Source organism: Staurois parvus, unplaced genomic scaffold, assembly GCF_062004578.1.
Source record: "Staurois parvus isolate SC_StPar_1 unplaced genomic scaffold, SC_StPar_1.0 ptg002671l, whole genome shotgun sequence".
Lineage (NCBI taxonomy): Eukaryota > Metazoa > Chordata > Amphibia > Anura > Ranidae > Staurois > Staurois parvus.
This window is the reverse complement of record NW_028320467.1, coordinates 6,248-294,605: the sequence shown is the minus strand read 5'-3', so window position 1 is coordinate 294,605 and position 288,358 is coordinate 6,248. Positions and strand designations below refer to the sequence as shown.

The following is a 288,358-nucleotide window of genomic DNA, read 5'->3' as shown; positions in this document are numbered from 1 at the left end:
GTCTGGGGCTGCATGGTGGTGGGAGTGTCATGGTCTGGGGCTGCATGGTGGTGGGGGTGTCATGGTCTGGGGCCGCATGGTGGTGGGGGTGTCATGGTCTGGGGCCGCATGGTGGTGGGAGTGTCATGGTCTGGGGCTGCATGGTGGTGGGAGTGTCATGGTCTGGGGCCGCATGGTGGTGGGGGTGTCATGGTCTGGGGCCGCATGGTGGTGGGAGTGTCATGGTCTGATGCCGCATGGTGGTGGGAGTGTCATGGTCTGGGGCTGCATGGTGGTGGGAGTGTCATGGTCTGGGGCTGCATAGTGGTGGGAGTGTCACGGTCTGGGGCTGCATGGTGGTGGGAGTGTCATGGTCTGGGGCTGCATGGTGGTGGGGGTGTCATGGTCTGGGGCCGCATGGTGGTGGGGGTGTCATGGTCTGGGGCCGCATGGTGGTGGGAGTGTCATGGTCTGATGCCGCATGGTGGTGGAAGTGTCATGGTCTGGGGCTGCATGGTGGTGGGAGTGTCACGGTCTGGGGCCACATGGTGGTGGGAGTATCACGGTCTGGGGCTGCATGGTGGTGGGAGTGTCATGGTCTGGGGCTGCATGGTGGTGGGGGTGTCATGGTCTGGGACTGCATGAGTGCTGCTGGCACTGGGCATCTACAGTTCATTGAGGGAATCATGAATGCCAACATGTACTGTGACATACTGAAGCAGAGCATGATCCCCTCCCTTTGGAGTCTGGGCCGCAGGTCAGTATTCCAACATAACGACCCCAAACACACCTCCAAGACCACCACTGCCTTGCTAAAGAAGCTGAGGGTGAAGGTGATGGATTGGCCAAGCATGTCTCCAGACCTAAACCCTATTGAGCATCTGTGGGGCATCCTCAAATGGAAGGTGGAGGAGCACAAGGTCTCTAACATCCACCAGCTCCGTGATGACATCATGGAGGAGTGGAAGAGGACTCCAGTGGCACCCTGTGAAGCTCTGGTGACCTCCATGCCCAAGAGGGTTAAGGCAGTGCTGAAAAATAATGGCGGCCACACAAAATATTGACACTTTGGGCCCAATTTGGACCTTGTCACTTAGGGGGGGACTCACTTTTGTTGCCAGCGGTTTAGACATGAATGGCGGTGTGTTGAGTTATTTTGAGGGGACAGCAAATTTCCATGTTATACAAGCTGTACACTGACTACGTCACATTGTAGCAAAGTGTCATTTCTTCAGTGTTGTCACATGAAAAGAGAGAATCAAATATTTACAAAAATGTGAGGGGGAGGGGGGACTCACTTCTGGGGGATACTCTATATATATATATATACATATACACATTGTATACAGTCCGGGGGAGGGGTGGACTCACTTATGGGAGATACTGTATATATATATGTAGAGAATGTAGGTAGATGTGAGCGCCTAAGAAAATGAATAATCGCAATGCTATATAAATATATATGAGTAAAAAAGCAGCCAAGCACGAGGTGACCAAGTAAAAACCTGCAGTAAATATAACAAAATGATGTGCGGTGCTATAAAAGTTAAATGAACATGAGATAGTAATCAGATGTCAATTGCTGATAAAAGTTCATAAAGTGATTGAAGTGCTCATTATTCATACATCTTCTTGGACTCGGTGAAAGTGCATATATAGAAATAATAAGCAATGCGCACTCACCAGAAGGCGCATGAAGATGCGCATGTGTATTATTTATGATGTCGTCAAAGATCACTATGGGATGACAACAGGAATCCTAGGCCTTTCCTCTGTGGGCAGGCGGACTCTGGAGCGTGGGTTCCGCAGTATCCAGGTCTTCCAGAGCTCCCTAAAGGTGGGTGCAGTCCTCCATGGTTAATGGAGGCTCCTTCTCTGGCAGGACAGCAGCATGTCTTTGGAGTGTGGGAGGAAACTGGAGCAAACCCACACAGGCACAGGGAAAACATGTTGCAGTTGGCCAGGGCTGTATCCATATTCATACTGGTCATTGGCCTAGCCCCTTTGCATGTTCTGGAAGGTTCTCATAGCTTCCCGAAGGCGTGCAGAACTCGGACAAACGCCAACAACACCGGAGCAGCATGAGCAGACATGACTAGGTTTACACTCCGTTAGGCAGAACACCGCACTGAATTTATCTGACAGCCGCTCTGGTAAGCAGAGAAACAGCTATACTTAACCTGACTCTACACATCCTATCACCTAACAAGGGGGTGCTACATAAGGTGTGCCATATGCAAATCTTCCTTTTTTTTGCTCCAACCCAGCAATAAAGGTGGCACATCATGGGACTTGGTATGTAAAATTGGTGAGGGCCTGATCCTGGGAGCTTACAATCTAGGATATATATATATATATATATTGAAATAAATATTGAAATATATTTTGAAATATATGAATATGGCCCAAACTGTAGTATTTTAAATATATGTCAATATATTTGGGAAGAATATTTTTAAAAAATATTTCAAATATAATTTTCTTCCATATGGGTAACTACGAAGCTGGGCAGAAGCAGTGGCTGCACTGGGTGCAGTTGTATCACATGAGGTGGGGGGCTCTGGGTGGAAAGTTGCTACCTACAAGCTGACAGGAGTGGTGACAACAGTTTCAACAACAGCTTGGTGCTAGAGGAGACAAGCCAGATCTAGAGAGGAGAGAGCAGGGAGGAGGTGCAGGCTGTGATTTCTCTCCAGCTCCTCCTCCTGCTTCGGCAGCTCTCCTGGATCAGGACCGCCAGTGTCTTTTTACCCTATCTGCTCCCAGCAAAGAATGTAGGTAGGTAAGTAAACCCTGCACAGTCCCGATCTGACAGCCAGTTGCATCTCTAGTCTGGTGTCAGGGCAGGAGCTGGGGAACGGACAGGCAGGCCTAATAACAATGTAACACACTGGCTGACGACAACCACCACCCACAGACCGAAGTCCCTCAGGGCGCGGAGTCTAAGTCCCAGGCTGCCCTTCACCAGAGCCCCTGATGGTGGGGATGGACTTTACGCAGCCAGGAACCAGGTCGCGGCCCCCGAGACACCTCAGCTGCGGTAATGGCCACCGCCAATGGCGTGTAACTGGTGGAAACAGACAATAGAGTAGTCGGGCAGGCCGGGTCGACAACAACGGGACAAAACGGTACAGGACAGCACACAAGAATCACAGGTCACGAGCCGGGTTCAGCAACGGAGGGTCAGATCAAAGGAGAACACAAAGAATAGTCGAGTCACAAGCCGAGTCAGATTCCAGGAGAGTCACGAGAGTCAGAACAGAGTAATAGCAACACCAAGACACAAGACACAAGTGCAAAGGGCATGTGCGGACCACAGGCTTATATGTCATCAGCCACACCCCTCTGGGGGATGGACCTCAGAGACCTGAAGGCATAAAAGATTCCCACCATGCTCAGCAGAAATCCAAGATGGACGCCAGCACATGGAGTAACATAACTTCTGGGAAAAGGTAGGACCTTGACATCTGGGCCCCGACACTGCAATCCCTTTTCTATACATATATATTTATTGAAATATATTTTTACATATATTGAATATGTCCAAAATTGTAGCATTTCAAATATATGTCAATATATTTGGGAAGAATATTTTTAAAATAAATTTCAAATATATTTTTCTTCCATATGGGTACCTAAGAGACATAAATTGCTCATTGTTGAAGGAACCCCCACCTACCTCTGGAGAAACCTTTCGAGTTCCACACAACCCTGGTGGACAGAGGCTGGCCTATGATATGCTTCATCCTCCAGAGCCCCCCTTGGCATGGTATTCAGCCGTCGCGCTACGCTCCAATGACATGCCATTGATCAATTTCTCCCATTTTCTATTTCCTCCTCCGAGGATGTTTCCTTATATCTCTGAATATTTATGTTCTGCTCTTTTCTTTCGGAGCTGAAGATGAAAGGTCGAAGTTTGTTTATCTAATGTAAAAAAAAAGTCAATTGATACTCGAGACTCTTTATCGGCTGTTAGTTTCTAAACAGCTTTTGTTTAGGAAATAAGTGATAAGTATGACAAAGTCACATTTTCCAGCATTTTTACACAATGGATTTCCACTTTTAGAAAGATTAAAAAGAAAAACAATCTTCATGTTTTTAAAGCACTCGTAATGGTTATTTTCTTTTATTCTTTCCTGCTCTGTGCAAAGGTATTGCACAGAGTGGCCCCAGACCTTCTCATCTAGGGTCCCCCCTAGGCCAGCGTTGCCAAGCGTCTGTGATTTTCTAGACCAGGGGTGGGCAACTGTGGCCCTCCAGCTGCTGGTGAACTACAAGTCCCATCATGCCTCTGCCTTTGGGAGTCATGCTTGTAAATGTCAGTTTTGCAATGCCTCATGGGACTTGTAGTTCTACAACAGCTGGAGGGACACAGTTGCCCGCCCCTGTTCTAGACAGTTCGCAACAAACAACCCTTTTTCCCCCGTCCGTATACAGCAGGGGCGGACTGACAACTCATGGGGCCCCTGGACAGTAGGGGATCATGGGGTCCCTGTGTCCTCGTCCACACTCAAAAAAAAAGCTTATGAAATGTACCAGGGGCATCTCATGGGGCCCCCTGCTGACCCCGGGCCCTCGGGCAGTGCCCGAGTCTCTGAATGGTCAGTCCGCCCCTGGTATACAGTATGTACGTGAATGGGACAAACTGCCCGTAAAAAAAAAAAAATGAGTCTGGCTCCGTCTGTAGTCTCCAGGGCAGTTTACATTCCGAAATTTCGCCTGCTTCCCGCCGCTGTCAAAATTATTGGTTGCTAGGGCTGTCTAGTGTCCTAGCAACCAATTAAGTGCTTGTACAGGCCCTGCATTTAGAGGAGGAGGATGTAACTTTCTCTTCCAGCCCAGACTTGCTCCGCCTCTTTCCACCCTGTAGTGAGAATGGAACTGGAAATAAATAGAAAAAAAAAAATTAAAAAGTGTAAACAAAATTAATTAAATCAATAGAAATATTAATACAAAATTTTAAATTGCTCCCACCCCCATCCCCCCGTGCTCATGCGCAAATGCAACCGTGCACAAAGGTTCTGCATTCATATGTAAATGGTGACCGCACCCAGGGGCGGACTGACCATTTGGAAACTCAGGCACTGCCTGAGGGTCCAGGGTCAGTAGGGGGCTCCATGAGATGCCCCTGGTACCTTTTTCATAGGCTTTTTGGAGTTTGGGCAAGGACACAGGGGCCCCATGATCCCCTATTGCCCAGGGGCCCCATGAGTTGTCAGTCCGCCCCTGACCGCACCACACGTGTGAGATATTGCCATCAACGTCAGAGTGAAAGCAATAATTCTAGGGCCGAAGTTCATTGTCAACACTAAAATGACAACCAGTAAAGGCTTTTGCAGCGCCAACGACGGGCAATTTTAGGTATTGCAGTTTGTTGCCATTTACAGCACAATTTTAAATCTTGATGGTCGATAATCTTGAAGGTAACTATCTGTTTACTCGACACAACATCAGCTTTTATGTTTTACCAAAGAACTGCATATCATATTATGTTTTTGTGCACATTTAAGTGTATTTTTTTGTTCCTGAAAATTTGTGTTTGATTAATGGTGGAAAAAATATCATGCAACCTGAAAAATTGCAACAGCCACCATTTTGTTCTCCAGGGTCTCTGATTTTGGAAAATATATCATGTTTGGGGGTTCTAAGTCATTTCTGTACACAATGCAGATTTTTGAACATGTATGTGAAAAAAAGTCAAAATTGCTCCAGGCAGCTAGTGGTTAATGTAACCTCCTTATGGATTAGAAATGCTGATGGAACTACAATAGATGAGACGGGACATCTGTCCTGGACTTGGTTGGGACCTGGAGGTCACTGCTACCCTCCCAACCCACAGGAAACATACACTATACTGCCAAAAGTATTGTCCCCGCCCCCAATCATGTGATTCAGGTGTTCCAATCCCCTCCCAATCATGTGATTCAGGTGTTCCAATCCCCTCCCAATCATGTGATTCAGGTGTTCCAATCCCCTCCATATCATGTGATTCAGGTGTTCCAATCCCCTCCATATCATGTGATTCAGGTGTTCCAAACCCCTCCATATCATGTGATTCAGGAGTTCCAATCCCCTCCATATCATGTGATTCAGGTGTTTCAATCCCCTCCATATCATGTGATTCAGATGTTCCAATCCCCTCCATATCATGTGATTTAGGTGTTCCAATCCCCTCCATATCATGTGATTCAGGTGTTCCAATCCCCTCCATATCATGTGATCCCGGTGCTCCAATCCACTCCCAATCATGTGGTTCAGGTGTTCCAATCCCTTCCATATCATGTGATTCAGGTGTCCCAATCCCCTCCATATCATGTGATTCAGGTGTTCCAATCCCCTCCATATCATGTGATTCAGATGTTCCAATCCCCTCCATATCATGTGATTTAGGTGTTCCAATCCCCTCCATATCATGTGATTCAGGTGTTCCAATCCCCTCCATATCATGTGATCCCGGTGTTCCAATCCCCTCCATGGACACAGGTGTATACAATCAAGCCCCTAGGCATGCAGACGGCTTCTACAAACATTGGTGAAAGAATGGGTCGCTCTCAGGAGCTCAGTGACTCCAAGCGTGGTCCCGTGATAGGTGGCCACCTGGGCAATAAGTCCATCCGTGACATTTCCTGGCTACTAAATATTCCACGCTCAACTGTTAGTGGGATTATAACAAAGTGGAAGCCACTGGGAACAACAGCCACTCAGCCACCAAGTGGTAGGCCACGTCACATGACAGGGCGGGGTCAGCGCATGCTGAAGCACACAGTGCGTAGAAGTCACCAACTGTCTGCAGAGCCAATAGCTAAAGACCTCCAAACTTGGTGTGGCCTTCATGAGTGCAGAATACCATCTCTGAATGCACAAAATGTCCAACATTGAAGCAGATGGGCTACAGCAGCAGAAGATTACACTGGGTGCCACTCCTGCCAGCTAAGAACATGTAATGGCGTCTACAATTTGTTTTTGAATCTCTGACAGAAAGAATAAAGGCAGTCCTGAAGGCAAAAGGGGGTCCAACCCGGTACTAGCAAGGTGTACCTACTAAAGTGGCCGGTGAATCTACGATAGACACGACACATCTCAATCAGGCAGAAGTTTTGCAATCCAATAATTGGACATACAGCACAAAAACAACCATAACAGCTGACCCAAGCAGGTAAGTGCTCATCTGAGATTTACATCCAAAGGGACAGTCCTTAACTAATGAGTAGCCTGTGTATAACCAGGTCCAGCCTGGACTGTGCTGCCATGGGCCCCAAAGATGTTCATATTTACGGGGCATCCCCTGTGCTGGTAAATGCGTTTCTCCAACTTGAGATTTTCACCCATGCATTGTACCCATTCCTTATGGGAGGGGAGCTCAGAGGATTTTCAATGCCGTGGTACAGGGGCGGACTTACCATTTGGAAACTCGGGCACTGCCCGAGGGCCCGGGGTCAGTAGGGGGCCCTATGAGATGCCCCTGGTACCTTTTTCATAGGCTTTTTTTAGTTTGGGCAAAGACACAGGGGCCCCATGATCCCCTTTGCCTGGGGGCCCCATGAGTTGTCAGTCCGCCCCTGCTGTGGTATAACTCTCTGGGCCTGAAAAAGGATGCTTCTCAAGCCGGTCATTGAAAATCATCAAGAATTCCCAAAAGACATGGTTTAGGATCAATTGGAACGGAGATCTGAAACACAGCATTTAACAGTTAAACTGACCAGATCCATATCCCAGGAGTTTCATTGACTTGATGCTAGACTCTGATTAAAAAGTCTTCATTTAATTTTTTTGAGCCGTGTATATAACCGACCTGGGAATTTTTCCCATTTAATAGCCCTGAGGAAGGGAGTCTTTTCTCCCAAAACACGTTGGCTTGATGTACTTGTTGTTACTCTCAATAAATGCCTCCAAATCTGCCATCAAAAGTGCATTCTTTTGGACATCGGGCTCCTTCTTTTCTACTATCCCCTTACATAAGAGTTACTCTTTGTATCAGAGTCCACAGATTCCCCCCCTCAAATTTGAGTTCCCAGACCCTGCCTTAGATCAGAGTCCACAGAATTCCTCTTTACATTAGAGCCTCCCCTTAAATCAGGGTTTACACAGCCCCCCTTACATCAGCGTTAGATCAGAGTGCCCAGAGTTCTCGTGTATATCAGATTATGCAGAGTTTCCCTTTACACTGTAAGGGGGAACTCTGTGGACTCTGATGTAAGGGGAGCTCTGGGAACTCTAATTAAAGGGGGAACTGGGGACACTGATGTAAGGGGAGAAGCTGTGGTCACCAGAGTTCCCAATGTTCCCCATTAAATCAGGGTTTCCAGAGTCCCCCTTACGTTTTAGTCTGCAGAATGGAATTAGCTAATCCCCGGGACCACGTGGGGTCAGCCATTCAGAGATCAGCATTAAGGCAGCACCCATATTTAAAAGTGAGCCATTCACCTTGCACAACTACACATCAAACTTGAGGTTCCTTTCTGTAAGACCCTCTGCTCCCATGACACTGTACAATTGTCTTCCTGAATGCAGCATTTTGGGGGGGGGGGGACACCGCAGAGTCCCGCTCCACCAGCCCATCTACCCTGCAAACTCATTCCCGTGGCAGATTAGAGATCCCACAGTGCTCTGAGCGTGGATCTCCAGCAGGCACAATTAGCTCCTTCATTCTCCTGTGTCTGCAGCTAGGTCCATAGGGGTCTCAGTGCCACAGGTTCGGTCCCGAATGCTGCAGAACACCGATGGCTAGGGATGGAGTCAGAACACCAACCCCCTTGCTACCAGAGGATCCACCACCCATGCCTCCTGCTGGCTGGCTGCTATAGCATTCCCACCAGTCCTGGTTACCTATAGCAACTGCATGTTAAGCACAACTTCCCACCATCTCCTCCGTATGGTTAACCCTTCCTTGGTGGCCCTCTAGGTCTTCCTCTTCATCCTCATGTGTGTATTACAAGCCCTGTTCTTTTGTTAAGCCATGCACTCCTTTAGATGAACCTCAGTCCAGGCATTTAACAGTTGCTGAACCTTTACTGAGCATTCAGTAGTACAGTCCAAAGGCACGGCTTACATGAACAAATTACAATTGTAACTACCTAATGCAGTCTGCCCTGGTTTATACCTATCCAAAGGTAACAAGTCCTCCAGTGAAAGTCCATAACTGGTGGTTTCCTGGCTCCAGGAGAGATACCATATTGGTGACCCAATAACAGGGACCTCATGTTCCATCGGGACTACATCGCTCGGCAGACCCCTCCTCAGGGTTCCCCTAGTGGATAAAACCCTTGCCCCGAGCCCTATCCTGGTATTTAAAGATCCACTCCAGGGAGCAGGACCCAAGAAAACCCAGGAAAGATCTGAGACACAGTTAGCTGCATCCCATCTCAGGCAGGCTGAACTAACTACATAGCCACACAGTGCGATTAATACAACAGCAGAAATACATTATGGACCTGCTTACATGCCAGTCCAGGGAAACTTCTCCTGTTAGAAGAGACTGATAAGAAAGATCTGTTAATGGTCCAACAACTAGACCTCAAAGCTCTTTAACAACTCTGGGATGAATACCATCAGGACCATCAAGTACTATGGATACCTATAGATTAAACACGATCTTCCGGCCCACCAGGAAATCTAAATGCTCCTAAATTTTATGTGTCGGGGTCCCCCAAGATAATTTCAGTTCTGTACTTGGCTCTAAATGGTTGTTCATCACAGTCCCCCTACACATATTGTGGCAGTGCGGCAGGGGCGGACTGACCATTTGGAAACTCGGGCACTGTCTAAGGGCCTGGGGTCAGTAGGGGGCCCCATGAGATGCCCCGGTACCTTTTTCATAGGCTTTTTTTAGTTTGGGGCCCCATGATCCCCTATTGCCCGGGGGCCCCATGAGTTGTCAGTCCGCCCCTGCAGTGTGGTATGCTGCCATGGTCTAAATCGAGGTTATAACCCAGGATTCTCAACTATATGGGTTCAGGGGCCCCAGGCAGTTCTCTTAATGCAGAGGAAACTGGTTTGTCAGTTTCCTCATTGGTTCGTAAAGCCCGATTTGGGATCTGGGGCCGGGAGATTTCAAAGTGATTTGGGAGGGATGAAATCTCCAATCCTGGGTCCGTGTTTTCAGAACCCCCAGCACACTATTTGCACAGGTGTGTGCAGGCCTGTTTGTAGAGGCCAAACCATGGCTCTAGGCTCCACCCCGGCAGACAGGAGGTTGTTGCCCAGGAGTCAGGAGGGCTCCACCTAGGGGAGGTGGGAGCCAGAGCAGCAAGGGGCTGCTAGCTGTATACTTGAGAGAGCCAGGAGGCTGAATCTTTGTTTTGGTTGTATTGATGGTGGATACCCCTACGTGGGAAATCATTTATGTTTGGATTTATGAAACTTTCCTTTAAATAAAATTGGGCTAAAATGGCCCTTAAAAGGAAGGAAGCGAGTGGCTTTGCGCTGTTAAAGCTCAACCTTTGATGCCAATTCTCACAATATGTTAGGAAATGGGAATGTGACTTGACAAAACCAATTATCTCTTGAGGAGTGAAGCAAGATCTGGTCTCAAGGAGAAAGATGCTTATTTACCACAACTATTATGGAAGCATAAAATCCACTTTAGGTGGTTCTGGGTACTGGCTCAGATCGCAAAAGCAATCCCATCCTGATCCCAACCTGTTGTATCTTCTACTGGACCCTGGCTTGCTCACCTCCTGGTGGGGTGATCCTGAGGACTACAACCTATTACCAACGTGCAGCAAACCCATCTTCATCATCAGGACCTCTGGTGAACATCGGTAAATGCTTGGACCCCTCACCTCGGGTGTGCCTGTGTCATCCACCAGGATGGCCTCCTTATGTACTTATCCTGCTGGTCGTTGGGTGCCTCTCTGCTGCTATAGCTACTTGTCTCCGAGACTGACCCCTGACCCCTGACCATGACACACACACCATTGTCTAGTCCAAAAGAGCTCTTTACTGTCAGAATGAAGCTTCACACACACAGTCCCACCCCAGGACCCACCCTCTCCTCCCGCCAATAGCAGCCTGCTGTGGGCAGAAAAGAGCGGACGCATGCTGAGAACACACCTTCATCTCAGTGCGGTGCTGATGAAAGTGAAGGTAGATGGTGATGGATGGAGATAAGAAGACGGGGAAGCTGGCTTCCCTGGGGGTGCTGTGCTGAGGAGATCTGAATTGGGTACTCAGAGAGTAGAAGGACAACTCAGACCTTGTCCTCCCCTCCTTTGCTCAGAACTGGCCAAGCAGAGCTGGGTCAAGGTCATGTAGAGCCCAGGGCAAACATGCCAAACTGCACCCCCCCCCCCCTGAGATGTATGAGCATTATGTGTCAGCAAAAAATCACCTCCCCCTCAAAAAAAATTTAATTAGCGCACTTACTCCCTCAGCATAAATTCCCGCTCCTCCAAGAACAAATCCGCTCCCCAATAAATCACCCTTCCTAGTTCAAATCCTCTGCCCCTAAAATTTCCCCTCCTGGCACAAATGCCCCCCAATCATCCCTACTAGCACAAATCTCCATTTCCTCGAAACAAAAATGTCCCCTCTTAGCACTATCATATCACCTATTCTACCAAAAAAAAACCCAAATCCCCCCTCCCCAGAACAATTCCTCTTCCCCCGCCCCCATTTCCTTAAATGCCCCTAAATCCACACTTATAGCACACCCCGAAAATTTCCCTCCTTAGAACAATTCCTATTCCCTGCCAAACCCCCAAATATCCCATCCCTACACAAATCCCCCCAATATCCACATAGTGCCCCCCCACTTCACAAGATACCACAGTGCCCAGAGAAGCTGCTCCTCCTGCCCACCCCTTGTCCCGTCCCTGTCCTCAATAGTTCCTTAGCCTCCTCCCTACCTTAGTGTCATTCAGGCCCCCTTCCACCCTCCGAGCCTCGCCCAGATTCCTTTGGTTCCATGCACCCCATGGAGACCACCTCCCAGCTCCCATCCCCCTCCTCCTTCATCCCACTAACATAGTTGCCACTGATGCAGGGGCATTTTTCCTCTTAGCAATACCACAGACACAAGGACATTCTTTCCTTCCAGTGACACCACCAAAGCAAATCGCCTCTGTTAGCCCGATATTTGCGCACCAATATTAAACTCTTTCATTTGCTGCAGCGTACCACAATGATCAGTACTATTTCAGTGCATTTCACAATCATCACATTCATCTTGGCACCATTATCATCCCAATCCCCTCCTCCACCGTGGAAGGAGTGATGGAGGGGGGCACCATTTGCCATCTTTGCCCTGGGTACTGGATGACCTTGTCCCCGCACTGTTGGTATGTTGAAGGATTTGATAACATTTATTGAACATTTCAGACTTTGATTAACAGTGAATCCAGATGGTTTATTTCAGCTTTATATGAATTCCAATAAATTTTTAATATTTAAAAACAATATTTCCCCGATGGAAGGGCGTCCTGAGGGACCATAAATGGAGTCCATAAGCTAAGGCTGGCCATGTTAGGGTTTCTGTGATTGGGCTTGTGCTTGCATCGGAACTACTATTTCAGGGGCGGACTGACCATTTGGAAACTCGGGCACTGCCCAAGGGCCCGGGGTCAGTAGGGGGCCCCATGAGATGCCCCTGGTACCTTTTTCATAGGCTTTTTTGAGTTTAGGCAAGGATACAGGGGCCCCATGATCCCCTATTGCCCTGGGGCCCCATGAGTTGTCAGTCCGCCCCTGTACTATTCATTCCCATACAACAACTTATGTCCAACCAGCAAGCCCATTCGGTAGTTTCAGAAAGTCTTGAATCGGTTAAATCGATCGTGTGGTGCGTTCTATAACCATTGCAAAAGTACAGTGACAATGACCTATGGGCAGCTCATACGTTCAAGTGGAGTTCCGCCCAAATGTGGAAGCCCTGATATTCAAGTTTGGCACCCCCACACTTCCAAGGTCCCAGAGGACTGCAGCCCATTCACAAAGTGCATCGCACTTCATGCATGCACAATAGAAAACTGGCAGTGAAGCTGCAAGGCTTCCCTTAGTCAAGATGGTGGCACCAGAACCAGACAGCTGATAGCAGAAGTGGCCCAGGGGGTGAATGCCTGGACAGGTAAATGCCCTACTATTAAAAGTCAGCAGCCACAGTATTTGTAGCTGCTGACTTTTAATTGTTTGGGGGGGGGAGGTGGCGGGGGCTGGAAATCCGCTTTAAGCATCCATACAGCCCTCCTACTATCTCATCTCCCAGTTCCTGTGCATACGGGCTGTTTTAAAGTCTGTTTTGCACCCTCTCTTATGCCTAATCTCTGTGGTAATCCCACAATAGCAGCTGTAAAAAATCAGTATAAAAATCAGCTGGAAAAAAATTGTCCGGAATTACTTTAGTCTATTGTCTTATCTAAAAACATAGGCGTCCCAGCCAATCTGTGAAGGAGGGATGATGTCATTGCATGCAGACAGACCGTAAAAATATATATATATAATTTTTATTTAAATTGTTTGTTATTGTTTTATGAAAAAAAATTACAAAACTTAGCCTTGGGGCATTCTCCGGCTCAGCAAACCCAGACAACTGCATGAACACCCATATCCAGCTCAACCCGAACAATCATCAGTGATGAGGGAAGGAGTATACTCAGTAGGATCGGAAGCAATCAGAAACAGAAATTTTGGAAACATTCAAGAAATACCATTAGAGAGATCTGGTACCTAATGAGTATATTGGACCAGATCACAAAGAATACCGAGAATAAGTTCCCCGTTACTCCCCTCCACAAGGGGGTTGGATAAGGCAGGAGGGGACATATAATTATTATTATTATACAGTATTTATATAGCACCAAAAAGTTTGCTCAGCGCTGTACATTATAGTGGGGACAGAACATGAGACAATACAGTAACAAAACAATACACGAGGGGTTCGAGGGCCCTGCTCTGTTGAGCTTACAATCTAGGAGGGAGGGGATAGTGGTACAACTGGCAGTGGCTGTGGGGGATGGAGTGGTAGGAAGAGTGGAGGAGATCGGCTGTTAGGTGAGGGTGGGGTAGGCTTCCCTGAAGAGATGGGTTTTCAGGGTGCGCCTGAAGGTGAGGAGGGTAGGTGACAGTCTGATGGATTGGGGTAGCAAGTTCCAGAGGATGGGGGAAGTCCTGGAGAAGTCCTGCAATTGGGTGTGGGAGGAGGAGACCAGGGAGCTAGAGAGTAGGAGGTCTTGTGAGGAGCAAAGATTACGGGTTGGGTGGTATTTGGGTATCAGGTCGGTGAGGTAGTTTGGGGCAGCGTTATGAATGGCTTTGTATGTCTGTGTTAGTAATTTGAGCTTAATGCGTTGGGCAATTGGAAGCCAGTGGAGGGAATGACAGAGGGGGGTGGAGGACACTGAGTGGAGGCCAGTGGAGGGAATGACAGAGGGGGGTGGAGGACACTGAGTGGAGGCCAGTGGAGGGAATGACAGAGGGGGGTGGCAGATACGAAACGGTTGGTGAGGTGGATGAGTCTCACCGCTGAGTTCAGGTTAGACTAAAGCAGGGATAGTCTGTGATGAGGGAGGCCGGTGAGAAGGGAGTTGCAGTAGTCCAGACGTGAGATAATAAGGGAGTGAACGAGTAGTTTAGTAGTGTCTGGCGTGAGGAACGAACGTATCTTGGAGATGTTGCGGAGGTGGAGTCTGCATGAGTTTGCCAACGATTGGACATGGAGTTGGAAGGACAGGTTTGAGTCTAGAGTGACACCTAGGACTTTGGCTTTCGGGGTGGGACTGATGGTGGCGTTGTTGGTCATGATGGAGAGGGTGGGGGGCGTGGGCTGGGGGGAAAATTAGGAGCTCGGTTTTGGAAAGGTTTAATTTGAGGAAGTGGAGTGACATCCAGTCTGAAATGTCGCTCAGTAGGTGGGAGATTCGGGCTGAGACTGAAGGGGTGAGGTGAGGGAGAGGTAAATTTGCGTGTCATCGGAGTAGAGGTGATAGTTGAAGCCGTGGGAGTGTATCAGTTGGCCAAGGAAGGAGGTGTAGATGGAGAAGAGGAGGGACCCGAGGACAGAGCCTTGGGGAACCCCAACAGAGAGGGGGAGAGAGGGGGAGGTGGTAGCGTTACAGTTAATGCTGAAGGAGCGTTGGGATAGATAGGAGGAGAGCCAGGAGAGAGCGGAGTCTCTGATGCCAAGGGAGTGTAGTTTATTAAGGAGGAGGGGGTGGTACATATAATGGAGACCCCAGACAACAACCGTTCAGCAATCTCCCATCATGTAGGGATATTTATGGATGGTTGAACATGTGATTAAGCACAAAAAATACGCTCTTCAGCATTGGCAGTAGAGGATTCCAAGCAGATATTGCAAACTGTATGACATTTATTTGGGCAACCACAGGAGAGGTATGTCATGTTATATAAGGGAATCACTGCGTTGATCAGCTTTTATAATGGCCTAAGGTAGGGGAACTATCAGATTTCCAGATCAACACAATGGCCTTTGTAGCATAAAAAAGGAGTAGACTTAGAAGTCCTAGAGAAAGCCAACTGGTCAACTAGACCCAGTAGGCAAACTGACTCCATTGAGGGGACAGAAACTGTAGCGACTGAGCAGATGAAGAAGAGGACATCCATCCAAAATGTTTGTATACCGGGGCAGGACCTTAAATGTGGTGTCTCCACACTTCCAACAGTTCGGCTCTACAGGGAGGCGTTGCGGGGTGAAGTATGCCATATGAACTATTTTGAACTGAATTAGCCTATCTCTTGTAGCTACCAGGTGGGTAAAGGGGTATTCCCAAATGTCTTCCCAATCTTCCCCATCCAGCTCTGGCCACCCTCCACCTCTGTTGAAGGGACTCATGACAAGGTAAACATCAAATTTACCTTCAAGTCTAATTTCCAGGTGGGTTCTTGAAGATTTTAGAGAGAGAATGACTTGTGACCAACCAGCAAGGTCATCCCAAGGTGTTCCATGGGTGCCGGTAAAACACTTTTTAACAGCACACCTGTCAGGGCTCTGTCCTCGGCAGAGTTGTTAGGAGACCGGGCACCTCTGCCAGTACCTTGCATGGCCGCAGAAGTTCACATCGGCTCAAATTTGGTGCCAAACGACCTTTATAAAGAACTACTCTCAGGTGCTGGTTGATCTCTGGCTTCCCAGTACCTTGTTCCTGTGCTATTTTGACCTGTGATTTCCTGTTAACGACTCGGCTTGCTCCTGGACCTGTCTGCTCTTTTTAACCCCGACTTGACTCCAGCTTGTCTAACGGATCTTCTCTCCTGATCTCTGTGTATGACCTCCCTTTTGACTACGTCTGCTCCGATCCCCACCTGGCACTCGACCTTGGCTGGAACTGGTTCTCCTGTGATCCTCTGTTTTCTGGAAGACCTGCATACCTCGCACACGCACCCCCTGCCTGCAGACCCCATCTCAGTGCATCAGCCGTGCTCCTGGGTGGACCACCAAAGAAACACTCCCACAGGCGACCTGTGCTACTCTGGGCCTGACTTCTGCTGTCCCACCTTCAGGGGAGTCTGGAACTTAGCCGCAAGGGAAGCCCTCTCTGCATTGGCCTCTGTCACCAGGTATGCGATAACACCATTGGTGTTTCACCTGCACAGGTACACATCACCTATGTTTTTCTTACACAAAGCTTTCAGATGTGGCCTTTTGGCTAGCCAGGGCAATTTTTATACTGGCCAAAAGTCCCGCTGTGTACTGCACAGCACTTTTTATGTTTGTTTGTCACTTATTTATTCATGAGCACTTGCACTGCACATGGGTTGATGTTTTTTTGCGTTGCACATAGACGAAGGGGTCAGTTCATTTGGGGAGGGCCTATGCTGATGTCGGGGAGAGGTTCTGTGGCCTTTGGGTCTTCTGGCTCTCCCTTTTTGTAGTCCCTAAAAGAGTGAGGTCCCCCTGGCTTCAGCCTAGATAGACTATGGCATACCTTGCCTCTGTCAGGAACCTGAGGCCCTGGGAGGTTCAGGGTTAGAGGCCCTTCCTCTTCAGAGCATTGGTCATTCTGTACCCTCTGTGCCCTTTTTCGTTTGCAGGGGTTTGACAAAATACCACACCTAGAAGCTTAAAAAAAATGGTGCACAGGAGCTGTTGGAAGCGCTTTTCTGCATCCTCTCATATCTCTGTAGAAATCCCAAGATAGCAGCTGTGGAAAATCAGTATAAAAATCGGCTGGAAAAAAATAGTTTTGAATGACTTTATTCTATTGGCTGACCTAATAAAATAATAGTTCCAGCCAGGCCTGCTGTTAGAAACCACGGGGCCCCATATAGGCAACCTGACAGGACCCACTGCCCAAAAAACACAGCTTACTATGCTTCAGTTATGAATGAACACAGTGAGTGATCAGTTCCAATCAATCATTGTGTTCATTCAGGAAAGGAATGGGCTGGTAAATGTGACATATTTCTTTGACCCTTCCCCCACTCACCATCTTAAAGGATCCTATTGTGTGTTTGGGAAGGAGAGGAGGGAAGCCAGCAACGCAGGGGGGGTGGGGGCACACAGGGGGGCCTGGACAGCAGGGAGAAACATATCGTGAAGCAAACACAAAAAAGAAGCGCACCAACCTTGCGCATTACCTCAGTAAACCAAATTAAAAAAAAAAAATACAGAATTATACTCACAAACAATGAAGTATTTCAAGCATGTAAGTTCACAGAGGAACAATGGAAAGGTAAAGCCTGCGCGGGTCCCATCATAGGGCTGGACACTGCGGGAACATCTGACGCGTTTCGAAGAGCGTCCCTTCTTCATCAGAGCGATTTTTTTCAAATTGAATTTTTTCAAGTTCTGGTTCCATCTATCCACCTCTTTTGGGTCTCAGAGCGCAGGAGAGTAGGTTTCTATTTGGAAACATATTGTCCACAGGAAGGGTGATGGGTGCAGCAGAGATTGGTTCCAGTAATTGCTCCCCCCCCCCAGGGGCGGACTGACAACTCATAAGGCCCCAGGGCAATAGGGGATCATGGGGCCCCTGTGTCCTTGCCAAAACTCAAAAAAGCCTATGAAAAAGGTACCAGGAGCATCTCATGGGGCCCCCTACTGACCCCGGGCCCCCGGGCAGTGCCCGAGTTTCCAAATGGTCAGTCCGCCCCTGGAATAGTAGTTCCGATGCAAGCACAAGCCCAATCACAGAAACCCTAACATGGCCAGCCTTGGCTTATGGACTCCATTTATGGTCCCTCAGGACGCCCTTCCATCGGGGAAATATTGTTTTTAAATATTAATAATTTATTGGAATTCATTGAACATATTTAAAGCTGAAACAAACCATCTGGATTCACTGTTTATCAAAGTCTGAAATGTGCAATAAATGTTATCAAATCCTTAAACATACCAACAGTGCGGGGACAAGGTCATCCAGTACCCAGGGCAACGATGGCAAATGGTGCCCCCCTCCATCACTCCTTCCACGGTGGAGGAGGGGATTGGGATGATAATGGTGCCAAGATGAATGTGATGATTGTGAAATGCACTGAAATAGTACTGATCACTGTGGTACGCTGCAGCAAATGAAAGAGTTTAATATTGGTGCGCAAATATCGGGCTAACAGAGGCAAAGGAAAAGAAGTCTCTGCTTTGGTGGTGTCACTGGAAGGAAAGAATGTCCGGGCAATAGGGGATCAGGGGGGAAAAAAGTCTGCTTTGGTGGTGTCACTGGAAGGAAAGAATGTCCGGGTAATAGGGGATCAGGGGGGAAAAAAGTCTCTGCTTTGGTGGTGTCACTGGAAGGAAAGAATGTCCAGGCAATAGGGGATCAGGGGGGAAAAAAGTCTGCTTTGGTGGTGTCACTGGAAGGAAAGAATGTCCGGGCAATAGGGGATCAGGGGGGAAAAAGTCTCTGCTTTGGTGGTGTCACTGGAAGGAAAGAATGTCCGGGCAATAGGGGATCAGGGGGGAAAAAGTCTGCTTTGGTGGTGTCACTGGAAGGAAAGAATGTCCGGGCAATAGGGGATCAGGGGGGAAAAAGTCTGCTTTGGTGGTGTCACTGGAAGGAAAGAATGTCTGGGCAATAGGGGATCAGGGGGAAAAAAAGTCTGCTTTGGTGGTGTCACTGGAAGAAAAGAATGTCCGGGCAATAGGGGATCAGGGGGAAAAAAAGTCTGCTTTGGTGGTGTCACTGGAAGAAAAGAATGTCCGGGCAATAGGGGATCAGGGGGAAAAAAAGTCTGCTTTGGTGGTGTCACTGGAAGGAAAGAATGTCCGGGCAATAGGGGATCAGGGAGAAAAAAAGTCTGCTTTGGTGGTGTCACTGGAAGGAAAGAATGTCCGGGCAATAGGGGATCAGGGGGGAAATAGTCTGCTTTGGTGGTGTCACTGGAAGGAAAGAATGTCCGGGCAATAGGGGATCAGGGGGGAAATAGTCTGCTTTGGTGGTGTCACTGGAAGGAAAGAATGTCCGGGCAATAGGGGATCAGGGGGAAAAAAAGTCTGCTTTGGTGGTGTCACTGGAAGGAAAGAATGTCCGGGCAATAGGGGATCAGGGGGGAAAAAAGTCTCTGCTTTGGTGGTGTCACTGGAAGGAAAGAATGTCCGGGCAATAGGGGATCAGGGGGAAAAAAAGTCTGCTTTGGTGGTGTCACTGGAAGGAAAGAATGTCCGGGCAATAGGGGATCAGGGGGAAAAAAAGTCTGCTTTGGTGGTGTCACTGGAAGAAAAGAATGTCCGGGAAAAAGGGGATCATGGGGCCCCTGTGTCCTTGCCCAAACTCAAAAAAGCCTATGAAAAAGGTACCAGGACCATCTCATCTCCCCCTATTGACCCGGGTAGTGCCCGAGTTCCCAAATGGTCAGTCCGCCCCTGTCCCCCTGACATGCGCACCGAACTGATCACCCTCCCTGCCCACATCTGATTCACCTAGCTGCCTTGGCCCCCCTGCTGGCCTGGGCCCCATACAGGAGGTCTGGTGGTACCTCCCCATCCACGGCCCTGGCTCCAGCCAATCTCTGAAGGAGGGATGATGTCACTGTATGCAGACAGACTATAAATATCAACTTTACCTTCAAGTCTAATTTCCAGTTGGGTTTTTACAGCTTTAGGAGAGAAAATGACTTACGGCCAACCAGCCGACGGACAAAGAAAACGACGGCCAACCAGCAAGGTCATTCGGTAGTTTCAGGATGGCTCGGAATGGTTAAATCGATGTTTATTGTATTTGTTGAGAATGTATCTTTTTTTTTTTGGTGCGTTCTATAACTGTAACCATTGCTAAAGTACAGTGACAATGCCCTATGGGCAGCTCATATTTTAGGCATGACACCATTAGCCATACACAGCTCCGTCTCCCGTATTAGTCCCACAGCTCAGAACATGCCCCGCTTTTCCCCGCCAACCTTTTTTTTTCTACATTTTTACAGCATAAAACAAGCAGCACTTTTCAAGCCCGGAGTGATTAGGAAGATTGGTGACCAAAATCCAGCAATGCGATGGCAGGGGAAGCGTTGACTGAAGGAGAAGGACAGATTAAACACAGCTCAGTGACGGTGCCGGCCAAGAGGCAGGAGGACCAAGATTTGGAGAGGCCGCGCGTTAGGCAATGTCAAAGTATCGCTCAGCCAATGGCTCCGCGTTAAAAATAGAGCGGCAGACGGCGATGACAAATGAATAAAGTCCTCAAATACGAGAAGTCAGAGTTCTGCCAGCTCAGGAATTAATATTATGGTATTTTCACAAAATGCCCCGCAGCAATGTCAAAGTTATATTGGGAATTCCTACAGGCCCATAAAATTCCAGATTCCTCTGTAGGTTAACATATCAACATGACTTATTAATCAAAAGCCTTCCTTGTAGTTAGCAGGCTGAGCCAAGACAACAGGACCGGGGAACGGATTGTGCCGAAGAGAATAGAATTCCGCTGCCGTGGAAGGAGTGCCGGAAAACTAGAAGGATATTAAAAAAATGTTGACTCCACATGAAAGGAAACCTGACGGGCGAAGGAGACTCGGGATAAGAGAGAGGAGGATGCTGGGAAGTCCGTGCCGCCGGTGAATTTGGTGGAGCGCACCCTATTATTCGCTCCACTGGGCCAATATTTGCTTTACTCTGCAAAATAGGCAACTTGGAAAATGTGGTTTGACAGTTTGCCAGTTCATCATAGCGAAGAGGGGAAGCAGCACCCCCCACACCTCCCCCACTTGGAAAGTTCTATTCCTGGAGAGTGTGTAGGCTTGGCCCCGATTCATCCCCCAACAACGGAATGTTAATTCCTGAGAATGTGGGCAGGGCTAATTATAGCACATGTACCCTGCTGTGCCCAATGGTGGGTGTGTCCAAATGGTGATTAAAAATGGGAGGGGTTTAAAGTCTTTACATCTAGAGGAAAAGAGATTTAATTTCCAAACACGGAAAGGTTTCTTCACAGTAAGAGCTGTGAGAATGTGGAATAGACTCCCTCCAGAGTTGGGTGTGGCCAGCTCAGTGGATTGTTGTAGGAAAGTCCTGGATTCTTTCTTGGATACACAGAATATAACTGGATATAACATTTATAGGGAACGTTGATCCAGGGAATATATGATTGCCTCTCGGGGGGTCAGGAAGGAATTTTTCCCCATGCAGGAGCAGATTGGATCGTGCTTTGCTGGTTTTTTTGCCTTCCTCTGGATCAACTGTGGGTGTAGGAGTATAACTTTTTTTTCCTATGTTTGAACTGGATGGACTTCTGTCTTTTTTCAGCCAGACTAACTATGGAACTATGGAAAATTAATGTCAGACAAAAGAAATTTGTTCAGATAAAATCTTTTAACAATTGTTTTCTCTGTATATATTTCAAGGTTGCCTTAAAAATCCCACAAAATGTACGCTGAGAATTCTCTCTGTAGAGTCCTATAGGAAACTTTGTTTAAGCCCTGAACAAGGGCGACTGTGGCCCCCGAAATGCGTTGGATACCTTTTCGCTTTCTGTTGTCACAGTGAGAGCTGTGAGAATGTGGAATAGACTCCCTCCAGAGTTGGTTGTGGCCAGCTCAGTGGATTGCTGTAGGAAAGTCCTGGATTCTTTCTTGGATACACAGAATATAACTGGATATAACATTTATAGGGAAAGTTGATCCAGGGAATATCCGATTATTGATCCAGGGAATATCCGATTGCCTCTCGGGGGATCAGAAAGGAATTTTTTCCCCTGCAGGAGCAGATTGGATCGTGCTTTGCTGAGTTTTTTTGCCTTCCTCCGGATCAACTGTGGGTGTGGAATTTTATATATATATATTTTTTTTTTAATGGTTGAACTGGATGGATTTTTGTCTTTTTTTCAGCCAGACTAACTACAGTATGTAACTATGTAAAGTGGTTGTAAACCTCTGAAATGAAAAACAAACAAAGCATATTCTCCTATAGTGTGTACTTGCCTCAATTCAAAGCACCGGGTGTGATTCCTATCTGCCGCTTCTGTATCTACGCTGACACCAGACAATCACAGGAGAAGGCTCCACCCCCACCCCCTCCAGCACACAACAGGTAATTGACAGCCTCAGCTGTGCTTGTTTCCCTATGAAACTGTGTAGGGGGGTGTCCATTCACTCCACTAAGGTCTCATATTACACTCAGCTCCCTGCTCTATGCTGTGCAGTGTATGACATCAGATCCCCAACCCCTGCCTGCTGGAGCTAAGAAAAATTCTTTGATCCGCGTGTTTTGGAAGACTGTAGAGGAGGGAGGACAGCAGATAAACAGATACAACTTATCTAGGAGGATTTGTTTCATCTCTGTGTATCGCCTGAGGCCAGTCACTTTACTGGGTAAAGGGTTTAAAACCATTTTCATCCTTTTACTGGTGAGTCGATTGTCAGCTTTCTGGAGGAAACTATTTGACTCTTCCATGGACCCCATGTACATTTCCCTGCTCCACCATGTTTTCTGGGCTCCACTATCTCACCTGTGGGCCTGGACCTGCCATGTGTTGCCGTGTATGCAGGCAGGTGTAGTCTTCTTTCTCCAATGTAGATGGCACTCGACCAGAGTGGTATCACAGCCTGGAGAGGAAGTCAGAAGAAACCTGGTGTCTCTATGGTTTCCTAATTCCTGGAGGCAACATTCCAGTTGGCTTTGCTGCATCCAGGTGATCTCTGGTGGCCATCTTGGGTCAGCAAAGCCTTTATAAGCCCCTGCTCCAAGGTTTCTGCACATTTTTGTGAAGCGCCTAGAGTAGGGAAAGTGCACCTGCCTGTCAGGGAAAGTGATAGTGCTGGGAAAGGTTCCAGACAAGTAAGGACAGGCTAGAGCCTGTTCTTTGGGACCAGACCTGCCAGACCGTACTCTGCCCTCTGAAGACAAATGCTGTTGGTGTATCTTTCCCCGCTTCATCTCTGCATTGAACTGAACTGTGAGTTTCACCCTGAGCTCTCCTGCTGGGGTTGTTTGTAGTTGGCATTCTCTTCAATACAAGTTCCAAGTTTTACTGCAACTGGACTCTGTGTCTTTAGTGCCACCGCACCATGCTGCACCTCCCTACATGTAGAGGGGAGAGTGACCTGTGAATGTGCATTCCCTGATCTCCCCTGGATAGTAAGAAGGATTTCATCATTTCCAGGTTCTGCCATCCTTTCCTCTGCCACTGTGGGGAAAAAAGACAACTTACCACGATGTGTGCTCCATTACCTTTAGAGGAGGTCTATCTCTGCCCCAACACAGCCCAGCAGGCCAGTATGAACAAGCCTTTGAAGTATATTTATATAGCTTCTCTATTCCTGTGTAGCCCTCTTTTGGAGGGGTGGGGGGTTGTGATAAATGGTCCTCCCGTTACAGGATATTGTGCTAAACCTGTAGATAAATAAGAGAACCACAACCTACACTAAGTGGAAGTTTAGGATTGATAATAAAGTTGGCAGTGTCTACACCCAGGACAGGACCTCCACCCAGGACAGGCCCCGTATCCAGAATAGGGCCTCCACTCAGGATAGAGTCTCCACTCAGGACAGGACCTCCACCCAGGACAGGACCTCCACCCAGGACAGGCCCCCTATCCAGGACAGGGTCTCCACCCAGGACAGGACCTCCACCCAGGACAGGTGTCCATCCCAGGTCAAGGCCTCCACCTAGGACAGGGCCTCTGTGAACAGAGGGGATTCTCTTTGTGGGAAATTATTCAGTAATTTAAACAAAGTAATTGGCAGTAGAAAAACTACTGCAACCAGCATATAACATTACCCATAAGTATATACACTCAACGACCACTCTATTAGGTCCACCTTGCGACTGCCAGGAAAATCTCCCCCACACCATGACACCACCACCACCACCAGCCTGAACCGTTGATACAAGGCAGAATGGATCCACCACACCATGACACCACCACCACCAGCCTGAACCGTTGATACAAGGCAGGATGTATCCACCACACCATGAAACCACCAGCCTGAACCACTGATACAAGGCAGGATGGATCCACCACACCATAACACCACCACCACCAGTCTGAACCGCTGATACAAGGCAGGATGGATCCCCCACACCATGACACCACCACCACCAGCCTGAACCATTGATACAAGGCAGGATGGATCCCCCACATTATGACACCACCACCACCAGCCTGAACCATTGATACAAGGCAGGATGGATCCCCCACACCATGACACCACCACCACCAGCCTGAACCGTTGATACAAAGTGGGATGGATCCACCACACCATGACACCACCACCACCAGCCTGAACCGTTGATACAAAGTGGGATGGATCCACCACACCATGACACCACCACCAGCCTGAACCGTTGATACAAGGCAGGATGGATCCATGCTTTCGTGCTGTTTACGTCAAATTCTGACTCTACCATCTGAATTTCGCAGATGAAATCCAGACTCATCAGACCCGGCAACTTTTTTCCAAACTTCTATTGTCCAATTTTGGTGATCCTGTGCGAATTGTAGCCTCCATTTCCTGTTCTTAGCTGACAGGAAATGGGGGCTATGCAGGAAGACAGGATGGGGTTGTTGTCTAAGAGGTGGAGAAAATGGGAAGAATTTATGGTGAAATATATGAAGTAGCAGTGTGAGAAAGATGAAAGGATTTACATATCCTATATTCTCGTTGGGAAAAGAGGTAATAGAACAATGCAGAGCGGGTGGGTTTACTTGGGGGGAGGGAGGTTTTATTAAGGGCAGGGGGGAAATTAGATAGAGGGGGGAGGTAAATGGGAATAAAGATAGTAAGAAATGTTATTATTGATATTAGAGATGAGCGAAGTATTCAAAAATTCGATTCGACTGATTCGGCGAATTCGTGGAAAAATTTCGATTCGAGTCGAATATATTCGCTGTGAATTTAACTTAAAAAAGGGTGTTTCTAGGCTTCAGAGAGACTTAATATTAGTGCTGAACACTGTACCTTTAATTTAAATGCCCTTGGAGTCTGCTGGGGAAGAGAAATAATACTGTCAGGCAGTATGACATGCAGATGAGTGCCGTCGATCTTAGAATCACCGCACACTTCACTCATTTGGCCAGTCACGGGGCCAAAACCAGAGTGTGGAGCCACAGTGTGGCGGTGGAGGCAGCAGCAATGGGAGGCCATACAGCACCCTATGACAAAAATGGAAACCACCAGCAGTGTGAGGAGACCTGAAAGTGGCACATGGCAGAGTGTGGCGATAGAGACAGCAGCAATGGGAGGCCGTACAGGGACCCATGACACACTCTGGACCTGGCAGCAGCATGAGGAGGCGGTACAGGGGCCCATGGCAGATTACGGGCCTGGCAGCAGCATGAGGAGTCGGTACGGGGGCCCATGGCAGATTACAAGCCTGGCAGCAGCAATGGGAGGCCGTACAGGGACCCATGACACAATCTGGACCTGGCAGCAGCATGGGGAGGCGGTACAGGGGCCCATGACAGATTACGGGCCTGGCAGCAGCATTTGGAGTCGGTACGGGGGCCCATGACACACTCTGGACCTGGCAGCAGCATGAGGAGGCGGTACAGGGGCGCATGACAGATTACGAGCCTGGCAGCAGCAACTTGGACAGGAGGACGTTCAGTTTCTGCACCGTCTGGTGCGTGCTCGCAAACTGTTGTCTCTTGGAAACGGATTCCAAGAAAGACTGCTGACGGAATCCGTGAAGAGGAGTAGCAGGAGAAGGAGCATCTGAACGAGCGGAATATGCCAACAAGCGACAACAGGGGCCCATGACAGATTACGGGCCTGGCAGCAGCATGAGGAGTCGGTACGGGGGCCCATGGCAGATTAGGGGCCTGGCAGCAGCTATGGGAGGCCCGTAATCTGCCAGCACCCTATGACAAAAAATGGAACCCACCAGCAGTGTGAGGAGACCTGAAAGTGGCACATGGCAGAGTGTGGCGATGGAGACAGCAGCAATGGGAGGCCGTACAGGGACCCATGACAGACTCTGGACCTGGCAGCAGCATGAGGAGGCGGTATAGGGGCCCATGGCAGATTAGGGGCCTGGCAGCAGCTATGGGAGGCCCGTAATCTGCCAGCACCCTATGACAAAAAATGGAATACACCAGCAGTGTGAGGAGACCTGAAAGTGGCACATGGCAGAGTGTGGCGATGGAGACAGCAGCAATGGGAGGCCGTACAGGGACCCATGAGAGACTCTGGACTTGGCAGCAGCATGAGGAGGCGGTATAGGGGCCCATGGCAGATTAGGGGCCTGGCAGCAGCTATGGGAGGCCCGTAATCTGCCAGCACCCTATGACAAAAAATGGAACACACCAGCAGTGTGAGGAGACCTGAAAGTGGCACATGTTTGGGGCATGATTCATGGCGGATTTAGTCAGTTGTGTCAGGAACTGGTGGTTTGAAATCCAGACTAATCCACGCCTGATTCATTTTCACAAACGTCAGTCTCTCCACACTTTGGGTGGACAGTCGTGTCCTCCGCGGAGTTGCAATACCTCCTGCCGCACTAAACACGCGCTCCGATGCCACGCTACTGGCCGGGCATGACAGCCTTTCAAGGGCAAATTCAGCTAGTTGGGGCCAAAGGTCAAGTTTCGTTGCCCAGTAGTCAAGGGGATTGTCTACCTCGGTTGGCAGGGTGCTGTCCAAGTAGGCCTAAGCCTGTTGTTTGAGGTCCTGCTCCAGGTCCACCTGATGCTGCTGCTGCTGCTGCTGCTGCGGCTGGTTAGTAGTTTCCTCACTGCGCTGGTGAAGAAAGCTACTCATCATTGACTGCAGACTGAGGCAGCCGCTGCTGGTGGAGCTGCCACTGCTCCTACCACCCCACCCCTCCCCTGCTGCCATGGCAGCGGAACGCGAGCGCACAGGGCCCACAGTGTCTGAGGATGGACGTTGGCGCAGACAGGCAGAGACCAGCTGACTACATAGGTGGTTTTTATAGTACGTTATTTTGGCCTCCCTCTCAGCAGGTGTGAAAAAGGCCACCATTTTTGAACGGTAGCGAGGGTCCAACAAGGTGGACAGCCAAAAGTCATCCCTCTGTCTGATGGTTATTATTCGGCTGTCGCTACGCAAGCAAGCGAGCATGCTATGGGCCATTTGTGCCAAGGAATGCGAGGGACTCCCTGCCTCCATCTCCACAGCATACTGCCACGGTGCGTCTGGGTCCTCTGTCTCCTCCTCCTCCTCTACCAGATGCTCCTGCTCCTCCACTCCTGTCCGCTGAGTGGAAAAACCACCCATTTCACTCAATAATTCCTGAGCACCAATGTCCTCCTCTACCTCCTCCTCTTCTTCCTGTCCTGCCCCCACAGGGGTCATGTGGCGTTGAGATCTGTGCGCCACGTCTACCGCACCCTGACCAGCCATTGTTAACAGCATTTGTTCCAGGACGTGCAACAGAGGAATGACGTCGTTCATCCCATAGTCCTGCCGACTCACGAATAGCGTGGCCTCCTCAAAGGGCCTGAGCAAGCGCAGGTGTCACGCATGAGCTGCCAATGGCTGACATCTAAGTTACACAGGGAGTACCTTTATCCGCTTTTAACATCAGGAAATCGGTGATGGCCTTTCGCTGTTCGTAAAGGCGGTCTAACATATGTAGGGTTGAATTCCACCTTGTTGCAACGTCACAGCATGAGGAGTCGGTACGGGGGCCCATGGCAGATTACGTGCCTGGCAGCAGCAATGGGAGGCCCGTAATCTGCCAGCACCCTATGTCAAAAAATTCTACACACCAGCAGTGTGAGGAGACCTGAAAGTGGCACATGGCAGAGTGTGGCGATGGAGACAGCAGCAATGGGAGGCCGTACAGGGACCCATGACACACTCTGGACCTGGCAGCAGCATGAGGAGGCGGTATATAGGGGCCTATGGCAGAGTAGGGGCCTGGCAGCAGCTATGGGAGGCCCGTAATCTGCCAGCACCCTATGTCAAAAAATTCTACACACCAGCAGTGTGTGAGGAGACCTGAAAGTGGCACATGGCAGAGTGTGGCGATGGAGACAGCAGCAATGGGAGGCCGTACAGGGACCCATGACACACTCTGGACCTGGCAGCAGCATGAGGAGGCGGTATATAGGGGCCTATGGCAGAGTAGGGGCCTGGCAGCAGCTATGGGAGGCCCGTAATCTGCCAGCACCCTATGTCAAAAAATTCTACACACCAGCAGTGTGTGAGGAGACCTGAAAGTGGCACATGGCAGAGTGTGGCGATGGAGACAGCAGCAATGGGAGGCCGTACAGGGACCCATGACAGACTCTGGACCTGGCAGCAGCATGAGGAGGCGGTATATAGGGGCCTATGGCAGATTAGGGGCCTGGCAGCAGCTATGGGAGGCCCGTAATCTGCCAGCACCCTATGTCAAAAAATTCTACACACCAGCAGTGTGAGGAGACCTGAAAGTGGCACATGGCAGAGTGTGGCGATGGAGACAGCAGCAATGGGAGGCCGTACAGGGACCCATGAGAGACTCTGGACCTGGCAGCAGCATGAGGAGGCGGTATATAGGGGCCTATGGCAGATTAGGGGCCTGGCAGCAGCTATGGGAGGCCCGTAATCTGCCAGCACCCTATGTCAAAAAATTCTACACACCAGCAGTGTGAGGAGACCTGAAAGTGGCACATGGCAGAGTGTGGCGATGGAGACAGCAGCAATGGGAGGCCGTACAGGGACCCATGACAGACTCTGGACCTGGCAGCAGCATGAGGAGGCGGTATATAGGGGCCTATGGCAGATTAGGGGCCTGGCAGCAGCTATGGGAGGCCCGTAATCTGCCAGCACCCTATGTCAAAAAATTCTACACACCAGCAGTGTGAGGAGACCTGAAAGTGGCACATGGCAGAGTGTGGCGATGGAGACAGCAGCAATGGGAGGCCGTACAGGGACCCATGACAGACTCTGGACCTGGCAGCAGCATGAGGAGGCGGTATATAGGGGCCTATGGCAGATTAGGGGCCTGGCAGCAGCTATGGGAGGCCCGTAATCTGCCAGCACCCTATGTCAAAAAATTCTACACACCAGCAGTGTGAGGAGACCTGAAAGTGGCACATGGCAGAGTGTGGCGATGGAGACAGCAGCAATGGGAGGCCGTACAGGGACCCATGAGAGACTCTGGACCTGGCAGCAGCATGAGGAGGCGGTATAGGGGCCTATGGCAGATTAGGGGCCTGGCAGCAGCTATGGGAGGCCCGTAATCTGCCAGCACCCTATGTCAAAAAATTCTACACACCAGCAGTGTGAGGAGACCTGAAAGTGGCACATGGCAGAGTGTGGCGATGGAGACAGCAGCAATGGGAGGCCGTACAGGGACCCATGAGAGACTCTGGACCTGGCAGCAGCATGAGGAGGCGGTATATAGGGGCCTATGGCAGATTAGGGGCCTGGCAGCAGCTATAGGAGGCCCGTAATCTGCCAGCACCCTATGTCAAAAAATTCTACACACCAGCAGTGTGAGGAGACCTGAAAGTGGCACATGGCAGAGTGTGGCGATGGAGACAGCAGCAATGGGAGGCCGTACAGGGACCCATGACACACTCTGGACTTGGCAGCAGCATGAGGAGGCGGTATATAGGGGCCTATGGCAGATTAGGGGCCTGGCAGCAGCTATGGGAGGCCCGTAATCTGCCAGCACCCTATGTCAAAAAATTCTACACACCAGCAGTGTGAGGAGACCTGAAAGTGGCACATGGCAGAGTGTGGCGATGGAGACAGCAGCAATGGGAGGCCGTACAGGGACCCATGAGAGACTCTGGACCTGGCAGCAGCATGAGGAGGCGGTATATAGGGGCCTATGGCAGATTGGGGGCCTGGCAGCAGCTATGGGAGGCCCGTAATCTGCCAGCACCCTATGTCAAAAAATTCTACACACCAGCAGTGTGTGAGGAGACCTGAAAGTGGCACATGGCAGAGTGTGGCGATGGAGACAGCAGCAATGGGAGGCCGTACAGGGACCCATGACACACTCTGGACTTGGCAGCAGCATGAGGAGGCGGTATATAGGGGCCTATGGCAGATTAGGGGCCTGGCAGCAGCTATGGGAGGCCCGTAATCTGCCAGCACCCTATGTCAAAAAATTCTACACACCAGCAGTGTGAGGAGACCTGAAAGTGGCACATGGCAGAGTGTGGCGATGGAGACAGCAGCAATGGGAGGCCGTACAGGGACCCATGAGAGACTCTGGACCTGACAGCAGCATGAGGAGGCGGTATATAGGGGCCTATGGCAGATTAGGGGCCTGGCAGCAGCTATAGGAGGCCCGTAATCTGCCAGCACCCTATGTCAAAAAATTCTACACACCAGCAGTGTGAGGAGACCTGAAAGTGGCACATGGCAGAGTGTGGCGATGGAGACAGCAGCAATGGGAGGCCGTACAGGGACCCATGAGAGACTCTGGACCTGGCAGCAGCATGAGGAGGCGGTATATAGGGGCCTATGGCAGATTAGGGGCCTGGCAGCAGCTATGGGAGGCCCGTAATCTGCCAGCACCCTATGTCAAAAAATTCAACACACCAGCAGTGTGTGAGGAGACCTGAAAGTGGCACATGGCAGAGTGTGGCGATGGAGACAGCAGCAATGGGAGGCCGTACAGGGACCCATGACAGACTCTGGACCTGGCAGCAGCATGAGGAGGCGGTATATAGGGGCCTATGGCAGATTAGGGGCCTGGCAGCAGCTATGGGAGGCCCGTAATCTGCCAGCACCCTATGTCAAAAAATTCAACACACCAGCAGTGTGTGAGGAGACCTGAAAGTGGCACATGGCAGAGTGTGGCGATGGAGACAGCAGCAATGGGAGGTCTCCCATTGTCCCAACATGGCCCAAATAGTCCCAACATGGGCCCCCTGGCCACGCTTGACTTTCTGGCCACATAGTCGACATACGGCTACGTTTACTTCCTCGGGCGGCTTGACGAAAAATTGCCACACCGCCGAGTAGGAAACTTTGCCCCCGATACTCCTCACTGGCTGACTGCTGCTTCCTCCGTGCACACCGGCACCACTACTGGCCGAGGTGGTAGGCTGCAGTGGAGCTGGTGCTCTACTCCGTGGCCGTTTGGCTCCACTGACACTGCTTCCACTGACACTGCTGCGACCCTGCTGCTGTCTCCTGGGCAACCCACCGACTGTTTCGCTCACTGCCAAGCTGCCACCCTCTTCTCCTGATGATGCGGAAGAAATTGCCTGATGACGACGAGGCTGCCAAGTGCGATCAACCTCCTCATCATCAAGTAGGGTCTCCGCCTCACTACTAGCCCCCTCGGCTGCGTCTGGGTCAGGAGACAGACCTGTCTCTAGACCGGCTACCGAGCCACTCTCCTCGCCACTACTTCTTCGCCTAGCTGCTGAAAAGGCGGATGTCTCCCCCCATTCCTGACCGCCCTCTGTTAGCTCTTCCTCACTGTACAGTGGGGCTGAGCCCACAGCATGCGATACTTCGCTTGGTGAGGGAACACCAAAGGACAGGGGCAGGTAGAGGACACGTGATTTCAGTGGGCTTGGTCCCGGGCCATGCCAACTAACGGTTGTGTCTGACGTACCCACCGACCGTTGGCTGTAGGTGTCAGAGGTGACCTGGGAAGAGGAAGACGACCGAGCCAACCAATCGATGACGGCAGGGTTGTCGGTGGAGACACGACCGCTGGATGACACCGGGAGCACTGGCCTCTGGCTGCGAATAGTGCTGCCTCGACCCCTTCCTCTGCTGCCACGTCTGCTCGCTCCTAAAACATTGCCTCCTCTGCCACTCCTCTGCATGTTGTCTGACATACTCTTTAATTAAACGATTATGTGTCCCTGAGTAACAATTCTGTGTCCCTGAGTAACAATTCTGTGTCTGTGCGAGTAACAATTCTGTGGCCCTAAGTAACAGTTCTGTGGCCCTCAGTAACAATTCTGTGTCCCTGATTAACGTTTCTGTGGCCCCAAGTAACAGTTCTGTGGCCCTCAGTAACAATTCTGTGTCTGTGCGAGTAACAATTCTGTGTCTGTGCGAGAAACAATTCTGTGGCCCTAAGTAACAGTTCTGTGGCCCTCAGTAACAGTTCTGTTTCCCTGAGTAACAATTCTGTGTCTGTGCGAGTAAGAATTCTGTGTCTGTGCGAGTAACAATTCTGTGGCCCTAAGTAACAGTTCTGTGGCCCTCAGTAACAGTTCTGTGTCCCTGAGTAACAATTCTGTGTCTGTGCGAGTAACAATTCTGTGTCTGTGCGAGTAACAATTCTGTCTGTGCGAGTAACAATTCTGTGGCCCTAAGTAACAGTTCTGTGGCCCTCAGTAACAATTCTGTGTCCCTGATTAACGTTTCTGTGGCCCCAAGTAACAGTTCTGTGGCCCTCAGTAACAATTCTGTGTCTGTGCGAGTAACAATTCTGTGTCTGTGCGAGTAACAATTCTGTGGCCCTAAGTAACGGTTCTGTGGCCCTCAGTAACAGTTCTGTGTCCCTGTGTAACAATTCTGTGTCTGTGCGAGTAACAATTCTGTGGCCCTAAGTAACAGTTCTGTGGTCCTCAGTAACAATTCTGTGTCTGTGCGAGTAACAATTCTGTGGCCCTAAGTAACAGTTCTGTGGCCCTCAGTAACAATTCTGTGTCTGTCCCTGAGTAACAATTCTGTGGCCCTAACTAAAGTTTCTGTGGCCCTAAGTAACAATTCTCTGGCACTCAGTAACAATTCTGTCTGTCCCTGAGTAACAATTCTGTGGCCCTAATAACGTTTCTGTGGCCCTAAGTAACAATTATCTGGCACTCAGTAACAATTCTGTCTGTCCCTGAGTAACAATTCTCTGGCACTCAGTAACAATTCTGTCTGTCCCTGAGTAAAAATTCTGTGGCCCTAAGTAAAGTTTCTGTGGCCCTGAGTAACAATTCTCTGGCACTCCGTAACAATTCTGTCTGTCCCTGAGTAACAATTCTCTGGCACTCAGTAACAATTCTGTCTGTCCCTGAGTAAAAATTCTGTGGCCCTAATTAAAGTTTCTGTGGCCCTAAGTAACAATTCTCTGGCACTCAGTAACAATTCTGTCTGTCCCTGAGTAACAATTCTCTAGCACTCAGTAACAATTCTGTCTGTCCCTGAGTAAAAATTCTGTGGCCCTAAGTAAAGTTTCTGTGGCCCTGAGTAACAATTCTCTGGCACTCCGTAACAATTCTGTCTGTCCCTGAGTATGAATTCTGTGGCCCTAACTAGCGTTTCTTTGTCCCTAAGTAACAGTTCTGTGGCCCTGAGTAACAATTCTGTGTCTGTGCGAGTAACAATTCTGTGGCCCTAAGTAACAGTTCTGTGGCCCTCAGTAACAGTTCTGTGTCTGTGCGAGTAACAATTCTGTGTCTGTGCGAGTAACAATTCTGTGGCCCTAAGTAAAGTTTCTGTGGCCCTCAGTAACAGTTCTGTGTCTGTGCGAGTAACAATTCTGTGGCCCTAAGTAAAGTTTCTGTGGCCCTAAGTAACAATTCTCTGGCACTCAGTAACAATTCTGTCTGTCCCTGAGTAACAATTCTCTGGCACTCAGTAACAATTCTGTCTGTCCCTGAGTAAAAATTCTGTGGCCCTAAGTAAAGTTTCTGGGGCCCTGAGTAACAATTATCTGGCACTCAGTAACAATTCTGTCTGTCCCTGAGTAACAATTCTCTGGCACTCAGTAACAATTCTGTCTGTCCCTGAGTAAAAATTCTGTGGCCCTAAGTAAAGTTTCTGTGGCCCTAAGTAACAATTCTCTGGCACTCCGTAACAATTCTGTCTGTCCCTGAGTAAAAATTCTGTGGCCCTAATTAAAGTTTCTGTGGCCCTAAGTAACAATTCTCTGGCACTCAGTAACAATTCTGTCTGTCCCTGAGTAACAATTCTCTGGCACTCAGTAACAATTCTGTCTGTCCCTGAGTAAAAATTCTGTGGCCCTAATTAAAGTTTCTGTGGCCCTAAGTAACAATTCTCTGGCACTCAGTAACAATTCTGTCTGTCCCTGAGTAACAATTCTCTGGCACTCCGTAACAATTCTGTCTGTCCCTGAGTAACAATTCTCTGGCACTCAGTAACAATTCTGTCTGTCCCTGAGTAAAAATTCTGTGGCCCTAAGTAAAGTTTCTGTGGCCCTGAGTAACAATTCTCTGGCACTCCGTAACAATTCTGTCTGTCCCTGAGTATGAATTCTGTGGCCCTAACTAGCGTTTCTTTGTCCCTAAGTAACAGTTCTGTGGCCCTGAGTAACAATTCTGTGTCTGTGCGAGTAACAATTCTGTGTCTGTGCGAGTAACAATTCTGTGGCCCTAAGTAACAGTTCTGTGGCCCTCAGTAACAGTTCTGTGTCTGTGCGAGTAACAATTCTGTGTCTGTGCGAGTAACAATTCTGTGGCCCTAAGTAAAGTTTCTGTGGCCCTCAGTAACAGTTCTGTGTCTGTGCGAGTAACAATTCTGTGTCTGTGCGAGTAACAATTCTGTGGCCCTAAGTAAAGTTTCTGTGGCCCTAAGTAACAATTCTCTGGCACTCAGTAACAATTCTGTCTGTCCCTGAGTAAAAATTCTGTGGCCCTAAGTAAAGTTTCTGTGGCCCTGAGTAACAATTCTCTGGCACTCAGTAACAATTCTGTCTGTCCCTGAGTAAAAATTCTGTGGCCCTAATAACGTTTCTGTGGCCCTAAGTAACAATTCTCTGGCACTGAGTAACAATTCTGTCTGTCCCTGAGTAACAATTCTGTGGCCCTAACTAGCGTTTCTTTGTCCCTAAATAACGATTCTGTGGCCCTCATTAACAAGTCTCTGTCCCTAAGTAACTTTTCTCTGTCCCCAATTATCGTTTCTGTGGCCCTAACTCTGTCCCTGTCCCTAGTACAGAGCGGTCTGCCTCTGTTCAATAACTGCAGGCAAATGAAGAATTCCAAAATGGCCGCTATTTATAGCTCGACCATTACACAGTGCTGGCTGGCTGGCTGCTGATTGGCTGATGCGATCACATGTCGTTGAGGAATGCATTATGGGTCAGCGCGCCTTGTCTGCGCACCTTCCCAGACATCCCTGCTCCGTCGCCGCACATGTCAGCCGCCATTTTCTGAAAAATTTCGATTCGCGCGTCCGAATTAGGCTATTTTTCGGATTCGGCACGAATCAAAATTTTTCCGATATTCGACTCGAATTCCACTTCGGATACTTCGATTCGCTCATCTCTAATTGATATGGAAATGTTTTTTTTGTATGAGAATAATGATGAAATATGTATTATATATGGAAAATAAATAAAAATTAAAAAAAAAAAAAAATCCAGACTCATCAGACCAGGCAACTTTTTTCCAATCTTCTATTGTTCAATTTTGGTGATCCTGTGTGAATTGTAGCCTCCGTTTCCTGTTCTTAGCTGACAGGAGTTGTACCGGGTGTGGTCTTCTGCTGCTGTAGCCCATCTGCTTCAGGGTTGGACATGTTGTGCGTATAGATATGGTATTCTGCATACCTTGGTTGTAATGAGGGGTTATTGGAGTTACTGTTGCCTTTCTATCATCTGGAACCAGTCTGCACATTCTCCTCTGACCTTTGACCTCAAAAAGGCATTTTCCTCCACACAACTGCAGCTCACTGGATATTTTCTCTTTTTCGGACCATTCTCTGTAAACCCTAGTTTACCCTAAAAATCCCAGTAGATCAGTACTCAGACCAACCCATCTGGCACCAACAACCATGCCACGTTCAAAGTCACTTACATCCCCTTTCTTCCCCATTCTGATGCTCAGTTTGAACTTCAGCAAGTCGTCTTCACCTCATCTAGATGTTTAAATGCATTGAGTTGCTGCCACGTGATTGGCTGATTAGCAATTTGTGTTACCGAGCAATTGAACAGGTGGACCTAATAAAGTGGCCGTTGAGTGTAGATGTACACCAGTATAGAAATAATAGCAGCTTTATATTAGAAGAGATTAATAACAGTCCATAGATAGACATAGAAATATAGAAAAGTGATGGCACAAAAAACCTGAGTGGTCCGAGTTTATTTTTTTGTTTTGTTTTTTTTTTTATTTTTTTTTGGGGGGGAGTTGTTTTGTTTTGATTGTTTTGCATATATCCAATGTACAAACAGGTGTTATCAGCAAAGGGCTCAATAGGATTCCTGATGGAATTGTGCACATATACCCGGGTCTATATGGTTTAAATAGAGATCCCTCCAGATGAATGTTGCAGCCAAGCCCAGTTGCAGGGGCCCCTGAGGATGATGCAGCATCCATCTTTGTGTCAGAGACCCGTAGACAAAATTTGGGGTCATGGGAAGATCCTCCTACTGTTGTCCGACCATCCTGGAACGGAGCTTCGCATTGGAACTGCGACACTGGAACTCGTAGTTAGTCTACAACTGGTTTCCAACCAGTCTGGAATGGAGCTTCACACTGGCACTGGAACTCAGAGTCAGCCTATCTACACTGCACTTTAATCCTTCTATAATAGTTTCTAATCTGACATGCACCCGGACCTCTAAACTAATGATCCCGGCATGGCCACTGGATGCCTGGCTCTAGCCTATGCTGGTTACCGAGCCCTAAGACTAGCTGTAGAATCTCAGACCAGAATGGACAGGGTTAACTAGAATAACAGGGGCTCCATGTAAACTATATTGCAATTAATAGGTTCACCTACCAAGATGCTGGTAGGTGATCATTACACGTACAGTAGCACAAACTTACCCATCTAGCACTGTGCATGTGAAATAATTACAAGGACAGGACAGAGGATCTCAGTCTGTTACAAGGATTTAGATATGAGCAGCTGCAGTTAAAGTGGTTCTAAAGGCTGAAGGCTCCTCGGGTGAGCCGCGTCACCTGCCATGGTGACGTTCTTGTGTACTTATCCAGCTGGTCGGTGGGAGCCTCTCTACAGCTACTGGTCTCCATGCCTGACTGTGACACTCTCATTCCATTATTCCAGATGAAAATGGAACTGTAAGCAGTAGAGTAGAAGTCACCTGTTGGAAAGACGGGAGCTGCCACCGGACCACCAATCTCCAGCCCTCCATCTGAGGTGACCTTCTTGTGTACTTATCCAGATGGTCAGTGGAGGTCTCGCTACAGCTATAGATACTGGTCTCTGTGCCTGACGCCTGACCATGACACCTTCTCTCCAATGCCTCCTTCCAGGGTTTCAAAGATAAAAACCCAGGGACACCAGGGTGACCATGACACCTTCTCTCCAATGCCTCCTTCCAGGGTTTCAAAGATAAAAACCCAGGGACAGGAAGTGCATACATAATGTATTTATAGGCATTTGCAAATTCAGATAATAGAGGGCAGCAGATCCCTATACCTATTTCAATGACCATACTAAATTTTCAATAGTCTCTTACTTCCTGGGCTTGGGGTGTTATTTCAGATGCGTAGGATTCTCTTCTAGTCTGGATCCTGCTATCTTCCTTCAAGCCACCTCCCCCTGTCCACACGCCCCAGTACCACGGTACCCTCCCTTCATCAACTTCTGATTCTCTCTGGTTTGGTAGAGATCCTCTGATCCTCATCCCCGGTAGTACCGCATAATGCCCTATAGTCATATCGCCATCATCTCTCTGGATGTTCCTCAGCTACTCCAAAGCAACATCGTCTTCACGTCTGAGAAGATGAAAACGGAATTGTACGCAGTAGAGTAGAAGTCACCTCCTGGAACGACGGGAGCCGACATGGGACCGCCGATGTCCAGCCCGCCATCTGGGGTGACCTTCTTGTGTACTTATCCAGATGGTCAGTGGAGGCCTCGCTACAGCTATAGATACTGGAATCCATGCCTGACGCCTGACCGTGACACCTTCTCTCCAATGCCTCCTTCCTGGGTTTCAAAGCCAACAACCCAGAGACAGGAAGTGTAGCCATCTCCTCTTGTCCACACGCCCCAGTACCGCGGTACCCTTCCTGCATCATCTTCTGATTCTCTCTGGTTTGGTAGAGATCCTCTGATCCTTGTCTCCGGTGTCACCGCATAATGCCCTATAGTCACATCGCCATCATCTCTCTGGCCATTCCTCAGCTACTCCAAAGCAACATCGTCTTCACGTCTGAGAAGATGAAAACGGAATTGTACGCAGCAGAGTTGAAGTCACCTCCTGGAACGACGGGAGCCGCCATGAGACCGCCGATCTCCAGCCCTCCGCCTCGGGAAAGTAATTAGAAGTCGTCTTTACTGAAGGCAGAACCTCGGCGCCCGGCACACATTCCGCTAATCAACACCGACGGCCTCTGGAGGAGTTTAAAGGGAGGTTGTGAGTGGTTGTGCGTCGTTATTTATTTTACCTCTCCTGTGATGCCGCGGCTTTATTCTGCTGGAAATCATCAAGACGCGGCTCGCATCAATGGCGCAACGCACTTTCATGTCCGGGTACGAGGTCCGCCTAGAGGAGAGGATGACGCAGGGAAAGAATTCACATCGAAACAAATTAACTGATTGTACTCCTCCTAAATTCTAATCATTCCTCCACATCAGTTAAAGGGGCATTACACCCCAAACCAAAAATGTCCCATATTGCAGCTTACCGGTCATTCCACGTGGCGGCTGCATTCCTTTTCTTCTTTAAGGATCAGTTCACACTCATTTCAGTTGCTTTTTTTTTCTGCATCCAAAACGCACAGAAAGTAGGGGATATGGGTGTCAGTGTCATCGTTCACATCAGCGCTTGCAGTTCCAGTGCGTTCCGGGTGCAGAAAAAAGTAGAACCGGCTGCACTTTTTTCTGCACAGAACTGTACTAAAATGCATCAAAACGCACCAGAATGCACTGGAACGCACATGTTCCCATTTAAATTGAAGAAAGAGAGGGGAAAAATTAACTAGAATGCGTCAAAAAAGCATCAAAACCGCACCGGAATGCATCAAAAATACACTGGAAAACGCATGTCCCCATTTACATTGAAGAAAAAGAGAGGGGAAAAGTAAGGCTGGGTTCACACCTACGCAGGTTGCGTTTGAGTAATTTCTGCATTGCGCTTTTGCCGTGTTTTGATGCGTTTTTCTTTTTCATTTTTTTTCTGGTTGCTAGGCAGATTTGAAACACATTAAAAATGCAGAAAAAATTGCATCAAAAATGCACTTCATGCTTTTCTGCAGCTTTTCCATTGAGGTCTATAGAACCAAAAACGCAACGTTTTGCGTTCAAAAAAGTCCCCGTCCCTTTAAAAAAATGTGGAGATGTGAACACGTCCCATAGGGAATCATGTAAAATGGACTGTACTGCGTTTCTGGAAAACGCTGCAGAAAATGCTTAGATGTGAACCTGGGGTGACTGGAATGCATCAAAAACGCACCGGAAAGCGTCAAAAACATGCATGCAGAAACGCATCTGGAACGTATCTGGGCTGCGGTCCTATGGTGTGATCTGCCCCTTAGTTTCTTTTTTCTGCATCTGAAACGCACAGAAAGTCGGTGATTTGGTTGTCAATCGCATAGTTCACATCAGTGCTTGCAGTTCCAGTGCGTTCCGGAAAAAATAAGCAGAACAAGTTGCACTTTTTTTCTGCACTGTACTGGAGAGTGGTACATCGCATCAAAAATGCACCAGATTGCACTGGAACACACCAAAAACGCACTGGAACGCACATGTCTGTATTGAAATTGAAGAAAGCGAGATGGGAAAAAATTAACTGGAACGCATCAAAAACGCACAGTAATGCGTCAAAATGTGCATATGGAAACTTAGGGCCGGTTTACACTACATGCATTTCAGTTGCTTTTTTTCCCCCGGGCATAAAAGTCTTCTATACACAAAGTGCACGACTATCCTCACCAGATCTTCACATTTCCTCACCAGATCTTCACATTTCCTCACCAGATCTTCACATTTCCTCACCAGATCTTCACATTTCCTCTCCAGTTCTTCACATTTCCTCACCAGATCTCACATTTCCTCTCCAGATCTTCACATTTCCACAACAGATCTTCACATTTCCACACCAGATCTTTACATTTCCACACCAGATCTTTACATTTCCTCACCAGATCTCACATTTCCTCACCAGATCTTTACATTTCCTCACCAGATCTCACATTTCCTCACCAGATCTTTACATTTCCTCATCAGATCTTCACATTTCCTCACCAGATCTTCACATTTCCTCACCAGGTCTTCACATTTCCATCCAGATCTTTACATTTCCTCACCAGATCTTCACATTTCCTCACCAGGTCTTCACATTTCTACACCAGATCTTCACATTTCCTCTCCAGAGCTTCACATTTCCTCTCCAGATCTTCACATTTCCTCTCCAGATCTTCACATTTCCTCTGAAGTTCTTCACATTTCCTCACCAGATCTTCACATTTCCTCTCCAGATCTTCACATTTCCTCTCCAGATCTTCACATTTCCTCACCAGATCTTCACATTTCCTCTCCAGATTCTTCCCAATAAGAATGTATTGCACATCATATCCTCTTCTTCATCTTCCACCCCACCAATTACACACATCATGTGATACGTGATACAGCCATGCGTGGAAATACAGAACACTGTGAATCGGATCCACCACAATCCACACTAATTACCCTCACGGTGGAAATGTGCAAATGATCAGGATATGGTCCCATGGAGATATCTTATTCTCCTGATTAAAGTGCGACTGTGAGACCATGCGACTGTGCGACCATGCAACCATGCGACCGTGCAACCATGCTTCTGTGCGACCATGCAACCATGCGACTGTGCAACCGTGCGACTGTGCAACCATGCAATTATGCGATTGTGTGTCACCCACCTCCAGCATGCCAAGAAATCCGCCTGCTCTTCCCTCCCCCTCTAGGCATGCCCCTTACCCTGCATACATTGATATGTGCCTTACTAGTACTTACAAGTACTCAGTGCAATCTTCGCTCTTCTCCTGAACGATTCTTCATGAACTCTCCATCACCATATGACATCAAACATACAACCCGCAGCGAGCCGGAGTGTAAAATCGCCTATTTATTGGTATAATTGTGCTTACATAAAAGAAAAGTACAAACCGCCACTGTACCAAAATGGCCGCCGCGGCATTTCCAGCTACGACTGATGTCACTTTTGCCTGATGCATTTCATCATCAAATTGACTTCCTCAAGACCCTCCCCCCCATCCTCTGCACCAATAGGAAAGGAGAGGGGCTGGATCTGCTGTGCCCGCCCACACTCCAGTCCGCAGAAGGGGATGTGTGGGCGGGAAATTGTATAAAGAGCAGCTGGCAGCTCACTGATGCTTCTGTTTGAGCATGTGAGCCAGGAACCATCCATGTGAGCCTGACCTTCCTTCCTTCCCTCCTTCCTTCCTTCCTTCTTTCCTTCCTTCCTTAGTTCCTTCCTTCCTCCCCTTCCTTCCACCCCTTCCTTCCACTCCTTCCTTCCTTCCTTCCTGAGGGTCCTGCACCTGAGGGAGTGTTCAGAAGCTCCTGCACCTGAGGGAGTGTTCAGAGGCTCCTGCACTTGAGGGGGGAGTATTCAGAGTCTCCTGCACTTGAGGGGGGAGTATTCAGAGGCTCCTGCACCTGAAGGGGGAGTGTTCAGAGGCTCCTGCACTTGAGGGAGTGTTCAGAGGCTCCTGCACCCGAGGGGGGAGTGTTCAAAGGCTCCTGCACCCGAGGGGGGGGGGTGTTCAGAGGCTCCTGCACCTGAGGGAGGAGTGTTCAGAGGCTCCTGCGCCTGAGGGGGGAGTGTTCAGAGGCTCCTGCACCTGAGGGGGGAGTGTTCAGAGGCTCCTGCACCTGAGGGAGTGCTCAGAGGCTCCTGCACCTGAGGGAGTGCTCAGAGGCTGCTGCACCTGAGGGAGTGTTCAGAGGCTCCTGCACCTGAGGGAGTGCTCAGAGGCTCCTGCACCTGAGGGAGTGTTCAGAGGCTGCTGCACCTGAGGGAGTGTTCAGAGGCTCCTGCACCTGAGGGGGTGTTCAGAGGGTCCTGCACCTGAGGGAGTGTTTAGATTCTCCTGCACCTGAGGGAGTGTTCAGAGAGTCCTGCACTTGAGGGAGTGTTCAAAGGCTCCTGCACCTGAGGGGGTGTTCAGAGGGTCCTTCACCTGAGGGAGTGTTTAGAGGCTTCTGCACCTGAGGGAGTGTTCAGAGAGTCCTGCACCTGAGGGACTGTTCAGAGGCTCTTGCACCTGAGGGAGTGTTCAAAGGCTCCTGCACCTGAGGGGGTGTTCAGAGGGTCCTGCACCTGAGGGAGTGTTTAGAGGCTCCTGCACCTGAGGGAGTGTTTAGAGGCTCCTGCACCTGAGGGAGTGTTTAGAGGCTCCTGCACCTGAGGGAGTGTTTAGAGGCTCCTGCACCTGAGGGAGTGTTTAGAGGCTCCTGCACCTGAGGGAGTGTTCAGAGGCTCCTGCACCTGAGGGAGTGTTCAGAGGGTCCTGCACCTGAGGGAGTGTTCAGAGGGTCCTGCACCTGAGGGAGTGTTCAGAGGCTCCTACACCTGAGAGAGTGTTCAGAGGGTCCTGCACCTGAGGGAGTGTTCAGAGAGTCCTGCACCTGAGGGAATACAGTCTAAAGGGAGAAGCAAGTGATCTAACAAGTAATAACTGTGAGAAATGAGCTGATGAAGAAAGGAAAAGTGCAGGTTTTTTTTTAAGTGGAGTTTGCAGGGATCATCTAAAGGTGGATAGAGTAGGAGATAGTTGGACAGATTGGGGTAGGAAGTTCCAGAGGATGGGAGAGATCCTGGAGATGTCCTGGAGGTGAACACGGGAGAATGCGATCAGGGATCTACAGAACAGAAGGTCTTGGAAGGAGTAGAGAGGACAGTCTGGGTGCTATTTTGAGATGAGGTTGGTGAAGAAGCGCAGGACAAAGTCGTGGATGGCTTAGTATGTTGTTCTTAGTGTTCTAAATTGCAGTTGTTGGGTGATAAGAAGCCAGTGGAGGGATTGGCAGAGAGGGGTGGAGGTCAATGAATGAAGCCAGTGGAGGGATTGTCAGAGAGAGTAGAGGTCAATGTATGGAGGCCAGTGGAGGGATTGGCAGAGAGAGGTGGATAACTCTGATCAGAGACCAAAGGAGAGATTGGCTGAGAGGAGTGGAGGACACTGGGTGGATGGTAAGGGAGAGAAAAGCCCTGGAGGTGAACATGGGAGAATGTGATGAAGGTTTTTGAGAGCAGGGGGTCTTGAGATGACTGGAGATCATGGTTTGAGTGGTACTATGAGATGAGGTTGATGGTGTAGCCCGGCACAGAGTTGTTTGTATGTTGTTAGGATTTGGAATTCTGTTAATTGAGTGAGCAGACACCAGGAGAGGGATTGGCAGAGAGGAGTGGAGGACACTGAATGAAGCTAGTGATGGGATTGGTAGAGAGTGGTGAAGGATACATAGTGGAGGCCAATGGATGGATTAGTACAGAGGGGTGGAGGACACTGAGTGGAGGTCAGTGGAGGGATTGGCAGAGAGGGGTGGAGGACACTGAGTGGAGGCCAGTGGAGGGATTGGCAGAGGGGGGTGGAGGACACTGAGTGGAGGTTAGTGGAGGGATTGGCAGAGAGGGGTGGAGGACACTGAGTGGAGGGATTGGTAAATAGGGGTGGAGGACACTGAGTGGAGGCCAGTAGAGGGATTGGGAGAAAAGGATGGAGGACACTGAGTGGAGGTCAGTGGAGGGATTGGCAGAGAGGGGTGGAGGACACTGAATGGAGGCCAGTGGAGGGATTGGCAGAGAGGGGTGGAGGACACTGAGTGGAGGTCAGTGGAGGGATTGGCAGAGAGGGGTGGAGGACACTGAGTGGAGGCCAGTGGATGGATTGGCCTAGAGGGGTGGAGGACACTGAGTGGAGGCCAGTGGAGGGATTGGGAGAGAGGGTGGAGGACACTGAGTGGATTCCAGTAGACGGCATTCAAGAAAGACTGAAGAAGGGATAGTCTGTGTAGAGGTGGGGCTATGAGAAGAGAGTTTCAATGGTGAAGATGAGATAACAAGGGAGGGAATTAGTGCCTTGGTGGTGTCCTTGGTGTCCTTGGTGGTGTCCTTGGTGGTCTCCTTGGTAAGGGTCAAATTGCAGAACTGTCACGGAGATGAAGGTGGCAAGATTATGGGCAGTGATTGGATGTGGGCTGAAGGAGCGCTCAGAGTCCAGGATTACACCAGGCACCCTGATGTAAGTGAAGGAACTGATATTGGTCACAATAAAAATGTATCTATTAAAAATTTCAAAACAAACAACTGTAACAAAAGGGCAGAAAGTGTCATTTGAGGAGTGGACTCGCCCAGTATCAGGAAACGTCTCATTCCCCGGTAGAGGTGTGTGTGCCGATCTGGGTGCAATGTGCAATCTAAGGAGCATTGGGTTGCCTGTCCTGTGTTTCTGCTGCATTCTGGAACAGAGAATATCAGGACCTCTGCGCTCTGACATGAGTGGTTTTGGTAAATTTTATATTTCTGTACAGGATTGTAGGGGATGCGGAGCTGGACCTGGAAGCCATAACAAAGGCTTGAACATTGCTGAGCCTGCTGACCCCCCCCATACAGGGGCCCCTGATTCACACGATGGAACCAGGTGAATACCAATTCTCTCTGTGAATGCAGAGTATCTCTTGTTTTTCCTCATGCAGCATATGTTTTCAGTGAGCCCAGAAGCATGGAGATCCCCAGCGGAGCACAAAGAGAGCAGAAATAATTATCATTTTAATTGTGTTGTTGAAAATTCTCTGGTTTCAGATGGAGCTGGAGGGGAACAATAACTACTTCTGTGATTAGAAAGGAAAGGAGGACAGTGTTTAAACCCGTCCTGTGTGTGTGGGGTCTGTTCCATCACTCGGGGGCTCGCAGGTGACAGACGGATGGACCCGTTCATTGCCGGGAGAGCGACATTCAGCTGTCACATGAAATGATTAGATTATCCACTGAAAGCATGCCGTAGCTTTGCTAATAGTTCAATAAATGCAGATAGAAGAGCGAATATTGAAGAGCGTCTTCATTTCTGCAATTCTTTGATGGTGAGAAGAGATGGACTACCGGAACCGGCACTTGGATTGTCTGTGTATGACAGGAGGAGCGGGTTTTGGAACGGTACTGTGGACCCGGATATGCTGCTTTTATTGTATAAAAATAAATAAACTTGCGCCACAGAAAAAATATATATTCTAAAATCAAAATATAAATGCTGCTGTTCAAGAAAGGAAAAAAAAAACAATCAAATATAAATAATATAAACACTCCACAGCGCAAAAAAAATTATTACATTAATAATGTGAAAAAAAGTCCAAGTAAAGTCCAAAAAATATTAAAAAAAATATATAAATTGTGCTCAATCCCCAAAAAACAGTGCTCAAAAATTATTCAATAAAAATGGGCTCACACCATCCGTGATTAGTGGGGATTGGAGCATTTACCTCCCTAGCGGTCTGATTATGTCAGTATTTCTGTGCTCAAAGCGGTACATTTTTTTGCATGGAAATATGTTGTTTTTTTATTGTATGCCTGTAATTCTTAGGAATAACTCACTGAAATCTGTCCGGACAAGAGTCTAGTAAACATCCCGGGGAGGATAAAATTTGAAACAAGAATTCATAAATTATAATATACTAAATATTCATAAAAAATGATAATATAATAATAAATTTAATTCAATAATATAATCAAACCAAAAACACTGAAATGTGAAATAGAGCGCCAAGTTGGCACATCGCACAACTGCTCCACTGATTACAGAAGAGCCCAAAAAGAACTAACTTTACCTAACATCCTAGCACCCAGCTAGGAGGATGGTACAAAAGAATAAAAGAATGATTGTAGCTTTCATGGCAGATCCAACCAGAGAAGTTTTCTGATAAGTCAAGTCTAGTATTGCGTGTGGTCTAACCTCCACCTCTGTAGCTTCATATTAGTGAAGACCTTGTTGACTGTTGGCAGCGGATACCAGAAAGCAAATGAAGGTCACCCATTGAGAATGTAAGCTCTTCAGAACAAGAAAAGGACAAGCCCTCATTTGCCGATTTACCACAGATGTACTTGTTTCCAGCACAATGTGTTCATTTTTGTATAAGCTGACTGGTGACCACCTTGTCATTTAGAAATGCTAGCCTCACATTACCCCTCCATGCAAGCTTGGATACATGGAGGATGTGCAGCAAACTGGAATCACAGGAGGAAGGAGGCCATGGCCCAGGGGTTGAGAACCTCTGTATTAGAGGGTCCAGTGACATCAACTCCGCCTTTTGGAAACCAGGTGTAAGGTGAGTATTTGCGCTCTTCTTCCAATGTTTTATTATTGTAAGTCTTTCAATTAGCATTTGAAAGGGAAGGACGGGACTTTAACACACAGAAACTATTGAGAAAGAGAACCAAAACACCAATAAAAGACCCTATTTAATAATAAATAGTATTGTGTGTGGTCTAATCTTTACCAGTAGCTTCCTATTACTTGGGAAAACCTTGTTTGCTGCGGGCATTAAATACCAGAGAGAAAACAAAGTTAATCCATTTAGAATGTAAGCTCTTCAGAACAGGACAAACACTCAGTTGCTGATTTACGACAGACATATTTGTTTCCGGTACAGTTTGTTCACTTCACTAGGCTGACCGGTGACCACCTTGTCCTTTGGAACATGCTAGCTTCACATTACCCTTTGGTGCAAATTTGAATTCTGCTGGCATCTGGTCCCGGGTGGTGGCATATTCTCATGAGAATTGTGATCCTCAGCTTTACAGCATTGTATTATACTGGGATTCCCAACCCTCTTGGGACCAGTGCCTGGTAAATTCTTCCATTACCTTCCATGCCCCAAGAGTTAAAAAAAAAGTTTATATTAACCCAAAAAAAGTTGGACATGAAGAGATTGTAATTATTGATTGTAATAAAATTCTGGTGGCTGGGTGTCATTGTAGGCTGGGAGCTCTTAGGGGACTCAGCAGAAGACGTGGTGACCCTGTGGGGGATGAGATTTCTGGAGGGAGCTGGGAGCAACTGTAGGGGATAAGGTCTCTGTAGGTTGTTAGGAGGTTGTGGGTTTTGCAGAGGAAATGTGGGAGACTTTGGGCACTGTGGGACACTGTTGAGGGCTCTATGGGGAGCTGGAGTCTCTGAAGAAAGCTAGGGGGCACTGTGGGGATCAAGAGCTCTTATGGGGTTCTGGGGGCACTGTAAGAGGTTGATGGGCACAGTGAGACACTGTGGAAGGTTGAATGGCACTGTGTGAGCTGGGAGGCACTCTGGGCTGACCGGTGACCTCCTTGTCCTTTGGAACATGCTAGCTTCACATTACCCCTTGGTGGAAGTTTGAATTCTGCTGATATCTGGTCCCGTGTGGTCACAGACTTAACTTACCACTAGTTGCTGTGAACATGTTTTTTTCCAGTTTTCATAAATCAGCCTTAGACATCCATGAGTTCTATACACCATAACTTTCTCGGAGATAGAATGATATTACAAATATACACTAAACCTTTTATAAAAAAAATTTTGACACTGGGCCTCGCCATGGAATCCTGGAAGGGTGAGAATCCCAAATCTCACAAAAAGCATCAACCTGGAGCACATTCTCATGAGAATTGTGATCCTCAGCTTTACAGCATTGTATTATACTGGGATTCCCAACCCTCTTGGGACCAGTGCCTGGTAAATTCTTCCATTACCTTCCATGCCCCAAGAGTTAAAAAAAAAGTTTATATTAACCCAAAAAAATGGACATGAAGGGATTGTAATTATTGATTGTAATAACATTCTGGTGGCTGGGTGTCATTGTGGGGGGGCTATTAGGGGACTCAGCAGAAGATGTGGTGGTGACCCTGTGGAGGATGAGACTTCTGGAGGGAGCTGGGAGCAACTGTAGGGGATAGGGTCTCTGTAGGTTGTTAGGAGGTTGTGGGTTTTGTAAAGGAAATGTGGGAGACTTTGGGCACTGTGGGACACTGTTGAGGGCTCTATGGGGAGCTGGAGTCTCTGAAGACAGCTAGGGGGCACTGTGGGGACCAAGAGCTCCTATTGGGTTCTGGGGGCACTGTAAAAGGTTGATGGGCACTGTGAGACACTGTGGAAGGTTGAATGGCACTATGCGAGCTGGGAGGCACTCTGGGCTGACCGGTGACCACCTTGTCCTTTGGAACATGCTAGCTTCACATTACTTCTTGGTGCAAGTTTGAATGCTGCTGATATCTGGTCCCCAGGTGGTCACAGAGTTAACTTACCACTAGTTGCTGTGAACATGTTTTTTTCCAGTTTTCATAAATCAGCCTTAGACACTGGGATTTCCAACCCTCTTGGGACCAGTGCCTGGTAAATTCTTCCATTACCTTCCATGCCCCAAGAGTTAAAAAAAAGTTTATATTAACCCCCCCAAAAATATGGACATGAAGGGATTGTAATTATTGATTGTAATAAAATTCTGGTGGCTGGGTGTCATTGTGGGGGGCTATTAGGGGACTCAGCAGAAGACATGGTGACCCTGTGGAGGATGATATTTCTGGAGGGAGCTGGGAGCAACTATAAGGGATAGGGTCTCTGTGGGTTGTTGGGAGGCTGTGGGTTTTGTAAAGGAAATGTGGGAGACTCTGGGCACTGTGGGACACTGTTGAGGACACTATGGGGAGCTGGAGTCTCTGAAGAAAGCTAGGGGGCACTGTGGGGACCAAGAGCTCTTATCGGGTTCTGGGGGCACTGTAAGAGGTTGATGGGCACTGTGAGACACTGTGGAAGGTTGAATGGCACTATGCGAGCTGGGAGGCACTCTGGGCTGACCATGGCCACCTTGTCCTTTGGAACATGCTAGCTTCACATTACCCCTTGGTGCAAATTTGAATTCTGCTGATATCTGGTCCCCAGGTGGTCACAGACTTAACTAACCACTAGTTGCTGTGAACATGTTTTTTTTCCAGTTTTCATAAATCAGCCTTAGACACTGGGATTCCCAACCCTCTTGGGACCAGGGCCTGGTAAATTCTTCCATTACCTTCCATGCCCCAAGAGTTAAAAAAAAAGTTTATATTAACCCCCCAAAAAATATGGACAAGAAGGGATTGTAATTATTGATTGTAATAAAATTCTGGTGGCTGGGTGTCATTGTGGGGGGCTATTAGGGGACTCAGCAGAAGACATGGTGACCCTGTGGAAGATGAGATTTCTGGAGGGAGCTGGGAGCAACTGTAGGGGATAGGGTCTCTGTAGGTTGTTGGGAGGCTGTGGGTTTTGTAGAGGAAATGTGGGAGACTGTTGAGGGCACTATGGGGAGCTGGAATCTCTGAAGAAAGCTAGGAGGCACTGTGGGGACCAAGGGCTCTTATGTGGTCCTGAGGGCATTGTAAGAGGTTGAGGGGCACTGCAGGACACTGTGTAAGGTTGAATGGCACTATGTGAGCTGGGAAGCACTCTGGGAGGTTAGGAGATTTGCGGCTAGCTGGAGGCCCAGGGAGATGGAGACTGTGGCCCAGCAGTGGGTCATGGCCCCGTGGTTGAGAACTACTGCATAAGAAGGTCCAGTGATGCCACCTCCACCTAGGCAAGCCATCTGGACACCAGCTGTAACATGAGTATTTTCGCTCTTTTCTTCCAATGTTTTATTGTTTTAATTTCTTTCAAGCTCAAACAATTGAGAAAGACAACTGAAACATCGATAAAAGACCCTCTTTAATAGTAAATAATTAATATGCAAGAATCGACTTCTGTACACTTATTCTCAAAAGGCAGCAGCCATACAAGGTTTGCAAACTCTACAGAGAAAAAAAAAGACATCCAGACTGTCTCATTGTTTTCGTTAATTCTCAATACAATATAACACAGCTGTTTGGCATTACCAAATATATTCATATATATTAATTTATATATATATATATTTATAGAGATATGTACATGTGCTGAAAAAAAGTTGCAAGTGCACACTTTTAATTTTTTTTTTCTTAAAGGACATCTATCATGGTAAAAACCCTGTCCCAGTTGTACATATATAGTATTAGCTGTCAGGTTTGTAAACAAATCCTCCCTGTGGCCTGTTATGTTTAAAGTTCACATAAATGGACTCAAAATGGACTCAGAATAATGTGAAGCAGCTATAACAGAACATTGATGGCAAATTCAGAAAGTGCAGCAAAGCACAGGTAAGGAATCCTGTGTATACTGTCCTAGTAACTGCAGTTTGCGGCACCTCCATTGTATGTATTTTACTCACTGTAGGCCTTCTGCCCAATGCCATTAGAGGAAACCCATAGGGATGGTTCTATTGAAGGAACTTCAGAATGCATTCAGAGGATCAAGTGGACAATAGAATTAGCAGCCCTGTGCCATTGGAGGAGACCCATAGGAATGGTACTATTGAGGGAACCTCAGTATGCATTCAGAGGACAGTGAGGACAATTAGGAGCCCTGTGCAATTAGAGAAGACATATAAGAATGGTTCTACTAAGGGAACCTCAGTATGCATTAGAGGAGACCCATACAGATGGATCTCTTGAGAGAACCTCAGTATGCATTCAGAAAACTGAGTGGACAATAGAATTAGGAGCCCTGTGCAATTAGAATAGACCCATCAGGATGGTTCTATCTAGGGAACATCAGTATGCATTAGAGGAGACCCATAGAGATGGTTGTCTTAAAGGAAACCACATTATGAATTCAGAAGACTGTGTGGATGCCCTGTGCAATTAGAGGAGACCCATAAGGATTTTTTTATCATGTAAACCTCAGTATGCATTCAGAGGACTGAGTGAACAATATAGTTATGAGCCCTATGCCATTGGAAGAGACTCACAGAGATGTATCTATTGAGGGAACCTCGGTATGCATTCAGAGAACTGTATAGAAAATAGAATTAGTAGCCCTGCACAGTTAGAGGAGACCCATAAGGATGATTCTATCAAGGGAACCTCAGTATGCATTAGAGGAGACCCATAATGATGGTTCTACTAAGGGAACCTCAGTATGCATTAGAGGAGACCCATAATGATGGTTCTCTTGAGGGAACCTCACTATGCATTCAGAGAACTGAGTGGACAATATAATTAGGAGCCCTGTGCAATTAGAGGAGACTCAAGGGAATAGTTCTACAGAGGGAACCTCAGTATGCATTCATAAAACTGAGTGGACAATAGAATTAGGAGCCCTGTGCAATTAGAGGAGACCCAAAAGGATGGTCCTATCAAGGGAACCTCAATATGCATTAGAGAAAACCCATAGAGATAGTTCTGTTGAGGGAACCTCAGTATGCATTCAGAGAACAGTGTGGACAGTATAGTTAGGAGCTCCGTTCCATTAAAGGAGACTCAAAGGGATGGTTCTATAGAGGGAACCTCAGTATGCATTCAGTGGACTGTGTGGACTTTATAATTATGCACATTTTGCCATTACAGGAGATCCATAGGGATGGTTCTATCTAGGGAGGGTCAATATGCATTTGAGGAGACCCATAGGGATGGTTCTCTTGAGGGAACCTCAATATGCATTCAGAGAACTGAGTGGACAAAAGAATTAGGAGGATTCCTGTGCCATTAGAGGAGACCCATAAGCATGGTCCCATCAAGGGAACCTCAGTATGTATGCACAGGACTGTGTGGACAATATAACTAAGAGCCCCATACCATCAGAGGAGACCTTTAGGGATAGTTCTATTGAAGAAACCTCAACATACATTCAGAGGACTGCATGGACAATATAATTAGGAGCCCCATGCCACTGGAGGAGACCCATAGGGATGGCTCTATTGAGGTGACCATAGTATGCATTCAGAGCACTGTGTGGACAATGTAGTCAGGGGCCTTGTGCCATTAGAGTTGGCCCATAGGGATGGTTCTGTTGAGGAACCTCAGTATGCATTCAAAGGACTGTGTGGACAATATAATTAGGAGCCCTGTGCTATCGGAGGAGACCCATAGGGATAGTTCTATCTAAGGATCTTCAGTATGCACTCAGAGGACTGTGTGTAAAATAGAATTAGGAACCTCATGCCACTAGAGGAGACCCATAGGGATGGTTCTACTGAGGGAACCTCAATATGCATTCAGAGGACTGAGTGGACAATATAGCCAGGAGCCCTGTGCCATTAGAGGAGATGCATAGGGATGGTTCTATAGAGGGTACTTCATTATGCATTCAGAGGACTGAGTGGACAATATAGGTAGCAGCCCTGTGCCATGAGAGTTGACCCATAGGGATGGTTCTGTCAAAGGAACTTCAGTATGCATTCAGAGGACTGTGTAAAAAATAGAATTAGGAATTCTGTGCCATTGGAGGAGACCCATTGGGATGGTTCTATTGAAGGAATCTCAGCATGCATTTAGAGGACTGTGAGGACAATATAGTTAGGAGCCCTGTGCTATTAGAGGAGACCCATATGTTTTGTTCTATCAAGGGAAGCTCAGTATGCATTCAGGGGATCGTGTGGACAATACAATTAGGAGATTTCAATCCAAGACCTATTATGAGTGCATTCCTATTAGGATGGCATAGTTCAGGAAAGCTGTACCTGAAAACACATAATAAATGTACCAATAATTACAATTATGTCAACTTTAATCAAACATGAGATATGATTTGTTTCTAAACCTAGCAGAGCCTGTTTGTGCATACAACAAGTACAATATTTTTTGTGATAGTTGTCCTTTAAGGATACCGTCCATGTGTTTACATGTAACATTCAGGATTTTTGTTGATTGGACAAGGCACAGAGAGTACAGTATACAGCCAATAACAGCTTCTGCTGATTGGTCTTGAGGCTGAACAACCAAGTTGATGTCAAAGGAGCCTGTTTGCTCAACGCTCTGTGGCCCCATTGACGTCAAGGGGGGTGTGTGGGGAGGGGGGCATAATATGTTATTCCCCAAGAAAGTTTGCCAATCTTTGAAATCTGAAGTTATTGAAAGTTTCCTGTGTTCAACAACCTAGAAGTTGTGAATTGAGATTCTAGAGCCTCCACAACCACATGAGACCATTATTTAACAGTTCAGCCAAATGTCAGATACCCAGGACTTGAGCCAGAATTGTAGAAATGTAGGATAAGTTCCATTGGTTTATTTTTAGAACCAAAGATAAAATTCTATCAGGAACTTCAAATAGCTAAAGAAAAAGAAAGAATCGACCTTTACAAACATTGACTGAATGAATATTGAACGTGTGTTTCACATGAGAATAGTAGAGGTGAGACCGTTACATACACCAAGCAGAAATGGTCTACAGATTGGTGGTGACTGGGGTGAGCTTTTCAATGCTGCAGAATCTATTTTGTACATGATCAGCTGCTGGAGTGACTGCAGGTACAGTACAGGCCTTGGGGCCCATTCACATCTGCCTTGTTTGCCGCGTTGCCTCTAAGCACATTATGTCATGCGTTGATGAGTGTTGCATTACCACACCCTATTCATTTTAAATGGACTGCCAACGCACCGGGGCAGACAAGACAATGTACCTGCAGAACGGTTTAGGGTGTAGCACACTGCAAAGCACAGTAATGGGTTATAGAGTGTGCAATGAACGTTGGTGAGGTGGTTATGGCACCACAGCACGCACAGTAGGCGCAGTCAATCCAACCATTTATCTTGAAGTTCATTAATGGGGCATGTTTGGTCTTTACTGCTATTCAAGGCCCCCAGATAAAAGATTTCCCTTAAAACCCAAGATGGTTGGGGAAGGCTAAGCTTGACTTTTCAGCATGGCTACCATCGTCACAGGGTTAAGTTGTCCATATATTCCTATGGAGCATCCAGCAACCAGCACCCACCTCTACCATAAAGAAGGAGTTTAACTTCCATTTTCTGTTCCCCGAGAGACTAAGTACATGTAGTCCTTTGTCCCATCTTCCTGTGTGCTTTCTAAGGCTAGCTGTGAGACCAGACAGGGTGTCCCTCCTTCCTCAAAAGCCGTCCGGCAACACAGCTAGCAAGGAGACAACTGCTTTGGCCAATGGCGCTATTCATGGCTTCCAAGAACTTGCCTGGAATGTTTTAGCTGACATTACCCTCTCCTCATACAGTCTTCATGAGACGATTATCTCAGACAAGTGTTTGGAAGCAGATTTAGCTGTGGTGTCGGGGGAGGGGGTGTGCTCTGTCCAACCTCACAGATAGCCTTTGACAGCACATATGAAGATGGGACAAAGTACCACATGCACCCTTTTACTCACTCCACCTGCAGCTGGTATGTTCTCCTTCTTGGCTGACCCTTGATGTACTCATATACAATGCAGCCTCACTGGTACTGCATTGTACCTGATGACACCAGAGAGGTACCAACTGAACAAGCAGCAAAGAGGAGAAGCTTCAGGGCACTGGCAGCATGGTGGGGAGGAAGCCTTGTGGAACCAAGGAACAAGGTAGGCATTTCTTCTTATTCCTTACCCCTTTGACTGAGCAAGTTCCTAACCCTTGCTGTGTTTGAATGCCGAATGGAGTTCACTTTTACACATGTTCACCTAGACTAATGACAGAGGAAGTTTTGCTAAAAACCAAGTTTACATCTATAATGGTTTTGCCAAGGGTAAGGCAAGACCTCCCCAGAGAGGTCCCAGACGCAAGAAAGAACCAACAGATTATAGCGTACATCTTCCATTTTTGGTGGAGTTATTGATTAATTGGATAGCATAGTGAGAGGTTAGAACCTCTGTCAATTGTTCTTGCGGTCTGTGTCTCCTCTGGGGAGGTTCACTGTCTCTAATTGTCCTGGCGACCATTGTCCCGGGATGGGGAGTCAGAGAAAGTCCAAAAATTTGGAGATGTCACAAGGAGATCAATGAAGGGGAATCTTTCAATGGTCAACAATCTTAGAAAGGGGGTTTCCCTTCACTTTGGTGAACTTCCCTATAACATCCTGTTGTGTCTGAAGCAGGACAGGAAGTGGACACCCCCCCCCCCAAAAAAAAAAAATACATGAGCGATGTTAGATACATTTTAAGGAATATGCATCAACTATTTGAAAATGCCCTTGCAGTTCGATGTACTAAGAAATGTCTTCGACAACACAGATCACAGAGGAAATGTTGGTGGAGCTCATAGATCATAGATGGTAGGTATGAAGGTGTCTCTGCAATGTCTCGGTGTGGAGGATTTGTGCCGTTCATGGAAACCATCCAGATTCAACCGTTTTCATTTTGTGTACTCAAAACAGGAAGGCTGTGACATTGGCTTATTGGGACAATACCATTGCTTTCCTTATAGACAATTTCCTCAGCTGCCATCTTTAAGGACCCAGTTTCACACCAGTACAGATGGACCTAGGACAAGTGTGGTTCCATGCTCTACTATGTGTCATGAGGCTTCAGCTCTGAGGAAAGGGACACTTCCCCAAACCGCGTCAGCAGGCCGACCACACCACCAGTCGGACACTCTGCCACCAATTTGGCCATCACTGTGGCCGTACAGCCTTTTATATGCGCTAATTTTGTGATTATGTTTTTTGTCCTTTTTAACATGTTAATAAACTTTGGATAATGCGCTGGGTGTGTGTGCCACCTGTGTGCTTTTTTGTCATGTGTCATTCATTCAGTAGGCTGCCCTACCCATGAGAATTTTGAGGAAAAAAGTCCCTGACCCTTTTGTAAAATCTCACTGCACCAAATCACATTTTCCCATGTGTTAGGATGCCACTCCAAAGAGCAACGCGTTTCTGTGCGCGTCAGGAAAGTTTGAGATTTTGTGCCCATTCCCAACATGTACTGTATGGATATATGCCAAGGCGTAGGGCTCATTTACACCAGAAGTGGTGTGTCGGCACTGGCAGTGCAGCTCCAATGTATAGACAAGGCCATAGAATCTTGCCCTTTATGGTGTCAGTTCACATCACAGCAATGTTGTGGCAAACGCGGACCACATGCATTATTTTTCTTCAGTGTAGGAGGTTGCTGTGCCCGCCATTGCATCGCACCGCCATTGTGGTCAACATAACTGGTGGGATCGGTGCATCAGCAGTGTCTTACAGCGCACCCCAGAGGCCGCGGCTTGCTGGTATAATGGACCCTTAAGAAATACTTTCCAAGAACACATTGCTGCTAAAGTGGTGTGTGACCCCAACATTTCAACTCTAGGCAGATATAAAAGACAGAAATATCTGATTTGCCAATGACTCTTGCACTTCTCTGTACAGCAGAGCCGAGACTGTGAGAAGACGAAGCAGCACACAGAGTTGTGAAAATCATACACTGGATGGACTTGTGCCTTTTGTCAACCAGAATAACTATGTACAGATGGCCAGAATGGAGCCGGGTGCTGGGTACATCATTAGGGCTTGCCCAATGGGAGAAACATAAAGATGGTGCACCTGGAGGAAATGAAGGGCTTGGCACCGGCAGGGGTGGAGACAAAGTGGAAGGGGGACCTCACAGCAGAGCTGAGACTCTCAGAATGAGAAGCAGCACACAGAGTTGTGCAAATCATACACTGGATGGACTTGTGTCTTTTGTCAACCAGAATAGATATGTACAGATGGCCAGAATGGAGCCGGGTGCTGGGTACACCAGTTCTTGACCAATGGGAGAAACATAAAGACGGTGTACCAGGAGGAAGAGAAGGGCGTGGCACCAGCAGGGGCGGAGACAGAGTGGAACGGGGGACCTCACATTGCTGGAGGAGAGCAAACCCAGAGGTAAGTGTGTGATAGTGGGCAAGCGTGAATATGTATAACTTATGGCGTCGCTCCAAGCTATGGATGGAACAAAAAAGATCCCCCCACAAGCAAGTAAGAAGAGGGGGGCATGAGTCCGAGGGATTCCAGTGTCAGCCAATACAAGTGAAGGGATGGACGCAGCTCAACCAATCCCAGGAGTCCAATGTTGAGGAATGGCCTCAGCCGCTGTACTGGCCACTCTGACATGTTTTACCCCACCCACTGGGGGGTTTTGGTCATGCCTCTGCTATGCATGCGCACACATTATGGCGATTGCTAGCCCCCTCCATGGCAGTTTAATTGTAAAAATTTAAAACGTAAATTGTAAAATGCTAAATTTTAAATTGAAATGTTTAAATTCTAAACTGTAACATGTGGTGCCAAAGATAAAAGTACAGATGCGGCGCTCAGTATTAGTTGCAGTGTGCAAATGATATCTCACAGTGTTAAAACGTAAATAGGTATAATACATGCGGATAAATGTGACTGTTGTGACACAGTAAGCAATGATGAACTTTCGTGACTGTTGTGACTGTGGTATTGAATAATATAAATAATACCAAAACTTATTGAATATAGTTCATGCGCGCTACTGCGCATGCGCGGGCGGTACGCGCTACTGCGCATGCGCGGGAAGCCCGCGATGCCGCAAAATTACCAAATTGACTCATTAGGCCTCTGCCTATATAAGGACACACTTGGGACAGGGTTCTCTCCCTTTGAAAATGTGTTATTACACGAAACGCGTTAGGGAGATACCCTTTCTCATGGATTGCTAACTACTTCACCTACCTACTACCTCAGATGTAAGTGCTGGCTCAGTTTTTTACCTGTACTTTGATGTTAGTCTATCATTAAAACATACTACACTATTGGAGTTCTTTTCTCTCTGGGCTCTTTTATTTGGCACCGAGAGTCCTCATCTTGAAGGATCCTTTTCCTGGTTTCCATCTGCGTGTATGATCCCCCTGATGGATATAAAAGGCACTGCTGGACACGGTTGAGACGTGGAATCCTGCTCTGGATAGATGACAGCTGGTGAAGTACCTCCACCTGATGATCACATCCGCATGCTGAGTTCCCACCCCCAGAGTACCTAGGAGTAGGTCTTATTTACTCCAACGCACATTTATCTGTGCCATCTGGTTAGTGCGTAGTTTGCTCATTGTTTCCAGCCACAGCAGTCACCAAAATTATCCGCTGTTTTGTGTCACCGCAGTCACATAAATCTTCATGAACTATATCTTATCAGTCTATGACATCATGGGATACTATCCTATCGGTGCATAGTATGCCCGTGGCTTCTAGCCATAGAAGTTATGAATATTACTGTTTTTACAGTCATCTCATTCCGCATGAACTATATTCAATAAGTTTTGGTATTATTTATATTATTCAATACCACAGTCACAACAGTCACGAAAGTTCATCATTGCTTACTGTGTCACAACAGTCACATTTATCCGCATGTATTATACCTATTGAAGTTTTAACACTGTGAGATATCATTTGCACACTGCAACTAATACTGAGCGCCGCATCTGTACTTTTATCTTTGGCATCACTTGGAGGATCTGAGGTTGTTTCCTCTTCCATGCTGGCTGCTCCCACCTGTATTTTACCTGTTGTCACCCAGCGCTCATATATTTTTTATTTTACAATGTAACATGTGGTACGGATGCGATGCAATAGCTCATCGACTTTCTGAATAACACCATTCTTTTTTTTTTTCACTCACAGGGTCAGTGACATTTCACTTGTACCTGCAGCCTGGTGGATTGATGCACCCACATCGCATTGAGATTGTACGATTTCCAGGATGTTCCATATCTGGAAATGTTTTTGGAGGTTGGTTCTTTTTCTGGTGACTCTTCTTAATCTTCTTCAAGTTTAAATTCTTACAGAGTATGGATGAGGAGATGGATGAGGCACCACATCCCTATACATTGTATCCAATGAAGTTACCGCCCTTAAGAATTGGAACGATTTATTGAACACGGCTGGCTCATCCAAAAATCGAGGGACATTATTGCATCCAACTCAAATGAAGTGGGATTTTGTAGGTGCCAAAAGCTGTCAATGCAATTTAAATCAATCCATTTATTACATCCATGAGACTCGTTTTCCAGTAAAATCAATCCACAAAGATAATTATCCCACTCACAATCAAAATGGTCATAAGAGGAGGATATTGTAATGCTGACATCCAGGTTAATCAATGGATTGGTTTTAATTACAGCGAGAAGTGTCTCCGTTCCTGAGAGCAATTGGCACCTGAAAAGTCCCATTTCTTTTCTTTTCTTTTTTTTAATCTTTTCTTTTGGATAAAGTGTTCTTCAAGGTTCTTCACCTAAAAGTCCATTTTTCTTTTGTTTTTTCTTTTTTTTTTTTCCTTTTTTTCCTTTCCCTTTCTATTCTTTTCATTTCAATTGGAAAAAGTGTTCTCCAGGGTTCTTCTTTTCTTTTTTTCTGTTGCATAAAGTGTTCTTCAGGGTTCTTCACCTGAAAAGTTCTTTCTCTTTCTCTTACTCTTTTTCTTTTCCTTTCTTTTCTTTCTGTTCACTTTCTATACTTTTCATTTCAGTTGGAAAAAGTGTTCTCCAGGGCTCTTCTTTTCTTTTTTTCTGTTGCATAAAGTGTTCTATGGGGTTCTTCACTCTAAAGCTCTATTTTCTTTTCTTTTTTTTTGGGTTGAATAAAATGTTCTTTACCTGAAAAGTCTCATTTCTTTTCCCCTTTCCTTTCCCTTTCTTTCCCCTTTCCTTTCCCTTTTCCTATTTTTTTCTTTTCTTTCCCTTTCTATTGTTTTCATTTTAGTTGGAAAAAGTGTTCTCCGGGGTTCTTCTTTTCTTTTTTCATTCTTTTTTTTTTCTGTTGGATAAAGTGTTCTTCAAGGTTCTTCACCTAAAAGTCCATTTTCTTTTCTTTTTTTCTTTTTTTTCCTTTCTATTCTTTTAATTTCAGTTGGAAAAAGTGTTCTCCAGGGCTCTTCTTTTCTTTTCTTTTTTATGTTGGATAAAGTGTTCTATGGGGTTCTTCACTCTAAAGCTCTATTTTCTTTCTTTTTTTGGGTTGAATAAAATGTTCTTTACCTGAAAAGTCTCATTTCTTTTCCCCTTTCCTTTCCCTTTCTTTCCCTTTTCCTTTCCCTTTTCCTATTTTTTCTTTCCTTTCCCTTTCTATTCTTTTCATTTCAGTTGGAAAAAGTGTTCTCCAGGGTCCTTCTTTTCTTTTTTTTTTATTCTTTTCTTATTTTCTGTTGGATAAAGTGTTCTTCAAGGTTCTTCACCTAAAAGTCCATTTTCTTTTGTTTTTTCTTTTTTTAATCCTTTCTTTCCTTTCCCTTTCCATTCTTTTAATTTCAGTTGGAAAAAGAGTGCTCCAGGGTTCTTCTTTTCTTTTTATTCTTTTCTTTTCTTTTTTTCTGTTGCATAAAGTGTTCTTTGAAGTTCTTCACCTGAAAAGTTCTTTCTCTTCCTCTTTTTATTTTCCTTTGTTTTCTTTCTGTTCTCTTTGTATTCTTTTCATTTCAGTTGGAAAAAGTGTTCTCCAGGGCTCTTCTTTTCTTTTTCTATTATTTTCTTTTCTTTTTTTCTGTTGGATAAAGTGTTCTATGGGGTTCTTCACTCGAAAGCTCTATTTTCTTTTCTTTTTTTGGGGGGGGGTTGAATAAAATGTTCTTCACCTGAAAAGTCTCATTTCTTTTCCCCTTTCCTTTCCCTTTCTTTCCTCTTTCCTTTCCTATTTTTTTTCTTTTTTTTCCCTTTCTATTCTTTTCATTTCAGTTGGAAAAGTGTTCTCCAGGGTTCTTCTTTTCTTTTTTTTATTCTTTTCTATTTTTCCATTGGGTAAGATGTTCTTTAAGGTTCTTCACCCGACAGCTCTATTTTTTCTTTTCCTTTTTTTGGGTTGAACAAAATGTTATTCAAGGTTCCCCATCTGAAAGTCCCATTTTTTTTTCTTTTCTTCTCAGTTGGATAGAGTGTTCTTCAAGGTTATCACACCACAAAATCCCAATAAGTCAGCCATATTCAATAACTTCTTATTATCTCTCAGGGCAGTAACCTCTAGCAACCAATCAGAATTCACTCTGCTGAAATCTGGACAAGTTTGAGATGACTACTGATTGGTTGTTCAGTTTTTTTCGGTAGTGCACCTGGCTGAGTATCTGCTTGATCTAGTGTTGCAATGTCTTCCATCGTTGGATACGCCGCGCTCAGGAGGTCGTTCCTGAACATGAATATAGTCACTGGAGTGATTGTCATGTATAGGAATAGACCTCTGGTGACCCTGCAGCTGGAGGAATACAAATGGCGGAGGACCTTCTGCATATGTGAGGGAGAAGGCCGTATTGCCTATAGCAAGCAATTCCATTCTCCTTCTTGTGTATGGAGCTCAGTATGAGAGAATGAAAGACAGAACAGCGCCATCTATTATCTGCAAGACTCTTCTCCCTTCAGGCCTTTTTATTCATGAGGTCCTTCATGTCGTCCAAACATTGTCTGCTCTGGGGGGCTTAAAGGCTTTTCCTCCAGGTGCCTGAGAGACTGTGCACAGAGCAAAGAGGGAAATACTAGGGTGTCATTGGGTGACCCAAGTGTGAAATGCTGAGGTGTCATAGAGAAAGGAGTGAAATATTAGGGTGTCAGAGAGCAGAAAGTGAACAATGAGGGTGTCTGAGAGCAGAGGGTGACAAAATAGGATGTTAGAAAACAGGGAGTGAAATATTAGAGTGTCAGAAAGTAAAATATTAGAGTGACAGAGAGAAATATTAGAGTGTCAAAGAGTAGAGAGTGAAATATTAGGGTGTCAGTTAGCAGAGGGTGAGACATTAGGGTGTCAGAGAGCAGAAAGTGAAAAATTAGGCTGACAGAAAACAGGGAGTGAAATATTAGAGTGTCAGAGAGTGAAATATTAGAGTGTCAGAGAGTGAAATAGTATGGTACCTGAGAGCAGTGAATGAAACTTTATGGTGTCAGAGAGCAGAGAGTGAAATATTAGAGTGTCAGAGAGTGAAATATTAGGGTGTCAGAGAGTGAAATATTAGGGTGTCAGAGAGCAGTGAATGAAACTTTATGGTGTCAGAGAGCAGAGAGTGAAATATTAGAGTGTCAGAGAGTGAAATATTAGGGTGTCAGAGAGTGAAATATTAGGGTGTCAGAGAGTGAAATATTAGAGTGTCAGAGAGCAGTGAATGAAACTTTATGGTGTCAGAGAGCAGAGAGTGAAATATTAGAGTGTCAGAGAGTGAAATATTAGGGTGTCAGAGAGTGGAATATTAGAGTGCCAGAGAGCAGTGAATGAAATATTAGAGTGCCAGAGAGCAGTGAATGAAACTTTATGGTGTCAGAGAGCAGGGAGTGGAATATTAGGGTGTCAGAGAGCAGGGAGTGGAATATTAGGATGTCAGAGAGCAGTGAATGAAACTTTAGGGTGTCAGAGAGAAGTGAGTGAACTTAAGGGTGTCAGAGTGCAAGGCATGAAATTAAGGGTGTCATAGAGCAGGGTGTGGAATGTTAGGGTGTCATAGAGCAGGGAGTGGAATGTTAGGGTGTCATAGAGCAGGGAGTGGAATGTTAGGGTGTCATAGAGCAGGGAGTGGAATGTTAGGGTGTCATAGAGCAGGGAGTGGAATGTTAGGGTGTCATAGAGCAGGGAGTGGAATGTTAGGGTGTCATAGAGCAGGGAGTGGAATGTTAGGGTGTCATAGAGCAGGGAGTGGAATGTTAGGGTGTCATAGAGCAGGGAGTGGAATATTAGGGTGTCATAGAGCAGGGAGTGGAATGTTAGGGTGTCATAGAGCAGGGAGTGGAATATTAGGGTGTCAGAGAAGTGGGAGCGAATTGTTCTAGCTAAAGAATCATAGCTGTTTCTATGGCGCACACCTGTCAATATCCATAGCCACGCCTCCAACATCCAATGCCATCTTCAGTCCATAGTCCCTCTGTAGGGGGTTCTGTACATTGTGTCCTCTACAGGCTCACAGAAAAGTCCATGAGAACGGCTCTATTATTACTAACTGCCTCAAATGAAAGTGGTCCACTCCATGAGAAACACAAGACTCCGCCCACTGCCACGCCTCTCTTGTGATCCATGCCACTCATCTAGGAATTTGCTGGAAATGAGATCTATCATCACCAGGACTTTAAGCTCCATCAAGACGGCCATTTTGCACCGTAATGAACGCAGAAGCCGCCTTTCCATCCCCAAGTCGTCCTCTGAGTCAGCGGTAGAGTACTTTAGCCCTGAAGATTTGTGGTCAGTTCTCTCCCATATCTGATGAAGATGGCCCGCCTCTCACTGCTCATATATGACTGGGAATTATTAACAAAGCGTCAAAGATGAGTAAACCAGTCATTTGGTCCATGTTATCGCAGGATGGTGGTCCCTAAACACAACTGTATGCGTCCAGCGGTGATGGGAAATGTTATTAGAGGATAACATACACTCACCGGCCACTTTATTAGGTCCGCCTGTTCAATTGCCCGGTAACAAAAGCTGCTAGTCAACCAATCACATGGCAGCAACTCAATGCAATTAGGCATCTAGACGTGGTGAAGACAACTTGCTAATGTTCAAACCGGGGAAGAAAGGGAATTTAAGTGGTTTTGACTGTGGCATGGTTGTTGGTGTCAAATGGACTGGTCTAAGTATTTAAAAAACTGCTGATCTACTGGGATTTTCACGCACAACCATCTCTAGGGAAATCCAGACTCATCAGACCAGGCAATGTTTTTCCAATCTTCTGTTGTCCAATTTTGGTGATCCTGTGTGAATTGTAGCCTCTGTTTCCTGTTCTTAGCTGACAGGAGTGGCACCCGGTGTGGTCTTCTGCTGCTGTAGCCCATCTGCTTCAAGGTTGGACGTGTTGTGCATTCAGAGATGGTATTCTGCATACCTTGGGTGTAACGAGGGGTTATTGGAGTTCCTGTTGCCTTTCTATCATCTCCAACCAGTCTGCCCATTCTCCTCTGACCTCTGACCTCAACAAGGCGTTTTCCTCTACACAACTGTGCTGCATTCTCCACCTCTCAGCTCCTGTGGGACCAACGAGCCCGTTTGTGAGATCCAGTTGCCTTACCCAGAGAAGGAAGTTATCCTGTAAGCAGGCAGCCTCTTCTACCCATCCCTTAAAGGGACCTCCGGTTACCTGGATCCGAGTAATCTGTTACCGGGCATTTGCTGACTACTACCCTGAGGGAGGATCACCTAAGCTCTGACCAGACCTATACCTGATGAGGAAACCTCTGGATGCGTATAATTATTACGCATCTGGTGAGTGCGTAATTCTGCCATTTTTCACGAAGCACCGCCATCGACTTTTAAACCAGTCACCTGGCACTTTATAGTCACATAGACTGTCATCTATATCGAACTTTTAATATTAGTTTGTCGTTCAATACTGTCTTTTATTCATAATTTTAGCGCTGCACTGTTTTATTTATTCTATTTGTAAGGTTTATGTTGGTTACCTTGAGTGCTTAGCTGCTGATTGGACAGCGCTCACTTTTATATTTTATTATTCCTCCACACAACTGCCACTCGCTGGATATTTTCTCTTTTTTCGACCATTCCCTGTAATCACCAGACATGGTTGTGCAGGAAAATCCCAGTACATCAGCAGTTTCTGCAATCCTCAGACCAGCCCGTCTGGCACCAACAACCACGCCACGTTCAAAGTCACGCTCTTCCCCAGTTTGACCTTCAGGAAGTCATCCTCACCACATCTAGATGCCTAAAATGCATTGCGTTGCTGCCATGTGATTGGCTGATTAGCAATCTGTGTTACCGAGCCATTGAACAGGGGGACCTAATAAAGTGGCCGGTCAGTGTATAGCCATACGTTCTGGACCACAAAACATGATGGCCACTATGTGTAAGTTATGAATCATAGAATTGTGATCTGCAGCAAGAGAACTGGGGAGACCTCGGCGTCCATCCACAGCAGTTCACATTGACTTCCTTCTAGTCATAATAAACACCACAACCCAAATCTATGGAATGTGATGAGAATACGACCCATAATATGATGCCAGGACAGAAAGCCTCACCAGGGAGTCCACTATTAATGGATGATATTGATGGATGATATTGATCAATGATATTGATGGATGAAATTGATGGATGATATTGATGGATGAAATTGATGGATAATATTGATGGACGATATTGATGGACGATATTAATGGACGATATTAATGGATGAAATTGATGGATGATATTAATGGACGATATTAATGGATGAAATTGATGGATAATATTGATGGATGATATTGATGGACGATATTAATGGATGAAATTGATGGATGATATTAATGGATGATATTGATGAACGATATTAATAGATGATATTGATGGACGATATTGATGGACGATATTAATGGACGATATTGATGGACGATATTGATGGACGATATTAATGGACGATATTGATGGACGATATTGATGGACGATATTGATGGACGATATTAATGGATGATATTGATGGATGATATTAATGGATGATATTGATGGATGATATTGATGGATGATATTGATGGATGATATTAATGGATGATATTGATGGATGATATTGATGGATGATATTGATGGATGATATTGATGGATGAAATTGATGGATGATATTAATGGATGATATTGATGAACGATATTAATAGATGATATTGATGGACGATATTAATGGACGATATTGATGGACGATATTAATGGACGATATTGATGGACGATATTGATGGACGATATTAATGGACGATATTGATGGACGATATTGATGGACAATATTGATGGATGATATTAATGGATGATATTGATGGATGATATTGATGGATGATATTAATGGGTGATATTGATGGATGATATTGATGGATGATATTGATGGATGATATTAATGGATGATATTAATGGATAATATTGATGGATGATATTGATGGATGATATTGATGGATGATATTGATGGATGATATTAATGGACGATATTGATGGATGATTACAGATAAAATATTGTTGGAAGCCAGTCAGCCGAACCTTTATTCCTGTCTGGGTAACTCTCACCAACACATGATCTGCTTGCACTAAATATTTCAGCACCATCTGGCTTCCTGGCTGGAGACCATGTTGATGTGACCTCTGAATTTGCTCTCTTGAAGGTCACGCTGGCAGATATCTGTTTGGAGGATCCAATGAACACATACGTTGTGAATGACTCCGAGCATAACGTCAATGGGCAGAAAATAAATTGCTTCTGAAATACTCGGAGCATAAAGTACGTTTTTCCTCCTCCTGCTCCCTGGGTTGTGATGGATACGGGATATGGAGATGAATGAGTACATTGGTTCTTACACATGGAGATCCTTAGAGGTGCATGAAGAGTTCAGAAAGAATACTGCCTACATATAATGAGGACGCTTTGGGAGGACGGCCTCGGCAATTTTTTTGGGAAAAGTAAAATGCTCCCGACACCTGTCCAAAAAAACTGAACCCTTTTATGTGAGGAGTAGGTAGCCAATCAATTAATTAGAATCTATTTGCTGCAAAAATGATAACGCATTATCAACGTATCTAAACCTGAACTGTTCCAGCCAATCAGATTCCCCCCTCTCTTGCCCCGTTGCTACATATATTATCTTAAAGTGGTGGTAAACCCTCCATACATCCAGTGAAGTGACCGGCCTTGGGTGATACACAGAGATGAAACAAATCCTTCTACATAAGTTGTGCCTGTTTATCTGCAGCCCTCTCTCCTCTACAGCTATTCAAAGTACACAATTTGAAACAGATTTCTCAGCTCCAGAAGGCAGGGGGTGGGGATTTGATGTCACCTATTGCACAGCATAGAGCAGAGAGCTGAGTGTAATCTGTGGCCTGAGTGGAAGGAAAGAACACCCCTCCTCTACACAACATTATAAAGAAGCATGCACAATTGCACCTGTTTGTTTGTAGCCCTCTCTCCTCTACAGCCTCCTAAAACACACAACTCAAATAATTTTTCTCAGCTCCATCCAGCAGGGGGCGAGGATCTTATGTCACATACTGCACAGCATGGAGCAGAAAGCTGAGTGTAATCTGAGACCTGAGTGAAAGGAAAGAAACACCCTCTCCCTATGGAATTTTTTAAGGAAGCATGCACAATTGTTCCTGTTTATTTGCAGCTCTCTCTCTCTTTTACAGCCACCTAAAACACACAACTCAAAGGTAACTTCTCAGGTCCAGCAGGTAGAGGGTTGGGGATCTGATGTTGCACACTGCACAGCATAGAGCAGAGAGCTGAGTGTAATCCGAGACCTGAGTGGAGGGAATGGACACCCCCCCTCTACACAGGCACAAGGAAGCAGGCACAGCTTAGGCTGTCAGTCGTCTGCTGTGTGCTGAAAGGGGAATGGGGCCACCCCCCAGGATTCTGTGTCAGCATAACCTATCAAACGTGCCCCATGCAGATAGCAGAGGGAGGAGGAAGCAGATAGGACGCACACTCAGCCTCAGAGGCACACCATAGAGGGATATGCTTTGTTCATTTTTCATTTCAGAGGTTTAAAGCCACTTTAAGCAAGATGTCTTATATGTTGCCTAATGGCCCCGGCCTTCAACTTTCAATTTCTAGTGTCGGTTTGAGTTCGATTGTTGCCTGTGGGGCGGTGTAGGACAGTTTTTGGTTATAACAAATGAGGCCAATGATGCAACACAGGAAAATGAGAGCAAGCATTTCATTGGTTGCCGAGAAAAACAAAAAAAGTTCGATAAGCCAGCTCAATAGGTCTCACAGGCAGGGCTTATTCCAGCGGGAACGTGGGGGGACGTGGGGGGGAACACAGTTCCGGCACCTCCAGCACTGAATGTATGTAATGGTGGAGGGTGCTGGGGTGTGCTGGAGAGACTATTGATGCTGGCTGCTGGGGAGATCTATTGTCACTGGTGGGCATTTGTTTTTGTATGGTGGAGAGGGTTCTTTTGTTGCTGGGAGGACAGTTGTTGCCGGAAGAGACCTCATTTTGAGGGAGGGTCTATTGTTGCTGGATGTAGTAGAGAGATCTGTTGTTGCTGCTTGGGGTTTATTGTTGCTGGGGTGGGATTTTGTTGTGGGGGTCCATTGTTGGGGGACATTGCTTGGAGGTGGATACGGGGTGGAAAAAAATGACAGTGCTTGGAGGTGGGTAGGAGTGGAACCAAGAGACGTTGCTTGGAGGTGGGTAAAGGGTAGAACCAAGGGATGTTGCTTGGGGGTGGAAAAAAATGACAGTGCTCGGAGGTGGGTAAGGGGTGGAACCCAAGGGACGTAGCTCAGAGGTGGGTAGGAGATGGAACCAAGGGAGGCGCTCGGAGGTGGGTAGGAGATGGAACCAAGGGACAGTGCTCGGAGGTGGGTAGGAGTTGGAACCAAGGGACAGTGCTCGGAGGTGGGTAGGAGGTGGAACCAAGGGACAATGCTCGGAGGTGGGTAAGAGGTGGAACCAAGGGACGCGGTTGGAGGTGGGTAGGGGTTGGAACCAAGGGACAGTGCTCGGAGGTGGGTAGGAGATGGAACCAAGGGACAAGCTCGGAGGTTGGTAGGAGATGGAACCAAGGGACAGTGCTCGAAGGTGGGTAGGAGGTGGAACCAAGGGACAGTGCTCGAAGGTGGGTAGGAGGTGGAACCAAGGGATGCGCTTGGAGGTGGGTAGGGGATGGAACCAAGGGACGGTGCTCAGAGGTGGGTAGGGGTTGGAACCAAGGGACGGTGCTCGGAGGTGGGTAGGGATTGGAACCAAGGGACAGTGCTTGGAGGTGGGTGGGAGTTGGAATCAAAGGACGGTGCTCGGAGGTGGGTAGAGGTTGGAACCAAGGGAGGGTGCTCAGAGGTGGAACCAAGGGACAGTGCTCGGAGGTGGGTAGGGGATGGAATCAAGGGACGGTGCTCGGAGACGGGTACGGGTTGGAACCAAAGGACAGTGCTTGGAGTAGGGGGTGGAACCAAGGGACGTTGCTCAGAGGAGGGTAGGGGGTGGAACCTATTGAGTGCTCAGAGGTGGGTAGGGGGTGGAACAAAGGGACGTAGCTCAGAGGTGGGTGGGGGGTGGAACCCAAGGGACGTAGCTCAGAGGTGGGTAGGGGGTGGAACCCAAGGGACGTAGCTTAGAGGAGGGTAAGAGGTGGAACCTATTGACAGTGCTCAGAGGTGGGTAGGGGGTGGAACCAAGGGACATTGCTTGGAGGTGAGTAGGGGGTGGAACCAAGGGATGTAGCTTGGAGGTGGATAGGGGGTGGAACCAAGGGATGTAGCTTGGAGGTGGGTAGGGAGTGGAACCAAATGACAGTGCTTGGAGGTGGGCAGGGGGTGGAAACAAGGGACGTTGCTCGGAGGTGGGTAGGAGGTGGAACCAAATTACAGTGCATGGAGGTGGGTAGGGGTGGAAACAAGGGACGTTGGTCAGAGGTGGGTAGGAGGTGGAACCAAATGACAGTGCATGGAGGTGGGTAGGGGGTGAAAACAAGGGACGTTGCTCGGAGGTGGGTAGGAGGTGGAACCAAATGACAGTGCTTGGAGGTGGGTAGGAGGTGGAACCAAATGACAGTGCTTGGAGGTGGGCAGAAGGTGGAAACAACAGATGTTGCTCAGAGGTGGGTAGGAGGTGGAACCAAATGACAGTGCTTGGAGGTGGGTAAGGGGAGGAGACAAGGGGTGACTCAGAAGGAGGGGGGGGGGTTCCTGCACTTGTCCTCTGAAAAAAAAAGCCCTGCTCACATATAAAAACATGAGAAAATAAAAAAAGAAACCTGGTGCCGGCAACCAAGAAACCAATCAATTTTTTTTTTAAACCTGTACTAAAATCAAAATAACTGAAACTGCCCTCCCCCGCGTTTCCTTCCCTCCAGTTTTACATATCTTCGATAGGTTGCATCTTATCCACGCCAAGGGCTCGGGCGACACAATGGATGACTGCGTTATGAGAAATGTGGGGGCAAAACTCTCTCTGGTTTTGGTTTTCTTCGAGATTCTCGTTCTACCGACAGCCGAATACACCGCACAACACATTTACAAACTGAAACAATGCTTCTGAATACGGACCTGGGCAACACTGACTCTGGCCAACAGCAACGGATGCTGGCAACTAGTAACACTCCAACACCATTACCAGTCGCATTGTACAATGGGGGGGATTCAGTCCTGCGGAGACATCACACAAAATCTACATGCCAAGAATCATCGTTTGAGTTGGCTATTGCATTCTATTCTCTCTAAGGCAAAGCAGCTTGGGGTAGCTGTATACAGAAGGGTGCTACTTAGCATCGATATACAGTGTATCAGTGTCCGTTTGATGCGATCATTCTTCTCCGTTCCTCTCCCTGACCTCGAAAAACAACAACCTACTGATTTCAATACTCAAAGAGCGCATTCTTGTAAAGGTAAGTCCTTTATAGACCACAGAGAACGGGGAGGCTTGAAAAGTCCACGCCTCCAAATTCCCTCGCTGGTGGATGGCTTTTTTTTTTTTTAAAACCCTTTTTGCACAATGAAGGTTCCTTCAAAGAACGTTTTTTGCATGGATGGTGCCCAGAGAAGCCCTACATTCGCATCTCTGCGATCTTTGCCATCCCAACTTGCTTCTTTGTCAATTCGGAATTAGGAAAGACACACAAAAAATTGTGGCTGCTGTATCCCGTTTCCTTCTTGGCCTTCCCGAAACTGAGCGGGAAACCCCCCCCCCCGTCCAGAGCTGACCAACGCGTCTTCTCAAAGTCCGTTCTGCCGGCTGTAGGTGAAGTCTGCGTCCTCTGCGTGACTTTCTGTGACCAGAGACAGTTTGCTTTGTGTCCTCCCTATTTCCTCCAGTGCACAGGCCAGAGAATCCAAGCTTCCGTCGTAGGGGTGCCGCGCTTCCCACAGGTCCAAGATGACGGCCGACGGGCTACTCTTCGTTGCAAAGTAGCAGAGATTCCTTCAAAGAGAAAAAAAAAACATGGAAAAATTAGCAACCGGAAGACTCTACGGAGAAACATCACAAATGACATATCGGAGCAACGGGATTGGAACAACGGGATTGCAAAACCTGGGATTCGGGATCCAAAATCGAGGGCCCCGGATTATTCAGCTGCTGACTTCTGGTGACAAGGTGTTTTCAGGTGCAATTTCAAGTCACAAATTGCACCAGAATTTGCACCGGTATGACCAGGCACTTATGTTGTTGGAGGTCCAAGAACAACTAAATTCCTTGACAACTGCAGCTTAAAGTGCTATTAAGTCACCGGTTTATAATCGCGTGATTTGTGTGCAACTTCAGGTGCGACTTCTGAAGACTTTATTGCGACTTGTGAAGATTCTCAACGATTTCTTGTGATTTGCTCTGCGATTCCCATTCTATTCTATGGATGTGAAATCGTAACAAATCTGCCGAAGTCATGCCAAGAACTACTTTAGAAATCGCACTGCAGCAAACCGCGCACATTAAGATGCTGACATTCACATTCATTAGATGCAAATTCAGGTGTGACTTTAATTCGCGATTCTCACCTGAGATCGCACCGGTATCACCGGGCATTAAAGGCAATTTTTTTTTTTTAAATAACAAACCTGTCAATTTCCATTGCTCTGTGATGGTTTTGTAGAGAGAAACCCCAATCCTCTTCTTTTCAGGTGTTCTATGGGGTTGAGGTCAGGACTCTGTGCAGGACAGTCAAGTTCCTCCACCCCAAACTGGCTCCTCCATGTCTTTATGGACCTTGCTTTGTGCACTGGGGGGCAGTCATGTTGGAACAGGAAGGGGCTATCCCCAAACTCTTCCTACAAAGTTGGGAGCAGGAAATTGTCCAAAATGTCACCTTAAGAGTTCCCTTCACTGGAACTAGGGGGCCAAGCCCAACCCCTGAAGAACACCCCCACACCATAATCCCCCTCCACCAAACTTTACACTTGGCACAATGCAGTCAGGCAAGTACCGTTCTTTTGGCAACTGCCAAACCCAGACACGTCTATCGGATTGCCAGACAGAGAAGCATGATTGGTCCCTCCAGATAACACACCTACACTGCTCTAGAGTCCAGTGGTGGCGTGCTTTACACCACAGCTCTCTACGCACTGTTGTTGGGCTCATCTGACGGCCACACCAAGTTTGGAGGTCTTTAGCTATTGACTCTGCAGACAGTTGGTGACTTCTGCGCACTGTGCGCTTCAGCATGCGCTGACCCCGCCCTGTCATGTGACGTGGCCTACCACTTGGTGGCTGATGCTCCCAGTTGCTTCCACTTTGTTATTATCCCACTAACAGTTGAGCGTGGAATATTTAGTAGCCAGGAAATGTCATGGATGGACTTATTGCCCAGGTGGCCACCTATCACGGGACCACGCTTGGAGTCACTGAGCTCCTGAGAGCGACCCATTCTTTCACCAATGTTTGTAGAAGCCGTCTGCGTGCCTAGGGGATGATTGTATACACCTGTGTCCATGGAGGGGATTGGAGCACCTGAATCACATGATATGGAGGGGATTGGAACACCTGAATCACATGATTGGGAGGGGATTGGAACACCTGAATCACATGATTGGGAGGGGATTGGAACACCTGAATCACATGATTGGGAGGGGATTGGAACACCTGAATCACATGATATTGGGGGGATTGGAACACTGGAATCCCTTCATATTGGGGGGATTGGAACACCTGAATCACATGATATGGAGGGGATTGGAACACCTGAATCACATGATTGGGAGGGGATTGGAACACCTGAATCACATAATATGGAGGGCAGGGAAAATACTTTGGGCAATAAAGTGTACATATCATGATGATTATGAGTACTTGCTGTTTTTCTATATGACTTGGATGTACATTTGCACACTGACCAGGGGCGGACTGACCATTTGGATACTCGAGCACTGCCTGAGGGCCCAGGGTCAGTTGGGGGCCCCATGAGATGCCCCTGGTAGCTTTCATAGGCTTTTTTGGTAGTGGTTAGACTGTGGGCATGGACACAGGGGCCCCAAGATCCCCTATTGTCTGGGGGCCCCATGAGTTGTCAGTCCGCCCCTGACACTGACACATTTGTAGTTGAGATTCGCACAGCTGAGGGTGAGTCTTGGATCTGTAAATGGCGGAGCTTTCTGCTACGTGTAATGAAATGCTTGTTAGAACCGACAGATGGGGGGTGTCATCGGAGTCAGGCTCCACTTCCTACATTCCCACATTTATGGGACATTGTTTTTTCTTTCACACAATGTATCCAAATACAAAAAGCAGACATGGCTAAATAGCTTTTCACTTTGCATATTTATGACTGAATTTTAAGATTTGCCTGGAGCGCTCATGTTACACTCCATACAGAACAATGGAGCCTTTCTCTCCTCTCTCCCCCCCGCTCTCTCTTCTCTCCCCCCCGCTCTCTCTTCTCTGCCCCCCTCTCTCTCCCCCCCTCTCTCTCTCCCCCTCCCTCTCCCCCCTCCTGTCTCTCCCCCCTCTCTCTCTCCCTCCTCCCCTCTCTCTCTCCCCCTCTCCCCCCACTCTCTCCTCCCTCCCCATCTCTCTCCTCTCTCCCTCTTCTCTCTCCCCCCCACTCTCTCTTCTCTGCCCCCCTCTCTCTACCCCCCCCTCCCTCTCTCTCACCCCTCCCTCTCCCCCCTCCCCTCTCTTGTCTCTCCCCCCTCTCTCTCTCCCTCCCCCCTCTTGTCTCTCCCCCCCCCCTCTCTCCCTCCTCCCCTCTCTCTCTCTCTCCCTCTCCCCCCACTCTCTCCTCCCTCCCCATCTCTCTCCTCTCTCCCTCTTCTCTCTCCCCCCACTCTCTCTTCTCTGCCCCCCCTCTCTCTCTCCCCTCCCCCCTCTCTCCCCCCTCCCTCTCTCCCTCCCCTCTCTTGTCTCTCCCTCTCCCCCCACTCTCTCCTCCCGCCCCATCTCTCTCTCTCTCTCTCTCTCTTGCCCAAAGTATTATCCCTGCCCTCCATATTATGTGATTCAGGTGCCCCCCCCCCTCCCCCCCCCCTCTCTCTCTCTCTCTCTCTCACATCCCTCTTTCCCTTTGTGTGTTTTTTTATCCTATAGTTTCCTTAAAGCAGTTCTGAAATCAATTTTTTTTTTGTTTTTCTACCTCTACGCCCTCCTCCATCCAAAAACACTTAGCTGGCTCCCGTCACAGCTCCAGTACTGTCCCTCCTGCAGCAACACTTTCCTCGCTTCCTGGTCTCACAGGAGACGCTGAGGGCGGTGGAGGCATAGGCTCCTTCTGCTGTCAGTCAAACTCCTGTGACGAGGGATGAGGGCATGGCTTGTGTGTCTATGGACACACAAAGCCTGGCTCCGCAGCACACCCACAGGGGTGCCTCCTTAGTTCCCAGTTTGCTAAGGAGGCACACAGGGGAGGGAGGAGCAGACAGCACCAGCAGAGGACTTCTAGAAGAGAAGGTAAGTGGCCTTTCCATGCATGGAGCAGGAACATTTATGATCTTTTTTATGTTAACCAAAAAAAAATATATATATATATACTGTATATCCCTTAGTATCAGATCAAAGCCTAAAAAGCCTAAAAAGTATAATATTCTCCCTTGCAGTGGGGCTGCGCCGGGACTGAAGTGGTTAAATGCTTGTTTATGTCTATGGAACCAGCTGAAGCATTTTTACTTACCCCATCATCTGCCCCTGCAGGCTCCTCCGCCCTGCTAGACCCGACCTGGCAGCTTCTTCTCCCCTACTTTCCGCTGCTCTGCGGTTCTCTGATGTCATCTTTTTTCAATCTGATTAGTTTAGCCTTATATGATGGAGTTTGTGAACTGCAGAGAGATTTTCTTTCTGAACTAAACATTTAACTGACTTTAGTGACTGGAATTAAATATATGAGAGATGTACCAAAAGTAATGCAAAAGTGGGCATAACTTTTTTATTAATTTACATAGAAAGTTCAAATATCACACATTGGTAGTAACTCTTCTTCTAACTCAACACATGTTGACTAACTATTCCTCTATAGTAACTCTCCCTCTATAGTAACCCTTCCTCTATAGTAACATTCCTCTATAGTAACCCTTCCTCTATAGTAACATTCCTCTATAGTAACCCTTCCTCTATAGTAACCCTTCCTCTATAGTATCCCTTCCTCTATAGTAACTCTTCCTCTATAGTAACTCTCCCTCTATAGTAACTCTTCCTCTATAGTAACTCTTCCTCTATAGTAACCCTTCCTCTATAGTAACCCTTCCTCTATAGTAACCCATCCTCTATAGTAACCCTTCCTCTATAGTAACTCTTCCTCTATAGTAACCCTTCCTCTATAGTAACCCTTCCTCTATAGTAACTCTTCCTCTATAGTAACCCTTCCTCTATAGTAACCCTTCCTCTATAGTAACCCTTCCTCTATAGTATCCCTTCCTCTATAGTAACTCTTCCTCTATAGTAACCCTTCCTCTATAGTAACCCTTCCTCTATAGTAACCCTTCCTCTATAGTAACCCTTCCTCCATAGTAACCCCTCCTCTATAGTAACCCTTCCTCTATAGTAACCCTTCCTCTATAGTAACCCTTCCTCTATAGTAACTCTTCCTCTATAGTAACTCTTCCTCTATAGTAACTCCTCCTCTATAGTAACTCCTCCTCTATAGTAACCCTTCCTCTATAGTAACCCTTCCTCTATAGTAACCCTTCCTCTATAGTAACCCTTCCTCTATAGTAACCCTTCCGCTATAGTAACCCTTCCTCTATAGTAACCCTTCCTCTATAGTAACTCTTCCTCGATAGTAACCCTTCCTCTATAGTAACCCTTCCTCTATAGTAACTCTTCCTCTATAGTAACTCTCCCTCTATAGTAACTCTTCCTCTATAGTAACCCTTCCTCTATAGTAACTCTTCCTCTATAGTAACTCTCCCTCTATAGTAACCCTTCCTCTATAGTAACTCTTCCTCTATAGTAACTCTCCCTCTATAGTAACCCTTCCTCTATAGTAACCCTTCCTCTATAGTAACCTTCCTCTATAGTAACTCTTCCTCTATAGTAACTCTTCCTCTATAGTAACTCTTCCTCTATAGTAACCCTTCCTCTATAGTAACCCTTCCTCTATAGTAACTCTTCCTCTATAGTAACCCTTCCTCTATAGTAACCCTTCCTCTATAGTAACTCTTCCTCTATAGTAACCCTTCCTCTATAGTAACCCTTCCTCTATAGTAACCCTTCCTCTATAGTAACCCTTCCTCTATAGTAACCCTTCCTCTATAGTAACTCTTCCTCTATAGTAACCCTTCCTCTATAGTAACCCTTCCTCTATAGTAACTCTTCCTCTATAGTAACTCTTCCTCTATAGTAACCCTTCCTCTATAGTAACCCTTCCTCTATAGTAACCCTTCCTCTATAGTAACTCTTCTTCCTCTTTTGCATTGCAGGTACATAATGGATTCCAAGCAGAAGCAATGTGGTGTCATTGAGTTGTTGATGAAGGAGGGGTGCCGGCTGTCAGAAATCCACAGAAGGCTGCAGAATGTTTATGGAGATGACACCATTGACTCTTCTTAGCAGTGTCATCTTCAGAAACTTTCTGTGGAGGTCAAACAGCCTACATCCCTCCTTCATCAAGAACCTAATGACAACACATTGCTTCTGCTTGGAGTCCAATATTCATACAAGAAGGAGAAGGGGGGGGGGATGAAAGAAGGAGAAGAGGGCGATGGAGAAGATGAGGAAGGAGGAGAAAGAGAAGGAGAAAAAGTAGAAGAAGGCAAAGGAGGAGGAGAAGGAGGAGAAGAAGGAGGAGACGGAGAAGACAGAGAAGATGAGGAAGGAGAAGAAGAAGGAGAAGAAGAAGGAGGAGAAGAAGAAGGAGAAGAAGAAGGAGAAGAGAAGTAGAGAGAGAAGAAGAAGGAGAAAAAGAAGAAGAGGAAAAGAAGAAGGAGAAGAAGGAGAAGAAGTAGGAGGAGAAGAAGGAGGAGTAGAAGAAGGAGAAGAGGAAGAAGAAGAACAAGGAGAAGGAGAAGGAGAAAATGGGTAATAGAAACAGAAGGAGAAGAAGGAGAAGTGAAAGGAGAAGAAGGAGATGAAGATGAGGAGGAGAAGAGGACCAGGATAAAAAGTAGAAGAAGGCAAAGGAGGAGAAGGAAGCAAAGAAGGAGAAAGGAGAGGGAAAAATAGAAGGAGAAAGTGAAGAAGCAGGAGGAGGAGGAGAAGGAGAAATAGTAGAAGGTGAAGGAGGAGTAATAGAAGGATAAGAAAAAGTAGAAGAAGGTATAGGAGGAAAGGAGAAATAGAAAAAGGAGATTAAAAAAGAGAAGAAGGAGAAAAAGAAGGAGAAGGAGAAGGAGAAGGAGGAGAAATAGGAGAATAAGGAGAAAGAGGAGAAGAAGGTGAAGAAAGAGAAGGAGAAATAGAAAAAATGGATGGAGAATTAGAGAAGGAGACGAAGGAGAAGAAGAAGGAGAAGGAGAAATAGGAGAGATGAAGGATAAGGATTATTATAGAAGAAAGGTTATTCCACCAACGTGAAATTTGAGGGCCTATGTAATAAATGACCTTCATTAAGGTGTTATGGCCACTTTTGCATTACTTTTGGTCCAGTCCTCATGCGTAAACTTCTAAGGAAACCCTTTCAAGGCTGCAATAACTTTCCTAATATTTAATTGCAGTCGGGCGTTTTGGGTGAATGAGCTTTACCACTTGAATGGACACTAAATCCCTAAGTGACGTCCTTTCCTTGTGTGATACTAAGAAGAACCACTCTACCCCTCCCCCTCTAGTCTCACCCCTCTTGGCACATTGAGTGCAAAACACTGTAGAAGGCTCTACAAAAGATGACAAAAGGAGTGCTCATTGCCAAGGTAACTACAGAGTTAAATGATTCATATGGTGCAAAACAAGACCTTGAGATGTATAATATATAGTATATAAGTGTATAAAGTATATATATCATGCAGGTTTTCGCACTGGAAAATAGGATCAGTTTGTTGCCCCCGGAGCTCCTCTCTGTATTGTTCCCGTCACTGTCCTATCTCCTATTTCAGCTTCCAGCATGCGGCGGGGGCCACCCTTCATGACTCTCGGCCCATAGCCGGATGCACGGTGGTCATCATAGGACAACGTCAGGACAAGGCCGAGTCCCGCAATGTCCCGCAATGTCACGCCGCAAGCGAAGGGGTTACAGTGCCGATTCAGATTCCGCTGCCTGCCCTATGACTGCCAATGAGAGACAGTATGGGCGCAGCATATGTTTTATGGGTACAGCACACTCCGAGTTGTTTGTGGAAGTGATTTTTAGGGAATAAAGATTGCGATTAGGAAATGAGTTTCATCCCTTCCATCTGGCCCCCCTGGTGGAACTTCTAAATGTTTGTTTATGTGTCAGGCTGCAATGTGGAAATGTGCTCCAGCAAGGCGGCGCGAGGAGCAGCTCCTGCCTAATTCTGTTCTTTTCTTTTAGAAATCCAAGATTTCAGTGTCATACGTACCTAAAGCTTAATTCCGGGGGGGGGGGGGTAAAAGAAGGCTCTCTGGCAGCGGGGCTACATCCACATTGCTAGGTTTAAACGCTCATTGAGGTCAAGGGGACAGCACAAAGCAGTTTTAGTTCCCCGATCCTCCACTCCCGCAGGCTCCTCCAGCCTGTAAGTAGCACATTCATATAAGCAGCCAGGGGGCAGTAATACTAAATGGCTGAACTGTGGCTTTACCACCTGTATTCACACTGACATGCAGTGGCTCAGGGCTGTACACTAGTGATGGGACGAACACCTCCCCATGTTTGGTTTGCAGTCGAACGTTCGAACCTAATGAACTTCGAACTCAATGCGAGTCTATGGGACTCAAACTTGTACATTCAAAAGTGCCCATTTTGAAGGCTTCTATGCAAGTTATTGGCCATAAAAAGGGTATGGGGACTTGAGGACCGCCCTGAGGGACATGAATCAGTGAAAAAATACATTTCAAAAAGTACAGTTTTTAAAGGGGTGGTCGTTTTTTATTGCTTAAAGTGAACAAAAAATGAAAACGAAAAATTCCTTTAAATATCATGTCTGGGGGTCCCCGAAACTACCTGCAAAGTTGCACATCTGTACAATACATACACACGGCTCCACCAATGAGAGAAAGACTCTGAGAACCCATCAGATTTGAATGGGGAGGAATCTCCTGCTGGATCTCTATACTGACATGGATGGGGGATGGGTGAGGAACGTAAGGACGCCCCATCGTTTGATGGAAATGAGAATGATCGACCTACAGAGGACTGAATTCAAAGACACCCCGAAAATCAAAGTGAAGAAATGATGCAGCAGGCGAGTCCATGTTGGTGAAATGTCATTGCAGCAACTCAGAATGGTCCTCAGTAGTCTGTGTGGCCCCCACGTGCTTGTATGCATGCCTGACAATGTCAGGGAAGGGTCCTAATGAGACCACGGATGGTGTCCTGGGGGATTTCCTCCCAGATCTGGACCAGGACATCACTGAGCTCCTGGACAGTCTGAGGTGCAACCTGGAGGCGTCGGATGGACCGAAACATGACATCCCAGAGGTGTTCTATTGGATTTAGGTCAGGTGAGCGTGGGGGCCATTCAATGGTATCAATTCCTTCATCCTCCAGGAACTGCCTGCATACTCTCCCCACATGAGGTCGGGCATTGTTGTGAACCAGGACCCCCTGCACCAGGAGGAACCCAGGACCCACTGCACCAGGATGAACCCAGGACCCACCGCACCAAGAGGAACCCAGGATCCACTACACCATGAGGAACCCAGGACCCACTGCACCAGGAGGAGCCCAGGACCCCCTGCACCAGGAGGAACCCAGGACCCACTGCACCAGGAGGAACCCAGGACCCACTGCACCAGGAGGAGCCCAGGACCCACTGCACCAAGAGGAACCCAGGACCCACTGCACCAGGAGGAACCCAGGACCCACTGCACCAGGAGGAGCCAAGGACCCACTGCACCAGGAGGAACCCAGGACCCACTGCACGAGCGTCCCTTCATGGATATACCTCCCCAGACCATCACTGACCCGCCACCAAAACGGTCATGCTGAAACATGTTACAGGCAGCAGAACGTTCTCCACGGCTTCTCCTTTCACGTCTGTCACATGTGCTCAGGGGGAACCTGCTCTCATCTGTGAAAAGCACAGGGTGCCAGTGGTGGACCGGCCAATTCTGGTGTTCAATGGCAAATGCCAATCCAGCTCTATGGTGCCGGGCAGTGAGAACAGGGCCCACTAGAGGACATCGGGCCCTCAGGCCACCCTTATGAAGTCTGTTTCTGATTGTTTGGTCAGAGACATTCACACCAGTGGCCTGCTGGAGGTCATTTTGTAGGGCTCTGGCAGGGCTCCTCCTGTTCCTCCTTGTACAAAGGAGCAGATACCGGTCCTGCTGATGGGTTAAGGACCTTCTACGGCCCTGTCCAGCCCTCCTAGAGGAACTGCCTGTCTCCTGGAATCTCCTCCATGCTCTTGTCTCCTGGAATCTCCTCCATGCTCCTGAGACTGTGCTGGGAGACACAGCAAACCTTCTGGCAATGGTACGTATTGATGTGCCATCCTGGAGGAGTTGGACTGCCTGTGCTGCCCCTGTAGGGTCCAGGTATGGCCTCATGCTACCAGTAGTGACACTGACCCGAACCAAATGCAAAACTAGTGAAAAACAGTCAGAAAAGATGAGTAGGGAGAGAATGTCAGTGGCCTCCACCTGTAAAGCCATTACTGTTTTGGGGGTCGTCTCATTATTGCCCATCTAGTGCACCTGTTGTTAATTTCATTACCACCAAAGCAGCTGAAACTGATGAACAACCCCCTCTGCGACTTACCTGACCAGATCCATATCCCAGGAGATTCATGGACTTGATGTGACTCTGATTACAAAGTCTTCCTTTCATTTTTTTGGAGCCGTGTATAAAGAAGTTTTAAAAATGTACGCTTTTATAAAAAAAAACAACAACAGTATGGGGTCCCCCCCAATCCATACCAGACGCTTTAGTTCTGGTAGGAAGGGTAGGAGGGACCCCACAGTAAAAAAAAAAATTAAAAAGTACGTGGGGTTCCCCCTAAAAGCTATACCAGGCCCTTTAGGCCTGGTAGGACTTTTAAGGGGAACCCCACCCCAAAAATGGGAGGGGAAAGCATGGGTTCCCCCCTAAATTCCTCCCAGGCCCTTGATCTGAGCACAGGCCTGGCAGGGCAGGAAAGAGGGGGGGGGACAAGTGCGTGCCCCCCGTAGCATACCATGCCAATGGGGACAAGGGCCTCTTCCCCACAACCCTCGCCTGGTGGTTGCGGGGGTCTGCGGGCAACGTTCGACTCGAACATCTAGCCCATCCCTAGTGTATACATGTCGTGTTTCATGGCCGCGGCAGAAATCGGACAGCAGATCACCTTCGGTAGGCATTACGCCACCATAACGTATCCCATCCAAGCCTATGCAGTGATTGCCAACGAATTACCCCCTTAAAAGGTCGGATCGATTCATTAAGTTACAAATTTAGTTTTGTCACATTTGCAGCGAAATTAGCTTTGTTTAATTTATTCATTTTCAACCGGATTCAAAGTTTCCCAATTAATTTGAAGTATGCTAATCGAATTTGAATAGAAATATTGAATCGATCCGAATTCATTGTGAAGAATAGCTGATTCTATTCCATTCAAAATTCAAATTTCAAATATTCTTTCTATTCTATTCTATTTGAATCTATTCAATTGTTTTAATTCTATTCTTTTCTTTTCCTTTATTTTCTATTCTATTCTGTTTTGTTCTATCCTTTTTGAAATTTGAAAGACGGCTTTATTCCTTTTGGTGCGCAGTCATGTTGGAAAAGGACGGGGCCATCCCCAAACTCTTCCCACAAAGTTGGGAGCATGAAAGTGTCCAAAATGTCACCAGAGTTCCCTTCACTGGAACTAGGGGGCCAAGCCAACTCCTGAGGAACATCCCCACACCATAATCCCCCCTCCGACAAACTTTACACTTGGCACAATGCAGTCAGGCAAGTACCGTTCTCCTGGCCACCACTAAACCCAGACAAGTCCATCGGATTGTCAGACAGAGAAGCGAGATTGGTCACTCCAGAGAACACGCCTCCTCTGCTCTAAAGTCCAGTGGCGGCGTGCTTTACACCACGGCATCCGACGCTTTGCATTGCACTTGGTGATGGAAGGCTTGGATGCAGCTGCTCGGCCATGGAAACCCATTCCATGAAGCTCTCTACGCACTGTTGTTGGGCTCATCTGAAGGCCACACCAAGTTTGGAGGTCTTTAGCTATTGACTCTGCAGACAGTTGGCGACTTCTGCACACTGTGCGCTTCAGCATGCGCTGACCCCGCCCTGTCATGTGACGTGGCCTACCACTTGGTGGCTGAGTGGCTGTTGTTCCCAGTTGCATCCACTTTGTTATAATCCCACTAACAGTTGGTGGAATATTTAGTAGCCAGGAAATGTCACGGATGGACTTATTGCCCAGGTGGCCACCTATCACGGGACCACGCTTGGAGTCACTGAGCTCCTGAGAGCGACCCATTCTTTCTCCAATGTTTGTAGAAGCAGTCTGCATGTCTAGGGGCTTGATTGTGTACACCTGTGTCCATGGAGGGGACTGTAACACCTGAATCACATGATATGGAGGGGATTGGAACACCTGAATCACATGATATGGAGGGGATTGGAACACCTGAATCACATGATTGGGAGGGGATTGGAACACCTGAATCACATGATTGGGAGGGGATTGGAACACCTGAATCACATGATATGGAGGGGATTGGAGCACCTGAATCACATGATATGGAGGGGATTGGAACACTGGAATCGCATGATATGGAGGGGATTGGAGCACCTGAATCACATGATATGGAAGGAATTGGAACATCGGAATCACATGATTGGGAGGGGATTGGAGCACCTGAATCACATGATATGGAGGGGATTGGAACACCTGAATCACATGATATGGAGGGGATTGGAGCACCTGAATCACATGATATGGAGGGGATTGGAACACTGGAATCGCATGATATGGAGGGGATTGGAGCACCTGAATCACATGATATGGAAGGAATTGGAACATCGGAATCACATGATTGGGAGGGGATTGGAGCACCTTAATCACATGATTGGAGGGGATTGGAGCATCGGAATCACATGATATGGTGGGGATTTGAACACCTGAATCACATGATTTGGAGGGGATTGGAACACCTGAATCACATGATAGGGAGGGGTTTGGAACACCGTAATCACATGATATTGAGGGGATTGGAACACCGTAATCACATGATATTGAGGGGATTGGAACACCGTAATCACAAGATATGGAGGGGATTGGAACACCTGAATCACATGATATGGTGGGGATTGGAACACCTGAATCACATGATTGGGAGGGGATTGGAGCACCTGAATCACATGATTTGGAGGGGATTGGAACACCTGAATCACATGATAGGGAGGGGATTGGAACACCTGAATCACATGATTTGGAAGGGATTGGAACACCTGAATCACATGATTTGGAGGGGATTGGAACACCTGAATCACATGATAGGGAGGGGATTGGAACACCTGAATCACATGATATTGAGGGGATTGGAGCACCGTAATCACAAGATATGGAGGGGATAGGAACACCTGAATCACATGATATGGTGGGGATTGGAACACCTGAATCACATGATTGGGAGGGGATTGGAGCACCTGAATCACATGATTTGGAGGGGATTGGAACACCTGAATCACATGATAGGGAGGGGATTGGAACACCTGAATCACATGATTTGGAGGGGATTGAAACACCTGAATCACATGATATTGAGGGGATTGGAACACCTGAATCACATGATATTGAGGAGATTGGAACACCTGAATCAGATGATATGGAGGGGATTGGAACACCTGAATCAGATGATTTGGAGGTCGGGTCCAATACTTTTGGCAATATAGTGTATTAGGATTAGGATAACCCTAGGACTAGGACATCCCCCAGGATTAGGATACCCCCCAAGATGAGAACACCCCCCAGTATTAAGAATCCCCCAGGATTAGGACACCCCCAGGAACCAGGACACCCCCAGGATTAGGACACCCCCAGGATCAGGAAACCCCCCCGGATCAGGACAACCCCTAGACATGTTACTAAAGAATTGAGTGATTTTATGGTTTCACTTTCAGCATTTAAAAAAAAAAAAATCACAAAAAAGGTGCAAATACCGAACACAAGGAGGTTCCAGGGGATATGTACAGTATGAGCGACTCCAACAAGTCATCCGACCAATGAGACTCGAGCACAAAACAACGACTAAAGGAGCGCTAACAGAAGAAACAAATCTCTGCATCTTGTCAAAAGGATTTTGTTTTTTATTTTTTTTTGCATTGGTCCAAGTTCCCCTGGGCAGTGCCCAGCCCCCATGCTATTGTCAGACACCCCCTTGCCTGTTCACCCAGAATATTGGCATTTTTAATTTCACAGATCCGACTTTTGATGTCAACGGGATTGAGGTTCAGCATCGGACCTCGGCAGAACCCCCTGCTGGACCGAACCCAGGGCAGCTGAACTCATGGCAGTCAGTCCTGCTCACAATGACTGGCGTGTAATAGACAGCAGAGAGGTCACACTTGGCTGCCAAGTTTTAGGAACAAAGAGGCTGAACCGCTCTGAAAGTTTCGCCTGCCCACCAGCATGCAGGAAAACAGAACAGAATAATACGAGCTGAAAATGTTGTAGCAGTGAATGGAGGTTTCTGAAAAGTGAACACATCAGCCTGGCCATGAATATTACTGAAAGCACTTTATACAGAAAAATGAATCAAAATGTCTCCCTTGAAGTCCCTTATCTTCAATCACATCCTTTTATAGGTTGTCAATCAAAAGAGTTACTATGGCAACCACCCAGAGCAAGGACAACAAAATAAAAAAATCGCCAGGAAAATGCAATGAAGACAAAAATACAGAACCCAGCCGGCTATTTCCTGAGCAAAGCGGAGAGACGGCCGGCTAGGGACCATTCATAGGGTCAGGCAAGGCCACGGAATATTCTAAGTATTGATATCATGTGAAATAGAACCCCGGAACCCCCACAAAGATGTTTTATGTAAATGAGGTCCTCGGAGTTTACAAAAATACAACAAATAATTAGGCAGATGGTCATTTTCAGCCCAATAATTAATGTGTGGAGTTTTAAATACCCGGGAAGCATTCTTTTCCCCCACAGCAGGGGCGGGCAACTGTGGCCCTCCAGCTGTTGTAGAACTACAAGTCCCATGAGGCATTGCAACACTGACAGTTACAAGCATGACTCCCAAAGGCAGAGGCATGATGGGACTTGTAGTTCACCAACAGCTGGAGGGCCACAGTTGCCCACCCCTGCCCTACAGCATTCATGGTGGATGCCCAACTTCCTAAAGTAGACCTTCCCCCCCGAAAAACAAATTGATTTCACCCGGTTACAGCCCCCTGCCTCCCCCACAATTCCCCCTTCCCACCCAGTTTTGGTTTCCCCAGGGGCGGGGAATTATTATACCCCAGGGGTGGGGTGTCGGGGTGGGGGCAGGAAGGCCTTCCAGATCGTGTGACAGCTTTCAGAACATCTGTGCACACATGGGCTTTTTCACAGGTTTTTCCTATGCATGCAAGGATGGTACTGTTGTAGAAGTCCTGGAGCTCTGTTTGCTCCTGCATGCGCATGCGATGTCTCAGCAAATGTAAGGTCCCAGCCTATGTGGCATCTTAGTCCATGCTGAACATCAACCCATGTAGTGTCCTTGCCCATGTAATGCATCAGCTCAAGCAGTGTCCCAGCCCATGTAATATTTCAGACCATGTGAAGTCCCAGCCTGTGTGGTGTCCCAGTTCATGTAGTGTCCTTGCCCATGTAATGCATCAGTTTGAGCGGTGTTCCAGCCCATGTAAAGTCCCATCCTCTGTGGTGTCTGTCCACAGAGTATATCAGCCCATGCAGTGTACTTGCTCAAGTAATGTATCAACCCATACAGCGTCCCAGCCCATGTAGTATCTCAGACCATGTGAAGTCCCAACCTATGTAGTGTCCCAGCACATACAGCGTCCCAGCCCATGTAGTATCTCAGACCATGTGAAGTCCCAACCTATGTAGTGTCCCAGCACATACAGCGTCCCAGCCCATACAGCGTCCCAGCCCATGTAGTATCTCAGACCATGTGAAGTCCCAACCTATGTGGTGTCCCAGTTCATGTAGTGTCCCAGCACATACAGCGTCCCAGCCCATGTAGTATCTCAGACCATGTGAAGTCCCAACCTATGTGGTGTCCCAGTTCATGTAGTGTCCCAGCACATACAGCGTCCCAGCCCATGTAGTATCTCAGACCATGTGAAGTCCCAACCTATGTAGTGTCCCAGCACATACAGCATCCCAGCCCATGTAGTATCTCAGACCATGTGAAGTCCCAACCTATGTAGTGTCCCAGCACATACAGCGTCCCAGCCCATGTAGTATCTCAGACCATGTGAAGTCCCAGCCTATGTAGTGTCCCAGCACATACAGCGTCCCAGCCCATGTAGTATCTCAGACCATGTGAAGTCCCAACCTATGTGGTGTCCCAGTTCATGTAGTGTCCTTGCCAATGTAAGGTCCCAGCTTATGTGGTGTCTTAGTCCATGGAGTACATTAGCTCATGTAGTATTTAAGACCATGTAAAGTCCCAGCCTATATGGTGTCCCAGCCCATGGAGTATCTCAGTCCATGTAAACCCCCAGCCTATGTTGTCTCATCCCATGTAGTACACCAGCCCATGGAGTATCTCAGTCCATGTAAACCCCCATCCTATGTTGTCTCATCCCATGTAGTATACCAACCCATGAAGTATCTCAGTCCATGTAAACCCCCATCCTATGTTGTCTCATCCCATGTAGTACACCAGCCCATGGAGTATCTCAGTCCATGTAAACCCCCATCCTATGTTGTCTCATCCCATGTAGTATACCAACCCATGAAGTATCTCAGTCCATGTAAACCCCCATCCTATGTTGTCTCATCCCATGTAGTACACCAACCCATGAAGTATCTGAGTCCATGTAAACCCCAATCCTATGTTGTCTCATCCCATGTAGTATACCAACCCATGAAGTATCTCAGTCCATGTAAACCCCCATCCTATGTTGTCTCATCCCATGTAGTACACCAACCCATGAAGTATCTGAGTCCATGTAAACCCCAATCCTATGTTGTCTCATCCCATGTAGTATACCAACCCATGAAGTATCTCAGTCCATGTAAACCCCCATCCTATGTTGTCTCATCCCATGTAGTACACCAACCCATGAAGTATCTGAGTCCATGTAAACCCCCATCCTATGTTGTCTCATCCCATGTAGTATACCAACCCATGAAGTATCTGAGTCCATGTAAACCCCCATCCTATGTTGTCTCATCCCATGTAGTATACCAACCCATGAAGTATCTCAGTCCATGTAAACCCCCATCCTATGTTGTCTCATCCCATGTAGTACACAAGCCCATGCAGTACACCAGCCCATGCAGTACACCAGCCCATGCAGCACACCAGCCCATGCAGCACACCAGCCCATGCAGCACACCAGCCCATGCAGCACACCAGCCCATGTAATGTCTCAGTTTATATAAGTGGGAATCTCTGAAAACCGCAGCAGACGGAATCTGGAGCAGCTGTGCCAGACAACCAATCAGTGTTCTCTATTCAGCTCGGTCAGCTAAGCTTTCACAGTGACAGCGAAAAGCTGATTGATCGCCATCCACAGCTGCCCCGGATTCTGCCTGCTCCAGGTTTCATCAATTCCCCCCATAGTGTGTGAACCCATGCAGGGTCTCAGCTCCCGCATCGCCTATTCTTCCCATGTAACCATTTTCCTACATTTTCATTTTCTATCACATTTGCAGAAACATTTACATTCTCCATATTCTGTAAAGGATTGTTTGTGTCCCCCCCCCCCCCTCCCCCGGCACTCCCACCTCCCCTCTACAGTCAGTGCAGGAAATACGATTTCCTGTCCGCCTTCTCCTGCAGGGAATCGCAAGGCTGATTTTTACTCCAATTCTTCCTCCTTTAACTGAGACGTCTGCGTGTCCGACAGCCCATCAAATGCCGCCGTTTAGTAAGGAAAAAAAGAGTGAATGTTCAGTGCGGGAAATAAAACGCTTCGCCGTTTACTGCAATCCGCTATGAAGTGCTGAGTCAGACCGAGATCTTCGGGATCACTGCTGACAGCGCAGTCCACCCCCCCCCCCCCGGCCTCTGACAGATAGATGGCCTCCGTACAGACGTATAAATGTAGATGGCCTCCGTACAGACGTATAAATGTAGATGGCCTCCGTACAGACGCATAAATGTAGATGGCCTCCGTACAGACGCATAAATGTAGATGGCCTCCGTACAGACGCATAAATGTAGATGGCCTCCGTACAGACGTATAAATGTAGATGGCCTCCGTACAGACGTATAAATGTAGATGGCCTCCGTACAGACACATAAATGTAGATGGCCTCCATACAGACACATAAATGTAGATGGCCTCCGTACAGATGTATAAATGTAGATGGCCTCCGTACAGACACATAAATGTAGATGGCCTCCATACAGACACATAAATGTAGATGGCCTCCATACAGACACATAAATGTAGATGGCCTCCGTACAGATGTATAAATGTAGATGGCCTCCGTACAGACGTATAAATGTAGATGGCCTCCATACAGACACATAAATGTAGATGGCCTCCGTACAGACGTATAAATGTAGATGGCCTCCGTACAGACGTATAAATGTAGATGGCCTCCGTACAGACACATAAATGTAGATGGCCTCCGTACAGACGTATAAATGTAGATGGCCTCCGTACAGACGTATAAATGTAGATGGCCTCCGTACAGACGTATAAATGTAGATGGACTCCGTACAGACACATAAATGTAGATGGCCTCCGTACAGACATATAAATGTAGATGGCCTCCGTACAGACGTATAAATGTAGATGGCCTCCGTACAGACACATAAATGTAGATGGCCTCCGTACAGACGTATAAATGTAGATGGCCTCCATACAGACACATAAATGTAGATGGCCTCCGTACAGACGTATAAATGTAGATGGCCTCCGTACAGACACATAAATGTAGATGGCCTCCGTACAGACGTATAAATGTAGATGGCCTCCGTACAGACACATAAATGTAGATGGCCTCCGTACAGACACATAAATGTAGATGGCCTCCGTACAGACACATAAATGTAGATGGCCTCCGTACAGACACATAAATGTAGACGGCCTCCGTACAGACGTATAAATGTAGATGGCCTCCATACAGACACATAAATGTAGATGGCCTCCGTACAGACGTATAAATGTAGATGGCCTCCATACAGACACATAAATGTAGATGGCCTCCGTACAGACGTATAAATGTAGATGGCCTCCGTACAGACACATAAATGTAGATGGCCTCCGTACAGACACATAAATGTAGATGGCCTCCGTACAGACACATAAATGTAGATGGCCTCCGTACAGACGTATAAATGTAGATGGCCTCCGTACAGACGTATAAATGTAGATGGCCTCCGTACAGACGTATAAATGTAGATGGCCTCCGTACAGACGTATAAATGTAGATGGCCTCCGTACAGACACATAAATGTAGATGGCCTCCGTACAGACACATAAATGTAGATGGCCTCCGTACAGACACATAAATGTAGATGGCCTCCGTACAGACGTATAAATGTAGATGGCCTCCGTACAAACATATAAATGTAGATGGCCTCCGTACAGACGTATAAATGTAGATGGCCTCCGTACAGACACATAAATGTAGATGGCCTCCGTACAGACACATAAATGTAGATGGCCTCCGTACAGACACATAAATGTAGATGGCCTCCATACAGACACATAAATGTAGATGGCCTCCGTACAGACACATAAATGTAGATGGCCTCCGTACAGACACATAAATGTAGATGGCCTCCATACAGACACATAAATGTAGATGGCCTCCGTACAGACACATAAATGTAGATGGCCTCCGTACAGACACATAAATGTAGATGGCCTCCGTACAGACACATAAATGTAGATGGCCTCCGTACAGACACATAAATGTAGATGGCCTCCGTACAGACACATAAATGTAGATGGCCTCCATACAGACACATAAATGTAGATGGCCTCTGTACAGACACATAAATGTAGATGGCCTCCATACAGACACATAAATGTAGATGGCCTCCGTACAGACACATAAATGTAGATGGCCTCCGTACAGACACATAAATGTAGATGGCCTCCGTACAGACGTATAAATGTAGATGGCCTCCATACAGACACATAAATGTAGACGGCCTCCGTACAGACACATAAATGTAGACGGCCTCCGTACAGACACATAAATGTAGACGGCCTCCGTACAGACACATAAATGTCGATGGCCTCCGTACAGACACATAAATGTAGATGGCCTCCGTACAGACACATAAATGTAGATGGCCTCCGTACAGACGTATAAATGTAGATGGCCTCCGTACAGACGTATAAATGTAGATGGCCTCCGTACAGACACATAAATGTAGATGGCCTCCGTACAGACGTATAAATGTAGATGGCCTCCGTACAGACGTATAAATGTAGATGGCCTCCGTACAGACGAATAAATGTAGATGGCCTCCGTACAGACACATAAATGTAGATGGCCTCCATACAGACACATAAATGTAGATGGCCTCCGTACAGACGTATAAATGTAGATGGCCTCCATACAGACACATAAATGTAGATGGCCTCCGTACAGACGTATAAATGTAGATGACCTCCATACAGACGTATAAATGTAGATGGCCTCCGTACAGACACATAAATGTAGATGGCCTCCGTACAGACGTATAAATGTAGATGGCCTCCATACAGACACATAAATGTAGATGGCCTCCGTACAGACGTATAAATGTAGACGGCCTCCGTACAGACACATAAATGTAGATGGCCTCCGTACAGACACATAAATGTAGATGGCCTCCGTACAGACGTATAAATGTAGATGGCCTCCGTACAGACGTATAAATGTAGATGGCCTCCGTACAGACGTATAAATGTAGATGGCCTCCGTACAGACGTATAAATGTAGATGGCCTCCGTACAGACGTATAAATGTAGATGGCCTCCGTACAGACACATAAATGTAGATGGCCTCCGTACAGACACATAAATGTAGATGGCCTCCGTACAGACGTATAAATGTAGATGGCCTCCGTACAGACGTATAAATGTAGATGGCCTCCGTACAGACACATAAATGTAGATGGCCTCCGTACAGACGTATAAATGTAGATGGCCTCCGTACAGACGTATAAATGTAGATGGACTCCGTACAGACACATAAATGTAGATGGCCTCCGTACAGACGTATAAATGTAGATGGCCTCCATACAGACACATAAATGTAGATGGCCTCCGTACAGACGTATAAATGTAGATGGCCTCCGTACAAACATATAAATGTAGATGGCCTCCATACAGACACATAAATGTAGATGGCCTCCGTACAGACACATAAATGTAGATGGCCTCCGTACAGACACATAAATGTAGATGGCCTCCATACAGACACATAAATGTAGACGGCCTCCGTACAGACGTATAAATGTAGATGGCCTCCGTACAGACACATAAATGTAGATGGCCTCCGTACAGACACATAAATGTAGATGGCCTCCGTACAGACACATAAATGTAGATGGCCTCTCTACAGATGTATAAATGTAGATGGCCTCCGTACAGACACATAAATGTAGATGGCCTCCGTACAGACACATAAATGTAGATGGCCTCCGTACAGACACATAAATGTAGATGGCCTCCGTACAGACATATAAATGTAGATGGCCTCCGTACAGACGTATAAATGTAGATGGCCTCCGTACAGACACATAAATGTAGATGGCCTCCGTACAGACACATAAATGTAGATGGCCTCCGTACAGACACATAAATGGCCGCCCCAGATTGCCATTACTGCAGCAGGTGCGGCCTCCGATTTGGAGCATTTAGACCCCCCTGCAGGTCAGGAAAATCTGAATAATATCATGCGGTGGAGGCTGCCGGCCCTTCACGCCGTTTCTGCTGAGTGAATGTATAACTAGGAGGAGATCGGCGCCTCGCCCGCTGATACACTCACAAGCCAATCAGGCGCGGTTTGCTAAGTCTTCTCTCGCCGTTCTTTGTAAAGAGGCAGCTGTGACTCCGCCTCCCCCGGCGACAGAGAGAACGCGGGAAATAATCAAATCACGGAGCGAAATGTCAGAGCGGCAGGCGGGCCACACGAGGAGCGAGACATTCCCATCACAAACATGGTATTGCTCAAAGAGGGTCGTGTTCAAATGGAACCAAGCTGCACCGTGTTCCTGCGCCATTTTCCTGCGCCGCGTTCCTGCGTCGTGTTCCTGCGCCGTGTTCCTGCATCATTTTCCTGCGCCACGTTCCTGTGCCGCATTCCTGTGCCTTGTTCCTGTGCCGTGTTCCTGCGCCGTGTTCCTGGAGGGGGAGTGTTCAACCAGATCCGGCCATGGGTGACCAATGGACTTCATGTCATACATTGTTCATGTGACGCTCCAGATCATTATGGCTCGTGCACAGCTGTGACTATGGATGTTGTTCTTGTAGTCACAAGGCCTTTGGAACCCGAGGCAAGCATGCCAAGCTGCCCCCCCCCCCAAGCTGCCCCCCCCAAGCTGTTTGAACATTATGTGTCCACAAAACCCATCAATCCCCCAAAAACTCAAACAAGCGCTAATCTGCATGTTTACCCCTAAGCATAAATTTCCCCTCCTCCCAGTATAAGTCCGCCCCCCTGCTGATAACCCCCCTCCCAGCAGAAATCTTTGCCCCCCCCCATCCCACCTCCCAGTTCAAATCCTCTACCCCTCAAATTTCCCCTTCTCCCAGTATAAGTCCGCCCCCTGCTGATATTCCCCCTCCCAGCAGAAATCTTTGCCCCCCCATCCCGCCTCTCTGTTCAAATACTCTTTCTCCCCAAATCCCCCCAACAGAAATCCCCCCCTCAGTCCTCTACCCCTTAAAATTTCCCCTCCTCCCAGTACAAATTCGCCCCCCCTGCTGATATACCCCCTCCCAGCAGAAATCTTTGCCCCCCCATCCCGCCTCCCACTCACCACTCTTCGCACCCCCCCCCCCCTAAATTTCACATCCTAAATTCATTCTTACCCCCTACCATCTCCCAAATTCCCCCTCCCACACAGTCTCCCCTTAGCTCCCCCCACATGATACCACAGTGCCCCGGGCAGCAGCCCCTCCTGCCCACCCCTTGTCCCGGCTTTTAGTGTGGTCAGCCTGAACTCATCCAGCGACGACTTTGATGTGAGACCATACAAGGTACTGAGGGGACATTCGGAGAGCTCTCTGTCTCAGGTTGGGCTGCTCACAACAGAGAAGGATACCCCCCAGTGAGTACCCCAGCAGGTTACCAGAAAACAAACAAGGACTAATGGAAGGAGGAGGGCGGGGTATATGAGGCAGCGAGTAAACATGTTGTCTCTGAAGTTGATGTGTTGAAAGCAGAAAGAATGAACAAGTGTGAGGATCTGAGGGACTTTGACAAGGACAAAATTGTAATGTCTACATGATGGGATCAGAGCAACTCCAAGACTGCAACCAAGGGTGGACTGACAACTCATGGGGCCCCCGGGCAATAGGGGATCATGGGGCCCCTGTGTCCTTGCCCAAACTCAAGAAAGCCTATGAAAAAGGTACCAGGGGCATCTCATGGGGCCCCCTACTGACCCCGGGCCCTCGGGCAGTGCCCGAGTTTCCAAATGGCCAGTCCACCCCTGATTCTGCAGCTCTTGTGGGATGTTCCCGGTCTGCAGCGGTCAGGAATGACCAAAAGTGGTCCAAGGAAGGAGAACCAGACAACAGGTGACATGAGCAGCCAAGGCTCATTCATTGATGGAGGTGGGGGGGAGGGGAGGGAAGGCTCTTTGATTGAGGTGGGGAGAGAAGGCTCATCGATGGAGGTTGGTGGGAAGGCTCATTGATGGAGGTGGGGGGGGAGGGAAGGCTCACTGATGGAGGAGGGAGGTAGGACAGGCTCACTGATTGAGGCGGGGAGAGAAGGTTCATTGATGGGGGTGGGGGGAAAGGCTCAATGATTGAGGCGGGGAGAGAAGGTTCATTGATGGGGGTGGGGGGGAGGCTCATTGATGGGGGTGGGGGGAAAGGCTCATTGATGGGGGTGGGGAAAAGGCTCATTGATTGAGGCGGGGAGAGAAGGTTCATTGATGGAGGTGGGGGGGAGGTTCATTGATGGGGGTAAGGGAAAAGGCTCACTGATGGAGGTGGGGTGCAGGAAAGGCTCATTGATGAGGCGGGCAGAGAAGGCTCATTGATGGAGGTGGGGAGAGAAGGCTCATTGATGGAGGTGGGCGGGGAGGCTCATTGATGGAGATGGGGAGGGAAGGCTCAATAATGGAAGTGGGGAGGGAAGGCTTATTGATGGAGGTGGGGGGGAGGCTCATTGATGGAGGTGGGGAGGGAAGGCTCAATAATGGAAGTGGGGAGAGAAGGCTTATTGATGGAGGTGGGGAGAGAAGGTTCATTGATGGAGGTGGGGAGAGAAGGTTCATTGATGGAGGTGGGGAGAGGAGGCTCATTGATGGAAGTGGGGAGAGAAGACAGATATCTCCCAGCAAAAATTGACCTTTCAGCAACAGAAGAGCCCTCCCGCAACAATTGATTCCCCACCAACAATAGACCTCACCAGCAACAACAGATTCCCCACAATAATAAATCCCTCCCAGTAACAATAGATCCTCCAGCAGCCATAATCTATAGACCCTCCAGCACACCCGAGCTCCTTGCCATTACATACATTCCGTGTTGTGTGTCCGCTGAGAAAAGTTCTGATAATGGTCAGGTGGGGGGGGGGGGGGGGGCGGGGAGGGGGCGGGGTTATAACTTCTTTTGTCTAACCCCAATATGGAAGTTCCACACTTTCCCAAACTGTTGTGTTTTAGGCCATTCTAGGCAAAGCCGAGAGAAGTGCGAGCCGGCGAGGTGAGTAAACCGTTGTGCTCATTCAGAGCGGCAGGTTCATTAATTGCCACCCTCCCCAATGACATATCCCATCGCCTTCTTCATCACCTCCGACACTCTGGAGCTTACACAGGGCTAGGGACCCTCTCTCCACCCCATATGACAACATTGGGAACCTAAGCAGCCAATCAGCAACCACCAGCACTATGACATAGTAGGAATCAGAGTGAATCACACGCTCCCCATACCCAGAAGTACCCGATCTCTTGCTTGATTCCCAGCACCAGTCGGCCATTTTTCCACACTGTTGTGTTTTAGGCCGTCCTGAGCAAAGCCAGAGAAGTGGGAGGTGGTGAAGTGAGCGAACCTCTGTTGTGTTCATTCAGGACGAATCAACCGGTTCATTAACTGCCACCCTTGCTGAAGACACATGCCATCACTTCCCTGATAACCCCCATCGCTCTGGAGCTTACACAGGGCTGGAGACCCTCTCTCCACCCCATATGAAAACATGGGGAACCCGAGCAGCTGGTCGGCAAGGCACAGTGCTGTCATATGGTAGGAAGCAGAGTGAGTTACATGCTCCCCATACCCAGAAGTACCAGGTAACTTGCTTGATTCCCAGCAATAAACGATGTGTGTAGGAACGGTAACAAGGTAAGTGTAGCCCCCCATCAAGTGTAGCCCCCCTGTCAAGTGTAGCCCACGTGTCAAGTGTAGCCCCCCTGTCAAGTGTAGCCCCCCTGTCTAGTGTAGCCCCCCTGTCATCAGACGTGTCTGCAGTTTTTAACACTTGGATTCTTCCTGAGGTTAAAGTGTTAATAAAGTTTTGACTTAAAAAAATAAAGATGTCAAAAGATGTCATACTTACCTGCTCTGTAATGGTTTTGCATAGAGCAGCCCTGGTCCTCTTCTCGGGTCCTCCGCCAGCGCTCCAGGCTCCTCCCCCTAGCCCATTGCCCCCAATAGCAAGCCACTTGCTATAGGGGCGACGATGCGTGCTCGCTCCTGAGCCCGGCTCTATGCATCCATAAGACACATAGACCCATAGCTCAGCCCCATTCCCCGCTCTCTCCTCATTGACTCTAATGGCTCCCACTGCTGTCTCAGCCAATGAGGAGATGGAGTCCCAGGACAACCAAGGCTCTCGTGCACATTGCTGGATGGAAAGGGGGCTCAGGAATTAGGGGGGCTGTGGGGGGGGCAAGACACAGAATTTTTTACCTTCATGAATAGAAAGCATGAAGGTAAAATACGTCCAGCCTTTACAACCACTTTAAGGATTGCTGCAGATCCATACTGCTGCCACTAGGTGTCACTGGCACTCAGGTCCAGCGATGGGAGTGGCTATTGAGCATTTATGTCCTCTCCGATGAGCACTAGGAGGTGCGGGCCAGTGGTGCATGCTGGGGGAGGTTATAAACACTTGCGGAGTGACCTGGTGATCTCCCCGCCCCCCAGGCTGTGGCCAGGGGAGGTGTGTGCGAGTGTTTAGGTCTGGGATCTATATGGAGCCTAACACACGATTCCTCCTGCTGCCAGGCCTGGTCAAGGAGGGCCTAGATTACAAGGTAGCAGAGCCTGATGATTGTCCTGCTGGAGAGAGATCGGAGCCCACCCTCAGAAGTTCCTGGCACTCCCTTGGGTAGAGGGAGAGTCTGGTGGAGTCTGAAGCCCTGTTACTAAAGGAGACCTCTAACCTAACCCTCTCTCCACATAAGTTGGAGCAATTAAACTGAAAAAAAGGATTAAAATGACTGGCGCCCCCATTGCTGTGTCTATCTTTACTGCAGCCATGGATTCACCCTGGGGTATAGCTAGCCCTCTCCCCACACTGGTAAGTAAGTCAGCCCTCTACCCTGGCCAGGGGGGGGGGCTACATAAGTGTATGCTACTGGGTTGGGCAGAAGTTAAAGCAGAACTCCGCACAGCATGGGTTAACTGCTTTTTTCTCTAGAGGTGAACACCGTGTCTATACTTGCCCTATCCTTCGATCCTCCGCAAAACAGCACCCCCCCCCTACATCAAGCGGTGAACTGTTCCTAACTATACAAAAATGCAGCGCTGAAAAGAAAATATTAACGTGCGTAGTGTGGGCGCCTTGTAGCGCTATAGGTGATAATGAGTATAAAGTGAATCGTCCAATGATGACGTATCAGCAAGTGAAAATAAGTAAATATAAAGTGACTTTAGTGTTTGTTGAATTATTGACACAAAACAGCGAAATAAATAAAGTCCGAAGTTCAGGTGATCCGTGTTGGTGAAATCCGTGACTGGAAATGATAATGTGATTGCACTCACCAGAAGCGCAAAATTAAAGTGCATGTGTATATATTATCCCTTTGTGGTCATCTGATAACAGGTAAGGATGGTGGGATCATCTGTGTGACGGGAGTGACTTTTGGGGGTGGGGGGACCCCTGTATCATCTTCCCAAATTCTTATGTTTAAGTGACCCTGTGCCTGTTAGGGTCCAGGGTGTGTATGTGAATGTCTATTGTGTATTGGTGTGTTGTCCTTTGTTCTCGGACACATGGGTGTCTATTGTCCTTTTGCCATGTGCTGCCCCATTGTTCTGTGTCTTGCTTGGATGGGGAGGGGTGATGATGTGTTTCCTGCAGCCCTCCCCACTGATGGGGCAGGCTGATGATGTGTTTCCTGCAGCCCTTCCCACTGATGGGGCGGGCTGATGATGTGTTTCCTGTTCCTGCTTGTGTTTCCCCGCCCTGTGTATATAACTTGTTGTGTGTGTAAAATAAAGGAGTTGATTTCCTGTTTTAGGAAGAGTCGGGTGCTGTCTATTTCCTGAGGGATTTCAAGGGTGTGGTCCGTGGATTTGTGTTCGGACAGGGAAGCTGCGGTACAACAGAATATACCCAGGTGTGGTCTGGGGTCCAGTTCCGTTACAATCTGGCACATGGTCAGCATACGAGGCAACTCCAGACCTCTCTCACAGGACCCTCTCAGCATCCAGGGACAGCTCCAAGGAATTTTCAAACTACCTGATAAAACTCTGGAAAATAGGGATCTCTCCACCTTGGAGGCTCCTGATTATACCCAATTGTATCCTCAACTCCCTAATAGGTGAAAAGAGGGTCAGAAAGAAGGCCTTCAGACACCAAGATGGCAGGTGAAGCTCACCAGTGGTGGACTGTTCCTGATGTCTTCATGTGCAGAGCCGGTCTATGGATGTGTTGAAGTTGGGAACAGTCCACAGCACAAGACCACTAGACCCCAGGGGGGAGGAGGTGTCAGGAGCCAAAGGGACCCGCCTTGCACTTGGAGGACCAGAGGATTAGGTGAGTATATCGCAGCTCTCTGAATCCCTAGACCAAAACAAGCAACGAACCCCTGCAGTGTAGGCACACCCAGGGGCGGACTGACAACTCATGGGGCCCCTAGGCAATAGGGGATTGTGGGGCCCCTGTGTCCTTGCCCACACTCAAAAGCCTATGAAAGGTACCAGGGGCATTTCATGCGGACCCCTACTGACCCCGGGCCCTCAGGCAGTGCCCGAGTGCTTGAATGGTCAGTCCGCCCCTGGACACACCCCCACTGCAGGGTCAAAAAAACAACAATTTGCCCGGACTTCTGCTTTACGTGAACCTGTTGCATTGTAAAGAGCAGTTTAATTTATTATTATACAGGATTTATGGCGCCAACGGTTTGCTCAGCACTTTACATTGTAGTGGGAGACAATACAGTAACAATACAGTTCAATACAAGAGGGATAGGAGGGCCTGATCCTTGGAGCTTACAATCTAGGAGGGCGGGGTGAATGGTACAGTAGGTAGTCACTGTGGGGGATGGAGTGGTTGGAAGAGTACAGGATACCAGAATTAGCAGAGGGTGGGATAGGCTTCCCTGAAGAGAACGTTTTTCAGTGATCGCCAAAAGGCAAGTAGAGTAGGTGATAGTCTGATAGATTGGGGTAGGGAGTTCCAGAGGATGGTTTACACCCTGGAGAAGTCTTGGAGATGAGCGTGGGAGGAGGGGATAAGAGAGCTAGAGAGTAGTAGGTCTTGCGAGGAGCAGAGAGGACGGTTTGGGTGATATTTAGAGACAAGATCGGTGATGTAAATTGGGGCAATATTATAAATGGCTTTATATGTCAGTGTTAGAGTTTTGAATTTTATCCGTTGGGCAACTGGGAGCCAGTGGAGGGATTGGCAGAGAGGGGTGGAGGACACTGAATGGAGGCCAGTGGAGGGATTGGCAGAGAGGGGTGGAGGACACTGAATGGAGGTCAGTGGAGGGATTGGCAGAGAGGGGTGGAGGACACTGAATGGAGGCCAGTGGAGGGATTGGCAGAGGGAGGTGGAGGACACTGAATGGAGGTCAGTGGAGGGATTGGCAGAGAAGGGTGGAGGACACTGAGTGGAGGTCAGTGGAGGGATTGGCAGAGAGGGGTGGAGGATACTGAATGGAGGCCAGTGGAGGGATTGGCAGAGAGGGGTGGAGGACACTGAATGGAGGCCAGTGGAGGGATTGGCAGAGAGGGGTGGCGGATACAGAACGGATAGTGAGGTGGATGAGTCTGGCAGCAGCGTTTCACTTTATATTCCACCAAAAAAGTGAAGGGCTGCCAAAACTCTCACCTTGTGTACCAATCTGTACCAGGGGCGGACTGACCATTTGGAAACTTGGGCACTGCCCGAGGGCCCGGGGTCAGTAGGGGGCCCCATGAGATGCCCCTGGTACCTTTTTCATAGGCTTTTGTGAGTTTGGGCAAGGACACAGGGGCCCCATGACCCCCTATTGCCCGGGGGCCCCATGAGTTGTCAGTCCACCCCTGATCTGTTCCATTCATTAATGGCTGCTTCACATAACGACAAATATCTTTTGGGTTTCCTCGTCTTTCAATCCCATTGTAACACCAAACAAACATTTATGTATAAATCATTAAGGCGGCAGCCAGTTCTGCTCGTTGTGTTTAGGATTTAACTTAGGAAATTAGCATATCTGTCTCGCCCTATAAGTCAGAAACTTTCACCTACTTCCAACTTGCTTGGAAATTCAGTGCTAGAGGTCTAGATTACTCCTTATCCATCATCAGCAGTGATCCATATATTTGCCTGTATGATAGAACTCTTTATTTATGTATGTATTCCGAAGCTGGGAGGCAGAATAAATCTCATTTTTTTTCAGCAACAGGATGTGTTCATTAGAATCCCCCATAGGGAAGCTTAGTAATAAAGCTCCACCATTTATATTGCCTTCATGAGGATTGGCCCTGGGGCGTGAATATATATATAAGTGCTTGGGAGGGGCCAGGCAATGCGGAATGTCTTCACAATGATTTTTATAGATTAACATGCAAGTCTTGAGAAATAGAAACCATTAAAATTAGACTGTAAGCTCCTGTGGGCAGTGATTCCCCTTTGGTCATACTTGACTGTGTTCATAACAAAAGAAGCGGCACTATAATTATTATTCTTGTAGTGGGAAGCCCCCGTTCCAGGTTTACAATACAGAATGAATGTGCCTTTCAAAGTCTGTTCTGTATGGCTGCCAGCTTAATCGCTCTTTTGTACCTAGAAGGCAGGAATCATTGTCAACGGCTGAGGAACATACTGAAGCTGTGTTGTTAACTGAATCTATATGTTAATATATATATATATATATATATATATATAAATGGAGTTACACTTCTCACACTTTGCACAGTAGTAATTTGAAGCCCCGAAACAACTCCTAAAAAAACTACTCTACCTGAAATACAGGAACCGTGAGATGGACATTTTGATGGACCTCTTAGGTAGGACATTGCAATGGACCTCTTAGTTAGGACATTGTGCTGGACCTCTTAGGTAGGACATTGCAATGGACCTCTTAGGTAGGACATTGCAATGGACCTCTTAGGTAGGACATTGTGATGGACCTCTTAAGTGGAACATTGCAATGGACCTCTTAGGTAGGACATTGCAATGGACGTCTTAGGCATGACATTGCAATGGACCTCTTAGGTAGGACATTGCAATGGACCTCTTAGGTAGGACATTGTGATGGACCTCTTAAGTGGAACATTGCAATGGACCTCTTAGGTAGGACATTGCAATGGACGTCTTAGGCATGACATTGCGATGGACCTCTTAGGTAGGACATTGCAATGGACCTCTTAAGTGGAATGTTGCAATAGACATCTTGGTGGGATGTTGCAATGGACCTCTTAGGTGGGACATTGCAATGGACCTCTTAGGTAGGACATTGCAATGGACCTCTTAGGTAGGACATTGTGGTGGACCTCCTAAGAAGGACATTGTGGTGGACCTCTTAGGTAGGGCATTGTAATGGACCTCTTAAGTAGGACCTTGCAATGGATCTCTTAGGTAGGACATAGTGGTGGACCTCTTAAGAAGGCCATTGTGGTAGAGCACTTGGGTAGGATATTGTGGTGGATCTTTTAAGAAGGACATTGTGGTGGACCTCTTATGTAGGAGATTTTGATGGATCTCTTAGGTAGGACATTGTGGTTTAGTGACAAGCACAAATCATGTACTGAGCTGATGAGAAGAGAAAAAGCTATGATTCTATTTGAAGAGCGTATCAAACAGGGATGACACAGAAACCAGTTACAATGGTAATCAAGCAACCTATAGGCTACAAATATCAGCAATAAGTATTAATAGTTTTGGCTATTAACTCCTTTCACCCCCAGCTAAAAGATGAAGTAAGTGTGGCAGCATTATTCACAGCCCAAACATGCTCATAGGGCCCAAAGTGCACATGTATATGTGTGCATCTGGTGAAGTAAAAGATATTTCAGCATTCTTATGGTTTCTTGATTACCATCTAGAGAAGCCAATCTCAACTTGGTCCTCCAGAGGTTTCTAGGGGTTCCTCAAGCTGTGGCTGATTAACCTCCCATCTAATGAAGCCTCCATAGTTCCAGGACCAACACAACTTGGCAAAACCATTGACTTTAGTTGCATCTTTTAGGTTTGCATTCTTTCTACTGACCACCAATGTCAGAGATATTTTTGCCATAGACTCCTAATGAATTGGTTTCAGTAAGGGTTCCCTGAGACCTAAAAAATATTTTAGGGGTTCCTTTTAGGTAAAAAGTTTGAGCCAAGCTTAGATTATATTTCAAATAACTATTGTATATTATATTGACTATGGGAGGATATTTTTATCTTTTCAGCATTGGTAAATTTAGCATCCTTTGAAGCATGGAATGAAGACATTACAAATCATTGTACATGACATGTTATCCATACAAAGGGATATTGGAACCATAAGCCACATCACACAAATTGTTGACCAATTAGAAACTGAAATGTATGTAATGGGAAAGCAGAGACCATAGAACTGCTTAACAGGAGAGTTACTAATAAATGCAGTACAGAAGCAAGGAGTCTAGTCTTGAGTTGACACCACTATTTAATGGAAAGGTACCTCTGGCAACGCATTGTTACATGGCAGGTCATGCAATTCCAGAAATATTGTCAAGGGCACAACTGCTGTCATATTAAGGATTTTCATTTGAAAGCTTGGGACTTGGAGAATAGGTTCCTTGCCAGGGGTTATCCTCAGTAGATGATTAATAGAGTATTCAATACTGTGCTTCACTGAGACAGGTCTTCCTTATTGACAGCAAGTGCAGATGAAATACAGATGAAAAGTCTAGGCACTGACCTCCTACACTCACCAATGAATACAGCCTGAAATTTAGCAGAATACATGCAATTATCATGAGACGTCTTCTGATTTTATATGGAGACTCTACTTATTATAACATAGGCCGAGGTTCTGTATGTGCACACCAGCAAAAGGTTCCAAACCGGATTTATTTCTCCCAGAGGGTTTCAAGACAAAAAAAAATCAAAGTTTCTGCTGATTATCCAGTAAAGATACATAGAATTACGGCTGCAATGGCTGCCAATGTTGTGATGATTTAAGGGTCATTTAAGACATGTATTCCACGTATCGGATTAGAGTTTTAATAAGATTCGCCACAACATTATTTTAATTCTGTTCCTCCTTTTTTTCAATTATTTGTGAAGCCTGCGATAGTCGGTATTTCGGCCAAATAGATGTTTAGGAAAAGAGCACAAAAACCTTCTTTATGACATCAATGTGACGCACGGGGAGTCGAAGTTTACCTCCTCCCAAACTTTACACCTTGGGGTCCCTGAATTAGGAAGTCGATGTAATTCATCTCATGCTGATCTGGTGTTCTTTTCATCCTGAATGGCTTCTTTAATCAGCCTTTTTGATATTATTCGGTGACTAAGCATTTCTTGCGTGAAATACGTCAAAATTCTGTAACTACATGCTGTGCTTGAGTCCGGTACTCAGAAACAGACCATCCTTTTGGCAGTTCATCTAAGCAGGTCCTATCTTTCCTGATGTATGCGATGGCTTTGGCATCGTTTAACCTTCACTGATTGGCTGCTTTCACTGTGTTGAATCTGGTAATTCAATAATTTGATGCAGGTCTGAAGTTGGCCATACATTGTGTACAGGCACCCCCTGTACTGTGCCCTCCTGGTCCCCCCACACTGTGCTTTCCTGCCCCCCCCCCCCCACCAGTACTGTGCCCCCCTGGCCCCCCTGTATTGTGCCCCCCCTGCCCCACCCATACCGTACCCTTATACCCCCCTGTACTGTTGCCTTCTTCCCCCTCTCCCCCCCGTACTGTGCCTTCTTATCCCCTTTGTACTGTGCTCTCCTGCCTTCTGTACTGTGCTCTCTTGCCCCACCCATACTGTGCCTTCTTACCCACCCCCAGGACTGTGTCCATCTGCTCCCCCATATTGTGAGCTGAGAGGAGAGGGGCTGTGTGCGCCTGGTTCCCATGGGACTGGATGCCGAGCTACTTACAAGAGGCTGCACCTATGTACTGATCCTGTTCTAGGGTTCTGTGAGTAGAGCCTCCTATCTGTTCTACAAGCTGCTTCATAGTCCCCAGCCATGAAACAATAGAGTTTTCTAGTGGTGTCTACCTGTTCTACAAGCTGCTTCATGGCCCCCAGCTGTGAACCAATAGAGCTTTCTAGTGGAGTCTACCTGTTCTACAAGCTGCTTCATGGTCCCCAGCCGTGAAACAATAGAATTTTCTAGTCGAGTCTACCTGTTCTACAAGCTGCTTCATGGTCCCCAGCCGTGAAACAATAGAGTTTTCTAGTCGAGTCTACCCGTTCTACAAGCTGCTTCATGGCCCCCAGCCGTGAAACAATAGAGCTTTCTAGTCGAGTCTACCTGTTCTACAAGCTGTTTCATGGCCCCCAGCTGTGAACCAATAAAGTGTTCCCATTTAGCCTATCTGTTCTACAAGCTACTTTATGGTTCTAAGCCGTGAACCAATAGAGTTTTCCAGTCTAGTCTACCTGCTCTACAAGCTGCTTCGTGGCCCCCAACCGTGAACCTATAGACTGTTCCAGTCAGGCCTATCTGTTCTACAAGCTATGTCACAGCTGGGGACCATGGAGTGTTCCAGTCTAGTCTATCTGTTCTACAAGCTGCTTCATGGTCCCCAACTGTGAACCTAAAGACTGGTGGTCAGGCCTATCTGTTCTACAAGCTACTTCATGGTCCCCAGCCATGGTGGACCTTTAGACTGTTCCAGTCAGGCCTATCTTTTCGACAAGCTACGTCACAGCTGGGGACCATGGAGTGTTCCAGTCTAGTCTATCTGTTCTACAAGCTACGTCACAGCTGGGGACCATGGAGTGTTCCAGTCTAGTCTATCTGTTCTACAAGCTGCTTCATGGTCCCCAACTGTGAACCTAAAGACTGGTGGTCAGGCCTATCTGTTCTACAAGCTACTTCATGGTCCCCAACTGTGAACCTAAAGACTGGTGGTCAGGCCTATCTGTTCTACAAGCTACTTCATGGTCCCCAGCCATGGTGGACCTTTAGACTGTTCCAGTCAGGCCTATCTTTTCGACAAGCTACGTCACAGCTGGGGACCATGGAGTGTTCCAGTCTAGTCTATCTGTTCTACAAGCTACGTCACAGCTGGGGACCATGGAGTGTTCCAGTCTAGTCTATCTGTTCTACAAGCTATGTCACAGCTGGGGACCATGGAGTGTTCCAGTCTAGTCTATCTGTTCTACAAGCTATGTCACAGCTGGGGACCATGGAGTGTTCCAGTCTAGTCTATCTGTTCTACAAGCTGCTTCATGGTCCCCAACTGTGAACCTAAAGACTGGTGGTCAGGCCTATCTGTTCTACATGCTACTTCATGGTCCCCAGCCATGGACCTATAGACTGTTCCAGTTCTGCTGCATCTGATTTACAAAATAAACGTATCATTCTGGAGTATTCCCCACCACCCCAATTCCCCTCCCCAGTTCATTTAACTATAAACCCAGAAAAGACAAACTCCTAGACTGATCATTGAGCCGGAGTGAATGGACTGTTGCCGTGTGCCTGGCTGCCTCTGGACTGTCCTGGGAAAGAACCTTTTTACATCTACCTGGCCCCTGCAGGGGTAGCGCTACATACATATCGCTGAACTGCCAGAACAATGCGGTTCTTGTAAAAATGTATTAGTATGCCGGATGATTAATGATGGATTCAGACAGTTTTTCTAATTTTTTTTTCTTTACTAAGTAGAATGTACGTTTAGCATTCTCGCCATTCACAGGCACTTCGCTAAAACTTCATAAAAAAGGCTGAAGGATGAGAAGCTTCCTCGGGGGCTCAGTGAAGGCCGGGGTAGAGTGCTGCGTTGTTAGCACCTCTCTCCGTACGTCCTCACATCGGCACAAATCCTTCATCTAATCAGACACTTTTATATCTCACATACTTAAACACATCACAGGTGGTCCCATACCAATTCGTAGCCTCCTCACAGCCTCCCGTGGTAGAGCGTGATTTGCGGAACATGTCTAATTCCCTTTCTGTAGAATTACACGGAGTGGAGTGAACTGCTATGGCGTGTTTTGTGTACTTTTGGTGGGAAATAAACATAAACAAATAATACATAAATTAATGAGCAATAAAAATGATGCTTACAGCAAGCTAACGAGTCTTCCGGTACTGGTGTGAGGTCTAATTACTGGCTGAGTAAGGAGGAGACCTCTGTATACGGTCACTGGGAACCTTCTAAGGACGGGACATTGTGTAACATCTAATGTAGTGGCTGAGTTTAAGAAGTTGATGTTTTCATAGTTACATAGTTAGTCTGGCTGAAAAAAGACAAAAGTCCATCCAGTTCAACCATAGAAAAAAAAAAGGTACATTCCTACACCCACAGTTGATCCAGAGCAGTGTTTCTCAACTCCAGTCCTCATGGACCCCCAACAGGTCATGTTTTCAGGATTTTCATTATTTTGCACAGGTGATTTGATCAGTTTCACTGCCTTAGTAATTACCACAGCTGTTTCATCTTAGGGAAATCCTGAAAACATGACCTGTTGGGGGTCCATGAGGACTGGAGTTGAGAAACACTGATCCAGAGGAAGGCAAAAATCCCAGCAAAGCACGATCTAATTTGCTCCTGCAGGGGAACAAATTCCTTCCTGATCCCCCGAGAGGCAATCGGATATTCCCTGGATCACCTTTCCCTATAAATGTTATATCCAGTTATATTCTGTGTATCCAAGAAAGAATCCAGGACTTTCCTACAGCAATCCACTGAGCTGGCCACACCCAACTCTGGAGGGAGTCTATTCCACATTCTCACAGCTCTCACTGTGACCAAGGATGCTAAAAGCTCCTCTGTCCCAATATATCGATATATATCCACTTATGCCTGTATAAGCAGGTCCCTTCAGTTCCCGACTCTCCCGTGGGGGTCCACTGCATTACAGGGCTGCCAAGTGCAATCTCACGGCCCACACAGACCGCAGTCATCTGCTTGGAAACCCTACACTACACCATCCCACTGGTCCAAGGTAGCAGTGACCCATAAATGGGGAGGAGAACTTTTGCTGCAGGTCATTATGTCTCTCTGTGGTTGTCAGGGAAGGTGCAACATGTGCGAAGGTACATGAATCCTGGAAGCCCTGTTCGTGGCCATGTAGCACACATAGGCAGGATCCTGATGAAGCTACGAGGGGCGTGGCGTAATGCGTAGATGCGACGTGGTGACGTGTGGCGCACTTCCGGTCCAGCGCCATCTTAGTACACCAGAGAGTTCTCAGTACACCCATGTGAGGTGACACAGGCGTTTTGTACTGCAGCTGAAATGTGAGTTTGTACTTGGCGGTTTTCTTTTCATTAAAGCTTTCTATACAGTGGTACACTATGGAGGATCTCTGTTTTTCTATTGTATGACTCCCAAACATCATGTCTATATATGAGCATTCATATTGCTACCTGGCCATGGAGGAATAGTGGAAGTTGGAGGAAAGTTCACTGAAGGTGGTAGAGTCAATCCTTGCTTGGAGAGATGGTGTAGGATCCTGGGTGACCCGTAAGGCTTTTTGGCCCCTGTAGGTCGCAGGGGGGAGGTGAGCGGGCATGCCTGCCATATAGGAGCATTACTCACTACCTGCACCGGCACAGGAGCATGCTGTTTGTCATTGTTTGTGTATGCCATTGAAACACAAGCTAGACACTGAATATTGTGGACATTTATATCACTATTACTTATATAGATCACCTATTTAAGGTGACGCATAACCCTGCATAGGGAATCACTGTGTGCCACAGCAATGATAATATGATCACTTGGATATATATACTGTATATATATGTTTGTTTTACTGCACGTATCACCTATAAGTGTCACAAGTATAAGTTTTTGGTTGATAGCATATTGATATTTATATTGTAGAAGCAGTGTTGTACTTAACCAAAGGGTTATATAAGTCCTTACAGCGCTACATCACTAGCATATTAGTTTTATCCTGAAGCATCTGTGCATCTGTTCCATATTGCTCTCCTGTCACTGACCCGACCTGCTCATGACTCTGCCTGAATGCTGCCTACACTGACCCCTGGCTTGCCTCTGGACTACAGTTCTATCCAATCCTTCTGCTCATCTTCCCTGCTGTTCCCGAACCCAGCCTGGCTCCCAACTACTCTTCTGCCTGCCGTCTGTGTCTGATAGTTGCAAACCTGGACTGTCTGACCTTGCCTTGGCTCTTATTCCTGCACCTAAACCAGCTGAGCTGTGCCTGACATCAGCTTCGGTTCTTCTGCCAGCATGCTACCATTCAGCTGCTCCTGCATACCTGGACGCTCAACAGCATCCGCCAGCAGAAGTCTTATCAGGCACTCATGCCTCTCTGTGATCTGGTGTTCCCTGTTACTTTATCAGGGCACCTGACCCAGAGCTGCCAGAGAGGCCTTCCTCTGCACTTCCGGCTCTATCACCAAGTATTTTACAATGGTTCCAGATCAAGGCCCCAACGGGCCAACCAAACATCTGGGACCCATGTCACACGGGAGGGGGCAGGTCACCTGGGGTATGTACTGTAGAGGGGTCTTCTCCTCATTGCCAGCAGGAGGACGTCTTCCGTGATCACAACCAATCCCATCCCAACCCAACCAGATTTGCATTATGTACCCTCTATTCAGGATCCTGAACACAAGTGATGAGCTCAGGTGGATTCCTGACCACCACCACTCCCAGCCTGACCAGGTTTGCCTCATGTACCCTCTATGCAGGATCCTGAACACAAGTGATGAGCTTAGGTGGGTTCCTGAACACCACCACTCCCAGCCCGACCAGGTTTGCATCATGTACCCTCTATTCAGGATCCTGAACCATCACCACTCCCAGCCCGACCAAGTTTGCACCATGTACCCTCTATTCAGGATCCTGAACACAAGTGATGAGATTAAGTGGGTTCCTAACCACCACCACTCTCAGCCCGATTAGGTTTGCACCATGTACCCTCTATTCAGGATCCTGTACACCAGTGATGAGCTTAGGTGGGTTCCTAACCACCACCACTCCCAGCCCAACCAGGTTTGCATCATGTACCCTCTATTCAGGATCCTGAACCACCACCACTCCCAGCCCGACCAGGTTTGCACCATGTACCCTCTATTCAGGATCATGTACACCAGTGATAAGGTCACGTGTGTTTACATATGAGTCTGGACCCATCTGAGCTAGCCCATCAGGAAGCTGTCAAAGCTGACAGCCATATGTAGGTGGATGAGGCATTCCGCACCTACAGTCGCACCTATACATGTCCCTTACATACTGTATGTGGCTACAGAGTGAGGAATGCCTCCACCACCTTTGATTGGCTGTTGGTTTTGACAGCTTCCTGGTGGGATACCTCCTGTCTACACACACCTGAGCTCCTCCCAATCCGCTAGCATTTGTGCAAGGTTTTATGAGTTGCTCCCATCTAGTCACCTGCATCTTAACAATGTACAGGCCCAGCTCAAACTCTTCCACCCAGGTGTTAGCCCTCCATTCGAATAATATCACACCGGCCAGAAGCTAAGTTCATACCTTTTGCTAAGTGCTTGCAGGTTACACGTCAATATTGCAGCATCTCTTTCCCATTCAACATAACCACAACAACTGTAGCATTCTGAACCCGCTACCAGGGATGTGATAAAGATCCCTCGTCCCACAGTCAGGGGTGCCCTTCAGCCAAAATCCCAATTCTAGGGGTGATCTTCTCCTGGGAAAGTCCACAAAGGGGAAAAACAAGAACACTCCCTCAAGTCCTAAGCCTAACTTAAATGGGAACCTAATAACCCCTGCCTACTCCTAGCTCCATCACAATAAATGAGGGATTCTGGGAGCAAGATGACTGAACCTGAAGCAATACAGGTATATCCACCCCTGTACATGGCGATGATGCCATTGCAGATGTAGTTTGACAATTCCATCATTCTCCGCCTCTGAAACCTTTGCCATATTTGTGTATTGGAAGCCTTCAAAAATGTTCTAGGGCACATGAAGACCTCCAGTGAGTGGAAGACAGCTGAAGCCTTCCCAAGCACAAGAATAAAGTACACCAGAGAAAGTGCGCAGATCCCAACCACCAAACCGTTCCATTCTACGGAAAAAAATCATTTTGTTACCTGTTGATAGAGAGTTTCTGTGCTAACAGCTGCCAGTCCTTTCCTTTGGAGTTAGGCGTGTCAAATGTCGCACATATCCTCTGCCTGATGGAATGGGGGATTTTGAAGGCCTTTGGACCAGTGTGTGCCAGGAAATTGGTCTCCTCAGGTGCAAAGAAAGCTATGGTCTCCCGTTCGTTCTAAAAGGAAAAGATCAAGAGATGCTGATCAGTGAATTATAATATTATATCCATAATTCCAAGGTACAAAAAAAAAAACCATGACTTTCAACACCTATGGGAACATAAGATTCAGAGGAATGAAATACTGGGAGATCACATAATTAATTGTATTATACTAAGAGCCTCAGATTAGATATTCACATTATGATGACCTTTATCTTTGTACATTTTACTCTCCAACGTTTACTGTGAATGGATTAAGGAGCTCCAGCAGGCCCAGGGGAAGTCATTTCATACACAACATGGTGATGATTATCCCCTACACAGCATCCTGTGATATTTCCCTTTCTCATGTGATTGTCACCACTCAAGGATGGGAAAGTGTCCCACACTGGGATGATTTCACGTTTCTAGAAGCACAGATGTAAAGAATGAAGGCCCCCAAAAGCACTAAAAATGTACGGATCGTCTCCATGCCAGGAATCCAGCATTTTCTCCATGCCTGGACTCCAGGATCTTCTCCATACCTGGGCTCCAGGATCTTCTCAGTATCTGGGCTCCAGCATTTTCTCAATATCTGGGATACAGGATCGTCTCCATGCCTGGACTCCAGGATCTTCTCCATGCCTGGTCTCCAGGATCGTCCCCATGCCAGGACTCCAGGATGTTCTCCATGTCTGGAATCCAGGATCTTTTCCATGCCAGGACTCCAGGATCGTCTCCATGCCAGGACTCCAGGATCGTCTCCATGCCAGGACTCCAGAATCGTCTCCATGCCAGGACTCCAGGATAGTCTCCATGCCAGGACTCCAGGATAGTCTCCATGCCAGGACTCCAGGATAGTCTCCATGCCAGGACTCCAGGATAGTCTCCATGCCAGGACTCCAGAATCGTCTCTGTAACGGAATTGGTACCCGACCGCACTTGGGTATATTCCGTTATACTGCAGCTTCCCCTGTCCGAACACCATCCATGGACCACGCCCTTGGAATCCCTCAGGAAAATAGACAACACCCAGCTCTTAAGACAGAAAGCCAACTACTTTTTTTTTTAACACAAAACAACATGTTTTATACAGAGGACGGGGAAAGACAACCAGGGACAGGAAACACATCATCAGCCCACCCTCTCAGTGGGAAGGGCTACAGTATAGGCAGGAAACACCTCATCACCCCTCCCCATCCAACCAGACACAGAACAATGGGATGCAACCATGTGGCAAAGGACATTGACCAACCCCCACACCAATACACAAACAGTACATCCCATAATAGTTGGCAGGACAGGGAGACACAGCACCATGGGGGGAGCACATGGCAGGGACAAAGGAACCCACACTATACACAATACTGGGACATTCACATTCACACCCTGTACCTCTTAACAGGCACAGGGTGGGTTAAACATAATGAGGGGGACATGAGCTGACCAAGCGGTCCCCCCACCCCCAAAAGTCACTCCCGTCACATATCTCCCCTTTCGGCAGGAGAGTAACGCAGGAGTAGATCCCAGACAGATGTACTCTGAAGTTACTCTGCACCTCCAGTCTCTCAATGCCAGCACCCGCACAGTACCCCATGCAAATTGTCCCACACCAAGCGTTACTCACCCAGCCAACCTCTGCCTCTCCCGTAGAACATACCTGCCGCTGGGGAGAAGTACGGACTGGTCCTTCTCCCGGGAATCCACTCAGCCGCTGGAGAGAAGACAGGGTGGCTGGGCCGCCTTCATCCTTCTGTGGGGGATCTGGGCCGACTGCCCAGCATCCCTGGGGTATCCAGGTGGTGGCTGTAGTTGCTAGGCAGAGGCCAGCGGCCCTCTGCCCTGTTGCCAGCACTTCTGCTGGGAACCCCACATCTGCTCCGGCTAACCGTAGGGGAGGGAGGCCGGCTTCCTCCCCTCCCAGACTGTGGATCTGCTGCTGGGATGGAATTCCTCTGTCACTGTCCCCCTGGTGCACAGATCCTGGCTTGGGAGGGAAAACAGTTTCCTCCACTCTGGCTGACTGTGGGGTAGAGAGGACAACAACCTCCTCTCCCTTCTCACCCTGGGCCTCTGAAACTACCACAGGCATGGGACAGAGGTCCTGGACCCTCTGTCCGGTTGTCAGCACTTCAGCTGGCGGCTCCCCGGCTGGTTCCTCCTCAGAAAAAAAATCAGTACAATCCCCAGTCTCTGGAATGGCTAAATGTCCAGGGCACGGGCTGGAGGCCCTTGAGTCCAGTGCCAGCACTTTGGCAGGTGACTCATCACCCACAACGTCCTCCATTGAAAAATCAATTAGATCCATGCATTCTGGGATCTGTACTTGGACAGACGCGTCCCTCCATCCAAGCTCATCCCATGTAGAAACCGGGTCATCTAAATAAGCCAGCACTTGCTGCATCCGCCACAAGACTCCTGTTTCCATAGCTGCGAGTGGTATCTGTCTCTCCTCTCCTGCTCTTGGATCCCGGTGATGGTTTGGATGTGTTTACAGTTGGAAGCACAATCCCACCGCTGCCACCAATGTAACGGAACCGGAACGCAGACCGCACTGAGTTTTTCCGTTATAGCACAACTTCCCCTGTCCAAACACCATCCACGGACCACGCCCTGAAATCCCTCAGGAAAAAAAAGATAACACCCAGCTCTTACTAAAACAGGAAGCCAACTCCTCTTTATTTTACACAAAACATGTTTTATACAGAGGGCGGGGAAACACAACCAGGAACAGGAAATACATCATCAGCCCACCCTCTCAGTGGGAAGGGCTACAGTATAGGCAGGAAACACCTCATCACCCCTCCCCATCCAACCAGACACAGAACAATGGGATGCAACCATGTGGCAAAGGACATTGACCAACCCCCACACCAATACACAAACAGTACATCCCATAATAGTTGGCAGGACAGGAAGACACAGCACAATGGGGGGGGGAGCACATGGCAGTAGACAAAGGAACACACACTATACACAATACTGGGACATTCACATTCACACCCTGTACCCCTTAACAGGCACAGGGTGGGTTAAACATAATGAGGGGGACATGAGCTGACCAAGCGGTCCCCCCACCCCCAAAAGTCACTCCCGTCACATATTCACTCCCGTCACATATGTGACGGGAGTGAATTTTGGGGGTGGGGGGACCGCTTGGTCAGCTCATGTCCCCCTCATTATGTTTAACCCACCCTGTGCCTGTTAAGGGGTACAGGGTGTGAATGTGAATGTCCCAGTATTGTGTATAGTGTGTGTTCCTTTGTCTACTGCCATGTGCTCCCCCCCCCCATTGTGCTGTGTCTTCCTGTCCTGCCAACTATTATGGGATGTACTGTTTGTGTATTGGTGTGGGGGTTGGTCAATGTCCTTTGCCACATGGTTGCATCCCATTGTTCTGTGTCTGGTTGGATGGGGAGGGGTGATGAGGTGTTTCCTGCCTATACTGTAGCCCTTCCCACTGAGAGGGTGGGCTGATGATGTATTTCCTGTTCCTGGTTGTGTTTCCCCGCCCTCTGTATAAAACATGTTTTGTGTAAAATAAAGAGGAGTTGGCTTCCTGTTTTAGTAAGAGCTGGGTGTTGTCTTTTTTTTCCTGAGGGATTTCAGGGCGTGGTCCGTGGATGGTGTTCGGACAGGGGAAGTTGTGCTATAACGGAAAAACTCAGTGCGGTCTGGGTTCCGGTTCCGTTACATTGGTGGCAAGCGGTGGGATTGTGCTTCCAGCTGTAAACACATCCAAACCACCACCGGGATTCAAGAGCAGGAAAAGACGTCAGTCACCCCAGTGGAGATATGGACCTGGCATCCGAGTTCCCAGGGCTACTACAGACTGTTCTTGCAACATACCCCAGGACTGTGTCTACGGATCAGTACCTGGAGCTCAGGCAGCGGATTTGGGAGGTGCTTTGGAGAGGAGCGGTCCAGGCTGCTGGTATGGACAAAGGCAAGTGCTACCCAACCCCAGGGGAACGGGCCAGGGACCATCGGAAGTCACGGATGCCATTCCTGGGAGAGCAACCCCAGGAGCAATGGTTGGCTGAGTTGGACAGGCTGGTCCAGCAGGAGATACAACTGGACAATAGATATCGGGCTCTGCAGTGGTATGCAGAGCAGGAATATTTAGGGGTGTCCACAGAGTGCTCTCCTGAGGGACTTGACTTTGGTGGGCCTGGATTGCTGTGGGAGAGCCTTACAGACCTTTTTGTGTTTGGCGATAGAGGAGAACCTACTCTGGAGGAGTTGCGGGAAGGCAGAGAGGCTATGTTTGGTCTCAGAAGGGTCTCAGAGCTTGAGCCAGATCTGCAATACCTGCTGATGAAAGAACTGCACCTGGAAAGGGCATACAGGCAGCTGCTAGGACATGTTCGGCAGCATGCCCAAGAGTCATCAGTGGAAATTCCAGAGACTGGGGATCTGATAGACCTCTCAGCTGAGGAGGAACCAGCAGTAGACCTGGCAACAGGGCCAAACAGTACTGAACTCTGCCCAGCACTGGTAATGTCTCCTGAGTTCCACGGACAGGAGATGGTGAGCCCCGATCCCCAAACACCAGGTCCAGAGGCTGGGGATTTGATTGATTTTTTTTTCTGAGGAGGAACCAGCCGGGGAGCCACCAGCTGCAGCGCTGACAACCGGAGAGAGGGTCCAGGACCTCTGCCCTACGGCTGTGGTAGTTTCAGAGGCCCAGGGTGAGAAGGGAGAGGAAATTGTTGTCCTCTCTACCCCACAGTCAGCCAGAGTGGAGGAAACTGTTTTCCCTCCCAAGCCAGGATCTGTGCACCAGGGGCACAGTGACAGAGGAATGCCATCCCAGCAGCAGATCCACAGTCTGGGAGTGGAGGAAGGCAGCCTCCCTTCCCCACGGTTAGCCGGAGCAGATGTGGGGTCCCCAGCAGAAGAGCTGGCAACAGGGCAGAGCGCCGCTGGCCTCTGCCTAGCAACTACAGCCACCACCTGGATACCCCAGGGATGCTGGGCAGTCGGCCCAGATCCCCCACAGAAGGATGAAGGCGGCCCAGCCACCCTGTCTTCTCTCCAGCGGCTGAGAGGATTTCCGGGAGAAGGACCAGTCCGTACTTCTCCCCAGCGGCAGGTATGTTCTACGGGAGAGGCAGAGGTTGGCTGGGTGAGTAACGCTTGGTGTGGGACAATTTGCATGGGGTACTGTGCGGGTGCTGGCATTGAGAGACTGGAGGTGCAGAGTAACTTCAGAGTACATCCGTCTGGGATCTACTCCTGTGTTACTCTCCTGCCGAAAGGGGAGATATGTGACGGGAGTGACTTTTGGGGGTGGGGGGACCACTTGGTCAGCTCATGTCCCCCTCATTATGTTTAACCCACCCTGTGCCTGTTAAGGGGTACAGGATGTGAATGTGAATGTCCCAGTATTGTGTATAGTGTGTGTTCCTTTGTCTACTGCCATGTGCTCCCCCCCCCATTGTGCTGTGTCTTCCTGTCCTGCCAACTATTATGGGATGTACTGTTTGTGTATTGGTGTGGGGGTTGGTCAATGTCCTTTGCCACATGGTTGCATCCCATTGTTCTGTGTCTGGTTGGATGGGGAGGGGTAATGAGGTGTTTCCTGCCTATACTGTAGCCCTTCCCACTGAGAGGGTGGGCTGATGATGTATTTCCTGTTCCTGGTTGTGTTTCCCCGCCCTCTGTATAAAACATGTTTTGTGTAAAATAAAGAGGAGTTGGCTTCCTGTTTTAGTAAGAGCTGGGTGTTGTCTTTTTTTTCCTGAGGGATTTCAGGGCGTGGTCCGTGGATGGTGTTCGGACAGGGGAAGTTGTGCTATAACGGAAAAACTCAGTGCGGTCTGCGTTCCGGTTCCGTTACAGTCTCCATGCCAGGACTCCAGGATTTTCTCCATGCCAGGACTCCAGGATTGTCTGCATGCTTGGACTCCAGGATCATCTCCATGCCAGGAGTCCAGGATCGTCTCCATGCTAGGACTCCAGGATCTTCTCCATGCCAGGACTCCAGGCAATTCTCTATGCCTGAACTCCAGAATCTTTGTCCTTTTATAACAGGTTTGCTCCTTCTCTATGCATTAATTTAAAATCTTATACTTCCAGAACATTCTTTTTTTTGCCAACCTCAGCTGTGACCTTTTCCCAGTAAAATTAATGTCTCCTGCCTGGAAGTGCATGTTACCTCAAAAGTTCAGATTTGCATTGGGCTATTCACATACTCGTTAGTAAATACGTTAGTATTGTTTGAATTTGGTGTGTTACGGCTAAAAACTTGGTGATCCTGCCACTTCCCCTTGGTTCCAGTTTCAAACTGACCATGCTAAGCACCAAAGCAGATCCATGTTGGCATAGTCAGTTTGCATTCCTGCATTGCCAATAGGAGTTACAGGATGACATGCAGACGCGCTGCATGCCTATCTCTCCCATAGTCACTTCGTTAATGCCAGGCCCTCCCCCTGCTAACACACCACCTCCCAGCTTGAATGTTTTTTTTCACTGGTAGGGCTATTAGGTGTGAAAAAATCTAAGTAAGCAACAGTAGCAGCAAGGGTGACAACGCTGCATTGATTTCACTGCAGAGGATAGAGCGTTGTCACCCCGAGAAATGTCACACCTATCTAATGGTTCTACTGGCAACAGGAATTTCCAAGGAGTACCTAGAGAGCCCATTCTTGCTGTCTGGGCAGCCTATATCACATATATCATTTGATAGTTTGATCATAGTTCTACCTCAAGCCAGAACTAAACTCTATCAATCATCATGATTGGAATTCTTATGATGCTAGCGCTAGAAAGTAAATGGGAAAGTATATTATCTTTACATGTTTAAAACTTGTATTTATTTATTTGACTGTTTTCAGTGTCTTCCTGGTTTCTGGCCTAGGCCAAAATGATGTCATTCATCCCAGGAGTTGTCATGGGAGGAGGAGCTTTCTCAACCAAGGACACCCTCCAGCGTGAGCTAAGGGTAGATGGATTCTAGGATGTAAATGCCACATGAATTATCTGCCCTTACTCAAGATAGCCCTGGCTAGAAAAGCTAAAGGGGGGGGGGGGTCAAAGGGAATTTCTCAACAACATAAAACATGGATGGATGGGGGAGTTTGCCTTGAATACTAAAAATTAATCAAATATTTCTACTGTGAACAGGGCGGACTGACCATTTAGTCACTTTCAGGCACTGCCCAAGGGCCCGGGGTCAGTAGGGGGCCCCATGAGATGCCACTGGTACCTTTCATAGGCTTTTTTGGGTGTGGTTTGAGTGTGGGAGAGGACACAGGGGCCCCATTATTTCCTATTGCCCGGGGGCCCCATGAGTTGTCAGTCTGCCCCTGACTGTGATATAGGAGGCCTTTGTGTCTCATGTAGTCATCTCCCTGGTGACATCACTGGTGACATCACTGTGTCCTGACTTATGAGGTTTCTACTAAATGCAAAAATAACGCCAAAACACAAAACTGCTTTCTGATTCGTTGGGTAAATCCGACGTCTTTCCTTTCCCAGAATTCTTCTAAAAATTTATAGAACAATTCAGAAGGTGGGAGGTGCAGAAGCAGCCGGAGATGCAGATTCATCCCAGATTACTCCATTCTTTGAGCCTCTGAACGGCACAGATACATTTTGTGAATGATTCGCTCCTCCCCGCCTACATCACTCTTCAATACTTTGTAAAGGTTGTAAAGAAAATAAATTCTTTGAATGTGATCCTAAATGGCGCTGATACAGCAGAGAAACACGATGCGAAGTTCCCAGACTATTCATCCGACAGACTTTGTGGAACTTTTCATCTAACAGAGATTTCCATTATTGGAGTCTGGTGTGGCAGAACGCATTCGAAGGGACTGAACAATGGAAATGGTCTCTGGCATACCAAGGGGAGCTACACGTTCATAATTAATCAAAATTTTCCCGTGGAGGAACTACATTGAAACTTGATGAGTTAGAAAGGGTCTACAAAAAGCCAGTCGGGGGTTCAGTTGGCAGAGCCCCCCGTTATCACGTGTTTAAGGATGGGTTAGAGTCATTTTGCATTCCCCCCATTGTTTCCATTGGAGGATTCCACACATCCACCAGCATGACTGTAACGGGACCGGACCCCGACTGCACTAGGGTATTTCCGTTAGACTCCGGCTTCCCTGTCCGAACACAGATCCCCGGACCCCACCGCTGACCATACAAGACGAGACAGCACCAGACTTGAAGGAAACCAGGAAATAGACTGCATTATTTCAACACAGACCCAAGATATATACACAGGGCGGGGAAATGCATTTAGTAACAAGAGACACACAGCAGACACCCCCCACCAAGCCAATACACAAACACATACATCCCATAATAGTTTGCTCCCAAGCAAGACACACAATAGAACAATGGGATGCAACCACATGGCATTAAACAATGAACAACCCCCCACCCCACCTATACATGTCTACACAATATCAGGACATATCACCCTGTACCCCAACAGGCACAGGGTGACTTACACATAAGAGGGATATGGGGAGGTGAGACAGGGGTCTCCCCACCTCTCTAAAGGGGGCTTTGTTCCATGGGCCCCCCACCCAAAGTGACTCCTGTCACAATGACATGGCAGCAACCAACGATCAGACTACTGAAAGGCTTTTTGTAGACCCTTTCTAACTGACGAAGGTCAACACCCCTAAACCATCAATTCAAAAATTGTAAATGGAAATCAGTAAGAGCCCATTCACACTTGTGCAACTTGTCATGTGGCTTTGTGGTCCAATGTCGCATGACAAGTCACCCCCCCCCATGTTTCCCAGCGGGTACCATTCATATATGTGCGACTTCCAGTCGCAGCAACTTCAGAGCAGTTCATGCACTACTGCAGGGAGGGGGTGACAGTGCCCAGTAGGCAGGAAGGGGGTGACAGTGCCCGGTAGGCAGGAAGGGGGTGACAGTGCCCGGCAGGCAGGAAGGGGGGGACAGTGCCCAGTAAGCAGGAAGAGGGGGAAAGTGCCTGGTAGGCAGGAAGGGGGTGACAATGCCCAGCAGAGAAGAAGGGGGTGACAGTGCCCGGTAGGCAGGAAGGGGGGGACAGTGCCAAGCAGGCAGGAAGGAGGTGACAGTGCTCGGTAGGCAGCAAGGGGGTAGAAGTGTCCGGTAGGCTGGCAAGGGGTGAAAGTGCCCAGTAGGCACGAAGGGGGTGACAGTGCTCGGTAGGCAGCAAGGGGGTAGAAGTGTTTGGTAGGCAGGAAGGGGGTAGAAGTGCCCGGTAGGCAGGAAGGGGGGGGACAGTGCCCGGTAGGCAGGAAGGGGGTGACAGTGCCTGGTAGGCAGGAAGGGGGGAACAGTGCCCAGTAGGCAGGAAGGGGGGGGACAGTGCCCGGTTGGCAGGAAGGGGGTGAAAGTGCCCGGTAGGCAGGAAGGGGGGGACAGTGCCCGGTAGGCAGGAAGGGGGTGACAGTGCCCGGTAGGCAGGAAGGGGGTAGAAGTGTCTGGTAGGCAGGAAGAGGGTGACAGTGCCCGGTAGGCAGGCAGGGGGGGACAGTGCCCGGTAGGCAGGAAGGGGGTAAAAGTGCCCGGTAGGCAGGAAGGGGGGGACAGTGCCCAATAGGCAGGAAGGGGGGGACAGTGCCCGGTAGGCAGGAAGGGGGGGGACAGTGCCCGGTAGGCAGGAAGGGGGGGACAGTGCCCGGTATGCAAGAAGGGGGTAGAAGTGCCCGGTAGGCAGGAAGGTGGTGACAGTGCCCGGTAGGCAGGAAGGGGGGGGGACAGTGCCGGTAGGCAGGAAGGAGGTAAAAGTGCCCATTAGGCAGAAAGGGGTGACAGTGCCCTGTAGGCAGGAAGGGGGTAGAAGTGCCCGGTAGGCAGGAAGGGGGTAGAAGTGTCCGGTAGGCAGGAAGGGGGTGACAGTGCCCTGTAGGCAGGAAGGGGGGGACAGTGCCCGGTAGGCAGGAAGGTGGTGACAGTGCCCTGTAGGCAGGAAGGGGGTAGAAGTGCCCTGTAGGCAGGAAGGGGGTAGAAGTGCCCTGTAGGCAGGAAGGGGGTAGAAGTGCCCGGTAGGCAGGAAGGGGGTAGAAGTGTCCGGTAGGCAGGAAGGGGGTGACAGTGTCCTGTAGGCAGGAAGGGGGGGGGGCAGTGCCCGGTAGGCAGGAAGGGGGGGACAGTGCCCGGTAGACAGGAAGGGGGGGACAGTGCCCGGTAGGTGGGGGGTTAATGCCTTTACAAGCGTCAGGAATTTTTTTCTGCCAAAAAACAACTCTGCCAGGAGGAAAGGCGTCCAGGAGGGATGGCAGAAACGTCCCGTGTACAATAAACTCGGCGCACCGATCCGCACTGGTCTGGATTCCCTTTCTAGCGCCGGATGTTGGAAATTCTACAGACAAGTGAGAGCGCCGCGGCCGGGAAGTCTTGTAGACGCATCAGAGGCTCAGCTGTGCAAAGCCGACGCTGGAAGCAGCGCAGCCAAGGTGCGTCACATGCCAATCGGTGTAAATGAAATCTGCAGGGAAGTGGGGGGTTCTGTAATCTGCACATCGAAGATAAAACACTCCACAGTCCCCGGGGGATGGTAAAACAAGCAAGCTGTTCTCTTTGGCAGAAGAATACAAACCCCCCCCCCCATCTCACCTCCGGAGACAAGGAATCAGGATTTCTGCATTCACAAATCTCTTTGAAATGTTTTTTTACCTCCAAAATCCTACTTAGAAAAACACATTTTGCCGCCATCCAGAGACAAGTCGGGGCGGCTGGTGGACATGCAGATCGTATTCTCCTGTACGCCCGGGGCGAGGAACTACATGGCTCCGCCGTACGAGAACGGGTACCGGGCCCCCGGCCGGAGTGTGAGGGAGAAATGCCAAAAATATAAAAATTGTCCATTTATTGCTTCAATTTATTTTTTACTTTATTATTTCTTTATGTCACTAATTTTTTTTTGTTTTATTTTATTTAATTTCTTATCTGTATAAATATTCTGAACTCCCATCTGTACTTCCAGCCCCAAATCTTGCAGACTTCACCTCCGCAACACCTCCAACCTCCGCGACACCTCCAACCTCCGCGACATCTCCAACCTCCGCAACATCTCCAACCTCCGCAACATCTCCAACCTCCCCGACATCTCCAACCTCCGCGACATCTCCAACCTCCGCGACATCTCCAACCTCCGCAACATCTCCAACCTCCGCAACATCTCCAACCTCCGCAACATCTCCAACCTCAGCAACATCTCCAACCTCCGCAACACCTCCAACCTCCGCGACATCTCCAACCTCCGCAACATCTCCAACCTCCGCAACATCTCCAACCTTCGCAACATCTCCAACCTCCGCAACATCTCCAACCTCAGCAACATCTCCAACCTCCGCAACATCTCCAACCTCCGCAACATCTCCAACCTCAGCAACATCTCCAACCTCAGCAACATCTCCAACCTCAGCAACACCTCCAACCTCCGCGACACCTCCAACCTCCGCAACACCTCCAACCTCCGCAACGTCTCCAACCTCAGCAACATCTCCAACCTCCGCAACACCTCCAAACTCCGCAACGTCTCCAACCTCCCCAACACCTCCAACCTCAGCAACATCTCCAACCTCCGCAACGTCTCCAACCTCCGCGACACCTCAAATCTCCGCAACATCTCCAACCTCAGCAACATCTCCAACCTCCGCAACACCTCCAAACTCCGCAACGTCTCCAACCTCCGCAGCATCTACAACCTCCGCAACATCTCCAACCTCTGCAACACCTCCAACCTCCGCAACATCTCCAACCCCCCTGCAACATCTCCAAACTCCACATCATCTCCAACCTCCGCAACACCTCCAACCTCCGCGACACCTCCAACCTCTGCAACACCTCCAACCTCCGCAACGTCTCCAACCTCAGCAACATCTCCAACCTCCGCAACACCTCCAAACTCCGCAACGTCTCCAACCTCCCCAACACCTCCAACCTCAGCAACATCTCCAACCTCCGCAACGTCTCCAACCTCCGCGACACCTCAAATCTCCGCAACATCTCCAACCTCAGCAACATCTCCAACCTCCGCAACACCTCCAAACTCCGCAACGTCTCCAACCTCCGCAGCATCTACAACCTCCGCAACATCTCCAACCTCTGCAACACCTCCAACCTCCGCAACATCTCCAACCCCCCTGCAACATCTCCAAACTCCACATCATCTCCAACCTCCGCAACATCTCCAACCTCCGCAACTCCTCCAACCTTCGCAACATCTCCAACCTCCCCAACACCTCCAACCTCCGCAACATCTCCAACCTCCGCAACGTCTCCAACCTCCGCAACGTCTCCAACCTCCGCGACACCTCAAATCTCCGCAACATCTTTAACCTCAGCAACATCTCCAACCTCCGCAACACCTCCAAACTCCGCAACACCTCCAAACTCCGCAACGTCTCCAACCTCCGCAGCATCTACAACCTCCGCAGCATCTACAACCTCCGCAACACCTCCAACCTCCGCAACATCTCCAACCCCCCTGCAACATCTCCAAACTCCACATCATCTCCAACCTCCGCAACATCTCCAACCTCCGCAACTCCTCCAACCTCCGCAACATCTCCAACCTCCGCAACATCTCCAACCTCCGCAACATCTCCAACCTCCGCAACATCTCCAACCTCCGCAACACCTCCAACCTCCGCAACATCTCCAACCCCCCTGCAACATCTCCAACCTCCGCAACATCTCCAACCTCTGCCTGTTCTTAACCTCGGAAACCAATAAGCAACTTATTCCCTCCCTGGATATCTCACGCCTATTGTAACTCCCTCCTCATTGGCCGACCTCATCGCAGGCTATCCCCTCTTCAGTCTATCATGAATGCTGCTGCCAGATTCATCCACCTTATTAACCGTTCTGTATCTGCCACCCCTCTCTACCAATCCCATCACTGGCCTCCACTCAGTATCCTCCACCCCTCTCTGCCAATCCCTCCACTTGCCTCCACTCAGTGTCCTCCACCCCCCCCTGCCAATCCCTCCACTGGCCTCCACTCAGTGTCCTCCACCCCTCTCTGCCAATCCCTCCACTGGCTTCCCATTGCCCAATGGATAATATTCAAAACACTAACAATAACATATAAAGCCATTTATAACTCCGCCCCAAATTACATCACTGATCTTGTCTCCAAATATCACCCAAACCGTCCTCTCCGCTCCTCCCACGACCTCCTGCTCTCTAGCTCCCTTGTCTCCTCCTTCCATGCTCATCTCCAGGACTTTTCTAGAGCCTCCCCCATCCACTGGAACTCTCTACCCCAATCAATCCGACTATCGCCTACTCTGCCCTCTTTTAGGCGATCTCTGAAAACCGATCTCTTCAGGGAAGCCTATCCTGCCCTCAGCTAATAATGGAATCTTCTATTCCTCCTACCAGCCCCTCCCCCACAGTTATTACCTTTTGTACCACTAGCCCCTCCCTCCTAGATTGTAAGCTCCCAGGATCAGGGCCCTCCTATCCCTCTTGTATTGATCTGTATTGTTGCTGTATTGTCTCCCTGTATATTGTACAGCGCTGAGCAAACTGTTGGCGCCATAAATCCTGTATAATATTATTATTTCTCTCTATATGTCACTTTATGGCGTTGTACAGTTACGTCGCTGTGCCTGTGGGGGGCGCCTGTCCGCAGTACATTATGGCCGGTCGGTCTCCAAGTGGCTGACACATCTAAATGGACGCACTTTTCCTGCCAGCAGGAACTTGGGATTCCTCACATGGCCGTGTGAACGAGGCCTTCGGGATTCTATACCTCCCTGCAGATTAATTTACACATCTGACTGCGAGGGCCACCACTGGCCACCACTGGGCCGCCTTCACACCATGAGGAGTGAGGTCCATCGTTGCACATATGCCAGTTTTTGCAGCGCCGGTTGTGTATGTTTGGCAGGTCTAACCATATACTGTCAGATATGTACTCAGAGATCCGAGGAGGAGGAGGAGGAGGAGGAGGAGGGAGGTGTGACATTTCAACATGCAATCTTTTTAAAGTCGAGGTAAAGAAACGTTTTATGTGCTGTCTATACAATGTGGATACATTCTGGAACGAATGGTGCGCAATCCTTGGGCAGCTCAACAGTCCATTCTATTGGACAATTGCTGGATAATTGGGACGTGGTGCAAGTATACAGTGGCCCCTGTAAGTGGGCGGGATATATTAGGTAGGAAATGAACATGTGGCCCCTGAAGTTGATGTATTGAAAGCAGAAAAACAGACAAATGTAAAGATTGGAGGGACTTTGACAAGGACCAAGTTGTAATGTCTAGATGACCGGATCAGAGCAACCACAAAACTGAAGCTCTTGTGGGATGGTCCCGGTCTGCAGTGGTCAGGACCGACCAAAATTAGTTTGAGAAAGGAGAACGGCTAACCAGTGACAGGGTCATGGATGGCCAAGGCTCACTGATGGAGGTGGAGGGGGAGGGAAGGATCATTTATGGAGGTGGGGAGGGAAGACTCATTGGTGAGGGTGGGGGAGGGAAGGCTCATTGATGGAGGTGGGGAGGGAAGAATCATTGATGGCGGTGGGGAGGGAAGGCTCATTGATGGAGGTGGGGAGGGAAGGCTCATTGATGGAGCTGGGGAGGGAAGGCTCATAGATGGAGGTGGGGAGAGAAGGCTCATTGATGGAAGTGGGGAGGGAAGGCTCATTGATGAAGGTGGGGAGAGAAGGCTCATTGGTGAGGGTTGGGAGGGAAGGCTCATTGATGGAGGTGGGGAGGGAAAGCTCATTGATGGAGGTGGGGAGGGAAAGCTCATTGATGGAGGTGGGGAGGAAAGGCTCATTGACTGAGGTGCGGAGGGAAGGCTCATTGATGAGGGTGGGGAGGGAAGGCTCATTGATGGAGCTGGGGAGGGAAGGCTCATTGATGAGAGTGGGGAGGGACGGCTCATTGATGGAGGTGGGGAGGGAAGGCTCATTGGTGAGGGTGGGGAGAGAAGGCTCATTGATGGAGGTGGGGAGGGAAAGCTCATTGATGAGAGTGGGGAGGAAAGGCTCATTGATGCAGGAGGAAAGGCTCAGAGATGGAGGTAGGGAGAGAAGGCTCATTGATGGAGGTGGGGAGGTAAGGCTCATTGATGAGAGTGGGGAGAGAAGGCTCATTGATGGAGGTGGGGAGGAAAGGCTCATTGATGGAGGTGGGGAGGGAAGGCTCATTGATGGAGGTGGGGAGGGAAGGCTCATTGGTGAGGGCGAGGGAGGAAGGCTCACTGATGGATATGGGGAGGGAAGGCTCATTGATGTATGTGGGGAGGGAAGGCTTGTTGATGGATGTGGGGAGGGAAGGCTCATTGATGGATGTGGGGAGGGAAGGCTGGTTGATGGATGTGGGGAGGGAAGGCTCATTGATGGAGGTGGGGAGGGAAGGCTGGCCTATGTATTCTGATCCAATAGAACTACTGAAGCTCAAATTGCTGACAAAGTGGATGCTGCTTGTGATAGAAAGGTGTCAGAACACACAGAGCATCTCAGTTTGCTGTGTATGGGGCGGTGTAGCCACAAACCGGTCAGCTTACCCATGCTGACCCGTGTCCACAGCCAAAAGGGCCTACAATGGGCACGTGAGCATCAGAACTGGACCACAGAGCAATCAAAGAAGGAGGCCCGGTCTGATCGATTCAAGAATGGTTTGAGGAGAACAATGTATTTAACATGTAGACTTGGCCAAATTCTCCACGTTTTAATCCAATCGAGCATCTGTGGGATGTGCTGGAAAAACAAGTCCAACCCATGGAGGCCCCACCTCCCAACTTACAGGACTTAAAGGATCTGCTACTGATGGCTTGGTGCCAGATACCACAGCATACCTTCAGAGGTCTAGAGGAGTCCGTGCCACGATGGGTCAGGGCTGTTTTGGCAGTAAAAGGAGGACCTAGTCAGTATTAGGTGGGTGGTCGTGTTATGGTGGGTGGTCTTACTATTATGGCTGGTTGGTGTATATAGCCCATCATAGTTCCTCCAGATGAGTCGTTTTTCCATAACTCAAACTTTCTAATCCGGCCCCTCATGATGTTCTTCATAGGGCCATCGCTTTAGCAGCGAATACTCAGACATTTCCCTTTTATCTTCCACACATTTCCTTCATAGACAACCTTGTTGGGCTAATACTGAAATATATGTGCGACACATAAAACACAAGTGAAAGATAGAAGGATATATCTAATATTAACATAAATAAGAATCAATACTAAACAATGAGCCCAAACCTCACAAGTGCTGCCTATAATGTGAGATATGATCTCCCCGAGACCAAAAAAGATGAACGAAATGAATGAGAAAAAATATCAACAGTATTCACACAAAAAGTGATATGATCTATTAATGGGGAAAAATATCCAGAATAGTCCACAAAAAGGGACTTCATATGCGCCCAAACTGATCCTAATTGGATCTATAAGTGATAGTGAACCATCCAAATAGTCCAAACGGGACTAAGACATCAAATGTGCTGAAATAGAAATGAATGATGACAAACGCATGTATTCGCATGCAAAGAAAATAATCCCCAACAAAAACAAAAAACAATTCAAAATGTATATCAAACAGAGTCCAACAACAACAACACACATAACTGCATGCATATAATAAATCACACGACGTGAAAGTATGAACAGTCACTAGGAAAACGCATGTCACTAAAATTGCGTCTATAAAAAAACTTAATAAGTAAATAAATAAATAAATGTCCAAACTGGTATAGACCACCATATGTTCAAATGGAACAAACGCCCGTGAAGGTGGGTGATAGGTGTGCAAGATGACAGGAGGGTATCCACAGATGTCTGAAATGCACCCTCACCTCCTTGCCTTGACCCACACTTTTAGGATCACTAATCTAGATCCTTCATGCATGAGACTCCTCTGGAATTGCGTCACTCTCCCCGTAGTGGTGTCCCCCTCAAGGACAGGCTTAATGCTGACGACACACAAATCTATCTCTCTACCCCTCACCTCACCCCTTCAGTCTCCTCCTCACCTCACCCCTTCAGTCTCCTCCTCACCTCACCCCTGCAGTCTCCTCCTCACCTCACCCCTTCAGTCTCCTCCTCACCTCACCCCTTCAGTCTCCAATCGCATCACCAGCCTATCAAGTGACATATCGGCTTGGATGTCACTCCACTTCCTCAAACTCAACCTTTCCAAAACCGAGCTCCTAGTATTCCCTCCAGTCCGTGCCCCCTCCCCCCTGACTTTACCATAAACATCGCTAACACCATCCTCAGTCCCTCCCCTCATGTCTCATCCTTCCAGCCCCAGATCCAATCACTGTCCAAATCGTGTAGACTTCACCTCTGCAACATCTCCAACCTCCCCAACATCTCCAACCTCCGCAACACCTCCAACCTCCGCAACACCTCCAACCTCCGCAACATCTCCAACCTCCGCAACATCTCCAACCTCCGCAACATCTCCAACCTCCGCAACATCTCCAACCTCCGCAACATCTCCAACCTCCACAACATCTCCAACCTCCGCAACACCTCCAACCTCCGCAACACCTCCAACCTCCGCAACACCTCCAACCTCCGCAACATCTCCAACCTCCACAACATCTCCAACCTCTCCAACACCTCCAACCTTCGCAACATCTCCAACCTCCGCAACATCTCCAACCTCCGCAACATCTCCAACCTCTGCAACATCTCCAACCTCCGCAACATCTCCAACCTCCGCAACATCTCCAACCTCTGCAACATCTCCAACCTCCGCAACATCTCCAACCTCCACAACATCTCCAACCTCCGCAACATCTCCAAGATATGCCCGTTCCTAACCCCGGAAACCACTAAGTAACGTATTCACTCCCTCATTATATCACGCCTCGACTATTGTAACTCCCTCCTCATTAGCCGACCTCATCGCAGGCTATCCCCTCTTCAGCCCATCATGAATGCTGCTGCCAGACTCCTCCACCTTACTAACCATTCTGTATCCGCCACCCCTCTCTGCTAATCCCTCCACTGGCCTCCACTCAATGTCCTCCACCCCTCTCTGCCAATCCCTCCACTGGCCTCCATCCCTCTCTACCCATCCCTCCACTGGCCTTCACTCAGTGTCCTCCACCCCTCTCTGCCAATCCCTCCACTGGCCTCCACTCAGTGTCCTCCACCCCTCTCTGCCAATCCCTCCACTGGCCTCCATCCCTCTCTACCCATCCCTCCACTGGCCTTCACTCAGTGTCCTCCACCCCTCTCTGCCAATCCCTCCACTGGCCTCCATCCCTCTCTACCCATCCCTCCACTGGCCTTCACTCAGTGTCCTCCACCCCTCTCTGACAATACCTCCACTTACCTCCACTCAGTGTCCTCCGCCCCTCTCTGCCAATCCCTCCACTGGCCTCCACTCAGTGTCTTCCACCCCTCTCTGCCAATCCCTCCACTGGCCTCCACTCAGTGTCTTCCACCCCTCTCTGCCAATCCCTCCACTGGCCTCCACTCAGTGTCCTCCACTCCTCTCTGCCAATCCCTCCACTGGCCTCCACTCAGTGTCCTCCACTCCTCTCTGCCAATCCCTCCACTGGCTCTCAGTTGCCCCCACGGATAAAATTCAAAACTTTAACACTGACATATAAAGCCATCCACAACACTGCCCCAATTTACATATCCGAACTTATATCTAAATATCACCCAAACCGTCCTCTCCGCTCCTCGCAAGACCTCCTGCTCTCTAGCTCCCTTATCTCCTCCTCCCACGCTCATCTCCAAGACTTCTCCAGGACGTCACCCATCCTCTGGAACTTCCTACCCCAATCTATCAGACTATCACCTACTCTACTTGCCTTTCGGCGATCACTGAAAACCTTCTCTTCAGGGAAGCCTATCCCTCCCTCTACTAATTCTGTAATCCTCTACTCTTCCAACCACTCCATCCCCCACAGTGACTACCTACTATACCATTCACCCCTCCCTCCTAGATTGTAAGCTCCCAGGATCAGGGCCCTCCTAACCCTCTTGTATTGAACTGTATTGTTGCTGTATTGTCTCCCGTTATATTGTAAAGCGCTGAGCAAACCGTTGGCGCCATAAATCCTGTATAATAATAATAATAATATAAATCCTGTATAATAATAATAATAATATAAATCCTGTATAATAATAATAATAAATGGCGGCAGACCTCCTCTCCTGGCAGATGCGTGAGATGTGGTCAGTTATCTCATTATAAGACACAAGTAGAAGCTCCCACAGCATAATACCATTTATTGTAAAGACGTATCGCAACAAATCTTCCAAAATATTCACTCACATTTTCCTACATCTGGTGTACAAAGATGGCGTCCAAACTGGAAGTGCGTCACCGCAATTTGTTTTCCATTTGAGAGCATCAGGTACAGTGGGGCAAAAAAGTATTTAGTCACCACCAATGGTACAAGTTCTCCCACTTACAGAGATGAGAGAGGCCTGTAATTGGCATCATAGGGAGACCTCAACTATGAGAGACAAAATGAGAAAACAAATCCAGACAATCTCATTGGCTGATCTGGAAAGAATTTATTTGCAAATTATGGTGGAAAATAAGTATTTGGTGACCTACAAACAAGCAAGATTTCTGGCTCTCACAGACCTGGACCTTCTTCTTTAAGAGGCTCCTCTGTCCTGCACTCATTACCTGTATCAATGGCACCTGTTTGAACTTGTTATCAGTATAAAAGACACCTGTCCACAACCTCAAACAGTCACACTCCAAACTCCACTATGGTGAAGACCAAAGAGCTGTCGAAGGACACCAGAAACAAAATTGTAGACATGCACCAGGCTGGGAAGACTGAATCTGCAATAGGCAAGCAGCTTGGTGTTAACAAATCAACTGTGGGAGCAATAATTAGAAAATGGAAGACATACAAGACCACTGATAATCTCCCTCCATCTGGGGCTCCACGCAAGATCTCACCCCGTGGGGTCAAAATGATCACAAGAACGTGAGCAAAAATCCCAGGACCACACGGGGGGACCTAGTGAATGACCTGCAGAGAGCTGGGACCAACGTAACAAAGGCTACCATCAGTAACACACTACGCCGCCAGGGACTGAGATCCTGCAGTGCCAGACGTGTCCCCCTGCTTAAGCCAGTACATGTCCGGGGCCCGTCTGAAGTTTGCTAGAGAGCATTTGGATGATCCAGAAGAGGATTGGGAGAATGTCATATGGTCAGATGAAACCAAAATAGAACTGTTTGGTAGAAACACAACTCGTCGTGTTTGGAGGAGAGAGAATGCTGAGTTGCATCCAAAGAACACCATACCTACTGTGAAGCATGGGGGTTGGCAACATCATGCTTTGGGGCTGTTTCTCCGCAAAGGGACCAGGACGACTGATCCATGTACAGGACAGAATGAATGGGGCCATGTATCGTGAGATTTTGAGTGCAAACCTCCTTCCATCAGCAACGGCATTGAAGATGAAACGTGGCTGGGTCTTCCAACATGACAATGATCCCAAACATACTGCCCGGGCATCAAAGGAGTGGCTTCGTAAGAAGCATTTCAAGGTCCTGGAGTGGCCTAGCCAGTCTCCAGATCTCAACCCCATAGAAAACCTTTGGAGGGAGATGAAAGTCCGTGTTGCCCAGCGACAGCCCCAAAACATCCCTGCTCTAGAGGAGATCTGCATGGAGGAGGAGATCTGCATGGAGGATGGGCCAACATACCAGCAACAGTGTGTGCCAACCTTGTGAAGACTTCCAGGAAACATCTGACCTCTGTCATTGCCAACAAAGGATATATAACAAAGTATTGACATGAACTTTTCATATTCACCAAATACTTATTTTCCACCATAATTTGCAAATAAATTATTTCCAGATCAGCCAATGAGATTGTCTGGATTTGTTTTCTCATTTTGTCTCTCATAGTTGAGGTCTCCCTATGATGCCAATTACAGGCCTCTCTCATCTTTGTAAGTGGGAGAACTTGTACAATTGGTGGGGACTAAATACTTTTATGCCCCACTGTATATGATTGGATGGTGGCAGCTTCACTAGTTCCTGAGTGTAGGGATGTTGGCAGCTTCACTAGTTCCTGAGTGTAGGGATGTTGGCAGCTTCACTAGTTCCTGAGTGTAGGGATGTTGGCAGCTTCACTAGTTCCTGAGTGTAGGGATGTTGGCAGCTTCCCTAGTTCCTGAGTGTAGGGATTTAGGAAGGAGCGCAGGAGGTTTTCAATCTCATTGTTGGGCAAATACCGCGTAGACAACCGTCAATATTCCACCGGCAAGAGGAATGTACCTCCGGCTAAGCCCACTGACTCAGGTAGACATATGAAGGATGGGTAAAGACCTCTACATGGAAAGAAGCTGCTTACATTGGCTGATAACCGGAATTATCGGGGGGGTTGGGGTTGATAAATGGAATAATATGGTGGCGGTAGGGAAGGGGGGCCTCTGCTAACAAGAGGTAACAATGTATCTGGAGTCACGGCAATTCATCAACACATGACAGAGGCACACGTCGTCTATTGCATTTATCTGTATTATTAATCCTCTGCTGAGCCTATTCATATCGGGATATAAAAGTGTCTCTAGGTAGCAGTCTCACTCCACGTGTAGCGCTGCTCCCGGTCCTGGGATGTAACTGGCAGATGGGACTTTGCTCTAATGTGAAGGAAAATGACAGTTAATAATGCTGATATCTTGACTGGAGACAGCTGCCATCAATTTCAGGTCCCAGCTCCATCTCTCGCCTTCTATCTTCCTTCTACTTTAAATGCCACTTTGATGAATATGAATTTTGGTGAAGTTAAAATTACAGATTCGCTTTCCTTCGCCGTCCTGAATGCTACCTTTGCTGCTTTTTTATTTTTTTTTCCCCACAGGCTGAGATGTATTTTCTAGAGAAGGGGTGTCAAACGTAATTTATTTGCGAGCCATATCAGCTTTTTTTTCTCAGAGAATAGAATAGGTGCAGGAACTCAACAACCCCCCGTGAATCACATTGAAAAGTGGGTGTGGCCAAATTCAGGGGTGTGCTACATACCAAGTTCAGAGTTCACAGGTACTCTATATACACAGTGCAGGGTTTAGGGGTGTGCTATGTACAGAGTGCAGGGTTCAGGGGTGTGCTACGTACAGAGTGCAGGGTTCAGGGGTGTGCTACGTACAGAGTGCAGGGTTCAGGGGTGTGCTACGTACAGAGTGCAGGGTTCAGGGGTGTGTTATGTACAGAGTGCAGGGTTCAGGGGTGTGCTACGTACAGAGTGCAGGGTTCAGGGGTGTGCTATGTACAGAGTGCAGGGTTCAGGGGTGTGCTACGTACAGAGTGCAGGGTTCTGGGGTGTGCTATGTACAGAGTGCAGGGTTCAGGGGTGTGCTATGTACAGAGTGCAGGGTTCTGGGGTGTGCTATGTACAGAGTGCAGGGTTCTGGGGTGTGCTACGTACAGAGTGCAGGGTTCTGGGGTGTGCTATGTACAGAGTGCAGGGTTCAGGGGTGTGCTACGTACAGAGTGCAGGGTTCAGGGTGTGCTACGTACAGAGTGCAGGGTTCTGGGGTGTGTTATGTACAGAGTGCAGGGTTCAGGGGTGTGCCATGTACAGAGTGCAGGGTTCTGGGGTGTGTTATGTACAGAGTGCAGGGTTCAGGGGTGTGCCATGTACAGAGTGCAGGGTTCTGGGGTGTGTTATGTACAGAGTGCAGGGTTTAGGGGTGTGTTATGTACAGAGTGCAGGGTTCTGGGGTGTGTTATGTACAGAGTGCAGGGTTCAGGGGTGTGTTATGTACAGAGTGCAGGGTTCAGGGGTGTGCTACGTACAGAGTGCAGGGTTCAGGGGTGTGTTATGTACAGAGTGCAGGGTTCAGGGGTGTGCCATGTACAGAGTGCAGGGTTCAGGGGTGTGCTATGTACAGAGTGCAGGGTTCAGGGGTGTGTTATGTACAGAGTGCAGGGTTCAGGGGTGTGTTATGTACAGAGTGCAGGGTTCAGGGGTATGCCATGTACAGAGTGCAGGGTTCTGGGGTGTGTTATGTACAGAGTGCAGGGTTTAGGGGTGTGTTATGTATAGAGTGCAGGGTTCAGGGGTGTGTTATGTACAGAGTGCAGGGTTCAGGGGTGTGTTATGTACAGAGTGCAGGGTTCAGGGGTATGCCATGTACAGAGTGCAGGGTTCTGGGGTGTGTTATGTACAGAGTGCAGGGTTTAGGGGTGTGTTATGTACAGAGTGCAGGGTTCAGGGGTGTGCCATGTACAGAGTGCAGGGTTCAGGGGTGTGTTATGTACAGAGTGCAGGGTTCTGGGGTGTGTTATGTACAGAGTGCAGGGTTTAGGGGTGTGTTATGTACAGAGTGCAGGGTTCAGGGGTGTGCTATGTACAGAGTGCAGGGTTCAGGGGTGTGCTATGTACAGAGTGCAGGGTTCTGGGGTGTGTTATGTACAGAGTGCAGGGTTCAGGGGTGTGCTATGTACAGAGTGCAGGGTTCAGGGGTGTGTTATGTACAGAGTGCAGGGTTTAGGGGTGTGTTATGTACAGAGTGCAGAGTTCATGGGTGTGCTATGTACAGAGTGCAGAGTTCAGGGGTGTGTTATGTACAGAGTGCAGGGTTTAGGGGTGTGCTATGTACAGAGTGCAGGGTTCTGGGGTGTGTTATGTACAGAGTGCAGGGTTCTGGGGTGTGTTATGTACAGAGTGCAGGGTTTAGGGGTGTGCTATGTACAGAGTGCAGGGTTCTGGGGTGTGCCATGTACAGAGTGCAGGGTTCTGGGGTGTGTTATGTACAGAGTGCAGGGTTCAGGGGTGTGCCATGTACAGAGTGCAGGGTTCAGGGGTGTGTTATGTACAGAGTGCAGGGTTCTGGGGTGTGTTATGTACAGAGTGCAGGGTTCAGGGGTGTGTTATGTACAGAGTGCAGGGTTCTGGGGTGTGTTATGTACAGAGTGCAGGGTTTAGGGGTGTGTTATGTACAGAGTGCAGGGTTCAGGGGTGTGCTATGTACAGAGTGCAGGGTTCAGGGGTGTGTTATGTACAGAGTGCAGGGTTCAGGGGTGTGTTATGTACAGAGTGCAGGGTTCAGGGGTGTGCTATGTACAGAGTGCAGGGTTCTGGGGTGTGTTATGTACAGAGTGCAGGGTTCAGGGGTGTGCTATGTACAGAGTGCAGGGTTCTGGGGTGTGTTATGTACAGAGTGCAGGGTTCAGGGGTGTGTTATGTACAGAGTGCAGAGTTCATGGGTGTGCTATGTACAGAGTGCAGGGTTCAGGGGTGTGTTATGTACAGAGTGCAGAGTTCATGGGTGTGCTATGTACAGAGTGCAGGGTTCAGGGGTGTGCTGTGTACAGAGTGCAGGGTTCAGGGGTGTGTTATGTACAGAGTGCAGAGTTCAGGGGTGTGCTGTGTACAAAGTGCAGGGTTCTGGGGTGTGTTATGTACAGAGTGCAGGGTTCAGGGGTGTGCTATGTACAGAGTGCAGGGTTCAGGGGTGTGTTATGTACAGAGTGCAGGGTTTAGGGGTGTGTTATGTACAGAGTGCAGAGTTCAGGGGTGTGTTATGTACAGAGTGCAGGGTTTAGGGGTGTGCTATGTACAGAGTGCAGAGTTCAGGGGTGTGTTATGTACAGAGTGCAGGGTTTAGGGGTGTGCTATGTACAGAGTGCAGGGTTCTGGGGTGTGTTATGTACAGAGTGCAGGGTTCTGGGGTGTGTTATGTACAGAGTGCAGGGTTTAGGGGTGTGCTATGTACAGAGTGCAGGGTTCTGGGGTGTGTTATGTACAGAGTGCAGGGTTTAGGGGTGTGCTATGTACAGAGTGCAGGGTTCTGGGGTGTGTTATGTACAGAGTGCAGGGTTTAGGGGTGTGCTATGTACAGAGTGCAGGGTTCTGGGGTGTGCCATGTACAGAGTGCAGGGTTCAGGGGTGTGTTATGTACAGAGTGCAGGGTTCAGGGGTGTGCCATGTACAGAGTGCAGGGTTCAGGGGTGTGCCATGTACAGAGTGCAGAGTTCAGGGGTGTGTTATGTACAGAGTGCAGGGTTTAGGGGTGTGTTAGGTACAGAGTGCAGAGTTCAGGGGTGTGTTATGTACAGAGTCACATGCTAGTGCTCTCACAGGCACACCCACAGATCCTGGCACCCAATGGCCTATTTAAAACCAAGGTCTACCTAACCTCAGTGCTGGAGTGTCTTCATCTCTGATTCCTGTATTCCAAGTTCCTGAAAGTCTGCTTACCTTGTTCCTGACCCCGCTAGGCCTGACATCTCTCCTGGACCACCCCTGCCTGGTGTGTCTCTTACTCGTGATATTGACCTTGGCTTGGACTTCTGACCACAACTTGATCATAATAGCATACAATAGAAGAAAATAGAAACAATATCGCTGTCTTCCAAAATTCGAATTTTGAAAAGAATAGAATAAAAAGTAAAAGAATAGAAAGTAAAAGAGTAGAATTAAAAAATAGAATAGAAAATAATAGAATAGCATAGGAGGGAAAATAATAAATTAGAAAGGATATAGCGGTCTTCTAAAATTTGAATTTCAAAAAAGAATAAAATAGAATAAAGCAGAATAGAATATAAAAGAATAGAAAAGAGAGAAAAGAATAGCTTAGAATAGGATAAAAAGAATATAGCAGTCCTCCAAAATTCGAATTTTGAAAATAATAGCATATAAAAAACCCCATAAAAGAATAGTATAGAAAGTACAAGAATAGAATATAAAAGAATAGACTAGATTAGAATAGAATTTTAAAAAAAAAATGGACAGAACATAGCCGTCTTCTGAAATTTCAATTTCGAAAAGAATAGAACAGTAAATAAAAGAATAGAATAGAAAGAATACAAAAGAAAGATAAATCAACTATAATCTGGTATTGTTATTTCAGCGGACAGCCAGCTTTCTCCTGACAGCGATCCTAGCGACTCTTCAGCCATGGAATGCCTTCTGTAGCGGCAGGAAGGGACGCCCCCCCCGGGGATGCCCCCCCCCCCACCCTTCTGCCACTCACCAATTGTTTCTCAGGCTTAGCATTAACACCAGCGGGCACTTCTACCCCCTTCCTGCCTACAGGGCACTTCTACCCCCTTCCTGCCCCCTGGGCACTTCTACCCCCTTCCTGCCTACAGGGCACTTCTACCCCCTTCCTGCCTACCGGGCACTTCTACCCCCTTCCTGCCCCCTGGGCACTTCTACCCCCTTCCTGCCTCCCGGGCACTTCTACCCCCTTCCTGCCTCCCGGGCACTTCTACCCCCTTCCTGCCTACAGGGCACTTCTACCCCCTTCCTGCCTCCCGGGCACTTCTACCCCCTTCCTGCCTACAGGACACTTCTACCCCCTTCCTGCCTACCGGGCGCTTCTACCCCCTTCCTGCCTACAGGACACTTCTACCCCCTTCCTGCCTACAGGACACTTCTACCCCCTTCCTGCCTACAGGACACTTCTACCCCCTTCCTGCCTACAGGACACTTCTACCCCCTTCCTGCCTACAGGGCACTTCTACCCCCTTCCTGCCTACCGGGCACTTCTACCCCCTTCCTGCCTACCGGACACTTCTACCCCCTTCCTGCCTACTGGGCACTTCTACCACCTTCCTGCCTCCCGGGCACTTCTACCCCCTTCCTGCCTACAGGACACTTCTACCCCCTTCCTGCCTACCAGGCGCTTCTACCCCCTTCCTGCCTACAGGACACTTCTACCCCCTTCCTGCCTACAGGACACTTCTACCCCCTTCCTGCCTACAGGACACTTCTACCCCCTTCCTGCCTACAGGGCACTTCTACCCCCTTCCTGCCTACCGGGCACTTCTACCCCCTTCCTGCCTACCGGACACTTCTACCCCCTTCCTGCCTACAGGGCACTTCTACCCCCTTCCTGCCTACCGGGCACTTCTACCCCCTTCCTGCCTACCGGGCACTTCTACCCCCTTCCTGCCTACCGGGCACTTCTACCCCCTTCCTGCCTACCGGGCACTTCTACTCCCTTCCTGCCTACCGGGCACTTCTACTCCCTTCCTGCCTACCGGACACTTCTACCCCCTTCCTGCCCACCGGGCACTTCTACCCCCTTCCTGCCTACCGGGCACTTCTACCCCCTTCCTGCCTACAGGACACTTCTACCCCCTTCCTGCCTACCGGACACTTCTACCCCCTTCCTGCCTACAGGACACTTCTACCCCCTTCCTGCCTACAGGGCACTTCTACCCCCTTCCTGCCTACCGGGCACTTCTACCCCCTTCCTGCCTACAGGACACTTCCACCCCCTTCCTGCCTACCGGGCACTGACACCCCCTTCCTGTCTACCGGGCACTGTGACCCCCTCCTATATATATATATTTCACAAAACAAATAGGGTGTATATATAATTTTATTTATTTATTTTCAATTCACTAAAGTTTTTTTTTGGATTTTTAATCGTGTTCGAAAAACCGCTACGGAAATATCATGTGAGGAAAACTTGCAATGATCACCATTTCACTCTCTAGCATCTTTGCTAAAAAATAAATATATATATATTGTGGGAACTCGCTTCAAATGGTAGAGCTTGGTTAAACGCACACAGCAACTCGCTTGCTTTTTTAAGGCCTTTTTAGCCCACTTTTATTTAAATGGAAGTTTAAAACATCAGAAGTTTCCCACACAGGGGTATCTATCATCCACATACACAAAATTCAGCCTCCTGGCTCTCAGATATACACAATCTTCCCCTGGCCTTCCTCTTCAGGCTTACGTCTGACTCCTGCAGACTCTTTCAAAACATGGCTCTCACACACAGCTGGCCACTAGCACATACAGTCAGGTCCATAAATATTGGGACATGGACACAATTCTAACATTTTTGGCTCTATACACCACAATGGATTTGAAATGAAACGAACAAGATGTGCTTTAACTGCAGACTGTCAGCTTTAATTTGAGGGTATTTACATCCAAATCAGGTGAACGGTGTAGGAATTACAACAGTTTGCATATGTGCCTCCCACTTATTAAGGGGCCAAAAGTAATGGGACAATTGGCTTCTCAGCTGTTCCATGGCCAGGTGTGTGTTATTCCCTCATTATCCCAATTACAATGAGCAGATAAAAGGTCCAGAGTTCATTTCAAGTGTGCTATTTGCATTTGGAATCTGTTGCTGTCAACTCTCAAGATGAGATCCAAAGAGCTGTCACTATTAGTGAAGCCATCATTAGGCTGAAAAAACAAAACAAACCCATCAGAGAGATAGCAAAAACATTAGGCGTGGCCAAAACAACTGTTTGGAACATTCTTAAAAAGAAGGAACGCACCGGTGAGCTCAGCAACACCAAAAGACCCGGAAGACCAGGGAAAACAACTGTGGTGGATGAGCGAAGAATTCTTTCCCTGGTGAAGAAAACACCCTTCACAACAGTTGGCCAGATCAAGAACACTCTCCAGGAGGTAGGTGTATGTGTGTCAAAGTCACCAATCAAGAGAAGACTTCACCAGAGTGAATACAGAGGGTTCACCACAAGATGGAAACCATTGGTGAGCCTCAAACACAGGAAGGCCAGATTAGAGTTTGCCAAACGACATGTAAAAAAGCCTTCACAGTTCTGGAACAACATCCTATGGACAGATGAGACCGACATCAACTTGTACCAGAGTGATGGGAAGAGAAGAGTATGGAGAAGGAACTGCTCATGGTCCTCAGCATACCACCTCATCAGTGATCATGGTGGTGGTAGTGTCATGGCGTGGGCATGTATGGCTGCCAATGGAACTGCTTCTCTTGTATTTATTGATGATGTGACTGCTGACAGAAGCAGCCGGATGAATTGTGAAGTGTTTCGGGAATATTATCTGCTCATATTCAGCCAAATGCTTCACAACTCATTGGACGCTTCACAGTGCAGATGGACAATGACCCAAAGCAGACTGCAAAAGCAACCAAAGAAGTGGAATGTTCTGCAATGGCCAAGTCCATCACCTGACCTGAATCCGATTGAGCATTTCACTTGCTGAAGACAAAACTGAAGGGAAAATGCCCCAAGAACAAGCAGGAACTGAAGACAGTTGCAGTAAAGGCCTGGCAGAGCATCACCAGGGATGACACCCAGCGTCTGCTGATGTCTATGCGTTCCACACTTCAGGCTGTCATTGACTGCAAAGGATTTGCAACCAAGTATTAAAAAGTGAAAGTTTGATTTATGATTATTATTCTGTCCCATTACTTTTGGTCCCTTAAGAAGTGGGAGGCACATATGCAAACTATTGTAATTCCTACACCGTTCACCTGATTTTGATGTAAATACCCTCAAATTAAAGCTGACAGTCTGCAGTTAAAGCACATCTTGTTCGTTTCATTTCAAATCCATTGTGGTGGTGTATAGAGCCAAAAATGTTAGAATTGTGTTGATGTCCCAATATTTATGGACCTGACAGTAGCTACTACCAAGCAGCTCCTTGCCGCTTTTGGCTTCCACCTCTCCTTGGTGGAGCCCTCCTGACTCCTATCTGCCGGGGTGGAGCCCTCCTGACTCCTATCTGCCGGGGTGGAGCCCTCCTGACTCCTATCTGCCGGGGTGGAGCCCTCCTGACTCCTATCTGCCGGGGTGGAGCCCTCCTGACTCCTGTCTGCCAGGGTGGAGCCCTCCTGACTCCTGTCTGCCGGGGTGGAGACCTCCTGACTCCTGTCTGCCGGGGTGGAGACCTCCTGACTCCTATCTGCCGGGGTGGAGCCCTCCTGACTCCTATCTGCTGGGGTGGAGCCCTCCTGACTCCTATCTGCCGGGGTGGAGCCCTCCTGACTCCTATCTGCCGGGGTGGAGCCCTCCTGACTCCTGTCTGCCGGGGTGGAGACCTCCTGACTCCTGTCTGCCGGGGTGGAGACCTCCTGACTCCTGTCTGCCGGGGTGGAGACCTCCTGACTCCTGTCTGCCGGGGTGGAGACCTCCTGACTCCTGTCTGCCGGGGTGGAGACCTCCTGACTCCTGTCTGCCGGGGTGGAGACCTCCTGACTCCTGTCTGCCGGGGTGGAGACCTCCTGACTCCTGTCTGCCGGGGTGGAGACCTCCTGACTCCTATCTGCCGGGGTGGAGCCCTCCTGACTCCTATCTGCCAGGGTGGAGCCCTCCTGACTCCCGTCTGCCGTGGTGGAGACCTCCTGACTCCTATCTGCCGGGGTGGAGACCTCCTGACTCCTGTCTGCCGGGGTGGAAACCTCCTGACTCCTATCTCTCGGTGTGGAGCCCTCCTGACTCCTATCTGCCGGGGTGGAGCCCTCCTGGCTCCTGTCTTCCAGGTGGAGCCCTCCTGACTCCTATCTGCCGGGCTGGAGCCCTCCTGACTCCTATCTCTCGGGGTGGAGCCCTCCTGACTCCTATCTGCCGGGGTGGAGCCCTCCTGACTCCTATCTGCCGGGGTGGAGCCCTCCTGACTCCTATCTGCCGGGGTGGAGCCCAGAACCCTGGTCCTGACTCTCTGAAAAGGCCTGCACACACCTGTGCAATCAGTCTCCTGGCCATTCCCAAAACCTGGTCCCAGGATTGGAGATTTCATCCCTCCCAGATCTCTTTGAAATCGCCAGGCTCCAGATCCCAAAAAAGACCTTACAAACAAAGGAGGAAAGTTAAAAGTCACTTTCCTCCGTATCAAACACTTACCCTGGAGCCCCCCAACCTGCCTTGTTGAGAATCCTGGGTGACAGATTGTCACACTGTCACAATATATATATATATATATATATATATATATATATATATATATATATATAATGTATGGGCAAAAAAAAATTTTCTAGCAAAAAAAAAATGATTAAACCCCTGGTCACACCGATCAGATTTTTAAATTGTGAGACTTCTAGTGAATACAGATAGTATGCAGAACACCCTACCCCCCAAAAAAATGTAATTCCTGCTTGTGTGACTGGCTCACTGATTTTCTGCACTAAGATACAAGTCAGATATTGGGTATCTCCTGCAACAAAAGTGCCATTTTTGGTGAGATACTCCCAAAGGTAAATCACATGTAAAGGGATGCAGACCCCGCCACTTTCCCCATCAGAGCCCCGCAGGTCTATCAGCTGATGGATGATGATAAAGTCGCTCCCATTCACAGTCACTCTGCACAGAACACAGAGACACAAACAGATATTTCTTCAGAATAACAGAAGGTCTTAATCTGCTACAAAGTTTGTTACAATCACTGCAATGTACATCGATCACCCAGAGGGGTCCCCCCAATGTGCATAGATCATCAAGAGGGGTCCCCCCAATGTGCATAGATCACCCAGAGGGGACCCCCCAATGTGCATAGATCACCAAGAGGGGACCCCCCAATGTGCATAGATCACCAAGAGGGGTCCCCCAATGTACATAGATCACCAAGAGGGGTCCCCCCAATGTATATAGATCACCCAGAGGGGTCCCCTTAATGTGCATAAATCACCCAGAGGGGTCCCCCCAATGTGCATAGATCACCCAGAGGGGTCCCCCCAATGTGCATCGATTACCCAGAGGGATCCCCCCAATGTGCATCAATCACCCAGAGGGGTCCCCCCAATGTGCATAGATCACCCAGAGGGGTCCCCCCAATGTGCATCAATCACCCAGAGGGGTCCCCCCAATGTGAATAGATCACCCAGAGGGGTCCCCCAATGTGCATCGATCACCAAGAGGGGTCCCCCAATGTGCATCAATCACCCTGAGGGGTCCCCCCAATGTTAGATCACCCAGAGGGGTCCCCCCAATGTGCATTGATCACCCAGAGGGGTCCCCCCAATGTGCATTGATCACCCAGAGGGGTCCCCCCAATGTGCATCAATCACCCAGAGGAGGGGGAGGGGTGTTTTCAATAAAAGTGGAGTCACTATTTAAAGGAATTGCGCATTTTTAATTCTGCCCTTTAATCTGAATTAAATCGGGTCTTCACCCTCCAGGGGGAACGCCCTCCTCTCTTACCCCCCTCCCCTCTGTTGTTAGAATCGGGATGTATTTGTTTTTTTTTTTCAGCCTCCTCTGCACATCGTTCTCCTAGGCAGATGCCATGTGAGGCCCTCCTTTTGCCTCCCGGAATATGCACGTTACACATCCTCGTAGGCATATCACGCTATTCAGAAAGGATAAGGGGCGGGCCTAGCATCGCATCATCAGGAGGTTCGCCGGATAAACCAGGAAGAGCTGGCGGGCCTCTTGATGATGTCACAATCAACATGGTGGTGCGGGGCCAAGAGGTGACAGAATACAAGAGGATTTCGACGGGACAGCGCTGGATCCCATGGCTGGGTGAGTATCAAAAATGTGCTACCTGGACCACCTGGTAAGCGAGGAAAAATGGGAAGAGACCACCGAAGAGCCTCTCCTGAACAACCTAAATAAAATGTTACATTGGTACAAAGATTACTAATTGGCCTTGAAATAACTAACAGGACCTGGCTCCCATAGACTTCAATGGGGTTTGGGGCCACGTTCGTTTGTGAACTTCCCGCAGAGTTCGTCGCACATCCAACAAACCCAACTTGGCTACAAATATACCCTTTTACATCTATTTAATAAAAGTCTACGGAGCATTTTTTTTTTAAAGTAATGTATTTATCCTAATTAACATCACGAAGGCAGATACTTCTGAACGAACATTCCGATTTGTTTTATAATATCTAAAGTTAAAACCAGCAATTTGGCTTTATAACAAGAAATGTCAGAGAATTGTTTGTTTCTGTTCCCGAACATGCGATCGCCGAAACAGCAATTTGTCTAATTAGAGCTTTGTACCCTTTATGGAACAACACATCCTGTGATGGTGGGAAATACATGGAAGATATCTGAATGACATTATATCTAAATGATATCATCCTTATTAGTACAAATAGAAACTAGAATTCACACAGGATTCTGGATGCCGAATCTTCACACGTTTGTCAGAAACAGTATACAGCACATGAGCTAATTGAACACGTTACGCTTCTTGTAACAATCATATTTTAAAAGATATTTCCAATTTGTTGTGCGTTTCCCTAACTATGCCAGTTGGAATATTTGGAGTCGCCCATATGAACCAAAGCTGAACGATCCGTATCTTCACCATTTGTATCTCTGCCATTTCCCACATTTATATCTCCACCATTTCCACCATTTATATTTCCACCATTTGTATCTCAATCATTTGTATCTCCACCATTTCCCACATTTATGTCTCCACCATTTCCACCATTTATATTTCCACCATTTGTATCTCAATCATTTGTATCTCCACCATTTCCACCATTTATATCTCCACCATTTCCACCATTTATATCTCCACCATTTGTATCTCAATCATTTGTATCTCCACCATTTCCCACATTTATGTCTCCACCATTTCCACCATTTATATTTCCACCATTTGTATCTCAATCATTTGTATCTCCACCATTTCCACCATTTATATCTCCACCATTTCCACCATTTATATCTCCACCATTTGTATCTCAATCATTTGTATCTCCACCATTTCCACCATTTGTATCTCAATCATTTGTATCTCCACCATTTCCACCATTTGTATCTCCACCATTTATATCTTCACCATTTGTATCTCTGCCATTTCCACCATTTATATCTTCACCATTTGTATCTCCACCATTTCCTTCAGTTATATCTCCACCATTTGTATCTCCACCATAAAAGCAACCTGGGATTGGGAGGGGTGTGTGCCAGAGGCAGACTGTGATTGGGAGGGGGTGTGTGTCAGAGGCAGGCTGTGATTGGGAGGGGGAGTGTGCCAGAGGCAGGCTGAGATTGGGAGGGGGAGTGTGCCAGAGGCAGGCTGTGATTGGGAGGGTGTGTGTGTCAGAGGCAGGCTGTGATTGGGAGGGGGAGTGTGCCAGAGGCAGGCTGTGATTGGGAGGGGGAGTGTGCTAGAGGCATGCTGTGATTGGGAGGGGCATGTGCCAGAGGTAGGCTGTGATTGGGAGGGGTGTGTGCCAAAGGCTGACTGTGATTGGAAGAGGGTGTGTGCCAGAGGCAGGCTGTGATTGGGAGGGGTAGTGTGCCAGAGGAAGGCTGTGATTGGGAGAGAATCTGTGAGAGAGGTAGGCTGTGATTGGGAGGGGGAGTGTGGCAGAGGCAGGCTGTGATTGGAAGAGGGTTTGTGTGAGAGGTAGGCTGTTATTGGGAGGGGGAGTGTGCCAGAGGCAGACTGTTATTGGGAGGGGTAGTGTGGCAGAGGCAGGCTGTGATTGGAAGAGGGTGCATGCCAGAGGAAGGTTGTGATTGGAAGAGGGTGTGTGCCAGAGGAAATCTGTGATTGGGAGGGGGAGTGTGCCAGAGGCAGGCTGTGATTGGGAGGGGGAGTGTGCCAGAGGCAGGTTGTGATTGGGAGGGGGAGTGTGCCAGAGGCAGGCTGTGATTGGGAGGGGGAGTGTGCCAGAGGCCGACTGTGATTGGGAGGGTGTGTGCCAGAGGTAGACTGTGATTGGGAGGGGTAGTGTGCCAGAGGAAGGCTGTGATTGGGAGGGGTGTGTGTCAGAGGAAGGCTGTGATTGGGATAGGTAGTGTGCCAGAGGAAGGCTGTGATTGGGAGGGGTAGTGTGCCAGAGGAAGGCTGTGATTGGAAGGGTGTGTGCCAGAGGCAGACTGTGATTGGGAGGGTGTGTGCCAGAGGCAGATTGTGATTCGGAGGGGTAGAGTGCCATTCATAGGCTGTGATTGTCTGGGAGTGTGGTGGATCAACAAACTGGCAAATCCAGGCCTGCTGTGTGTCCGCACAGTGTCCTGTACCTCTAAACGGCCAGCCACAAGGATGAAAACTGTAAATTTCCCCCAGAGCTTAGTGAATGGGGTAATGTTCTGATGACTTCCATCATCCAATCATATGCAGGTAAAAATGCTGTTTTTTAATGTAGTATTGTTTATTTATCGTGCATGTGATTTGTGAGTTATTTGCCAAATTAAATTGTACCACGTTTACTAAGCTCTGGAGAAAATTACTTTGCAAAGTACAACTTCCCTTGCAACATGAACACTCTATTTGCCTTCAGTAAATCAACCCCATAAAGAGTTTGTAAAGGCTGTTTTTTTTCTTAAAATAATAAACATGGTATACAAAGAGGTCCCTGACATCCTCTTCTGGAGTCCCCCACCAGTGCTGTCCTCTCCTCTTCTCCAAGTGCCCCTATAATAAGCCGGCTGCTGTGGGGGCACTCATGTGGGCTCGCTTCCAAGATGGATTGTGAGCCTCCATAGACACATGCATCATGGCCACGCCCCCACTCACTCCTCACAGGATTTGACTGACAGCAGCAGGAGCCAATAGCTCCCAGTGCTCTGAGCCAAGCCTGTTAGAGCGGGGAGAGAGGAGAGAATATCTACAGCTGGGCAAAGCACTGGATCAATATGTGTTGGGGGATGGGGGGGCTCACTCTATCAAAACCTTAAAAAAGAACTTTAGTTATACTTGAAAGATCTCAGAACCAGTTAGTTTCCATCTTCTATCCTGCACTAGAAAGTATCAGCTAGAATCTGATAGGCATCTAGTTTATCCTCATTTCCTTTTTCATTTGATATTTTCCAGCTGTTCAGGTTTCTGCTCACTATAGTCATATCATATACATAATACAATATAAAAGAACATTTCATCCGCAGTCATTTCTATCAAACAATTAGATATTACTCTGCATTAGTTTAATATAATCAGTGCCGTCGGTTTTGATTCCTTTCTGCGTGTGCGTGCCATGAAGATGACAGAGAGGTGAATCCTTCATCTTTAGTCACATTACACTTTGTTGTATGGATATAAGATTGGATGCAAATTATTATTCCTTGGTGAACTGCAGACGCTGCGAATATAGCACATTTTATTCATCTTGAATTTTATATTATTTTATATTATGATCATGCTGAACATTTCCTGGTGCAATAAAAACCGACTGTATATGGAGCATGCCATTTCAAAATGACATCATTTAGAGATGTTTGATAATTCGTGTCATCAGGAACATGTTGTGTACATTTATATTCGTTGGGGTAACAAAATCTAGACGGAAGACGTCTCTCTGCACACAGTCTTCCTGTAAATAGCACCAATGAAAGGATCTGAGGTCAGCTTTGTGCTGTACAATGTGTCTGCATAGCTTTCCCACACAGCAAATATTCATAGAATGGCAGATATTTGCGGAAGCTACAAAAGTAAACCTTCATTCTGCGTTTACAGTTCCTTTATCCTGCGAGGATTTCCATTTATCTTGTGTGACTCATCATCCAGATCATCAAAGATACAGTTATAAGAATAGAGAATGATTACCCTCCAGATCCGTCTTATGATACAAGGCGGCCTGTAACCTGGGACTACGTTGTCAGCTCACCTCCAGAATGGATGTTTGGATCTGAAGAATCAGCTCATGGCCTTTGACCTGTCTGACACAGATCTTGCAGGACAGCTGAGTGGTGGCTGGCGTATATCGCTCCAGGGAAAAGGCACAGTGCAGTGGCTGCTGGTTACTGCACCAGACACGGGAGAAAGGGACTTCCTGCAATGAAAACAGGCAAAGACAGTCAGCTGTTGGCTAGAATACAAAAAAAAAACTAAAGTTCAATAGTTGGACTAGTGATCAGTATCAGATCAGAAGATGGACAGTGTCTTTCCTAACACCCTAGACAGCTAGTCTCCTAGCAACATGGGCATCACTTCTCCTAGAACCATGGACAGCTCCTCTCCTACCACTGTGGACAGCTCCTCTCCAAGCACCATGGACAGCTCCCCTCCTAGCACCATGGACAGCTCCTCTCCTAGCACCATGGACAGCTCCCCTCCTAGCACCATGGACAGCTCCCCTCCTAGCACCATGGACAGCTCCTCTCCTAGCACCATGGACAGCTCCCCTCCTAGCACCATGGACAGCTCCCCTCCTTGCACCATGGGCAGCTCCTCTCCTACCACTGTGGACAGCTCCTCTCCTACCACTATGGACAGCTCCCCTCCTAGCACCATGGGCAGCTCCTCTCCTACCACTATGGACAGCTCCTCTCCAAGCACCATGGACAGCTCCTCCTTGCACCATGGGCAGCTCTTATGGAATCCTTGACAGTGACTCTCCTAGCACTATTATTATTATTATACAGGATTTATGGCGCCAACAGTTTACTCAGCTCTTTACAATATAACGGGAGACAATACAGCAACAATACAGTTCAATACAAGAGGGATAGGAGGGCCCTGATCCTGGGAGCTTACAATCTAGGACCATGGATAAATCATCTCATAGCTCCATGGACAGCTCCTCCCCAGCACCATGGACAGCCCTTCTCCTAGTACCATGGAAAGCTCATCCTATTATCTTGGACAGTTCCTCTCCAGCACCATGGATAGCTCATCTCATAGCACCATGGACAGCTCCTTCCCAGCACCATGGACAGACCTTCTCCTAGTATCTTGGACACCTAATCCCCCAGCACAGGGGCTCCAAACTCCAAAGCAATATCTCTAATATCTGTGCAAGTAACAGTGCCCTATGTGCTGAATAAAGGCAAGCAAAGGGCCACATCTGGCCTGTGTAGGGCAGTTTGGAGACCCCTGCCCTAGCACCATGGGCAGCTCTCATCATATCACTATGGACAATAATTCTCCTAGCACCATGGGCAGCTCTCATCATATCACTATGGACAATAATTCTCCTGGCACCATGGGAAGCTCTTCTCATATCACTATGGACAGAAATTCTCCTAGCACTATGGGCAGCTCCCTTCATATTGCTATGGGCAATCCCTCTACTAGCAGTATGGATGGCTCTCCTCCTAGCACCATGGAAAGCTCCTGTCCTAGCACCATGGACAACTCCTCTCCCAGCACCATGGACAACTCCTCTCCCAGCACCATGGACAGTTCCTCTCCCAGCACATGGACAGCTCCCCTCCTAGCACCATGGACAGCTCCTCTCCTAGCACCATGGACAGCTCGTCTCCTAGCACTATGTATGGCTCTCCTCCCAGTACCATGGACAGCTCCTCTCCTGGCACTATGGACAGCTCTCCTCCCAGCACCATGGACAGCTCCTCTCCAAGCATCATGGATAGCTGCTTTCTTATCACCATGTACAACAAATCTAGAACCATGGTTAGCTCTAGAGTTTGAGTTGAATTTTGTGCAGTAACAAGATGTAGAAACACTGCAATGTCCAGTCAGTATTTTAGACTTTTAGTTTTGAATGCTAATGACATTGGGAAGAGGTTGAATTTGTTATTTATAGGAATTTTCAATACACCACACTATTTCTGGCAAGCTTTGCTCAACAAAGACAAACTAAGAAGATATCTCCCCAGTGTAATTATATCTAAATTTCTAAAGGTTCCTCAGGATGCACACATGAACACAAAGTACAACTTTCAAGTTCTTGCTCTTAATTATCATTCTTATGATCCTCAAATAACTATTGGCTGAGCACAAGAAAACACGGACACTTGTCCCTTATTTGAAACTACCAACTGAAGATTACTCGTTAAATTAGACGAATCTGTTTCACATTTGGGTTTAATTACCTCCATCCATATAAATAACTCAGGAATAAAAGATAACATGCATTAAACATTTTTTTTCCAATGCCACCCAAGATCACAGGGCTGAAATAGTTCAAGTGCATGCTGCAAATTAGTAAACATTTCTCTGAACTCTCTTGAATAGAAACTGTTTTTTATTCTGCAAAAACTGCAGAGAAATACTGCCGTGTTTACATTATTCTAGGCTTCCATATAACAAATAGGATGGACAGGCACCTACACGCTTATGGAGAATGGGGGTGGGGTCATGCCAGAGTGGTCATGGCTAGCTAGGTACGACATTAGCACAGACTCCACCAACCTCTTCTGGAAAGGATTGAGATGTTAGTCACTCAGCTGGCCCGATACAAACTAGGAATTCTGCTCAGTAGACGGTTAAGATTGCAACTCGTCTCCACGAATGACCAGCCCACAGCTACACATACAATACCATATATCTATACATAGAAGTGCATTGCAGCAATGGCATTAAAGCCTGCTTGGCAGGCAGTGGACTGATGTCTTCATTGTGGACATGGTCATATTACACTTCATCAGAAGAGACAAGGCGACAACCACTATGTAACTATGTAACTAGTGTGAATGCAACCAAGTATGGTCCACCAGCAAGAAGAAACCCATGCAACTCCCACCAGATTGCCAGAGAAGCCAAAGGCCCAAACCCGATCTGTGCTGGTCTAAAGGGAAGAAAGGCCATTCTGTCAGGGCAGGGCTGTGGAACGGACAGGTAGGCCTAGTGGCAGGGTAACGCACTGGCTGACGACAACCACCACCAACAGACCGAAGTCCCTCAGGGCGCGGAGTCTAAGTCCCAGGCTGCCCTTCACCAGGGCCCCTGATGGTGGGGATGGACTTGACGCAGCCAGGAACCAGGTCGCGGCCCCCGAGACACCCCGGCTGCGGTAATGGCCGCCGCCAATGGCGTGTAGCTGGTGAGAATGACAATAGCGTAGTCAGGCAAGCCGGGTCGACAACAACGGGACAAAACAGTACAGGACAGTAGACAGAGAATCACAGGTCACGGGCCGGGTTCAGCAACGGAAGGTCAGATCGAAGGAAAACACAGAGAATGGTCTTAGTCACAAGCCGAGTCAGAATACCAGAAGAGTCACAAACGTATACACAGAGCTGTAGCAAGACAAAGACACAAGTGCAAAGAGCATGTGCGGATCACAGGCTTATATGTACTCAGCCACACCCCTCTGGGGGATGGACCTCAGAGACCTGAAGGCATAAAAGCTTCCCACCATGCTCAGCCGAAATCCAAGATGGATGCCAGCACATGGAGTAACATAACCTCTGGGAAAAGGTAGGACCTTGACACATTCTCACCATATCGTTGATAGGGGGTGTAAATGGTGAATCCTAGCTTGAGGCACTCAATTGGGGAAACTTACCTGTTATCACCTTTATACATCCTTATGGCCATACTTCTTTCCAATGATTGGTAAACCAACACTAACATATATAATGATCTGGTGTGTGCATGTTTGGGCCTTTGGCTGCTCCGGGTATCTTCCCCCTGGTGGGAAGTGCAAGGGTTTCTCACTGCTGGCGGACCGCACTCTCTTGGTTGTGTTCAAACTGGTTGTCACTTCATCTCTCCCGATGAAGTGAAATGTGAAACGCGTAGAGTTATGAGAATTTCCACAACCAACACATTCTGTCAATCAGGTTTTAATGAAATTGTCATGATGTACTTATTGTAAAGATATTATATTGTATGCAGTAGTGTTGATAGTGTTGCCACACATAGATGAAAAAAGGCCGCTCATACATAGGTTTAGCAAATGGCCGCCGGGGCCCTCGTGGCGCCGGTCGGCGTGACGTCACACCGCTCCCTGACGCGTTTCGTGCGAAGGCACGTAGTCATAGGGGGTTAGCTAGGGGGTTAGCCCCGGCGGCCATTTGCTAAACCTATGTATGAGCGGCCTTTTTTCATCTATGTGTGGCAACACTATCAAGTGGCGAGGGGCTTTTGTGACCAGATCTGACCAGATCCATATGAGGACCCTAGGATTCTGTTTTGAATGCGCATTTGGATTGCGTATCTGGTGAGTGCGCAATCTTTATACCTTTATCACCGCATCCACGAATCCAGCCATTGGAGTTCTTTGAAGACTCTCTTGGGTTTTGATCACGTTATGGACTATACTCATTATTTATAGTCACCTTTTTGCACTTTATCAGCACCTTAACATTGGTTTATATGAATGTGTATTTATTAATTTAGCGCTGCACCCCCCCCCCTTTTATGCACATTGATACATACACATACTAGGGACAATTTAGACAGGATCCAATTAACCTAACAGCCTGTCTTTGGAGAGTGGGAGGAAACCCACACAGGCACAGGGAGAACATGCAAACTCCAGGCAGGTGGTGTCATGGTTGGGATTTGAACGAATGACCCGAGTACCGCCAGGCTGAAGTGCTAACCATTAGCCACTGTGCTATAAATCTCATTGTTGTATCGATAATAAAATAATATTATAAAAATAAAAATGATAACATTTATAAAATAAAATAAACAATAAAAAAATGGATACAAATACAACAACTTTGTTTTTTATGGTTTGGGATTTCAATTAAAAAGCATTCTGTTTGTCAATAAAATGTACGTTTGTAACAGAATTCATACGTCTTTTTTGGCAGAAACTCTAAAAAAAAGGTCTAATTCCCCTTTTTGCTTTTCCACAATTTGCTGTTACACAAGGATGTGGTACCCTAGGGATCCACCAATATATATATATATACACACACATATATAGTGAAGGAAATGTGTATTTGCTCCCCGGCTGATGCTGAATGTTCGCCCCTCACACAGAAATGATCGGTCTAACAATGGAATGTTCGCCCCTCACACAGAAATGATCGGTCTAACAATGGAATGTTCGCCCCTCACACAGAAATGATCGGTCTAACAATGGAATGTTCGCCCCTCACACAGAAATGATCGCTCTAACAATGGAATGTTCGCCCCTCACACAGAAATGATCGGTCTAACAATGGAATGTTCGGTGTAACACTGAGAGACAGAATACAACAACAAATTCAGCAGAAATGCGTCTAACAAATGATGACTGATCTGCATGTTCATGAGGGAAAGAAGGATTTGATCCCCTATCATTCAGCAGGATTTCTGGCTCCCAGGTGTCTCTCATACAGGTAACAAGCTGAGATTAGAAGCAGTCTCTTAAAGGGAGTGCTGCTAATCTCATTGTGTTACCTGTATAAAAGACACCTGTCCACAGGAGCAATCAAACCATCAGATTCCAAACTCTCCACCATGGCAAAGACCAAAGAGCTGTCCAAGGATGTCAGGGACAAGATGGTAGACCTACACAAGGCTGGACTGGACTACCAAACTATGGCCAAGCAGCTTGGTGAGAAGGTGACAACAGTTGGTGCAATCATTCACAAATGGAAGAAACACAAAACAAGTGTCAGTCTCCCTAGGTCTGGTGCACCATGCAAGATTTCACCTCGTGGGGTGTCAATGATCATGAGAACAGTGAGGAATCATCCCAGAACTACACGTGAGGATCTTGTCAATGATCTCCAGGCAGCTGGGACCACAGTCACCAAGAAAACAATTGGTAACACACTACGCCGACAAGGACTGAAATCCTGCAGTGCCTGCAAGGTCCCTCTGCTCAAGAAAGCACATGTCCAGGCCCGTCTGAAGTCTGCCACTGAACATCTGAATGATGCAGAGAAGGACTGGTGGGAAGTGTTGTGGTCAGAGGAGACCAAAATCCAGCTCTTTGGCATCAACACAACTCGCCGTGTTTGGAGGAGGAGGAATGCTGCCTATGACCCCAAGAACACCATCCCAACTGTGAAACATGGTGGTGGAAACATTCTGCTTTGGGGGGTTTTTCTGCTAAGGGGACAGGACAACTGCACCGCATCAAAGGGACGATGAACGGGGCAATGTACCATCAAATCTTGGGTGAGAACCTTTTTCCCTCAGCCAGGGCATTGAAAATGGGTGGTGGATGGGTGTTCCAGCATGACAATGACCCAAAACACACGGCCAAGGCCACAAAGGAGCTGCTCAAGAAGAAGCACATTAAGGTCCTGGAGTGGCCTAGCCAGTCTCCAGACCTTCATCCGATTGAAAATCTGTGGAGGGAGCTGAAAGTTCGAGTTGCCAAATGTCAGCCACTGAACCTTAATGACTTGGAGAGGATCTGCCAAGAGGAGTGGGCCAAAATCCCTCCTGAGATGTGTGCGAACCTGGGGGCCAACTCCAGGAAACGTCTGACCTCTGTGATTGCCAACAAGGGATTGGCCACCAAGTACTAAGTTATGTTTTGTGAAGGGGATCAAATCCTTCTTTCCCTCATGAACATGCAGATCCGTCATCATTTGTTAGACGCATTTCTGCTGAATTTGTTGTTGTATTCTGTCTCTCAGTGTTACACCGAACATTCCATTGTTAGACCGATCATTTCTGTGTGAGGGGCGAACATTCCATTGTTAGACCGATCATTTCTGTGTGAGGGGCAAACATTCCATTGTTAGACCGATCATTTCTGTGTGAGGGGCGAACATTCCATTGTTAGACCGATCATTTCTGTGTGAGGGGCGAACATTCCATTGTTAGACTGATCATTTCTGTGTGAGGGGCGAACATTCCATTGTTAGACCGATCATTTCTGTGTGAGGGGCGAACATTCCATTGTTAAACTGATCATTTCTGTGTGAGGGGTGAACATTCCATTGTTAGACCGATCATTTCTGTGTGAGGGGCGAACATTCCATTGTTAGACCGATCATTTCTGTGTGAGGGGCGAACATTCCATTGTTAGACCGATCATTTCTGTGTGAGGGGCGAACATTCCATTGTTAGACCGATCGTTTCTGTGTGAGGGGCGAACATTCCATTGTTAGACCGATCGTTTCTGTGTGAGGGGCGAACATTCACCATCAGCAGGGGAGCAAATACGCATTTCCTTCACTGTACATATATATATATTACAGCATACACTGAGTATTTCTAAATAGTTACCAAGCAATTAAAATAAAAAATGTACAAAGAAGGTCGACTTGTCCAAATAACTTTCAATTTCTCGCTGCTAGAGACCTCGTTATCATATGAATTAAAGCAAAACAATTTCCCAAATACTTTGCGGACTCCTGCCTGAGCCATATTCCTTCTCCTCCTATTAGAGAATATGTATTTCTTACAAGTGAATGGCTTTTCACAGCATAAAACAATGCTGATTACATTGGGAACATTTCCTAATTACACTTCAGCCGGCGTTCCCATCCCAGCTAATGCTCTCTGTGATATTCTCACCATTCCTACACTTAATGATTCTTTACTACTAGTCAGCTGAGACAGAAGGTGTTCATCTCACATTATGTCTGGGGGGTTTACTGTTCACAGGCTCCTAATAAAGAGATAGTAGTGCTTGGTGCTCTCAGAGGCATTCACCTATTCGCCATATTCTCCTAGATTGTAAGCTGGAAAGAGCAGGGCCCTCGATCCCCTCATGTATTGTATTGTATTGGTATTGTTCTGTCACATGTTCTGTCCCCCTCTGTAATGTACAGCGCTGAGCCAACTGTTGGCGCTTTATAAATACTGTATAATAATAATATTATTGTGACCAATCACCGGCTTCATTTCCCTACACCCTCAGCCATATGAAGGGCGGGCTTTGTCGGTCTTACTTGGACCAAGAATGAAAAGAAAGAGATCTGTATATATAAACTAGAATGCTGTCATAACCCTCCGGGGAACATTAAAATGAATCCCAAAACTGTATACAGAGAGCATAGCTTGGCTGCTCAGTGCTCCCCCGATACTCCAGGCATTGCTGTACAGAACCGCTACATCACACTCGCTTGGTCCATAATATGGAGATCCCTTTCACTCCCATTTGGAATGAATAATATGTCTTCCCAAAAACACCCATCACAGGAGAGGGTTGGCAGTCCGTTCCAATCAGACAACACAATGCAACAAAGTGTCAGCGCTAATATACCGGGCTGTACCAAAAGGGCCATCACATTTCACATTTTGGTAGAAAAACTCTTCCTCTATAGTAACCCTTCCTCTATAGTAACCCTTCCTCTATAGTAACCCTTCCTCTATAGTAACCCCTCCTCTATAGTAACTTTTCCTCTATAGTAACCCCTCCTCTATAGTAACTCTTCCTCTATAGTAACCCCTCCTCTATAGTAACTTTTCCTCTATAGTAACCCCTCCTCTATAGTAACTTTTCCTCTATAGTAACCCTTCCTCTATAGTAACTCTTCCTCTATAGTAACTCTTCCTCTATAGTAACCCTTCCTCTATAGTAACTCTTCCTCTATAGTAACCCCTCCTCTATAGTAACTTTTCCTCTATAGTAACCCCTCCTCTATAGTAACTCTTCCTCTATAGTAACCCCTCCTCTATAGTAACTTTTCCTCTATAGTAACCCCTCCTCTATAGTAACTTTTCCTCTATAGTAACCCTTCCTCTATAGTAACTCTTCCTCTATAGTAACTCTTCCTCTATAGTAACCCTTCCTCTATAGTAACTCTTCCTCTATAGTAACCCTCCCTCTATAGTAACCCTTCCTCTATAGTAACTCTTCCTCTATAGTAACTCTCCCTCTATAGTAACCCTTCCTCTATAGTAACCCCTCCTCTATAGTAACTTTTCCTCTATAGTAACCCTCCCTCTATAGTAACTCTTCCTCTATAGTAACCCTTCCTCTATAGTAACCCCTCCTCTATAGTAACTCTTCCTCTATAGTAACCCCTCCTCTATAGTAACTTTTCCTCTATAGTAACCCCTCCTCTATAGTAACTTTTCCTCTATAGTAACCCTCCCTCTATAGTAACCCTTCCTCTATAGTAACTCTTCCTCTATAGTAACTCTCCCTCTATAGTAACTTTTCCTCTATAGTAACCCTTCCTCTATAGTAACTCTTCCTCTATAGTAACCCTTCCTCTATAGTAACCCTTCCTCTATAGTAACCCTTCCTCTATAGTAACTCTTCCTCTATAGTAACCCTTCCTCTATAGTAACTCTTCCTCTATAGTAACCCTTCCTCTATAGTAACCCTTCCTCTATAGTAACCCTTCCTCCATAGTAACCCTTCCTCTATAGTAACTCTTCCTCTATAGTAATTCTTCCTCTATAGTAACTCTTCCTCTATAGTAACTTTTCCTCTATAGTAACCCTTCCTCTATAGTAACTCTTCCTCTATAGTAACCCTTCCTCTATAGTAACCCTTCCTCTATAGTAACCCTTCCTCTATAGTAACTCTTCCTCTATAGTAACCCATCCTCTATAGTAACTCCTCCTCTATAGTAACTCTTCCTCTATAGTAACCCTTCCTCTATAGTAACTCTTCCTCTATAGTAACCCTTCCTCTATAGTAACCCTTCCTCTATAGTAACTCTTCCTCTATAGTAACCCTTCCTCTATAGTAACCCTTCCTCCATAGTAACCCTTCCTCTATAGTAACTCTTCCTCTATAGTAATTCTTCCTCTATAGTAACTCTTCCTCTATAGTAACTCTTCCTCTATAGTAACCCTTCCTCTATAGTAACACTACCTCTATAGTAACCCTTCCTCTATAGTAACCCTTCCTCTATAGTAACCCTTCTTTTTTTTCCAACAGAAGATATGGCCAGATCTGGGTGGCTACACTTGGAAAACTGAGACCATACCAAATATATTTCCAGTAAGATTTATGAACCGTATAACCCGACTTCCTATCTAAGTAACAGAAAGCCTAACTACAACTATTATATACAATATATACAAGAATGGGGAACATGGATAAATAGGGTAACTGGAGGTACAGGGAACAGATGGGAAGGGGGAACCAGCACTGAGATCAGGTACAAGGGGAGCAGAAAAAGGCAGAAGGGTACGGGGTGCAGGGCAAGAGCAAGATCAGGAGCGAGATAAATGGCACTCAGTATCTGTCTGCAAGCAAAGGAAAACAGTGATGCAAAGCACGAGCAAATGAGGGACTAAATACCAGCCCAGCAGCCAGCAACAGGTGGAGACTGATTAGTAGGAACTGCTGGCTGCGGGGAGACACCTGCTGCTGGACACTGAAACTACAACTTTCTGCTCTGGGAAGCACAGTGCCACCAGCAGATGATCCAGGTCCTGACAAACAGTTTTCTCCGCTCTACATTGATACACCCATATGTGTGGTCCCTGTCATTTCTACTTCCATTTCCACAGCGGCTGGGCCTCACACCGCCACAAATTCTACGCAGCCAACAATGTAAAACAATATTAGTTTACGACGACTTGTCCACCATTCGCATTTTACCCCCAAGCGACGTTCGGCTGTGTATGTACTTACTCTTTATAATCAACAAGGAGACAAAGTAACAACAACATTTCCTAATCATTGAAGACTAAATATGACATTTCTTCCTCGTTAGCGCTTTTGCTTTAAATCCCCGGAGCCCAAGCTGCTCTTTAGAAGAGATTTGTTCCAGGTGCTCCCGGTGACGGCTTGGGATTGAAATAATCATTCATAAGATTGCCTCAGACATAATAATAAATCGCCTTTCATTATTTCCGAGTAATTCGCTGGACCGGAACTGACTCAAATCTCTGGAACATGTTCAGTGATTGTAAGTAGCGGGGGATAGGTTACAGGTCCCGTCTGTACCATTCCCCATGTAAATGAGTCCAGGTGTCGGCATGTCGGAATATCCAGCGCTATAGGCTGCAGGCAGATCCTGTCTACTTCTCCCAGATCCATTGAAAGAGACTGACGTGCCGCAAAAGAGACTGACGTGCCGCATGCCCCGAGCAACACAGAGATCACAGATGGGTGCAGATGAAACAACGCAGTTCTACTTTTTTCCTTTTTTTTTCTATTTGATGCCATTTAAATACAATTCCCATTCAGCCTCTGGGCCGTATTGAGTAAATATGTGTTTCCTCGCGTCCCCTCCTTGTTAACAAACCAGCCAACAGGTAGAGCCATCAGGAACAACGCTACTTCCAGGGATTCTGTTCAGCGGCAACGCGGGGGAACGCAGTTCTGGCACCTCCAGCGCCCAATCTATGCAATAGCCCACATGGAAGAAAAATATATTTTAAAGATATTCTTCCAAAATATAATGACATATATTTGAAATGCTACAATTTTGGCCGCATTCAATATATTTCAAAATATATATTTTTATATATTTATTTTTAATATTATTATTTATTTATAGAAATAAACAGAGGCCTATCCAGTACCACATCTGTATATTTATTTATTTATTTCAGGTACTTATATAACGCCGTCAATGTACTCCGCGCTTTACATATATATTGTACATTCACATCAGTCCCCGCCCCCGAGGAGCATACAATCTAAGGTCCCTAACTCACATTCATACATACACATACTAGGGACAATTTAGACAGGAGCCAATTCACCTCCCAGCATGTCTTTGGAGTGTTGGAGGAAACCCACACAGGCACAGGGAGAACATGCAAACTCCAGGCAGCTGGTGCCATGGTTGGGATTTGAACCGGTGACCGTAATACTGCCAGGTGGAAGTGCTAACCACTTAGCCATTGTGATGCCTGTGCTGCCCATATATATATATATATATATATATATATATATATATATATATATATATATATATATATATATATATATATATATATATATATATATATATATATATATATATATATATATATATATATATATACACACACACACACACTGCATGTTGAAATGCGTTTTTTATATATTACAAAATATCTGAAAAATATATTCTTCAGATTTTTTTTTAACATATAAAAAAGTCATTTTAACATATATTTGTAAATGCGTTCCAAAAATGTAGATTTGTATTTTTAAAGACATGCAGTATATTTGAAAATGTATTTTTAAAAAATATTTTTTATGTATATATACTTATTGAAATAGATTTTGAAATATATTGAATATGGCAAAAATTGTAGCATTTCAAATAGATGTCAATTTATTTTTAAAAATCTTTCCATATAATTTGTAATATATAAAAATGCATTTCAGCATGCAGTATTATATATATATATACACACACACTGCATGTTGAAATGCGTTTTTTATACATTAAAAAATATATGAAAAATATTTTTATAAATATATATTTTTTGAAATATATTCTTCAGATTTTTTTTTAACATACAGTTGCAAGAAAAAGTATGTGAACGTTTGGTTGAGGTTATTGCTGCCAAAGGAGGGTCAACCAGTTATTAAGTCCAAAGGTTCACATACTTTTTCCTCCCTGCACTGTGAATGTTTACATGTTATGTGCAATGAAACCATGGCAACATCTAATGTTTGTGTAGTATTATGTTCAGCAGACTGTGTTCTTCTATTGTGGTGACTTAGATGACGTTCAGAGCACATTTTATGCCCAATTCATGCAAAACTCCACGGAATCCCAAGGGGTTCACATACTTTTTCTTGCAACTCTATAAAAAAAGTCATTTTAACATATATTTTACATATATTTGTAAATGCGTTCCAAAAATGTAGATTTGTATTTTTAAAGACATGCGGTATATTTGAAAATTTATTTTTAAAAAAGGCATTTCAATATACAGTATATATTTATTTATTGAAATATATTTTGAAATATATTGAATATGGCCAAAATTGTAGTATTTCAAATATATTTGTCTTCCATGTGGGAGCAAGGGGCGCTAGGGTGTGCTGGAGGGGTCTATTGTTGCTGGTTGCTGGGGGATCTATTGTTGCTGGAGAGAATCTATTGTTTCTGGGGTCTTTTGTCTTTGGTGGGTGATATATTGTTGTTATTATATGTTTCTGGGGGGTCATTTGTTGCTGGGAGGGATCTACTGTTGAGGAAGAAGACTATTGATGCTGGCTTCTGGGGGATCTATTGTTTCTGAAGATAATCTATTGTTGCTGGGGGAGGGGGCATATTGTTGATGTTGTTCCTGGCTGCAGGGGATCTATTTATAGCTTTTCTTGTTATCATGACAAAAATTCCATACAAATGACTTAGCGCCACAAAATGATACTTTGTTCTGTATTAAGTAACAGGGGGGATACTGGGGGGTGGATAGAGTGTGGAACCAAGAGATGGTGCTCAGAGGTGGGGGGGGGAGGGGCCAAGGGTGCCTCAGAAGAAGGGAGTTCCTGCACCTATTTCTGAAAAAAAGCTCTGGTTCCAGGAAACATTGCAACATGCTAGAAGTAAGACATTCCACCTGATGACGTCATTTGTGACGAAACGCGTAGGATGGAGCTTATGTTGGTGACATCACCACGCAGTTTGCAATGAGGAAGTGGACCAGATCATCTCCCGGAACCGGTATTCATATGTTTACAAGCGCTTGTATATGTTTTTATCGGTGAGTGGTTAGATTTTTATAATTTTGTGGTTTTTTCATGTTACAAAAGGTTATTCCTGATTGTTGGATATGTTGCCCTATGGAGTATATGGAGAGATCTGGAAATGCATTGAGTTGCTGCCATGTGATTGGCCGATTAGCAATTTGCGTTGTCAAGCAGTAGAACAGGCGGAGCTAATAAAGTGTCCGGTGAGTATCCAAATTGTACATTTTCAGGACCGCCTGGGGTGTGCATTTCACTTACGATAGGTGGCTGTTCACACCAGATGCAGTCCAAAAACGCATGGAGAGTGTTCAACATGGAATCCAATGGCCCTAGTTCACACCAGTGCAGTGTGCTTCAGTGCAGTCAGCAAATGAAAAATGCAACACAAAGCACTGGAACGCATCAAACGCACAACACAATGCACTGTCTGTCTATCAGGTGTAGTGTTGCTGGGCAAGGGGGGTGCTATTGTTGCTGGGGGGGGGGGGGGACTACTGTTGTGGGAAATGCACATCTACTTTGCTTGTGGTCTATTATTACTGGTGGACGATATATTGTTGCTAGAGGGGGATCACTTTGTGGAGGGGGATCAGTTGTTTGGGGGGGGGGTCTATTTTTGTTGGCTGCTGGGAGATCTATTGCTGCTGGTGGAGGATTTATTGTTGCTGTGGGGGGGAGGGCTGTTTTGTTCCTGGGAGCCTATTGTTGCTGGAGGGAACATACAGTTTTGTTGCTGGGGGCATCTATTGTTGATGGGGGGGTTATTTCTAGGGGGATATATTGTTACTTTGAGGGGTCTTATGTTGCTGAATTGAATCTCCTGTGGGGGGTATACATTTTTTCTCTGGCTGCCGGGGGATCTAATGCTGCTTTTGGGAGTCTATTATTGCTAGAGTGGATTTATTATTGCTGGTGGGGGAGTTATAGTTTCTGGGGGGGTGTATTTTTTTCTGGTGGTCTGTTGTTTCTGGTGGGAAAATATTGTTGCTTGCATATGAATTGTTTATGATACTTGACTCTGTATTCTCTAAAAGGGGGCGGGTATTGGGAGGTCTGTAGGTGCTCGAAGGTGGGTAGGGGGCGGAGACAAGGGATAGCGCTCGGAGGTGGGTAGAGGGCGGAGACATAGGACAGTGCTCGGAGGTGGGTAGGGGGTGGAGACATAGGACAGTGCTCAGAGGTGGGTAGGGGGCGGAGACAAGGGACAGTGCTCGGAGGTGGGTAGGGGGTGGAGACATAGGACAGTGCTCAGAGGTGGGTAGGGGGCGGAGACAAGGGACAGTGCTTGGAGGTGGATATGGGGCGGAGACAAGGGACAGTGCTTGAAGGTAGGTAGGGGGTGGAGACAAGGGACAGTGCTCGGAGGTGGATAGGGGGTGAAGACAAGGGACAGCACTTGGAGATGGGTAGAGGGCAGAGACAAGGGACAGTGCTCAGACGTGGGTAGAGGGCAGAGACAAGGGACAGTGCTTGGAGGTAGGTAGGGGGCAGAGACAAGGGACAGTGCTCTGAGGTGGGTAGGGGGCAGAGACAAGGGACAGTGCTTGGAGGTAGGTAGGGGGCAGAGACAAGGGACAGTGCTTGGAGGTAGGTAGGGGGCAGAGACAAGGGACAGTGCTCTGAGGTGGGTAGGGGGCAGAGACAAGGGACAGTGCTTGGAGGTAGGTAGGGGGCAGAGACAAGGGACAGTGCTCGGAGGTGGGTGGGGGGTGGAGACAAGGGACAGTGCTTGGAAGTGGGTAGGGGGCGGAGACAAGGGACAGTGCTTGAAGGTGGGTAGAGGGCGAAGATAAGGGACAGTGCTTGAAGGTGGGTAGAGGGCGGAGATAAGGGACAGTGCTCAGAGGTGGATAGGGGGTGGAGACAAGGGGTAACTGGAGAGTGTGGGGGGGTTAGGGGGAGTACCTTCACCTATTCTCCAAGCAAAAAGCCCTATCTAAAGGTAGTCTTGAACATCAGCAGCAGGTACACAACAGGATATGGGGGAAGACTAGGGGCAAGGTGCAAGAGATGTCAGAGACTGCAGATGTGCTTTAGGGGATTTTAGAGGCTGGGGACACGGTTCATGCTGTTATAAACTACCGGGCCCCATACAGCCAACCTGACAGGGCCCCTCCTCCCAAAAAAAACACAGTTTACTATACCTACGAACTTCAGTTATGAATGAACACAGCAAGTGATGGGTACCAATCATTTATTGTGTTCGTTCAGGAAAGGAAGAGGCTGGTAAATGTGACATATTCAGGTGATTCAGGTGTTCCAATCCCCTCCCCATCATGTGATTCAGCTGTTCCAATGCCCTCCATATCATGTGATTCAGGTGTTCCAATCCCCTCCATATCATGTGATTCAGGTGTTCCAATCCCCTCCATGGACACAGGTGTATACAATGAAGCCCCTAGGCATGCAGACGGCTTCTACAAACATTGGTGAAAGAATGGGTCGCTCTCAGGAGCTCAGTGACTCCAAGCGTGGTCCCGTGATAGGTGGCCACCTGGGCAATAAGTCCATCCGGGACATTTCCTGGCTACTAAATATTCCACGCTCAACTGTTAGTGGGATTATAACAAAGTGGAAGCAACTGGGAACAACAGCCACTCAGCCACCAAGTGGTAGGCCACGTCACATGACAGGGCGGGGTCAGCGCATGCTGAAGCGCACAGTGCGCAGAAGTCGCCAACTGTCTGCAGAGTCAATAGCTAAAGACCTCCAAACTTGGTGTGGCCGTCAGATGAGCCCAACAACAGTGCGTAGAGAGCTCCATGGAATGGGTTTCCATGGCCGAGCAGCTGCATCCAAGCCTTCCATCACCAAGTGCAATGCAAAGCGTTGGATGCCATGGTGTAAAGCACGCCGCCACTGGACTCTAGAGCAGTGGAGATGTGTTCTCTGGAGTGACCAATCAAGCTTCTCTGTCTGGCCATCTGATGGACATGTCTGGGTTTGGCGGCTGCCAGGAGAACGGTACTTGCCTGACTGCATTGTGCCAAGTGTAAAGTTTGGTGGAGGGGGGATTATGGTGGGGGGTTGTTTTTCCAGGGGTTGGGCTTGGCCCCCTAGTTCCTAGCAGCTACATCCAAGCCTTCCATCACCAAGTGCAACTCTTTGTTGGATGCCGTGGTGTAAAGCACGCCGCCACTGGACTCTAGAGCAGTGAAGGCGTGTTCTCTAGAGTGACCAATCACACTTCTCCGTCTGGCAATCTGATGGATGTGTCTGGTTTGGCGTTTGCCATGGGGAATGGTACTTGCCTGACTGCATTGTGGCAAGTGTAAAGTTTGGTGGAGGAGGGATTATGGTGTGGGGTTGTTTTTTAGGGGTTGGGCTTGGCCCCTTAATTCCATTGAAGGGAGCTCATAAAGCGTCAGCATACCAAGACATTTTGGACAATTTCATGCTCCCAACTTTGTGGGAGGAGTTTGGGGATGGCCCTTTCCTGTTCCAACATGACTGCGCACCAGTGCACAAAGCAAGGTCCATAAAGACATGGAGGAGCCAGTTTGGGGTGGAGGAACTTGACTGTCCTGCGCAGAGTCCTGACCTCAACCCCATAGAACACCTTTGGGATGAATTAGAGCGGAGACTGCGAGCCAGGCCTCCTCCCCCGACATCAGTGCCTGACCTGACAAATGTGCTTCTGGAAGAATGGTCCAACCTTCCCATAGACACCCTCCTAAACCTTGTGGACGGCCTTCCCAGAAGAGTTGAAGCTGTTATAGCTGCAAAGGGCGGGGCCAACTCAATATTGAACCCTACGGACTAAGACTGGGAGGCCATTAAAGTTCATGTGCGTGGAAAGGGCGGGGCCAACTCAATATTGAACCCTACGGACTAAGACTGGGGGACCATTAAAGTTCATGTGCGTGGAAAGGGCGGGGCCAACTCAATATTGAACCCTACGGACTAAGACTGGGGGGCCATTAAAGATCATGTGCGTGGAAAGGCCGATGGCCCAGTACTTTGGGCAATATCACGTATGTCCACCATACAGCTCCATTCCTCCGAGAGAATATTCTTTGTAGTTTGTGGAATATAACTAAAGACGTAAAATACTAATACATTACTCGGTTCTGTTATCAAAAAAAAAATGAAGTCTGACTGGAAAAGCCTCCATTGAAACTATAATTCTGTGTGATTGATGTTCTTGTGAAGTGAGTAAGACTTCTGAAGCCTGAAGTATAAAATGAAAAAAAAAATAAAAGTCTGCTCTAAAATAGTGATACCTTTTATTAGGACGACTATTGAGGTCTGACACGGCTTCTAGGAATTAAACCCTCAAGGCCTCACTTGAGCTACTTCAGAAATTTGTTCTCTTTAAAGATTAACTGAAATGGAGAGGCTTTACGGGTTTCAGACTCTTTCTGGCCACACAAAGATAGAGTGTAAATGTTAACCGTTTGTTCCACGGAGGACTAAACCTTTTCATTTCAGAACACGAACAGTCCGAGCCTTTCTAGAGTCCTACCGCTCGCCTGAGGAAAGATCTGGAACCATGACTGGTGGATTGTCCGTATCTCCGATAAAATGACTCGTAGTCAAAGGACAACTACTTCCAGATATTGATGTACTTATTGATACATCCAGAAGATTGAGCCGTGACTCCTTCCTATCATCAAGGTGACTTTTCCAGCAGTTGGACTATAGCTAGACTTAGACCTTGGGGGGCCCAGGTCATTTTGGGTTCAGGGGGCCCCTCATGCACAGAGCTGGTTTATATTCTTAATGATAGTCACATGTTTTTAAAATACACAACAAAACGAAATTCTGAGGTCATGCAGGTCAGGCGCACACACACGCAGTCCTAGGCCGCCTTCCATAAGCGTTCTGTCCGTGGTTTGCTTGAGCCGACAAAATTTGTTTTTAAAAATGATAAAATATACCAATCCAGAGGAAAAACGTTTACAGATGATGGCCGGCAAAATATTACTTCCCAACATACATTTCATAAAAGAAAGTATTTAAAAAAAAAACGCTCCTCCTCTTGGCAGCAGCATTTAGGTAAGCGTTTGGGTGTTGATTCATTTCATTGGACAGAATAATCATTTATTCTGCCCATTAAAATGAAATAATGCTCATGTCTCCCTCCAACCGTCCATGTCTCCCTCCAACCGTCCATGTCTCCCTCCAACCGTCCATGTCTCCCTCCAACCGTCCATGTCTCCCTCCAACCATCCATGTCTCCCTCCAACCTTCCATGTCTCCCTCCAACCGTCCATGTCTCCATCCAACCTTCCATGTCTCCATCCAACCTTCCATGTCTCCATCCAACCGTCCATGTCTTCCTCCAACCGTCCATGTCTCCCTCCAACCGTCCATGTCTCCCTCCAACCGTCCATGTCTCCATCCAACCGTCCATGTCTCCCTCCAACCGTCCATGTCTCCCTCCAACCGTCCATGTCTCCCTCCAACCGTCCATGTCTCCATCCAACCTTCCATGTCTCCCTCCAACCGTCCATGTCTTCCTCCAACCGTCCATGTCTCCCTCCAACCGTCCATGTCTCCATCTATCCGTCCATGTCTCCATCTATCCGTCCATGTCTCAATCTATCCGTCCATGTCTCCATCCAACTGTCGATGTCTCCATCCAACCGTCGATGTCTCCATCCAACCATCCATGTCTCCATCTATCTATCCATGTCTCCATCTATCCATCCATGTCTCCATCCAACCATCCATGTCTCCATCTATCCATCCATGTCTCCATCCAACCATCCATGTCTCCAACCATCCATCCATCCATGTCTCCATCCATACATCCATGTCTTCATCCATGCATCCATGTCTCCATCCATCCATCCATGTCTCTTTCCAATCATCCATGTCTCCATCCAACCAACCATCCATGTCCCCATCCAACCATCCATGTCCCCATCCAACCATTTCCCCATCCAACCATCCATGCCTCCATCCAACCATCCATGTCTCCATCCATCCATGTCTCCATCCATGCATGTCCCCATCCAACCATACATGTCCCCATACAACCATCCATGTCCCCATCCAACCATCTATGTCTCCATCCATGTATATCCCCATCCATCCATGTCTCCATCCATGCATGTCCCCCATCCATCCATGTCTCCATCCATCCATGTCTCCATCCATGCATTTCTCCATCCACCCATCTATGTCTCCATCCAACCATCCATGTCTCGATCTATGCATGCCCCCATCCATCCATGTCTTGATCCATCCATCCATGTCTCCATCCATCCATGTCTCCATCCATGTCTCCATCCATCCATGTCTCCATCCATTCATCCATGTCTTCATCCATCATTCCATCCATATCTCCATCCATCCATCCATTTATCCATGCATCCATCTAGGTCTCCCTAACCCATCCATGTGTCCCCTATCCATCCATGTGTCCCCTATCTATCCATCCATGTTTCCATCCATGTCTCCCCCAATCATTCATGTCTCCATCCATCCATGTGTCCCCCCTCCATCCATATCTCCATTCATACATCCATCCATGTCTCCATCAATCCATCCATGCTTTATTTTGCTGAGAATTCACTTTGAAAAACACTCCTGTAGCATTTCTAGCCATGGCCATCTTAAAGCTGAGCTCCACCCAAAAGTGGAAGTTCCTCTTTACAGACTGGTCCCCCGCTCCCCATTAAAGATTGGCACCTTTGGGGACAGGTCCCAGAAGACGACGGGGTCATTCAGGAAGCGCAGCACTACTCGTGCATGCGCAGTGGGCACCCGGCTGTGAAGCCACAAGCTGTCACAGCCAGGTGCTCACACTGAAGATGCCGGCACCGGGGAGAGAAGACGGCCGGTAAAACGGGCTGCGGGGAGGACACCGCAGGATCATGGGACAGGTGAGTGGCTGTTTTTTTAAAAAAACAGCTACAGTTTTTGTAGCTGCTGACTTTTCTTTTTTTTACAGCATGAGTGGAACTTCACTTTAAATAAGGATTAATGTAACATTTACCTCCTGGAATCCATCTGCCCTCAGCTCAGGCATGCAGGCAGGAGGGTGTGCTTAGCTGAGAAAGCCCCTCCTCCCCTCCTGCTATGAAGATTCTTGGGATGTATGACATAATTTTAGCCTAGGCCAGAAACCAGGAGTACATTGAAGAAATGTAAAAAAATAAATAAAAAAGATAAAACAAGTATAACAAATCTTCTTATGTATTTCCTAATACCAGCAATCTTCTGGTTGGTCCTCGAATGTCATGGGCCTTGTTGACCTAAAGGAGGCCTTCAAAGGCAAGAGACAGCAAGTCCAAGTCTGATTTTTCCAAAAAAAAGCAATGCTTGGCCTATAATTTATTTAACACGTAATCAGTTTTAGCTGCTCAAGTTTTGCAGGTTTCATTTAAGGCTAAACCCACCCAATATGCACCGTATTGCCGAACGTATTGGGCCGCCTGCCGCTCCACACCCATGTCTTTATGGACCTTGTGCACTGGTGGGCAGTCATGTTGGAAAAGGAAGGGGCCATTCCCAAACTCCTCCCACAAAGTTGGGAGCAGGAAATTGTCCAAAATGTCGCCTTAAGAGTTCCCTTCACTGGAACTAGGGGGCCAAGTCCAACCCCTGAAAAACACCCCCACATCATAATCACCCCTCCACCAAACTTTACACTTGGCACAATGCAGTCAGGCAAGTACCGTTCTCCTGGCAACTGCCAAACCCAGACACGTCCATCGGATTGCCAGACAGAGAAGTGTGATTGGTCCCTCCAGAGAACACGTCTCCCCTGCTCTAGAGTTCAGTGGCAGCGTGCTTTACACCACGCCATCCAACGCTTTGCATTGCACTTGGTGATGGAAGGCTTGGATGCAGCTGCTTGGCCATGGAAATCCATTCCATGAAGCTCTCTACGCTCTGTTGTTGGGCTCATCTGAAGGCCACACCAAGTTTGGAGGTCTTTAGCTATTGACTCTGCAGACAGTTGGTGACTTCTGCGCACTGTGCGCTTCAGCATGTGCTGACCCCGCCCTGTCATGTGACGTGGCCTACCACTTGGTGGCTGAGTGGCTGTTGTTCCCAGTTGCTTCCACTTTGTTATAATCCCACAAACAGTTGAGCGTGGAATATTTAGTAGTCAGGAAATGTCACGGATGGACTTATTGCCCAAGAGGCCACCTATCACGGGACCACGCTTGGAGTCACTGAGATCCTGAGAGCGACCCATTCTTTCACCAATGTTTGTAGAAGCAGTCTGCATGCCTAGGGGCTTGATTGTATACACCTGTGTCCATGGAGGGGACTGGAACACCTGAATCACATGATATGGAGGGGATTGGAACACCTGAATCACATGATATGGAGGGGATTGGAACACCTGAATCACATGATATGGAGGGGATTGGAGCACCTGAATCACATGATATGGAGGGGATTGGAACACCTGAATCACATGATATGGAGGGGATTGGAGCACCTGAATCACATGATATGGAGGGGATTGGAACACCTGAATCACATGATTGGGAGGGGATTGGAACACCTGAATCACATAATATGGAGGGGATTGTCACACCTGAATCACATGACTGGGAGGGGATTGGAGCACCTGAATCACATGATATGGAAGGGATTGGAGCACCTGAATCACATGATTGTGAGGGGATTGGAACACCTGAATCACATGATATGGAGGGGATTGGAACACCTGAATCACTTGACATGGAGGGGATTGGAACACCTGAATCACATGATATGGAGGAGATTGGAACACCTGAATCACATGATATGGAGGGGATTGGAACACCTGAATCACATGATATGGAGGGGATTGAAACACCTGAATCACATGATATGGAGGGGATTGGAACACCTGAATCACATGATTGGGAGGGGATTGGAACACCTGAATCACATGATATGGAGGGGATTGGAACACCTGAATCACATGATATGGAGGGGATTGGAACACCTGAATCACATGATATGAAGGGGACTGGAACACCTGAATCACATGATTGGGAAGGGATTGGAACACCTGTATCATGTGATTGGGAGGGGATTGGAACACCTGTATCACGTGATTGGGAGGGGACTGGAACACCTGAATCACATGATATGGAGGGGACTGGAACACCTGAATCACATGATATGGAGGGGATTGGAACACCTGTATCACATGATTGGGAGGGGATTGGAACACCTGTATCACATGATTGGGAGGGGATTGGAACACCTGAATCACATGATAAGGAGGGGACTGGAACACCTGAATCACATGATTGGGAGGGGATTGGAACACCTGAATCACATGATTGGGAGGGGATTGGAACACCTGTATCACATGATTGGGAGGGGATTGGAACACCGGAATCATATGATTGGGAGGGAATTGGAGCACCTGAATCACATGATATGGAGGGGATTGGAACAACTGAATCACATGATATGGAGGGGATTGGAGCACCTGAATCACATGATTGGGAGGGGATTGGAACACCTGAATCACATGAATGGGAGGGGATTGGAACACCTGAATCACATGATATGGAGGGGATTGGAACACCTGAATCACATGATATGGAGGGGATTGGAACACCTGAATCACATGATTGGAAGGGATTGGAGCACCTGAATCACATGATACGGAGGGGATTGGAACACCTGAATCACATGATACGGAGGGGATTGGAACACCTGAATCACATGATACGGAGGGGATTGGAGCACCTGAATCACATGATATGGAGGGGATTGGAACACCTGAATCACATGATATGGAGGGGATTGGAGCACCTGAATCACATGATTGGGAGGGGATTGGAACACCTTAATCACATAATATGGAGGTGATTGTCACACCTGAATCACATGACTGGGAGGGGATTGGAGCACCTGAATCACATGATTGTGAGGGGATTGGAGCACCTGAATCACATGATTGTGATGGGATTGGAACACCTGAATCACATGACATGGAGGGGGTTGGAACACCTGAATCACTTGATATGGAGGGGATTGGAACACCTGAATCACATGATATGGAGGAGATTGGAACACCTGAATCACATTATTGGAGGGGATTAAAACACCTGAATCACATGATATGGAGGGGATTGGAACACCTGAATCACATGATGTGGAGGGGATTGGAACACCTGAATCATTTGATATGGAGGGGATTGAAACACCTGAATCACATGATATGGTGGGGATAGGAACACCTGAATCACATGATTGGGAGGGGATTGGAACACCTGAATCACATGATATGGAAGGGATTGGCACACCTGAATCACATGATATGGAGGGGATTGGAACACCTGAATCACATGATATGGAGGGGATTGGAACACTTGAATCACGTGATTGGGAGGGGATTGGAACACCTGTCTCATGTGATTGGGGGGGGATTGGAACACCTGTATCACATGATTGGGAGGGGATTGGAATACCTGTATTACATGATTGGGAGGGGATTGGAACACCTGAATCATATGATATGGAGGGGACTGGAAAACCTGAATCACATGATATGGAGGGGATTGGAACACCTGAATCACATGATTGGGAGGGGATTGGAACACCTGAATCACATGATTGGGAAGGAATTGGAGCACCTGAATCACATGATATGGAGGGAATTGGAACACCTGAATCACATGATATGGAGGGGATTGGAACACCTGAATCACATAATATGGAGGGGATTGGAACACCTGAATCACATTATTGGAGGGGGTTAGAACACCTGAATCACATGATATGGAGGGGATTGGAACACCTGAATCACATGATATGGAGGAGATTGGAACACCTGAATCACATTATTGGAGGGGATTAAAACACCTGAATCACATGATATGGAGGGGATTGGAACACCTGAATCACATGATGTGGAGGGGATTGGAACACCTGAATCATTTGATATGGAGGGGATTGAAACACCTGAATCACATGATATGGTGGGGATAGGAACACCTGAATCACATGATTGGGAGGGGATTGGAACACCTGAATCACATGATATGGAAGGGATTGGCACACCTGAATCACATGATATGGAGGGGATTGGAACACCTGAATCACATGATATGAAGCGGACTGGAACACTTGAATCACGTGATTGGGAGGGGATTGGAACACCTGTCTCATGTGATTGGGGGGGGATTGGAACACCTGTATCACATGATTGGGAGGGGATTGGAATACCTGTATTACATGATTGGGAGGGGATTGGAACACCTGAATCATATGATATGGAGGGGACTGGAAAACCTGAATCACATGATATGGAGGGGATTGGAACACCTGAATCACATGATTGGGAGGGGATTGGAACACCTGAATCACATGATTGGGAAGGAATTGGAGCACCTGAATCACATGATATGGAGGGAATTGGAACACCTGAATCACATGATATGGAGGGGATTGGAACACCTGAATCACATGATATGGAGGGGATTGGAACACCTGAATCACATTATTGGAGGGGGTTAGAACACCTGAATCACATGATATGGAGGGGATTGGAACACCTGAATCACATTATTCGAGGGGGTTAGAACACCTGAATCACATGATATGGAGGGGATTGGAACACCTGAATCACATGATATGGAGGAGATTGGAACACCTGAATCACTTGATATGGAGGGGATTGAAACACCTGAATCACATGATATGGAGGGGATTGGAACACCTGAATCACATGATTGGGAGGTGATTGGAACACCTGAATCACATGATATGGAGGGGATTGGAACACCTGAATCACATGATATGGAGGGGATTGGAACACCTGAATCACATGATATGAAGGGGACTGGAACACCGGAATCACATGATTGGGAAGGGATTGGAACACCTGTATCATGTGATTGGGAGGGGATTAGAACACCTGTATCACGTGATTGGGACGGGATTGGAACACCTGAATCACATGATATGGAGGGGACTGGAACACCTGAATCACATGATATGGAGGGGATTGGAACACCTGTATCACATGATTGGGAGGGGATTGGAACACCTGTATCACATGATTGGGAGGGGATTGGAACACCTGAATCACATGATATGGAGGGGACTGGAACACCTGAATCACATGATTAGGAGGGGATTGGAACACCTGTATCACATGATTGGGAGGGGATTGGAACACTGGAATCATATGATTGGGAGGGAATTGGAACACCTGTATCACATGATATGGAGGGGATTGGAACACCTGTATCACATGATTGGGAGGGGATTGGAACACCTGAATCAAATATGGAGGGGACTGGAACACCTGAATCACATGATATGGAGGGGATTGGAGCACCTGAATTACATGATTGGGAGGGGATTGGAACACCTGAATCACATGAATGGGAGGGGATTGGAACACCTGAATCACATGATATGGAGGGGATTGGAGCACCTGAATCACATGATATGGAGGGGATTGTCACACCTGAATCACATGACTGGGAGGGGATTGGAACACCTGAATCACATGATTGTGAGGGGATTGGAACACCTGAATCACATGACATGGAGGGGATTGGAACACCTGAATCACATGATATGGAGGGGATTGGAACACCTGAATCACATGATATGGAGGGGATTGGAACACCTGAATCACATGATATGGAGGGGATTGGAACACCTGAATCACATGATCTGGAGGGGATTGGAACACCTGAATCACATGATATGGAGGGGATTGGAACACCTGAATCACATGATATGGAGGGGATTGGAACACCTGAATCACATGATATGGAGGGGATTGGAACACCTGAATCACATGATATGGAGGGGATTGGAACACCTGAATCACATGATATGGAGGGGATTGGAACACCTGAATCACATGATATGGAGGGGATTGGGACACCTGAATCACATGATTGGGAGGGTGCGGCCAATACTTTGGACAATATAGTGCATATTGCTATCATATCGTATGTAAAGTCCTCCCAGGCCTCGACAACTGCTGCATGGCAAAGCATGCTGGGAACGGTTTCCTTCGCCAGGCTGTCCCTTTGTATGTGATGACATCATCACGCTACATCAGTAGGACGCTTGTGTCTTCCCTCACGGGATTGGCTGGAGCCCTCACTGTGGGGATAATGACGTATTCTGTGTATTTATGGGGCGCAGGATGAAGCTCTCGACGTTTATTTTATTTTTCAGGTGATAATTAAATGTCGTTATCGCTTTTGGATGATTACAAGTCGGAATGTTTCTGTGAGGACTCTGCGGTACGCCGATCACATCACAGGAGGACAGAGGTGCATTCTACACACCACGGGGGACACGGGGGATCGGAGTGTGGCCTATCGCTGCACCGAGATCCCAAGATGACTGATATGCGAGGCTCGGTTCATTACCAATCGAAATTCGGATGAAATGTTCACTATTCAGAGATTCGGATTTATCCAAATCTCCAAATGACAACAGTAACAAATTTCAATGAAATAACATTAAATTTCATCTGAAATAACTAATTATCTGAATTCGATTATTGCCGATTTCCTTCAAAGTCTGTGCGAATTAGTGTTAGAATACAGCTGTCTTCTGACATTCAAATTTCAAAATGAATAGAATAAAATAAAACAGAATTGAATAAAATGGTATAGAATACAAAATAAAAAAATGAAATAGAAAAGAATAGAACAAAATAAACTGAATATAGCCATCTTCTAAAATTCGAATTTCAAAATGAATATAATAGAAAATAATAGAATAGAACAGAATAGAAAATACTAGAATAGAGCGGAATAGAAAATAATAGAATAGCACAGAAAAGAATGATATAAAAAAAAATGCAATAGAAAAGAATAAAATGGAAAAAATAGAATAGAATAAAATAGAATATAGCTGTCTTCCAAAATTCTACTTTTTGAATAGACTAGAATAAAATATAGAATATAAATATTTTATATACATATATATTTATATATATATATTTATTATGAATATATATATATATATATATATATTTATATATATATATATTTATTATGAATATATATATATATATATATATATATATATATATTTATTATAAATATATGTATATATATTTATTTATTATATATATTTATTATGATATTATGAATATATATTATATATATATATATATATATATATATATATATATATATATATATATAAATAAATAAAAGATATGGAAGATTATAGCTGGCTAAAACAGAATATAATAGAATAGAAAATAAAAGAATACAATAGAAAATAACAGAATAGAGAAGAATAGGATAGAAAATAAGAGAATACAATAAAAAAAGAATGCATAGAATAGAAGAGAAAAAAATAGAATAGAATAAAACATAAAGAATATAGCGCGTGTTCTGCAGATCAAATTTCTAAAAGAATAAAATGGAATAAAAACACAATAGAATTAAAAATAAAAGAATACAATAGAATGGAATAGAGTATAAAAGAATAGAATAGAATAAAATAAAATAGAATATAATAGAAAGAATAGAGCGGTCTTTCGAAATTCAAATTTTAAAAAGAACAGAATAAAATAGAAAGAATATACAGTAGCTGTCTAAGAAAGAATAGAAAATAAAAAATCGAATAGAAAATAAAGGAAAAGAATACAATAGAAAAGAATAGAAAACAAAAAAAGAACAAAAAAAAATTCAAAACAGAATAGAATAACATAGAAAGAATATACATTAGTCGTCTTCCAAAATTCGAAAAGAATAGAATAAAACAGAATAGAATGGAAAAGAAAATAATAATAAATAAATTAATAGTATGGAAAACAATAGAATATATTAGAAGAGAATAAAATAGAAAGAATATAGTTATCCTCCGAAATTCAAATAGATTAGAACCAGCTATTCTTCACAATAAATTTGGATGGATTCGATATTTTTGATTTTATATTTTTTATCTGAATACTTCGAATCCATTGAAAAACAAATAAATGAAACAAAAGGAAACACATTTTCTTTGTTCTGCAGGTCACATGACTAATAGAGATCACATTCAGACTCAGCCTAAGCCTGCTATTCCATGTGATTGCTGCCAGGAACACTGACCGGGGATGAGGACTCCCGACAGGAGAAATAATACAAATATTTGTTCTTGGAACGCCGCAATTCTGTTCTCATCTCCCTGAAAAAATGAGATTGAGGTACCGCATTGTGGACTGAAGTCCCCCAGCACTACTGATCCCCCCCTCATAGTACCCACAGCTCTGCTGATCCCCCCCTCATAGTACCCCCAGCTCTGCTGATCCCCCCCTCATAGTACCCACAGCACTACTGATCCCCCCCTCATAGTACCCACAGCTCTGCTGATCCCCCGCTTAGTAGTACCCACAGCTCTGATGATCCCCCCTCATAGTACCCCCAGCTCTGCTGATCCCCCCCTCATAGTACCCACAGCACTACTGATCCCCCCCTCATAGTACCCACAGCTCTGCTGATCCCCCGCTTAGTAGTACCCACAGCTCTGCTGATCCCCCCCCTCATAATACCCACAGCTCTGCTGATCTCCCGCTCAGTAGTACCCACAGCTCTGCTGATCTCCCGCTCAGTAGTACCCACAGCTCTGCTGATCTCCCGCTCAGTAGTACCCCCAGCTCTGCTGATCCCCCCCTCATAGTACCCACAGCTCTGCTGATCCCCCCCTCATAGTACCCCCAGCTCTGCTGATCCCCCCCTCATAGTACCCACAGCACTACTGATCCCCCCCTCAGTAGTACCCCCAGCTCTGCTGATCTCCCGCTCAGTAGTACCCACAGCTCTGATGATCCCCCCCTCATAGTACCCCCAGCTCTGCTGATCCCCCCCTCATAGTACCCACAGCACTACTGATCCCCCCCTCATAGTACCCACAGCTCTGCTGATCCCCCGCTTAGTAGTACCCACAGCTCTGCTGATCCCCCCCCTCATAGTACCCACAGCTCTGCTGATCTCCCGCTCAGTAGTACCCACAGCTCTGCTGATCTCCCGCTCAGTAGTACCCACAGCTCTGCTGATCCCCCCCTCAGTAGTACCCCCAGCTCTGCTGATCCCCCCCTCAGTAGTACCCACAGCTCTGCTGATCCCCCCTCAGTAGTACCCACAGCTCTGCTGATCCCCCCTTCATAGTACCCACAGCTCTGCTGATCTCTCGCTCAGTAGTACCCACAGCTCTGCTGATCTCCCCCTCAGTAGTACCCACAGCTCTGATGATCCTCCCGTCATAGTACCCACAGCACTGCTGATCTCCCACTCAGTAGTACCCACAGCTCTGCTGATTTCCCGCTCAGTAGTACCCACAGCTCTGCTGATCCCCCCCTCAGTAGTACCCCCAGCTCTGCTGATCCCCCCCTCAGTAGTACCCACAGCTCTGTTGATCCCCCCTCAGTAGTACCCACAGCTCTGCTGATCCCCCCCTCATAGTACCCACAGCTCTGCTGATCTCCCGCTCAGTAGTACCCACAGCTCTGATGATCCCCTGCTTAGTAGCACCCACAGCTCTGCTGATCATCCACTTAGTAGTACCCACAACTCTGCTGATCCCCCCCTCATAGTACCCACAGCTCTGCTGATCTCCCGCTCAGTAGTACCCACAGCTCTGCTGATCTCCCGCTCAGTAGTACCCACAGCTCTGCTGATCCCCCCCTCAGTAGTACCCCCAGCTCTGCTGATCCCTCCCTCAGTAGTACCCACAGCTCTGCTGATCCCCCCTCAGTAGTACCCACAGCTCTGCTGATCCCCCCCTCATAGTACCCACAGCTCTGCTGATCTCCCGCTCAGTAGTAACCACAGCTCTGCTGATCTCCCGCTCAGTAGTACCCACAGCTCTGCTGATCCCCCCCTCAATAGTACCCACAGTTCTGATGATCCCCCCGTCATAGTACCCACAGCACTGCTGATCTCCCGCTCAGTAGTACCCACATCTTTGCTGATCCCCCCATCATAGTACCCACAGCACTGCTGATCTCCCACTCAGTAGTACCCACAGCTCTGCTGATCTCCCGCTCAGTAGTACCCACAGCTCTGCTGATCCCCCCCTCAGTAGTACCCACAGCTCTGCTGATCCCCCCCTCAGTAGTACCCACAGCTCTGTTGATCCCCCCCTCAGTAGTACCCACAGCTCTGCTGATCCCCCCCTCATAGTACCCACAGCTCTGCTGATCTCCCGCTCAGTAGTACCCACAGCTCTGATGATCCCCTGCTTAGTAGTACCCACAGCTCTGCTGATCATCCACTCAGTAGTACCCACAGCTCTGCTGATCCCCCCTCATAGTACCCACAGCTCTGCTGATCTCCCGCTCAGTAGTACCCACAGCTCTGCTGATCTCCCCCTCAGTAGTACCCACAGCTCTGCTGATGCCCCCCTCAGTAGTACCCCCAGCTCTGCTGATCCCCCCCTCAGTAGTACCCACAGCTCTGCTGATCCCCCCTCAGTAGTACCCACAGCTCTGCTGATCCCCCCCCTCATAGTACCCACAGCTTTGCTGATCTCCCGCTCAGTAGTACTCACAGCTCTGCTGATCTCCTGCTCAGTAGTACCCACAGCTCTGCTGATCCCCCCTCAGTAGTACCCACAGCTCTGATGATCCCCCTCGTCATAGTACCCACAGCACTGCTGATCTCCCGCTTAGTAGTACCCACAGCTCTGCTGATCTCCTGCTCAGTAGTACCCACAGCTCTGCTGATCCCCCCCTCAGTAGTACCCCCAGTTCTGCTGATCCCCCCTCAGTAGTACCCACAGCTCTGTTGATCCCCCCCTCAGTAGTACCCACAGCTCTGCTGATCCCCCTCTCATAGTACCCACAGCTCTGCTGATCTCCCGCTCAGTAGTACCCACAGCTCTGCTGATCCCCCGCTTAGTAGTACCCACAGCTCTGCTGATCATCCACTCAGTAGTACCCACAGCTCTGCTAATCCCCCCCTCAGTAGTACCCCCAGCTCTGCTGATCCCCCCCCTCAGTAGTACCCACAGCTCTGCTGATCCCCCCTCATAGTACCCACAGCTCTGCTGATCTCCCGCTCAGTAGTACCCACAGCTCTGCTGATCTCCCGCTCAGTAGTACCCACAGCTCTGCTGATCTCCCGCTCAGTAGTACCCCCAGCTCTGCTGATCCCCCCCTCAGTAGTACCCACAGCTCTGCTGATCCCCCCCTCAGTAGTACCCACAGCTCTGCTGATCCCCCCCCCTCTCATAGTACCCACAGCTCTGCTAATCTCCCGCTCAGTAGTACCCACAGCTCTGCTGATCTCCTGCTCAGTAGTACCCACAGCTCTGCTGATCCCCCCCCCTCAGTAGTACCCACAGCTCTGATGATCCCCCCGTCATAGTACCCACAGTACTGCTGATCTCCAGCTCAGTAGTACCCACAGCCCTGCTGATCTCCCGCTCAGTAGTACCCACAGCTCTGCTGATCCCCCACTCAGTAGTACCCACATCTCTGCTGATCCCCCACTCAGTAGTAACCACATCTCTGCTGAGCTCTGTAGTACCCACATCTTTGCTGATCCCCCGCTCAGTAGTACCCACATCTCTGCTGAGCTCTGTAGTACCCACATCTTTGCTGATCTCCTGCTCAGTAGTACCCACATCTCTGCTGATCTCCTGCTCAGTAGTACTCGCAGCTCTGCTGGTCCTCACACAGTATTCACCTCCTACAGGGGAATTTCCACCGTCCTGTTCCAAACACATACACTTTGCCCAAGGCCGTACGATGGGAGCCAACATCCCTTTCCCCAATAAAAAATACCCAGTCAGGTCTTCCCTTCCCTGCTGGAGGAATACCATAATGCTTCCCAGGTTTAGTGTACAGCTCTTGCCACCAGAACTATGAGTCCGACACGAGGGGTTCCCAGCCAGCATTCCTCACTTCACTCCTAGTCCTCACACCGAAAATCTGAGGAATTGGAAGTGGGCCACCAGACTTCCACATCTCCTCACGCTCTCAGACATCTTCATCCCATCAGCTCCTGGCTGCTCTGAACCCCTCTGTTTTATATGGGGGAGAGAGGTCCCAACTCACACCTGAAGAGGGATCAGAGGGGAGAGGTCCCAACCCACACCTGAAGAGGGATCAGAGGGGAGAGGTCCCAACCCACACCTGAAGAGGGATCAGAGGGGAGAGGTCCAAACCCACACCTGAAGAGGGATCAGAGGGGAGAGGTCCCAACCCACACCTGAAGAGGGATCAGAGGGGAGAAGTCAAAACCCACACGTGAAGAGGTATCAGAAGGGAGAGGTCCAAACCTACACCTGAAGAGAGATCAGAGGGGAGAGGTCCCAACCCACACCTGAAGAGGGATCAGAGTGGAGAGGTAGGTCCCAACCCACACCTGAATAGGGATCAGAGGGGAGAGGTATCAACCCACACCTGAAGAGGGATCAGAGGGGAGAGGTCCCAACCCACACCTGAAGAGGGATCAGAGGGGAGAGGTCCCAACCCACACCTGAAGAGAGATCAGAGGGGAGAGGTCCCAACCCACACCTGAAGAGGGATCAGAGGGGAGAGGTCCCAACCCACACCTGAAGAGGGATCAGAGGGGGGAGGTCCCAACACACACCTGAAGAGGGATCAGAGGGGAGAGGTCCCAACCCACACCTGAAGAGGGATCAGAGGGGAGAGGTCCCAACCCACACCGAAAGAGGGATCAGAGGGGAGAGGTCCCAACCCACACCTGAAGAGGGATCAGAAGGGAGAGGTCCCAACCCGCACCGGAAGAGGGATCAGAGGGGAGAGGTCCCAACCCACACCTGAAGAGGGATCAGAGAGGAGAGGTCCCAACCCACACCTGAAGAGGGATCAGAGAGAGGTCCCAATCCACACCTGAAGAGGGATCAGAGGGGAGAGGTCCCAACCCACACCTGAAGAGGGATCAGAGGGGAGAGGTCCCAAACCACACCTGAAGAGGGATCAGAGGGGAGAGTTCCCAACCCACACCTGAAGAGGGATCAGAGGGGAGAGGTCCCAACCCACACCTGAAGAGGGATCAGAGAGGAGAGGTCCCAACCCACACCTGAAGAGGGATCAGAGGGGAGAGGTCCCAACCCACACCTGAAGTAGGATCAGAGGGGAGAGGTCCAAACCCACACCTGAAGAGGGACCAGAGGGGAGAGGTCCCAACCCACACCTGAAGAGGGATCAGAGGGGAGAAGTCAAAACCCACACGTGAAGAGGTATCAGAAGGGAGAGGTCCAAACCTACACCTGAAGAGAGATCAGAGGGGAGAGGTCCCAACCCACACCTGAAGAGGGATCAGAGTGGAGAGGTAGGTCCCAACCCACACCTGAATAGGGATCAGAGGGGAGAGGTACCAACCCACACCTGAAGAGGGATCAGAGGGGAGAGGTCCCAACCCACACCTGAAGAGGGATCAGAGGGGAGAGGTCCCAACCCACACCTGAAGAGAGATCAGAGGGGAGAGGTCCCAACCCACACCTGAGGAGGGATCAGAGGGGAGAGGTGCCAACCCACACCTGAAGAGGGATTAGAGGGGAGAGGTCCCAACTCACACCTGAAGAGGGATCAGAGGAGAGAGGTCCCAACCCACACCTGAAGAGAGATCAGAGGGGAGAGGTCCCAACCCACACCTGAAGAGGGATCAGAGGGGAGAGGTCCCAACCCACACCTGAAGAGGGATCAGAGGGGAGAGGTCCCAACCCACACCTGAAGAGGGATCAGAGGGGGGAGGTCCCAACCCACACCTGAAGAGGGATCAGAGGGGAGAGGTCCCAACCCACACCTGAAGAGGGATCAGAGGGGAGAGGTCCCAACCCACACCGAAAGAGGGATCAGAGGGGAGAGGTCCCAACCCACACCTGAAGAGGGATAAGAGGGGGTGGTCCCAACCCACACCTGAAGAGGGATCAGAGAGAGGTCCCAATCCACACCTGAAGAGGGATCAGAGGGGAGAGGTCCCAACCCACACCTGAAGAGGGATCAGAGGGGAGAGGTCCCAACCCACACCTGAAGAGGGATCAGAGGGGAGAGTTCCCAACCCACACCTGAAGAGGGATCAGAGGGGAGAGGTCCCAACCCACACCTGAAGAGGGATAAGAGGGGGGAGGTCCCAAACCACACCTGAAGAGGGATCAGAGGGGAGAGTTCCCAACCCACACCTGAAGAGGGATCAGAGGGGAGAGGTCCCAACCCACACCTGAAGAGGGATCAGAGAGGAGAGGTCCCAACCCACACCTGAAGAGGGATCAGAGAGGAGAGGTCCCAATCCACACCTGAAGAGGGATCAGAGGGGAGAGGTCCCAACCCACACCTGAAGAGAGATCAGAGGGGAGAGGTCCCAACCCACACCTGAAGAGGGATCAGAGGGGAGAGTTCCCAACCCACTTCTGAAGAGGGATCAGAGGGGAGAGGTCCCAACCCACACCTGAAGAGGGATCAGAGAGAGGTCCCAATCCACACCTGAAGAGGGATCAGAGGGGAGAGGTCCCAACCCACACCTGAAGAGGGATCAGAGGGGAGAGGTCCCAACCCACACCCGAAGAGGGATCAGAGGGGAGAGTTCCCAACCCACACCCGAAGAGGGATCAGAGGGGAGAGGTCCCAACCCACACCTGAAGAGGGATCAGAGAGGAGAGGTCCCAACCCACACCTGAAGAGGGATCAGAGAGGAGAGGTCCCAATCCACACCTGAAGAGGGATCAGAGGGGAGAGGTCCCAACCCACACCTGAAGAGGGATCAGAGGGGAGAGGTCCCAACCCACACCTGAAGAGGGATCAGAGGGGAGAGGTCCCAACCCACACCTGAAGAGGGATCAGAGAGGAGAGGTCCCAATCCACACCTGAAGAGGGATCAGAGGGGAGAGGTCCCAACCCACACCTGAAGAGGGATCAGAGAGGAGAGGTCCCAATGCACACCTGAAGAGGGATCAGAGCGAGGTCATCCTTACAGGAGTCCTAACCCCTGATCATCATACGATTGTTCCTGGCACCAATCACACAACATGGAATAGCAGGCTTAGGCCTTCTGCCGGGGAGATCGGGGGAGGGGATGGCCGTGTCCTCGAATTCTTCTCACCTCCCGGCACCCCGAGGTCCCAGCAATCCGGTGACAACGTTACAAAGCGGAGATCGTTTTCTGGGCCACGCCGGGAGCTCAGAGATACTAACGAGAATTCCATCTTCCCCTCTAAACGCCTCGGCGGCCCTTTACCTGAATCCCCGGCGGCTGCGCCGCTCCTCCGCCATGTTTTATGAGGCTCCGGCACCCCCCCCCCCTTTTATATTCTGCGCGGTGATAAAGTTCCTTCATCTGCATTTTATCACCAAGTAGTAAATTTTTATCGTTCTTCAGGTCTGCGGCGATCGTGGAACGTTTAGCGCCGCGCGTCGGATGCGTCGTAAAGATGAATGCCGAGAACCGACGTTGTGATAATGGATCTCTGACTCGTCATGGCGCCTGAAGTCCCGTTTTCCGCTCGGAGACAGGAGGGGAGTTGGACCGGTGATGGAACGATTGTTTGCAAGCTATTGGAAAAGCGGGTCGATCTGTCATTGGTCGAGGCGGCGGCGGCAGAGAATGACGCGGCCGCGGCTCCGAGGTGTTGGCGTTGGTAGCACACTATTCTATAGCCGGGAGGCTTTCCAGATCAGACGACTTTTTATGTCGTCCTTTCACATCCGGCAAAGAGCGATCGCGAGGCGAAGGTCCCGGCCATCCGACGCCACCTCACCGCGGTCAGACCGCTTCAGGCCAAAGCCTAAGGTAGCCCCGCCCACAACCCCCCTCCCCCTCTCGGAAAAAGTCGCTGATGAACTTGGCCAGACTTGTGCAGAACGGAAACATTTGTCTCGTTTCGGATCGATTCGTTAAGTTACTGATTTAGTTTTGTTGCGTTCGGAACAAAATTCGCTTAGTTTAGGTTCGCTTCAAATTGGATTCAAATTTTACCAATGGACTTGAAATATTCGAATTGAACAACATTCAAATCAAAATATAAAATAAGGACCTCCGGATCCGGCGCCGCATGCACTAAGGAAGGGCTCCGGAAACCTCGGCATATAAAGGCAGCCCCCTGCGCCGGGGGACTTACCTGGTAACCACAGGAGTGCCCCCTGAACCTCCTCCATCCGATCCTCCATGGATTGGTATTTGCGGCCGGCGGCACCCGGGCCCTGATCCCGCAATACGATCAGTGGGGAGCAGCTCTCCCCCCCCTGCAGCCAAGATGGCGCCGCACACGCTCCTTCTATCTGCAGCAGCAGCGTGGATGCCAGCACTCCAAATACGGACACAGAGCCTGAGGCAGACCCAGGAGCAGATCCAGGAGCAGGTAGGGGGGGCGACACAGCCATTATACACTTCTCCACCAGGGCATGCTGACACCTGTAGTTCTACGGAACAATATGAAAGGATTGCACAGGCTGTGGCATCCTACTATTACACAAGCAGTAGGCAGGGCCGTAACACAGGGCATAGAGCAATTGAGAAAGGACCTGGGTGAAAACGCGTAACCGAAGCGGAACATCGCATCTCCGACTTGGAGGATGAACTTCAAGCTATACAGGCGAGGGCCACAAAATCTAACAGAGTATTCTGGACAAGCTAGATGACCTTGAAAACCGTTCACGCAGAAATAATCTGCGCGTCATAGGTCTCCCAGAATCCTACAATTCGGACACATTAACCGATATCTGTTCTAAACGGATTCCTGCAGCTCTAGGTATCACGACTCCATGCCAAGTCGAAAGGGAGCATCGCTTGGGCGCACCCTCCAACGACAGACGCACACCGCGCTCCACAATTCTCAAATATCTCAACTACGCCGACCGGGTGGCCATACGCAACTCATTTCGCAACTCCCGTTCCTTACAGCTAGACGGTCACAAGCTATTACTATTTGCTGATTGTTCTCAAGAGGTCTCCCGTAAAAGAAAAGCGTTCCAACAAATATGTGCTACACTATTTCAAAAAGGGATGAAATTCACCCCAGCATATCCAGCTACACTCCGCTTCACTCCGCCTACAGGAGAACCTAAATCATTCGCACACCCAGAGGAAGCCCTTTTGTACCTACAGAATAATCTTTCCGATGTTATGGGCCCTCAGTCAACACAGCATTCACCACGAGACCACACACTGAGAGATCAGCGTAGTCCACGGAAGGAACCGCCAAAGCGCCAACGCGTCAATTTTACCTCGGCAAAACAAAGACCGCCATGATGTCTATCGCCTATACCAGTGGTGGGCAACCTTTTTTTTCAACTGAGCCAAATCTCGCCAAAACCACGATTGAAATTTATTTTGAGAGCCACATTTTTAAAACTGAAAATACATAGGATGGTACACTGTTTTTAGTTTCAATAAGTTTTTATAGTAATTCATCCCCCATAGTAATTCATCCCCCATAGTAATTCATCCCCCATACAGTAATTCATCCCCCATAGTAATTCATCCCCCCTATAGTAATTCATCCCCCATATAGTAATTCATCCCCCATAGTAATTCATCCCCCATATAGTAATTCATCCCCCATAGTAATTCATCCCCCATACAGTAATTCATCCCCCATAGTAATTCATCCCCCATATAGTAATTCATCCCCCCTATAGTAATTCATCCCCTATATAGTAATTCATCCCCCATATAGTAATTCATCCCCCATATAGTAATTCATCCCCCATAGTAATTCATCCCCCATATAGTAATTCATCCCCCATAGTAATTCATCCCCCCTATAGTAATTCATCCCCCATAGTAATTCATCCCCCATAGTAATTCATCCCCCATATAGTAATTCATCCCCCCTATAGTAATTCATCCCCCATAGTAATTCATCCCCCATATAGTAATTCATCCCCCCTATAGTAATTCATCCCCCATATAGTAATTCATCCCCCATAGTAATTCATCCCCCATATAGTAATTCATCCCCCATAGTAATTCATCCCCCATATAGTAATTCATCCCCCATATAGTAATTCATCCCCCATAGTAATTCATCCCCCATATAGTAATTCATCCCCCATATAGTAATTCATCCCCCATAGTAATTCATCCCCCCTATAGTAATTCATCCCCCATAGTAATTCATCCCCCATAGTAATTCATCCCCCATATAGTAATTCATCCCCCCTATAGTAATTCATCCCCCCTATAGTAATTCATCCCCCATAGTAATTCATCCCCCATATAGTAATTCATCCCCCCTATAGTAATTCATCATCCATATAGTAATTCATCCCCCATAGTAATTCATCCCCCATATAGTAATTCATCCCCCATAGTAATTCATCCCCCATATAGTAATTCATCCCCCATAGTAATTCATCCCCCATATAGTAATTCATCCCCCATAGTAATTCATCCCCCATAGTAATTCATCCCCCATATAGTAATTCATCCCCCATATAGTATTTCATCCCCCATATAGTAATTCATCCCCCATAGTAATTCATCCCCCATATTAATTCACCCCCCATATAGTAATTCATCCCCCATATAGTAATTCATCCCCCCCATATTAATTCATCCCTCATATAGTAATTCATCCCCCATATAGTAATTCATCCCCCATATAGTAATTCATCCCCCCTATAGTAATTCATCCCCCATATAGTAATTCATCCCCCATAGTAATTCATCCCCCATATTAATTCATCCCTCATATAGTAATTCATCCCCCATATAGTAATTCATCCCCCATATAGTAATTCATCCCCCATAGTAATTCATCCCTCATATAGTAATTCATCCCCCATATAGTAATTCATCCCCCATAGTAATTCATCCCCCGTAGTAATTCATCCCCCGTAGTAATTCATCCCCCATAGTAATTCATCCCCCATATAGTAATTCATCCCCCATATAGTAATTCATCCCCCATAGTAATTCATCCCTCATATAGTAATTCATCCCTCATATAGTAATTCATCCCCCATAGTAATTCATCCCCCATATAGTAATTCATCCTCCATATAGTAATTCATCCCCCATAGTAATTCATCCCTCATATAGTAATTCATCCCCCATATAGTAATTCATCCCCCATAGTAATTCATCCCCCATAGTAATTCATCCCCCGTAGTAATTCATCCCCCATAGTAATTCATCCCCCATATAGTAATTCATCCCCCATATAGTAATTCATCCCCCATATAGTAATTCATCCCCCATAGTAATTCATCCCCCATAGTAATTCATCCCCCATATAGTAATTCATCCCCCATATAGTAATTCATCCCCCATAGTAATTCATCCCTCATATAGTAATTCATCCCCCATAGTAATTCATCCCCCATATAGTAATTCATCCCCCATATAGTAGTAGTAAGTAGCAAGTAGTAAGTCAAGTCCCCCCTGTGTCAATTCACTTACCTTTGCTCCGCGCGTTCCTCTCGCCGTGTTCCCGCGCCGTTCCGGTCTTCAGGGCGGACTGTGAGAGGAGCCTAGCTCCTCTCACGTTCGTCACGCTGCCCCGCCTACACACATCCTGACAGCCAATCACTGGCTATCAGGATGTGAGTGGCAGCGAGACTGGCCAATCATTGCATTTGAGCGCGCTGCCCTGGCTGTTTTTTTTTTGGATCACGCTGCAGAGTCCCTGCCGCCCGAGAGGAGGGAGGGGAGCGGGCGCCCGGCACACAAGAGCCGCATTAAAGCGTGTAAAGAACCGCATGTGGCTCGCGAGCCGCGGCTTGCCGACCACTGGCCTATACCACTTAGGTATCTGCCTACGGGTATTTAATATCTCAGGTGGACGCTCCCTTGTGTCTTACAATGTTCTCATTCTACCAGAATGTTAAGATACCTCTTGGGTTCGGTCTTCATGTTTGTTTTTTCTCTAGCTATCGCATGTTAATATAGCTACTGATTTTTAGTGCGATCTTTGACTGCGTTGCTGGGGATGAGGCTAGGACGAGCCGCCCCTCCTTCATGGATGGTCTTCGCGACTATCAGGGTCTACTCGAGATATTGTTACTGCATTGATCTATGTAAGCTCCCGGTGCAATATTTACGCACCATCACTTCCGGTAACGCAGGCAAAGAAAGGAGTAAACATGCGGAATAATGTGAAGTCCTCAATGCTTCGACAATTTGTTGTTTGTAGTATTTTTTTGATGGACCCCTGTTGGGTCACACTGATAAGTGTATTTTTTCCCTCCTTCTATTCCTCTTTCTTCCCTCTTCTTTTTACTTCCCACGTACTTGGGGACCCTCCAAATCCTCTTTCTTCATTAACGCACGGAGAGATCAGGACATACAAAGATGACTTAAGAGAGTTGCTACCCCATAGCGTCGCTTCCACTTCTCTGTTGAACACTCTCATCCACTCAGCTAAATGACTCGTATAGTATCGTGGAACGTTAACCTCTTGCCGTCCGCCTGCTGTTTATAAACGGCAGGGCGGTGGCAGTCCAAGGTCGGGTTGCCGTTCCTAAACGGCACCCGCCTTTTCTAGCTAGGGACACCGATCGTCGGACGGGACCTCTGTACGAGGTCCCGGTCATGTGATCACTGATTGGCGAATCAGTGATCACATGCAAAGTAGTAAGCAAGATGTCACTTGTGACATCATTGCTTACTACGTGTGAAATCTGTGAATGATCACAGAGGTCACATGGTACAAGGCTATTCACAACAGCCTTGTACCATGTGACAAGCTGTGACCAATCACAGCTCACTCAGTATTTCTCAATGACTGCAAGAATGCAGACAGAGAGAAAGAGAAATGATTGCTTTTACATCCTATATGGGTGTAAAAGCAATCAGTGTAAAAAAAAAAAAAAAAAAAATCTTCATCACCCCCCACAAGTAGTACAGTGTCACCATGGTGACACTGTACTGCTAGGGTGACAGTATGTAAAAATAAAAAATAAAAATAAAAAATAATATAAAAAAAAATAAAATAAAAATGTAAAAAAAAATGTTTAAAAATTATAATGTTTGGTTATAAACTAATTTGGATTTTTTTTTTTTACTAAAAAAATAACGGAATAAATTTTGGCCAAGATTTAGGATGAAATATTATTTATTTGCAAAATTTTATAAAAAAAAAACACTTTTTTTCAAAATTTTTGGACATTTTCATTTACATAGTAAAAAAAATAAAAATCCCAGCGGTGAATAAATACCACCAAAATAAAGCTTTATCTGTCTCAAAAAAATGGTAAAAAATTCATATGGGTACAGTATTGCATGACCGCGCAATTGTCATTCAAAGTGTGATAGCGCTGAAAGCTGAAAATTGCCCTGGTCAGGAAGGGGGGGAAAGTGTCCGGACAGGAAGTGGTTAAGGGCCTGACATCGCCTCACAAACGTATGGCCATTCTTCGCCATCTTCAGAGACTGAAAACAGACATTGCCTTTCTTCAAGAAACACACTTGACACAATCAGACTTTTTGCGCTTAACCTCCTTAGCGGTATTCCCGAGTGTAGCTCGGGGTAGAGTTTTAGTACCAAAAACGGTAACCCCCCCCCCCCCAGCTACACTCGGGCTTACCATGCGGCGCTGCATAGGGAGTCCCTGCAGCACTTACCTTGTCCTTCACTCCCACGATGTGTCCCCTGCAGCGTCCCCGGCCATCTCCTCCGGCTGATGCCGGTATCCGGCTTCTGTGTTCCGGTCCCTGGGACGTACGGGCGGTGGCGGCGGCGGGAAATTTGAAAATTTAAAAAAATGTCATTTTTTTCAAAACACATTTTTCACAGTAAAACATTGCTGTTTCAACCCATTTCACATACATGTTGTCCCGAGTGCTTTGTCCTGTGCACTGCCTGCATTTTGTCTGTTCTTTCTGCCTGGAAACTGAGAAACGTCCATGGCGTCCAAAAAGCGCCCCTTTAGGTCAGACGCGGTTTTAGACCGGCTAGAGAACAGCGATAGTAAATCAGAACCACTTGCAGAATTGAGTGATAATGATTGGTGGGGGAAATTCCTCATCAGACACTGAAAACGATTCTGCGACTGAGCTCAGCGATGGGCCAACTTGGCGCTATATTTCACATTTCAGTGTTTTCGATTTGATTATATTATTGAATTAAATGTATTATTATATTATTTTTTATGATTATTTATTAAATTATAATTTATGATTTCGTGTTTCAAATTTTATCCTCCCCGGGATGTTTACTAGACTCTTGTCCGGACAGATTTCAGGGAGTTATTCCTAAAAATTACAGCCTACAATAAAAAAAACTACATATTTCCATGCCAAATAATGGTACCGCTTTCAGCACCAAAAATCTGAAATAATCAGACCGCCAGGGAGGTTAAAGAAATTGTGGGTGGGTCAGGTGTTGGGATCGCCCTCACACAGAGGTAAAGCGGGAGTGATCATTCTCATACATACAGTTGCAAGAAAAAGTATGTGAACCCCTTGGGATTCCGTGGAGTTTTGCATGAATTGGGCATAAAATGTGCTCTGAACGTCATCTAAGTCACAACAATAGAAGAACACAGTCTGCTGAACATAATACTACACAAACATTAGATGTTGCCATGGTTCATTGCACATAACATGTAAACATTCACAGCGCAGGGAGGAAAAAGTATGTGAGGCCCTAGCTTAATGACTTCTCCCAGAGCTAATTGGAGCCAGGAGTGAGCCAACCTTGACTCCAATCAGTGTGATGATATTGGATGTGTTGCTGACACCTGTTTTGGGTTTACTGGTTTCAAGAAGCACTGTCTGATGTGAACCATGCCTCGCAGAAAAGAGCTCTCAGAAGACCTACCATCAAGAATTGTTGACTTGCATGAAGCTGGAAAGGGTTACAAAAGTATCTCCTTGAGCCTTGATGTTCATGTGTCCACGGTAAGACAGACTGTCTACAAATGGAGAAAGTTTAGCACTGTTGCTACTCTCCCTAGGCGTGGTCGTCCTGTAAAAATGACTGCAAGAGCCCAGCGCAGAATGCTGCATGAGGTAAAGAAGAATCCCAGAGTGTCAGCTAAAGACCTACAGAAATCTCTGGCACATGCTAACATTTTTGTTGACACATCTACAATAAGGAAAACATGAAACAAGAATGGAGTACATGGGAGGACACCACGGAGGAAGCCATTGCTGTCCAATAAGAATATTGATGTTCCACAGCACTACTGGCAGAATATACTGTGGACAGATGAAACCAAGATTGAGTTGTTTGGGAAGAACACACAACACTATGTGTGGAGAAAAAAAGGCACAGCACACCAACATCAAAACCTCATCCCCACTGTGAAACATGGCGGAGGGAGCATCATGGTTTGGGGCTGCTTTGCTGCCTCAGGGCTGGACGGATTGTTGTCATTGATGGGAAAATGAATTCCAGAGTTTATCAAGACATTTTGCAGGAAAACGTACGACCATCTGTCCGCCAACTGAAGCTCCGCAGAGGATGGGTGATGCAACAGGACAATGACCCAAAGCATACAAGTCATTCAACAAAACAATGGCTGCAACAGCACAGAATACGCCTTCTGGAGTGGCCCAGTCAGAGTCCTGACCTCAACCCCATTGAAATGCTGTGGCATGACCTTAAGAGAGCGATTCACACCAGACATCCCAAGAATATTGCTACACTGAAACAGTTTTGTGAAGAGGAGTGGTCCAAAATGACTCCAGATCATTGTGCAGGTCTGATCTGTAACTACAGGAAACGTTTGGTTGAGGTTATTGCTGCCAAAGGAGGGTCAACCAGTTATTAAGTCCAAAGGTTCACATACTTTTTCCTCCCTGCACTGTGAATGTTTACATGTTATGTGCAATGAAACCATGGCAACATCTAATGTTTGTGTAGTATTATGTTCAGCAGACTGTGTTCTTCTATTGTTGTGACTTAGATGACGTTCAGAGCACATTTTATGCCCAATTCATGCAAAACGCCACGTAATCCCAAGGGGTTCACATACTTTTTCTTGCAACTGTAAGCGTCTCACTCCAGACATGATAACCCTAGCTACAGACGATGAGGGACGATATGTTGCTGTTCATGTCAAAATGGGCTCCTCATCTATGGTACTGGCCAACACATATGCCCCGAACTCTTCTCCCAAACCTTTTTTTCAAGATCTGTCCTCGAGAATAGCAAATTTTTTACATCTTCCACTCGTGTTGGGAGGAGACTTCAACATGTGTATGAATACACAGGAAGATAAGTTAAAATCCACCACCTCCAATCCTATATCTCCCCCTAACCCCCCCCCAGCGCACACGATAATGAACAACTTTACAGAGGCATTACAACTCACAGACGTATGGCGTTTGAACCATCCAGAAGGAAGAGAGTTTACCTTCTTTTCTCCCGTTCATCATACTTTGACCAGAATTGATTACTTCTTTGTTAATTCCATCTTATTAAACAACGTTAAGGACTCTAACATACACGACATAGCAATTTCCGATCTCTCCCGGATCTCTTTAGCAGTGGAGCTAACACAACCTCATCAACACTCGACTACATGGCGTTTCCCCTCCTACTTAGCAAATAACACTGTTCAACAGGTAAAACGTTTTGGGCATAAAATTAGCTAATCTTACATAATTTTGGGGTGCTGAAAACGAAAATGACCCTAAAAAATGTTGATTGGCTCTAGTTTCCATGATATATTCACCCATCTAATGACGTAAGCCATTCAAAATTATGATGCAACTTCAGCTGCATATTGCGCAATTGATACTGGTGACCAATAGAAAATGTCATGTATACTGAGATGATGCAATATTAGCCTTTAATTGCATCACTTCACTGCATAAAAGCTGCAGTATCTGTAGCTGATTGGAGTTCGTCTTTACATTTGGTTTTCTGCTTATATAGGCTACTCAGTAATGCCTCGAACTTGTGTGAATAAAGCCGATAATTTCTGCTATATCTGCGGTGAAATAACTTTTATCTCACAAAAAAGGAGGATAACAGGAATGATTAGGAAAGCCAACAACTTGTATTTTGGCTGCAAGATAGGAGACCAGGACAAGAGCTGGGCACCACATATATGCTGCAATTCTTGTGGGACGGCACTGGAGCAATGGTTGAATGGAAAAAAGGCATCTATGCTAGAGATGAGCGAATCGAACTTGGCGAAGTGGAATTCGTTTCGAATATTAGGAAAAATTTGATTCGCACCGAATCCGAATTTTAGCAAACTTCGGGTGCACGAATCAAATTTTCCCCGATCAGCCGGCAAAAAGTGTCACTGCAGAGAGCTCCGCTATTTCTGACAGTTCTCTGACAGTTCATTTACAGCGGTTGAAACATTGTATCTATTTGTTTCCATTTAGGATACAGATGTTTTTATTCGGAAATAAATAGATACAATGTTTCAACCGCTGTAAATGTGAAGGAACTGTCAGAGAACTGTCAGAAATAGCGGAGCTCTCTGCAGATACACTTTTTGCTGTACTGGAATTCTTCTTCTTTTCATTCTTCTTCTTCTTTTCATTCTTCTTCTTCTTCTTTTCATTCTCTTCTTCTTCTTTTCATTCTTCTTCTTCTTCTTTTCATTCTTCTTCTTCTTCTTTTCATTCTTCTTCTTTTCATTCTTCTTCTTTTCATTTTTCTTTTCATTCTTCTCATTCTTCTTTTCATTCTTCTTCTCATTCTTCTTCTCACTCTTCTTTTCATTCTTCTTTTCATTCTTCTTCTTCTTTTCATTCTTCTTCTTTTCATTCTTCTTCTTCTTCTTTTCATTCTTCTTCTTCTTTTCATTCTTCTTCTTCTTCTTTTCATTCTTTTCATTCTTCTTTTCATTCTTCTCGTTCTTCTTTTCATTCTTCTTCTTCTTCTTTTTATTCTTCTTCTTTTCATTCTTCTTCTTCTTCTTTTCATTCTTCTTCTTCTTCTTTTCATTCTTCTTTTCATTCTGCTTCTTCTTTTCATTCTTCTTTTCATTCTTCTTTTCATTCTTCTTCTTCTTTTCATTCTTCTTCTTCTTTTCATTCTTCTTTTCATTCTTCTTCTTCTTCTTTTCATTCTTCTTTTCATTCTTCTTCTTCTTTTCATTCTTCTTTTCATTCTTCTTCTTCTTTTCATTCTTCTTCTTTTCATTCTTCTTCTTCTTCTTTTCATTCTTCTTCTTCTTTTCATTCTTCTTTTCATTCTTCTTCTTTTCATTCTTCTTCTTCTTCTTTTCATTCTTTTCATTCTTCTTTTCATTCTTCTCGTTCTTCTTTTCATTCTTCTTCTTCTTTTTATTCTTCTTCTTTTCATTCTTCTTCTTCTTCTTTTCATTCTTCTTCTTCTTCTTTTCATTCTTCTTTTCATTCTGCTTCTTCTTTTCATTCTTCTTTTCATTCTTCTTTTCATTCTTCTTCTTCTTTTCATTCTTCTTCTTCTTTTCATTCTTCTTTTCATTCTTCTTCTTCTTCTTTTCATTCTTCTTTTCATTCTTCTTCTTCTTTTCATTCTTCTTTTCATTCTTCTCATTCTTCTTTTCGTTCTTCTTTTCATTCTTCTTCTCATTCTTCTTTTCATTCTTCTTCTTCTTCTTTTCATTCTTCTTTTCATTCTTCTCATTCTTCTTTTCATTCTTCTTTTCATTCTTTTCATTCTTCTTCTCATTCTTCTTTTCATTCTTCTTCTTCTTCTTTTCATTCTTCTCATTCTTCTTTTCATTCTTCTTTTCATTCTTCTTCTTATTCTTCTTTCCATTTTTCCCTTCTTCTTTTCATTCTTCTTCTTCTTTTCATTCTTCTTCTTCTTCTTTTCATTCTTCTTCTTCTTTTCATTCTTCTTTTCATTCTTCTTCTTCTTCTTTTCATTCTTCTTCTTTTCATTCTTCTTTTCATTCTTCTTCTTCTTCTTCTTCGTCGTGCCCCGTGACTGCCCAAATGAGTGAAGTGTGCGGTGATTCTAAGATCGACGGCACTCATCTGCATGTCATACTGAGTGACAGTATTTTTTCTCTTCCCCAGCAGACTCCAAGGGCATTTAAATTAAAGGTACAGTGTTCTGCACTAATATAAAGGCTCTCTGAAGCCTAGAAACCCTTTTAATAAGTTAAACTCGCAGCGAATAAATTCGCATCGAATCAAATTTCTCCTGCAAATTCGGCGAATCAGCCGAATCGAATTTTTGAATAATTCGCTCATCTCTAATCTATGCCTTTCGCTGTGCCAATGATTTGGAGAGAGCCAACAGATCATGTTAGTAATTGTTACTTTTGTATGGTGCCTCCAATTGTAAAAGGGCTAAATAAGAAGAAAAAGTTATCTGTGCACTATCCAAATATTCGGCAATACGTCCAGTTCCTCATGGAGAGGGGCTACCAATTCCTAAAGCACCAGAATCCTTCGTGGTTGACTCAAGTGAGGAAGAACCTGAAGCGTGTAGTCACGTGCAGTTGTAAGAGATAGCCCTTTCCTCGAATACAAGAGAAAAGCCAAGAGAAGCAAAACCGACACAAACTGAAGACAAAACTAGTGAGAATCCTAAGTATTAAAATGATTCAACTTGGCTTATGGCTATAATTTTTCTTGGTAATCCTATGCAATATATTATGCCATTTAGGCTTTGTTATGTATCAATATCACTTGCTTTATATTTGTGGAAAGACATCTATCTATATAATTATTGTGCATTATGTAGTCATTACGCCTATAGTAGAAAACGTTCCGTTTACAGAAAAACTAGAGCCGATTGACAAATTTCATTGTTATATTTGAACTCAGAATGTGAAATTCATTAAGAAATGGATCCTTTTGTTTCCAAAACTGGCAAAAGATAAAAATTTGTTGAACAGTGTAATCAGGACCTGCTCCGGGTGTTAAATGCCGCCTGGAGCGAGTTTTGTGAAACTATCGCAGAGCGCCGAGATAACCCAAATCTCTTCTGGGAGACGGGCAAGGCTGTGTTGCGAGGCAGAATCATTGCACTTACTTCTACCTATAAGAAAAACCTATTACACAGAAGCAAGTGCTAGTCTAAGACGGGCACAGCAAGACTTAGCAAGTCTCAACTCGCATGAACATAGGAAAGCGTGGTCAGAGGCAAAACAACGCTTTGATACATGGGCAGCAGCTCAGGAAGCTACACCACACTCCTATAGTGACCTGCAATTTCACAAATTTGGCAATAAGGCGGGCAAGCTTCTAGCACGTCTTTGCAAAAAAACATTCGCACCCAACCTCTTTACATCTTTGAAAGACACACAGGGAAAGTTAAAAAGTGACCCCTCAGACATTATTTTCATATTAGAAAAATTCTACCAAAATCTCTACGGCTCGGATCCTATAGACACCGATAGGGCCACCTCCTTCCTGGAACAAATCTCATTGCCTTGTCTTGACCCAAATGCACTCCAAACTCTAAACGCTCCCATCACCCAATCGGACATTTCCCTAGCCATTACAGCTCTCTCGAATGGCAAGGCCCCTGGGCCGGATGGTTACACAGCCGAATTTTACAAACTTATGACCAAAACCCTTTGTCCCACCTTACAATTAGTATTTCAATCAATTCAGGGGGGAGGGGATTATTTACCCTCTGGTTTCCAGGCCCACATAAAATTGATTGCCAAAAAAGACAAAGACCCGTCGGACCCGGGATCATATCGGCCAATATCTTTACTAAACCCAGACGCAAAACTCCTGTCCCAGATTATCGCTTCACGCCTTGCAAACATACTGCCCACTCTCATCCATCCCTCGCAAGCGGGGTTTGCACTGGGACGTTCGGCGGCATCTAATATTCGTAAAGTGATATCGGTTCTGAATCGGGCCTCGGGTGGCTCTTCCCAAGATGCTGCAATTGTTTCCCTAGATGCCGAAAAGGCATTTGATAACGTTAATTTTGAATGGCTTTTCTTAGCACTACGGAAATTTGGATTTGAGGGCCCTTTTATGCATTTGGTCCAAGGCATGTATTTGTCACCAACAGCTCAAGTGGTAGCAGCGGGCCTCACATCCAACCCGATTCGGCCACACAAGGGCACTAGGCAGGGCTGTCCTCTGTCCCCTTTACTCTTTGACTTGGCCTTAGAACCGTTAGCACGCTATCTGTTGTTTCACTTTGAACTCCATGGCATCATAATTGGTTAACAGGAGTTGAGACTTGCCTTATTCGCAGATGATATTTTAATTTTTACCTCTAACCCATCTCTGGACTTGACATACATACAGCATATTTTCTCCTCCTTCCGCCTGTGCTCAGGTCTCAGAATAAATTTTTCAAAAAGTGAGGTGCTCCCATTACATCAATCACGCCCCCCGTCATGGACTCAAAATTCGATCTTTAAAGTTGCTCATAAACATATCACCTATCTAGGCATAAAAATAGGGAAATTAGCTTCTTCTTTATACACGCTTAATTATACAACCAACGATAGTCAAAATCATTGAGGAACTGGAGATGTGGAGGGAATTACCACTTTCTCTTTTGGGCAGATCACATTTATTCAAGATGGTAAGCTTCCCAAAACTTCTCTACCCACTCCAAACCATACCACTTCTTCTCAAACACAGTGACGTAAATAAGTTAAATCGAGCACTTTCTAGATTTTTATGGAGAGCCAAGCGTCCCCGTATTGCACTCGCCAAATTATATTTACCGCGAAGCGAAGGAGGTTCTGGTCTCCCGAATGTACGCGCTTACAATCTCTCCTGCTTGCTACATGTAGGTGTAGACTGGCTCACTCACTCCTCCAAATTTTCCAGCTACCACATTGAATCTGCAATAGCACATCCTTACGATCTCACAGCCTTATTACACTCCAATGTCAACTCTCTCCCGTCTCACCTAAAATACAATTCCCTCATCCGCGACACTCTTATTACATGGAGGGAAGTCAGGCGTCAACTGGGGATCTCTCCGTGGCTGTCTCGCTTTCTACCTACTCATCATAACCCCTCCTTCCCTCCTTCGCAATCCTGTGATGCTTATGTAACCTGGTCAAATCAAAATTTAACTTTGGTACAACACTAATATGACACCTCTACGGGTTCCCCAAAATCTCTCACTGACATTCAGCAAACCTATGGATTACCATCACACCACTTCTTCTATATTCTTCAAGTGAGGAACTATGTTAATACAGTTGCACCTATCAAAGCAAATAGATTTCGTACCACGTTTCTGGATGTCCTAGCGAACTCTCGAAAATATACAATATCAAATGTGTACAGACCCTTGAACCTATTGTATGCCAAACCCTTCGAGTCATACACTGCTGTAAAATCCTGGATCAAAGAATTTGACAATACATTTACAGCTGAACACTTACTAGCGGGCTTCAACTCCATATGTGCCTTCAACCACAACCAATTCTGGCGTGAACAGCAATTCAAGATCCTACACCGTGCCTACATGCCCTGTCAATACTCAAGAAATGACCAGGCTCTGTCTACCTGCCCACTCTGTGGAAAGCAAAAACCTTCTCATTTTCCCGCACAACCATATCTAGGATTTGTAGAGAATGGTCCGAAAAAGAGAAAATATCCAGTGAGTGGCAGTTGTGTGGAGGAAAATGCCTTGTTGATGTCAGAGGAGAATGGGCAGACTGGTACCAGATGATAGAAAGGCAACAGTAACTCCTATAACCCCTCGTTACACCCAAGGTATGCAGAATACCATCTCTGAACGTACAACATGTCCAACCTTGAAGCAGATGGGCTACAGCAGCAGAAGACCACACCGGGGCCATTCCTGTCAGCTAAGAACAGGAAAAGGAGGCTACAATTCGCACAGGATCACCAAAATTGGCCAATAGAAGATTGGGAAAACGTCGCCTGGTCTGATGAGTCTGGATTTCAGCTGCGACATTCAGATGGTAGGGTCAGAATTTGGTGTAAACAACATGAAAGCATGGATCCATCCTGCCTTGTATCAATGGTTCAGGCTGGTGGTGGTGGTGCCATGGTGTGAGGGATCCATCCTGCCTTGTATCCATGGTTCAGGTTGGTGGTGGTGCTGTCATGGTGTGGTGGATCCATCCTGCCTTGTATCCACGGTTCAGGCTGGTGGTGTCATGGTGTGGTGGATCCATCCAGCCTTGTATCAATGGTTCAGGCTGGTGGTGGTGGTGTCATGGTGTGGGGGAGATTTTCTTGGCACACTTTGGGCCCCTTAGTACCAATTGAGCATCGTTTACCCACCACGGCCTACCTGAGTATTGTTGCTGACTATGTCCACCCTTTGTGACTCCAGTGTCCCCATCTTCTGATGACTCCTTCCAGCAGGATAATGCTCCATGTCACAAAGCTCAAATCATCTCCAACTGCTTTTTGGAACATGACAATCCATCCTGCCTTATATCAACGGTTCAGGCTGGTGGAGGTGGTATCATGGTGTGGGGGATCCATCCTGCCTTGTATCCACGGTTCAGGCTGGTGGTGGTGGTGTCATGGTGTGGTGGATCCATCCTGCCTTGTATCAATGGTTCAGGCTGGTGGTGGTGTCATGGTGTGGTGGATCCATCCTGCCTTGTATCAACGGTTCAGGCTGGTGGTGGTGGTGTCATGGTGTGGGGGAGATTTTCTTGGCACACTTTGGGCCCCTTAGTACCAATTGAGCATCGTTTACCCACCACGGCCTACCTGAGTATTGTTGCTGACTATGTCCACCCTTTGTGACTCCAGTGTCCCCATCTTCTGATGACTCCTTCCAGCAGGATAATGCTCCATGTCACAAAGCTCAAATCATCTCCAACTGCTTTTTGGAACATGACAATCCATCCTGCCTTATATCAACGGTTCAGGCTGGTGGAGGTGGTATCATGGTGTGGGGGATCCATCCTGCCTTGTATCCACGGTTCAGGCTGGTGGTGGTGGTGTCATGGTGTGGTGGATCCATCCTGCCTTGTATCAATGGTTCAGGCTGGTGGTGGTGTCATGGTGTGGTGGATCCATCCTGCCTTGTATCAACGGTTCAGGCTGGTGGTGGTGGTGTCATGGTGTGGGGGAGATTTTCTTGGCACACTTTGGGCCCCTTAGTACCAATTGATCATCGTTTACACTCCACAGTCTACCTGAGTATTGTTGCTGACCATGTCCATCCATCTATGACTCCAGTGTCCCCATCTTCTGATGGCTCCTTCCAGCAGGATAATGCTCTATGTCACAAAGCTCAAATCATCTCCAACTGCTTTCTGGAACATGACAATGAGGTCACTGGACTCCAATGGCCTCCACAGTCACCAGATCTCCATCCAACAGAGCACCTTCAGGATGTGGTGGAACAGGAGATTCCCATCATGGATGTGCAGCTGACAAATCTGCAGCAACTGCGTGATGCCATCATGTCAATATTGAGCAAAATTTCTGAGGAACGTTTCCAGCACCTTGTTGGATCTATGCCACGAAGGATGGAGGCAAAAGTGGATCCAACCCAGGACTAGAAAGGTGGACCTCATGAAGTGGCCGGTGGGTGTAGTTTTAGAGGAAGGACGTGGTCTGCAGTGGATCCCATCGTGTATATTCTGTATAATCTATCATATTAGTCCATGTCACGGCTCCACCTGTAGCCAACGCCGGGGCCCATTCCTGGACATTATTTACGCCATGCCGGGTGCAGGGAACGGGATTTCAATTTGCAGTATTTCACTTCCAGTTTTATTTCCAGAAACTAAAGATGATTTTTGCTTCCCGTTATCTCTCCTATTCTTATACATCTGACAGATATTGTTTCATGATTTGCACCTTCAATTCCCTTTACGTTTATGTTCTTATAGGGATAGAAGTGGAGGAAATTGCTATTTTATTTACAGTAGAGTCCTAAAACAAAAAAAACTTTTATGGCTCTATAATGCAAAAATGGTTTACATTACCGGTGAGCAGATTGAACATAAAAAAATGGGGATTTCTCATAATTAACTTTAAAAAAGCAAAAACAACCAAAAAAACCATCTTATTGACTCATTTCTACTTCAGTGTTTGTTCCTAACTTTGTAATGAGAAGTGATATCAGTGATCCTTTGGAGGGTTCCGGAGGCACCGAGAGCAGCTGCACTTTGAAAAACAACCGCAACCGCCCCAAGTAGCTACAGTAGAGGTTCCTCTCACACTGGTGGTAGTGCTTACTGCCCCATGAAAAGCGATCTAAGGTGGATTACTTTTTAGAGGGCAGTGAAAGGAGGCAGTACTGCCACCTCTTGATTCAAGTCAAGTGCCTGGCTGGTAGTTGCAGCACATCCCCATTCACTGAATGTAGTAGTGGATCTTCACCCTGAAGAGTGCGCAAAGCTGCCCAATCGCCTCTCCTCCCCTTTACATTTTTTTCTTAACCACTTCCTGTCCGGCCGTTGTATATAAACCAGTGCAGGGGCGGGTGGGTGTTTATAAACGGCTTCCCCGCCCCCTGCTTGTGCGCACTCCCTGGGAGCGTGCAGCACCGCAATCTGGTGCCCTCTGTGTCCTCCAGACACAGTGGAACAATGATCATCGAACGGGACCTCTGTGTGAGGTCCTGATTATGTGATCACTGATTGGCCAATCAGTGATCACATGCAGAGTAGTAAGCAAGATGTCACTTCCTGACATTGCTTACTACGTGTGAAATCTGTGAATGATCACAGAGATCACATAGTACAGGGCCATTCACAATAGCCTTGTACCATGTGTTAAGCTGTGACCAATCACAGCTCACACAGTAGTTCTCAATGGCTACAAGAATGCAGCCAGAGAGAAGGAGAAATGATTCCTCTTACAGCCTTTATGGGAGTAAAAGCAATCAGTGTAAAAAAAAAAAAATCTTCATCACCCCCCACAAGTAGTACAGTGTCACCATGGTGACCCCACACTGCTAGGGTGACAGTATGTAAAAAAAAACATAAATAATAATATAAAAAAATATTTTTTTAAAAAAAAAAAATTATAATTTTTGGTTATAAACAAATTTGGGATATTTTTTTTTACTAAAAATATTACGGAATAAATGTTGGACGAGATTTATGATGAAATATTATTTATTTGCAAAATTTGATAAGAAAAACACTTTTCAAAATTTTTGGACTTTTTCATTTACATAGCAAAAAATAAATAAAAATCCCAGCGGTGAATAAATACCACCAAAATAAAGCTTTATCTGTCTCAAAAAAAAAAATTCATCTGGGTACAGTGTTGCATGACCGCGCAATTGTCATTCAAAGTGTGATAGCGCTAAAAGCTGAAAATTGGCCTGGGGGGGAAGTGTCTGGACTGGAAGGGGGGGAAGTGTCCGGACTGGAAGGGGGGGAAAGTGTCCGGACCAGAAGGGGGTGAAAGTGTCCGGACCGGAAGGGGGGGAAAGTGTCCGGACCGGAAGGGGGGGAAAGTGTCCGGACTGGAAGGGGGGGAAAGTGTCCGGACTGGAAGGGGGGGAAAGTGTCCGGACTGGAAGGGGGGGAAAGTGTCCGGACTGGAAGGGGGTGAAAGTGTCCGGACCGGAAGGGGGGGAAAGTGTCCGGACTGGAAGGGGGGGAAAGTGTCCGGACTGGAAGGGGGGGAAAGTGTCCAGACTGGAAGGGGGTGAAAGTGTCCGGACTGGAAGGGGGTGAAAGTGTCCGGACTGGAAGGGGGTGAAAGTGTCCGGACTGGAAGGGGGTGAAAGTGTCCGGACTGGAAGGGGGTGAAAGTGTCCGGACTGGAAGGGGGTGAAAGTGTCCGGACCGGAAGGGGGGGAAAGTGTCCGGACTGGAAGGGGGGGGAAAGTGTCCGGACTGGAAGGGGGGGAAAGTGTCCAGACTGGAAGGGGGTGAAAGTGTCTGGACTGGAAGGGGGTGAAAGTGTCCGGACTGGAAGGGGGTGAAAGTGTCCAGACTGGAAGGGGGAAAAAGTGTCCGGACTGGAAGGGGGGGAAAGTGTCCGGACTGGAAGGGGGGGAAAGTGTCCGAACTGGAAGGGGGTGAAAGTGTCCGGACCGGAAGGGGGGGAAAGTGTCCGAACTGGAAGGGGGTGAAAGTGTCCGGACCGGAAGGGGGGTGTCATGGAAATTTTGTATTGTTGGTTGAACTTTAAATGTGTCATATATTCATGTTCTTCATATGTCTCTGGTGTGTATAATTAAAGCTCTGAAGGCTGCAATTGGGCCATGCCATGTACAATGTATGTATTACAGTACTCAGCTTGGTAATGGATGAGATGGCAGATCTGCTCTTATAGACCGGCGTGTATACCACCATTCGATGCGAATGCCGCCGGCGGTAGGCCGCGGGCCTGTATCCACATATCAGCAGCATAGTACCACATGGACTCTGTGCCGCAAGGCGCCAAGCAGTACGAACTCCGCTTGTAGACTCATGTATATCTTACAACCCATTACCGACCTGAACTGTATCTGGATGGATGTGTTTTAATAAAGATCGTATCGGGCCCATCCAGGTACAGACTGGTGTTTAGCCTGGGGGATGCTTGTACAAGGAATTTGCATACCAATAGGAGCTAGTAGGACAGGAAGTATGCTCTCCATAGAGGGCTCATGGGGGGAAGGGGAGGAAGTCTGCTGACCTCAGAGGGCTCATGGGGGAGGACCGTTGATAGATAATAGGAAAGGCTACGCTCCAATCGGAATGTACATTCTGTGTATAGACACTCCCCATTGCATTGTTCGGTGGGAGGGGATTGACCTTATTCATGTGGGGGGGGGGCGTGTGTCTGCTTGTAAATAAAAATCCGAGGCTGGAGTCAGATCGGCCCTTATGTGAATTCAAACATCAACCTGAGAGTGTCGCCTGATCATTCCTGGGTAACGGAGCTCCAATTCCCCACATCTCAACAGAGCTAACCCATTTGGAGGGTCAGGAATCGTGTAGTTTAGCTGCAGTCGTGGTAAGCGAGATTCGCACAGCTTTATGGGGGATTTCTGCGCATCCAACTGCGAGTACTCACGGTAAGGAGAAATTCGTTAAAAGCAAATTTCCAAGACAGTCCGGATCGGAAGGGGGTGAAAGTGTCCGGACTGGAAGGGGGGGAAAGTGTCCGGACTGGAAGGGGGGGAAAGTGTCCGGACTGGAAGGGGGGAAAGTGTCTGGACTGGAAGGGGGTGAAAGTGTCCGGACTGGAAGGGGGGGAAAGTGTCCGGACTGGAAGGGGGGGAAAGTGTCCGGACTGGAAGGGGGGAAAAGTGTCCGGACTGGAAGGGGGGGGAAAGTGTCCGGACTGGAAGTGGGTGAAAGTGTCCGGACTGGAAGGGGGGGAAAGTGTCGGACTGGAAGGGGGGGAAAAGTGTCCGGCCTGGAAGTGGGGAAAAGTGTCCGGACTGGAAGGGGGGGAAAGTGTCCGGACTGGAAGGGGGGGAAAGTGTCCGGACTGGAAGGGGGGAAAAGTGTCCGGACTGGAAGGGGGTGAAAGTGTCCGGACTGGAAGGGGGGGAAGTGTCCGGACTGGAAGGGGGGGAAGTGTCCGGACTGGAAGGGGGGGAAAGTGTCCGGACTGGAAGGGGGGAAAGTGTCCGGACTGGAAGGGGGGGAAGTGTCCGGACTGGAAGGGGGGAAAAGTGTCCGGACTGGAAGGGGGGAAAAGTGTCCGGACTGGAAGGGGGGAAAAGTGTCCGGACTGGAAGGGGGGAAAAGTGTCCGGACTGGAAGGGGGGAAAAGTGTCCGGACTGGAAGGGGGGAAAAGTGTCCGGACTGGAAGGGGGGAAAAGTGTCCGGACTGGAAGGGAGGGAAAGTGTCCGGACTGGAAGGGAGGGAAAGTGTCCGGACTGGAAGTGGGTGAAGTGTCCAGACTGGAAGGGGTTAAGAGCTTTATTTGTTTGCTTTGCATAGCAGAACTTCCGCCATTCTTGTCAGGTCGAGTATTTCACCCCTCCCCCTGCATATGTCCAAGGCCTGTGTGCCGAGAGAGCCCTGTGGCACATCTGCGCATGCACCGGGTCCAAATTACTAACAATTCGCATTAAAAACAGAGAATTTAGTTGCACAACATTTGCAAATACACTCACCGGCCCCATTATTAGGTCCACCTGTTCAATTGCTTGGTAACACAAATTGCTAATCAGCCAATCACATGGCAGCAACTCAATTCATTTAGACATCTAGATGTGGTGAGGATGACTTGCTGAAGTTCAAACCGAGCATCAGAATGGGGAAGAAAGGGGATTTAAGTGACTTTGAACTCAGTTGTTGGTGCTGGAAGGGCTGGTCTGAGGATTTTAAAAACTGCTGATCTGATGGGATTTTCCATAACCATCTCTAGGATTACAGAGAATGGTCCGAAAAAGAGAAAATATCCAGTGAGTGGCAGTTGTGTGGAGGAAAATGCCTTGTTGAGGTCAGAGGTCAGAGGAGAATGGGCTGACTGGTTCTAGAGAATAGAAAGGCAACAGGAACTCCAATAACCCCTCGTTACACCCAAGGTATGCAGAATACCATCTCTGAATGCACAACACGTCCAACCTTGAAGCAGATGGACTACAGCAGCAGAAGACCACCACGGGTGTCACTCCTGTCAGGTAACAACAGGAAATGGAGGCTACAGCTGTGCAAGACTGAAGGGGAGGAGCCAGTAAACCTGCGCAAGACTGAGGGGGAGGAGCCGGTACACCTGTGCAAGACTGGAGGGGAGGAGCTGGTACACCTGTGCAAGACTGAGGGGAGGAGCCGTTACACCTGTGCAAGACTGAGGGGAGGAGCTGATACAACTGAGCAAGACTGAAGGGGAGGAGCTGGTACACCTGTGCAAGACTGAAGGGGAGGAGCTGGTACACCTGTGCAAGACTGAAGGGGAGGAGCTGATACACCTGTGCAAGACTGAATGGGAGGAGCCTGAACACCTGTGCAAGACTGAAGGGGAGGAGCCGGTACACCTGTGCAAGACTGAGGGGAGGAGCTGGTACACCTGTGCAAGACTGAAGGGGAGGAGCTGGTACACCTGTGCAAGACTGAGGGGAGGAGCCGTTACACCTGTGCAAGACTGAGGGGAGGAGCTGATACAACTGAGCAAGACTGAAGGGGAGGAGCTGGTACACCTGTGCAAGACTGAAGGGGAGGAGCCTGAGCACCTGTGCAAGACTGAGGGGAGGAGCCGATAGACCTGTGCAAGACTGACTGGGAGGAGCCGGTACACCTATGCAAGACTGAGGGGGAGGAGCCAGTACACCTGTGCAAGACTGAGGGGAGGAGCCTGAGCACCTGTGCAAGACTGAGGGGAGGAGCCGGTAGACCTGTGCAAGACTGACTGGGAGGAGCCGGTACACCTATGCAAGACTGAGGGGGAGGAGCCAGTACACCTGTGCAAGACTGAAGGGGAGGAGCTGGTACACCTGTGGAAGACTGAGGGGGAGGAGCCAGTACACCTGTGCAAGACTGAAGGGGAGGAGCCAGTACACCTGTGCAAGACTGAGAGGAGGATCCGGTACACCTGTGCAAGACTGAATAGGAGGAGCCAGTACACCTGTGCAAGACTGAGAGGAGGATCCGGTACACCTGTGCAAGACTGAGGGGAGGAGCCTGAACACCTGTGCAAGACTGAGGGCAGGAGCCGGTACACCTGTGCAAGACTGACTGGGAGGAGCCGGTACACCTATGCAAGACTGAGGGGGAGGAGCCAGTACACCTGTGCAAGACTGAAGGGGAGGAGCCAGTACACCTGTGGAAGACTGAGGGGGAGGAGCCAGTACACCTGTGCAAGACTGAAGGGGAGGAGCCAGTAAATCTGTGCAAGACTGAGGGGGAGGAGCCAGTACACCTGTGCAAGACTGAAGGGGAGGAGCTGATACAACTGTGCAAGACTGAAGGGGAGGAGCTGGTACACCTGTGCAAGACTGAAGGGGAGGAGCCCGTAAACCTGTGCAAGACTGAGGGGGAGGAGCCCGTACACCTGTGCAAGACTGAGGGGAGGAGCCGGTACACCTGTGCAAGACTGAGGGGGAGGAGCCAGTACACCTGTGCAAGACTGAAGGGGAGGAGCCAGTACACCTGTGGAAGACTGAGGGGGAGGAGCCAGTACACCTGTGCAAGACTGAAGGGGAGGAGCCAGTACACCTGTGCAAGACTGAGAGGAGGATCCGGTACACCTGTGCAAGACTGAATAGGAGGAGCCAGTACACCTTTGCAAGACTGAGAGGAGGAGCCTGAACACCTGTGCAAGACTGAGGGCAGGAGCCGGTACACCTGTGCAAGACTGACTGGGAGGAGCCGGTACACCTATGCAAGACTGAGGGGGAGGAGCCAGTACACCTGTGCAAGACTGAAGGGGAGGAGCCAGTACACCTGTGGAAGACTGAGGGGGAGGAGCCAGTACACCTGTGCAAGACTGAGGGGGAGGAGCCAGTAAATCTGTGCAAGACTGAGGGGGAGGAGCCAGTACACCTGTGCAAGACTGAAGGGGAGGAGCTGATACAACTGTGCAAGACTGAAGGGGAGGAGTGGGTACACCTGTGCAACACTGAAGGGGAGGAGCTGGTACACCTGTGCAACACTGAAGGGGAGGAGCCCGTACACCTGTGCAAGACTGAGGGGGAGGAGCCCGTACACCTGTGCAAGACTGAGGGGAGGAGCCGGTACACCTGTGCAAGACTGAGGGGAGGAGCCCGTACACCTGTGCAAGACTGAGGGGGAGGAGCCCGTACACCTGTGCAAGACTGAGGGGAGGAGCCTGTACACCTGTGCAAGACTGAGGGGAGGAGCTGGTACACCTGTGCAACACTGAGGGGAGGAGCCGGTACACCTGTGCAACACTGAGGGGAGGAGCCTGTACACCTGTGCAAGACTGAGGGGAGGAGCCGGTACACCTGTGCAACACTGAGGGGCAGGCCGGAGGAGGGATTTAACTCTCCAGCATAATTTTAGGACAAGGTGACTTTAAGAAACACAAGAACTTCTCGTCTGCTGACTTCTCCTCTGAATGGCTGGATTTGCTGACAGCATTTTCCGCGTTGAATTTCCGGCGACTCCTGGCAGCAGACGCCTAATAATCGTTATGGCTGCACATCTGATAGCCTCCCAACAGCTCTAAATACATTAGTAATAAATCAATGGGAATGAAGTAAAAAAAAGGGCAGATTGTTGGTGCCGCGTCTGGCGGGGATGAAGAGCGATCTATAGCAGGAAACACAAGTGGGTGTCATACCTGACATGCAGTAAATGGTTTGATCCTCCAGAGGAACGGCGGGATGTCGAGAACTGAAATCTGGATGCTGAAGGTATTCCCCTTGAAATGCAGCAACTTTGGTTCTTCCAGGAGCTGTCCTCCTTGGTGTCGCTCGTCGGCCAGAACTTCCTACAGAGGAGAAGGAGAAATCGATGAGAGGTGGAGCCCGGCACGGGTCCCGAGTGCCATTCTGAGTAACCTCCTCCCTGGCGGCTGCATTAAAATCATCATAAAAATGCATTTTAAAGACAAAAGAATAATGCGATTAGAGTCGGCCGGCCACATGCGACGTGAATGTCATTTATCAGGATGGGATGGCAATCCTAATAACAAACATATTACCGAAATTTCACCGCACTGCGACTCGATCAAGTGATGGGAGCCGACCCGACTCCTCCCCACCGCCCGCCATCGCTCCACCAAGACTAAGGGCCCATTCACACCTAATGCAGTGGGATGCAGATGGCTGCGGTGGGATGCAGTTAGCTGTGTTGGGATGCGGTAGGATGCAGTTAGCTGTGTTGGGATGCAGTAGGATGCAGTTGGCTGCGGTGGGATGCAGTTGGCTGTGGTGGGATGCGGTAGGATGCAGTTAGCTGTGTTGGGATGCAGTAGGATGCAGTTGGCTGCGGTGGGATGCAGTTGGCTGTGGTGGGATGCAGTAGGATGCAGTTGGCTGCGGTGGGATGCAGTTGGCTGCGGTGGGATGCAGTTGGCTGCGGTGGGATGCAGTTAGCTGTGTTGGGATGCGGTAGGATGCAGTTAGCTGTGTTGGGATGCAGTAGGATGCAGTTGGATGCAGTTGGCTGCGGTGGGATGCAGTTGGCTGTGGTGGGATGCGGTAGGATGCAGTTGGCTGTGGTGGGATAAAGTTGGCTGCGGTGGGATGCAGTTGGCTGTGGTATGATGCAGTTGGCTGTGGTGGGATAAAGTTGGCTGCGGTGGGATGCAGTTGGCTGCGGTGGGATGCAGTTAGCTGTGTTGGGATGCGGTAGGATGCAGTTAGCTGTGTTGGGATGCAGTAGGATGCAGTTGGATGCAGTTGGCTGCGGTGGGATGCAGTTGGCTGTGGTGGGATGCGGTAGGATGCAGTTGGCTGTGGTGGGATAAAGTTGGCTGCGGTGGGATGCAGTTGGCTGTGGTATGATGCAGTTGGCTGTGGTGGGATAAAGTTGGCTGTGGTGGGATGCAGTTGGATGCAGTTGGCTGTGGTGGGATGCAGGTGGATGCAGTTGGCTGTGGTGGGATGCAGGTGGATGCAGTTGGCTGTGGTGGGATGCAGTTTGATGCAGTTGGCATTGCACACAGCGAGGCATGGAATACAATGAGGCTTCACTTCCTGGCACATTATGTAAAACTTACCTTCAAACAAATCCCTCCAGCGACTCGCTCTCACCTCTGTAAAGGATTCCATCTGCACCCGCTCTTCCCTCCGACCATCTGACAGGCCGGGGCGCAATGACGTCACTCCTGCACATGTGAGCAGGAGTCCGGGGCCACGGCACATGTGTGCAGGAGTCCGGGGCCACGGCACATGTGTGCAGGAGTCCGGGGCCACGGCACATGTGCAGAGGAGTCTGGGGCCACGGCACATGTGCCCAGGAGTCTGGGGCCACGGCACATGTGCGCAGGAGTCTGGGGCCACGGCACATGTGCGCAGGAGTCTGGGGCCACGGCACATGTGCGCAGGAGTCTGGGGCCACGGCACATGTGCCCAGGAGTATGGGGCCACGGCACATGTGCGCAGGAGTCTGGGGCCACGGCACATGTGCGCAGGAGTCTGGGGCCACGGCACATGTGCGCAGGAGTCTGGGGCCACGGCACATGTGCGCAGGAGTCTGGGGCCACGGCACATGTGCGCAGGAGTCCGGGGCCACGGCACACAGCTCTGAAAGAACGCACAGGTATGGGGTTCCATCACAGCGGACGTGTCGGCTCAAATAAAATGAAATATCTCCTGACCTGTGCCGGCCGATATCAGGAGACATTCACTTCATCCAATCTGTATTAGAAGATTCCCTGGAGGAACAATTAAAGGGATGCTGAAAGATAACAGACTTACTGGCAGGATCACCAGGCCATCGGGAACAAATCCTGAACAGCCCAACACGTCCAGACGCTGGAAAGCTGCAATTTCACACATTTTTGTTTTTGGGTTTTAAATATCCGTAAGATCGATCTTTTCATTGAATGTGTTACAATGGAAGCAGAAAATGTTCGACCGTTACAGAACGTTATAATAAAGACGTAAAGCTCCTGTAGAGATCGAACAACATGAACATCGACACACATAGAAGTCGACGCGTTTAATGCCCCCCCCCCCCTCCGCTGCTTCTCCGGGGCTGGAGTGATAGAGAATGTCCTCAATGAATCTGTCTTATATGGACAATATAATCGAATCAATAAATCTATAAACCAACCATTTCCTCCCATCACCCCGATCCTGCGATCCGATATCTGATGTATAGAAAGTCGTCCTGTCATTGCATTCTACATCTAGCAGCCTCACATGGAGGCCGGGCCGGGGATACGGGGGGCACCACCAGTCCTCCTGTACGGGGCCCCAGCCAGCAGGGGGACCAGGGAGCTGGGTGATTGGGATGTGGGCAGGGAGGGTGATCAGCATGACGGGGGGGACACTGGAACCGATCCCCTGTATGGCTCCCCCTGCAGCAGCTGAAAGCCGGATTCTTCTCCTCGCCCTCCCCGGGTTCACATACACGCGGCTCCGTATATCGCATGTGATTCGTGCAGGAACTGCGCCGCATTCCCCGCCAATCACATGTGATTCTGAACCGCGCCGCATTCCCCGCCAATCACATGGGATTCTGAACCGCTCCGCATTCCCCACCAATCACATGCGATTCTGAACCGCGCTGCATTCCCCGCCAATCACATGCAATTCTGAACCGCGCTGCATTCCCCGCCAATCACATGTGATTCTGAACAGCGCCGCATTCCCCACCAATCACATGCGATTCTGAACCGCGCTGCATTCCTCGCCAATCACATCCGATTCTGAACCACGCCGCATTCCCCACCAATCACATGCAATTCTGAACCGCGCTGCATTCCCCACCAATCACATGCGATTCTGAACCGTGCCGCATTCCCCGCCAATCAAATGTGATTCTGAACCTCACCGCATTCCCCGCCAATCACATGCGATTCTGAACCTCACCGCATTCCCCGCCAATCACATGCGATTCTGAACCTCACCGCATTCCCCGCCAATCACATGCGATTCTGAACCGTGCCGCATTCCCCGCCAATCACGTGTGATTCTGAACCGCGCCACATTCCCCGCCAATCACATGTGATTCTGAACCGTGCCGCATTCCCCGCCAATCACATGTGATTCTGAACCGTGCCGCATTCCCCGCCAATCACATGTGATTCTGAACCGCGCCGAATTCTCCGCCAATCACATGTGATTCTGAACCGCGCTGCATTCCCCGCCAATCACATGTGATTCTGAACCACGCCGCATTCCCCGCCAATCACATGTGATTCTGAACCGCGCCGCATTCCCCGCCAATCACACGGGATTCTGAATCGCTTCGCATTCCCCACCAATCACATGCGATTCTGAACCACGCTGCATTCCCCGCCAATCACATGTGATTCTGAACCGCGCCGCATTCCCCACCAATCAAATGCGATTCTGAACCTCAACGCATTCCCGGCCAATCACATGCGATTCTGAACCGTGCCGCATTCCCCGCCAATCACATGCGATTCTGAAACGCGCTGCATTCCCCGCCAATCACGTGTGATTCTGAACCACGCCACATTCCCCGCCAATCACATGTGATTCTGAACCGTGACGCATTCCCCGCCAATCACATGTGATTCTGAACCGTGCCGCATTCCCCGCCAATCACATGTGATTCTGAACCACGCCACATTCCCCGCCAATCACATGTGATTCTGAACCGTGCCGCATTCCCCGCCAATCACATGTGATTCTGAACCGTGCCGCATTCCCCGCCAATCACATGTGATTCTGAACCGCACCGCATTCCCCGCCAATCACAAGCGATTCTGAACCACGCCGCATTCCCCACCAGTCACATGCGATTCTGAACCGCGCTGCATTCCCCGCCAATTACATGCGATTCTGAACAGCGCCGCATTCCCCACCAATCACATGTGATTCTGAACCGCGCTGCATTCCTCGCCAATCACATGCGATTCTGAACCACGCCGCATTCCCCACCAATCACATGCAATTCTGAACCGCGCTGCATTCCCCGCCAATTACATGTGATTCTGAACCGCGCTGCATTCCTCGCCAATCACAAGCGATTCTGAACCGCGCCGCATTCCCCACCAATCACATGCGATTCTGAACCGCGCTGCATTCCTCGCCAATCACATGCGATTCTGAACCACGCCGCATTCCCCACCAATCACATGCAATTCTGAACCGCGCCGCACTCCCCGCCAATCAAATGTGATTCTGAACCTCACCGCATTCCCCGCCAATCACATGCGATTCTGAACCGTGCCGCATTCCCCGCCAATCACATGCGATTCTGAAACGCGCTGCATTCCCCGCCAATCACGTGTGATTCTGAACCGCGCCACATTCCCCGCCAATCACATGTGATTCTGAACCGTGCCGCATTCCCCGCCAATCACATGTGATTCTGAACCGTGCCGCATTCCCCGCCAATCACATGTGATTCTGAACCGCGCCGAATTCTCCGCCAATCACATGTGATTCTGAACCGCGCCGAATTCTCCGCCAATCACATGTGATTCTGAACCACGCCGCATTCCCCGCCAATCACATGTGATTCTGAACCTCACCGCATTCCCCGCCAATCACATGTGATTCTGAACCTCACCGCATTCCCCGCCAATCACATGTGATTCTGAACCATGCCACATTCCCCGCCAATCACATGGGATTCTGAACCTCACCGCATTCCCCGCCAATCACATGCGATTCTGAACCGCGCCGCATTCCCCGCCAATTACATGCGATTCTGAACCGCGCTGCATTCCTCGCCAATCACAAGCGATTCTGAACCGCGCCGCATTCCCCACCAATCACATGCGATTCTGAACCGCGCTGCATTCCTCGCCAATCACATGCGATTCTGAACCACGCCGCATTCCCCACCAATCACATGCAATTCTGAACCGCGCCGCACTCCCCGCCAATCAAATGTGATTCTGAACCTCACCGCATTCCCCGCCAATCACATGCGATTCTGAACCGTGCCGCATTCCCCGCCAATCACATGCGATTCTGAAACGCGCTGCATTCCCCGCCAATCACGTGTGATTCTGAACCGCGCCACATTCCCCGCCAATCACATGTGATTCTGAACCGTGCCGCATTCCCCGCCAATCACATGTGATTCTGAACCGTGCCGCATTCCCCGCCAATCACATGTGATTCTGAACCGCGCCGAATTCTCCGCCAATCACATGTGATTCTGAACCGCGCCGAATTCTCCGCCAATCACATGTGATTCTGAACCACGCCGCATTCCCCGCCAATCACATGTGATTCTGAACCTCACCGCATTCCCCGCCAATCACATGTGATTCTGAACCTCACCGCATTCCCCGCCAATCACATGTGATTCTGAACCATGCCACGTTCCCCGCCAATCACATGTGATTCTGAACCGTGCCGCATTCCCCACCAATCACATGTGATTCTGAACCATGCCACATTCCCCGCCAATCACATGGGATTCTGAACCTCACCGCATTCCCCGCCAATCACATGCGATTCTGAACCGCGCCGCATTCCCCGCCAATCACGTGATTCGTGTGCGGTGCGATCGGAGGCGTACATTATGTATGGCTCTATTTGCACCGCACAGGAAACACACAGAACCCTTTTTTGGGTCGGCACTAGAATCGGATCGCACGGATATTCACACCTATGGGATCCGATTCTGCACGTCGCACCGCGTTTTGTGCACCGATTTCAGCGTGTTGCTAACATACACCCCCGCAGCGGTTCACATGAATGGGGGGCGATTCTGAGGCGGTGCAGAATTCACACAGAAAACGCTGAGAATTCCGCATCAGTGTGAACCCGGGCCTATGAAGGCCATGCATGATTTGAATGATTTTTCGTCCAGAAATCGTTCGTTCAGTAATCCGACGGTGTCACTAATGATTTCGAAAATCGGTCGTTTTTCCTGAATTTTCCAGCATGACCGATAAACGAAATGTGGAGGAACCGCGATTATTCTTAGGTCTGATTTTCGTACGAAATCGTTCAGAATTCGAACCATAGATGGCCTGCATTGGTGGCTTTTCAGCTGCTGCAACTGGAGCCATACGGGGGAGGGGTTCCAGTAATTCCAGTAATTGCCCCCCCTGTACCCATCACCCTCCCTGTGCACCTTCTGCCCTGCCCCCACCCCACCCCCACAGTGCTGCCGCCTTCCCTCCTCTCTTTCCCATCAGCAGCTGCCAGCCCACAATAGGATCCTTCAGGATGGATATGTCCCATTTACCAGCTTCTTCCTTTTCTGAATGAACACAATAAGTGATCGGTACCAATCATGGAGCACTCATGGTGTTCATTCCTAACTGAAGCATCGTAAACAGGTTTTTTTCTCTCTTTTTTTTTGTAGGGGCCTATCAGGTTGGCTGTATGGGGCCCCATGGTATCTAACAGCTGCCCCGTATAGAGAGGCGTGTCATGGGTGAAAGATATAGAGGGCGAGGTGCCCGTTTTGGGGCGTGTTCCGGGCGGTCTTACCTGAAATGCACACGGGGTGTTGTCCATACAGTAGACTCTCAGGTTGTAGTCCAGGGAGTTGCAGGACATACATCCGAACACGGCCACCTTCAGCTCCTTCACGGCGCAGTCCGTCAGAGGTTCCCCCACCAAGGCGTAGGTTCCAAAACTGTCCATCAACAGATGGCAAGCAAAGGGGTCCAGAAGGCAATAAAACGAAGCGGTTTCATCGTCTGTACACATCACTTCCTGGAGGGGAAAACAAAAGAGGCCGGTCAGAAAACTTCCACCCCTCCCACAAATGGCAGTTCTTGTTATGACATCACAACCATTGGTCCTGTTTTAGTGTAGCCCCCCCTGACACCCCAAAGGCAGGATGGCACCTCCAGAGGTCAGGGGCCGGCTAGCATTTCACCCCCCCGGGGGCAAAAATGGGGGGGACCAAGAAAGGGGATTGGGCGCCAGTCACTTTCTAGGAGGTGAGGGTTAGGGGGTCCCTGATACCGCAGAAGACCACTTACAGACTCTCCAGACCAATGTCCACCTTCACAGTACCAGAACCTTCAAGCCGACCCAGCAACACTGCAAGCATGTTCCCGAGTCTCAGTGCCTCCTCCAAGTGAGTCACCAGGCCAGCCTTCTTCTCCAGCAGGGGGCCTCCCCTGGGTCTCCTCCACAGCAGGCCAGTCTTCTTCCCGGCTCTCTCCAGCAGGGGGCCTCCACTGGGTCTCCTCCACAGCAGGCCAGTCTTCTTCCCGGCTCTCTCCAGCAGGGGGCCTCCTCTGGGTCTCCTCCACACCAGGCCAGCCTTCTTCCTGGCTCTCTCCAGCAGGGGGACTCCCCTGGTCTCCTCCACACCAGGCCAGCCTTCTTTCCGGCTCTCTCCAGCAGGGGGACTCCCCTGGGTCTCCTCCACACCAGGCTAGCCTTCTTTCCGGCTCTCTCCAGCAGGGGGCCTCCACTGGGTCTCCTCCACACCAGGCCAGCCTTCTTTCCGGCTCTCTCCAGCAGGGGGACTCCCCTGGGTCTCCTCCACACCAGGCTAGCCTTCTTTCCGGCTCTCTCCAGCAGGGGGCCTCCACTGGGTCTCCTCCACACCAGGCCAGCCTTCTTTCCGGCTCTCTCCAGCAGGGGGCCTCCACTGGGTCTCCTCCACACCAGGCCAGCCTTCTTCCCGGCTCTCTCCAGCAGGGGGCCTCCCCTGGGTCTCCTCCACACCAGGCCAGTCTTCTTCCCGGCTCTTTCCAGCAGGGGGACTCCCATGGTCTCCTCCACACCAGGCCAGCCTTCTTCCCGGCTTTTTCCAGCAGGGGGACTCCCATGGTCTCCTCCACACCAGGCCAGCCTTCTTCCCGGCTCTCTCCAGCAGGGGGACATCCCCTGGGTCTCCTCCACACCAGGCCAGCCTTCTTCCCGGCTCTCTCCAGCAGGGGGCCTCCCCTGGGTCTCCTCCACACCAGGCCAGCCTTCTTCCCGGCTCTCTCCAGCAGGGGGCCTCCCCTGGGTCTCCTCCACACCAGGCTAGCCTTCTTCCCGGCTCTCTCCAGCAGGGGGCCTCCACTGGGTCTCCTCCACACCAGGCCAGCCTTCTTCCCGGCTCTCTCCAGCAGGGGGCCTCCACTGGGTCTCCTCCACACCAGGCCAGCATTCTTCCCAGCTCTCTCCAGCAGGGGACCTCCCCTGGGTCTCCTCCACACGTTGCAGGACCACTTCATCACACGTTAGGACCCAAAACAGGCCATTGGGCCTAATAGCAGAGCTCCACCCAGCAGCACCTCCCCAGGCCTCAGCCCAGGGAAAGAGAGTGAGCACATGGCTTGTCCTAAATATTTATACCCTCCCCCAGCATGCACCAGTGGCCCAAACCTCCTACTGGATTGGCTGAAGGAAATATAAATACTTTGTTTGTGAAATCTCATATTATGACCAGCGACACCACTGACACCTACTGGCCACAGTGAGAAATCACTAGACATGCAGAACGAACAAAAACATTTTTCATCTTGAATTGTAATTTAAATAATTTAGTTTAGTTAAATTCATTAAATTCGTTTTCATAATTAATTTCATTTTCTTTTGTGTATTCCAATCAAAATTAGAATCTCAGAAGACAGTTATATTCTACTTTATTCTATTCTATTCTAATGGATTCTATTCTATTTCTTTACTTTTCTATTATATTTTATTCTTTTTGAAATTAGAATTTTGAAAGGCTGCTATATTCTATTATATTCTCTTATTTTCTATTTTATTCCTTAATTTTCTATGCTATTCTTTTTTTTTATTTTCTATTCTATTCTTTTATTTTCTATTCTAGTATTTTATTTTCTATTCTATTCTTTTATTTTTCTATTCTATTCTATTTTTCTCTATTCTATTCCTTCACTTTCCATTCTATTCTATTTTATACTATTTTTTTATTTTCTATTCCTTTATTTTCTATTATATTTTATTTTATTCTTTTATTTTCTATTCTAGGTTTTTCTTTTCTTTACTTTTCAATTCCTTTATTTTCTATTCTATTTTATTCTATTCTTTTATTTTCCATTCTATTCCTTAATTTTCTATTCTATTTTATTCTATTATTTTATGTTATTTTCTATTCTATATATATTCTTTTATTTTGTATTCTAGTATTTTCTTTTGTATTCCATTCTTTTATTTCTATTCTATTCCTTCACTTTATATTCTATTTTATTCTATTCTTTACAGAATTCGAATTTTGGAAGTCTGCTACATTCTATTTTATTCTCATCTTTTCTATTCTATTTTATTCTTTTTTCTATTCAATTCCTTTAGTTTCCATTCTATTGTAATATATTCTTTTCTATTCTATTCTGTGATATTTCTGCATGTTCTTTTGTATTTTATTATATCCTTGTTTTCAAACTTGATTTCATTTTCAAATTTGATTTGAATTTCAGATGAATTTTTTTTCGTTATTTAGGATCCCTTTAAATGTGTTACTGTTGTTAGTCTGAAAATCAGATACGTCCGAATCTCTGAATAATGAAAACGTTTGTTATATACCTTTGGGTCTGGTATAGATTTTGAGGGGAACCCCCACACCAAAATGTAAAAAAAAAAAAAATTGCTTGGAGTCCCCCCAAAATTCATACCGGGGGGGGAATGAGCAAGCGCTCCTCCCCTCTCCCAAACACTACCAGGCCCCATGCCATCAACATGGGGGGTGCTTTGGTATAGAGGGCCCCCCCCCCCAAAGCATCTTGTTCCCATGTTGATGGGACAAAAGCCTCTTCCCACAACCATGGCCGGTGGTTGTGGGGGTCTGAGGCCGGGGGGCTTATCAGAATCTGGTAGACCCCTTTAACAAGGGGGCCCCCAGATCCCCCCCCCCCATGTGAATGAGTATGGTAACAAAAAAAACTGTAGTGCAAAAAATGACAGGAGACCTAAAATGTCCTTTATTGAAAACAAAAATAAAAAAATGCCCCCCGCAGAATATCCAATGTCAATCACGATGCCCACCGCCGCCGCCACCGCCACTGCTACCCGAAGAAAGAAGAAAAAACTCCTCCACTTTCTATGCTGGCTCCGCCCCCTCTGACAGCTGCACCAGCCTGACAGTTCTTAAATATCGAAGGGGCGGGGCCACCTGGTGAAATCAACGTGGTGACCCCACCCCCTTGTGATGTCATCATGCACTGTGATTGGCGAAGGCATTACACCTGACCTGTGGTCTGTGCGTTGCTTCGGACGATCACAATGTACTGTCAGAGCGCAGTGCATTGTGTGGCGCGGCGGAAGAACAGCCCGCTGAACGCCATTACTGTTTGCCTGTCTGCCGAACACACCAACGGCCGATGTTTGAGCCGATGTTACGTTCAACTTCAACATCAAGCCCAATATTATTCTTCAGCATTGGGAGGGGAGGGCAGTTATACGAGCTGCTGAAAAAGGAAGCGTAATAGTAACGGTAAAAGTGACAGTTATTTGCAATTGAGCCCAAAGAGATTGTAAAAAGTGGCAGTTATTTCCAATTGAGTCCAAAGAGATTGTAAACAGTGACAGTTATTTGCAATTGAGTCCAAAGAGATTGTAAACAGTGACAGTTATTTGCAATTGAGTCCAAAGAGATTTTATCAAGTGGCAGTTATTTGCAATTGAATCCAATGAGATTTTAAAAAGTGGCAGTTATTTCCAATTGAGTCCAATGAGTTGTAAACAGTGATAGTTACTTGCAATTGAGTCCAAAGAGACTGTAAAATCTCATTGGACTCCATTGCAAATAACTGTCACTTTCTAAAATCTCTTTGGGCTCAATTGCAAATAACTATCACTGTTAACAACTCATTGGACTCAATTGGAAATAACTGCCACTTTTTAAAATCTCTTTGGACTCAATTGCAAATAACTGTCACTGTTTACAATCTCATTGGACTCAATTGCCAATAACTGCCACTTGGTAAAATCTCATTGAACTCAATTGCAAATAACTATCCCTTTTTAAAAAGTGGCAGTTATTGGCAATTGAGTCCAATGAGATTGTAAAAATTGGGAGTTATTTGCAATTGAGGCTAATGAGATTTTAATAAGTGGCAGTTATTTGCAATGGCGTCCAATGAGATTTAAAGGACAAGTGCACTTTTTATGAAAAATAAATAAATGCACTCCTTTTTTGCAGGTAAATAAAATGTGCATTTATTATGTGTCTAGAGAACAGCCTGTAAAGCATTGCACTGATCAGCAGATCGCACATGCAATGCCAGGTTCCTGAAGACTCTCAGTCAGTTACTAAAGAGCAGGAAGAATCAATGAACTAAGAGAGTGCTCACCAGCGCCCCCCTTCCCCCAGTTCATTGAGAACTACCAGCCGTCTGCCAGGGTGGCCGTCGGTAGCTGTAGTTCATTAATTCACAGAGTGAATGAACTGTGAATGAATGACATGGCTTTGTGGGCGGAGCCCCACTGTTTCCAAATTGTGACAGTTGGTTCAGGGAGAAGATCCCCGCCCGTTGTCCCAGGGGCGTGGGGGGGCATGCTTGGGGAGCGGGCAGGCAGCTTCTGTACTGCAACACGTCACATGGTACACTACCCCATTCACACTTGTGCGAATTGTCATGCGACTCTGTACATCAAAGTCACATGACAGGTCATACTCCATGTTTTTCAATGATAACCATTTGTCACGGAACCGGACCCCGACTGCACTTGGGTATTTCTGTTATAATACCGCTTCCCCGTCCGAACACAGATCCACGGACACCACAGCCGACCATACAAGACGAGACACCACCAGTCTTGACATAAAACCAGGAAATAGACTAGTTTATTTTAACACAGATAAAAGATATATACACTCAGGGGACATCCCATAATAGTTTGCTCCCAAGCCAGACACACGATAGAACAACGGGACCACATGGCAGTGAACAATGAACAACCCCCCACCCCAATATTAGGACAGATCACCCTGTACCCCTAACAGGCACAGGGTGACTTACACATAATAGAGATATGGGGAGCTGAGACAGGGGTCTCCCCACCTCTCCCAAGTGAGCTGTGTTCCATGGGCCCCCCACCCAAAGTGACTCCTGTCACATATCTCCCCTTTCGGCAGGAGACTAACGCAGGAGGAAACCCCAGACAGGTGGACTCTGAAGTTAGTCTGTACTCCCAGTCCCCCAATGCCGGCACCCACAAAGTACCCGAAACAAATTGTCCTAAAAATAAAGCATTACTGACCCAGTCAACCTCTGCCTCTCCCGTAGAACATACCCGCTGGGGAGAAGTACGGACTGGTCCTTCTCCCTGAACTCCTCTCAGCCGACGGAGAGAAGACAGGGTGGCTGGGCCAGCTCCATCATGCGGTGGGGGATCTGGGACGACTGTCCAGCATCCCTGGGGTATCCAGGTGGTGACTGTAGTCTCATCCACTTTGACCTGATGGACATCCCCCAGTGTTCGCAAAGTACGGCTGACATCCTCCTGTCCCAATGCCAGACCCTTTTCTGGGGTTGTGTCAGTGGAGACCAAAGTCCCATCCATGGACATCAGCTCAAGCTGCCGTTGTGAGGTGCCGATTGCATCCTCTTCCTGTAACTCCTGCGGTGCTGATTGTTGTGGGCAGAGGTCAACCACGCCATGCCCTGATACCAGCTCTTCTGCTGGAGGCATGCTGGCTGGTTCCTCCTCAGCAGAAAAGTCAATCAAATCCTCAGTCTCTGGAACTGGTGTCTGGGAATCGGGGTTCACCATCTCCTGTCCGTGGAACCCAGAAGATGTTACCAGTGCTGGGCAGGGTTCAGTAATGTTTGGCCCTGTTGCCAGCTCTTCTGCTGGAGGCTCACCAGGTTGTTTTTCCTCAGCAGAGAAGTCTATCAAATCCCCAATCTCTGGAGTTTACACTGCCGATTCTTGGGCATGCTGCCGAACATGTTTTAGCAGTTGCCTGTATGCCCTTTCCAGATGCAGTTCTTTCTTCAGCAGGTATTCCAGATCTGGTTCAAGCTCTGAGACCCCTGTGAGACCGAACATAGCCTCTCTGTCTTCTCGCAGGTCCTCCAGGGTAGGTTCTCCTTCATCGTCAAACACAAAATGATCTGTAAGGCTCTCCCACAGCAATCCAGGGCCACCAAAGTCATATCCCTCCGGAGAGCATTCTGTTGACACCCCTAAATATTCCTGCTCTGTGTACCATTGCAGAGCCCGATATCTGTTGTCCAGCTCTATCTCCTGCTGGACCAGCCTGTCCAACTCAGTCACCCATTGCTTCTGGGGTCACTCTTCCAGGAATGGCATCCGTAACTTCCGATGGTCCCTGGCCCGTTCCCCTGGGATTGGATAGCACTTGCCCTTGTCCATACCAGCAACCTAAAGAGCTCCTCTCCAAAGCACCTCCCAAATCCTCTGTCTGAGCTCAAAGTACTGATCCACAGACACAGTCCTGGGGTATGTTGCAAGAACGATCCGCAGCAGCCCCAGGAACTCTGATGCCAGGTTCATATCTCCACTGCGGTGACCGACGTCTACTTTCCTGATCTTGAATCCCAGTGGTGGTTTGGATGTGTTCACAGCTTGGAAGCACAATCCCACCACTTGCCGCCAATGTAACAGAACCGGACCCCGACTGCACCAATGTAACGGAACCGGACCCCGACTGCACTTGGGTACTTCCGTTAGACTCCTGCTTCCCTGTCCGAACACCGACCAGAGACACCAGACTTGAAGGAAAACCAGGAAATGGACTGCTTTATTTTAACACAGATACAAGATATATACGTTCAAGGGAACAACCCCCCCTCCCTGCATAATAACACAGGGCGGGGCAAACCAAATATAGCAACAAGAGACACCCCCCACCAAGCCAATACACAAACACATACATCCCATAATAGTTTGCTCCCAAGCAAGACACACAATAGAACAATGGGATGCAACCACATGGCATTAAATAATCAACAACCCCCCACCCCACCGATCTCCTAGAAATGTCTACACAATATCAGGACATCTCACCGTGTACCCCTGACAGGCATAGGGGGACTTACACATAATAGGGATATGGTGAGCTGAGACAGGGGTCTCCCCAACTCTCCAAAGTGGGCTGTGTTCCATGGGCCCCCCACCCAAAGTGACTCCCGTCACACCATTCATATATGTGCGACTTAAAGTTGCATTGACTTCAGAGAAATTCATGCACTACTCTGGAACGACTTTCATGCAACTTGACGGCCATAGACTTCAATGTTAACCCTCGAACGTTGCATGGAAGTCGTAACTGAATGTTTTATATGTGACAGGGTCTGACTTTGTAGAGGGACAGGTCACATCCAAGTCGCACCCATCCTAACTTGCATCAAATTTGCACCAAAAATGTACAAGCTTGGAGTGGTACAAGTGTGAATGGAGCCTAAATATGGGTAACGGACTACAAAGGTGAACATGTCTGTTCACAATGGGAGTCGCGTGGCTCATCCGTGTGTAAAGCTTTGTGAATGGAGTCTGTCATGAGATTATAGGACACTTGCCTCCCATTTTCCCTGTTGGGTTCTCCTCTTCAGTCGGACGTTCCAGTCACAGCTGACTTCGGCGCAGTGGGGGACGGTTAAGGCCACAGGAGTAGAGAAGGTCAAATCTAGGGGTCCACAGGTGACCTCGGGTCCTAGGAGAACCTCCGATCCTTCCAGCTGCAAACTTTCAACAAAAAGATCCGAGTTACATAGAGAACCTCAAACCTTATCGAACAACGTCAAAAAAGGAGAAGGTTATTGGGGGATGGGTGACGGCTGCTGGGGTAGGGCCAGGCACATTCTAGGTCAGTGGTTCTCAGCCCTATGGAGACCGGGGCCCAGTAAATTCCTCCAAAACCTTCTGTGCTACAACAGTAAAAAATAAAATAAAAAATAAAGGTTTATACTCACACAAGAAAAGTATTCAAAGTATCTAGTGAAGTTCTGGAAGGCTCTGATTAGGGTGTCACTTTGAAGGGTGGGGGTTTAGGGGACTCTGCAGCACATTTGGTGGCCCTGTTGGTGAAGAGGTTTCTGGATGGAGCTGGTGACAACTGTGGGGGACAGGGTCTCTAGAGGGGAAGGGGGTTTTGCAGGGGCAATGTGGAGGACTGGAGAACACTGCAGGGGGTGAGGGGCGCAGTAGAACACTGTGAGGGGCACTATGGGGTCTGGATGCTCTGAAATAAGTTAGGGTGCATAGGGGGGGCTGGGGGGGGCACTGTGGGAATTTGATAGACACCTTGAAGACTGAGCTCTTAGGGGGCGTGCGGGCACTATGAGTGGTTGAGGGGTACTGTGAGGCACAATGGGAGGTTGGGTGGCACTATGGGAGCTGGGAGGCACTGTGGGAGGTTGAGGGATCTGCAGCTAGCTAAAGACCAAGGAAGTGAGAGCCAGGGACTGCGGGGACTGAGGGCTCCTAGGAGGTCTGGGGGTACTAAGAGTGATTGAGGGGTCAGTGGGCCACTATGAGAGGTTTGATTACACTATGGGAGCTGAGAGGCACTGTGGGAGGTTGTCAGGCACTGTGGGAACTGAGCACTCTTAAGGGGTCTGGGGGCACCATGAGTGGTTGAAGAGTACTGTGGGCCTCTATGGGAGGTTGGGTGGCATGATGGGAGCTGCAAGGCACTGCAAGAGGTTGGCAAGCACTGTGGGGACTAAGGGTCCTTAAGGGGCCTTGGGGCACTGTGGAACACTATGGCAGGTTTGATGGCACTATAGGAGCTGGGAGGCACTGTGGGAGGTTTGGGAATCTGCAGTTAGCTGAAGGCCCAGAAAGAGAGAGCCAGGGCAAGACAGTAGGTTACTATTGGGAGGTTGGTTGGCATTATGGAAGCTGGGAGGCACTGTGGGAGGTTGTCAGGTACTGTGGGGACTGAGAGCTCTTAGGGGATCTGGGAGCACCGTGAGTGGTTGAAGGGTAATATGGGCCTCTGTCGGAGATTGGGTGGCACTATCGGAGGTTGGCAGGCACTGTGGGGACTAAGGCTTCTTAGAGGGCATTGGGGCTCTGCGGATCACTATGGGAGGTTGGGTGGCACTGTAGGAGCTGGGAGGCACTGTGAGAGGTTTGTAGGCATTGTGGGGATTAAGGGTTCGTAGGAGGCCTTGGGGCACTGTGGACCACTATGGGAGGTTGGGTGGCACTATAGGAGATGGGAGGCACTGTAGGAGGTTAAGGGATCTGCAGTTAGCTGAAGGCCCAGAAAGAGAGAGCCAGGGTAGACAGTAGGCTACTATGGGAGGTTTGGTGGCACTATAGGAGCTGGAAAGTTCTGTGGGAGGTTGGCAAGCATTGTGGGGATTGAGGATTCTTAGGAGGCCATGGGGCATTGTGGACCACTATGGGATGTTGAGTGCCTCTATAGGAGCTGGGAGGCACTGTGGGAGGTTAAGGGATCTTCAGCTAGCTGAAGGCTTAGAAAGAAAGAACCAGGGCAGACAGTAGGCCACTTGGGAGGTTTGGTGGCACTATGAGAGCTGGGAGGCACTGTGGAAGGTTGGCAAGCACTGTGGAAAGCGAGGGTTTTTAGTAGGCAATGGGGTACTGTGGGCCAGTATGGGATGTTGGGTGACACTATAGGAGCTGAGAGGCACTGTGGGAGGTTAGGGGATCTGCAGCTGACTGAAAGCCCAGGAGGAGAGAGCCAGGGCCTGGCAGTGCGTCATGGCCTGGTGGCTGAGAACCACTGTTCTAGGTCACTAATGTGCTGTCATTAAAGAGAAACATGTATTGGCGCTCTTTTCCACATTTTCTGGACTTGTCAATGCACTGCACCTTTCTAAAGAGAGGTCCTTAGCCTTTTGCAGCTACTTTTGCGGGTCCATATCCCATTTGAGCCCATCCACTTTCTACTGGGCCCGCCTTTTACAGGCCTCTCCAAAACTGCCAAGAAGCTATCCTCTCATGTTTTACCAGCGGCCAGGAGAACCATTCCCATGCATCGGGTATCTACTACGCCTCCTACGCGGTCAGAATTGGTGAAGGTTATCCCTGAGATTAGAAGACTGGAGTACCTCACTGCTATACATGCCAACTCTGTCCCTCTTTTTTTGGAGCAGTTTGGGAACCGCGGGATCTTTCCGTTTCTGATATGTCCACTCAACTGTCTGATAATGCTGGCTAATTCACTGTCATGCATTGACATTGTATGCATAGGCACTTCATTGATGAGCCAATTTCTTTTTGTTTTTTCATTGATTTGTGATTGTTACTTTGCAACTTTATGCAACTCTTTGTTGTAAATCCTTTAAAACTCAATAAAAAATAAATTATATATATATAAAAAAAAAGAGAAAACATGTTCACTTTGTGCTGAATGTTGGACAGTAGGCAGAGTACAGGTGTGTCTTTGTCTATGGCTCCTACCATTGCTCCTTTTATAAGTCATCTGTCCCATTCAAAGTTCAGCCATTTCCACATTTTTCCTGCAATAGTGATATAAATGTATAATATACGCCAGAAATGAAGCCTTTGGGACGAATCAGCCTGCCCTCAGAGGATATAATTAATTGGCATACTGCACCGAACATTTGTACAAAAAGGATGTTCTGTACTGCGAGTCTTTCAAAGATTTCTAGACCATAAAATATGATCTTGAAATAGATTCGGGAGACATCCCATCCATACACAGAGAGAGCGCGGAGGGTTGTGTAATGCACTTTATCTATGCTTTTAGGCAGATGCAGACAGCATTGCTCTAGGGCTTCGCGTCCTAAAAGTGTTGAGCGTTTAAATGTGAAGACACCAAAGTGGTGTTTGGGGATTGTTTGGTCTCTTGCGTTCTGTCCCAGTTAATGGACGTTCGCTTCTTCACCTTTCCAATTGGTACGGTCTTGTAATTTAAAGACAGGTGCTAAAAACCCATTAGGTCCCATTCAAGATACATGAAAGTCTGAGGAGGGTCCCAGGGGACCCTTAATGGAGACAAGGAGGAGAGAATGAAGGTCAGGAAGACGGAGAAGGAGAGAGAGGGAGCTGGTGGAGCATGGAGGACATGGGGACAGGGAAGACGGAGGAGAAAGAGGAAGCTGGTGGAGTATGAAGGACATGGGGACAGGGAAGGTGGAGAAGGAGAGAGGGAGCTGGTGGAGTATGGAGGACACGGGGACAGGGAAGAAAGGAGGAGAGAGAGGGAGCTGGTGGAGTATGGAGGACATGGGGACAGGGAAGATGGAGAAGGAGAGAGAGGGAGCTGGTGGAGTATGGAGGACACGGGGACAGGGAAGAAAGGAGAAGGAGAGAGAGGGAGCTGGTGGAGAATGGAGGACACGGGGACAGGAAAGACGGAGAAGGAGAGAGAGGGAGCTGGTGGAGAATGGAGGACACGGGGACAGGAAAGATGGAGAAGGAGAGAGAGAGAGCTGGTGGAGTATGGAGGACACGGGGACAGGGAAGAAAGGAGGAGAGAGAGGGAGCTGGTGGAGAATGAAGGACACGGGGACAGGAAAGACGGAGAAGGAGAGAGAGGGAGCTGGTGGAGAATGGAGGACACGGGGACAGGAAAGACGGAGAAGGAGAGAGAGGGAGCTTGTGGAGAATGGAGGACACGGGGACAGGAAAGACGGAGGAGAGAGAGGAAGCTGGTGGAGTATGGAGGACATGGGGACAGGAAAGACGGAGAAGGAGAGAGGGAGCTGGTGGAGTATGGACGACATGAGGACAGGAAAGATGGAGGAGAGAGAGGGAGCTGGTGGAGTATGGACGACATGAGGACAGGAAAGATGGAGGAGAGAGAGGGAGCTGGTGGAGTATGGACGACATGAGGACAGGAAAGATGGAGGAGAGAGAGGGAGCTGGTGGAGTATGGAGGACATGAGGACAGGGGGGTGGTGAATCCCAGATGGAGTAAAATAGGAGAATAAATAGAAGGTAAGAGACAGAAAGATTGATCACCATAAATTGGTAGATGAACCGATACCAGCAGTCGAGATATCGTCTTCATAGGACGCACTCGTTACAGATAGAACTGCTGATGGACTTTGGGAGACTTCTAAAGGGAATTCTCATTTCACCAACTGGTCTGCCGACTCCCAAAGACCAGACATATGAAGACGGTTTGTTTACTACAGAGTAGAAGAATCAGCAGGAACCACACAATATGCAACGTACGCAGTATAATTTATTCAAGCACAGCTGGGCTTATTTCATGTAATAAATTTAAGTTTGATCAAGCTTCATTTAAAGTGGAACTAACCTGCATCTGATCGCCACAAACTGAAAATGCCTTTTAATTCATTTTTAATATTCAAGACAAACTCCTCTATCCACCCATGTCTCCATCCATCCATCCATGTCTCCATCCATCCATCCATGTCTCCATCCATCCATCCATGTCTCCATCCATCCATCCATGTCTCCATGCTTAATTTAGTTGAGAAATCACTTTGAAAAACACCCTCCTCGCATTTCTAATTGCGGCCATCTTGAGTAAGGGCAGATGATTTAGGTAGCATATATTTCCTAGGATCCATCTGCCCTTAGCTCAGGCATGAAGGCAGGAGGGTGTGCTTAGCAGAGAAAGTCCCCTCCTCCTATGAAGACTACAGGGATGTAAGACCTCAAACCAGGAAGACGGTGAAGAAATGAAAATAAAAAGTTTAAAAGAAATAAATATAATACACCTTCCTATCTATTTACCAATAGCAGCAGCAGAAGGGTTACAAAGAGTTCAAGAAAATACAAGGAGGAGCAGAGACAATAGTAGGATGGCGAGAGAGAGAGAACAGAGCTATGGGAGGAGCCCAGTAAGCTCCACCCACTACAAAAAACTACAGGAGGGGCAGAGACAAGACCAGTCCTCCTGCACAAGGAGAGAGCAGAGCTGTGGGAGGGGTCTAGCTTGCACCACCCACTACAGAAAACTACAGGAGGGGCGGAGACAGGACCAGTCCTCCTGCACAAGGGGAGAGCAGAGCTGTGGGAGGGGCTTAGCTTGCACTACCCGCTACATAAAACTACAGGAGGGGCGGAGACAGGACCAGTCCTCCTGCACAAGGAGAGAGAACAGAGCTGTGGGAGGAGCCTAGCTTGTACCACCCACTACAGAAAACTACAGGAGGGGCGGAGACAGGACCAGTCCTCCTGCACAAGGAGAAAGCAGAGCTGTGGGAGGGGCCTAGCTTGCAGCACCCACTACAGAAAACTACAGGAGGGGCGGAGACAGGACCATTCCTCCTGCACAAGGGGAGAGCAGAGCTGTGGGAGGAGCCTAGCTTGCACCACCCACTACAAAAAACTACAGGAGGAGCGGAGACAGGACCAGTCCTCCTGCACAAGGGCAAAGCAAAGCTGTGGGAGGAGCCTAGCTTGCAGCACCCACTACAGAAAACTACAGGGAGGAGCGGAGACAGGACCAGTCCTCCTGCACAAGGGGAGAGCAGAGCTGTGGGAGGGGCTTAGCTTGCACCAACCACTACAGAAAACTACAGGAGGGGCGGAGACAGGACCAGTCTCCCTGCACAAGGAGACAGCAGAGCTGTGGGAGGGGCCTAGCTTGCACCACCCACTACACAAAACTATAGGGAGGGGCGGAGACAGGACCAGTCCCCCTGCACAAGGAGAGGGAGCAGCATTGAATGGTCAGGATGTCTCACACTGGATTCCTGCCCAGATCTGGAAGAAGAACACACCAGGCTCTAGCATTTGGACAATATTTGTGCAGATCGGAGTTCAGCTTTAAAAATACATATTTAGAAAATAATGTTTTTTTCTCCCTCGTCGACTCCAATGAAGGGAAAGATCTTCTCCGTCAATCTTCTCTGTGCTGCGCTCTCCCCGGATTGTAGATATTTCACCGGAACTCAATGTGATTTTCCTGTCTGCTCGGCTACAGATATGTCTTTCAGCGGCTTGATATTAAAACTAATCTTTTCTCTCTCCGGGCTCCGACCAGCTGGGGGTGTAATTCATTTCATCTATAAACCACAAGTTGATAAAATAAATAAAGAAGTCCTCTCATTTTAGACAGCTTCTTAAGGGAAGCGTTGTGTCCTTATCTCGGCCTTGTCGGAAGGAGTCCAGATGGAAGCCGTGTGAAGACCTGTCCTAATTTAATGAAGAGGAGAACGGCCAACGAGGGGCCCGGCTCTGCTGGGCTGATAAGGCGATGGAGTCAAGGTGCTTCCTTCTTACAGATATGTTGCTGCAAATATATGCCGGCCGCGTTCTTTTCTTTCCGGACTAACCAAAACCTTCTTTTTATTTTTTTTTCGTATGAAGTATCTAGATACAAAAACTGTCTCAGAGACCTCATGGGGGGCTTAACCAAGCAAAAAAAGTTGAGGATTTGAACTTTGCTTTTAATGTGACCCAAGTGACTTTACTATCATTTACTGTCTACGCTGAACTCCCGGTGTGATCTGTATTGAAGTTATATTGGTCCAGCTTGGCACGATGTTCACCAATCAACCAAAACATTATGAGCACCCACCTAATATTGAGTAGGTCCCCTGACACGACAGCCCTGACCCATCTCACCATGGACTCCACTAGACCTTTGAAGGTATGCTGTGGTATCTGGCCCCGAGCCGTCAGTAGCAGATCTTTTAAGTCCTGTAAATTGTGAGATGAGGCCTCCATGGATTGAACTTGAGTTTCAAGCACATTTCACAGATGGTTGATTGGATTGAGATCTGGAGAATTTGGAATCCAAGTCAATACCTTGAACTCATTATGGTGTTCCTCAAACCATTCTTGAATTCATCAGATCAGGCCACCTTCTTCCATTGCTCCGTGGTCCAGTTCTGATGCTCACGTGCCAGATACCACCCACCATCACCCATTGAGTCATGGACTCCACTAGACCTCTGCAGGTACACTGTGGTATCTGGCACCAAGCTGTCAGTAGCAGATCCTTTAAGTCCTGTAAGTTGTGAGATGAGGCCTCCATGGATTGAACTTGAGTTTCAAGCACATTCCACAGATGGTTAATTGGATTGAGATCTGGAGAATTTGGAATCCAAGTCAATACCTTGAACTCATTATGGTGTTCCTCAAACCATTCTTGAATTCATCAGACCAGGCCACCTTCATCCATTGCTCCGTTGTCCAGTTCTGATGCTCACGTGCCAGATACCACCCACCATCACCCATTGAGTCATGGACTCCACTAGACCTCTGCAGGTACACTGTGGTATCTGGCACCAAGCTGTCAGTAGCAGATCCTTTAAGTCCTGTAAGTTGTGATGTGCGCCTCCGTGGAGCAGACTCGTTTTCCTAACAGATCATACAGATGCTCGATTGGACTGAGATCTGGAGAATTTGCAATCCAAGTTAACAACTTCAACTCATTGCGTTCCTCCAACAATTCTTGAACCATTCTTGCAGTGTGGCATGATTCTGCTGAAAGAGGCCACTGCCATCAGGGAATACCATTTCCATGAAGGTGGACTTGGTCACCAACAATGTTTAGGTAGGCGGTATGTGTCAAGTGCCATCCAAATGAATGGCAGGATCCAAGATTTCCCAGCAGAACATCACCCAAAGCATCACACTGCCTTGGCCGACTTGCCTTCTTCCTATACTGCATCCTGGTGCCATCTCTTCCCCAGGTAAGTGACTCACACACAGCCGGCCATCCATGATGTAAAACATGATTCATCAGATCAGGCCACTTTCCTCCACTGCTCCGTGGTGTAGTTCTGATGCTCACATGCCCACTGTAGGCTCTTTTGGCTGTGGAATCCATTAGACCTCTGAAGATATGCTGTGGTATCTGGCACCAAGCCATCAGTAGCAGATCCTTTAAGTCCTGTAAGTAGTGAGTGGGGCCGCCGTGGATCGGACTTGTTTTTCTAGCACATCACACAGATGCTAGATTGGACTGAGATCTGGAGTATTTGGAGGCCAAGTCAACACCTTCTGTGTTCCGCAAACCATTACTGAATTCATCAGACCAGGCCACCTTTTTCCATTGCTCCATGGTCCAGTTCTGAGGCTCACATCCCCATTGTAGGTGCATTTGCATGTGAACACGGGTCAGCGTAAGCCCCCTGATCAGTCTGTGGCTACACAGTCCCATACACAACAAAATGCTCTGTGTGTTCTCACACATTTCTATCACAACCAGCATTCACATTTTCACCACTTTGAGCTCTTCTACTGGATCAGACTACAAGAGCCCTTTCTAGCCTTTTTTTCAACCTGCATGGTAAATATTTGTCCCCAGGACCAGCACATGGCTTCAGTCCTGATTGACCTCCTGCAGATCTCGCCTTGTGAAGTTCCCTTCGTGGAAGAGAGACGGCCAATTGCTGCATTTTATCCTGGAGTTCAATTGTGAGGCCGTCATCAGTGAGTCCCATGTGGGCTTCCTGGCAAATTGTAAAACGCTGTTAACAGGAGACATTCCTCTTCTTACACATTGTGATGGGATTTATCAAAAAGATCAGCAGCAGAAAAACAGCAAAACCATGTTTCCTATTTCTGACTGACAGAGTGAACCTTCCGCAGAAAGGCCAACAAACTGCAATGAACCAGAGAAGGGGGGAGAGAGAGAAGGAGAGGGGGGGGAGAGAGGAGGAGAGAGGGGGGGGGGGGAGAGAGAGAGGAGAGAGGGAGAGAGAGGGGGGAGGGGGGAAGGGGAGGAGAGAGAGAGAGAAGGAGGGGGAGGGGGAGGAAGAGGAGAGAGAGAGAGAGAAGGAGGGGGGGGAGAGAGAGAGAGAGAGAGGAGAGAGGGGGGGTAAGGAGAGAGAGAGGGGGGGAGGAGAGAGAGAGAGGGAGAGAGAGGGGGAGGGGGGAAGGGGAGGAGAGAGAGAGAGAAGGAGGGGGAGGGGGAGGAAGAGGAGAGAGAGAGAGAGAAGGAGGGGGGGAGAGAGAAGGAGAGAGGGGGGAGAGAGAAGGAGAGAGGGGGGGAGGAGAGAGAGAGAGGAGAGAGGGAGAGAGAGGGGGGAGGGGGGAAAGGGAGGAGAGAGAGAGAGAAGGAGGGGGAGGGGGAGGAAGAGGAGAGAGAGAGAGAAGGAGGGGGAGGGGGAGGAGAGAGAGAGGAGAGAGGGGGGGTAAGGAGAGAGAGGGGGGGGAGAGGAGATAGAAACAAGGAGAGAATGAGAAACATGCAGATAAAGAGGGGGAGGAGAGAGAGGGGGGCAAGAAGAGGGAGACGAAGAGAGAGAGATGAAAACAGAGGAAACAAGAAGAGAGAGAGAGATACGCAGATTAAGAGGGGGGAGAGGGGACAAGAAGGGGGAGAGAGGGGGGAGAGAGGGGGAGGGGGTAGAGAGAGGGCAAGAAGAGGGGGGAAGGGGGGCACAAAGAAAGAGAGAGAGAGGGGGGTGGAGAAACAAGAGGAGAGAGAGAGAGGGGGGGGTGCAGATAAAGAGGGGGGAAGGAGAGAGAGAGGAGGGGAGGGGGAGGGGAAGAGAGGGGGCAAGAAGAGGGAGAGGAAGAGAGAGAGAGGGGGAGAAGAAAATAGAGGAAACAAGAAGAGGGAGGGGGGTGAGAGAAACAAGAGGAGAGAGAGAGATATGCAGATTAAGAGGGGGGGCAAGAAGGGTGGGAGAGGGGGGCAAGAAGAGGGAGAGGATGGAGGAAGGAGAGAGAGAGGGGGGAATGTGGGGTGGGGGGGAGAGGGAGAAGGAGAGAGAGAGGGAGGGGGGGGGAGGAGAGAGAGAGAGGGGAGAAGGAGAGAGAGGGGGGCAAGGAGAGAGAGAGAAACACGCAGAGAAAGGGGGGGGGGAGAGGAGGGGCAAGAGGGGGAGGAGAGAGGGGGGGAGAGAGAGAGAGGGAGGGAGGGATGGCAAGAAGAGGGGGAGGAGGAGAGAGGGGGGGAGGGGAGAGAGGGGGGGGGCAAGAAGAGAGAGAGGAGGAGAGAGAGGGGGGAAGAGAGAGAGAGAGCGAGAGAGAGTCGGGAGAGAGGGGGAGAGGGGGGGGAGAGGGAGGGGAGAGAGAGAGAAACAAGAAAACAGAGCGTTCAAGGCTCCGGGTTGCAGCATTCTGTACATAAAGTTTATTTCAATGTCCGTCGAACACACAAAGTTACAATTTGGTTTAATTAAACAATAGAAATGCTGTAACCCGACTTCGCACTTTTGTTACACATTGAGCCTGGAGGGGCCCGGAGGGGCTTTGGTTGTGTACATCAGATACAGCTGCCGGCGCCGTCTACCTTTCTTTGAATATAATATATACAGTCAGGTCCATAAATATTGGGACATCGACACAATTCTAACATTTTTGGCTCTATACACCACCACAATGGATTTGAAATGAAACAAACAAGATGTGCTTTAACTGCAGACTGTCAGCTTTAATTTGAGGGTATTTACATCCAAATCAGGTGAACGGTGTAGGAATGACAACAGTTTGCATATCTGCCTCCCACTTGTTAAGGGACCAAAAGTAATGGGACAGAATAATCATCATAAATCAAACTTTCACTTTTTAATACTTGGTTGCAAATCCTTTGCAGTCAATGACAGCCTGAAGTCTGGAACGCATAGACATCACCAGACGCTGGGTGTCATCCCTGGTGATGCTCTGCCAAGCCTTTACTACAACTGTCTTCAGTTCCTGCTTGTTCTTGGGGCATTTTCCCTTCAGTTTTGTCTTCAGCAAGTGAAATGCTCAATCGGATTCAGGTCAGGTGATTGGCCATTGCAGAACATTCCACTTCTTTGGCTGCTTTTGCAGTCTGCTTTGGGTCATTGTCCATCTGCACTGTGAAGCGTCCAATGAGTTGTGAAGCATTTGGCTGAATATGAGCCGATAATATTCCCGAAACACTTCACAATTCATCCGGCTGCTTCTGTCAGCCGTCACATCATCAATAAATACAAGAGAAGCAGTTCCATTGGCAGCCATACATGCCCACGCCATGACACTACCACCACCATGATCACTGATGAGGTGGTATGCTGAGGACCATGAGCAGTTCCTTCTCCATCCTCTTCTCTTCCCATCACTCTGGTACAAGTTGATGTCGGTCTCATCTGTCCATAGGATGTTGTTCCAGAACTGTGAAGGCTTTTTTACATGTCGTTTGGCAAACTCTAATCTGGCCTTCCTGTTTTTGAGGCTCACCAATGGTTTCCATCTTGTGGTGAACCCTCTGTATTCACTCTGGTGAAGTCTTCTCTTGATTGGTGACTTTGACACACATACACCTACCTCCTGGAGAGTGTTCTTGATCCGGCCAACTGTTGTGAAGGGTGTTTTCTTCACCAGGGAAAGAATTCTTCGCTCATCCACCACAGTTGTTTTCCGTGGTCTTCCGGGTCTTTTGGTGTTGCTGAGCTCACCGGTGCGTTCCTTCTTTTTAAGAATGTTCCAAACAGTTGTTTTGGCCACGCCTAATGTTTTTGCTATCTCTCTGATGGGTTTGTTTTGTTTTTTCAGCCTAATGATGGCTTCACTGATAGTGACAGCTCTTTGGATCTCATCTTGAGAGTTGACAGCAACAGATTCCAAATGCAAATAGCACACTTGAAATGAACTCTGGACCTTTTATCTGCTCATTGTAATTGGGATAATGAGGGAATAACACACACCTGGCCATGGAACAGCGGAGAAGCCACTTGTCCCATTACTTTTGGTCCCTTAACAAGTGAGAGGCACATATGCAAATTGTTGTAATCCCTACACCGTTCACCTGATTTGGATGTAAATACCCTCAAATTAAAGCTGACAGTCTGCAGTTAAAGCACATCTTCATTTCAAATCCATTGTGGTGTATAGAGCCAAAAATGTTAGAATTGTGTCCATGTCCCAATATTTATGGACCTGACTGTAAATATAATTTTTGATATTGTATTGTTAATGTATTTTTTATGTTTTTCACGCACCCACGTCTGTGTTTATGTGATGTAATGGAGGAACTACAACGGAACGGAATGGTTTCCTGTATGATAGATATCCCGATGTTTCCACTGTCCTCCAAAGCAGCTAATCAAGCACAGATCGTTCTATGTTAGCGGATTCCTTGGCTGTATGAGCCGCGGGATGACAGCTCTGAAACTGGAAGTGATCCATCATCGTTTCTGGGTTCATTCGTCACAGAGGAGCTGGGAGAACGGATGTTCCTCCATTTCCTCTGTGATAAAGGGTATCATTGGGAAGCCATAACTTCTGATCTTCATACTTGTTCAATGCCAGTGCCTCAGAAAGTATTGAAGACATTGGATTGGCAGGACAGCCAGGCCATTATCAGTTTCAGAAGAAGAGGACAGTAATGGTGGCCTCCATATTAGGTCAGTGATGGTGGCCTCCATATTAGGTCAGTGATGGTGATCTCCATAATTGGTCAGTAATGGTGTCTTCTATATTTGGTTGGTAGAGGTCAGTAATGGTGGCCTCCATATTTGCTCAGTAGAGGTCAGTAATGGTGGCCTCCATATTTGCTCAGTAGAGGGCAGTAAAGGTGGCCTCCATATTAGCTCAGTAGAGGTCAGTAATGGTGGCCTCCATATTTGCTCAGTAGAGGTCAGTAATGGTGGCCTCCATATTTGCTCAGTAGAGGTCAGTAATGGTGGCCTCCATATTAGCTCAGTAGAGGTCAGTAATGGTGGCCTCCATATTTGCTCAGTAGAGGTCAGTAATGGTGGCCTCCATATTTGCTCAGTAGAGGTCAGTAATGGTGGCCTCCATGTTTGCTCAGTAGAGGGCAGTAATGGTGGCCTCCATGTTTGCTCAGTAGAGGTCAGTAATGGTGGCCTCCATGTTTGCTCAGTAGAGGGCAGTAATGGTGGCCTCCATGTTTGCTCAGTAGAGGTCAGTAACGGTGGCCTCCATATTTGCTCAGCAGAGGTCAGTAATGGTGGCCTCCATATTTGCTCAGTAGAGGTCAGTAATGGTGGCCTCCATATTAGCTCAGTAGAGGTCAGTAATGGTGGCCTCCATATTTGTTCAGTAGAGGTCAGTAACGGTGGCCTCCATATTAGCTCAGTAGAGGTCAGTAATGGTGGCCTCCATATTTGCTCAGTAGAGGTCAGTAATGGTGGCCTCCATATTTGCTCAGTAGAGGTCAGTAACGGTGGCCTCCATATTTGCTCAGTAGAGGTCAGTAATGGTGGCCTCCATATTTGCTCAGCAGAGGTCAGTAATGGTGGCCTCCATATTTGTTCAGTAGAGGTCAGTAATGGTGGCCTCCATATTTGTTCAGTAGAGGTCAGTAATGGTGGCCTCCATATTTGCTCAGTAGAGGTCAGTAATGGTGGCCTCCATATTTGCTCAGTAGAGATTTCCCCAGATATATGGAACCATTCCAGCCAACACTGCAGGACTCCACCAAAGTTCCGGAGTTCCGTTCCATGAAATAATAATTATATCACTTTTAAAAGTCAGAAGAACAAAGAGAAGAATGTGATCCGGACCGTCTGGCCGGAAGGAGTGATTTCCCTCGCCGGTTATAGAGTGAAGAGATATCTCAGCTTCGTACGGAAGACGGCCATGAAATCTGCGGCGGCCATGAAATCTGCGGCGGCCATGAAATCTGCGGCGGCCATGAAATCTGCGGCGGCCATGAAATCTGCGGCGGCCATATGTTCCAGCCAGATGATTATTCTTTCCTCTTTCCAATGGCTTTTCTCTTCCAGCGAGAGGAGATTTCACGGGGGAATCCTGGAGGCCGAGCTGGAGCCAAGATAATGGCTTGTGAGATTGATGGATTAATAAATGGAGGGGGCGGTAATAGCATTAGGATATGGAGGGCTGAGCCTCGTAGTCACTGCTAGTTGGACGGACGGCGTTTGGCTCACGAGTCTGAAGACACAACACCTTGGTGGCCGGCCATCGTAGGTGGAGGGGGTCACGGGGTCACGGATACGAGGCGCCTGCCGGCAACAATGAGAGAGATTCTCAGCTGGACTTTGGGCGGCCTCAACGCTTTCCTTCCTTCCGGTAAATGTTCCTTGTGGGGGCTCCTGGGGGCCGTTGGGGGAGATTTACTAAATCCGGTGCAGCTGTGCATGAGAGCCAATCAGCTTCCAACTTCTACTTCTTCAATCCAGCATTGACGACAAAACCCTGGAAGCTGATTGGCTTCTATCCAGATTTTGCACCATGCAGTTTTAGTACCCCCCCCCCCCAAATGTCAGGACGATACAAATCCCCCCAAATGTCAGGAGAGTACAAATCCCCCCAAATGTCAGGACGGTACAAATCCCCCCAAATGTCAGGACGGTACAAATCCCCCCAAATGTCAGGACGGAACAAATCCCCCCAAATGTCAGGACGGTACAAATCCCCCCAAATGTCAGGACGGCACAAATCCCCCCAAATGTCAGGACGGCACAAATCCCCCCAAATGTCAGGACGGTACAAATTCCCCCCCAAATGTCAGGACGGTACAAATTCCCCCCCAAATGTCAGGAGAGTACAAATCCCCCCAAATGTCAGGAGAGTACAAATCCCCCCCAAATGTCAGGAGAGTACAAATCCCCCCCAAATGTCAGGACGGTACAAATCCCCCCAAATGTCAGGAGAGTACAAATCCCCCCAAATGTCAGGAGAGTACAAATCCCCCCCAAATGTCAGGAGAGTACAAATCCCCCCCAAATGTCAGCAGAGTACAAATCCCCCCAAATGTCAGGAGAGTACAAATCCCCCCCAAATGTCAGGAGAGTACAAATCCCCCCAAATGTCAGGACGATACAAATCCCCCCAAATGTCAGGACGGTACAAATCCCCCCAAATGTCAGGACGGTACAAATCCCCCCAAATGTCAGGACGATACAAATTCCCCCCCAAATGTCAGGAGAGTACAAATCCCCCCAAATGTCAGGACGGTACAAATCCCCCCAAATGTCAGGACGGCACAAATCCCCCCAAATGTCAGGACGGTACAAATTCCCCCCCAAATGTCAGGACGGTACAAATTCCCCCCCAAATGTCAGGAGAGTACAAATCCCCCCAAATGTCAGGAGAGTACAAATCCCCCCCAAATGTCAGGAGAGTACAAATCCCCCCCAAATGTCAGGAGAGTACAAATCCCCCCAAATGTCAGGAGAGTACAAATCCCCCCAAATGTCAGGAGAGTACAAATCCCCCCAAATGTCAGGAGAGTACAAATCCCCCCAAATGTCAGGAGAGTACAAATCCCCCCAAATGTCAGGAGAGTACAAATCCCCCCCAAATGTCAGGAGAGTACAAATCCCCCCCAAATGTCAGGACGGTACAAATCCCCCCAAATGTCAGGAGAGTACAAATCCCCCCAAATGTCAGGAGAGTACAAATCCCCCCCAAATGTCAGGAGAGTACAAATCCCCCCAAATGTCAGGACGATACAAATCCCCCCAAATGTCAGGACGGTACAAATACCCCCCAAATGTCAGGACAGCACAAATCCCCCCAAATGTCAGGACGGTACAAATCCCCCCCAAATGTCAGGACGGTACAAATCCCCCCAAATGTCAGGACGGTACAAATCCCCCCAAAATGCTAGACTAAGGCTCGGTTCACACCTATGCAGGTTGCGTTTGACGCGTTTTTGATGCGTTTTTTGCCAACTGATTGCTGGGCAGATTAAAATGGGTCAAAAACGCATCACAAACCCACTACATGCATTTCTGCAGCGTCTCCATTGAAGTCTATTGAAACAAAGAGCAACGCTTTACATTTAAAACAGTCCCCGCCCCTTTAAAAAAAATGCCGCAGGTGAAAATGTGAACCTGTCCCTTAGGAAACCATGTTAAATGGACTGTACTGCGTTTCTGTAGAATGCAAAACGCACCGCAAAAGGCTTAGATATGAACCTAGACTAAGGTTAGGTTGACACCTATGCAGGTTGCGTTTGACCCGTTTCTGCATTGCGTTTTGCGTTTTCACACTTGCTTTTTTTTTCATTTTTTTCCTTGTTGCTAGGCAGATTTAAAACACAAAACGCATCAAAAATCCATCAAAAATGAGGCAAAAACGCAGCACAAATGCACTACATGCTTTTCTGCATCATTTCCATTGACGTCTATTGAACTAAAATGCAACTTTTGGCATTTAAAACAGTCCCCGCCCCTTTCCAAAAAACGCCGCGGGTGAAAACGCGGAGATGGGAACGGGTCCCACAGGACATCATGTTACATGGATTGTAATGCGTTTCTGCAAAATGTTAGACTAAGGTTAGGCTCACACCTATGCAGGTTGCGTTTGACCCGTTTCTGCATTGCGTTTTGCATTTTTGACGCGTTTTGCGTTTTTTTGTGGGTTTTTTGTTCATTTTTTTCCTTGTTGCTAGGCAGATTTAAACACAAAACGCATCAAAAATGCAGCAAAAATGCAGCAAAAACGCAGAAAAAATGAGCTACATGCATTTCTGCAGCATTTCCATTAAAGTCTATTGAACCAAAACGCAACTTTTGGCATTCAAACAGTCCCCGCCCCTTTCCAAAAACCGCCGCGGTGAAAACGCAGAGATGTGAACTTGTTGGAAATCATCTTCAATGGACTTGCTGTGCGTTTCTGCAAAACTCTTCGGTGTGAACCTCGACCCCCAGAAAAGTACACATTTCCTGAAAGCAGAGTCCCGGAAGAACAAGATGGCGGCAGACGCAATGTTTTCGGGCTGCGTGATCTTTGTGCAGTTATTTATGAAACAAATATTTTTTAGGAAAAAGGCTAAAATGAATTTTGTTGCGAACAAACGCAACGATATACCTGAAGGTATATCGAAAATTGTACGCCTGGCAGCACATGGTGCTGTTCACACTGAAGCGTTGTGTTGCAACAAAATTGACGCCTCATGTCCAGTCAGGAGGAGTTGAAGCTTCCCATTCAAGTCTAAAGTGATGCTCCTCAAAGGCCTGGCAGGCGGTTGCGGGGCATTTGTAAGGCAGTTGCGGGGCATTTGTGAGGCAGTTGCGAGGCATTTGTGAGGCAGTTGCGAGGCAGTTGTGGGCAGTTGCGGGGCATTTGTGAGGTGTTTGTGAGGCATTTGCAAGGCGTTTGTGGGGCGTTTGCGGGATGGTTGCAGGCGGTTGCAAGGTGGTTGTGAGGCAGTTGCGGGGAGGTTGCAGGGGGTTGCGGGGCATTTGCGGGGTGGTTTTGAGACATTTGCGAGGCGGTTGCAGGCGATTGCGGGGCATTTGCTGGGTATTTGTGAGGCATTTGTGAGGCGGTTCCAAGGCATTTGCGAGGCAGTTGCGGGGCGGTTGCAGGCAGTTGCACGGCGGTTACGAGGCAGTTGTGGGGCAGTTGCGGGGCGGTTGCAGACCGTTGTGAGGCGGTTGCAGCCAGTTGCACGGCGGTTACGAGGCAGTTGTGGGGCAGTTGCGGGGCGGTTGCGAGGCAGTTGCGGGGCATGTGCAAGGCGGTTGCAGGGCGGTTGTGAGGCAATTGTGGGGCGGTTGCGAGGCAGTTGCAGGGCGGTTGCGAGGTGGTTGCGGGGTGGTTGCAGGTGGTTGCGAGGCGGTTGCGGGGCGGTTGCAGGCTGTTGCGGGATATTTGCAAGGTGGTTGCGAGGCAGTTGCGGGGCGGTTGCAGGCAGTTGCGGGGCGGTTGCGGGGTAGCTGCAGACAGTTGTGGGGCGGTTGCAGGGTGGCTGCAGGCAGTTGCGGGGCGGTTGCAGGCAGTTGCGGGGCGGTTGCGGGGTAGCTGCAGGCAGTTGTGGGGTGGTTGCGGGGCGGCTGCAGGCAGTTGCGGGGCGGTTACGAGGCAGTTGCGGGCGGTTGCAGACAGTTGCGTGGAGGTTACGAGGCAGTTGCGAGGCAGTTGCAGGGCGGTTGCAGGGCGTTGCGCGGCGGTTACGAGGCAGTTGCGGGGCGGTTGCAGGGCGTTGCGCGGCGGTTACGAGGCAGTTGCGGGGCGGTTGCAGGGCGTTGCGCGGCGGTTACGAGGCAGTTGCGGGGCGGTTGCGAGGCAGTTGCGGGGCCGTTGCAAGGCATTTGCGAGGCGGTTACAGGTCAGTTGCAGGGTGGTTGCAGGGCGGTTGAGAGGGAGTTGCGGGGCGGTTGCAGGCGGTTTCAGACGGTTGTGAGGTGGTTGCTGGCGGTTGTGAGGTGGTTGCTGGCGGTTGCGGGGCGGTTGTGAGGTGGTTGCTGGCGGTTGCGGGGCGGTTGTGAGGTGGTTGCTGGCGGTTGTGAGGTGGTTGCTGGCGGTTGTGGGGTTGCGGGGCGGTTGCAGGCAGTTGCAGGAGGTTGCAGGCGGTTGCGAGGCATTTTTGGGGTGTTAATACCATTAATCCTCATTATAGGTGTTTGTTGTGCGGTTTTAAAGCTTGGAAACCGCCGTCAAATGCCTCGAAAACGCACATGGGGGGGGGGGGGGGGGCATTTGAGGAGCATTTGAGCGTTAAAAACACTTCCCAAGTGTCTGTCCAACACTAGAGGGGCATTTGGGAGGAGTTAGAAATGGGTGACGTGTGGAGGAGCCTCACATGGGGGTACATTTGGTATTCACATACACATGATTGCCCTACGCTGTGCTGTGTCTATAGGGAGGGTGTACGGGGGGGGGGGGGGTGCTTTAGAAAAAATATATCATTTTATTTATTTCATAGAATTGGTTTTTTACACTTTGTTAATTTTTTTAAACTTTATTGCTATCACAGGAGGAGCTAACAAGCCCCCAATATAATATAGAATAGTATGACATGGAATAGTGTAATATAATATAGAATAATACGGCTTGGTATAGCAATGTATAGTGTAGTGTGGTATAGAATAGAATAGCATGGATTGGTATTGTATAGTATTGTATAGTGTAGAATGGTATAGTAAGTCACAGTATAGTATAGTATAGTATAGAATAGAATAGAATAGAATAGCACAGTATGGATTGCTATAGTAAGTCACAGTATAGTATAGTATAGAATAGAATAGAATAGAATAGAATAGCACAGTATGGATTGGTATAGTAAGTCACAGTATAGAATAGAATAGAATAGAATAGAATAGCACAGTATGGATTGGTATAGTAAGTCACAGTATAGAATAGAATAGAATAGTACATCTACCAAACTTGCACATCTTCTGGCTCCTCGGGGTTAATACACAGGAACCGTTTATCGATTTTCATTGCTGAGATGTTGGCTGAGATTTTGTCACTTTGCTCCAGAATGAAGTCATACAGAATCCTGCAGACGGATCTCAGTGCAATCAGGAGGTGAAGAGTCGGCGATGGAAATGGCAATCATTGCTGGAAGCTGAAAATTGGTTGATTGGCGGCTCCTTGGAAAGTAACGCGCCGTCCTCCACTTGTATCATGTTTTGAGAATTGTGACTTTGGTTGATTGGCATCAGTTTGGAGGGAGCACTCGGCCTCCATCTGGAGGGAGCACTCGGCCTCCACCTGGTGGTAGCACTCGGCCTCCACCTGGAGGGAGCACTCGGCCTCCACCTGAAGGGAGCACTCGGCCTCCGTCTGGAGGGAGCACTCGGCCTCCGTCTGGAGGGAGCACTCGGCCTCCACCTGGAGGGAGCACTCGACCTTCACCTGGAGGGAGCACTCGGCCTCCACCTGGAGGGAGCACTCGGCCTCCACCTGAAGGGAGCACTCGGACTCCGTCTGGAGGGAGCACTCGGCCTCCGTCTGGAGGGAGCACTCGGCCTCCACCTGGAGGGAGCACTCGACCTTCACCTGGAGGGAGCACTCGGCCTCCGTCTGGAGGGAGCACTCGGCCTCCATCTGGAGGGAGCACTCGGCCTCCACCTGGAGGGAGCACTCGGCCTCCATCTGGAGGGAGCACTCGGCCTCCACCTGAAGGGAGCACTCGGACTCCGTCTGGAGGGAGCACTCGGCCTCCGTCTGGAGGAAGCACTCGACCTTCACCTGGAGGGAGCACTCGGCCTCCGTCTGGAGGGAGCACTCGGCCTCCACCTGGAGGGAGCACTCGGCCTCCGTCTGGAGGGAGCACTCGGCCTCCGTCTGGAGGGAGCACTCGGCCTCCGTCTGGAGGGAGCACTCGGCCTCCGTCTGGAGGGAGCACTCGGCCTCCGTCTGGAGGGAGCACTCGGCCTCCGTCTGGAGGGAGCACTCGGCCTCCGTTTGGAGGGAGCACTCGGCCTCTGTTTGGAGGGAGCACACGGCCTCCACCTGGCAGGAGCATTCGGCCTCCACCTGGCGGTAGCACTCGGCCTCCACCTGCAGGGAGCACTGGGCCTCCGTCTGGAGGAAGCACTGGGCCTCCGTCTGTAGGGAGCACTGGGCCTCCACCTAGAGGGAGCATTCGGCCTCCACCTGGAGGGAGCACTCGGCCTCCACCTGGAGGGAGCATTCGGCCTCCACCTGGCGGGAGCACTCGGCCTCCACCTGGCGGGAGCACTCGGCCTCCACCTGGAGGGAGCACTCGGCCTCCACCTGCAGGGAGCACTGGGCCTCCGTCTGGAGGAAGCACTGGGCCTCCGTCTGTAGGGAGCACTCGGCCTCCACCTGGAGGGAGCATTCGGCCTCCACCTGGAGGGAGCACTCGGCCTCCGTTTGGAGGGAGCACTCGGCCTCCACCTGGAGGGAGCACTCGGCCTCCACCTGGAGGGAGCACTCGGCCTCCACCTGGCGGGAGCACTCGGCCTCCACCTGGAGGGAGCACTTGGCCTCTGTCCGGAGGGAGCGTTCGGCCTTCACATAGGGGTCTCCTCCAGAAGGACTGGACCCAGGAACTCCTCAACCCTTCCTCAGGCCTCAGACTTTTATGAGCTTCCATCCACCTACTGGGCACAGCTCCCCAGGGATTGGCTGGACGCTCATAAATGTCCCTCCCACTTCAATTCTGGATTCCTCTAGAAGTCAGCAGCCTGTGAGACACTGAGAAGGCCAGAATAACCAACCCCACTGATTGCAGAGGTCCTACATGTTCCTGACAGCTGCACTACCCTGGGAGGGTGCAAAACAGACCTTGGCGAAGCAACGAAGACCACCCCGGGGTCCATCCATGAGAACCGCATGTCCTGGTGACGTCTGCAGTCCTGATTCCGTGCAGTCAGTGCTGAGTGTCAGGAGTCTCTAAACCCAAAGCAGGGGAAGTCCACCTTGAGGAACACGGCAGGGTCCCCTAGTCCCCTCCTATACCTCATGGAGGGTACATCTACCACTGGACTCCACCCCCCCAAATATTGGGTTCCCAGGGGTGTAACTATCAAGGTGTCTGCCATGGGTGGCATTTTTCAGGGGAGCGGTGCTGCCCCCTGGCAGGAGGGACACTATGAGGAGTGGCGTGGCATCAAGGGTCGGAATGGCGACCCAGCCGATGTTCCGGGGGGCCCCGTCTTTCAGACAGATCCCACAGTGGCCCGCTGGGTCCAGATATCACAGGATGTGGCTACGCTAGCCAAGGGACTCTGCTGTCAGTGCTGCTGCCCACTCCGCTCTCTGGGGGTCCGCCCACCACCTCTTCCATCATCAAATCATCCGTTGGGCAGCTGCAGCATTACTCCTCTCCCACCGAGCCCGGACCTCCTGGCAGCAGCCACACCAACTGGCTCCATCCAACCCGGAGGCAACAGAGGAAGTAGCACGCGGGCGGGTGGAAGAGGCATCACAGGTATTCTGGAGTCCTGCAACAGCTGTCCAGGAGGGGGTTCAGTGGGGGAATAGGAAAGTGCAGAGCTGGAACAGGTGATAAGGAGGGGGTACTGAGGTGCAACAGGAGGGGGTGAGAAGGTGGAACAGGAGGAGGTGAGAAGGTGGAACAGGAGGAGGTGAGAAGGTGGAACAGGAGGAGGTGAGAAGGTGGAACAGGAGGAGGTGAGAAGGTGGAACAGGAGGGGGTGAGAAGGTGGAAAAGGTGCTCAGGAGGGGGTGTGGAACAGGAGGGGGTGAGAAGGTGGAAAAGGTGCTCAGGAGGGGGTGTGGAACAGGAGGGGGTGCAGAGGTGCAATAAGTGCTTAGGAGGGGGTGCGGTGGCGACCAGGTGCTCAGGAGGGGGTGCAGAGGTGGATCATGTGCTCAGTAGGGGGTGCAGTGGTGACCAGGTGCTCAGGAGGGGGTGCAGAGGTGGATCAGTTGCTTAGGAGGGGGAGCAGTGGTGGAACAGGAGGAAGGGGGGGTGCAGACGTGGAAAGAAGGGGGAAGAGGTGCTCAGGAGGGGCTGCTGAGGTGGAACAAGTGCTCAGAAGGGGGTGCAAAGGTGGACAAGGTGCTCAGGAGGGTGCAGGGGTGGATCAGTTGCTTAGGAGGGGGTGTGGTGGTGGAACAGGTGGGGGGGGGTGCAGACGTGGAAAGAAGGGGGAAGAGGTGCTCAGGAGGGGCTGCTGAGGTGGAACAAGTGCTCAGAAGGGGGTGCAAAGGTGGACAAGGTGCTCAGGAGGGGGTGCAGAGGTGGATCAGTTGCTTAGGAGGGGGTGTGGTGGTGGAACAGGTGGGGGGGGGTGCAGACGTGGAAAGAAGGGGGAAGAGGTGCTCAGGAGGGGCCGCTGAGGTGGAACAAGTACTCAGAAGGGGGTGCAAAGGTGGAACAGGAGCTCAGAAGGGGGTACTGAGGTGGACAAGGTGCTCAGGAGGGTGCAGAGGTGGACCAGGTTCTAAGAAGGGGGTACAGAGGTGGAACAGGAGCTCAGAAGGGGGTGCAGAGGTGGACCAGGTTCTAAGAAGGGGGTACAGAGGTGGAACAGGAGCTCAGAAGGGGGTACAGAGGTGGAACAGGAGCTCAGAAGGGGGTGCAGAGGTGGACCAGGTTCTAAGAAGGGGGTACAGAGGTGGAACAGGAGCTCAGAAGGGGGTACAGAGGTGGAACCGGTGCTCAGGAGGGGGTGCAGAGGTGGACCAGGTGCTCAGAAGGGGGTGCAGAGCTGGACCAGGTTCTAAGAAGGGGGTACAGAAGTGGAACAGGTGCTCAGAAGGGGGTACTGAGGTAGACCAGGTGCTCAGGAGGGGGTGCAGAGGCGGACCAGGTGCTCAGGAGGGGGTGCAGAGGCGGACCAGGTTCTAAGAAGGGGGTACAGAGGTGGAACAGGAGCTCAGAAGGGGGTACAGAGATGGAACCGGTGCTCAGGAGGGGGTGCAGAGGTGGATCATGTGCTCAGAAGGGGGTACTGAGGTGGAACATGAAGGGGTGGATCTTAAACAGGAAGGGGTGGGGTAAATTTAGATTTTAGTCTTGCCTTGGGCAGCACATAACCGAAACACACCGCTGGGGATTCCACCAAAAGTGGAGGACTAACAGGTCACGTCATGTAAGGAGGACCACAACCCAGGGAAGAAGGTAACCCATTTCCACACATTAGCAACCTAAGTGGGTGAGAAAGCTGTTCGAAGGCCTACAAAGCCGGATGTGGCCCAGGCTGGACCCTTCCCATCCTTTTTTTGGTGGTTCGATTCCCTTTGCGCACACCCCTGTACATAGAGGGCATCTAGTTGGGTCATCCGAAGCCTCCATCAAGCATGACAACGTGTAGACGCTCTGGAGGCACAGACAGATGTGGAAGCATGTACACAGTGTGACCTGTGATAATACCATACAAAGAACATCTGAGCCGGTCTTCTCAGAATCCGCTTGTGCCGGGAACAGTCATTAATGCCGGGACCTTTCCCTTCTCGTGGTGTCATGTCAGTTTATCGTCTTTTGTCATGCAGAAAAGCTTCACCCCGCGATCCATGAAATCCCAGCAGGAACCCAGAGAAGTGCGGAGAGATACGGAGACGTCCGACACACTTGTGTCATTCATTAATGTGGAGGAGACCTGAGCCGAGGAGAACATGGAGCCTCATCTCCTATCATGAGGGCCACCAAGTCACCGTCGCAGGTCAGACTGAGGACATCCGCCTGGAGGAGACAGACGTTTCTCTTTGTGATTTGGTGCCACAAATATAAAGTACTTAATGCAGAACTAAACCCTCTCCATCTTCGTGAGCTCGGGGAAATCCTCGTACTCCTCGTACTCCTCATAATCCTCGTACTCCTCATAATCCTCGTACTCCTCATAATCCTCGTACTCCTCGTACTCCTCATACTCCTCGTACTCCTCGTACTCCTCGCACTCCTCGCACTCCTCATAATCACTGTACTCCTCATACTCATCGTACTCCTCATAATCATCGTACTCCTCATACTCCTCGTACTCCTCATACTCCTCGCACTCCTCGCACTCCTCATAATCACTGTACTCCTCGTACTCCTCGTACTCCTCATACTCCTCGTACTCCTCGTACTCCTCGCACTCCTCGCACTCCTCGCACTCCTCATAATCACTGTACTCCTCGTACTCCTCGCACTCCTCGCACTCCTCATAATCACTGTACTCCTCATACTCCTCGTACTCCTCATAATCATCGTACTCCTCATACTCCTCGTACTCCTCATACTCCTCATAATCATCGTACTCCTCATACTCCTCGTACTCCTCGTACTCCTCATAATCATCGTACTCCTCGCAATCCTCGTACTCCTCATAATCATCGTACTCCTCATACTCCTCGTACTCCTCGTACTCCTCATAATCATCGTACTCCTCGCAATCCTCGTACTCCTCATAATCATCGTACTCCTCGTACTCCTCGTACTCCTCGCACTCCTCGCACTCCTCGCACTCCTCATAATCCTCGTACTCCTCGCACTCCTCGCACTCCTCATAATCACTGTACTCCTCATACTCCTCGTACTCCTCATAATCATCGTACTCCTCATACTCCTCGTACTCCTCATAATCATCGTACTCCTCGCAATCCTCGTACTCCTCATAATCATCGTACTCCTCGTACTCCTCGTACTCCTCGCACTCCTCGCACTCCTCGTAATCCTCGTACTCCTCGCACTCCTCGTACTCCTCGTACTCCTCGCACTCCTCGCACTCCTCGCACTCCTCATAATCACTGTACTCCTCGTACTCCTCATACTCCTCATAATCATCGTACTCCTCATACTCCTCGTACTCCTCGTACTCCTCATAATCATCGTACTCCTCGCAATCCTCGTACTCCTCATAATCATCGTACTCCTCATACTCCTCGTACTCCTCGTACTCCTCATAATCATCGTACTCCTCGCAATCCTCGTACTCCTCATAATCATCGTACTCCTCGTACTCCTCGTACTCCTCGCACTCCTCGCACTCCTCGCACTCCTCATAATCCTCGTACTCCTCGCACTCCTCGCACTCCTCATAATCACTGTACTCCTCATACTCCTCGTACTCCTCATAATCATCGTACTCCTCATACTCCTCGTACTCCTCATAATCATCGTACTCCTCGCAATCCTCGTACTCCTCATAATCATCGTACTCCTCGTACTCCTCGTACTCCTCGCACTCCTCGCACTCCTCATAATCCTCGTACTCCTCGCACTCCTCGCACTCCTCATAATCACTGTACTCCTCATACTCCTCGTACTCCTCATAATCATCGTACTCCTCATACTCCTCGTACTCCTCGTACTCCTCATAATCATCGTACTCCTCGCAATCCTCGTACTCCTCATAATCATCGTACTCCTCGTACTCTCGTACTCCTCGCACTCCTCGCACTCCTCGTAATCCTCGTACTCCTCGCACTCCTCGCACTCCTCGTACTCCTCGTACTCCTCATAATCACTGTACTCCTCATAATCCTCGTACTCCTCGTACTCCTCATACTCCTCGTACTCCTCGCACTCCTCGCAATCCTCATATTCATCGTACTCCTCATACTCCTCGTACTCCTCGTACTCCTCATAATCATCGTACTCCTCATACTCCTCGTACTCCTCGTACTCCTCATAATCATCGTACTCCTCATACTCCTCGTACTCCTCGTACTCCTCATAATCATCGTACTCCTCATACTCCTCGTACTCCTCGTACTCCTCGTACTCCTCATAATCCTCGTACTCCTCGTACTCCTCATAATCCTCGTACTCCTCGTACTCCTCATAATCCTCGTACTCCTCGTACTCCTCATAATCCTCGTACTCCTCGTACTCCTCATACTCCTCGTACTCCTCATAATCATCGTACTCCTCGTACTCCTCGTACTCCTCGCACTCCTCGCACTCCTCGTAATCCTCGTACTCCTCGCACTCCTCGTACTCCTCGTACTCCTCGTACTCCTCATAATCACTGTACTCCTCATAATCCTCGTACTCCTCGTACTCCTCATACTCCTCGTACTCCTCGCACTCCTCGCAATCCTCATAATCATCGTACTCCTCATACTCCTCGTACTCCTCGTACTCCTCATAATCATCGTACTCCTCATACTCCTCGTACTCCTCGTACTCCTCATAATCATCGTACTCCTCATACTCCTCGTACTCCTCATAATCATCGTACTCCTCGCAATCCTCGTACTCCTCGTACTCCTCATAATCCTCGTACTCCTCGTACTCCTCATAATCCTCGTACTCCTCGTACTCCTCGTACTCCTCATAATCCTCGTACTCCTCGTACTCCTCATAATCCTCGTACTCCTCGTACTCCTCATACTCCTCGTACTCCTCATAATCATCGTACTCCTCATACTCCTCGTACTCCTCATAATCATCGTACTCCTCGTACTCCTCATACTCCTCGTACTCCTCATAATCATCGTACTCCTCGCAATCCTCGTACTCCTCGTACTCCTCCTAATCATCGTACTCCTCATACTCCTCGTACTCCTCGTACTCCTCATAATCATCGTACTCCTCGCAATCCTCGTACTCCTCATAATCATCGTACTCCTCATACTCCTCGTACTCCTCATACTCCTCATAATCCTCGTACTCCTCATAATCCTCGTACTCCTCATAATCCTCATACTCCTCGCACTCCTCGTACTCCTCGCACTCCTCGTACTCCTCGTACTCCTCATACTCCTCGTACTCCTCATACTCCTCATACTCCTCGTACTCCTCGTACTCCTCGTACTCCTCATAATCCTCGTACTCCTCGTACTCCTCGTACTCCTCATAATCCTCGTACTCTTCATACTCCTCGTACTCCTCATACTCCTCATAATCACTGTACTCCTCATACTCCTCGTACTCCTCGTACTCCTCATAATCCTCGTACTCTTCATACTCCTCGTACTCCTCATACTCCTCATAATCACTGTACTCCTCATAATCCTCGTACTCCTCGTACTCCTCATAATCCTCGTACTCCTCATACTCCTCGCACTCCTCATACTCCTCGCACTCCTCATAATCATCGTACTCCTCATAATCATCGTACTCCTCGTACTCCTCATACTCCTCGTACTCCTCATAATCACTGTACTCCTCATACTCCTCGTACTCCTCATACTCCTCGTACTCCTCATAATCATCGTACTCCTCATAATCATCGTACTCCTCGTACTCCTCATAATCATCGTACTCCTCATAATCATCGTACTCCTCGTACTCCTCATAATCATCGTACTCCTCGTACTCCTCGCACTCCTCGTACTCCTCATACTCCTCGCACTCCTCATAATCATCGCACTCCTCATAATCATCGTACTCCTCACAATCCTCGTACTCCTCGCACTCCTCGTACTCCTCGCACTCCTCATACTCCTCGTACTCCTCATACTCCTCGTACTCCTCATAATCCTCGTACTCCTCGTACTCCTCATACTCCTCGTACTCCTCGTAATCCTCGTACTCCTCATACTCCTTGTACTCCTCATAATCCTCGTACTCCTCGCACTCCTCATAATCACTGTACTCCTCGCACTCTTCGTACTCCTTGCACTCCTCATACTCCTCATACTCCTCGTACTCCTCATAATCCTCGTACTCCTCATACTCCTCGCACTCCTCATACTCCTCGCACTCCTCATAATCATCGTACTCCTCATAATCCTCGTACTCCTCATACTCCTCATACTCCTCGTACTCCTCATAATCACTGTACTCCTCATACTCCTCGTACTCCTCATACTCCTCGTACTCCTCATAATCATCGTACTCCTCGTACTCCTCATACTCCTCGTACTCCTCATAATCACTGTACTCCTCATACTCCTCGTACTCCTCATAATCATCGTACTCCTCATAATCATCGTACTCCTCGTACTCCTCATAATCATCGTACTCCTCATAATCATCGTACTCCTCGTACTCCTCATAATCATCGTACTCCTCATACTCCTCGCACTCCTCATAATCATCGTACTCCTCACAATCCTCGTACTCCTCGCACTCCTCGTACTCCTCGCACTCCTCATACTCCTCGTACTCCTCATACTCCTCGTACTCCTCATAATCCTCGTACTCCTCGTACTCCTCATACTCCTCGTACTCCTCGTAATCCTCGTACTCCTCATACTCCTTGTACTCCTCATAATCCTCGTACTCCTCGCACTCCTCATAATCACTGTACTCCTCGCACTCTTCGTACTCCTTGCACTCCTCATACTCCTCATACTCCTCATACTCCTCGTACTCCTCATAATCCTCGTACTCCTCGTACTCCTCATAATCCTCGTACTCCTCATACTCCTCGCACTCCTCATAATCACTGTACTCCTCATACTCCTCGTACTCCTCGTAATCATCGTACTCCTCGTACTCCTTGCACTCCTCGCACTCCTCGTACTCCTCGTACTCCTCATAATCATCGTACTCCTCATAATCCTCGTACTCCTCGTACTGCCAGCATCGCTACACAGACAGGAAGGTGGAGAATATCTGACTGACTTGTTTTATACATTTCAGTATATTTCTTTAGTGTCTTCCTGGCTTCTGGCCTAGGCCAAAATGATGTCATACATCCCAAGAGTCTCATTGGGAGGGAAGCTCTCAGCTAAGCACATCCTTCTGCCTGCATGCCTGAGGTAAGGGCAGATGAACTCAAAGAAGTAAATGCTACATGAATCATCTGCCCTTCCTCAAGATGGCCACAGCTAGAAATGCTAGGGGGGGAGGGGGGTCATAGTGATTTATCAGCAAAATAAAGCATGGAGACATATAGGGATGTAGATATCAATGGATGGATGGATAGAGAAATGGATGGAGGAATGGAGAGATGGATGGACCCCCAATGTAAGGGACATTCTTCCCACTGACCCCCAATGTAAGGGGCATTCTTCCCACTGACCCCTAATGTAAGGGAAATTCTTCCCTCTGACCCCCAATGTAAGGGACATTCTTACCACTGACCCCCAATGTAAGGGAAATTCTTCCCACTGACCCCCAATGTAAGGGACATTCTTCCCACTGACCCCCAATGTAAGGGACATTCTTCCCACTGACCCCCAATGTAAGGGACATTCTTCCCACTGACCCCCAATGTAAGGGACATTCTTCCCACTGACCCCCAATGTAAGGGACATTCTTCCCACTGACCCCCAATGTAAGGGACATTCTTCCCACTGACCTCCAATGTAAGGGACATTCTTCCCACTGACCCCCAATGTAAGGGACATTCTTCCCACTGACCCCCAATGTAAGGGACATTCTTCCCACTGACCTCCAATGTAAGGGACATTCTTCCCACTGACACCCAATGTAAGGGACATTCTTCCCACTGACCCCCAATGTAAGGGACATTCTTCCCACTGACCCCCAATGTAAGGGACATTCTTCCCACTGACCCCCAATGTAAGGGACATTCTTCCCACTGACCCCCAATGTAAGGGACATTCTTCCCACTGACCACCAATGTAAGGGACATTCTTCCCACTGACCCCCAATGTAAGGGACATTCTTCCCACTGACCCCCAATGTAAGGGACATTCTTCCCACTGATCACCAATGTAAGGGACATTCTTCCCACTGACCACCAATGTAAGGGACATTCTTCCCACTGACCTCCAATGTAAGGGACATTCTTCCCACTGACCACCAATGTAAGGGACATTCTTCCCACTGACCCCCAATGTAAGGGACATTCTTCCCACTGACCCCCAATGTAAGGGACATTCTTCCTACTGACCACCAATGTAAGGGACATTCTTCCCACTGACCACCAATGTAAGGGACATTCTTCCCACTGATCACCAATGTAAGGGACATTCTTCCCACTGACCACCAATGTAAGGGACATTCTTCCCACTGACCCCCAATGTAAGGGACATTCTTCCCACTGACCCCCCAATGTAAGGGACATTCTTCCCACTGACCACCAATGTAAGGGACATTCTTCTCACTGACCCCAATGTAAGGGACATTCTTCCCACTGATCCCCAATGTAAGGGACATTCTTCTCACTGACCCCCAATGTAAGGGACATTCTTCCCACTGATCCCCAATGTAAGGGACATTCTTCCCACTGATCCCCAATGTAAGGGACATTCTTCCCACCGACCCCCAATGTAAGGGACATTCTTCCCACTGACCCCCAATGTAAGGGACATTCTCCCCACTGACCCCCAATGTAAGGGACATTCTTCCCACTGATCACCAATGTAAGGGACATTCTTCCCACTGACCACCAATGTAAGGGACATTCTTCCCACTGACCTCCAATGTAAGGGACATTCTTCCCACTGACCACCAATGTAAGGGACATTCTTCCCACTGACCCCCAATGTAAGGGACATTCTTCCCACTGACCCCCAATGTAAGGGACATTCTTCCTACTGACCACCAATGTAAGGGACATTCTTCCCACTGACCACCAATGTAAGGGACATTCTTCCCACTGATCACCAATGTAAGGGACATTCTTCCCACTGACCACCAATGTAAGGGACATTCTTCCCACTGACCCCCAATGTAAGGGACATTCTCCCCACTGACCCCCAATGTAAGGGACATTCTTCCCACTGACCCCCCAATGTAAGGGACATTCTTCCCACTGACCACCAATGTAAGGGACATTCTTCTCACTGACCCCAATGTAAGGGACATTCTTCCCACTGATCCCCAATGTAAGAGACATTCTTCTCACTGACCCCCAATGTAAGGGACATTCTTCCCACTGATCCCCAATGTAAGGGACATTCTTCCCACTGATCCCCAATGTAAGGGACATTCTTCCCACCGACCCCCAATGTAAGGGACATTCTTCCCACTGACCCCCAATGTAAGGGACATTCTCCCCACTGACCCCCAATGTAAGGGACATTCTTCCCACTGACCCCCAATGTAAGGGACATTCTTCCCACTGACCTCCAATGTAAGGGACATTCTCCCCACTGACCCCCAATGTAAGGGACATTCTTCCCACTGACCTCCAATGTAAGGGACATTCTTCCCACTGACCCCCAATGTAAGGGACATTCTTCCCACTGACCCCCTATGTAAGGGACATTCTTCCCACTGATCACCAATGTAAGGGACATTCTTCCCACTGACCCCCAATGTAAGGGACATTCTTCCCACTGATCACCAATGTAAGGGACATTCTTCCCACTGACCTCCAATGTAAGGGGGAAATTCTTCCCACTGACCTCCAATGTAAGGGACATTCTTCCCACTGACACCCAATGTAAGGGACATTCTTCCCACTGACCCCCAATGTAAGGGACATTCTTCCCACTGACCCCCAATGTAAGGGACATTCTTCCCACTGACCCCCAATGTAAGGGACATTCTTCCCACTGACCCCCAATGTAAGGGACATTCTTCCCACTGACCACCAATGTAAGGGACATTCTTCCCACTGACCCCCAATGTAAGGGACATTCTTCCCACTGACCCCCAATGTAAGGGACATTCTTCCCACTGATCACCAATGTAAGGGACATTCTTCCCACTGACCACCAATGTAAGGGACATTCTTCCCACTGACCTCCAATGTAAGGGACATTCTTCCCACTGACCACCAATGTAAGGGACATTCTTCCCACTGACCCCCAATGTAAGGGACATTCTTCCCACTGACCCCCAATGTAAGGGACATTCTTCCTACTGACCACCAATGTAAGGGACATTCTTCCCACTGACCACCAATGTAAGGGACATTCTTCCCACTGATCACCAATGTAAGGGACATTCTTCCCACTGACCACCAATGTAAGGGACATTCTTCCCACTGACCCCCAATGTAAGGGACATTCTTCCCACTGACCCCCCAATGTAAGGGACATTCTTCCCACTGACCACCAATGTAAGGGACATTCTTCTCACTGACCCCAATGTAAGGGACATTCTTCCCACTGATCCCCAATGTAAGGGACATTCTTCTCACTGACCCCCAATGTAAGGGACATTCTTCCCACTGATCCCCAATGTAAGGGACATTCTTCCCACTGATCCCCAATGTAAGGGACATTCTTCCCACCGACCCCCAATGTAAGGGACATTCTTCCCACTGACCCCCAATGTAAGGGACATTCTCCCCACTGACCCCCAATGTAAGGGACATTCTTCCCACTGATCACCAATGTAAGGGACATTCTTCCCACTGACCACCAATGTAAGGGACATTCTTCCCACTGACCTCCAATGTAAGGGACATTCTTCCCACTGACCACCAATGTAAGGGACATTCTTCCCACTGACCCCCAATGTAAGGGACATTCTTCCCACTGACCCCCAATGTAAGGGACATTCTTCCTACTGACCACCAATGTAAGGGACATTCTTCCCACTGACCACCAATGTAAGGGACATTCTTCCCACTGATCACCAATGTAAGGGACATTCTTCCCACTGACCACCAATGTAAGGGACATTCTTCCCACTGACCCCCAATGTAAGGGACATTCTCCCCACTGACCCCCAATGTAAGGGACATTCTTCCCACTGACCCCCCAATGTAAGGGACATTCTTCCCACTGACCACCAATGTAAGGGACATTCTTCTCACTGACCCCAATGTAAGGGACATTCTTCCCACTGATCCCCAATGTAAGAGACATTCTTCTCACTGACCCCCAATGTAAGGGACATTCTTCCCACTGATCCCCAATGTAAGGGACATTCTTCCCACTGATCCCCAATGTAAGGGACATTCTTCCCACCGACCCCCAATGTAAGGGACATTCTTCCCACTGACCCCCAATGTAAGGGACATTCTCCCCACTGACCCCCAATGTAAGGGACATTCTTCCCACTGACCCCCAATGTAAGGGACATTCTTCCCACTGACCTCCAATGTAAGGGACATTCTCCCCACTGACCCCCAATGTAAGGGACATTCTTCCCACTGACCTCCAATGTAAGGGACATTCTTCCCACTGACCCCCAATGTAAGGGACATTCTTCCCACTGACCCCCTATGTAAGGGACATTCTTCCCACTGATCACCAATGTAAGGGACATTCTTCCCACTGACCCCCAATGTAAGGGACATTCTTCCCACTGACCCCCAATATAAGGGGTATTCTTCCCACTGACCCCCTATGTAAGGGACATTCTTCCCACTGATCACCAATGTAAGGGACATTCTTCCCACTGACCCCCAATGTAAGGGACATTCTTCCCACTGACCCCCAATATAAGGGGTATTCTTCCCACTGACCCCCAATGTAAGGGACATTCTTCCCTCTGACCCCCAATATAAGGGGCATTCTTCCCTCTGACCCCCAATATAAGGGGCATTCTTCCCACTGACCCCCAATGTAAGGGAAATTCTTCCCACTGACCCCCAATGTAAGGGACATTCTTCCCACTGACCCCCAATGTAAGGGACATTCTTCCCACTGACCCCCAATGTAAGGGACATTCTTCCCACTGACCCCCAATGTAAGGGACATTCTTCCCACTGACCCCCAATGTAAGGGACATTCTTCCCACTGACCCCCAATGTAAGGGACATTCTTCCCACTGACCTCCAATGTAAGGGGGAAATTCTTCCCACTGACCTCCAATGTAAGGGACATTCTTCCCACTGACACCCAATGTAAGGGACATTCTTCCCACTGACCCCCAATGTAAGGGACATTCTTCCCACTGACCCCCAATGTAAGGGACATTCTTCCCACTGACCCCCAATGTAAGGGACATTCTTCCCACTGACCCCCAATGTAAGGGACATTCTTCCCACTGACCACCAATGTAAGGGACATTCTTCCCACTGACCCCCAATGTAAGGGACATTCTTCCCACTGACCCCCAATGTAAGGGACATTCTTCCCACTGATCACCAATGTACGGGACATTCTTCCCACTGATCACCAATGTAAGGGACATTCTTCTCACTGACCCCCAATGTAAGGGACATTCTTCCCACTGACCACCAATGTAAGGGACATTCTTCCCACTGACCCCCAATGTAAGGGACATTCTTCCCACTGACCCCCAATGTAAGGGACATTCTTCCTACTGACCACCAATGTAAGGGACATTCTTCCCACTGACCACCAATGTAAGGGACATTCTTCCCACTGATCACCAATGTAAGGGACATTCTTCCCACTGACCACCAATGTAAGGGACATTCTTCCCACTGACCCCCAATGTAAGGGACATTCTCCCCACTGACCCCCAATGTAAGGGACATTCTTCCCACTGACCCCCCAATGTAAGGGACATTCTTCCCACTGACCACCAATGTAAGGGACATTCTTCTCACTGACCCCAATGTAAGGGACATTCTTCCCACTGATCCCCAATGTAAGGGACATTCTTCTCACTGACCCCCAATGTAAGGGACATTCTTCCCACTGATCCCCAATGTAAGGGACATTCTTCCCACTGATCCCCAATGTAAGGGACATTCTTCCCACCGACCCCCAATGTAAGGGACATTCTTCCCACTGACCCCCAATGTAAGGGACATTCTCCCCACTGACCCCCAATGTAAGGGACATTCTTCCCACTGATCACCAATGTAAGGGACATTCTTCCCACTGACCACCAATGTAAGGGACATTCTTCCCACTGACCTCCAATGTAAGGGACATTCTTCCCACTGACCCCCAATGTAAGGGACATTCTCCCCACTGACCCCCAATGTAAGGGACATTCTTCCCACTGATCACCAATGTAAGGGACATTCTTCCCACTGACCCCCAATGTAAGGGACATTCTTCCCACTGACCCCCAATGTAAGGGACATTCTTCCTACTGACCACCAATGTAAGGGACATTCTTCCCACTGACCACCAATGTAAGGGACATTCTTCCCACTGATCACCAATGTAAGGGACATTCTTCCCACTGACCACCAATGTAAGGGACATTCTTCCCACTGACCCCCAATGTAAGGGACATTCTCCCCACTGACCCCCAATGTAAGGGACATTCTTCCCACTGACCCCCCAATGTAAGGGACATTCTTCCCACTGACCACCAATGTAAGGGACATTCTTCTCACTGACCCCAATGTAAGGGACATTCTTCCCACTGATCCCCAATGTAAGGGACATTCTTCCCACTGATCCCCAATGTAAGGGACATTCTTCCCACCGACCCCCAATGTAAGGGACATTCTTCCCACTGACCCCCAATGTAAGGGACATTCTCCCCACTGACCCCCAATGTAAGGGACATTCTTCCCACTGACCCCCAATGTAAGGGACATTCTTCCCACTGACCTCCAATGTAAGGGACATTCTCCCCACTGACCCCCAATGTAAGGGACATTCTTCCCACTGACCTCCAATGTAAGGGACATTCTTCCCACTGACCCCCAATGTAAGGGACATTCTTCCCACTGACCCCCTATGTAAGGGACATTCTTCCCACTGATCACCAATGTAAGGGACATTCTTCCCACTGACCCCCAATGTAAGGGACATTCTTCCCACTGACCCCCAATATAAGGGGTATTCTTCCCACTGACCCCCTATGTAAGGGACATTCTTCCCACTGATCACCAATGTAAGGGACATTCTTCCCACTGACCCCCAATGTAAGGGACATTCTTCCCACTGACCCCCAATATAAGGGGTATTCTTCCCACTGACCCCCAATGTAAGGGACATTCTTCCCTCTGACCCCCAATATAAGGGGCATTCTTCCCACTGACCCCCAATGTAAGGGACATTCTTCCCACTGACCCCCAGTGTAAGGGACATTCCTCCCACTGACCACCAATGTAAGGGACATTCTTCCCACCGACCCCCAATGTAAGGGACATTCTTCCCACTGACCCCCAATGTAAGGGACATTCCTCCCACTGACCCCCAATGTAAGGGACATTCTTCCCACCGACCCCCAATGTAAGGGACATTCTTCCCACTGACCCCCAATGTAAGGGACATTCTTCCCACTGATCCCCAATGTAAGGGACATTCTTCTCACTGACCCCCAATGTAAGGGACATTCTTCCCACTGATCCCCAATGTAAGGGACATTCTTCCCACTGATCCCCAATGTAAGGGACATTCTTCCCACCGACCCCCAATGTAAGGGACATTCTTCCCACTGACCCCCAATGTAAGGGACATTCTCCCCACTGACCCCCCAATGTAAGGGACATTCTTCCCACTGACCCCCAATGTAAGGGACATTCTTCCCACTGACCACCAATGTAAGGGGACATTCTTCCCACTGACCCCCAATGTAAGGGACATTCTTCCCACTGATCACCAATGTAAGGGACATTCTTCCCACTGACCCCCTATGTAAGGGACATTCTTCCCACTGATCACCAATGTAAGGGACATTCTTCCCACTGACCCCCAATGTAAGGGACATTCTTCCCACCGACCCCCAATGTAAGGGACATTCTCCCCATTGACCCCCAATGTAAGGGACATTCTTCCCACTGACCCCCAATGTAAGGGACATTCTTCCCACTGACCCCCAATATAAGGGGTATTCTTCCCACTGACCCCCAATGTAAGGGACATTCTTCCCACTGACCCCCAATGTAAGGGACATTCTTCCCACCGACCCCCAATGTAAGGGACATTCTTCCCACTGACCCCCAATATAAGGGGTATTCTTCCCACTGACCCCCAATGTAAGGGACATTCTTCCCTCTGACCCCCAATATAAGGGGCATTCTTCCCACTGACCCCCAATGTAAGGGACATTCTTCCCACCGACCCCCAATGTAAGGGACATTCCTCCCACTGACCACCAATGTAAGGGACATTCTTCCCACCGACCCCCAATGTAAGGGACATTCTTCCCACTGACCCCCAATGTAAGGGACATTCCTCCCACTGACCCCCAATGTAAGGGACATTCTCCCCACTGACCCCCCAATGTAAGGGACATTCTTCCCACTGACCCCCAATGTAAGGGACATTCTTCCCACTGACCACCAATGTAAGGGGACATTCTTCCCACTGACCCCCAATGTAAGGGACATTCTTCCCACTGATCACCAATGTAAGGGACATTCTTCCCACTGACCCCCTATGTAAGGGACATTCTTCCCACTGATCACCAATGTAAGGGACATTCTTCCCACTGACCCCCAATGTAAGGGACATTCTTCCCACCGACCCCCAATGTAAGGGACATTCTCCCCATTGACCCCCAATGTAAGGGACATTCTTCCCACTGACCCCCAATGTAAGGGACATTCTTCCCACTGACCCCCAATATAAGGGGTATTCTTCCCACTGACCCCCAATGTAAGGGACATTCTTCCCACCGACCCCCAATGTAAGGGACATTCTTCCCACTGACCCCCAATATAAGGGGTATTCTTCCCACTGACCCCCAATGTAAGGGACATTCTTCCCTCTGACCCCCAATATAAGGGGCATTCTTCCCACTGACCCCCAATGTAAGGGACATTCTTCCCACCGACCCCCAATGTAAGGGACATTCCTCCCACTGACCACCAATGTAAGGGACATTCTTCCCACCGACCCCCAATGTAAGGGACATTCTTCCCACTGACCCCCAATGTAAGGGACATTCCTCCCACTGACCCCCAATGTAAGGGACATTCTTCCCACCGACCCCCAATGTAAGGGACATTCTTCCCACTGACCCCCAATGTAAGGGACATTCTTCCCACTGACCCCCAATGTAAGGGGCATTCTTCCCACTGACCCCCAATGTAAGGGACATTCTTCCCTCTGACCCCCAATGTAAGGGACATTCTTCCCACTGACCCCCAATGTAAGGGACATTCTTCCCACTGACCCCCAATGTAAGGGACATTCTTCCCTCTGACCCCCAATGTAAGGGACATTCTTCCCACTGATCACCAATGTAAGGGACATTCTTCCCACCGACCCCCAATGTAAGGGACATTCCTCCCACTGACCACCAATGTAGGGGACATTCTTCACACCGACCCCCAATGTAAGGGACATTCTTCCCTCTGACCCCCAATGTAAGGGACATTCTTCCCACTGATCCCCAATGTAAGGGACATTCTTCCCACTGACCCCCAATGTAAGGGACATTCTTCCCACTGACCCCCAATGTAAGGGACATTCTTCCCACTGACCACCAATGTAAGGGACATTCTTCCCACTGACCCCCAATGTAAGGGACATTCTTCCCACTGACCCCCCAATGTAAGGGACATTCCTCCCACTGACCCCCAATGTAAGGGACATTCTTCCCACCGACCCCCAATGTAAGGGACATTCTTCCCACTGACCCCCAATGTAAGGGACATTCTTCCCACTGACCCCCAATGTAAGGGGCATTCTTCCCACTGACCCCCAATGTAAGGGACATTCTTCCCTCTGACCCCCAATGTAAGGGACATTCTTCCCACTGACCCCCAATGTAAGGGACATTCTTCCCACTGACCCCCAATGTAAGGGACATTCTTCCCTCTGACCCCCAATGTAAGGGACATTCTTCCCACTGATCACCAATGTAAGGGACATTCTTCCCACCGACCCCCAATGTAAGGGACATTCCTCCCACTGACCACCAATGTAGGGGACATTCTTCCTACCGACCCCCAATGTAAGGGTCATTCCTCCCACTGACCCCCAATGTAAGGGACATTCTTCCCACCGACCCCCAATGTAAGGGACATTCTTCCCTCTGACCCCCAATGTAAGGGACATTCTTCCCACTGATCCCCAATGTAAGGGACATTCTTCCCACTGACCCCCAATGTAAGGGACATTCTTCCCACTGACCCCCAATGTAAGGGACATTCTTCCCACTGACCACCAATGTAAGGGACATTCTTCCCACTGACCCCCAATGTAAGGGACATTCTTCCCACTGACCCCCAATGTAAGGGACATTCTTCCCACTGACCCCCAATGTAAGGGACATTCTTCCCACTGACCACCAATGTAAGGGACATTCTTCCCACTGACCCCCAATGTAAGGGACATTCTTCCCACTGATCACCAATGTAAGGGACATTCTTCCCACTGATCCCCAATGTAAGGGACATTCTTCCCACTGACCCCCAATGTAAGGGACATTCTTCCCACTGACCCCCAATGTAAGGGACATTCTTCCCACTGACCCCCAATGTAAGGGACATTCTTCCCACTGACCCCCAATGTAAGGGACATTCTTCCCACTGACCCCCAATGTAAGGGACATTCTTCCCACTGATCCCCAATGTAAGGGACATTCTTCCCACTGACCCCCAATGTAAGGGACATTCTTCCCACTGACCACCAATGTAAGGGACATTCTTCCCACTGACCCCCAATGTAAGGGACATTCTTCCCACTGATCACCAATGTAAGGGACATTCTTCCCACTCACCATCACACTAATGTATCATGAGTTGCAGATTTAGTCATGTTTATCCGGGGGTCCCTGAGACCGGACAGTTATTTCAGGGGTTCTTCTGGGTTGAGAAAGGCTACATTAGGGTTAGTTACTAAAGGCAAATAGGTGAATTTTCTCTTCATTTAGTAAATGAATTAACAATTCACTTGGCAAAAAATACAGAATCATGTGGAAGAAAAACAAAATATAAAATTTCAATGTATTGTTGCCCACAGATGATTGGCTGATGGTGGGAACAGAGCTTCACCTTCTCTTGTGAACAGCCTACTGTAGATACTTTTATTAAATCACCCCATTATCTCTGCCTGCATGTTACCAATGATTACCCATCCCCCGCCCCCATCCCCCACCCCTTGTGCACTCAGTATTCTGTAGAAATATCCTTAGTGTGGACCAATAAAACTGCTCATTAAATTCCATTGGAAGCTTCCATCGGCATCCAACTTCCTTGCCAGACAGGTGTGAATGGCGTGTGACCTGGTCCTGACTCATCACATGTTTTCTGCACATTAAAGGTTCATTTACAGATTTATTGCTTTGTGTGATGTTATTTATTGGAGCCTGAAGGCGTGCGCTAATATGATGGATGAAATGTAGATGATCAGCACGACCAATTATCATCTTCCCCAATCGCTCCATAAAGTCCGCCAGTCCTAGACAGTGTTGTATGTTGTGCCGCCGCTCTCCGCAATCCCGGGTACCCGATCCTTTCTGCTCTTTGCTTCCTATCGGAAGATTTTTATTTTTGAATTCTGGATCTTTTTATGCTCCTTGTTTCCTATCTGATTTCTATTTTTGAATCCTGGGTATCGGCATTTTTTCTGCTTTTTGTATCTTATCAGAAAATTTTCATTTTTGAATTCTGGATCTTTTTCTGCTCTTTGTATCCTATCGGAAGATTTGTATTTTTGAATTCTGGATGTTTTTCTGCTCTTTGTATCCTATCGGAAGATTTGTATTTTTGAATTCTGGATCTTTTTCTGCTCTTTGTATCCTATCGGAAGATTTGTATTTTTGAATTCTGGATGGTTTTTTTTTGTTCTTTTTATCCTATCGGTGAATTTCTATTTTGAATTCAGTTTTTTTTCTGCTCTTTGCATCTTATTTGATTTCTATTTTTGATTCCTGGGCAGCGCCTCTCTTTTTGCTCTTTGTATCCTATCTGAGAATTTCTATTTTGAATTCTAGTTCTTTCTGCTCTTTGCATCCTATTGGAGAATTTTTATTTTTGAATTTCAGGAATCGGCTCTTTTTCTGCTCTTTGAGTTCAAAAATAGAAATCCTCTGATAAGAAACAAAGAGCAGAAAAAAAGCCGATTCCTGAAATTCAAAAATAAAAATTCTCCAATAGGATGCAAAGAGCAGAAAGAGCTAGAATTCAAAATAGAGATTCTCAGATAGGATGCAAAGAGCAAAGAGAGGCGCTGCCCAGGAATCAAAAATAGAAATCAAATAAGATGCAAAGAGCAGAAAAAGAACCAGAATTCAAAAATAGAAATTTGATAAGAAACAGGTTTTTTTTTTGCTCTTTGCATCTTATTTGATTTCTATTTTTGATTCCTGGGCAGCGCCTCTCTTTTTGCTCTTTGCATCCTATCTGAGAATTTCTATTTTGAATTCTAGTTCTTTCTGCTCTTTGCATCCTATTGGAGAATTTTTATTTTTGAATTTCAGGAATCGGCCCTTTTTCTGCTCTTTGTATTTTATCGGAGGATTTCTACTTTTTGAATTCAGTTTTTTTTTCTGCTCTTTGCATCCTATCTGAGAATTTCTATTTTTGAATTCTGGCTCTTTTTCTGCTCTTTGTATCCTATCGGAGGATTCGTATTTAAGAATTCTGGATTTTTTTTGGTCTTTTTATCCAATCGGTGAATTTCTATTTCTGAATTCTGGCTCTTTTTCTGTTCTTTGCAGCCTATTGGAGGATTTCTACTTTTCTCATTCTGGTTATTTTTCTGCTCTTTGCATCTTTTCTAATTTCTATTTTTGATTCCTGGGCAACACCTTTCTTTATGCTCTTTGTATCCTATCTGAGAATTTCTATTTTGAATTCTAGCTCTTTTTCTGTTCTTTGAATCCTATTGGAGAATTTTTATTTTTGAATTTCAGGAATCGGCTCTTTTTCTGCTCTTTGTATCCTATCTGATAATTTCTATTTTCGAATTCTGGATCTTTTTCTGCTCTTTGCATCCTATCTGAGATATTCTATTTTTGAATCCCGGGTATCCGCTCTTTTTCTGCTTTTTGTTTCCTATCTGATTTCTATTTTGAATCCTGGGTATCACCTCTTTTTCATCTCTTTGTTTCCTATTGGAGAATTTCTATTTTTGAATCCCGGGCATTGGCTCCTTTTCTGCTCTTTGTATCCTATCTGACTTCTATTTTTGAATCCCGGGTATCGGCTCTTTTTTTTGCTCTTTGTATCCTATTTTAGAATTTCTACTTTTGAATTCTGGCTCATTTTCTGCTCTTTGCATCCTATCAGAGAATTTTTATTTTTGAATCCCAGATATCGGCTCTTTTTCTTTTCTTTCTGTCCTATTGTAGAATTTCTATTTTTGAATCCCAGATATCGGCTCTTTTTCTTTTCTTTCTGTCCTATTGTAGAATTTCTATTTTTGAATCCCAGATATCGGCTCTTTTTCTTTTCTTTCTGTCCTATTGTAGAATTTCTATTTTTGAATTCTGGTTCATTTTCTTCTCTTTGCATCTTATCGTGAATTTTTATTTTTGCATCCCGGTTATCGGCTCTTTTACTGCTCTTTGTAACCTATCTGAGAAATTCTCATTTTGATTCCCGGGTATCGGCTCTTTTTCTGCTCTTGGTATCCTACAGGAAGATTTCTATTTTTGAATTCTGGCTCTTTTTCCACTCTTTGTATCTTATCTGATTTCTATTTTTGAATCCTTGAGTATCGGCTCTTTTTCTGATCTTTGTATCCTATAGGAGAGTTTCTACTTTTCTTGTTTGATCATTTTCATTGACCATTTCAGATAATATCAGGGATAAACCCAATGACAAGGTGTTACAGATCAAAATACAAAAAATAGGGCTTGAGAAGAGGTAGCCCTCCCCCCATGGTCTTCAAGGGAGTGACCAGTGACCAAGAGTTTAGGGCATCTGGGTTCGGTTGGGTATACAGAATCCAGGCCAGACCATATTTTCCAGAACCTTTCATAGGTGTCCAAAGAAATGGCTGATAGCTGTTCAATAATCATGCTATCATCTGCTTTGTGGCAGCAAAAATGACAAATGCAAATTGGTGGCTGGGCCTGAAACTCCCTCAAGGTGTGTGTTCAGTAGCACTCCAACTGGGTCTTTACGTAGGTTACAGCCCAAAACTATATAGGTTCAGGTATTAGTATAGATCCATATCCTACGTACCTTCAGGCAAGCCCATAATATATGTACCATAGTACCTTCCCGACCACAGGCCTGGAGAATTTATATTTTTGAATCCCGGGTATCGGCTCTTTTTCTGATCTTTGTATCCTATAGGAGAGTTTATACTTTTGTTGTTCGATCATTTTCATTGACCATTTCAGATAATATGGGGGATAAACCCCATGACAAAGTGTTACAGATCAGAATACAAAACATAGGGCTTGAGAGGGGGTAGCCCTCCCCCCATGGACTTCAAGGGAGTGACCAGTGAAGAGTTCAGGGCATCTGGGTTCAGTTGGGTATGCAGAATCCAGGCCACACCATATTTTCCAGAACCTTTCATAGGTGTCCAAAGAAATGGCTGATAGCTGCTCAATAATCATGCTATCATCTGCTTTGTGGCAACAAACATGACAAATGCAAATTGGTGGCTGGGCCTGAAACTCCCTCCAGATGTGTGTTCAGTAGAACTCCAACTGGGTCTTTCCATAGGTTACAGCCCAAAACTATATAGGTTCAGGTATCAGTATAGATCCATATCCTACGTACCTTCAGGCAAGCCCACCAAATATGTACCATAGTACCTTCCCGACCACAGGCCCGGAGACTTTCCACTTTTTAAATCACGGACATCGGCTCTTTTTCTGCTCTTTGTTTCCTATCAGAGAATTTTCTATTTTTCGTGATATACTATTTAGGTCATTGTTGAGCATAAACTATATAAAAAGAAATCACTTCTAGTCTATCTAAAGGGCTTGTCTTAAGATCCAACCAAAGCCGTTTGAGGCTCCCATTCCAATCACCGCGTATCACTGACCTGAAACAAAGAACACTTTTCTCATTTCAGACGTTTCTGTTTGTTTCCATTACCATGTGGCCATCACTCTCCTTACCTTGGTTCCCCTTGATTGACTGACAGATAGATTTCCCAGGAGTTGTCTTCTGCAATCGCCTCATGCGGGATCAACAGGCTCACCCCTGGAAAATAACGAGATAGAGCTTACAGATCAGAATCAGACGGAGAGAAGACCTGACAAGTGCAGACATCAGTAAAGCACATCTCCCTACACGGCACATGGCGGGAATCAGCTCGGAGAACGGCCCTCCCTCTGCTGGGGAACTAATGACTTCAGAATGTTCCACCAGCGAGACCATGGAACTTGTAGTTCTCCGAGCTGTAGGCCAATCTGTCTCTCTGTGCTCTAAAGACAACCTTTATCATTGAAAGCTATATACCAATCAGATCATTAGATGGCCATTTATAAGTACCGGGGGTTATAGAATACAAAAAACACACAAATAGCAAATGGGATTTTTTTAAGACACTATCCTCAAAGGAGACGACAACAAAATGACGTACTAGATAAAACAAACACCGATCAGTCATACCACTGTGACCACTGACTATGACATTATGACCACCCACCTAATATTGAGTAGGTCCCATTTTGCCCCAAAGCATCCCTGACCCATCAAGGCATGGCCTCCACTAGATCTCTGAAGGTATGCTGTGGTATCTGGCACCAAGCCATCAATAGTAGATCCTTTAAGTTCTGGAAATTGCGAGGTGATGCCTCCATGGATCTGACTTGTTTTTCCAGCACATCCCACAGATGCTCGATTGGATTAAGATCTGGAGAATTTGGAGGCGAAATCAACACATCAAACTTGTTGTGTTCCTCAAGCTTTTCTTGAATTCCTCAGACCAAACCACCTCCTTCCATTGCTTCGTGGTCCAGTTCTGATGCTCACGTGCCCATTGCAGGTGCTTTTGGCTGTGGACACGGGTCAGCATGGGCACCCTGACCGGTCTGCGGCTACACAGCCCCTGTGTATTCTGACATCTTTTTGAGATCCAGTAGCACTTCTATGTGGATCGGACTACAGGGGCCAGTCTTCCCTCCCCACCCTCATCAATGAGCCTTACCTCCCACCTCCATCAATAGGCCTTCCCTCCCCTCCTGTATCAATGAGCCCCCCCCCCATATCTATCAATGAGCCTTCCCTTTCCATCCCCATCAATAAGCCTTCCCTTCCCAACTCCATCAATGAGCTTTCCCTCCCCATCTCTATCAATGAGCCCCCCACCTCCATCAATGAGCCTTCCCTCCCTACCCCGCTTAATGAGCCTTCTCTCCCCACCTCCATCAATGAGCCTTCCCTCTCCCCACCTCCATCAATGAGCCTTCCCTCTCCCCACCTCCTTTAATGAGCCTTCCCTCCCCGCAATCATCAATGAGCCTTACCTCTCCCCACCTCCATCAATGAGCCTTCCTTCACCACCTCCATCAATGAGCCTTCCCTCTTCCCACCTCCATCAATGAGCCTTCATTCCACACCTTAATCAATGAGCCTTCCCTCCCCACATCCATCAATGAGCCTTCCCTCCCCCCACCTCCATCAATGAGCCTTCCCTCCCCACCTCCATCAATGATCCTTCCCTCTCCTCACTTCCATCAATGAGCCTTCCCTCCCCACCTCCATCAATGAACCTTCCCTCCCCACCTCCATCAATGAGCCTTCCCTGCCCACCTCCATCAATGAGCCTTCCCTCCTCATCTCCATCAATAAGCCTTCCCTCTCCCCACCTCCATCAATGAGCCTTCCCTCCCCACCTCCATCAATGATCCTTCCCTCTCCTCACTTCCATCAATGAGCCTTCCCTCCCCACCTCCATCAATGATCCTTCCCTCTCCTCACTTCCATCAATGAGCCTTCCCTCCCCACCTCCATCATTGAGCCTTGGCTGCCCATGACCCTGTCACCATTTGGCCGGTTTTCCTTCCTTGTACCACTTTGGTCGGTCCTGACCCCTCTGAGGAATGCCGATTACTGGCTCTACTCTCCTCTCCTCTGTCATCGTGACAGCTCGAGAGGAGAGAAATCCTGATAACCGGCATTTCCCTGTTTGCATGTGATCAGCTGTGATTGGACACAGCTGATCACATGACCGAGCCGACATCTTTGGCTCTTTCCGTGATCAGTGATCCGCTGTGTCAGAGGCATGCGCGGTGAGAATGGGAGGACGTCATATGACGTCTTCCCAGAACAAGAGAACCACCCCCCGCCCATCATATTACTATTTGGGTGGAACTTGGTTAAAGAGATTTTGGAAACGTATTTTTAAAAATATGTTTCATATATTTTGTAATAAAAACGCATTTCAGCATACAGTGTGTATGTATTATTTTATTTTTTATATATATTTATTTATTTATTGAAATATATATTTTGCAATATATTGAATACGGTCAACATATTTCAAATGTATTTTTCTTCCATGTGGGTGTCTATTTACAGGGTGGGGCGGGGAGGAAACCTGTAAGTGTTACTGGACACCGACAGAGAAAAATCAGGTCTGGTGTCTGGTATGACAGAGCCGTATAATTTTCAGAACTGGATGGACAGAAATACAAATCCTTTACACGGTACTTTCATATGTATTTTTTCTGCTGTTTTTGATTTGAGAGTCCGATATAATAAAATCAAACAATTAATGGCTTTTTACATTCGAATGACTCTGCATGTCACACAAATACTCCATGACCAAGAAGAGTGGAATTAAAGTGAGGCCTTTACCTCTCAGCTGCCTAAAACCTACTTTTTGGCTGAAGTTAGCAGATTCATGAGATTAATAGTAACTCCGCCTTTGTTGAGAAAACAACGTTCCCCTCGGGGTGATCTACAGTATGTACATTGCAGGGATTATAACAAATACTTTGTTGCAGATTCCCGTTTCTGCCCCAAAGAACCAGTTGTTGGGTTATGTCAGAAGTGTAACAAGAACCTTCAGGGCTCCGCTGGAAGAAACCATGAAAGGCCCCTCTGACCCAAGGCTGGGGTCCTTCCCTCCAGGCACGGGGCCCTTCCCTCTGATCTCAGGGCCCTTTGCTCACGTTGTGGGACCCTTTATTACGGCTCCCCCCCCTCATGGTGGTAGAATGCTAGGGTCCAGTTGCAAATGTGACCTTTGCGACCTTGGTAGTTCTGCTGCTGGTGTCGGTTGTTTTTTATTTTTGTTATTTTTTTGCTATTATTTTTTATCACTTTATTATTTTTTTTTTTACAATTTAATTTTTTATTATTTTTTATACTTTTTTTTTTAGAAGCCCGTTGAGTGGCTTTGGTGAAAGGTCTAAGCAGACCTCTGATGTGCCACCTTTGAGACAGAGAATTGAGGACAAATAGTGGGAGAGGAAAGGGGGGAATCATGCAGTGCTGCGGGGGAAGGGGTGGTGCTGGAGAGCACACAGGTGGCAGCAGGACCTGGATAGGAGGGGTGGAAGGCAGCATATAGAAGAATCAATCCCCTCCATTTTCCTCCTGCAGCCACTGAATGCCTGTGGGAGGGAGAGGAGGGGGGCTTTCTGCGGCTGCAGGAGGAAAATGGAGGGAATTGGTTCCTCTATATGCCAGCACCCCCCCTATGCAAATGTACAGAGGAGCCGCCTGGGCCCCCTGAAGCTTGGGACCGGGTCGCAAATTGTGACCCCTGTGAGCCCTGTAGATACACCCCTGGGCTATGTCAATGTGTAGAGGAAATTTGAACAGGAGTGACTTTTTCATTATTAATCAGCTGATGCCATTGCAGTGTTTTAAATGTTGCAGGGTCTGCATCGCTTTAGAGGTAATTAACCCTTTAGGCGTATCTCACCAAAACTGAAAATTCTGTTGCAGAAGATGCCTAAAATCTGACTTATACATTAGAGCAGACTTCTGGAAAAACCAATGAGCCAATCAAATGTAGTGCCCACCCCCACAAGGGCCACTGAGTTGTGTCCCAGGTTCTTCTCACAATAGTGCAGCAGCAGCAGCCAATCAAACGGCAACATTTACTCCACAGCCTTTGTAAACAGTCTAGGGGTTTCCTTGTCAAAGTTTATTTCACATCGGCGTGGGTGGGGCTTAGGGGAGCTGTGGGCTACTCCAGAACACTAAGCAGGAATGGAAGGATACTCTTCCCTTTGCAGCTGCTTCTCACCACAGTCCTCTGAGCAGAAGAACATGAAATGGACAGCGCTGGGGCACCATCAGTAGTGCCGAAGGCCAGTCAAGCCTTGATGATAGTGCATCAGGGGTTAACAGCAGGGATCCCTCTCCCAGCTCTGTACACATGGGGTCCCTGGGACTTGGATGTCTCCCTCCAAGCTCAGGCAGACAGTCCGGATCCTCAGTGAAACCCCTTAATCCAGCTCTCAAAGTATTATCAGCAGTATAGGCCCCCCAGCTACGCACAACTAGGAAGGATCTTCAGCTTGGCTGCCAGGTTGGACAACAGCCCTTCTTGGTTGGGAACCTCTTCACCTGGGGAAGAACCTTGCTCTCTGAGGCTCCAAACTATTTATACACTCCCCAACCACCATCTGGGCAAACCTCCCTAGGGATTGGCTGGAGCTACATAAATATTCAGGCTGCTCATTTGACTCGCAGCCTGCAGAGCCCAGAGCAGCTATCAGGTACCTGGTGATGGAGGCCAATGAAGAGAGGGCTTTCCTTGCGGCTAAGTTCCGGACTCCCCTGAGAGTGGGACAGCGGGAGTCAGGCCCAAAGTGGTACAGGTCAGCTGTAGGAGTGCTGGTTGGTGGTCCAGTCAGAAGCACAGCTGGTGCACGGAGATAGGTCTGCAGACAGGAGGCGCCTGTGCGTGGTATGCAAGCCCTTCCGGGATTTGGATGTTCACTGGGTAGTCGGTTCAAGCCAAGGTCAGGTACCAGGTGGGAATTAGAGCAGACGTAGTCAGATGGGATAGCCGAGGTCATACACAGAGGAGCGAGAGAGAGAGAGAGAGAGAATCCATAAGCCAGGCCGAGGTCAGATCAGGGGTAAGGCAGAGTAGACAGGTCCAGGAGCAAGCCGAGTCGGTATCAGGAAGTCACAGGTCACAATCACAGGAACCAGGAACAGGGCACGGGGAGCTAGAGATCATCCAGCAACTTGAATAAGTGATGAGCCTCCTTATAAAGGCCGTCTGGCACCAGACTGAGGCTGATGTGTACTTCTGCGGCCATGTAGAGTACTGGCAGAAATGCCAGATCTTCCAGAACTTCTGCCGTGGACAGGACCCTGACAGCAGCCCAAAGTAATCAGATGAGGCTCTGCTGATAACGGGAAAACCACAAGAACTAACTTTGCCTAACCAAGCCTAGCAGCCTGTCTGAGAGGGTGCTACACACACACAATGACCTTTCTGGGGGCGTCCTGTATGCTGAAGGTGTAAAGAACACCTCCGGGATGTCATAGAGCAGTGAGTTTGAACAGAAAATTGCAGCTGCTGCAGATTGGAACGAAATGGGAATTGTGAAATACATTACAATGTGGCGATTTGTACAATTGTATACGTTATATTGTCTTTTTTTTTATATTTGCTTTATTTGTTTCCATAAAAGTGGAGTTACCCGTTAATGTACAGGAAAGCTAAACTGGACCTCAGTGACAAGCACAAGGCCTGTGGTCACACACACCAGGATCCGGTCTGCAGGGTACGGGATATACTGTTGTGCTCAAACGTTTTCCTCCCTTGGTAGAAATTGTGAAATGTTGGCATTGATAGTGAAAATATGAGTGATGGTGCAAAAATGGCAATGCCACACAAAGCCCGGCTACAATACTCCAAACAACACACTGACATTCCTCACCGGGCTTCTATGTGGCATTGGCTTGTCTCTGGCAACTCCACCATGCAGCTCATTTTTGTTCAAGTATTGTCATTTTGGACTCCTTAAAACAACCACGCCGTCTTTTTCCAGAGCAGCCTGTATTTCTCCCAAGCTGACCTGTGGGGGGTTTTCTTTGTATTCCGAACAATTCTTCTGTCAGTTGTGGCTGAAACTTTCTTGGTCTACATGACCTTGATTTGGTATCAAGAAATCCCAGAATTTTCCACTTCTTAACCCTTCGCCTACCGGGCACTGTCACCCCCTTCCTGCCCAGTCCAATTTTCAGCTTTCGGCGCTGTTGCACTTTGAATGACAATTGTGCGGTCATGCAACACTGCAACCGTATGAAATTGTTATCATTTTCTTCACAGACATAGAGCTTTCTTTTGGTGATATTTGATCACCACTGGGGGGGGGGGGGATTTTTTGCACTATAAACAAAAAAAGAGCAAAAAATGTGAAGAAAAAAAAGTTTTTCTTTGTTTCTAGTATACAATTTTGCACACAGTTAATTTTTCTCCTTCACTGATGTGCATTGATGAGGCTGCACTGATAGGCAGCACTGATGGACACTGATAGGCAGCACTGATGGGCACTGATGAGGTAGCGCAGATAGGCAGAACTGATGGGCATTGATAGGCTGCATTGAGGAGGTGGCACTGATGGGACGGCACTGGTGGGCATTGATGAGGAGGCACTGATATGCAGCAATGATGGGCACTGATAGGCAGCACTGATGGACACTGATAGGCAGCACTGATGGGCACTGATGAGGTAGCGCAGATAGGCAGAACTGATGGGCATTGATAGGCTGCATTGAGGAGGTGGCACTGATGGGACGGCACTGGTGGGCATTGATGAGGAGGCACTGATATGCAGCAATGATGGGCACTGATAGGCAGCACTGATGGACACTGATAGGCAGCACTGATGGGCACTGATGAGGTAGCGCAGATAGGCAGAACTGATGGGCATTGATAGGCTGCATTGAGGAGGTGGCACTCTTGGGACGGCACAGGTGGGCATTGATGAGGAGGCACTGATATGCAGCAATGATGGGCACTGATAGGCAGCACTGATGGGCCCTGATGGGCGGCACTGATGGGCAGTGCTGACTGGAGGTACTGACGGCACTGACTGACGGCACTGCTGGGTGCGACTACTGGGCAGCACTGATGGGTGGCACTGCTGGGCACTGATCATCAAGGCACTGATCACACTGTTCAACAAATTTTTATTTTTTGCCAGTTTTGGAAACAAAAGGATCCATTTCTTAATGAATTTCACATTCTGAGTTCAAATATAACAATGAAATTTGTCAATTGGCTCTAGTTTTTCTGTAAATGGAAAGTTTTCTACTATAGGCGTAATGACTACATAATGCACAATAATTATATAGATAGATGTCTTTCCACAAATATAAAGCAAGTGATATGACTACATAACAAAGCCTAAATGGCAGAATATATTGCATAGGATTACCAAGAAAAATTATAGCCATAAGCCAAGTTGAATCATTTTAATTCTTAGGATTCTCACTAGTTTTGTCTTCAGTTTGTGTCGGTTTTGCTTCTCTTGGCTTTTCTCTTGTATTCGAGGAAAGGGCTATCTCTTACAACTGCACGTGACTACACGCTTCAGGTTCTTCCTCACTTGACTCAACCACGAAGGATTCTGGTGCTTTAGGAATTGGTAGCCCCTCTCCATGAGGAACTGGACGTATTGCCGATGGAATATTTGGATAGTGCACAGATAACTTTTTCTTCTTATTTAGCCCTTTTTTTGGAGGCACCATACAAAAGTAACAATTACTAACATGATCTGTTGGCTCTCTCCAAATCATTGGCACAGCGAAAGGCATAGGTGCCTTTTTTCCATTCAACCATTGCTCCAGTGCCGTCCCACAAGAATTGCAGCATATATGTGGTGCCCAGCTCTTGTCCTGGTCTCCTATCTTGCAGCCAAAATACAAGTTGTAGGCTTTCTTAATCATTCCTGTTATCCTCCTTTTTTGTGAGATAAAAGTTATTTCACCGCAGATATAGCAGAAATTATCTGCTTTATTCACACAAGTTGGAGGCATTACTGAGTAGCCTATATAAGCAGAAAACCAAATGTAAAGACGAACTCCAATCAGCTACAGATACTGCAGCTTTTATGCAGTGAAGTGATGCAATTAAAGGCTAATATTGCATCATCTCAGTATACATGACATTTTCTATTGGTCACCAGTATCAATTGCGCAATATGCAGCTGAAGTTGCATCATAATTTTGAATGGCTTACGTCATTAGATGGGTGAATATATCATGGAAACTAGAGCCAATCAACATTTTTTAGGGTCATTTTCGTTTTCAGCACCCCAAAATTATGTAAGATTAGCTAATTTTATGCCCAAAACTTTTCACCTGTTGAACAGTGTCATCAGTGCCCTGATGATCGGTGCAGATGTCCTCTGTGCCATTTGCTGGTTATTGGCAGTACTTTCCTCACGCTGTGACAGTGTAAGGAAAGTGCTGCCGATAACCGGCGACTGTACCTACATTGTGATCTGCTGTGTCATTGGACATGGCTGATCACGTGGTAAAAAGGTGCTGTGATTGGTCTTTTTACCTCATCATGTGATCAGCTGTGTTCTTAGGACCCAGCAATCATGGACAGTGCCGAGTGCGCGCCACGGGGGGTACGCAGGAGGGCATGTTCTGGGAGGATGACGCATTCCCAGAACTTGACAACTGCGTTGTAGCCATCATTTGGCTATAGCACGGTTGGCAAGTGGTTAACAACTGATTGAACAGGACTGACTGGCATATTCAAGGCTTTGGATATCTCTTTATATCCTTTTCCATTATCTTGTTACGCAGGTCTTTTAACAGTTCTTTTCTGCTCCCCATGGCTCAGACCTGCTCAGTGCATCTATGTGAGAGCTAACAAGCTCACTGACTACTTATACACAGGCACTGATTGCAATCTAAAAAGCCACAGATGTGGGAAATTACCCTTTAATTGCCACTCTACCCTGTGTGTCTCCTTGTGTGTCTATACCAAGGCTGAACATTCCGGGGGGGGGGGGGGGGACTTTTGATCCATTTGGGGGATTTCTGTTATTAGGATTTAAAAAGTAGCCAAATAACTCTGTAATGGCTTCCTATCAGCACTATCCTTCAATAAAAGTCAGTTTTTGGCAGATCAGTCCGATTTTAAATATCAGGCCAAAATGTCACCATTTCTGACCGGAGAAGTAAAGTTTGGAGCACAACTGTAGAATAGAGGACACTGGAGGAAGACAAACCATCTTACAGCCCGGCACGGCAGACGCCGATGTAACTGCCGGGGATTCCTTGTTCCTATCCTCACGCATTGTCTCAGGTAAGCGGTTTGTTGTATGTTGTCAGCCACAACTCAATACTTTGGACAATGACTATTGTGCCGGTGAAAGGACGAGACGTCCACAATTCACGGGCTGCAATCTGCATTGTAGAACATCATGACATCTCCATTTGTAGAGTGCGCGTTCCCTCGTAATGTCAGCGTTCTTCTCCCCGCAGCGCTCGCTCAATAAACATTCTCCGATATCGTAGTGCTGTAATAGCAATATTATTATCATTCATGACTAATTGCGGCATCAATTAAATGGGGGATATAAATGAAGTCAGCTAATCAATACCGACTCTCCATACATCTCTCCGAGTATTAAATGAGGAACTTTTATGGTGTTTTTACAACATGCAAATTTGTCCGGAAGATTGATAGAACATTTGTGAGCGTTAATGGTAAGCACAATGAATGTTAATGGCGGACGGTGATTTGGATGATGTCCTGCTAGTCCTGTATTGGGAGGATTCACAGTCCGGCATTGTCCTTCTAATTACTTCTAACAGAAGCAATCCATCCCAAAAGAAACCGTTCCGAGATTGGGATCATTTGTGGCTAGCAGACGGAGGTCAGCCGAGCCATTGGAAGCAGTTACCACTGCACAAAAAGTGCCAAAGGGCCACAGGTTGGGCACAAGGGATACAAGTCTAGAAATCTGTATTATTCGGGTGTCTATGGATGTATTGCTGTACTAATACATAAGAGGAAAAATCTGGAGTAGGAACCACCGCCTCTCCTTTCTCTCAAACAGAATCTCCTCTGTGACATCCCTGAGAAGAAGGCCCTGGTTCTCATCATCAGCAGGAGGAGTGGCTGCTATGAGAAGGGTGGGGCTTAATGTTTGACTTTGCCCAAAGTCAAATGTTGCATGCAGGGGTCTCCAAACTATGGCCCTCCATCTGTTGAAGTACTACAAGTCCCATCATGGCTGTGCCTCTAGGAGTCTTGGCTGTCAAAGTCTGGCAAGGCATCATGGGACTTGCAGTTCCTCAACACCTGGAGGGTCATAGTTTGGAGAACCCTTGCATCAGAGTATTGAGGGTGTTGTGAGCAGTTAACTCAAATGCAAAGCTTGTCATCAACTGCACACCAGCCAGGGAACTGCATTTTTAGCATTTTTGGCCCACATTTATTTAAAAGCAAAAAAAAAAACACTCATGCTAAATCACCATCACCACAACAGAACAGAAATTCTTCAACCTCCTGGCTATTACAACTCTTTCCAGCTTGGACGGCACATGCTGTTGCCTAGTTACACACAAAGTTCTTCACTTTCAGGCCACAGCCTGGTCAGATCTGGTCACCAGTTCTTGAGGTCTAGGTCAACACTCTCCTAATGTCTCTCTCCACACGTACATACTGTCCAAGTTGGGGGTCAGGCTTGGAGACCAAGTTGGGGGTCAGGATTGGAGACCAAGTTGGGGGTCAGGCTTGGAGACCAGTAGCTATAGCAGTAGAGAGGCTTCCACTGACCAGCAGGATAAGTATACAAGCAGATCACCCCGGCAGATGACGCATGCTCACCCGAGGTGCGGGGTTTAAGCACTAACTGCTATTCACCAGAGCTCCTGATGGTGGAGATGGGTTAGTACCAGTACTATGTGCTAGTACCAGGTCACGGTCCTCAGGATCATCCCACCAGGAGGTGGGCAAGCCGGGATCCAGTAGCAGATAAAGCAGGTAGGAATCAAGCAGAAGTGAGGTAGCGTACACAAGCAGAAGGTCAGTAATGAAGATACACAAAGGAGCAAGATAGTCGGTAAACAAGCCAAAGGTATCAAGTGGTTGCAGGTTCAGATTAAGCAGAAGCATAGTCGAAGAACAAGCCAAAGTTCAGTTAGGAGTAGTAATGAAGATAAGGACAGCTGCAGCTACTCAAAGGAGCAAGATATCGGCTGGAAAGAGCACAATAATCTGGCAAACAGGAAGTGCAGAGACATGGTTTAAATAGAAAGTTCATGGGAGGAGCAAAGAGTTCAAGGTTCACCAGAAACAAAAGACAAGGCAAGATTATCCAAGAGATCAGACAGGGAGCTGTCCAGCTTCTCAGGTGGCTCAGCAAAAACAGAGGTTGTGGGTTCAGATCCTGGTCCTGACAAGAGACAAGGCAAGGAAGTCCAAAGGATCAGACAGGGAGCTGTCCAGCATCCCAGGTGGCTCGGCGAAAACAGAGGCTGTGGGTTCAGATCCCTGTCCTGACAAGAGACAAGGCAAGGAAGTCCAAAGGATCAGACAGGGAGCTGTCCAGTATCTCAGGTGGCACAGCGAGGAGAGCTACAGCCAGATGCTGCAGACGTTGCAGGTTCAGATCTGGACCTTGAGACATGCGATGCTCCAGGAGCATCCTATCTGCAGGGAAGGAGCACTGCACCATGAACAGCCCCTTGACTATAAAGGCGATGTACACCTATAACCTGGTTTACAGTAAGATGTGGACACAGGGTTAGAAGCTTCATCCCTACCAAGTCTCTGCAAAGCCTGCAGACTCCAGAACCCAATCGTACAGCAAACTGATTAGCCATCCTGGAGCCCTTCAGCCTGCACCAATGAGAAACCTGTGTGATATATACCCCGTCTGACACCATGACAAGAGAGATACTGATGGTGAGCTTCCATTACACTCTAAAATGATGTATGGTTAGCCTCGTTCTCTTGAGGGCAGGTACACTTCAACAATTCTAATGCAAATATTGTAAAAAATTAGGAATATTGTGGAGTAGACGCATCTCAGGTGGCTGAGCAAAAACAGAGGCTGTGGGTTCAGATCCCTGTCCTGACAAGAGACAAGGCAAGGAAGTCCAAAGGATCAGACAGGGACCTGTCCAGCATCTCAGGTGGCTCAGTGAAAACAGAGGCTGTGGGTTCAGATCCCTGTCCTGAGAAGAGACAAGGCAAAGAAGTCCAAAGGATCAGACAGGGACCTGTCCAGCATCTCAGGTGGCACAGTGAGGAGAGATGCAGCCAGATGCTGCAGACGTTGCAGGTTCAGATCTGGACCTTGAGACATGTGATGCTCCAGGAGCATCCTATCTCCAGGGAAGGAGCACTGCACCATGAACAGCCCCTTGACTATAAAGGCGATGTACACCTATAACCTGGTCTACAGTAAGATGTGGACACAGGGTTAGAAGCTTCATCCCTACCAAGTCTCTGCAAAGCCTACAGACTCCAGAACCCAATCGTAGAGCAAACTGATTAGCCATCCTGGAGCCCCTCAGCCTGCACCATTGAGAAACCTGTGTGATATATACCCCCTATGACACCATGACAAGACAGATACTGATGGTGAGCTTCCATTACACTCTAAAATGATGTATGGTTAACCTCGTTCTCTTGAGGGCAGGTACACTTCAACAATTCTAATGCAAATATTGTAAAAAATGAGGAATATTGTGGAGCAGATGCATCTCAGGTGGCTCAGCGAAAACAGAGGTTGTGGGTTCAGGTCCCGGTCCTGACAAGAGACAAGGCAAGGAAGTCCAAAGGATCAGACAGAGACCTCTCCAGCATCTCAGGTGGCACAGTGAAAACAGAGGTTGTGGGTTCAGATCCCTGTCCTGACAAGAGACAAGACAAGGAAGTCCAAAGGATCAGACAGGGACCTGTCCAGTATCTCAGGTGGTTCAGTGAGGAGAGATGCAGCTAGATGCTGCAGACGTTGCAGGTTTAGATCTGGACATTGAGACATGCGATGCTCCAGCAGCATCCTATCTCCAGGGAAGGAGCACTGCACCATGAACAGCCCCTTGACTATAAAGGCGATGTACACCTATAACCTGGTCTACAGTAAGATGGGGACACAGGGTTAGAAGATTCATCCCTACCAAGTCTCTGCAAAGCCTTCAGACTCCAGAACCCAATTGTAGAGCAAACTGATTAGCCATCCTGGAGTCCCTCAGCCTGCACCATTGAGAAACCTGTGTGATATATACCCCCTATGACACCATGACAAGAGAGATACTGATGGTGAGCTTCCATTACACTCTAAAATGATGTATGGTTAACCTCGTACTCTTGAGGACAGGTACACTTCAACAATTCTAATGCAAATATTGTAAAAAATGAGGAATATTGTGGAGCAGATGCATCTCAGGTGGCTCAGCGAAAACAGAGGTTGTGGGTTCAGATCCCAGTCCTGACAAGAGACAAGGCAAGGAAGTCCAAAGGATCAGACAGGGGGCTGTCCAGCATCTCAGGTGGCACAGTGAGGAGAGATGCAGCTAGATGCTGCAGACGTTGCAGGTTCAGATCTGGACCTTGAGACATGCGATGCTCCAGGAGCACCCTATCTCCAGGGAAGGACCACTGCACCATGAACAGCCCCTTGACTATAAAAGCGATGTACACTTATAACCTGGTCTACAGTAAGATGTGGACACAGGGTTAGAGGATTCATCCCTACCAAGTCTCTGAAAAGCCCGCAGATTCCTGAACCCAATCATAGAGCAAACTGATTAGCCATCCTGGAGCCCCTCAGCCTGCACCATTGATAAACCTGTGTGATATATACCCCCTATGACACCATGACAAGACAGATACTGATGGTGAGCTTCCATTACACTCTAAAATGATGTATGGCTAGCCTCGTTCTCTTGAGGACAGGTACACTTCAACAATTCTAATGCAAATATTGTAAAATATGAGGAATACTTTGGAGCAGACGCATATCCAGTCACAAGTAAGGAGCAATTCCAGCGTTGTGATAAGGACTTGCCTCTCCTGGCTCCATTGCAGTTCATTCAGTTGTGTTTCCTTCAACCAGCTGAGCTCAAGTACAAAGGCAGCCATGTGCCGGACAGCAGCCAAGAACGCACATGGCGTGTCAGGAGGACAGAGCGCGTTAAAGGCATGTCGCCATTTGTACCTGCATGTGCCCGGCTATCTCCAGGAACACATCTATTTACTCATTGCTCCCGTCCCTGAGAAGAATGTGAAATTAACCTGGAAATGATCAAATTCAGCTTAGCGCTCAGCCAAGCGTGCGTCCAAATGCCATGCGGAGTTTGGTGGCTGATAGCGCGACGCCGCGTACCCAAGAAGAAGCCGCTGTTCTTCCTCTGCTGTGTCATTCGACAAGCTAGCTTTGATTAACCCAAACACCTGTTACCCAAGATTGCCTTTTATTTGATCTGGCAGGAGAACAAGTTGTTGTGTTTTTGTGTTTTTCATTCAATAACGGCACAAAAAATAAAAAAAGAGGGGAGAATAATCTACTATTCCTGATATAATACGTGCCTGCAGTGTCCATGTACTGCGGTGTGTTAGCTTTCTGTGAAAAATACAATTGCCTGGGGGTTAGTGGTGCTTTTTCAGCAATGCAAACCTCATCGCAGCTGAAAAATACATCAAAAATGGAATATGCCGATAAAAAAAAAATGAACCCCAATCTAACACTTGGCTTAACTCCCGAAATTAACCCTCAAAGTAGAACTACGGTAAAGTCAACACTTGTTTGGTTTGGATAGAGTAAGGGAGGGTTAGAACCCTTGTAAGGTTGATTTGGCCAGTGTATGGGGGGCAGTGGTAGTGGAAAACTCTCTTGGGTGGGATGGGGGGGCAGCCAGTGTATGGGGGGGCAGTGGTAGTGGAAAGCTCTATTGGGTGGGGTGGGGGGTGGCCAGTGTATGGGGGGCAGTGGTGGTGGAGAACTCTCTTGGGTAGGGTGGGGGGGTGGCCAGTGTATGGGGGGCAGTGGTAGTGGAAAACTCTCTTGAGTGGGGTGGGGGGTGTGGCCAGTGTATGGGGGGCAGTGGTAGTGGAGAACTCTCTTGGGTAGGGTGGGGGGGTGGCCAGTGTATGGGGGACAGTGGTAGTGGAAAACTCTCTTGAGTGGGGTGGGGGGTGTGGCCAGTGTATGGGGGGCAGTGGTAGTGGAAAACTCTCCTGGGTGGGGTGGGGAGTGTGGCCAGTTTATGGGGGGCAGTGGTAGTGGAAAACTCTCTTGGGTGGGGTGGGGGCCGGCAAGTGTATGGGGGGGCGGTGGTAGTGGAAAGCTTTATTGGGTGGGGTGGGGGGGTGACCAGTGTATGGGGGGCAGTGGTAGTGGAGAACTCTCTTGGGTGGGGTGGGGGGGTGGCCAGTGTATGGGGGGCAGTGTTAGTGGAAAACTCTCCTGGGTGGGGTGGGGGTTTGTGGCCAGTGTATGGGGGGCAGTGGTAGTGGAAAACTCTCTTCGGTGGGGTGAGGGGTGTGGCCAGTTTATGGGGGGGCAGTGGTAGTGGAAAGCTCTATTGGGTGGGGTGGGGGGGTGGCCAGTGTATGGGGGGCAGTGGTAGTGGAAAACTCTCTTGAGTGGGGTGGTGGGTGTTGCCAGTGTATGGTGGGCAGAGGTAGTGGAAAACTCTCCTGGGTGGGGTGGGGGGTGTGGCCAGTGTATGGGGGGCAGTGGTAGTGGAAAACTCTCTTGAGTGGGTAGGGGGGGTGGCCAGTGTATGGGGGGCAGTGGTAGTGGAAAACTCTCCTGGGTGGGGTGGGGGGGGGGTGGCCAGTTTATGGGGGGCAGTGGTAGTGGAAAACTCTCTTGGGTGGGGTGGGGGGGGGGGGTGGCCAGTGTATGGGGGGGCAGTGGTAGTGGAAAGCTCTATTGGGTGGGGTGGGGGGGTGGCCAGTGTATGGGGGGGCAGTGGTAGTGGAAAGCTCTATTGGGTGGGGTGGGGGGGTGGCCAGTGTATGGGGGGCAGTGGTAGTGGAGAACTCTCTTGGGTGGGGTGGGGGGGTGGCCAGTGTATGGGGGGCAGTGTTAGTATTTTTGTTGTTGGTCAACTTCAGGCTCTTTTCATGGGGGGGAGGGGGGTTGTGTTGGTCGGTGTCAGGCTCTCCCCCCGGGGGGGGGAGCCAATTTTTGTGTTGCCTAGGGCAGGACAAAACCTAAATACACCCCCCGCTGTCAGCTGCTTGTATTGCGCTGTGATGTAAAGTTATGTATGTCACTTCCTGTCTTGGGGGCTGCTGGCAGAAGACTGTGGAAGGGGGGAGGGGAGAGACTATGGACTGTTGTTAAAGTATTCTAAATGACATTTTTACAAAATAACAAACATGACATACTTACTCTATAAAAAGCAAAAACAGGTAGTTCAATCTTTGGTCACCCCAAAGCTACACAGTCACAAGCATTGACTAATTCACTGGTGAAAATAATCGCCTTTGGGTTGATATTAAAGATTCTGCTTAGTGGGGGAGGGGCGGAATACACGGCACTCCACATTCATTATAATTGACGTGTTAATTAACAAAGAAAATAGCAAACAATATGTATAAAATATGTATACAGAGCCTACAGTTGTTATTTTATGTCTGACTGAAACATGAAGATGAAATACAGCGAACGCCGGCTGACAATTCCTGAGTTTATCATATAAGACGTTTGTATTCATATAATATATATTTGATTTTTAGGCAATATTTGCTCAGTCTGTTCCCTAATACTGGAGAACACGACATTTCTGTTGCATCGAACCCTTCAGAGGCAGTGTAGATCGATGTTCCTCCACCAGGGTTCTATGGGGGGGTATTGAGGAGCGCTCAGAGGTCAAATGGTAATGTTTATTGAATAGCAGTAACAGATGAATGCATTTCGGGGGAAATTTGAAAAACAATTTCGGCAGTTTGCAATGTGACCAGGTTTGACAGTTTGGCTGACACCCCATTATAGGTCTCTCTAATTCTATCTCATCTCGAATTCAATCATATTCAATTTCAGCTCTGAGGGAGGGAGAGGCACGTCCCTCCAAATGTGTTGGATCCATCCGTGGCTTTTATTCAATAAAGATTTTAATTGGACCTTTGTACGTCCACATTTTCATTCTGGGCTCTCCTCAATTCCCACCCCAGAGTTTGTCATCTACTGAATGTTGAAGCCATCAGAGAGGCGGGAGCCCAGAACTAAACAAGGTCCATCTACTCGTCACCTTCATTACACATCAGCCCCTTTGAAGGAGGACTCACTGCGATCTTATTTCCAGCAATACCAATACCTCACTTCCTGAAATACCACACCTATTGTAAGGGACCGCCCGGCGGTACCACTAGCACTCCACTGAATAGGCGTCCCCAGCGCACGGAATCTAAGTCCCAGGGTGATTGTTCACCAGGGCCCCTGATGGTGGGGATGGACTTGGAACCCCCCGAGACCAGGTCGTGGCTACTGGGTACGTCCGTCAGTGGTAGTGGTATGCGCCAAGGGCTCCCACGGGAAAGAGTCTGATATGAGGAGGTCAGAAGACCCCATTGCGAGGGATGGATGGATGGATAAATGAGCAAGGTCAGACGGGCCGGGTCGGTAACAGAGAAGACGGTAAGGTACAAGGCAGCGGGCAGAGAATGGTCGGGTCACACGCCAGGTCAGCAACAGCAGGTCAAATCCAATAGGGGGCATCCAGGAGAGAGGTCAGGGAAAGCAAGGGTCAGGACAGGAGAAATTAGCAAGGTCAGGTACAATCCGGGTCAATAACTTACAGGGCACAGGTTCGCAGATTCACAGGATGCAGGTAAGACCAGAAGGCACTGAATGACAGCTCAGGGCCATTTAAATATCCCGCCCTGCGCTGCCATTGGTGCCCAGCGGGTGGCTGCGGCTTCTACTGCGCATGCGCGAACTCGAACGCCGCGGCCGGCCCGGACCTAGTGCCCGTGTCCCTGCACAGGGAGGTGCACTGCGCCTGCGCCGGGACCATCGCGGCGGGGATCGAGGAGATCCCTGACACCTATGCATCAGATATCCCTGGTCCCACGGAAGCCTCCTGCTAAAGTCGCTATGGGTTCCTTCAGCAATTTATATATTTTATTTTTATTTATATTTTCTTCTTTTACTTTTTCATTGCAGGTAAATAATGGATTCCAAGCAGCAGCAATGTTCCGTCATTGAGTTCTTGATGAAGGAGAGGTGAAGGCTGTCTGATATCCACAGAAGGCTACAGAATGTTTATGGAGATGACACCATTGAGAAGAGCAACATCTTGTCATTGATGACTCTTGCCAATGGTGTCATCTCCATAAACATTCCATAGTCTTCTGTAGATGTTGGACAGCCAGCACCCCTCCTTCATCAAGAACTCAATGACGGCACATTGCTTCTGCTGGAATCCATTATTTGCAGAAGAAGGAGAAGGAGGTGGAGAACAAGGAGAAGGAGAAGAAGGAAAATAGGAAGAAGAAGAGGGAGAAGAAGCCGGAGAAGAGGAAGAAGGAGGAGGAGAAGAGGGAGAAGGAGGAGAGGGAGAAGGAGGAGAGGGAGAAGGAGGAGAAGAGGGAGAAGGAGGAGAAGGAGGAGGAAGAGAGAGAAGGAGGAGAGGGAGAAGGGGGAGAAGGAGGAGAAGAAGGAGAAGAGGGAGAAGGAGGAGAGGGAGAAGGAGGAGAAGGAGAAGGAGGAGAGGGAGAAGGAGGAGAAGGAGAAGGAGGAGGAGGAGGTAGAGAAGGAGAAGGAAAGAAGGAGGAGAAGAAGGAAAATAGGAAGAAGAAGGAGATGTGGGAGGAGTAGAAGGAGGAGAAGAACGAGAAGGAACAAAGGAGTAGGAGGAGGAGGAGAATGAGAAGGAGAAGAAGGAGGAGAAGTAGCAGGAGGAGAAGGAGAAGGAAAATAGGAAGAAGAAGAAGAAGAAGGAGAAGAAGAAGGAGAAGAATGAAAAGGAGAAAAATAATAAGAAGGAGAAGGAAGGGAGAAGGGGAAGAAGAAGAGGAAAGGAAGAGAAAGAGTAGAATAAGGAGAAGGAGAAGAAGGAGGAGAAAGAGGAGAAGAAGGAGAGGAGGAAGAGGTGGAAGGAGAAATAGAAGAAGGATGTGGAGAAGAAGGACAAGGAGGAGAATGATAACAAGAAGGAGGAGAGGAAGAATAAGGAGAAGGAGGAAGAGAAGGAGAAGGGGGAGAATGATAACAAGAAGGAGGAGAAGAAGGAGAATGAGAAGAAGATGAAGAAGGAGAAGAATTATTATGGAAGAAGCATTACTCTACCAACACATGAAATGGAACGATCTATGTAAGTTAATAAAAACGTCATGCCCACTTTTGCATTACTTTAGGTATAGACCTCGCAGAAGTCTGAATTATATTGTTGTCACCCGACTTTACTCCTTGGCTCTGTTTTTGACATTTGTTGAGGATCTTCTCTATTGACCAGTGATAGGAGTACCTCCGTACACGTCTCCCTTTTATCCCCGGGGTTCCACTTTAGCTGCCTGTTCCCATCCGCCATTGTGAAATCAGCGCAGTCATTTCCAGTAAATGTCGTACATGTGCCCCCCCCTCCTTCGCCACCCACTCCACATCCAACAAGCTGAAGATGACACTCTCTCTCTCTCTTTTGGTGTCCCGGGGGACTAAATTGTCTAACTATTGTGTTGTACACATGTCTGTTCTTCCTCCTCTTATGGTTTTGAGTGGCTGTCGTTCTCCCAATGAAGCAAGATCTCTCTGCAGCTCCGGTCCCCTAACATTGTTTTGTTATCTTCATTTTTCTTTTTTTTTTTCCGTTTTGACACCTGCAAAAAAATCAAGTCTGCGATCTGTCTCTCTGCGGGGTTCTCATTGTGCCGGAGGAGAGGAAGAAGGAACACAATGTTGCCGCGATGTTTGGCTGACACTATATAATGTGTTTTGTAATGCTCTGCAGGTTTTTTATTTTTTTTGTATAGAATTACGCCGCGGCCCTTTTTCGTTAAACCAGCGCTAAGGACAGCAGCTGTATTCACCCCAATGACGTCTACATGAGGCCTGCGTTACCTCCAACAACACAACACAAATGTAGTGGCATCATTAAAAATCTGCTTCAACTCCGATCCTACCGACATGGAGAGGTCAAAGTGCCCCATTCACAGCAACGGCAACACACAATGGCTCTTTACTGGTTGGAAACCTCTGAAATGAAACATGAACAATGCATATCCTTTTATAGTGTGTACTTGCCTCAATCCAAAGCACCGAGTGTGATTTCTGTCTCCTCTCTCCTTCCTCTGCTATTGGAATGAGTCACTTCTGAAAGTCTATGCCGACACCAGACAATCCCGGGAGACAGCCTGCCTCCCTCCAGCACCCAGCTTGTGTTTTGACAGCCTCAGCTGTACATGTTTCCCTATGAGACTATGTAGAGTGGGGTGTGTCCAATTCTTCCACTCAGGTCTCAGATTACACTCAGCTCTCTGCTCTATGCTGTGTGTGACCTCAGATCCCTGCCTCCTGCCTTCTAGAACTGAAAAAAATGATGTGTAGATTCTGGCTGTAGGGGAGAGAGTGCTACAGATAAACAGGTATAACTTATGTAGGAGGATCTGGGAATTCTACTTTAGGGAATGCTGGGCAAGATGCGGGCTGGCAAGGTCACCCACTGAGTAAATCTCAGCCAGGTTAGTCGGAACCCATTGAAATCCACTCCATACATGGTTAGCTTTACTAAGAAACTGTCTGCCTAGCACACGTGCACTAAATATGTAACTACACTCACCGGCCACTTTATTAGGTCCATCTGTTCAATTGCTTGGTAACACAAACTGCTAATCAGCCAATCACATGGCAGCAACTCAATGCATTTAGGCAACAAGATGTGGTGAAGACGACTTGCTGAAGTTCAAATCGAGCATCAGAATGGGGAAGAAAGGGGCTTTAAGTGATTTGAATGTGGCGTGGTTGTTGGTGCCAGACGGGCTGGTCTGAGTATTTCAAAAACTGCTGATCTGCTGGGATTTTCCCACACAACCATTTCTAGGGTTTACAGAGAATGGTCCAAAAAAGAGAAAATATCCAGTGAGGGCAGTTGTGTGGAGGGAAATGCCTTGTTGGTGTCAGAGGTCAGAGGAGAATGGGCAGACTGGTTCCAGATGATAAAAAAGACAACAGTAACTCCAATAACCCCTCGTTACAACCAAGGTATCCAGAATATCATCTCTGAATGCACAGCTCGTCCAACCTTGAAGCAGATAGGCTACAGCAGCAGAAGACCACACCGGGTGCCACTCCTGTCAGCTAAGAACAGGAAACGGAGGCTACAATTCACACAGGATCACCAAAATTGGACAATAGAAGATTGGAAAAATTTTGCTGGTCTGATGAGTCTGGATTTCAGCTGCAACATTCAGATGGTGGGGTCAGAATTTGGTGTAAACAACATGAAAGCATGGATCCATCCTGCCTTGTATAAACGGTTCAGGCTGGTGGTGGTGGTGTCATAGTGTGGGGGATCTATCCTGTCTTGTATCAATGGTTCAGGCTGGTGGTGGTGTCATGGTGTGGTGGATCCATCCTGCCTTGTATAAACGGTTCAGGCTGCTGGTGGTGGTGTCATGGTGTGGTGGATCCATCCTGCCTTGTATCAACGGTTCAGGCTGGTGGTGGTGGTGTCATGGTGTGGTGGATCCATCCTGCCTTGTATCAATGGTTCATGCTGGTGGTGGTGTCATGGTGTGGGGGATCCATCCTGCCTTGTATCAATGGTTCAGGCTGGTGGTGGTGGTGTCATAGTGTGGTGGATCCATCCTGCCTTGTATCAATGGTTCATGCTGGTGGTGGTGTCATGGTGTGGTGGATCCATCCTGCCTTGTATCAACGGTTCAGGCTGGTGGTGTCATGGTGTGGGTGAGATTTTCGTGGCACTAGCAAGGTGGACCTAATAAAGTGGCCAGTGAGTGTATATTTAATTTATTGGTTGGTCTGGATTGTAGCTGTCATAGCAGCAGCTAGCGGTTCTAGGGTCTTGAAGGAAGTCCTTTTGGCACATCAAAATTCTGGGTAGGAACCTATTTTCCTTGAGGTGTTCCTCCTGTTCTAGCAGGGTATAGTGTTAGTGACTTTGCTGTACTTATGCTTTAGGCTGTGTCTATGGAAAACTAGGGAAATGGGGTGTGCCTGAAGTGTTCTTCTTCTTCTAAGGCTTGGTTCACACTTCTACAACATGGGATCTGACTTGTGAGACCTCATGTTGGATGTGATGCGAAATTCAATGTTTACCTATGAAAGCTCTCCTAATTGATACTACACAAGTCTGTCCAACTCAGAAAAGGTTCAATGCCACAGAGTTTAAAAAGTTACATCAAAGTCATATCAAAGTTGGACACCACAGTTGCACTGAAAGTCGACCGACCTTGTAGTCGGGTTAGCGTGGACCGAGCCTTAGTGTTCTTCTTCTTCTAAGTGTTCATCTTCTTCTTCTTCCTCTTCCTCTTCTAAGTGTTCTTCTTCTTCTAAGAGTTCTTTGAAGTGTTTTTCTTCTTTTTCTTCTAAGTGTTCCTCTTCTTCTAAGTTTTGTTGTTCTTCTTCTAAGTGTTCTTATTCTTCTTCCAAGTGTTCTTCTTCTAAGTGTTTTTCTACTTCTTCTTCCTCTAAGTGTTCTTCTTCTAATTGTTCTCCTTCGAAGTGTTTTTCTACTTCTTCCTATAAGTGTTCTTCTCCTTCTAAGTGTTCTTCTCCTTCTAAGTGTTCTTCTTCTTCTAAGTGTTCTTCTTTCTCTAAGTGTTCTTCTTCTTCTAAGTGTTCTTCTTTCTCTAAGTGTTCTTCTTCTTCTAAGTGTTCATCTTCTTCTTCTAGGTGTTCTTCTTTCTCTAAGTGTTCCTCTTCTTCTAAGTTTTGTTGTTCTTCTTCTAAGTGTTCTTATTCTTCTTCCAAGTGTTCTCCTTCAAAGTGTTTTTCTACTTCTTCCTATAAGTGTTCTTCTCCTTCTAAGTGTTCTTCTTCTTCTAAGTGTTCTTCTTCTTCTAAGTGTTCTTCTTTCTCTAAGTGTTCTTCTTTCTCTAAGTGTTCTTCTTCTTCTAAGTGTTCTTCTTCTTCTAAGTGTTCTTCTTTCTCTAAGTGTTCATCTTCTTCTTCTAAGTGTTCATCTTCTTCTTCTAAGTGTTCTTCTTTCTCTAAGTGTTCATTTTCTTCTTCTAAGTGTTCTTCTTTCTCTAAGTGTTCTTCTCCTTCTAAGTGTGTTTTTCTTTTTCTTCTTCTTCTTTGTCTTCTAAGTGTTCATCTTCTTCTTCTAAGTGCTTTTTTTCCTCTTCTTCTAAGTGTTCATCTTCTTCTTCTAAGTGTTCTTCTTTCTCTAAGTGTTCTTCTCCTTCTAAGTGTGTTTTTCTTTTTCTTCTTCTTCTTCTTCTTCTTCTTTGTCTTCTAAGTGTTCATCTTCTGCTTCTAAGTGCTTTTTTTCCTCTTCTT

At 48.0% G+C, this 288,358-nt stretch overlaps 1 protein-coding gene across 1 annotated transcript; it reads right to left on the bottom strand.

Annotated features, from left to right (window-relative positions):
- Nucleotides 1-59,938: 59,938 nt before the first annotated feature.
- On the bottom strand, nt 59,939-274,228 carry LOC149429982 (netrin receptor UNC5D-like). The gene is made up of 8 exons (XM_089666284.1): nt 274,168-274,228; nt 265,106-265,190; nt 221,081-221,250; nt 213,115-213,338; nt 206,355-206,504; nt 145,988-146,152; nt 109,658-109,836; nt 59,939-70,666 (listed from the first exon to the last, which is right to left on the bottom strand). Exons 1-8 carry the CDS (start codon nt 274,226-274,228, stop codon nt 70,462-70,464), a joined length of 1,239 nt encoding a protein of 412 aa, XP_089522410.1. The 3' UTR covers nt 59,939-70,461.
- Nucleotides 274,229-288,358: the final 14,130 nt, after the last annotated feature.

Excerpts from the sequence above, each read along its gene's own strand:
- LOC149429982 (XM_089666284.1), bottom strand. The coding sequence starts at position 274,228 with ATGCGTGAGGATAGGAACAAGGAATCCCCGGCAGTTACATCGGCGTCT. Across the intron at positions 206,505-213,114 it reads ACACCCCGTGTGCATTTCAG|GAAGTTCTGGCCGACGAGCG; the intron begins GTAAGACCGCCC and ends TCTCCTCTGTAG. Across the intron at positions 109,837-145,987 it reads TCCAAACATCCATTCTGGAG|AACGAACGGGAGACCATAGC; the intron begins GTGAGCTGACAA and ends TTTTCCTTTTAG.